We start from the raw sequence: 234,490 nt of genomic DNA, 5'->3' as shown, positions 1-234,490 counted from the left end.
ACAATCTTGTCTAGTTGAAACAACTTCTCTGTTTATACAACTTATGATGTACCCTTGTAATATTTGCTAGGCATTACTTCATTAATTAACTATTCTCACATCTGAAATGATATGAATCTCGTTTTTTCACTTATTTTCCAAATTAAATGAATACTAATTAAAATAAAGTCTGAGCTTTTGGTATGTAGTATGGAGATTTTTCCTGAACAAGAATTTCAAGATACGATTCTGAACTTCTTTCAGAGTGGAGTTACAATCACTTTGTAAAAGAAGTAAAATCTTCAAAGGAACAGCAAAACACAAATGAAAACATTAAGACATGTTATTGTTAAATAATGCCTTTTCATATCCTTCAGATGGAATTTCATCAAGGGACGATGGTAACAATGGCCAGCCCTAGAGTTCAGGATGTTCGGGTGTGGAGTTAATGTTGGAGAAAAGAAGAGTAAAGAGTTATCTTTGCCTGGATTGAAGGCTCTTACCTTATTGATATCTTTGGCTTCTTCAGTCCAGGACCCCGGGTACACTTCAGCTGTTGCACCTTCCTAAGGACCGACCCTGTCAATATCAATAACGTTTGTTACCTCCCAGTACCACAAACGTTATACAACTTATGGACCAGGGAGTCAAAATCATTTGTAAACGCTTATATCAAAGGAAACAATTTTTTATTTTTTTGATTATTCTGACAAGACGAGAAAAGGCAGTAGCCACTATTAAAAATTTTATAACATAAAATGCATTATTTACAACTGGGCTGCAAGTTGAAGCGAGAAGAAGAGAAAAAGAATCTGACGAGGAATTCAAAAATAAATAAATGAAAAAATAATAATAAAATAGATAATAATGATAAAATAAATAATAAAAAATGTATACTGGAAGAGAAATGGAAAGCAGCTTTAGCAAAAGTTGATTCATTACAGTCAGATTGTTATGGGAATCTGAACAAACCTAGATGATGATATATTTGGATTTCAGGAAAGCTTTTGACACTGTTGCGCATGGAAGACTATTGTACAAATTGGAGCAGAATGGTATTAAGGGTAAGTTGCTACAATGGATAAGAGGATGGTTAAGTGGGAGAAGACAGAGGTAATCAATGGGTGCTGCTCTTCTTGGACTAATGTTATTAGTGGAGTCCCACAGGGTTCGGTGTTAGGTCCACTGTTGTTTTGTATATTTATCAATGATATTGATGAAGGTATATCAGGATTAATGTCGAAGTTTGCAGATGATACAAAGGTTGGCAGTGTTGTTAATGGCAGTAATGGCAGTGTGCTACTGCAACAGGATCTAGATAATTTGAGTAGATGGGCTAAGAAGTGGCAACTGAAGTTTAACCTTGACAAATGCAAAGTACTGCGTATGGGTAGAAGTAACCCCAGAGAAACGTACCAACTGTGTGGTACTACACTTAAGGTGGTAGAAAACGAAAAAGACCTGGGAGTAATTGTGCAGGCAGATATGAAGTTTTCTGAGCAATGCAGACAGGCTGCCAGGGCAGGTCATGGGGTTTTGTCAATGATATATAGGAATTTTGCTAGCAGGGAAAAGGAGGTGATTATCCCTCTGTATAAGGCAATGGTCAGGCTACGCCTTGAGTACTGCGTACAGGTCTGGAGGCCTCATTTTAGGAAGGATGTAGATTTACTTGAGCGTGTACAGAGAAGGGCAACAAGATTGGTGAGGGGAATGAAGGGATCCTCTTATCAAGAGAGGCTTAAGTTCTGCAAATTGCAGTGGCTGGAGACTAGGCACCTGCGCGGTGATCTGATTGAGATCCTTTCTGATGGGATCCTTTCACTTGTTCAGATTACGAACCTAAGGGGGCATAAATTCAAATTAAGAAAAGACAGATGTAGATTAGATGTGCGGAAATTTGCCTTTAGCCAGCGGGTGGTTAATTGCTGGAACAAACTTCCATCTGTCGTTGTGGAAGTTGATAGGTTAAATAAATTTAAGGAGGAACTGGACAGGCATTTGGAGGGAATGCTGTGTTTTTTTTTTTTTTTTTTGGCTGATGCTGCATAAGCTCATACACTTGCTTTCTTGCATCACATGCTGCTACTACTACTACTATAACGTAAAACTGGCTGAGGATTTTTATTCAAAAAATACTGCGGAGGAAATGTTATTACCATAGACAGTTTTCCGTGCAAAGGAATTTTTTTTTTTTTTAAATGTGACAACAGTACTACAACTTTCAACCTGCTTGATGGAGCTTGATGAAATTTTCGGCACTGTACTGAGAGAAACCAGTGAAGAGTTCTTGTTCTTCCAATATGCATGTAATAACTTCAGAGATGAAGGTATTGTCATTAATGTACTGCTCGACAAAATTAACAGAACATGTACAAAACGTGATGTAACTCGTGCAGCTTGCGATGAAACGGGACAAAATTTGATATGGTGGTGAATAACAATAGAATAACAATGAAATGAGGAGACAGCGAGAAACTTGGGACATTTATAGGGGTTATATAAGAATTGCCAAAGAGATCACATTATTCAAGATATTCCTCCACCACTTGAAGTGGTGGAGGAATTTGAAGTGTTGGTCAAGACATCAAAGTCGGATATTGTTGGGATATCGGAGACGTGGTGTCACACAGATATAATGAATGCCAAACTGGAATTTGGGGAGTACAATATGTACAGAAAGGATAGACAGGATAGGAAGGGAGGATGTGTTATGCTGTTAATAAAGAAAAACATAAAATCAAAAGAAGTGCATCCAGTTGATATAGATGAACAGTGCACTGTTGAGTCAGTTTGGTGTGACATAAGCACTGCGAAAGCAAAAATAAGAGTAGGAGTGTGTTATAGGCCTAATGACTTGAATGAGTACAATGAACAATTGTACAGAGAAATAGAGTGGGCTAGTAAATCGGAATGTCTTATAATGGGGGATTTTAACTTCCCAGATATTGACTGGAACTTGTGGGTTGGGCACTCACACACTAGTCAGACTTTTGTGGATTTATTGGATGATTGTTTTCTGCAGCAGCATGTTCGAGAGGCAACCAGAGAAAGTAATACTCTTGATCTGGTTATCAGCAGTGATCATTCATGTATTAGGAATTTGCGGATAAAAGAATCACTAGGTGGCAGTGATCACAGTGTACTGACGTGGGATTTACTTAAAGATTTAATTACCATCAGGGGTAAAGGAAAGGGTTTTTGCTTCCGTAAAGGCGAGTACAGTGGTCTCCGACAGTTCAGTTTTTAAATTCTGTACAGTGGGATCAACTGACGATGTTACCAACAGTAAATTCAAAGTGGGAAGCATTCAAGGAATTAATCGTGGAAGCTACTAAAAGTTTCATACCTATTAAGAAATATTGTTCAAGGTTTAGGCCTAAATGGTTGTAAAATGAACTAATGAGACCCGTAACAGAGTAGAAAAATGCATGGGATGCATATAAATTATCAAGCGACTCAGAAGCCTATGGCAGATATAAGTTAATCTGTAATCGGGTCACAAAGGAGGTTCGGCAGGCGATGGCAGATTACGAGAAATCCTTGGCAAAAGATGCTAAGAAAAACAGCAAGGATTTCTTTACTTATATAAACTCTAAAAGGAAGGGGATGAATCTGATTGGTCCACTTGACATCGATGGTTCGACTGTTGATGATCCTGCTCAGATAGCAAACAAACTGAATGAGTATTTTGCATCTACATTCACACGTGAGGAATTATTAAGTTTGAAAATGGCAGAAGGTTATCAAATTGTAGCAGGATACTTAATGATTTTGTAATAACTGAGAGCAAAGTGGAAGAGAAATTGTTGAAGTTAAACGTAAGAAAAGCACCTGGGGTGGACGGGATCTATCCAGTTATATTAAAGGAGGCGGCAAAGCAACTAAGCAAACCCTTAGCCATAATTATGAGAGCATCCTTGGACTCAGGGGAGGTTCCCACGGACTGGAGATGTGCAAATGTATCCCCAATTCACAAAGGGGTATCGAAGGGTGACACGAGTAATTACAGACCAGTTAGTTTAACTTCTGTTCCGGGTAAAATAATGGAGTCGCTGGTTAAAGATGCATTGCAGGATCATCTAGACAGGACTGCAGCAATAATTCAGACACAGCATGGGTTTGTTAAGGGAAAGTCTTGTCTGACAAATTTGATAGGATATTATGATGTGGTTACAAAGGAACTGGATGCAAAAAATAATTTTGATATCATATATTTGGATTTCAGGAAAGCTTTTGACACTGTTGCGCATGGAAGACTATTGTACAAATTGGAGCAGAATGGTATTAAGGGTAAGTTGCTACAATGGATAAGAGGATGGTTAAGTGCGAGAAAACAGAGGGTGGTAATCAATGGGTGCTGCTCTTCTTGGACTAATGTTATTAGTGGAGTCCCACAGGGTTCGGTGTTAGGTCCACTGTTGTTTTGTATATTTATCAATGATATTGATGAAGGTATATCAGGATTAATGTCGAAGTTTGCAGATGATATAAAGGTTGGCAGTGTTGTTAATGGCAGTAATGGCAGTGTGCTACTGCAACAGGATCTAGATAATTTGGGCAGATGGGCTAAGAAGTGGCAACTGAAGTTTAACCTTGACAAATGCAAAGTACTGCATATGGGTAGAAGTAACCCCAGAGAAACGTACCAACTGTGTGGTACTACACTTAAGGTGGTAGAAAACGAAAAAGACCTGGGAGTAATTGTGCAGGCAGATATGAAGTTTTCTGAGCAATGCAGACAGGCTGCCAGGGCAGGTCATGGGGTTTTGTCAATGATATATAGGAATTTTGCTAGCAGGGAAAAAGAGGTGATTATCCCTCTGTATAAGGCAATGGTCAGGCTACACCTTGAGTACTGCGTACAGGTCTGGAGGCCTCATTTTAGGAAGGATGTAGATTTACTTGAGCGTGTACAGAGAAGGGCAACAAGATTGGTGAGGGGAATGAAGGGATCCTCTTATCAAGAGAGGCTTAAGTTCTGCAAATTGCAGTGGCTGGAGACTAGGCACCTGCGCGGTGATCTGATTGAGGTGTATACGGCCTTGAACGGGTTCAGCACGCTGAATTCTGATGGGATCCTTCCACTTGTTCAGATTACGAACCTAAGGGGGCATAAATTCAAATTACGAAATTACAGATGTAGAATAGATGTGCGGAAATTTGCCTTTAGCCAGCGGGTGGTTAATTGCTGGAACAAACTTCCATCTGTCGTTGTGGAAGTTGATAGGTTGCATAAATTTAAGGAGGAACTGGACAGGCATTTGGTGGGAATGGTGTGATTTTTTTTTTTTTTTTTTGGCTGATGCTGCATAAGCTCATACATTTGCTTTCTTGCATCACATGCCACTACTACTACTACTACTACTACTTGAGCTCTATGTGCAGCGGTGCTGTCGTGCATGAGAAAAAAAAAAAATCTGGACCAACCGTCCCCCTGAAAATTTGCACATATGGTTCGAGGATCTGTTCTCCGTACCTTTTGCGTAGTTACGGTACCCTTATCAAAAAATGAAAAGGGATGCGGCCGTTGATCATAATTCCGTTCCACACGAGAACATCACCTCCACCTTTCTTTGATGTTGGAGGGACGGTACCTTCAAGTCATCCAACGGCCTGCCATCTCAAAGAATCATCTAAACGACGATGACTTGCCATCCTGAGTACTAGAGATGTGACTATTCCACTGAGCAAGCCAGAAAACGGGAATGAAGTGATAAGGTCGCAACCCTGTTTTTACAGGCATGAATAATTTGCATAATGTGCGGTTTGTAAGGTGGTAGATCGATTTCTGTTGGAAACTCGGAATTTACTTGCAAAGGATACTTATCAAATATTTGCCTTCGGCGACACTGTTCACAGTAAAATATTCATGAAAAACATTTTGTTCTGTTAATTTTGTCGAGCAGTGTAGAAACAAAGCTTGTTTCTACATTTGGCCCATCATTGGCCTTAATTTCACACTGTTCCGTAGACTCCGAATCAAATATCTATAATAGGAAGGCGGTATTTTGCTCTATTCCTCCTTCAAAACAGCAGTCAAATTAACTACTGATTGGGGGTTTGTTAGTCAATCCGAAGTTCATGTTCCAGTTCATCTCAAAGATATTCAATGGAGTTGAGACCGAAGCTTTGGACAGGTAAATGAAGCTTTTGCGTCCCTTGAAACAGAGGACTAGAAAGAGCCTTCTGGAGCAAGGTTCCAGACTACACACCACACGGCTCCGATCTACGCATCAGTAAGTCTCTGGGGGACGGAGAATCACTAATGAGTTCGAATCAGAATACAAGCAGGAACCTTGCTCCAAAAGGCTCTTACTAGAATTCAGTTTGAACTAAGTCGCTTGTTCTGGCTCACAATTTTTCCAGAGTTGTTCAGTTGATTCAAATATTACTGTACATCTGGTACAGTATTTACAATTTCACGTCCACGTTATTTTATTTAAACTACCATTGTATTGCCTTGTGATTTGTGATGCGAAGCTTATTGTCCTGATATAAATACTCACCCCTCTAAAGAATTGCCATAATTGAGCTAAAGCAAAACTATTCAGAGCATCACAACAGATATGTATTCATGGTTTCCTTCATGCTAACCATTGGACCAAGTTAAAACCACATAAAACAGGCGCTTGACATAGTACTTACAATAGGGACGAAAGAGTTTTTTTTTTTTTTTTTTTTTTCTGAATACTCAAAACCCATGTATGGATGGATACCTCCAAATCCTGACAAATACCGTGTACGATTTTGCTCTTTCTACACTGTGGCAGTGAATGGGGAGGATTCTTTTCTGTTTCAGCAGGACAGAGACAGGTGAATTTACTGAAAGTGTGGATGACTCATTTCTGCGAAAGAACAGATTAATTTCCAGAATAAAGGAAAATCACTCTCTCCTAATTCTCTGATACGGTGTAACAGTAGAATACAGATTGACCATGGCGTATTATCCGTGGTCAATCTGTTCCACTGGCTATGAACAGAAGAAAGAACCGATCGACCTAATTTTTGTGAAATTTATTGCAGTAGCTTACTGTGATTATTGTCATTAACCACCCTTCCAACCTTTATATCATCTCCAAACCTAGACAGTAAGCCTGATATATCTTCATCAGTATTATTAATATATATTTAAAACAACAATTGACCCAGCACTGAAACCTGAGTAACTCCGCTTGTAACATTAGTCCACAAAGATCAGTTCCCGCTGATAAACACTCTGTCTTCTTCCACTCAACCATCCCTTTATCCATAGCAGTAACTTATCCTTATTGCTATATTACTTCAGTTCTTACAGCAGTCTTTTATGTGCAATAGTATCAAAAGCTTCCTGAAATCCAAGTATATCATATAAAAATAATTTTTTTGCATCCAGTTCCCTTGTTATTGCATCATGGTATCGAAGACCGCTCCTTAACAAATCCATGCTTTGGCTGTAGTATAATTGTCTTCCTTTCTAGATGATCCTGCATTACCTCTCTAATCAGTGACTCCATTATTTTTCCTGGAACAGATTTTAAGCTAATAGGTATGTAATTACTCATGCCACCTTTTTCTCTTCATTTGTGAATTGGGGATACATTTGCAGATCTCCAGTCCATACGGACCTCCCCTAAATTCAAGGATTCTCTCTTAATTATGGCTAAGGGTTTGCTTATCTCCCTTCACTCCCTTAATATAACTAGATAGAACATATCCAATCCACGGGCCTTTATTATGTTTAGTTTAACATTGTCTCTTCTACTTTCTTTCCAATTATCACAAAATCATTTAGCTCCCCGTTAGCGTGTAATTGACTTCTAGCGTCCTCTTTCCTGAAGAATTCCTTATATTTGAATGTAGACGCAAAACACCTATTCAATTTGTCAGCAACCTGAGCAGGGTCATCAACAGTAACCCTTTGACATCAAGTGGCCAAAAGTGATTCTACCTTCTTATATCTACCCTTAAAGAAGCATAGGAGTCTTTGCTGCTGTTTGCTGATTCTGGCCTTAGCTTGCTTAACCTCCATTGTTACTTAATTACAGAATAGTTTATATCTCCCATAGGCTTCTGTATTGCCTGATAATTTTATGCATCCCACGCAGTTTTCTTCTCTGTCACGAGTCTCATCTATTCATCTAACACGCAAAATTATGTCTATGCCTTGAACAATATTTCTTAGTTGGTATGAAAAGCCTAGTAGTTTTTATAATTACTTCCTTGAATGCATGAGATGCATATCAGTGTGAAATACAACCTCCATGCATAGCGATATAAGTAGCCAAAAAAGTGGTTTCGTTTCACTAAGCTATGCTTTTTGTCTTTGTGCTGTGAGTGTAGGGCAACTGTGGTACAGTATGAGAACCGGAGGTCCAAAATCTGAAATCGTATCTCAAATTTACAAGATGGTTGCAAGTTCTGTAAACGTATAGGTGAAGGAAGCATTCCCATAACATGTAGGAATTGTCGGGGTATGCAAGCTTGTGATCTGGCATTGTCAAAATGGAAAATAGTGTTTATGATGGAAATGTGAATTTATGTGAGTGTAAAAAGGGCAGAGGCATTAGTCTTAAAATGATATTTAGTTTATCTTGCCGTTAACTAAATGTTGACGTTAAGGTGCTATCAATTATGACCAGCGATGGATGGCCGTTGCAATTGATGCAATATATATAATGATTCTGGGTGTTGGCCCAGTTTGCCATTTCCAATACAGACTGGATTACTTTTGATCCCAGTGTGACTAGACGTCTATACTGCCTGAATCCGAAAGAGAAACACATTCGTCTTTAAAGACGACACGATATCTGTAGCTAATCCCGATAGGGTTGATTGTGGTTATTTTTTCACCAGAGCGTGAGAAATTTGCGCAAATACAGTGTATTTTTTGACACTAAGTTGTGGTGTGGTAACTATTCATATTATATGTACGCACTATGCACTGTCCTACTATTAATATCCGGGAATCTGCGTATCTACAAATAACATTTATTTACAGGAAACTGATGATATGTGTGCTGAAACCTTTCCTCTTTATGACAGCCTTTCGTCTCCCTGGAACTCTCTCAACTAGTGTTTTTGTAAAGTCCTCCGCTTTTTTCCGCTAATCGGCACTCAAAGCGGCAACCAATTCAGCTGTTTTCTTCGGTGATCTCTCCTTTCGCGCACCCAACGAACCAAATAATCCCAAAGACTCTTTGCAGGACTGAGTTCAGGGCACTGGGATGGCCAGTCTAACTTTTCGATGTCCGTGTTCTGAGACCAGTCCGTCATAACGCGAGCAGTATAATATGGACGTTCTATGGACGAGCTGATAGAGGTATGGACCATCCCTTACGTACTGCCATCACGTAGGTAACACATTATTCTCGAAGTTGTCATGGTGTTAACCAAAACAACCAATGGTCCCAGGCCAGACCATAAATAACAGCCCCAGACTATCAAGCTGCTTCTGCCGAATTTCATTATTGGGTTGGTATAGTCAGACAGGTAGTTTTCTCTGGGCATCGGCTATGCTCTGGACCGACCAACTGACAGATAGACTGTGTAACGTGACTCATCATTCCAAAGCGCAAAAATTTCTGTTGGTCTATGTCTGAGAAAGTGGGCTTGCACCAAGTTAGGCAGCGACTGGCATTAGTCGGGGTGTTTAGTGACTTGTAGGCGGTTGCGCCACTGTAGTAGCTCTTATTATGCGGCGTCCTGTGCACTGTGCAGGTACTGATATGTGTCCCAATCGTCTGACATAGGGCCCGTGCCCTGCGACGTCGACCTGCGTTCCGAGCGTGCGAGCCTTTTCAAGGTTCTCCTGTCACGTACCATCAGTTTCGAAGATATCTTGGATTGTTTCGTGACAGTTTCGGCACAATCTGTTTTATTTAAGATCACATGATCAATTGTCCACATAGAGATCTTCAGTGCTGTTGAAATTTTATGTACTGACTGATTGCTTATGTGGTACCCTAATATCATTCCACCCTGGAAGTCTGTTGCGACATCTGTCATTCACAATCCAATCGCACTACTGTCTCCTTGGCAGGCTACTAACATATTTATGTCATATTTGGTTTGGTTTTACACATGACGCTTGAGGAGGACCTAATCATTTTTAACCGGAGGGATGTTCGCATATTATTAGTAGAACAGTCTATAATGACTCCTTAAAAAGTCTAGACACATCCAAGTTGAATTTGAGCTTAATTTTTAGTTCCTGTCAATAACATATATCAATGCTGTTGTATCTCCACCCCAAGAACTTGTATTCTATATCCAAAACCCTATACTTTTGTAGTTTCAGAGCAGTTGTCTTTGTGCATTAAGGCTCAGGCTGATGTGGCAACGAACGATCACAGTGTAGGTCCATTTCTAGTCGTGCTCTACTGCAGACAGGAATGCCCAAGTGCAAGCGTATATTGGACTGTGATTCTTGTGAGCTATAAAGTGCTATTAATGAGAGTTATACAAGGACTATTGTATATGTTTACTGTTTTTAGTGCAGAAAATTACATAAAATCAGATACAATTGCCAAGACTCCCACCTCCATGTGGCCTGGGGTGGGCAGCCAGGAAAGTCCTGGTCGGCGAAGTGGAGTTGGAACTAGATTTGGACAGTGAGAATTATAAGGATAAGTGGACACGATAAGTATATGAATAAACATTTTTGAGTATAGTAGACAAGTTACAATTGTCTGGACTGTTGTGAATTTCAGTGTTTTGGTAGAATTTTAAAAGTTTTACTGTATTATTTTTGTAGGTGTGGTCTAGTAATAATTACTATATACGCACCCGGGTGCTTAGGAATTTAGTAATCTGCGTTTGTTTTTTTTTGGGACAGGAGCATTTCCGGTCCTGAAGCGAATCCAGCTAGTTAAATATTTAGATTGCTAAGTTTGATTACTTAGTATTAAAATCTTATTGTTTGAGTTATTATGGCTCATAGAAGGAGTGAGGAGTCCTCATCTGAGGAGGATCTGCTGGCGATGGATGACGAAGAGTTGGAGGCGATGAGGTTTCAAGAGCAGTTAAAGACGGCAGTTGGTAGTTTAGAGAGAATAGAAAGTGAAGAAAAAGGGGAAGGTGGAGAGGAGAATAAGGAAAGAAGGGCACAAAAAAGGATAAGAGTTGAAGATGAAGAGATAGATAATGGAGATAGTGAACATGTGAGTATAGGAAAAGATATTTGGGAGGAGTTTTTGGAAATAAGACAAGTACGGACTAAGCTCCAAATATTTCTATTTTGTGATGCAAATAAAGTAACTAGAACTGCCATGAACAAGATTCTTTCAATGTGGGATACGTTGGAAGATAGAGCAATTAGATTGTTTGTGGAAAATCGAGTAATGGTATCTAGCGTAAAAGACTGTAGACAGTTAATTCAGGATCAAGAACAACAATTTGAAAGTTATGCTTCTGTATTAGAGAAGGGAAGCGAAAAAGTGGAGGTAGTTAAAAAGGGAGGTGAAACTATAGTGGCCTTCATTAAGGCGAATACAGATAAATATACTACGAATGAACAAGTTGAAGCAGTGGTGAATGAGGATATAAGACCTTTAATGAAGAAAGTTAAAGTAAAGAGAACAAGAAAGATTAGAGATAGAGGAATATTGGTTGAAGTTGATTCTATGAGTGATCTATGTGAATTACAGAATAATAAGAGGTTGGAAGAGTCTGGTCTTAAAGTCGAAGTTCCAACGAAACCTGGTTTAAAGATAATAGTATATGATGTGAATAAGGATATACAGAAGGAACAGTTTATGCAAGAGCTTTGGGATAGAAATTTGTTTGATCATGGATATAGTTTGGAAAGGGTTAAAAAGGAAGCAATTGTGAGGTCTATTTCTTCGAGAAAGGAAGGAAGTAATTGGATTTTGGAAGTGCCCAAAGAGTTGAGAGATATATTAATAAATAAAGGAAGAGTCTATTGCCGGTGGACTTCATTTTGAGTGAAGGATATTGTCCTCATTCCAAAATTTTTTAAATGTTTATCTTATGGCCATGGGGCTTATCAGTGTAAGGGTAAGACCACGTGTGGACATTGTGGAGAAGAGGGACACGTTTTTAAAGATTGTAAAAAGAAAAATGAAAGAGCTATATGTATTAATTGTAAGAGAAAAAAATAGGGATTTTTGCCATCCAATTAGAAGCAAGGAATGCAATGAATATAAGACGTATTATGAACAATATAGGACTAGATTAGATTATGGATAGGAGAGAAATAGAAATGAAAAAGCTAAAGGTACTGCAAGTGAATGGGCAAAGATCCTATAATGTTGCATTGCAGTTGAGTCATCGGATGGACGAAAAAGACTATGTCCTCCTTCTTCAGGAGCCATACGTGGTTGGGAACCTTGTTAAAGGTTACAAAATAACTGATAAAATGGTGCAGTCCGGAGGAAACAGTCAGGCTGCTGTCATAGTGAGAAATGCAGACTGTGTGGTAACACAAATTAATGAGTTGTGTTTTACTCATGGAGTCTGTGCTGAGATCTTGAGTAAGATTGGTAGCGTATATATGCTAAGTGTGTACTGCCAGTTCTGTGATGAACTGCAGCCTTATTTAAACTATATTGAAAAAGTGGTAGATGTATTACAAGGAAAGAAAATTGTAATTGGTATTGATTCAAATGCAAGTTCAACAACTTAGGGAAGTCGCGAGACTGATAATAGAGAAAATCAATTAGAGGAAATGTTGATAAGTCAGAGCCTTAATATTGTAAATGAGCTGGGCCAGCCCTCTACCTTCAGTACTATACAAGGAGAATCTAATATAGATTTAACCTTAACTTCTGAAGCCTTGTGGAATAAGATATGGTGTTGTAGGGTTAGGGAGGACTGGACTACCAGCGATCATAGATGTATCAGTTTCGAGATAAAAGACGAAAGGGTAGAATGTAATACAGGGTTTGAAAAGAGGTTTGCAGTGTTTTGAAGAAGAGATTACAAAAAGACAGAGATAATAGACAAGAAATCGATAGCAGCCTGGCTGGAGAAAGGGCTGAGAAAATAGTTAGTATTATATATGAAAGTTGCTGCAGGTCTATGAGGAGGAGCACAAAATTAAAAAGGGTTGTTCCTTGGTGGAATGGGATGTTAGTGGAAATGAGGAGGAGAGTGAACAGGACTAGGAGGAATTTTCAGAGGGTACGGAGAAGAGGAATAAGTGAACAAATGGAGGATTTAAAGAGGCAATACCAACAAATAAGACGGGAATATGTTGGTAGAATTCAAAAAAGAGAAGAGAGAAGCATGGCGAAACTACGTAAAAGAGGAAATGAATAAGAATGTATGGGGATTACCATACAAATTATTATTTGATAGAATGTAAGTTGATCAAGTTTATATACTATTAAAATAGAAAATCAGGGTACGAGGGACTGGGAGTCCATGTGTGGCTTGCTCTCCTCATTGTTTCCTATAGATCAAATAAGTTTGGACAGTAGAGAAAGACAAATCAGGAAATTAAATGATGAATATGTGGGGGAGCAGGAAATTGAAAATTTAATTACGGAGGAAGAATTGAAGATAGTATTGGAAAACGTTAATACAAAGAAAGCACCAGGCAGAGATGGATTGCTACCCGAAGTGATAAAGAAGTTTGGTTTGAAATTTGGAAAGGAATTGGTAGAGTTATATAATGTGTGCTTAAATGAGAAAATCTTTTCTAGTTGTTGGAAGGAGGCATACATTAAAATATTATTAAAGAATAGAGAAAAAGAGAGGACGGGTCCTGGATCATATAGACCAGTTGCATTATTGCCAGTTATCGCAAAGGTTTTTGAAAGAGTGTTGATGAATAGATTGGAGGGATATTATGAGAGTAGTGGAACGAGCAGCCCTAGGCAGTTTGGCTTTCGGGGGGGGGGCAGATCTACTGAAGATGCTGTGGTTAAAATGGTGTCATATGTACAAGAGACTTCAGAAATTATGTCCTGGGTATATTTGTTGACTTTAAGGGGGCATTTGATCGTATGTGGTGGCCGAGCTTTCTAGCAAGAATGAGAAAAATGAAGTGTACTGGGCAGTTCTATGGAATTTTAAAAGATTATTTTAAAGATAGGAAAATTACAATTGTAACAAAATATGGGAAAGGTACTCAGGAAGTAACAAGAGGTGCTCCACAAGGTTCAATCATAGGTCCCTATAGTTGGAATATTGTATTGGATGAGCTATTGGTTCAGGAGTGGGTAGGATGTGAACTGGTAGCATATGCTGATGATTTGTTAATAATGGTGGTGGGAAAGTCTAGAAAAGAATTGGAGGAGAGAATTAAGAGGGCTATGGGACAAGTGGAGAAATGGGCTGAGGTCCATAAAATGGAGATATCAATGAAAAAAACTTACATGGTTCTGCTCAAAGGGAAGCTCAGTGAAAGAAGAAGGCCAACTGCAAAAATATTTGGTACGACGATAGCATATGCTCCCTTGGTCAAGTACCTAGGAGTTATATGGATGAAAGGATGTCCTTTTTGCCTCACGTGCAGAAATTAAGAGATAAAGTGAGGATGAGTTATTTAAAAATTAGGAAAGTCACAAGGGTAGAATGGGGAGTGAAAGGCAAGTCCTTAGACCTCCTCAATAAATGTATATTTCTACCGATTGTGATATATGCATGTGGAGCTTGGGGTCATAGAATGACTAATAGCCACGTTAAAAGAAGTCTTATTTCAGCACAGAGATATGCCCTTCTGGCGGTGTCGTGGTCCTGCAGAACCGTTTCAAATGATGCTCTGCAAGTTATTGCAGGAAAGGAACCAGTGGATCTGATTATACTTAAAAGGACAATGGAATATGCGATTAAGAATAATAAGAGAATAGAAGTTATGGGAATAAAATCTTGTAGAGAAGAGGGAAGAGAGTATGGAAAACACGATTTGAAAGTAGAAAAGAAAAGGTTGCAGCAAGATATAGATTGTATTTGGTAGGAAAGATGGAACGGTTTTACTAAGGGCCGTGTTACCTTTGCCTTTCTGCCTGGGGTGAAAACTATGAAAGAGATTTCATCTTGGTCTGGTCTAGGAATGTTCCAAACAATGTTAATAACTGGACATGGGTTAAAGAAAAGACTGGTAGAGCTTGGTGTAGAAGAAAATCCAATGTGTATTTGTGAGATAGTAGAGGATACAGAGCATATTTTACGACAGTGTATAAGATATGATATACCAAGGAATATGTTAATTAGGCAGATTGGCTCCGACTCATACACCTGGAGTGATTTGTTTAAGAATAGAGAATGAAATGAAGCTTTTGCTGAGTTCGCTAGAGAAGTAAACAGGATTAGACAATTGTAAAAGTTTGTATATATGTAAATAGTGTTTTTATGGAGTTGAAATATAGTTGGAATTGGAATGTATTGATCTTATAGTTTATAGTTGTATAAAAAGGAAGTGTTGAAAAAAAAAGTATAAGATATCAAATACAAAAATATATTGATGAATTTTAAATGTTTAGAGTTTTAATTTGGCTGGAACAAGAATCACAATTTATAGAAGCTTTCCTTTGAAGTTTAAAGTTTTAATTGAGCTCTAGATAGTCAATATCTGCCTCTTCGGGGCAGGGGCAGTAACATATCTTCAATGTGTGATTTATCATACGGAGGATATGATTAAGGATAAAAAGATTAAAATTGATAGGATAGAGGAATAAAGCGCGGATGAGCTTATTGCTCAGGAAGCTCAGGTACAAGTAGGTGTTAGGACAGTGATGATGATGCAGACAGGAATGGCGTTACAGTGTTGAAATTTGGCAGATAACAGATATTTCTTGCCGTTAGTCGGAGGATCAGTTGAGCTCTTGTTCGGGGTATTTTTCTGATGCCATCAGAACCCTGGTGACATGATTACCCTCCCGTATCCTTTGATGTCAACATGACCCAACCTGTTTAGCCATCACTAACCACAGAAACATCTATTTGCCACATTGACCGTTCAGTTTCTGAGAGCCTAAGTTTAAAGTGTTCGATGTCTAACGGCCCCAGGGGTTTCCCCATCTCCGCTTTGTGTGTTTCTGTTTGTGTATCACAGAACTCTGTGAAGGCCAGAGATTTAAAAAGTGCAATGTGTGTGTTAGCGTTGTGTTATGTTGTTCTTCTCACCATTTAGCCGTTGGGTCCCTAGTGATACCCCCCCCCGTTACCCACACTTAGCCCCAAGGAGGTAAGTTAGCCAGTAGAGGGATCACTTAAATCCTCTGGCAGGCCACCTAATTTCCAAAGATTTTAGTGGCAAGGGCCTAAAAAATTAAATAAATAAAATAAAATAAATTTAAAAAATAATAAAATAAAAAAATAAAAATAAATAAATTTTAAAAAAATGTGACAAGTTAGAGTAGGAGTAGAGTCTGAAGGAGTGGGGAGACAGGTAGAAAGATGGGGATGATAGGGAAGACAACCCCAAACTGGTCAGCGGGGACAAGCACCAGGAGAAAAGAGAGGAGCAGGGAGGGGGAGGGGACAGAAGACCTTCCCCCTCTACCCAAGGTATGGGGATTAAAAGTGAACTGGTCTAGAGGGCCCCGTTCAAGTCGCCAATGTCAACAGTCACTGTCAGGTAATGGATCCATTATCCGAGACAAGAAGTACATTCCGGAGGCTGGTATTTAGTGATACTTTGCCTCCTCTGGGTGTTTCTTGGTTCTTCCTGGGCTTATCAATGGCCATTGTCTCGAGAGGTCGGTCCAGTTTAATTGCCTCTAATAGGACTAAGTCACAGTTAGGAGTTGATGGTATAAGGTTCCATTTCTCAAGGACAACCATGGTGCATCTCCCGTGGCACTGTGCTGCCTCCCGATCGAGGTACGACACATCCGGTCTTCTAAGATCGCTCCTGGTCAACAAATGTAAGGTCATCAGCGAACAGTTTGATTTCACCCTCATTGTATCAAGTTAGTAATTGGTAATAGTATACATCAATTCTCAGTGGATCCTGAGGGTATTTATCCATCCGGTAGGTGTCGTTATTCTCAGGACGCAATTTTTTAAGTCCGGGGTTTTCAAGTCCAGTGGTTTCAATTCCTTGTGTCTCTCATTGGAAGCATTATTTTGTTGAGCAGTTATACTAGGTCAGTTCGTCCTTATGGTTTGTCAGTTTCTGGTCAGTTTAGAGTATAGCCATATAGTCAGTTCCATGGCGTGCATCAACTAACAGTTTGATTTCACTATGATTGTTTCAAGTCAGTAATTTGATAGTAGTACATATCGGTTCCCATTGGATCCCTAGGGTATACGGTCCAGTAAGTGTTATTTTCAAGGTACAGTTTCAAGACCAGGGTTGCCAGGTCGGGTGTTGTCGTTGTTCAGCTGCCTCTTATTAGAAATATTTATTTTGTTGGTCATTTATGTTAGGTCAGTTTGTCCATTTTCGATCAGGTTGGTCGAATAGTCAATTCCATGGCATGCATCAGTAAGTCCATGCTAGTGCTCTCTCTATGGATGCCACTTCATGTCCTGCGTCGGGCAAAAAGCTCTTGTGCATACTCAGTAAAAGGCTTATGAGTCGAGAAGATGCGATTCCAGATTCCACGTGAAGTAGGTGATTGTTGTCATTAATCGGCAGCGAAGGCCCTCATAATGGGTGCAGTCAAACATAATGTGGTGCCTGGTCTCTGCCTCCTTGCATGTGCAGCGTGGGCCCTCGAAGTCGTTTTATTGTTATATTAAATTATTTTCTATAGTCCTAGTTAAGTTCTTTGGTTTATTTGAAATTAGATAGCGATTTTGAAAGTTTAATACTTAGCATCCGTAAGTTTTACCGTACGTAACCTGCCGCCATTGTTATACGATACGGAACAGCGTAACGTAAATCCCGAACTTCATAGCGTAAAGTTTAACGTAAACCTTATGCTATGAAACCTAAATAGTAAAATACGTAGCACTGTGTTAGATATTTGTTAGATTAGTACATGTATAGTATTATGAATTAATCAGTAAAATTTATTAATCTTGTTAAATTATACTTAATTTAATGATTTAGCTAAAGGAGGATGTTTTTGTGTGTGCTAGGTACTGTGAAGAATTTAGCCCCTACTCAGCGTTATGACGGGCGTCTATGAGAGTTTGAGGTGTAAGGTATATGCCCTCGAAGGAATTAATATGAGGGGCCCATCAAGCTCTCAGCTGCCTGATTCTTGTCTTGCAATGGGGAATTTTAATTTCAATGTCCTGTAATGGGCGATTTTAACTTTCCAGATATTCACTGGAACTTGGGAGTTGGCCACTCTCTCGCTAGCAAGACTTTTGTGGATTTATTAGAGGATTGTTGATCTGATTATCAGCAGTGAGTGTTCATGCATTAAGAATTTCAGATAAAGGAACCACTGGGTGACAGTGATCACAGTGACTGATGTGGGATTTACTACTTAGAGTTAACTACCATAGTCGAGTGGTCAGGAGCGGGAGTGCAGTAGCACACGCTCTTTGAGTATACCGGGGTTCAAGCCCCTGACTGCTGAATACGGTCGATCTGCCAACCCGCACTGGACCAGCGTGGCAGATTATGGTTCATATCCCTCAGCATGAATTGTTGAGGAAGGCGTCCATCCTGCAGTGGGTTGATAATGGCTGCACTTTACATTTTTACATTTTACCATCAAGGGTAAAGGGAAGGGTTTTTGTTTTCATAAAGGTGACTACAATGGTATCAGACAGCTTTTAATTCAATACAGTGGGATCAACTGATGATGTTACCAACGGCGAATTGTAAACGGGAAGCCTTCTGGGACTTAATCTTGGAGGCTACTAGGCTTTTCATATCAACTAAGAAATACTGTTCAAGGTTCAGGCCTAAATGGATGTCAGATGAATTAATTAGGCTCGTGGCAGAGAAATAAATTGCATGGGATGCATATAAATTATCAGGCGGCAGAAGAAGACTATGGCAGATATAAGCTAGTCTGTAATCAAGTCACAAAGAAGGTTAGGCAGGCAAAGGCAGATTATGAGAAATCTTTGGCAAAGAATGTGAAGAAAAAGAGCAAAGAGTTCTTTACTTATGTAAACTCTAGAAGGAAGGGAATGAATCAGATTGGTCCACTTAACATAGATGGCTCGACTATTGATGATCCTGCTCAAGTATCTGATAAACTGAATGAGTATTTGCATCTACATTCACACATGAGGAATTATTCAAGGAGGGGAATGCCTGAAGTTCATTGAACTCTAAAAGTCAGCTAAGTGATTTTGTAATAACTGAGAGCAAAGAGGAGGAAAATTGTTGAATTTTAACACTAAAAAGGTACCGGAGGTGGATGGAATCTATCCAGTTATATTGAAGGAGGCAGCGGGGGAAGTTAGCAAACCCGTAGCTGTAATTGTGAGAGCTTCCTTGGACTCAAGGAGGGCTCCATGGACTGGAGATGTGTAAATGTGACCCCAATTCACAAATGGAGATGAAAGGGTGACACTAGTAACTACATACCTGTTAGTGTAACTTCTGCTCCGGGAAAATTAATGGAGGCACTGGTTAAAGAAGCACTGCAACATGTTCTTGAAGGATCATCTAGACAAAACTGCAGTAATAGATAAGACACAGCATGGGTTTGTTAAAGGTAGGTCTTTTCTGTCCAATTTGATTGGATACTATGATATGGTTACAAAGGAACTGGATGCAGAAAATAATTTTGATGTCATATACACAGTTGAGCCAAAACATTATGACCAGCGAGTCGTTATGCAAATCGAAGCAACTGCAGGTGAACTACGGCGCGTGCGCGGGTCGGGACAAAAGTAAAAAAAATACTTGATACTGAGATTCATAAATCAGTGTTTCTCTTGTTCTTCAGATGGGAAAGGCAGCATCCTAAGCGAGTTTGACAAAGACCAAATTGTAAGGGCCAGACGACTGGGTCAGAGCATATCCGAAACGGTAAAGCTGGTAGGATGTTCACGATCAGCCGTGGTTAGTACCTACCGAAAGTGGTCCGAGGAGGGAAAACCCACGAAATGCCGGCGAGGTCTTGAACGACCACGGCTCATCGATTCCGACGTGACTGAAGGCTCTCTCGGATGGTTACGTGGCAACAGAAGGGCGACTGTGGCGCAACTCGCTGGTAATTGGAATGCTGATGACAGGAGTAATGTGTCATATAATACACAGTACATCGAACCCTGGTGAAAATGGGGCTGCATAGCCGCAGGGCACCTCCAAGTGCCCATGGTAACCACGGTTCACCGGCGACAGTGCCTACAACGGGCACGCGAGCATCGAAACTGGGCCTTGAATGATTGGAAAGAAGATCGTCTATTCCGATGAATCTCGTTTCTGTGTGGCACCATGTGGACGGCCCGGTACGTGTTCGTCGTTTGCCTGGGGCAGTGATTGTGCCTGGATGCACCGTGGGACGAAAACAAGCCGTTGACGGAGGTGTCATGTGTGCGATGTTCCGCTAGGATACCCTGGGTCCAGTCATCCGTGTGCCGGGCACTCTGATGTCTACCACGTAAAGTGTAAAGTATGTTGATGTCAAACGGCATCAGAGGTTTCCCCCATCTCGGCGTTGCTTTCATTGTAGGTGAACCAGTTCAATAGGAAGGCCAGAGATTTAAAAGTGTATGGATATTGTAAATGTGTAATGCCATGTACCGTTGTTCCTCTGGCCATTCAGCCACTGGACCCCTACTGAGGCCCAACGTTGCCCGCACTTCGCCCCATGGAGACAGTCTAGATACACCAGTATTTTAAGTAGGTACTCTGGCAGGTCCTGCCGCCTACTTTCCTAAGATTTCAGCGACTTGACCTAAAAAAAAAAAAAAATAAATAAAATAAATAAATAAATACCATGTACCTAAACATCCTTGCTGACCAGGTACACCCTTTCATGGCAACGGTCTTTTCCTCTGGTGCTGTCTTTCAGCAGGATAATACACCATGCCACACCGCCCGAATTGTTCGAAACTGGTTCGCGAAACATGAGAAAACTTCCAGGTATTGCCCTGGCCTCCAAATTCCCCACACATCAATCCCATCGAGCATCTGTGGTTTGTGTTGGAACATCAACTCCCATCTGCGGCGTCTCAATGGACCATGGACCTTACAGGAGTTAAAGGATCTGTTGGTTACGTATTGATACAAGATACCACAAGACACATTTTAAAATCTTGTAGCGTCCATGCCTCCCCGGATACGAGCTGTTTCGGCTCTACATGGAGGGCTGGACAACATCATATTAGGTAGGAGGTCATAATGTTTTGGCTCATCGGTGTACTTGGATTTCAGGAAAGCTTTTTATAGTGTTGAACAACGAAGCTGCAGTAAAAATTGGCGCAGTATAGCATTAAGGGCAAATTGCAGCAATGGATAAAGTTATGAATTGGTATGAGATGGCAGAGGTAATAAATGGCCACTGCTCTACATGAACTAATGTTATTATTTGAGTCCCCCCCCCAGGGTTCAGTGCTGGGCCCATTGTTGTTTTGTTTATTTATCAATGATATCGATGAAGGTATATCAGGTGTAATGTCGAAGTTTGCAGATGATACGAAGGTTGGCAGGGTTGTTATTATTATTATTATTATTATTATTATTATTATTAGCTATATGGTGCAAGGAAGCCTGAGGCTTATGCTGCACCAGCCAAAAAAAAAAAAAAAAAAATCCCGAATTACCCTGAGAGAGAGAGAGAGAGAGAGATCAAAAAGAGTAGAAGGGAATCACCATGAAAGAGAAGAATGATGATATCCAGCTCAGGACCCTAGGTGTGCCAAGCCCATACTCACCGGATGTGAGCCCCCGCGGTTACTGATATTAAAGACAGTATGTTACTGCAACAGGATCTATAAAAGTTAGGCAGATGTGCTGAGAAGTGTCAACTGAAGTTTAACCTTGACAAATGCAAAATACTGCATATGGGTAGCTGCAAACCAAGAGAAACATACCAACTGTATGCTACTACACTCAGGATGGTGGAGAATGAAAAAGACCTGGGGCTAATTCTGCAGTCGGATATGAAGTTCTTTGAGCAGTGCAGACGGGCTGCCAGTGCAAGTCATGGAATTTTTTCAATGATAGATAGGAATTTTGCTAGCAGAGACAGGAAGTGATTATACCTTTGTATGAGGCAAATTGAGTACTGCGTACAGGTGTGGAGGCCTCATTTTAGAAAGCATGTAGAGCTGTTACAACGAGTACAGAGAAGGGCAACAAGATTGGTGATATGAACAAAGGGGTGTGCTTACGAAGAAAGGCTCAAGTTCTGCAAATTGCAGCGTCTGGAGACTAGACACCTGCGAGGCGGCCTGATTGAGTGCACAAGGCCTTGAATGGTTTTGGCAGACTCAACGCTGACGGGATACTTCCGCTTGCTGAGACTAAGACCCTGAGGTGGCATAGATTCAAATTGAGGAAAGACAGTTGTAGAATAGATGTGCGGAAGTTTGGCTTTAGGCAGAAGGAATTTGATTGCTGGAACAGATTGCCTCCGCCTGTGATTCTAGCAACTAGCGTAGATTGCTTCCATCTGTTATTGTGGAAGCTGATAGCTTCAATAAATTTAAGGCTCAACTAGACAAACATTTGGAGTGACCAGATGGGCGAAATGGGAAGTTTTTATTTTTATTATTAATTTTTTTTTTTTGGCTGTTGCTGTATAATGTTACTTTTTTTGCCTGATGTGCCTCAAGTAATGGTAATGATCCCAAAGTTTGTTAATTTTGTGTTAAATGATCCCTGGCCGATCAGTAGGTAAGTTTTTTTTTTTTTTTTTTTTTTTGTTAATGCAGTCCATTGATCCTGCCATGCATGCTTTTAGAGTCAAGTTTTCTTTGCCTTCTGATTCGCTGTTGTGTCTATAGTGAATTTAAAAGGTACAGGGCAATCCTTTGGCAATGTAATATGCCATACCGCAGCGGATTATCTCAAGGTTCAGAGCGTGGGCTGTAGCAATCACCTGGAGGGCGTGTGTACTGGTTGTACGGTAGGCACGGGGTGATGGTGAATAGTATCGACCGTTGGATTGGGTCCAATGTTCTTGTCTGCGCCTGAAGCACAGTGGTATCATCACCGTCCTTCTCTCACCAGGTGGAAAAGGCCCGGGTTCGAATCCCGTCGATGACGCGAGGAAGGTTAGTAGGCTTTTTTTTACTCTGTTGCTGAGTTAGTTGGTCTCATCGTTGATTGGAAGATTTTTTCACTCAGAAACTGGGGTTTTTTCTTCCAGCAAACAGGCAAATAGACTAGGGAATAAACGCAATTTACAAACAAAATAAATATATGGGTAGATGTAAGCATTTACAGGGTACCCTAATATCATATATTTTTTTTTTGTTTAATGTTCAGTGTACTGAGGTTGCAGCTTTGCGGAACCAAAGAGGAGAAGTTATCGCGGGTAGGAATGTAGTCTTATAATAGAGTGACAGGGTGCACTCGTTCAGCCCCCAATCCCATCTTGTGATTCTAGCAACTAGCGTAGAGTAATTCTTAATCTTTGTTCTAATTTGCTTCAAGTGGTGTTGAAATGATAGATTAGGGTCCAAGATGACGCCAAGATATTTTAGCTGGTTTAACAGTTTGGTAGTTGTATTATCAATTTTTATCTGTGGTGGTTTCTGTAGATTGATGGTTCCCTTAAGTAAGATGGTGGGCGTCTTGGTTGGTGAGATTTTTAAGAAGTGGATTTGTGCCCAGTCTTGTAGGATCTTCAATGCCTGGTCTGCCTTGGTTTCGAGGCTGTCTGCAGCGATCGACAAAATGAAGCCACCAGCAAAAGCACAAGAGCTGACGTCACCAAGATCCGTAGCCAGGAACTGATCTAAAATCATGTTCCCCAGAACGGAGCCCTTAGGGCAGCCTATGCGAACCAGTCTGATCAGCTTTTTGTACGGTGCGACGCCATTTATTTTTCTCTGCGAGAGGTAGGACTTGATTGTTAGGTAGAGGTTAACTGGGATGTGCTCTCTTAGTCTCGCTAGGCCGCTTGGCCACCAGATGGTGTCGAACGCCCCAGTGAAATAAATAGTTACGACAAGGAAATACTTCTTGTCATAAGTGGATGCAGAATCTAGGACATTTCTCAGTGATTCGATGGTGGAAGATCCAGGTCTGAACCCAAATTGAGTTGGCATAGTTAGATTTGTGCTTCGTACTGGTGGCTAATCCTTTAATGCAGAAGTCTTTCAAAGAGCTTACTGACAACTGGTAATAAAGCTATTGGGCGATATGAATCCGGTATATCACAGGGGTTTGGAGGGGTTTTTCAGGATAAGTTTTATGTTTGCTGTCTTCCATTCAGTTGGAAAAGTCCCTGTTTTGAGACAGGTATGAAATAAGCTGAAGAGGAGTTTCGGTATAGTTTACACTACTCTTTTTGATGATTTCTGGCTCCAGTAGATCTGGGCCAGGGATTTCCTGTTTCTGATTAAGTTGGTAGCTTATCCAAGGTAAAGTCAGTGCAGCTTTGGAGCTGCTCCGGTAGAGCCGGACTGGCTGGTTCTTGGAAGATTGCATCTAGCATGTTATGGATTGATTGTTCCCATGTAGTAGTTAGGATTCCATGTGGCGTCAGTGCAGTAGTAGTAACCTCTCCTCTGGGGAGCTTGTTTGCGTTACCTAATGATCCAATCTTCTTCAATGTCCGTCAACTGCACAAATGTCACCTTATGGGTGTTAAAGGCATTACATGCTCTTAGACAGCCACCGTTTTGTTGCTTGCAGCCTCGTGGGTGGCGCAGGGGATAAAATCATGGTTTCCTATCACTTGGCGGAAATGCTTGGAATGAAATTTCCTCAATGATGTTGAGAACTTTCATGGGTTTTTTCCCTCACAACGGAACTGAGTTAATCGGTCTCAGTCGTGGGTTACATAGTTTCCCTCCCTGTAAATTTAGGTTTCTTGCTGGCTAACCTTTTGATCCTTACATTAGAGCGGCAAGAAACGCTAAGTTCAATGTTTTTCTAGATTAGTTGAGCTTGATATGCCAATCTTTTACGTCCATACGTCATTCTAGATATGCATGAGAATTGAGAGAGAAACCCATCCATTCTTGCTACTTGAGAGAATTTCACTGGCGAGCATTGTATATTTAGACATATGTAGATTATGATTCAGTACAGAGGCTTAACTAAGGTGTGGCACGAATTCACGATAGGAGACGAATGTAGGCAAAGATTTAGAATAACCAAATGTATAATTTATTTTTAATATACGATAAGCGACGTACAAGTTAGTGCAATTGCATTATTTCTGTACGTAGCCAACTACTTAAGTAGTTATTAATTGGCATCATTAAGAATATCTCATATTGTGAATACCTTCACAACGAGTTGCCATGATGTTGCACTACCTCGATTAAGTAACGTTTCATGATAGGAGAATACTATTGTTACTTATTCTCAGCGGATACCATCACCCATACGGCACCATTTCGGTGCTTATTGGCTCCTCATCAGTGGGTGGGAAGCAGAACTGTGCCGAGCCATTTTAGTACCTGAGGTGCAAGAATGAAAAATGGCGCCCTACTGTTAACGATGGCAACGTTGGCAATTATTTAATCTTTCTTTTGGCGCTCATTTCAATTTTTAACCTGAGGCAAGTGCCTCGTTCGCCTACCCCTCGGTACGGCCCTGGTGGGCAGGTACGTACTCCGCTGTTGCAATGATGACAACCCACTTGCGAACTATAACTCCACAGTATGAGGATGCCTGATGGTGTGGAGTAATAATCTTTTTTGCAGTGTAATATATGACAATCATTATTATTATTATTATATTCAATTATAAAATCTGCTGCTTTTATATAAAAGCATCATTTTATGGGTAATAATTAATGATTTCATAATATAATTATTAATAATTTAATTACGTTTATGAGAACAAGGCGTATTTCTGATATGTGTACATAGGCATCAAAATCCCACAGAGTAATAAGATGGGCTTAGCACACCCAGGGTCCGGAGCTGGATATCATCATTCTTCTTTTTCTTGGTGATTCCTTTTCTCTCTCTCTCGGTGTAATTCAGAAATTTTTTTTTTTTTTTTTTTTTTGGCTGGTGCATAAGCCTCAGGTTTCCTTGCACCATATGGCTAATAATGTCTTACTACTCCGTGCAAAACCCCTAGTTATGCTTCTGAAGTAGTACATATTCCCTCCATTGAGCAAATTGAGGGAAATGTACTGTTTTATTAGTTTCAATTAATTATATACCTATATATAACAATAAAATTATATAATAAATTAAAGCTATTTTATAATTTAAATATAATAAATATAACGAAAAAATTAAAACTACTTTTTAACTTATTTGATCATAATGTATGTTTTATTATGTGTTAATTTATTTATTTTTAATATGCCATCTCGCAAATCAGTACACTATTAACAGTACACTATAGCCTCTTTAATATTTTTTCGAACTATACTAGTGTAATATATATATATATATATATATATATATGACAGAAAAGAATTATATATAAATTTAAATAAGAATTAAATATGAATTTACATATTCATATATGTATATTGTGTGCATAGATAGGTCTGGTTAATATAATTATTTACTCGACTGTTGTTTACTGTAGGGGAGCGTTTCAGCAGATTGTTTATCATGGTTTGTGTACAATATGAGGATCGTTCTATTTTTCGGTTTTTTTCCCCTTATATTGTGTAGTCGAAACTTCAGACTGTAGTTGATTATATATAAAACAAATTTTTGCTAGTAACATGCTGGGGTTTTTGCGTAAGCTTCTTACATCTCGATTGTCTGGTAAGGATCTTTTCTTATGTATGTGTTATGTAGCGTTTGGTTTTAATGTTTGCGGAGAAAATCTTTTGAAAGCAATTATGAGGAAGAAGCGCGAAATTTGAGTTAAGTACTGTTACCGTATATGTTGTAGAATTTTGTTTAGAATTGATAACCTTTTAACTATCAGTTTGTGAAGTCCAGTAGTTGATAATAAAGGCATAGCGACCTCAGTTTACGGGAGAGTTAGGAACGGAAAATCATTAATATGTATTCGGTTATGTTCAGAAATACAGTAATTCATTTGAAAAATCTAACCTAAACGATCTAATCCATCATTTATTGTAAAAGAATGTACTAAAGCTATTATCATTTTATTCATAGTGTATAATTCCTGTTTTTTCCTAGATATCAGTAAGTAACTGGCACATCTTTGATTTCATAGGAGCAGTCACGTTAATATATAAGTTTCAGATGATACAAAGGTTGGAATGGTGGTTAATTACAGTTATCACTGTGAGCTACTGCAACAAGATCTCAGAAAATTGAGTTGATGTGCGAAGAAATGGTAGTTGAAGTTTAATATTGGCAAATTCAAGGTACTGCACATGGGTAGCAGTAACCCCATGTGCGGTTACACTTAAGGTAGTGGAAAATGAAAAAGACTGGGGTAATTGTGCAGTCAGGCATGAAATTCTCTGTGCAGTGTAGACATGCTGCCGGACAGCTCATGAGTGTTATCAGTGATATACAGAAACTTTGCAAGTAGGTATAAGGATATGATTATCCCTTTGTATCAAGCATTGTTAGGCCGCATCTTGAGTTCCATGTACAGGTCTGGAGGCCTCGCTTTAGGAAGGTTGTAGAACTGTTGGAACAGATGCAGAGATGGGTAACCAGATTGGTGAAGGAAAGAAGGGTGTGCTCTTACCTAGAAAGGCTTCAGTTCTGCAAATTGCAGCATCCCAAGACCATGCACCTGTGGGGAGAACTGGTCCGAGGTGTTTAAAGCCCATTCTGCTTACTCAACTGAGTAAGCAAATGTTAATGGTATTCTTCCACTTGCTGAGACTACACATGAGGGGGCATAAATTCAAATTGAGGAAGGATGGTTGCAGGATATGTGCTGAAGTTTGCCTTCAGCTAGCAGGTGGTTGGTTGTTGGAACAAGCTATGGTCTGTTGTTGCAGAAGTCGATGGGTTGAATAAATTGAAGGGAAAACTAGACAAATTCTTGGAGGGTATGGATGGGTGAAATGTTTTTTCTATTTTTTATTTTTTTGGCTGATGCTATATGAGCTTGCTTTTTGCATCATTTGCTGTTATTACTACTACTAGACAGGCAACGAATTTTCTAGGTGGTGAATTGTGGGTGATTAATATTCCATATACAATTTAATTTTTGCTCTTTTTATAATTTTTTTTGAATAGATCACTTAAATTGTTGTTATTATGTCTTAAAATTGGAGCTTTTTGTTGAAATATATTATATTGAATACAAATACAAGGGAAAGAAGTACTTTACTTTTGCATGTGCTCTGATAGATATTCTGCACATAGATCACAGATTATTTATACCTTGAATAGTGTCACTCATTGAGTAGGGAGTGACAGAATAGTAACTCTGTAACCAGTACAGTGTTGGCAGTTGTGCAGCTATATATATATCAGTCACTTGTGTAGCTGTATATTAGAAATTCTGATAGAAAAGTCATTCAGTATTGTTGAAACTTTACCAATAAGCATGAGATTATTAAAAATGATCACCTCAATTTGATCTTGGATTAAAAACTCAAACCAAAAAATTAGCGCATGTCCAAAAAATTGAAGTGGCTGTTTAGATATTTGAAAAAGATAAAATTGTTCTAATGTTCTTGGATTTTATTTTATACAGATTGACTCACTGTTTTGAATTAAATATGTATTAGATAACTTGATTAGTCTTCATAAATCATCTTGGTACAGTGAACATTTGCCAACAGTTATCTTCTGTCACGAAGCTTGCAACACTTGGAGCTAATCATATTTAAATAGTTTGTGATGTTATTATCCAGTATAGTTTCAGAATTTAGAATACAATTTTAAAGTTTCCAATTTCTGTTATTTCCAGAATTTTTTTTTTGCTTCAAAAACTGGTTTGTGCACCCTGCTGTCATGATTTTTGTGATATCTGCTTGTAGGGTTAAATGAGTTCATAAACTTAAAAATGGAAGAGACTAACAGTTTTGTGTTTATATTTTGTTTAATGAAAGATTAATGAAAAGTTTGTTTCATTTAAAAGTAACATGTGTAAAAAAAAATGATACAAAGGTAATTAATGACAGTAATCAGGGTGCACAACTAGAAACAGCAAGCTCGAGAAAAATTAGATGAGCTAAGAAGTGACAATCGAATTTTAACATTGACAAATACAAGGTACTGCTTATGGGAAGTGTCAATCCCAGAATAACACCTGATGTGTGGTACAACACTGAAAATAGTGCAGAATATAAAAGACTGGGGGTAATTTTACAGTCAAACATGAAATTATCTGAAAAGTGTAGACAGACTGCCAAGATGGCTCATGTGGTTATGTCAATGATATGTAGGAATCTTGCTAGTAGGAAAATGGAGGTGATTATCCTGTTTTATAAGATAATGATTAGGCCACATCGGGATAATGTATACAGGTTGACGCTTCATTTTAGGTTGAATGTGATTTGTTGGAATGGGCGTAGAGATGGGCAAGAGGATTAGTGAGTGGAGCAGAAGAGTACTCTTATCAAGAAAGGCTTGAGTATTGCAAGGAGATCTGATTAATGTCTTTAAGGCTTTCACTGGATTGAGTAAGCTGAATGCCAATGGCATCTTTCCTCTTGCTCAGACAACAAGTGAAGGAGCATAAATAAATCGAGGAAGAATGGTTGCAGAATAGATGTGTAGAGATTTGCTCTCGTCAAGCGTGTTGTGCCAGTAAACCCAAAATCAAATCAAATCTCATCAAGTGGGTAATCAAATCTCATCAAGTTGATTGTTGGAACGAACTACCATCTGGTGCTGTGAAAGTAGGTAGTTTGAATAATTATTAGATGGGTCAGACAGGTGATGTGGGAATTTTTTTTTTTTTTTTTGGTGATGCTGTTTTAAACTCACTTTCTTACACCAGTTGGCACTACTAATACTAATAAACATATTTGACAAAATTTACCTATGAGTATATATACTTTTGTAAATTAAAATATCCTTCAATATATTTAATGTCAAATATTGGAATGAAATTCACTTTGTGCCTGGATTAGTGGGATGATTTATCCATATTTGATTGGCGCCTCTGTGGGCAGGAGCGGCAGTGCGTAGCACATGCTTCTTGATTTTCTTGATTAGACCGGGGTTCGAGCCCTTGACCACCAAATACGGAGGATGCGGAAAGGTCAGGGAATGACCACTGCATATCCTCGGAGCAATATGGCCTTAGTCGCTAATACTCCTAAAAACCAAATAACAACAACAACAACCATATTTGATTAAAATAGTGTCATAAAAATAATTTCCCCTCTCCAAAACCAAATCAAATCACCAACCAGGGGGCACACTCCACTCTTCCAACATCTCTGCTCCAAGCAGAATTGGGAAAAAAACAATGTTTTTTAGAAACAAAAAGGAATATTTTCATTCTCTCAAATGAGGCATGATAATTTTTTGTAACTACTGCCAGAACCATTGCTGCTAGTTATTGATAATAATTACTGCCTGCTCTAAAAAGATATGCAAACTACTGGTTTGTGTTCTTAAAGAAAAGTGCAGTGTAACCCATCAGCACTATGGGGCTGGATGAAGGTTTGAATATCATATATTCCTTTTCTCATGGCCATGTTAACATAGAAGCAGCCACATCAACATACCCAGGAACAGCAAAATAAACATGGTTCTTTTTATGTTTGTGAAGAAGTAGTGGCAAAATGAACACAGAACTTTTTTTTGTGGTGGGGGGGGGGCATTTGTTTGAATTGAGGTGTTTAAAAGTGCTAATCAGACAATGGCTTTTTCAAAACTTAATCCAAAATAACTAAAATTCACATTCAGAATATTTAAATGATTCTAAAAAGAGCCTTGTTAAGATGAAGCCATTACATGGGCTTGTCGTTTATAATAGAGTAGTTAAACTTTTTTAACTCATAATAGTAAGGCTTGTAAATCCTGTATGTAGTTTAAAAACAGTGCTTCCCGTTTCTTCATAAAGGGTCATTAACATTGCCCCCCACATAGTCCTACTTTCTATCAATTAGCAGCTTGATCCAAAAGTTTTTAGTTGTTGCTCAGTTACAAATTACAGTCAGTAATAGGTATTGTGCTTTATTTTGAGTATTAGCATTATTTAGTATTGGATTTTAAAATTCATTTAATTCTTCACAAATCGCTATGGCAGCAACAGGCTAAGAAGTCACATTGAGCTTTGGCCGGAAGTTAGCTATTGAAAATGCATCAGAAGTCAAGTTCTGTTTCAACTTTGCATGGAATGGGCCAGCATCATATAAATAAATGTATTGCAGTTTCACCATTTTTTGGAATTTCTGTGTAATCGTTAGGAGATAATTACAATTTCAGCTGTCGTTACTAAGCAATAATTACCTTTATAAAGAGCTCTTCACTCACATTCTGTAGCTATACTGCCCCTTGATCCCATGATGCTCTTTGTACAGGTAACTATCATGGTTTGACAGTAGTTGATTAACCCATGAAGGTAATGACTCATTTAAAGTCATGATTAGGGATCCATGTAATCATTTGCAGAGAACTTCAAGTAAAACCCTTGACCAATGTTAATTTTTTATACTAATATTTTTAATTTGAAAGCATTTTAAGGTCATTTATAACATGTATATGGCATCTTTTGTAAATAAAAGATCATTCTGAGATATGTTTTACTGAATAATATTAATACATGTAAAATGTGACTATTTATACCATTGACATCAGAGTGCTTATGATTGTCTATCATTAGTCAAGCTGTAGCCACTTGGCTTTAGAAATAGTTTAATTTAGTTGTTATTGAAACAGATTACAACAAAGCACCTGCCAGGAATACAATCAGAAGAAATGCATCCAAAAGGTCTGGATTTGATTCCCAGCTGAATTGGCCTTGGGTAGAGCTATAGTTCTCCCCCCCCCCCCACATTCCTCTAAAAATGGATTTTTTATCAACACTGAATAGAGTGCCATTATTGGCCTCCTTGTAAGAAAACAGCTCAATTTGGGATCCTGGCCGAAGGGAGGGATAGCACATATGGGCCCAAGAATGGGATTCCTTGGGCCTATATGAACACAGACACATTGGCTCAAGGAATTCCATCAGTTGCGTTAGTGTAGTAAGGGAGATGTGAAGATAAGCTTAATTCTCTCAGCTCCTTTGGAATTTCTCATGACATAACTGATGTTGTTGTTTGGTTTTTAGGAGCATTAGCAACTAAGGCCATATTGCTCCGGGATATGCGGTGGTCAGTCCCTGACCTTTCCGCATCCTCCGTATTTGGTGGTGACGGGCTCGAACCCCGGTCTAATCAAGAAGCGTGTGCTGCACACTGCTGCTCCTTCCCACCTGGCTACGGATGACATAACTGACTTCACCCCATAGTTCACAAACATCCTTTTGTTATTGCAAGTACATCATTGGTTAATAGAAAGTAACCATGAGAGCATTGTTATAAAGCTTATTGAAGGGACCTTGTTTGTATGAGTAACTTATATTTGATTACTTATTTTTACATGAAGTGCAGGGTGTCTATAAATGGTGGGAACACTTTCAATAATTTATTGCACATGGAGTAAGAGAGATATCATTTACTTATTTATACCATGTGAAAGAGAAAACATGAAAGTTTCCCAGTTGTTACTGCCTAGGCGTGTAGTTCCATCATTTACCGTCAGTTGGTGTTACCTGTCGTACCTCTACCACATGCATAGCCTTGTTGAAAGATGGCGGCTTCCGGTCCCGAGAAGGTATTTTGTATGCTACTGTTTGATAAGAATAAGTGTGCAACAGACGTTCAAAGGAAATTTCGAAGTGTGTATTGTAAAGAGCCACCAACCAGGAAGGCTGTTTACAAGTGGCATAAGCAATTTGTAAACACGGGTTGCTTGTGTTCCCAAAAGAGCAGTGGCTGGCTTAGTGTTAGTGTTGATAATGTGGAATGAGTGAGAGAGAGAGATTCACAAGGAGCCTCAATAAATCAGTATGGAGAGCATCACGTGAGCTGCAAATGCCAGTCCTGAAAGTATGGAAGGTTCTTCGTAAAAAAACTTTCTGTGAAGCCGTATGAATTGCAGTTGGTGCATTTGTTAAAGGAAGATGACAAAGAGAAGTGTTTCTAATTTTGTTCTGAACTGCAACAGAAGAACATGACCACTCTTTAATCGTATAGTATTTAATGATAAGGCCACATTTCACACCAATGGGAAGGTCAACCGACACAATTGTTGAATCTGGGGTACCCAGAAACCCGAAGAGATAATTGAATATGAGTGTGATTCGCTGAAGGTGAATGTTTTCTGCGCCTTGTCACACAAAAAAACTGTACAGACCTTTCTTCTTTGCTGATGGCATAACTGGGCTATCCTACCTCGATATACTTCAGCAATAGTTGATGCCTTAAGTTCAGTAAGATAGTGGTGATTTTATTTACCAACAAGATGGGGCCCCCCCCACTCCCCACTTCCATAATGATGTTTGGGCCTACCTTAACACAGAGTTACACAAGTGCTGAATCGGACATGCTGGAGAAAGGGACGAATGTTTCTTGAAATGGCTGTTGAGATCACCAGACTTAACTCCGTGTGATTTCTTCTTGTGGGGCTACATAAAGGATCGTGTTTATGTACCACCTTTGCCATGTGATGTTCAAGAACTAAAGCAGAGAATTGAAGAAGCTACTACCACAGTCACACAGGATATGCTGGACAGGGTATATCAAGAGTTCGATTACTGTGTGGACATTTGCTTTGTCACATGTGGTTCCCACATTGAATTGTTGTGAAGTGATGTAAAAAAAACTTTGACATTTTCTCTTTCACAAGGTATGTATATGACACTGATATTTGGCTTTGTATTTGTGCAATAAATCACGGAAAGTGTTCCCACCATTTATAAACACCCTGTATTATTATTGTAAATAATATGGGAAATTAACTGCTCTTTTCCAAGGTAGCCACTTGCCTACATTTGACCTCCTTGTAACGTAAAGATTATTTCTTATTGAATATGATAAGGTTAATTAAACATGAAATATTGTTTAATGTTGTTTTCTTTACTTACATGACATATGTATTTTGAAAATTGTTAGATATATCAGATTATTAAGTTAATTTATGTATTTTGTAGGTCATCCTGCTATGAAAACTAGCCAGAAATCAAATGTGGTTAAGAAAAGAACTCGTGAGTTACTGGTAAGTTGATTTTTACTTTGGTGATGTGAAGAATTTTTATGTTACTAGAATGAAAAAGCATATAAGTATTACCTTATATCAGTGATTTTCAATCTTTTTTTTAATAACGGCACCCCGTTATTAAAATTAAGTAATTAATGTTATTTTACGGCACCCCTACTCAATTTTCTCCCCGTTAGATCTCTCTCTCTCTCTCTCTCTCTGTGTGAGAAATATTATATATATATATATATATATATATTATTCTTTAGTAATATGATAATTTATGTTGTATTTTACTTTTAATATACTTTTATAGTGGTTTTTCTTTAAATTATTTCTAGATTTTTCTGTTGTCCCGGTAGCTGTTTTAGCAATGCCCGGGTACGAACAGAGTACATATTATTATTTTATCTTTCTATTGTGGTTTATTGTGTTTATTTTCTTAATTACGGGTGTTTTCTACTCATAGGTATTATGGTACCATAATACCTATGAGTAGAAAACACCCGTAATTAAGAAAATAAACACAATAAACCACAATAGAAAGATAAAATAATATTATATATATATATATATATATATATATATATATATATATATATATATATATATATATATGTTATATGATATTTTACAATAATATAATTATAAAAATTACATTTCATATATATACAGTATATAATTTTATTCTTTATACAGAGGTAGTAAGTAAACATCAATCATAGATCACCACAAAATTAAAATGATACTGTACACTTTTGTATAATGAAATAAACATATAAATTAAAAAATAATAAGTTTAAGTAACTTAAACCCAAATTACGTGGCACCCCTGGAATGTTGTTGCGGCACCCTGGTTGAAAACCACTGCCTTATATGCTCATTTTGATTATTAGGAAAATCATATTTCCAAATGGTTAGAACCTTTTCTTACTGAAGGCACCCCAAATTCTTTTATTGTATTTTTGCAAGCCTTTACCCTGCTTACACATCATTGTTCAGGAATGGGCTCACATCTGGTGAGTATGGGCTTGGCACACCCAGGGTCCTGAGCTGGATATCATCTTTCTTCTCTTTCCTGGTGATTCCCTTCTACTTTTGTCTCTCTCTTTCTCTCAGGGTAACTAGGGAATTTTTTTTTTTTTTTTTTTTTGGCTGGTGCAGCATAAGCCTCAGGCTTCCTTGCACCACATAGCTAATAATAATAATAAAATATGTGAGTTTAAAACCAATGTGTGCACTATTCATAAAAAATTACCATAGCAGCATTTCTCTTATCAAACTGTGGATAGCAAGATTTGCATTTATAGCAGTCATGTTTGTGTAATGAAGAAGCAATGTCAGCATTGGATTAATTTATTAGATTTTCAATAGCAGTAATCATTATCATTTTCATTAATATGCTTGTTGGAACTGTGATTATGAAAAAGGATGTTTTTTCAATCAGTTGTTGGCTGAGGTTACATAAACATTTTGTTTTTCCAATCAATTGTTGGTTTGGTATGTTTTTCCAATCAGATTATATGTTGAGATTATATAAACACTGCATTAATTTTGATTTTAGCAACACAGGAAAGAAGAAATGAAGAGGGCACAGCAGCTAGAAAATTTCAGTTCTTTCTTCATAGGTTGATATGTTGCCTGTCTTTTTGGTACCTTTGGTATGGAAAAGTCTGTTTACTTGATATCATTGGTTCTCATTGCAGTAGGGCTGCATTGGAGACTTTGTGAGACTATGGGCTCTGTCCAGAAAAGGGTTTTTGGGGGTGGGATGTTTTCGCCCTTCATTACTTGCCCCCTAAATGGAACAGATTTGCTAACATGGAGATGCCATGCCTTATTTTAATAAAAAATAAATAAATAACTTTTTTAATGAATTAAATGTTCTGTTAATTAAAATATGCTAAACTCAATAACAAAACATTGAACAAGAATAAATCAATAATAATAATAATAAGATATTGAGCAAGAATAAACCAATAATAAGATAAAGAATGTTTTTATTGTATTTTTTATTTGTAGAAGAATAAGAGAAATTTACCTCAATATGATATGTAGAACACTTCCGTATGCTACTCTCCAGAAATTAAAATGAATATAACATTAATGCAAAATGATTACAGTAAAAAATAATTAAAAAATCAATTGAACAATTAAAATTTTTTTAAAAAATTAAAAGAAGTTTAATGCAAATTTTTAAAAATGATTTTCCTTCCTTAAGCTGACAGAACTTTTCGACCATATGTCGTGATCAGAGGAATGGAAATTACTGAGTATGTGTGCGAGCATGAATCTTAAATAGAGATTATTTGTCTTTGCACATGCATGTAAAAGCCCACGAATCGAAGATTAGATACGGACGGCGAACGTTAATAGAATTCTCATGCAATTTAATTTTGACAGTTTCTGCAATTAATGGTCTCATATAATTATGTTGGACACTAAGTATTTTGGCCTTGCTGAATAAAAATTGTTTTTCATTAACAGCATGAAAGGCTAATTGTGACGCTGCTGAACGATAAGCATGAACTGAGGATGCATGTTGTTTAATTCTAAAATTCAGCGGAAATCGTGTCGATCCTTGGTAAGACAAGTTGCAATCACCAAGGATCCATGAAATTTTTAATATTTCAAAAGTAATTTTAAAGAATTACTTCTTGATATATCTTTAAACTTAATTACTTCATCTCAAAGGTTTACTGTATCAGTCATTTTTATAAATGATTAAATTCTCATTTATGTTGTCAATAAGGGATGAACTTTCTTTCTCTCTCTTAAATAATTTTTAAACACGTAACAGTTCAGTAAATTTTTAAACCTGTAACAGTTTATTAAATGTTTTACACTGCACCATGTTATTTGAAAAGATTTGGTATGAACATAAAAGACACTAATCTCTTACAGATTTACCCAAATGCTATTTATATTTAATGCATTTATGACCCTTTCACACTCTGTATTTTTGTATAAATTTGAATTTGATGAATTGGGAGTGCTTGTCAAGTCAACAAATGCAAACATTGTGTGGGTATCAGTGGTGTGGTATTACTTGAATGTAAGGGATGTAGAATTTGAATATGGGGAGTACAATGTGTGCAGAAAGGACAGTGTATAGTGTTACTTGTCAAGCGGCACTGGGAGACCCCTCCAACCCCCCCAACTCTTCATTTGTATACTCTGTTGCACTACAAACTCTGTTAAGGCCAGAGATAGTGTTAGTTTTCGTGTTGGGTTGTGTTGGTCTGTCGTTCCTCTGGCCATTTAACTGTGGGGCACCTAGTGGGACCCCACATTGCCTATCCTTTGCCCTGTGGAGGTAGACTAGGTGTAGTTGGAAGTATATGAAGTCTCTGGCAGAGGCCTACCCTGGACTGTGCCGGAGCTTGCTAGGGAGGACCCTGGGGGGGGAATAAAATGGGAAATTTTATTGGAAAGGAAGTGTGGGGTAATCGTTCAGGCAGTGGAGAAAAGGGGGGTCAAGATAAAGAAGGTTGATGATAGGAAGACTTTGCACTTGGAAATGGGAAGTCAAAGGGATAGAGGGAGCCTACCCTCTATGGGGGGATGGGGAACTGCAGGAGCAGAAAAACATTTGTGGGTGATAGGGTCCACCAGCAAAAAAGTTTGGGAAGGATGGTGGGGGAGGAGAACGGATGCACAACGGATGCACAGTGCTTCTCATGGAATCCCACACTGGCCAGATTAGCTGAAGTCGGTGTCAGCAGTTTCCATGCCATGCCTCAAAGCAGGAAAGAGGCATGGTGTTAGCATAGCAGGGGGGGGGGATTTCCTGATAGGTTGCCTCTGATTTGGGATGCCTACCAGAACATCATACATGCTATATATACTTAGCCCATCTGTACACCTGTTATATTTACACATACTGAAGTGAACATTTTTTTTTTTTTTTATTCAGGGGCATTTGGAGATAGCATATATAACAACTCTCACTCACATATTTGCCTTATAATTCATCATCATATAGGGACTGGATACAGATGCCACCTAAAATAAACTACCAAGACTCACTTTTTTTTTAATATTAACTACAAACATCCACTTAGTCACTGCAAAATTTACACAGGTGGTATAGCTTTCACTCACATTTGTACATCTTTACTTGCAAAAATGGCTAATATATTATTTCTTTTATTTTATTATTTTTTTAAATGTATATATTCAGGGTACATTTAACACTTATGGGACATTCTCATGCATTCATCATTTTCACACACTTATCACACTCAGTATAGTACCATGAATGGGACAGCATGTACAATATATATATATATATATTTTTTTTTTTTTTTTTTTTTTTTTTGCAGGATAAGTGGACTCATTTCCCACCCAGCACAAGACACATGTGCTAACATATACCTGCGTACTCACATTCATTCACATGTACCCACATTCGCTCAACCATTTCCATATTTTAAAACACACATTCACTCCATACATACTTAAACACATTCATATAGACACTCATGGTTCAAAGAACATACACTTTATCGCTTTTATACCTAATTGTGCTCATATACTTACATACATCCATTTGCACATGTATTAATTATTATTATATATATGAGTCATTTTTAATTCACATGAAGTTATTGTGAAACTACAATTAATAATGCATCAATAATTACTAATTCAGATGAATTTAGTATATTACACATATTCACTTTATATATACTACCCACCCACACGATCCCAAAATCATTATCACAGTGATACCAAATTTTACTCATATACTCACTCATACATTCATTTGCACATGTATTAGTTAGTAATACACATATCAGTCATTATTAATTCACATGAAACAATTACAAGGACATAAAAAATATTTATTTTTTATCAAGAATACACATAAAATCCGTTGTCCAAGTGAATTTTTTACAGCATACAGACAATTGTTACACCCTTTCTCACTGGGTGGGACACCTTCTAACAAGCCAGTTTCATTTGGGTTTGTTTATTTCAATTAGTCAGTCAGGTACCACTTGTCTAGGTAGGTGGGGGTGTCACAGTCTGGATAGGCATAGTATGGTTTCTTCTGGTCTCAAATATTTTTTGAGCAAACTCAGAGAAGGCCATGTAATGCGTCTCATGTATGCATTTCTACATTTATTGTATGCATTCTAGTCTGAGTATGTGTGTGTGTGGGGGTATCATAGTCTGGGTAGTCAAAGCATGGTTGCTTCTCCTGGTCTCAAAAAGGTGTTGAGAAAATATATAGTAGTCAGAGAATATTCAGAGAAGGTCATGTAATGAGCCATCATAGATGAGTAGTTGCTTTTCTCCATGATTAATAATTACAATTTTGGACATTAATCTACATCTGTGGCAATGGTAATTGGGACACTCAGAAGCCCAATCCTCATCAGCTCCACAGGTACATTTGGGATTCTGCGTGAGACCCAGTTGGCACAACTTTACATTCAAGGAACCATGCCCTGTTAGCAAATATTATGGCATAAAGTCCCAGGGAAAACCAGGGGGGGGGATGTTTGTGGAAGACCAGGGTTACCTGGGGCAAGCACTTCCTAGTGATTTCCCCTTTAAGTGTCTGTTCCAACTTACTCTGCCATTGCTAGTAAAGTGTGGTTTGTATCTTTTCCTTTCTTGTTTGTGGTCAGTCTTCAGGTTAAAATGATCCCTAAGATGTTTGTTGGGATCTGCTTCTTTGGTCTATAATTGAGGCCCTTTCTTTTAACTTCTAAGTCAAGGGGAAGTGCCCCCTGCTGGGGCCTGTAAAGCAGGTGTACTGACAATGCAACATGCCCTCATGTTGGTTAGTAGTATAATTCACTGTACGAATCTATTTTTCATTTATTTTTCTCTATAATATCTGTTGCAATACCATATGCTTTCACGGTAGGTTACGATTGGAGGACGATTGCTCTGTAGATAAGTAAAAGTGTTCTCCTCTTCAGTCCCCAGTTGGTGCCTCACTATCATTCCTGTAGTTTCTCACCATCTTAGCAATATGCGTGAGATGTGAATAAATTGTCAGTTTGGAGTCGAACATGACTCCCAAATATTTAACTTCTGTCATCAAGGCTACTGTTTTACCAGAAATTTTTATTTTGGTTGCTTGCAGATCTATCCTTTAATTAACAAAGAATTGGTTTTAGTTTCAGAAATTATTAGTTTGAGTTTTTTTTCGGTCCTGCAGGATATTAAGAGCACGGTTTGTATGATATTCTAGCATGGCTCTGTTGTTTGCCTTGAAGAGCAAGACAAGGTCACCTCCAAAGGTGATCCTCACTACCTGTCCAATATCCATTTCCAGCAATTCATCCAGGACTAGGTTCCAAAAGGTGGGACCTAGAACTGAACCCCGGGCATCCCTGGGTAACTGTGCAGATGATACCTTGGTAATGTGTCTTTACTGTGACATGTGTGTTAATGAAATAGTCTTGGATACAATTATACAGGTTTTGAGGAATTCTGGCATGGTGTAATCTCCTGAGTATGCTGGGCCATCAAAGGGTGTCAGTAGCCCCAGCCAAGTCAACTGATATAGCCAGAAAGTACTTTGTACTATTCCTGTGTATTCTGTGCTGTATTTATAATACAATTAGTATTAGTAAGGGCCGCATGGTGCAAGAAAGCCTATGGCTTATGCTGCACCAGCCAAAAAAAAAAATAATAATAAATAAAATAAAATAATAAAATAAAATAAAATAAAATAAATAACTAAATAATAATAATTAATAAAAAAAAAAAGAAAAAAAAGAAATTAAACCTATCATCCTATGCGCTTCCCTTACCCGAAAGTACTATCCAGATGACCTTTGAATTTCCCCAAACCGTCGGCCTCTACCACCAACGAAGGCAACTTATTCCAGTAATTTATAACTCGCTGGCTAAAATAAAACTTCCTGCAGTCCAATCTAAACATTTCCCCCCGTAACTTGAATTTATGTTCCCTAGTTCTAGCATCATTTATAATCTTGAAAATTTTGTCCTCATTCATTTTACTGATGCCTCTCAGAGCCTTAAACACCTCAATCAAATCTCCTCTAAGGTGTCTAGTTTCCAAACTCTGCAACCCACATATTCGAAGTCTTTCTTCATAAGGACACCCTTTTGCCGATCTCACCAGGCGAGTTACCCGTCTTTGCACCCTTTCAAGAAGCTCGATGTCTTTCCTTAGGTGCGGTCTCCATACTTGAACACAGTATTCCAAGTATGGTCTAACATAAGCCTTATATAATGGGATTATCACGTCCCTATCTCTACTTGCAAAAGTTCGATAGATCATCGATAGGACACCATGGGCCTTCCTTGCAACCTGTCTACAATGCTCAGAGAACTTCATGTCTGACCGTATCGTAACACCCAAGTCCCTTTCCTCCAGTACTGGATTTAGTTGAACTCCACCAAGTGAATAAGTTTTTTTGGGATTACTGTTTCCCAGGTGTAATACCTTACACTTTGTTGGATTAAAGCACAGCTGCCATTTTTCTGACCATTCCTGAAGTCTATCTAGGTCTCTCTGAAGAAGCTCAGCTTGACAGTGATCATTAACTACTCTACCAATTTTAACATCATCTGCAAATTTAGACATCACGCCCTCTATCCCTTCATCAATGTCGTTTATGAAAATTAAAAACAACAGTGGTCCTAATACTGATCCTTGGGGAACCCCACTTCTTCAAACCTGAATGTTCATCTTCAGTTGAACATTCAGGTTTGGAGCAGAATTGTTTGTCTGAGTGAAGGTTTGCATTTACTTAGTGGGCCTCTAGATGGAGCTGAATTAACTGAATTCCAATACTTTGCCAATATTGAAATTTTGTATGATTTTGGATCATTTTGGGTTTATCTGGATTTTTTTGGTGTCAGACGGAGGTTTTCCAGTTTCCATGTTGTGGGGAATACTCCCTTATCTAGACAGTGTATTTGTAACAGATAGTGTGGAAAATATTTCATTAGTTCTTTTATGGTTATATGAGGTTGTGGCCTGGTCGTTTTTTATCTCTAGTTTTTTTAATTGCTGCAAGCATTTCCTCTGAAGTAAATGGTGGTTGGTATTTATGCTAGTATGTTTTTCATTTTCAATACACATTTCAATCTGTTCATGGTGAGAGGAGGTTGATTGTCTTTAGGAAATAGCATGGCCAGAATATTATTTATTGTTTTGCCGACCGGGCTAGCCGAGTGGGTAAAGTACCTGCCCGGCAACCCAAAGGTCGCGGGTTCGATTCCCGCCTCGGGCTTGGATCAAAGTACTGCAAAAACCTTGGGAGGTGCAATATGGCCACAGAAGCCGATGCGCCAACAACTACCAAATCAAAAAAAAAAAAAATTTATTGTTTCCTACCAGTTATATGTTGTTTGTCCTGGTCTGCTTTAAGTGGTGACCACGTTCCACCTGGCAACTTGTTGGTAACTATGTGGTAAACTACATCTTTACTAATGCTGACCCATCATGGGTCATCGTTTGCGGAGGTACCAACTTCCTTTTTCTTTTGTCTTATCATGCTTCTCAGGCAGTGATAATTCTTCTTCTGGGCATTTACTTCAGGTGGCAGCCAACCAACTGGGGAGCTCTGAAAGTTTTTTCTTGCCTGGTTTGCCATTTGCCAGAGATTCTCCAGCTCATGGCACCACCAGGGTGCTCCATTTGCTGTTGGTTGTTTTTTTTTTTTTTTTTTTTTGCTTGGAGGCTTCTGTGCCTTTCCTGATTGTCTGTGTTAATTTACAACCTACTCATTCATATTGAGCTGATTATAATCCTGTTGAGGAGTTCCCAGGAGTATGGCATTTAAAGTTTCTCTATATTTGTTCCAATTAGCCTTTTTTATATTGAATTTGATTATATCATAGATTGGGGGTAGAACCGGATCCAGTTGACGAGCCTGCTGAAAGGTGATGGCATGGCAGTTGGACATAGTCCAGGTCTCATTCACTTTTCAGTTTATTAATTTATTAACAGTGGCCATTATAACAATAATTTCACTTTCATGTAGTGTACTACTGTATGTTGCAAGGTTGTATGGCTGGTTGATAACTCTAGTGATGTAGCTATGAAGATCTCCATTTCCTGCCCATATAGAGTGCTGCTTATGTGTATTGTATGCCTATGCCATAGAGGTGACTTGCATTTAGCATCCATGGATACTGTTATTTTATTGCCAGGTAGTAGGTTGAGAGTTGTTTGTAAGTATTGTTCAATTGGGCCAGTGCTTTCGCCTAGCGTACAGTAAAATGATATGACATGAAATGACCCCGGAGGGGAAGTAATGTGTGCATAAGCTGCATGGGGATGCATAGATTTTTTGTTTATTATGGTCACTGTGATTTTATTATTCCTGATAGTTGGTCAAATATCGGGAATAATAATACTTTTAGTTGGTCAGCTATCAGGAAAAATTATACTTTTAGTTGTGAACTACAGCAGAAACTCTCGGGACATTTAATTGCAGGAACTTCAAAGATTGATGATTATGGGATTTATGCAAATTGTTTGTGTTGTTTTGCTGCAGAAAGGACACAGGATGGGGGGGAGGGAGTTATGATCTTAGTTAAGAAGCATATAAAATCTAAGATAGTGCATCCAGTTGAAATGAGTGGCCAGTACTATGTTGGGTCACTTTGGTGTGACATAAGCACTGGAAAGCACAAATGAGAGTAGGAGTGCGTTATCGGCTTAATGACTGTTAAGTACAATGAGCAGCTGTACGGAGAAATGGAGTGAACCACGAGATGCATTTAAACTATCAGGTGAGTGATCAGGAAGCTTATAGTAGATGCAAACTAGTCTGCAATCAAGTCACAAAGAAGTTTTATGCAAGTTAAGGAAGATTATGAGAAATCTTTTGGCAAGTTATATAAAGAAAAATAGCAATTACTTCTTTTCTTATGTAAACACTAGAAGGCAAGGATGAATCATATTGGTGCACTTGATATTGGTGGTTCAACTGTTGATGATCCTGCTTAAGTTGCTGACAAGCTGAATAAATATTTTTCATCTAAATTCATGCATGAGGAACTGTTTAGGGGAGTGGATACCATAAGTCTATCAAACTCTACCAGCAAGTTGAATGATTTTTTATTAACTCAGAGTTAAGTGGAAGAGAAATTGCTGGATGGGATCTATCCAATTATATTAAGAGAGGCAGCAAAGGAGGTAAGCAAACCTTTAGCCCAGGGATTCTCAACAGGGGTGATATTACCCCCAAGGGGGCAAAAATTGTGTTTTGGAGGGCAAAAAAAAAATCATGGGTATTACAATGGTTTGTGGCCCTCTAAAAGTTCAACCCCGACCGACGACATCTTATTCCTTAATATTATTTTTTCCCCTCAGACAACTGATTTTTAACATATAGGTGTATTATATTAGGAGTGAGTGAGAAATTTTGATAAAAGGAAGATAGTGGGCGTGATTTAATTCAACCACCTTTGCTTTTTCATAGACATTAAATGCCTGAGTGCTTTCAGAGGTAATGTCTGCAATCCTTGGTGTTTACACCTTTCTGACAGCTGCGACCTTAGTGGCATCATGGTGGGTGTGGTTTATTTATTCTTTTGTTTCATTGGTCAATATATGAGGCTTGGATGGGATGAGAGAATATTTCAGCTTATTGTTTCTACTTTCTAAGCGACAATTAGTATTGATTTATTGTTTCCTTGTGGAAGTTGTTTATTTTTGATCCACAGTGCTTTTGTGAGTGACATGGGCTATGAGAGTTAAATAAAAATAGTTTATATTTTATTATTTAATTCTTTGTAGTTATTCAACTCATCATCAATCATGTCAATTGCTGAAAAGAAAAAGTATTGACAGTATCTGGATGAATATCTAGCTTATGGTTTTATTGAAAGCCCATTCAACTCAAAACAGCCTGTGTGCGTTATGTGTAATAGGTCTTTTTCAAATGAGGCTATGGAACCATCAAGCCTTTTAGATCACTTAAAACGGAAACATCCTGATAAAGTTGGTAAACATATTGATATTTTAAAAATTTAAAACAGAAATTTTGAGCAACATAACACTGTTACTTCCTTATTTAAGAAGACCACACAAACAAATGACATGACGATGCAATGATTGAATCTTATAAAATTGCAGAAATCATTGCAAAAACTGGTAGTGCTCATACAGTTTCTGAGACTGTTATACAACCAGCATTAGAGACTGTAATTTCAACAGTGATGCATCATAATCCTTCCAGTATTTTAAAACTTTTGCCATTGAGCAACGATTTAATTTGAATACTAATCGATGAGATGTCAGTTAACATTGAAGAGCAGCTAATTGACAAACTAAAAATGAGAAAATTTTCTATTCAGATTGATGAATCCACAGTTATTGACAATAAGGCCCTTCTAATGGCATATGTTTGTTATTTCGATGATGATTGTAAATTGCAAGAAGAGATGTTGCTTGTAAAATTATAGAAACTGACTGTACTGGAGCATCAATTTTTGCTGCTATAAAAATATGGTTGGTTGAAAAACAAGTACCATTGGAAAATTTGGTATTCTGTGCCACTGATGGTGCTAACTCCATGGTTGGAAGACAAAGGTTTTATAGCCCACCTAAAGGAAGCATGTCCTGAAGTTCTTGCAATACACTGCATTGTGCACCAACATCATCTGATTGAAAAAAAATATTAGTATAGTTATTAAACCCATCAATAAAATAGTCACATATGGAAGTCAGATGGCTTTCTAAAGGAACTTGTCTAACAAGATTTGTAAACCTTTTTGATACGATAATTAGTTTTTTAGAAAGCAAAGGGGACAGAGATTTAGCAAAGGAGATCAGCAAACACAAAAACAACATATACTATATGGCTCGGATTTTTCGAAAACTTAATGAAGTATCACTTCAACTTTGAGGGAAATTAATTTTGGTGATAGACTGCAAATGCACATTAGCAAAGGCACATGATGCAAGAAAGCAAGCTTATATAGCATCAGCCAAAAAAAACCCTCTTATTTCACCCATCCACTCACTCCAAATGTTTGTCAAGTTCTGCCTTGAATCTATTTAAACTATCAACTTCTACAACGACAGATGAAGGTTTGTTCCAGCAATCAACCACCCACTGGCTAAAGGCAAACTTCCACACATCTATCCTACAACCATCTTTCCTCAATTTGAATTTATGCTCTCTCAGGTGATTATTCTGAGCAAGAGGAAGAATCCCATCAGCATTGAGCATGCTCAAATTAAAAGCCTTCACTGAAAAATTGGAAATACTGTATTTGAAAGCAATTTAATGAGAAAACAATTTCATGGTATGCAAGAGTTAGCTGAAATCAATGAATCTCTCACTGAGAATGATCTTAAGAATTATTCAGATCATTTGTGTTATTTAAAAGATGAAATGAAAAATAGGTTTTCAGATTTATTTTCTTTTGAAGTGATAAAGTGAGGTCATGGACGTTAGATCCAATTGGATGCGATGCTGGGTCTGCTATTGAAGAAATTCAAGAAGTCATTGAATTAAAATGTAACGAAGAATGCAAATATAGATTAAAAAAAGGTGGAATGGCTTAGTTGTGGGGATCAAAAACAACTAAACTTCTTTATCCAACAATGTGGTCTGAAATGACCAAAGTACTTATTTGTTTTCCAACATCTTATATGGTTGAAAGTGGTTTTAAATCAATAAATAAAATATTTACAAAGGGAAGAAACAGAATTAATAAATGTTCAAGAAGAGAAATTACTGTAGGATTAAACTTACTAATGTCATACTGAACATTGAACTTTTAGCTACTTAGCAGCAGGCTCAAGGATCCCTGTTTAATATTTAAGTATTTATAAATGATATTGATGATGGTATATCAAGCTTAATGTCCAAGTTTGCAGATGATGCAAAGGTTGGCAGGGTTGTTAAGGACACTACTGACGCTATCCTGCTGCAACAGGATCTGGAAAGGTTGAACAGATGGGCTGAGAGATGGCAAATGAAGTTTAACATTGACAAATGTAAAGTACTACATATGGGAAACAGCAACCCCAGAGCAACGTATCAACTCTGTGGTACTACACTGACAGTGGTAGAGAATGAAAAGGACCTGGGGGTAATTGTGCGGGCAGATATGAAGTTCTCTGAGCAGTGCAGACGGGCTGCAAGAGTTGCTCATGGTGCCTTGTCAAATTATATACAGGAATTTTTCTAGCAGGGATAAGGAGGTGATTATTCCCTTGTATAAGGCAGTGGTCAGGCCACACCTTGAGTACTGTATACAGGTCTGGATTCTCTAGACGGATGTAGAGTCCAGCAGCTCTACATCCTTTCAAGAAGGATGTAGAGCTGTTGGAACGAGTACAGAGAAGGGCAACAAGATTAGTGAATGGAACAAAGGGTTGCTCTTACGAAGAAAGGCTTAAGTTTTGCAAAGTACAGTGTCTGGAGACTAGGCACCGGCGAGGTGATCTGATAGAGGTGTATAAAGCCTTGAATGGTTTGAGCATGCTCAATGCCGATGGGATTCTTCCTCTTGCTCAGAATAAACACCTGAGAGGGCATAAATTCAGATTAAGGAAAGACAGATGTGTGGAAATTTGCCTTTAGCCAACGGGTAGTTGGTTGATGGAACAGACTTCCATCCCTTGTTGTGGAAGTTGATAGCCTAAATAAATTTAAGGCTCGGCTGAACAGGTATTTTGAACAAACGAAGGGGTGAAATGGAAGTGGTTTTTTTTTTTTTTTTTTGGCTGATGCTGCACAAGTTCGCTTTTTTGCATCATATGCCTCTACTAATGCTAATGCTAACAAAAAGAGTAAGTATAAAGTATTTTCTTGTTTAAAAATTTTATGGGGGGCGATTAGAAAAAGAAATGTCTAAAAAAGCCCTTTAGGGGTGATAATTAAAAAAAGTTTGAGAAACATTGTTTTTAGCCATAATTATGATAGCATCCTTTAATTGGATCTGATGTCCATGACCTCACTTTATCACTTCAAAAGAAAATAAATCTGAAAATCTATTTTTCATTTCATTTTTTAAAGAACACAAATGATCTGAATAATTCTTAAGATCATTCTCAGTGAGGGATTTATTGATTTCAGCTTACACTTGCATATCATGAACACGGTATGTTCCCGTGTTCTGGAGATGGGTGAATGTATCCCCAAATAACAAAGCAGTTGGGATCAGAGAGTGATATGAGTAATTACAGACCTGGTAGATTATTTTCTGTTCCAGGGAAAAAATTGAGTCACTTGTTAAAGAAGTAATGCATGACCATCTAGACAGGAGTGCAGTTATACTTCAGTAATAGCATGGGTTTGTCAAGGGTGATCTTGTCTGACCAATCTGATTGTATACTATGATGCAGTAACAGAGGAACTGGATTCAAAATATAATTTTGATATTGTATACTAGGATTTCAGAAAAGCTTTTAAAACCAATTTGTACAGCAGTCTAGTACGTTACACATAGATTGCTGTACAAATTGGAGCAGTGTAGCATTAAGGGAAAGTTATTATAGATAAAGGGACAGTTTATTTGGAGAAGACAGTGGTTATCAGTGGACACTGCTCTTCATGGACTAATGTTATTATTATGCTGGTGTGCAAAACTTAAGTACCAACACTATTTCTAAAGGTTACAACCACAAAATCAAACGAAACAGCCTGGCGATTTGCATAACTGTGGCCGTTCAGTAGAAAGCTGGCGCATATGCAAAAATTTGAATCGTGATGAGAGGGCTCACATAATCAGATAAAAGCAGTAGTTCAGCAGTTATGTGCAAATTACCAAATGGTGAGCACAATTGTTACGACGTTCAATTGATTTCATACAGTGCTACAGACAATGAAATGGCCAGTAGACAACATATGGATGACTTTACCCAGGGTCGAATAATTGGTAAGCTCGAGGAAGTTCGAAGTGCGAGGAGTGTGGCTGCAGAGTTCGGTATTGCCCATACCATCATCTCACACGTGTGGTTGGCCTTCAGAACGACAGGTACAGCTGTTTGAAGGACCAGTGGTGGTCGTCCATGAAAAACAACACCCAGTGATGACCGCTGTATATTCCTACAGGCAAAGAGGGGCCGACACTAGACAGCAGGATCCATTGCGAACCAGCTGCACATAATGCAGGATATTGCGGTTTACTGTGGCCAGACGACTCCCCAAAGATGGACTGTTTGCCTGACGGCCAGTACTCTGTGTCCCTTTAAAAACCTGCCCATCGGAGACACTGTTTATAGTGGTGCATCGAACACAAGGACTGGACAGCAGCGCAATGGGGTAAGGTACTCTTTACTGATGAGAGTAGATTCAGTCTCAGCAGCGATTCTGGACATCAACTAATCTGGCAAGAGGTTGGCACACGGTATCACCCCGCAAACATCACTGAAAGGGATCGATATGGCAGTCGAGGTGTTCTTGTCTGGAGAGGTGTGATCTTGGATGGATGTGCCCAACTCCAAATACTGGAAGACGGTACTGTAACCGATGCACACTACTGTACTGAGGTAATCCTTCCCCATGTGCGTCTGTTTTGAGGTGCCATTGGCCCTCAGAACAGATGCACATGGGGAAGGATTACCTCGGTACAGTAGGTGCCATTGGCCCTCAGTTCGTGTTTATGGATGATAATGCCACACCCCATTGTACTGCAACTGTTGATATGCTTTTGGAAAGTGAGGACATTGTTCGTATGGATTGGCCTGCCCATTATACTGATCTAAATCCCATCGAATACATATGGGACGCTCTGGGGAGACTCCTAGTGGCACGTCCACCAGAAAATGTTCACCAGCTGAAGATGGCGCTGACAGAGGAATGGACAGTGTTACTGCAAGAACTTATCAACAACATTGTTCTAAGTATGGACAGGCGATGCAAAGCCTGAATAAAGGGAAAAGGACCACCTCTTCCCTTTGTTCCATCTTTGGCAGTGATGCATCTGTATCATGGCAGCCGGTGCTATGTTGCCATTTTTGAATGAAGTCCCTTACTGTTTTGTTTCCGTTGTTGTGAATGTGTTGTTTCTTTCATCATTTCTGGAAGACTGTACTGTAAACTCCTTACCTCACGAGGTTCCTTTGGTATGCTTTTGCCATATCCAGGCCACTCCTATGAGAAGTTATAGGTGAAAACCTGACTGGTCCTTAAGTTTTGCACACTAGTGTAGTTGAGTCCCCCAGGGTTTGGTGTTGGGTCCATTGTTGTTTTCTGTATTAATGATATTGATGAGGGTATATCAGACTTAATGTCTTACGTTTGCAGATGAGATAAAGGTTGGCAGGGTGTTTAGTGACAGTAATGGTGGTATGCTACTGCAACAAGAACTAGAAAAGTAATGCAATTGTGCTGAGAAATGGCAATTGAGATTTAACATTGACAAATGAAAAGTACTGCATGTGGTTAACAGTAATCCTAGATTAACATACAAACTGTACGGTATTACACTAAGGGTAGTGGAGAATGAAAAAGACCTGCCTGTTTTAATTGTGCAGTCAGACATGAAATTCTCTGAGCAGTGCAGATGTGTTGTCAGGACAGCTTGTGGGGTGTTGTTAATGATATAGAGAAACTTTGAGAGCAGGGATAAGATGATTATCCCTTTGTATCAGGTTAGGCCACATCTTGAGTATTGTGTACAGGTATGGAGGTCTCATTTTAGGAAAGATGTAGAGCTGCTGCATTGGGTATATCTCGTCAATCTCAGCAATGAGATTGATGAGAGGAAAAAAGCGGTGCTCTTACCAAGAAAGGCTACAGTTCTGCAAATTGCAGCATCTGGAGACCAGGCACCTCAAGGCAATCTGATTGAGGTATTTAAGACTTTTAAAGGATTGAGCAAGCTCAATGCTGATGAGATTCTTCCTTTTGCTCAGACTATGCACATGAGGGAGCATAAATTAAAATTGAGAAAGGATGGTTGCAGAATAGATATGTGGAAGTTTTCCCTTTAGTCACATAGTGGTTGATGATGGAACAAACTTCTGTCTGATGTTGTGGAAGTAGATAGATGAATAAATTCAAGGAAGAACTAGACAAACTGTTGGAGGGGATAGATAGGTGAAATGGGAAGGGTTTTTTTTTTTTTTTTTTTTTGTTTGGCTGATGCCATATAAGCTTGCTTTTTTTGCATTGTTTGCCAATACTAATAGTAATTAAATTAACAAGTGTTGTATATTGATGGTTGAAATTTGGCAAACAATTTTTTTACTAGCATAAACTGAAATTTCAGCGTTAATGTGTATTTATATAGCTAATGAAAGTACTTTCAGCATGACTTCATCCTAATATCAGTTTTTTTTGTTTTTTTTTAAGAATTAGTTTTGGTTACAAATGTGTAGATTTCAATCTTCAATCTTGGTTTTGATTCATTTTTATTCAAAGATAATTTTTGAAATTTTCGTGTGGCAAAGTAATTTATAAATTTACTGTGGGAACACATCCATTGTTTTCATTATGTGACAAGAAGGAACACACAGCCTACATAATTTTTTTTTTTAGACTTTAAATCATAGTTTCTCATACTTTAGTGACATAAGAATTCCTTTTTAACTAGAAAAAATTTTCAGAGAGCCCTAAACTTTACAAAATTTTTTCTCCTTTTAAATATTTATAAGAAATTTCAGATATTATTCACGGACTCCTGGAGAACCACGAACCACATTATGAAAAGCACGTAGAATGTACCTCATACAAATTACAGAACTGTTTTTGGTGGAATCCACATTCATACAGTAGAATGCGACTGAAGCTAAAGCAGAACCACACAGATTATAAGTCTACTGGTATTGTCTGTTATACAGATTCCAAAGAACTTAATGACATCCTTGTTATGAAAGGTGATCAAAATTTTCCTGAACAAGATATATAAAATGTATTAATAAATTATAGAATAAGCTATTTTGGTAGCTTAATGTCTTGTAAAATAACACACATAAAAATTTTGTCAGTGTCATATGCAGTTTCCAAGATTTAATTTTTTATGTTGGAAGAAGAAATGAATCAAACATCATTCAGTACTCACATTTTTGACTAAAAAGGGCAAAAATGCTAAATAAATCCATGAAAGAATGATTAGTGTTTGGGGAAGTATTGCCCAGTTATGCTACTGTTGCAAAAGTAGCAGCATATTTCAAACAAGGACAGGTGTCAGTTAAGGATGAACAAAAATCTAGTTAGCCATCTGAAATAATCAATTCTGAAACAGTTGCCATTATTGAAGTAAAAATTTTAGAAAACAGAAGAATTAAAGTGTGTGAACTTAAAAGTACTTAACATTGCCACGGAAGCATTTTAAAATAATACATGTGCATTTTGGAATGTCCAAAGATTGTGTGAGATGGGTTCCCAGAAACTAGTCACCAAAGGTTTCTGACATTAGAGGGTCGAGTCATCAAAAGAGAATTTAAGATTAATGCTGTCTAGATAGATTTTTATTCCTATTATTCTTTTAATGTTATTATTCTGTCCAAATTAGATCTCAAACAGACTATGAGGAGGAAAAAAAAAAAAAAAAAAAAAATTATTATTTTTTCTCTTTATACTCTGACACAACAACCAAGTCAGTAGAGTTTACAATAAATCGTCAATACAAACATTTATCTTATTTAGTAGTCACAGGCTTGAACTCCGGTCCACTCAAGGAACGCGTGTTATGCACTCTTGCCCTTGACCACTTGGCTACGTCAGGCCATGCTTGCTTCTTGTTCAAATGGTACCGAAAGGCTACCATTTGAACTACCATTTGAACTACCGAGTCCTATCTCTTGACAAAGCTATTGCCGCAAATTTTGCTCATCTCTATTCCCACTTCTGTCAAAATCAGATAGTTCTATTGTCACTTCAGCCAAAAATACATCTGACTGCTAGTATCCTACTTTTCTTCTAACTCATGTGTGCATGATCTTGGTAAACCACCACCTACCATTCCCAGTAGACTCCATTGTCGTACCCAGTGGCACAGTTGGTTATCGTGCGGTACTTACAAAATAGTATTCCTAAGCAGTGCCGAGGTTGTGAGTTCAAGCCTCACTGGGGAAGAATAATCTTTGACCAACTGATGATGTTACCAACAGCAAATTCTAAATGGGAATCATTCAAAGAATTAATCTTGGAAGCTACTAGGCTTTTCATACCAACTAAGAAATATTGTTCAAGGTTTAGGCCTAAATGGATGTCGGATGAACATGACATGTGGCAGAGAATAAAAATGCATGGGATACATATAAATTAACAGGTGACTCAGAAGCCTATGGTAGATATAAGCCGGTCTGTAATCAAGTTACAATGGAGGTTAGACAGGTGAAGGCAGTTTATGAGAAATCTTTGGCAAAGGATGCAAAGAAAAACAGCAAAGTGTTTTTTACTTATGCAAACTCTAGAAGGAAGGGGATGAATCAGATTGGTCCATTTGATATCAATGGTTCAACTGTTGATGATCCTGCTCAGATTGCTAGCAACCTGAATGAGTATTTTGCATCTACATTTACATATGAGGAGTTATTCAGGGAGGGGGAATGCCAGAGGTGTATTAAACTCTGACAGTGAGCTAAATGATCTTGTAATAACATTTATTGTAATAATAAATGTTCAAGATAAATATAAGAAAGGCACCTGGGGTGGATGGGATCTTTCCAGTTATATTAAAGGAGGCAGCAAAGGAAGTGAAGCAAACCCTTAGCCATAATTATGCGAGCTTCCTTGGACTCAGGGGAGGTACCCATGGACTGGAGATGTGCAAATGTGACCCCAATTCACAAAGGAGGATCAAAGCGTGACACAAGTAATTACAGACCAGTTAGTTTAACTTCTGTTCCAGGAAAATTAATGGAGGTACTGGTTAAAGAAGCTCTGCAGGAACATCTAGACAAGACTTCGGTTATTGTTCAGACACAGCATGGGTTTGTTAAGGGGAAGTCTTGTCTGACTAGTTTGATTGGATACTATGATGTGGTCACAAAGGAACTGGATGCAAAGAATAATTTTGATATCATATACTTGGATCTTAGGAAAGCTTTTGATACTGTTATACATGGAAGACTACTGTAGAAATTGGAGCAGTGTGGCATTGGAGGCAAATTGCTGCTATGGATAAAGGGATGGTTGAGTGGAAGATGGCAGAGAGTGATAATAAATGGACGCTGCTCTATGTGGACTAATGTTATTAGTGGAGTTCCCCAGAGTTCGGTGCTGGGCCCATTGTTGTTTTATGTATTTATTAATGATATCGATGAAGGTATATTAGGCTTAATATCTAAATTTGCAGACGATACAAGGGTTGGCTTGGTTGTTAATGACACTAATGACAGCATGCTCTTGCAACAGGATCTAGAAAACTTCAGCAGATGGGCTGAGAGGTGGCAACTGAAGTTTAACATTGACAAATGTAAAGTACTGCATATGGGTAGCAGTAACTCCAGAGTAACGTATCAGCTGTGTGGTACTACACTCAGGGTGGTAGAGAATGAAAAGGACTGGGGGGGGTAATTGTGCTGTCAGATATGAAGTTTTCTGAGCAGTGTCGAGTCTGCAAGAGTAGCTCATGGTGTCTTGTCAATGATATACAGGATTTTTTAGCAGGGATAAGGAGGTGATTATCCCCTTGTATAAGGCAATGGTCAGGCCACACCTTGAGTACTGTATACAGGTCTGGAGGCCTCATTTTAAGAAGGATGTAGAGCTGTTGGAATGAGTACAGAGAAGGGCAACAAGATTAGTGAATGGAACAAAGGGTTACTCTTACGAAGACTTAAGTTTTGCAAATTACAGTGTCTACAGACTAGGCATCTGCGAGGTGATCTGATTGAGGTGTATAAGGCCTTGAATGGTTTGACCAAGCTCAATGCTGATAGGATTCTTCCTCTTGCACAGATTAATCGCTTGAGGGAACATAAATTCAAATAGAGGAAAGGCAGTTGTAGAGTAGATGTGCAGAAATTTGCCTTTAGCCACTGGGTCGTTGATTTCCTGAACAAACTTCCATCTGTTGTAGAAGTGGACAGCATTAAATAAATTCAAGGCAGAGCTACTTGTTGTTGTTGTTGTTGTTGTTGTGGGGGTTTTATAGTGTATAAGCTGCTTTGGCTATAATGTGCCTAGGCAGAGCTACACAAACATTTCAAGCAAATGGATTGGTGAAATGGGAAGTGTTTTTTTTTTTTTTTTGGCTGATGCTGCATAAGTTTGCTTTCTTGCATCATATGCCTCTATTAATGTCCTCTTGTGGCCTTCCATTAAAAGGTGTCAGAAAAATTTTGAACAATACTGATGCTAAGAAAGCTTCAGGTCCTGATGGCATTTCTCCACTTGTTCTCTAAACCTGTGCTTATTTCTGTTCTGTGTCGCTTTTTTACAATTTTTTATTTTAAAGGTGTTTTCCCTTCTGCTCGGAAATTTTCTCATATCCAGCCAGTTTCTAAAAAAGGGTGACAAGTACCACCCATCCAATTATTGTCCCATTGCACTTATTTCTATGCATTCTAAAGTAATGGAGAAATCAATTAACTGATAAACTTTTAAACTATCTAGAAACCTTCCATCTGATCAACGATCGCCAGTATGGATTCTGTCAGTGTTGATCATTTGAGCAGGGCAAGGTTTGAGAAACCTTGCCCTGTTCAAACAGCTTCAACTTCTCGAATATCTGCTACCAGTTCCTTAAATGCTGATGTCCATGTAATTCTCCGATGGGGCAAAGATAACTTAGTTGATTTCAATCCTTCTAAAACTTAGTCCTGTTTTATATCTTGCAAAAAAAGTATTCTTCTGCTCCTATGCTTATCTTCAGTGACACTCTGATTTCCAGGCAAGTTCATACATTTCTATTGGGGATTACTGAACCTGACTTCTAACACCCCCCCCCCCTCTCTCCCTCTCTTTCTCTCTCTCTCTCTCTCTCTCTCTCTCTCTCTCTCTCTCTCTCTCTCTCTCTCTCCATAAGCACATTACAAATATTGCTTTCTCTGCATCTAAAAAAACTGGGTTTTTTAAAAAAGTTTGGGAAAAGCTGCTCTAGTGTATGATGTCAAAATTAATTTTTGTAACTAGCTCATAGTAGGCAGTTAGATTGGACAGACATCTGTCCATAACAAATCCTTGATGTGATTGCCTTATTGCTCTACTCTGATAACAAGAGCTATAAGTCAATCTCATCTTGTCCGGTGTCACTGCTCTAACCTGTTGACTAAGGTATGATTGCTTCTTTTAAGACATATTACCTATGCTATGAAAGCAAGAGACCTGGATAGAACCCCAAAAAAATTTTGGAAAGGTTTTTCAGTTTTCTGGATGTGATGCAGAATACTGTAGAGCTTTTGATACTGGTGAGATCAAATAGTGTTAGCATTAGTAGAAGCATATGATGCAAGAAAGCAAGCTTATGTAGCATCAGCCAAAAAAAAAAAAAAAAAATGCTTCCATTTCATCCCTCCGATTTGTTCCAAATACCTGTTCAGCTCAGCTTTAAATTTATTTAGGCTATCAACTTCCACAACAAAGGATGGAAGTCTGTTCCACCAACCAACTACCTGCTGGCTAAAGGCAAACTTCCGCACATCTGTCTTTCCTCAATTTGAATTTATGCCCTCTCAAGTGATTATTCTGAGCAAGAGGAAGAATCCCATCAGCAATATGATGGGATTCTTCCTCTGAGCATGCTCAAACCGTTCAATGCTTTATACACCTCAATCAGATCACCTCGCAGGTGCCTAGTCTCCAGACACTGTAATTTGCAAAACTTCACCTCAGTGGCACCAGAAGAAAATTCTTGGCAAGAAATTTTTCTTGGTTTCTGGGATTTGAAGACCAAATATTTAAAAATCACTACTCAAGTTTTTTGGTCAACCTCAGTCTTACTGCATTTGACCAATCCAGAGATGAATGATCAAGTGCAGTTAAAAATTTAAGCTGGCAATATTCCTAGTAAAAGCTCACTAATAAAGACCTTGTCTTTCTAGAAAGCAGAGGAAGTCAGATGCTCATATCCTAGTTCAGGAGTCTGTCAGAAGGTGTCATGACAACCAAGCAGATTAGTCAGTTCTTTAAACATTTAGAAATAGCCATAGCAATTTTTTGAGGAAATGGATCTCTCAACTAAGGATATAGTACCAATATTATCAGCATGCTGTTCATTGCCTTTGCTACAGAGTAATTTACAGAGAGAGATGAGGGCAGCTAAAACATATTTACCCCAGGTGTGAGCCCCTGGGGTAAATATGTTCAGTTGACACCAAAAAAAAAGTGTAGCTGTTGCTCTGTCCCAGGAAGGGCTTTCTATGTGTGCTATTGCTGATAAAATAGGCTTCCACCAGTCAACAGTATTCCAGGTGCTGAAATTAAAGCATGAAACCGGCGATGTGAAGAGAAGACCTGGATCAGGCCATAAGAGAGTGACTACGCCTTCCCAAGATTGATATTTGAAATGGCTATGCCTTTGTAATCACCATGCTAGTGCTCCTGATCTAAAACTGGACTTTTAGATGGCCTCTGTTGTTGAAACAAGTGCACAAACTATCCAAAGACTGCTTTCGGAATGTGGTCTGCATGCCTATCAGCCCAAGGAGGTACTTTTGTTGACCTGACAAATGAGGAAGAAGCGACTTGCTTGGGCTAAAATGCATGTTTCATGGACAAAAGAGCAGTGAGACACCATCTTTTCTGACAAATTGAAATTCAACCTGCATGGCTCAGATGGGAAGCGATATGATGCTAAACTAACAGGTCAGAAGACGAAATTTGGAGGCATACCATCCTGACTGCATAACGCCGACTGTAAAGTTCCCCGCCGGTAAGATGGTCTGGGGACGCATAACAAGCAAAGGGGTGGGGCAAATTAAGTTTATTAACGGAACAGTGAATGCAGAAACCTACACTGTTAGCTTCGAGGAGTGCCTGAAACTAGAGAATTGAGGGAAACTTTGCATGACATGGTATATTTGAGCATTTGTGCGGGGTAAACCCTGCTATTATGTTGGATGTCATTTTTCAACGTTTCCATTCTTTTTTGTGAATCCTCGCTGTTGACTTGCTAGTCATTATGTAAAAAAAAAAAAAAAAAAAAATCCCCATTTCCTTTCCCAACATATTTTGTTGGGAAATCTCCATGTTAGATTCTGTCCTATTGAACTTGTGGAAAAATCTAGATTTCAAAGTTTTATTACTATTGGATAATGTACCAAGCCATCCAAAAGAATTAGAAGTTATCTAGATGTTGAAGTAATATTCCTACCACTTAATACAACTTCTTTAATTCAGCCATTAGATCAAGGCATTATATCTACCTTTAAAACTCATTACATCAGAAAATTGTTACAATGACTTATGGAAAAAAATGATTCTGAATCAATTGAAGTGATGGAAGCATGGAAACATTTTTCAGTTGTGTACTGTATTGGCTTTATTGCTCAAAGAAGCAAAACTGGCAGCATTAAATGCTTGTCAGAAAAATATATGGCCAGAGTCAGTTCAATTGATAAATATGGTCGAACCGGCAGAAAACGGAACCGGTGTGATAGTAGAACTTGGGTAGTCGGTAGGAGAAGGTTTTGATGATATGATTATGATCTTTCTCATAACTATACCAATTCAAAACTAATCAAGTTTGCAAAAGAGCATCATCATATGACATCTCATATTGTGAACACTTCACAATGGGTGAAGTGGTTCACACTCCTGAACTTTAAATATTAGCATTAGCATTAGCATTAGTAGAGGCATTTGATGCAAGAAAGCAAGCTTATGCAGCATCAGCCAAAAAAAAAAAAAAAAACCCACTTCCACTTCACCCCTCTGTTCGTTCAAAATACCTGTCCAGCTGAGCCTTAAACTTATTTAGGCTATCAACCTCCACCACAAGGGATGGCAGTCTGTTCCACCAACCAACCACCCGCTGGCTAAAGGCAAATTTCCGCACGTCTATTCTACATCTGTCTTTCCTCAATTTGAATTTATGCCCTCTCAGGTGATTTTTCTGAGCTAGAGGAAGAATCCCATCAGCATTGAGCATGCTTAAACCATTCAAGGCTTTATACACCTCTATCAGATCACCTCGCTGGTGCCTAGTCTCCAGACACTGTAATTTGCAAAACTTAAGCCTTTCTTCGTAAGAGCACCCCTTTGTTCCATTCACTAATCTTGTTGCCCTTCTCTGTACTCGTTCCAGCAGCTCTACATCCTTCTTGAAATGAGGCCTCCAGACCTGTATACAGTACTCTAGGTGTGGCCTGACCATTGCCTTGTACAATGGAATAATCACCTCCTTATCCCTGCTGGAAAAATTCCTGTATATCATTGACAATACTCCATGAGCTACTCTTGCAGCCCGTCTGCACTGCTCAGAGAACTTCATATCTGCCTGCACAATCACCCCCAAGTCCCTTTCATTCTCTACCACTGTCAGTGTAGTACCACAGAGTTGATACGTTGCTCTGGGGTTGCTGTTTCCCATGTGTAGTACTTTACATTTGTCAATGTTAAACTTCATTTGCCACCTCTTAGCCCATCTGCTCAACCTTTCCAGATCCTGTTGCAGCAGTGTAGTGTCAGTAGTGTCCTTGACAACCCTGCCAACCTTTGTATCATCTGCAAACTTGGACATTAAGCTTGATATACCATCATCAATATCATTTATAAATACAGAAAACAATAATGGACCCAACACTGAGCCCTGAGGGACTCCACTAATAACATTAGTCCACGATGAGCAGTGTCCATTGATTACCACTCTCTGTCTTCTCCCACTCAACCACCCCTTTATCCATAGCAGCAATTTGCCTCCAATGTCACACTGCTCCAATTTGTGTAGCAGTCTTCCATGTGCAACAGTATCAAAAGCCTTTCTAAGATCCAAGTATATAATATCAAAGTTATTCCCTGCATCCAGTTCTTTTGTGACTGCATCATTTAACAATTTAACAATTAACAATATTTAACAATTTTTAACATCATTTAACAATATTTAACAATTTTCCTGGATGAAGTATAAAAATAACTAACATTATTATTATTTATTTTTATATTTGTGAAGTGATTCACAATGAGAGATGTAATGATTTCCTTTTGTAAACTTCAGTTTGTTTCAAATTGTTATAGCTATAAGGAAAATGATGCTACCCTGCATTATAGTTATATATAGTTTTCATTGCTTGAAGGTTGTTCTAAATTGCTGTTTGAGGTTTGTTACACTTATTGGCATCTTGTGCAGTCAAGTCACAACTGGGTTTTCACCTCTTGGATTGCCTGCTAACCAACGAATGAGGCAACAACTGTCTTTGAAATGGGAGCAAACGATGGAAATCCAGTGAAAATAAGTAACGTTATATTTCTTCTAGAACAGCATTTCCCAAACTGGGGTCTACAAAACATTCAGAAGGTATCAAGTAATATGTGTTTATTTTCTTAAAAAAGTATACTGATAGAATCAAAACGAACTTCGTTATACAACATTACTATTTTTCGATAAGATTAGTATGTATATAATTGTATACATATTTCAAATTATTTGTTGTATGTATAGCAAATTGATGATAAATAAAGTTATTATTATATATTTGTATAAAATTAAGAATAAAGTTGAGTTGCTTCACACATAAAACTTTGAATTTTCTTTTAAGAAAACCAGTGTTCATACTGGGTTTTCTTTTTTGAAGGGGGTCTGCAAACTTGTTTTGATTTTTGAAGGGGTCCATAAATCTCAGTAGTTTGGGAACCGCTGTTCTAGAAGTATTACTTATTTAAGTGTATGAGTGAGGCTATTCGTTGTGAATTGATCCACAATATTAGATGTAATATACCAGTGCCCTTTTGCAAACTTTAGTTTGTTTAGCTATGAACAGAATGATTTTATGCACTAACTGAATGGTAGTCACAGAATGTTTATTATTATTTTAGCAGTTTATGCTGACAAGAAAGGTGGAAGTAGTATTATCTTTTATCAGGTTGATTACTTTAGTTTCTTCAGTTTTCTACTTTCTTCCATTGTTTAGGTAAGTTTCGTGTAATTTGAGAAAAAAAAATTTTTTTATCTTTCTTAAATGTTTAAATATTTATTGCAATTTAAGTCATGCTTTTCTGTTGTTCATTTTAAAATTGATTGGTAGTCTGTAGTCAGTGAATATGAAAAATATATGTTGGCCATAGCAGATTAGTAGTTTTATCAGTACTTACATAAAAGGTATATGGTAACCTGCTCTTTGTTTTTATTACTCCCTTATAACATTAAAAAGCTAAATACGATTAACATTTGTATTGACTGATTTATTGTAAACTCCACTGACCTGGTGGTTGTGCTGGAAGTATAAACAAGAACTTTTTTTTTCTTTTTTTTTTTTTTTAAGGATGAAAGGATCACAAAATGATACAAGGAAGCAAGCTTTATACTGCTTTGGCCCCAGGTGGCAAGCGTTCTGTGGCCAAGGGATTTCTAGTACATTTCTAAAAGCGATTTCTACAAAGAGCATTTGAGCGAACAGATTCTATTTTTTGTTTCAAAAACCATTTTCTTGATTTGATTTGTATATCAGAGTAGCACTTACACTCTACAAGAAGTAGGCAGTGGCCCAGAAAGGGAAACCACCTTTCTGTTTCTTTTTTTCTAGAAATATTAATTTACTAACTCAGCTGCTTGGTCACCTTGTGGCATTGCCCCTGCTTCTCCATGGTGGGGCCGGTAACCTGGGTGGTAAAGATAAACCCCCAGGCCAAAAGGAGCCATCATGGATTCTAACAATTTTTCACCCTTAGAGCCTTCAAGCTCAAGACAAGAATCCTGTCATGATAACAACACTAGTCAACAAAAAAGGCTTCAAACAGAAGCAGTGTCCAGATATTCCTAATTTTCTGGTGATACACTCTCTGTTCACCCTGCCTGTGGGCAAGTTATCGCCATTTATGATTCAAAGTCATCTGGAATCTATTACAAGATCACCAAAAATGGTGAAGCGACTACAGTCAGGAGATCTGATTGAAACAGCCACTTCCAAACATTGAGTGACTATTCAAGACAACATTTGGTGGGTTGCTAGTATCTGTTACTCCCCACAATACCTTAAATTCATCGAAAGGCATCATCACAGAATGGGACTTAATTACAGTGTTTGAGGAGGAATTAGTTCAAGAACTTAACCATCAAAACGTAATCAGTGCTAAAAGAATAATGACAAAAAAAATGGAAATCTCATTCCAACTCGTTCCATCATTTTAACTTTTAGCACTCCTGATTTGCCATCCTCAGTAAAAGCTGGATATTTAAATTGCCTCGAATCCTCTTCACTGTTTTAAATGCCAGAAATATGGCCACTCACAGCAGGCATGCAGAGGTGATGCCATATGTTCCATTTGTAGTTCAAAAGATTCATACACAAGCAGATTGTTCAGCTGCAGTTCCCAATTGCAAAGGCAGTTACCCTGCCTTTTCTAAATCATGTGAAACATGGAAGACAGGTAGGAAAATGCCAAAATTCAAAGTAGAACATAAAGTCATATCTTGAGGCACGCAGACAGTCCTTATGCTTCTCACACCCGAACTTGTCATACAACTGCAATTCAAACAGATGTGTCAATACCGCTGAATGTCTTGCTAGCTAATTGGATTAAAGCAACTTTATCAACCACTGGAAAAGATATTCTAAAACAAAAACCAGCAATGCCACCAAAATCCCAATTAGTATCCCAACTGATACTCCAATGGTCTCGAACGACACAGAAAAATTTAAACCTACTAAAGACTGTAAGGAAACTGAACCACCCACCAACACTGTGGAAGTGGATATACACCCAAACAATCATTTTGTGTTTACTGCTACCATCTATTAGAAGTAAACACAAAATGATTGTTCCTTGAGTACCACAGTCAAGGTCAGTGCCGCCATTTCAGAGCATAGTGCGAGCAGAACTGCACGTTTCTCCTGTGTCTGTGTTGTTGAGGGACAATGGAACAAAGAGCAAACATCAAGTTTTGTGTTCGATTGGGGAAAAGTGCCATGGAAACATTTCAAACCATGAAGCAAGTTTATGGAGAGTTTAGTGTCTGTCTCTTGCACATGTGTTTGAGTGGAATAAACATTTTGCATGGGGAAGACAATCACTAGAAGACGACTAACATCCGAGTCCAGCAAAAACAGTTTGAACACCAGGGTTAATTGAAATGGTGTGGGAAATCATTACCAATGACTGATGTACAATGCTCCATATGATTTCAGATCTGCGCATTAATAAGGAAACTATTCAACAAATAACCCAGGATTTGAAGAAAAGGAAGGTCTGTGTGCAATTTGTTCAATCAGGCGACCGCTTCATCATTGCATGCTCGAATGCGTAGCAGTTTGCACCTTGTGTATGTTCTAGGATAGTGAATAAGTTAGAAGTTATGCGTGTATAGGTAATCGTGAATATTGCGATTTATAATTTAAATAAAACAACAAAAGCCCAATTAGAAATGCCATCAAAGGGAAAAAAAGTGGACATCAGTGCCATGTAGAAAGACTAAAGAGGAAATAAAAAAAAAAGAAGTGGCAAACCAGTTTACAAAACTGGTTTGCCACTTCAAACCTAAAAGTGACAACAAAAAGGAACATAATTCGAATGAGGATGAAACAATTGATAATGCCACTGAAATGGAAGTCAAAGAAAGCCCAAATTTGATATTGGACAATAACAAACAACAGTTGGCAGAAGAAAATGTGATGGTAGCAATAATATTAATAAGGAACATGTAGATCTGAATTTTAATACCCACAAAAACAGATCTCTTATTGTGCAACACGGTCCTTAACACTAATGTCCAACATGAATATACAGTTGTGCCCAGTGGTGAGCTGTGAATATTTTAGCAATAGGCTCACAATTTTTCAAACTTTCTACTGAGTAAATCTGATCGGTCACAGAAGTGCCGCGGCTTTCACTAGAGGCACTTCCCACGCTCACACTACTTGTAGTGTGATTATTTCATGACTGGTATGATATCTCGAATCAGGGGCGGATTTAGGGGGGTGGACAGATGCGGCTTATTACCCCCTTAAGGTAAAGGGGTATATGTGTAAAACGTTCCTAGACCTATCTAAAAAAAAAAACTTGGAAACCTGGTCATCATGCCTTGCCTTACGATGATAACTGGATACGACAGTGTCTGGAGTTCTAACCTTTTAGAATTTTTGAATAGTATGACATCACAATCATGCTTCCTGAAGTTACTACTGCAGTAAGTATGATTGCAACAATACAAATATTTGTCAACAATTTCTTTTTTCGTCTTGCATTTTTATTAAGTTCCATTGTTAGGATCCCCTAACAGCTGTGTATGTCGCATCAACTACAAGATCAGTACATCGATTTGTGCTATTTTAGAGAGATATTTAGATATGTTGCACTCGCAAGTATACATCTCTTACTTTAGTTATAATAAATCCATTGTATCTTGTGTTCCAAAAATTATGAAAATCTGTGAATGATCAATAAAATATTTACAATAAAAAAGCTCTTATTTCATAATCGATATATACAAAGCAAAATACCTAAAAGAAACGTGAAGGATGTTTCGCATAGACCGTCTACCGCACGTGCTCGGCACACGCACAAATTTTTTATTCGTCTTGTTTTAACAACTAGGGAAGTATAATGGATACATTTTTTTTTCATGATAAAATTTTAATATTGTGAATAAAAAAGTACATGAAATATTTCTCATATCACAAATAACATAAAAACTAAAAACATAATAACATCAGTGAATAGTAACAAATGGGCCTGGAGTACTGGGGTCCATAGTTTAACAAATAGATATTTATTTAAAGTATACCCAGTATAAAATAAAATAAAATATTTCAGTAGCTTTCGGAACTCGTGTCCCTTCGTCAACTGACAAATTTGAATACATTACAAGCAAAGTGTGGCACGTTACTCATTCGTCATTGTTGTAGCACGGACATGTGCTGCCTTGCGCCAGTGATCATCCATCAATAAAACGGTTGTCTCCAGGATTGGATGTATACGCATGCCTTTCTGGCGATTTAATGCCTTAGGGTTGTTCATTATGTTTAGTGACTCTAGCCATAGGCGGTGGCGAAAGTGTCGCGCGTGGTCCACTATCTCAAAGTCGCGCTTGGGGTCAAGATCGTGGTTGGTAGCCCAAAAATGTTCTGCAAGCGCGGACTGGTCAGTTTCGGCAAGCCGGATTGCTCTGTCGTGTTCCGTGAGGCGATCCTGGAGACGTCTCGATGTCTCACCTACGTAGCAACTGTTACAGGCCCTACAGGTGATACGGTACACTACATTGCTGCGTAAGACAGGTGTGACAGGGGTCTTCACACTGGAGACAAGTGAACGTAGGTTCCTACCTGGTAATTGTACACATTTGATGTTGTAACTTCTCAGGATCTTCGAGATACGTCCTGACACTCCTGGGCCTCCGTAGCCGAGTGGGCAGGAGCGGGAGTGCAGTAGCACACGCTCTTTGAGTAGACCGGGGTTCAAGCCCCTGACTGCTGAATACGGTCGATCTGCCAACCCGCACTGGACCAGCGTGGCAGATTATGGTCCATTTCCCTCAGCATGAATTGTTGAGGAGGCTTCCATCCTGCAGTGGGTTGATAATGGCTGCACTTTTTTTTTTTTTTTTTTTACTCCTGGATAGTACGGAATGTAGGCGGATGATATGCCGACTTGCTTCGGAGGTCTTGGGTTGGAAGTAAGTTCTTGTGCCTGTAACAAGCATCTGTTTAGTACATGGGATGGATAACATCGAGACATCGAGACATCGAGAAGGAGTTAGCTAACTCCTTAAAGACGAACACTCGTTCAGACGACACGACTTCTTTCGTCTTGAATCTAAGTAACAAACAACTGTCCAACGAGCAGCTGAGTGTTTTATCAAACGGTATGAAATTCGCCGTTATACCATCGAAACCTCCCATCACACAGCTCGCTATGGGTATAGAAGCCAGTATTACCAACCTTCCCGAAGAAACTGCCAACGAGATCCGATTCAAGACTGCCGCAGTCCTCCGCAACACTCGAAAAACGTGCTCAAACCTCAACCACCGCCAACGTGCCGCCCTGTCATCTATAAGAAAAGACAACTCCATCGTTGTACTTCCTGCGGATAAAGGGCGCCGGACTGTTGTGCTGGACCGATCAGCCTACCGAGAGAAAGCCTTGGCCCTATTACTCGATCCTAATGTATATGAACCTCTACCTGATCCTCCCGTTAAAGTCTTGAAACGTCTGGAAGCAAATGTTAATAAACTTGTCCACGCATGGCTTAAAGATAAGAAGATCCCGACCGCGACTCACCATCTTCTGCGTGCTACTGGCTGCCAACTACCGCAATTCTACGGATTACCAAAGATCCATAAACCGGGTATTCCTCTCAGACCTATAGTGTCTTGCTGCAGTGCCCCAACGTATGAACTGTCCAAACACATCGCGAGCCTCCTCTCGCCTCTTATAGGTAATACATCTCACACCGTTAAAAACAGCAGTGAATTCATTAACACCATTAAGGACATTTCAATCCCTGATAACTCTGTCATGGCATCATTTGACGTGGTTTCTTTATTCACCTCGATTCCCGTCCAACAGGCCGTGCACTGCGCCAGAAGGCTCCTTGAGAGCGACTTAAGCCTCCATTCCAGGACGTCACTATCCACTGATGACATCTGTACCGCCCTCAACCTATGCCTCTCTAGCAGCATCTTCACCTTTGAAGACTCACTCTACAAACAAGTACATGGCACTGCTATGGGTGCCCCTGTCAGTTCCGTAGTAGCTAACATCGCCATGGAAGATCTGGAGAAGCAGATACACCAGAACCCACCTACACCTATTACAACGTGGTGTAGATATGTCGACGATATTTTTACCATAATACCACGTGGTTCTGAAACCGTACTACTAGAATACCTCAACTCTCTATCCAGTTTCATCAAGTTTACCGTAGAATCAGAGGTGGACGGTTCGCTCCCGTTTCTGGACGTGCTAGTGCATCGCGTAGGCCCACATCTAGAGACCTCAGTATACCGCAAACCCATGTGGTGCGGTCAATTCACCAACTACGGGTCCGGCCACGCTCCAAGCCATCTCAATAGCACTGCCCGCACCCTGTTCTCCAGGGCCTGGAGCCATTCCAGCACCGACACAATTAGACGTAACGAGATCTCCCGTGTGAAGGCGGACCTAACCAGATGCGGTTATCCATCCCATGTACTAAACAGATGCTTGTTACAGGCACAAGAACTTACTTCCAACCCAAGACCTCCGAAGCAAGTCGGCATATCATCCGCCTACATTCCGTACTATCCAGGAGTGTCAGGACGTATCTCGAAGATCCTGAGAAGTTACAACATCAAATGTGTACAATTACCAGGTAGGAACCTACGTTCACTTGTCTCCAGTGTGAAGACCCCTGTCACACCTGTCTTACGCAGCAATGTAGTGTACCGTATCACCTGTAGGGCCTGTAACAGTTGCTACGTAGGTGAGACATCGAGACGTCTCCAGGATCGCCTCACGGAACACGACAGAGCAATCCGGCTTGCCGAAACTGACCAGTCCGCGCTTGCAGAACATTTTTGGGCTACCAACCACGATCTTGACCCCAAGCGCGACTTTGAGATAGTGGACCACGCGCGACACTTTCGCCACCGCCTATGGCTAGAGTCACTAAACATAATGAACAACCCTAAGGCATTAAATCGCCAGAAAGGCATGCGTATACATCCAATCCTGGAGACAACCGTTTTATTGATGGATGATCACTGGCGCAAGGCAGCACACGTCCGTGCTACAACAATGACGAATGAGTAACGTGCCACACTTTGCTTGTAATGTATTCAAATTTGTCAGTTGACGAAGGGACACGAGTTCCGAAAGCTACTGAAATATTTTATTTTATTTTATACTGGGTATACTTTAAATAAATATCTATTTGATAATAACATCAATTAAGAAAGCCAGAAAATATCTTTGAAACCGCTGCGATTAGCAGTGCTCCACAATATAAAGTTCCACAATATAAAAACAAATATTACATAAAAAACAAACTTTCTAGAAAAAGTACACAAAAAAATCACAGATTACATGAAAAAAAAATAATTTCACAAATATTCAAGAAAAATTTATTCTAAAAATTTCCACATAGAATTTACTTCTTTATTAATATTTGTTGTCGATCTTCTGCTTTGCTCAATAGCTGAGCAATGATTACAGAGAAATGATTTGACTTAACGATCCGGATCATATTGAAGCAATGGATTTCCATTTAGATGTATGGTCATCATAATCTGCAACGTGTTTAATTGTCACAATATTATTCATTACGCTGAAAGCTCACTCAGCTTCAGCACTGCTAATCGCAGCGGTTTCAAAGATATTTTCTGGCTTTCTTAATTGAAAAGGTAATTTCACTTGATTTTAAAGATACACTGTCTTCGACAAAATCTCTAAAATCATTAATTTTTATTTCATATTTTATCAGAAAACTTAAATTTCTTATTCAGTTTTCACCGTCTTGCCACCGAGACGAAAGTTCTTTCACATTCCATGATTTCGGGCAGCATGTGTTTAAAATTTCTTTCAATGGTATCATTATTTTCTTTATTTCATTTAATATTACTCTGTTGAATTAATAACTTATCCTTTGAGGATAAAACAATGCATTTAATAACTGGTCACAAGGTAATTTTTTTTACTTTCGATTTTGATTCATTCAAATTCTTTCCACTTCAGCATGCTCTCAATTTTACCTTCATAATTTCCTTCAGAATTTTTAAAATTAGCAATAGCATTGATAGTTCGAATAATTAATTTATCTGCTTTTACCATAGTGAGTCTGTAAAGCTTCTGAAAGGTAAGAGAGCTCCTGCAGGATATCGATCATTAGTGCTAAATGGTTAAGAAATTCCAGATTTAAAAGTCAATTTAATAATCCGGAATATTTAACTTCTGATTCAAAATGTTTGCACAAAGCGGGATAATTCCTCCAACCCACAATTGCCGTCCGCAAGCTACAGGCTGCTCATCGTGGCCCAAACACACGACCAATCTTTATAGTTTCCACATCACATTCTTTAGCAATCATCCTTAATTTGCGCTAGGTTTTTGGAGATTGGTGATAGTTTTTTTTTTTTTTTTTTGTAATTATTGCCTGTATGGTAATTATTGCCTGAACTGGTAAGATTATATTTTAGAACATTTTCTACACAGTGAAAGGCTCGACAAAGTTTCAAAATCTGCCAACATTTCATCTTCTTACCAGTTTATATAATATCTTAGTTGCCTCAATCCCCCCCCCCCCCTACGTTGCTACTGTCACTAGTTCTTTGAATACAGTGCAAAATGACGGAATCACACGAATATTCTGCTACTGTGACCGTGTAAACATAGACAGGAGAAATTTACTGGAAGGTATGGATCACTCACTTCTCCGAAAAACATATGCCCATTTGTTGGAGTAAGGGGGAACCACAACACAGGTTGACTAGAGGCTATAATCTGTGTCGAGAATCTTCTTAATCCTCTGACTGGCTATGGAAAGCATATTGACTAGCGCAACTTCTCGGTATGTGACTCATAGGTCTTATGGACACCACTCACGTTGTGGAACGATAATCCCTTTCATCCTTAATTCGCACTTTCTAATTACCTAAATTGCCTAAAAGCCAGAGGTGAGAACAATGTATACACAGTTTTCTCTCCTAATCCGTTCGTTACATGGAAATTTTCTTTGTTCAACAGAAACTATTTTAAATTAATTACCAAGGGAATCAAAAAAATTTGTTATAAAGAAGTTCGTTAAACAGAGGTCGGACTGTAATTAAATCAAAAATGAAGCAATTTTAAAATACATAACCGATCGATTGCGCCATTAAAATGCTGGGAATGGGTTCCCCCCCTCGCCCTACGTAGTTTTGGCTGTGGATACTCAATAATTGCATTCAGGATTTTATTTGTAAAATAAATGATCGTCTCAACAATGGTCTTGCAAATTTTCAAAAAAAATAATGATGGGCTCTTGAGAGCCCACTATAGCTCACCATTGGTTATGCCCCCATATCTGCTGATTCAGTTACCTGCAGTTAACCACTGGGAAAAATATGAAAAAATTTAATCCGTACTACTCGCATGTCCAATATGATGCTTCCCTTTATTTTTTATGATGTTGATTTTAAATCAAATAGCTTCCCTTTGTTGCGTATGGTTTGGTCACCAAACAATCGACGCGATGCACTAAAACAAACTAAACATTTGGTCTCTCTTTTTTTTTTTGTTTCTAGTGGTAGGTGTGAAGAGGGGGTTGCAAGATAATAGGTACACTAATCTCCCAATGACAACTTATAACGCCAGTTCTTGTCGCTTATTTACAACTTGCAAATATCTGTTTATACCTATTCTAGTTATTACTTGAATTTTATGACTTCTGGTTGATTTGGTTTTTTATTTTATTTTTTATTTTTTTATTTGGAGTCTTGAAGTGTCCTGGTTAATCCAATCCCGGTAAATCAAGAATCTGCTGTACTTTATTATTACCATATTTAATGTTGGTAATGTCTTATTGTGTGTTTAATTTATCAATTAAACTTTATTATACGTATGTATGTACGAGAAAATCGCATTATATATGTTGTCAGCTGGTGTTCGCTTATATCCACGGTTTCAGCCATCCATGGTAGGTCTTGAAATGTATCCCCCGCGGATACGGGGGTCTTACTGTATAATGTTAAGTACGCATCCTGTCACTAATGGTCCATGTTTCAATAATTTGTGGAAATATAAAAACGAAGGAGAGGAAATGGTTATTTTATTGCAAAAACAATGATGCAATATATTTGTTTCCGTGCCTCTTATTTGTATCTGGCACAAATAATGTTTCATTTTGCAGATCAGTTGGATTTAAGGACTGGAAACATCTAAATTCAAACATTCTATTTCAAGAGAATTTGTTACAACACATAAACAGTTTAAAAAAATGGAAATTATTAGAAAAGGGTCTTTTAAAGGTGGACTAATTGACGATGTTGCATGAGTGGCACTAAGAAATGAAAGTTTGAAATGGCGGCGTATATTGAAAATAATATTGAAATGTGTATTGTCCTGTGCTGAAAATAACTTGGCATTTCATGGACATGCTAGTAAAATCAATACCGAAGGGAAAAAAAATTGAAATGTATCAATTTTTTTTTATATAATTGTGGTATATTTTTAAACTTGATCAAATTTGAAAAATGCTCTGGAATTGCATGTTAAACACCACAATAATTATTTATCGCCTGAAATTCAGAATGAACTTAATAATTTAGTTATTGTTAGCATCAAAAGTACAAAGTGAAATAATGAAAGAAATCCAAATAGCTAAATATTATAGTATAATATTTGAGAGCACTCCGGATGTATCACACAGAGACCAGTTAACAGAAATTAGCATTAGTAGAGGGCATACGATGCAAGAAAACAAGCTTTTACAGCATCAGCCAAAAAAAAAAACACAACTTCCCATTTCACCCATGCATTCACTCCAAAAGTGTGTCTAGTTCTTCCTTGAATTTATTTAGTGACGGATACAATTGACGATAAATATACAATTGAAGAAAAGTACATTGATTTCATAAATGCAACAGAAAAAACGGGAGAGGGAATTGCGTCATAAATTAAGGAGAAACAATCAAAATGGCCTATTAATTGAAAATATACGTGTTTAAGTGATAATGGTGCCAATATGTTGGGAAAGTACAAAGGTGTCCGAGTCTTTTCATTTCAAAAGGAAAATTCCCTTGCTTGATATCAAATTAAGATTATGTGCATAACATGCACATAATCTTAATTTGATATGCATACATCCAGCCAGCATTAATGCAGATGCTGTGACATTTCTTGGAACTGTACAGTTTCTTCTCTTCATCCATTAGCAGATGGGGAAAACTATTATCGGTCATAAAAATCAGCCTGAAGAAATATACCGATACAAGATGGTGTTCAAAAGGAAATGCCAAGTGCTGTATATGGGCAACTCCAACAAATTATTTTAATATTAGACTAAATTGAAAGATTATTATTTACTTGGTAACACATTATCTCTTACTAAATCATTGCACCGTCAAATGAATAGTTACAAGCTTATTGCGTTTTTAAGCCTGTGGAACTTGATACTGGTAAGGATAAATGGTCGACATATCACTGCAAAAAAAAAAAAAAATCAGGATATTTATTGATCATCTGTATTAATTAAAGGACTTGTAGATTATTTTAAAGCTCTAAGAAATAACAAAATTTATAATGTTTTTACTGCAATTGAGGATTGCAAAAAATGAAAATAGTACCAGTTGAAAAGAGAAAGGCGAAACGAAAAAAAAAAATGCCAGGTGTGCATGCTGAAGATGAACAATTGAACTTTGGAATAAAAATTTCTTGTTTTCCATAATTGATTCTATTATAATAAAGTTAAATGAAAGATTTGAATCTCCAAAAAAGATAAAAAGATAGTAGAACACTAATTTTTTTGACTTGTGAAGTGTTCCATTCAATGACAAGTGAGAATTTAAAAACTAAAGTTATTTTATTATCAGAAAAATACCCTGAAATTAATCAAAACAAATTTAAAATTGAAATCAAATGCTTTAAACACCAAATAATTGAAATATTAGAAAACAAAAATCCCCATACAATATATATTTTAAATATATTGGTAAATGGGAGTTGCAAAAAACATATCCAAATACAGTATTGAAAAAGCTCTTAAAATATTCCTTACAATGTCAACAACAGTAGCTGCTGCCAAAAGGAGTTTTAGCAAGAAATTATCAGGACAAGAACGCACATCATATCCTATGTCTCCTTTCAATTGAACATGAACTTGCTAGCAAAATAGACTTCAATGAAATTATCACAAATTTTGCTAACACTAAAGCAAGAAAAATTAGGCTTTGATGTAATTTAATAATATATGTTCCTATATAATAACTTTATGTACCTATCCATATAAATCTTTGATTTTTATACATTAATATTGTTCCTCTGGCAGTGTTTCTTCTGTATTATTTTGTTCTTAAATAAGAGAAGTTTATTTGTTTTACATTGTATATGTATACACATATAATCAATGATATTATTTATTTTCTTCATTCGCTATGAAGAAGTTTGTTTAACAGAGGTCCGACTACTTATTATTATTATTATTATTATTATTGTTGATTTTTACGAATTATCGAAAAAAGGCACATAGCCATGAATTTTCCAAGGGTGCCAAAAACCTAGCTATGCCTCTGGATGGCAGCACCAGCACTTGTCTTATAACATCGATTTGTTTTCCAATTGCTGCACTGTGTAGTAGTAGTAATGGCAAATGATGTAAGAAAGCAAGCTTATATAGCATCAGGCAAAAAAATGCCCCTACACAGTTCACCCATCCGTACCCTCCAAGAATTTATCTAGTTCTTCCTTGAATTTATTCAACATAGCCACTTCCACAACAATAGATGGAAGCCTCTTCCAACAATGAACCACTTGCTGACTGAAGGCAAACTTCCGCACATCTATCATACAACCATTCCTCAACTTGAATTTATCCCCCCATGTGTGTAGTCTGAGCAAGTGGAAGAATGCCATTAGTGTTCAGCTTATTCAATCCAAGGCTTTAAATGCCTCAATCAGATCTCTACACAGGTGCCTAGCCTCGAGACGCTGCAATTTGCAGAACTGAAGCCTTTCTATGTAGTGTGTGGTTGAACTTTGATCTAGTTGACCTTTTCCTCATTAACCTTTTAAAGTACACACTTAATTTTGTTGTCATCTTGGTACCTTCAATTGCAACTTGGTGATAGTCTCTTCTTCACATGAGCCTCTTGCTGTTTGGGCGTTTTGAGTTTCTTATGATTTGGCATTACAAGAGTGTGAAATGGAGTGATTACAATTTCTGTTCCCTTTTTTTCCCTTTCTGGGAAGGCCCTTTATCTATGAAGATCGATGCAAAGTGCCTGTTCAATTTATCATTGATGTCAGATGGGGCATCGCTGAATTTCCTGTATCTAGTAAGAGGCAGATCTGATTTTGTAATTTGTTCTTTGTATTTATTAACATATAAAAATCCTTTTCTCCTTTCCTTGCTCTTTTAGCCAGTTATTTCTTATGCCAGCATTACAAAAAAATATTCAGATTATTATTTTTACAGCATTGTAGCTTGTTGGTCATCTTAGTACTATTACATATCAACTTATGATTGTCATATTCATAATTTTCTTCACTCCATAACTATACCATGGTTTATTTTTTTAATCTGTTAAACTAGCCACTTGCTTATTATCTAGTTCTATAACCTCCCTTTCCTTGTGCACGAGGAAGATATTGAAGTGGATGAATAAGGATGTGGTTACTTTAACAAAATAATTTAATGGTTAGCATAATAGAATAATTTTATGAATGAGTTTAATAGCCTAAATCCATATATACATCTTAAGAAGATTTTATATTCTTATTATTATATATGCATTCGTGGCTTCCTTTAAACTCCCTCCCGATACTGTCTTTCCAGCTGTTAGAGGCCATGTAGCATCTTAGACTGTTGTGGCTTACTGTTTTAAAATTAAAATTCCTTTCCTTAACATGAAATTTCTCATTGTGGTCCCCCTGGACATTCATAACCATCCCCTATTATGGGTTTTTCCCACTGTTATTGCCAGCACTATATGATTTGCTTCTAATTGACTGATAGTTGCTGTTATAAAAATCATATAATTTTGTTAAACGTGTAGTTTTTATTATTTTTTTATTTTAAATTTTAGAATGTGATTCTTGAAATTATTCTTTTAGCGTTGTTGAGCAATAATTACTAGATTGCACAACATTTTTTGTGCTGTTATTTGTTTCCCTGCTCTGTCATGTTTATATGGCTCTTTTGAATTTGGTAATGGTCTTTCTAAACATATTTTTAGCATGAATTACCCAATTGTGTGGGTTTGCTGATTCTTCTTCCAGGTCTTACTTCCATGCTTACTAGAATTTGTTTTCTACCATGTAATTTTTAACACATTTTTTTTCCCACTCCACGCCCCTCTATATAGCCAACAAACCTTATAAGCTTCACTGAGTTTATATATCACATTCACAAGTGTGATTTGTCCATACAAATAAATTAACTGGTATCAGTTTTTCACTAAACAGCGGCATATGGAATATGAAAAGTGTTTTGATTTTTCCCATGGAATTTTAAATTCTGTGTATGTGGTACCAGTTGAGGGCAGGTGTGATCCCAGTTTCATTATAATTTTATAATCAGAAACATTACTAGATTTTTAATTAAAAAAAAAAAAACTGGAGATAATTCTGACTTTGCCTTAGGATGCTGAGGGTGTTAAATGTTGCTTATATAAAGCTTGAAGCTCTTTATGGTTAAACAGTGTTAAATTAAGCTGATGGGCAGAAATTCAATCGTTCAGAATTGATAAATATTTTAAAAATTTAGTTTTTTTAAACATGTTTTTTTTTATTTTTATTTTAACGTATCGAGTTACTGAAAACATCCAAAGAAAAAATTTTGATGAAATTTTTACTCTATTATTGTTTTCTGTTTCACAGTAATTAACATTGGAATACTATATGGTATTTTTAGAATAAATCCTGACAGTTGCTACCTGTATGTTTTATACTTGAATGCCATTACTAGCCTCATTAGACTATTTCAACGAGTACCAGCTGTACATTTCAGCCGAGAATTTTTCTATCATTTGTTATCAGAAGATAGCTGCCATTATGTGTTCTACTCCATTATCTTCTTGTTTTGTTCTCCAATTACTTGTATCCTTTCAATTATCTACATATTCTTAATTTTTTTGTTTTTAATGAAAATACAACTAACTACCTTTCTGGACATAAGTTTAATTATTAGAAGATTTTTTATTTTATTACTCTTAATATTGTATTATTTGAAAATGAGACTTGTGCTTTTGAAGAGTAATTGATATAGTACTTCTATAAGAATAAAAGGACACTTTTCCCACATGAATTAATGTTTATTTTTATTATTCACTTGCAGAGAGAGAGAGAGAGAGAGAGAGATTATGACCCTCAACTACCAGCACAAATTGCTAAATTTTTGGATTTCTTTGTCTTCAAGCTTAATGTTGGGGATCTGAGTTACATACAGATCTTATGTTAGCTCTGATGTTTTGCAGTTATTTCAAATTTGAATTACAGGCAGTTCCTGATTTAAGAGTTTTCACTGTGAGTTTTTTTTTTTTTTTTTTCATGTATCAGCAAAATCGAAAATATTAATTTAAATAAATAAATGCTAAACATTCATAAATATGGAATTTCAAACCACGTATGTTGTTATACAATACAGTACTACTATGCGTGCATTTGTTTGTTCAGGCAGCTCTCACTGATTCACATAACATAAAGCAGTTACCACGCTGACGTTACAAACGGTGGTTGTGTTGCTCTTCATTTTTGTTGTCTTGTCTTCTTTCAAATTTATCCCTTTTTATTAAGGGGGATAAATTTAAAGGATATTTGGAATAAACTCGATCTTCAGTTTATTTATAATTTTGAAGTATTTAATGAATCAGCAGAAATTGTAAAAAATGAAACAGAAGCGGTCATTAATATTGCTAACCAATTGCAGCTCGAGGTTTCTACAACTGACGTCACTGATCTGCTTAAAGCACACAGTGGAGAGCTTACAAATGTAGACCTTGAAATAGTAAAATATAAAGAAGCTGAAGAAGATGAGGGTTTAACAGCTGTAACTCCTGTTCATACCTTTACTCTTAAGGGGCTTGGCGAAGCTTTTCAACACAAAAAAGCAATTGAGATTTTCGAGTCACAAGATTCAAATTTTGAGCGCACTAGAGAAGTTACTACAGATTTAAAAAATGCTTATACTTATACGCATGATATCATGGAATTTATAAAGAAAAGAGAAGACTGTCTTGGAAACAAAAGACTGCTCTGTCGACCGATGTCGACTGGCTGTACTTCCTTGGATTTTTTGTGTTTCTTAACTAATAGCATAACCTCTCCTCCCTTCCTATCCTGTCTATCCTTCCTGTACACATTGTACTCCCCAAATTCCATTTCTGCATTCCTTATATCTGTGTGACACTATGTCTCTGATATCCCAACGATATCTGCCTTTGATGTTTTGACTAACACCTCAAATTCATCAAATTTATTTACCAAACTCCTAGCATTGGTGTACACCTAAGTATACATACACTTGTTCCTATTCTTAGCTACCCTAATACAGCCCATGTATTTACTTGTTGCACAATGACTCCCGGCAATCTCTGAAATCCCCTGCACCTTGTTTTCCAGGCTGCTGCTCATTCCAATAGAAGCAGTGCAAGAATCACTTTCACCTACTGTTAATCTATTAGTCCATGTATCCCCCCCAAGCTAAAGGTTATAATGATTTATGCACCAATATCAAGCCATGTTGATGAAGAGGTTGAAGAAATGTAAACCAAAATTGAGAGCTTTCTAGATGAGCAGAAAACCCACTACGCTATCATTATGGGGGACTTCAATGCTTAGGTTGGAAAGAGACAAAACAGTGCAGAAAGGGGAACTATAGGAAATTTTGGGATTGATGAAAGAGGTGAAAGATGTGGAATTTGCAGAATCTTGAGGAATGTCAGTAACGAACACTTTTTTTAAGAAAAGAGTGAACAGAAAGTGGACATGGAAGAATCCAAATAGATTAACAACTAATGAAATTGACTTCATTCTCACTAACAGAAGACATATTGTGAATGATGTTACCATCCTGAACAAGGTAAATGTTGGAAGTGATCACAGAATTTTTTTTTTTTTTTTTATGAGAACCCCAAACACGAGAGGTATTAGAACCTGCACACTTGATATAGAAAGAAAGGAAAAAACTGATTCGAGTAAATAATACGAAGGGCTTTGAGATAACAGAAGAGGAGAAAAAGCAGTATGTACTGGAACTTAAGAACAAGTTTGAGCTTCTGCAGACTGCTCAGGATCAAGATATTGATGTGGAATATTATAACTTTCTGAAAGTGATAAAGCCCAATAAACCTATAGATAAAAAGAAATCCAAAGAAGAAAAAATTAGTCAAGAAACTCTTATGATGAACCGAAGGCGACAAACAAACAGCAAGATAAACACTGAAAAGGAGAAAATTGAATATACTGAGTTATGCAAAGCCATTAGAAAGAGACTCAGAAAGGACAAAGAAGATTTAACACAAAAAAAATAGAACAAGCATTAAGGGAAAACAAAGGATTTAAATCAGCAGCTATGAGCAGTAATACACAAAGACAAATGATACTGAAACTGAAGAATAGCGATGGTGTACTTATAAATAGCAGAGAAGGCATAATTCAAATGGCAGAAGACTACTATAGAGAATTATACAAGGAGTGAGGGAATGATGCCAGCAGTGAGGAAGATGGATTGCAAATTAGTAACACAGACGACATACCCAATATTCTTCCTGATGAGGTAGAACATGCATTGAAGAAAATGAAGAATCAGAAAGCCTCAGGGAAAGATGAAGTTACTGTACAGTTGTTAAAATTGGGAGGAAGAGACATGACACAAAAACTGGCAAGACTCTTCACAAACTGTATTAGAAAAGGTGTGACACTTAAGGAGTGGAATAATGCAATGATAATTTTGCTGCATAAGAAAGTAGATCAATCAGAAATTTGAAATTATAGACCAATTAGCTTGTTATTCCACATCTACAAGTTGTTCACCAAGTATTCTTTCTAATCTGTTAGTAAGTGTCATTACTAACAGATTAGAAAGAATACTTGATGAGAATCAACCAAAAGAGCAAGCTGGCTTTAGGACAGGATTCTCAACTATGGATCACCTTCATGTAATATCACAGCTAATGGAGAAAGCAAATGAATATAAAACACCACTATGCCTGGAATTTATGGATTATGAAAAGGCATTTGACTCCAAACAGCAAATGGCAACGTTTTGGGCACTGGAAAGACAAGGCACAGACATCCCATACATTATGATTTTGAAGAAAATATATGAGAATGCCACCTCCTTTATCAGACTAGACAAGGCAGTAGCAAATTTAAAATTGAGAAAGGAGTTCAACAAGTAGTAGTAGTAGTAGTAGCAGTGGCATTTGATGCAAGAAATCAAGTGTATGAGCTTATGCAGCATCAGCCAAAAAAAAAAAAAAAAATCACACCATTCTCTCCAAATGCCTGTCCAGTTCCTCCTTAAATTTATTCAACCTATCAACTTCCACAACGACAGATGGAAGTTTGTTCCAGCAATTAACCACCCGCTGGCTAAAGGCAAATTTCCGCACATCTAATCTACATCTGTCTTTTCTTAATTTGAATTTATGCCCCCTTAGGTTCATAATCTGAACAAGTGGAAGGATCCAATCAGAATTCAGCGTGCTCAACCCATTCAAGGCCTTATAGACCTCAATCAGATCACCGCGCAGGTGCCTAGTTTCCAGCCACTGCAATTTGCAGAACTTAAGCCTCTCTTGGTAAGAGGATCCCTTCATTCCCCTCACCATTCTTGTTGCCCTTCTCTGTACACGCTCAAGTAAATCTACATCCTTCCTAAAATGAGGCCTCCAGACCTGTACGCAGTACTCAAGGCGGGGCCTGACTATTGCCTTATACAGAGGGATAATCACCTCCTTTTCCCTGCTAGCAAAATTCCTATATATCATTGACAAAACCCCATGACCTGCCCTGGCAGCCTGTCTGCATTGCTCAGAGAACTTCATATCTGACTGCACAATTACTCCCAGGTCTTTTTCATTTTCTACCACTTTAAGTGTAGTACCACACAGTTGGTACGTTTCTCTGGGGTTACTTCTACCGATATGCAGTACTTTGCATTTGTCAAGGTTAAACTTCAGTTGCCACTTCTTAGCCCATCTGCCCAAATTATCTAGATCCTGCTGCAGTAGCACACTGCCATTACTGTCATTAACAACACTGCCAACCTTTGTATCATCTGCAAACTTCGACATTAAGCCTGATATACCTTCATCAATATCATTGATAAATATACAAAACAACAGTGGACCTAACACCGAACCCTGTGGGACTCCACTAATAACATTAGTCCAAGAAGAGCAGCACCCATTGATTACCACCCTCTGTCTTCTCCCACTTAACCATCCTTTTATCCATTGTAGCAACTTACCCTTAATACCATTCTGCCCCAATTTGTACAATAGTCTTCCATGCGCAACAGTGTCAAAAGCTTTCCTGAAATCCAAATATATGATATCAAAATTATTTTTTGCATCCAGTTCCTTTGTAACCACATCATAATATCCTATCAAATTTGTCAGACAAGACTTTCCCTTAACAAACCCATGCTGTGTCTGAATTATTGCTGCAGTCTTGTGTAGATGATCCTGCAATGCATCTTTAACCAGTGACTCCATTATTTTAGCCGGAACAGAAGTTAAACTAACTGGTCTGTAATTACTCGTGTCACCCTTCGATCCCCCTTTGTGAATTGGGGATACTTTTGACATCTCCAGTCCGTGGGAACCTCCCCTGAGTCCAAGGACGCTCTCATAATTATGGCTAAGGGTTTGCTTAGTTGCTTTGCCACCTTCTTTAATATAACTGGATAGATCCCATCCACCCCAGGTGCCTTTCTTATGTTTAACTTCAACAATTTCTCCTCCACTTTGCTTTCAGTTATTACAAAATCATTAAGTATCCTGCTACAATTTGATAATCTTCTGCCATTTTCAAACCTTAATAATTCCTCATGTGTGAATGTAGATGCAAAATACTCATTCAGTTTGTTTGCTATCTGAGCAGGATCATCAACAGTCGAACCATCGATGTCAAGTGGACCAATCAGATTCATCCCCTTCCTTTTAGAGTTTATATAAGTAAAGAAATCCTTGCTGTTTTTCTTAGCATCTTTTGCCAAGGATTTCTCGTAATCCGCCTTCGCCTGCCTAACCTCCTTTGTCACCTGATTACAGACTAGCTTATATCTGCTATAGGCTTCTGAGTCGCTTGATAATTTATATGCATCCCATACATTTTTCTTCTCTATTACGCGTCTCATTAGTTCATTAGATAACCATTTAGGCCTAAACCTTGAACAATATTTCTTAATAGGTATGAAACTTTTAGTAGCTTCCACGATTAATTCCTTGAATGCTTCCCACTTAGAATTTACTGTTGGTAACATCGTCAGTTTATCCCACTGTACAGAATTTAAAAACTGTCGGAGACCACTGTACTCATATTTACGGAAGCAAAAACCCTTTACTTTACCCCTGATGGTAATTAAATCTTTAAGTAAATCCCACATCATTACACTGTGATCACTGCCACCTAGTGGTTCCTTTATCTGCAAATTCTTAATACACGAATGATCACTGCTGATAACCAGATCAAGAGTATTACTTTCTCTGGTTGCCTCTCGAACATGCTGCTGCAGACAAGGAGACACAATATCTCTGAAGTTGTTTACTGCTGCTCTTGAGGAAGCTTTCAGAAGATTAGACTGGTCGCAGAAAGTAGTCAATGTGAATGGAGAGTACCTAAACCATTTACGATTTGTAGATGACATTGTGGTCATAAGCCACAATCCCAAAGAATTAGAGGAAAATCTTAATCAGTTATGTACAGTTAGTAAGGATTTTGGACTAAAGATGAACATGGTTAAAACAAAAGTAATGATGAACAAGTATGCCACAGAAAGGGACATAATGATTGAAGGAGCAGTAATTGAAAAGGTGGTCATACACTTATCTGGGACAAGTCATTAGCTGTAATAATGATAAATGGCTAGAAGTCAGGAGAAGAATAAATTTTGGATGGATACCATTCAGGAAATATAGTCACATACTGAGGAGCAATATCCCAATTTGCCTGAAACATAAAATAATGAACCAATGTATGCTCCCCATCATGACATGGAAGTGAAACTTATGAAAAGAATAGAAAAGACTAGCTGAGAACTACACAGCGAAGAATGGAATGAATTATATTGAGAATTAGACTGTTAGATAAGAAGAGAAACACATGGATTAGGCAGCAAACTCAAGTAAAGGACATTCTTATCAAAACTAAAGAACTAAGAAGAAAACCTGGAAGACAATGACGGAGGTGGACAGATGAAATTCATGAGTTTGTGGGTAGTAAATGCATGGCCATTGCACAGAACAGAAGGAACTGGAAAATTTCTGGAGAGGCCTTCACCCTGCAGTGGATTGAAAATGGCTGATGACGATGATCGCCCCCCCCCCAAGCTAGCAGTTTTCCAACCCAACTAACACTGCCTCGATAGCATCAGCAAATATTTGTGCACCCTTTCTATTTAAGTGTATCCCATCCCTGTAGAAGGAGTCTCTCCTGTTAACAAGCACAGACCAGGCTGAGAACAATTCTACCCCTTGAGCCTTGCACAATCTCTCCAGTGCTGAATTGATCGACAAGGCCCTCATCATATACTCCCTCCTATTGTGTCTGGGAAGAATTGCAGACACTTTCAAATTGAACCCTAACTCATGATTTTTTTTTTAAAAAGTTGACCTATACTTAAGTAATTTTGCTGTTCTCCTACTCTTAATATCATTAGTGCCAACGTGTACAACAGTATTAGCTTTTGTGCTCTTAAAAGGTGATATCCGCAACATCATCAACCTTTGCCCCTGGCAGACATACCCTGGTCCATACCCATATTTATGGAACACTTGTGAAACACAAGTTTAGCTGGAGCCGAAGAACTGTTTGCTAATATTTTATTACATATGACGCACTGTGCATCAGGAGTATCTTTATTTCCAACACACGTAAAGCTGAAATTCAAATAATTGTACTTTTGTTTTCGTCTTTTATTAGTTGGTTCCTGTTTTTTCACTTCGGATTTTTGGGGAACAAAAGGCTGCAATTTTTCATCCTTACTTTGAAGTGTGAGAATATTGTGTTCGTTTTCATCGACCACATTTAAGGTGGTAGATGACTCTCATCAACCGGTGCAATACCACCACTTATTGGAGGCTTGAAGTGGTGAAACCCATGTTTAGTCTCTAGAGCAGAGTTTCCGGCAACTCCCCCCATACTTCTCTTTCAACCCATGCACGGTACTAAGTACTATAGGTTTTGATACCTTTCGTGTTTGGGGTTTTCATAAAAAAAAAAAAAAAAAAAAACATTTGCAATACTAGAAATACTTGCTTCTTGTCTTAAAGTTCGTTTTTTTTTCAACCAAAAATCCATGGTCATTTATTTTAATAATAATATTTTGAAGTACTAATAATTATCAAAAAAGATTTATACAAGAAAGTGAGTTTAGTTATTATATTGGTTCTCTTCCACCTGTCCATCAACCCGTGTACTCTATTCTAAATCACATATAAATGGCATATTAGATCACTACATTGCTACTTTTTCGTAGTTGTCATTACCTCTATGCATAGTTCTTTATGCAAAAGCCCACCAAAATAAAGTGTTCTGCGGTCTATTTGATTATTAGTCTATGCCAGTATATTAATAATTGAAAAAAAAAAAAAAAAAAGAAAATGTTAAAAATTATAATGATATAAAAGTGGTGTACATTACAAATATGCAAAATTTATTTATTTTATTTTATTTCTTTAATTATTAATTAAGAATTTTCACGCAGTGTTTGTTCACATCTCACGGAATGCTAGTGTTCTGCGGAACACAGTTTGGGAAATGCTGCACTAGAGAAGGGTTTGGTTTTTTCTCCCGGTATTAAATTTTTTCTAAACAGCTACTCACTCTTTACAAATCTCTGATTATCTTACCATGTAATGTTTTATATCTGGGGTGGTTCTCCCAAAACCCCTCACTCTGACTCCTAGACTCTTTTCAAAAGGTTGCAGTTAGCTTAATTAATGACCCATCACTTAGAAAGTCTCTCCAATTTCTGCCTCATAGCTGTTCAGTTTCTGCTGTGCGTTTTCTATAGATACTTTCACAAGCACTGTTCTTCCAAACCGGCATCTGTAATTTTGCCTCTCTTTCAGACCAGTATAAACACTTGCCTCAACCAGTCAACATCCACAATGTCCAGACTCAGAACTGTTCCTCTTACTTCTCTCTCCTGTGGAACAATGTTCCTTAATGTATATTTTCTGAAAATTATAGTCTACAAAAATTCAGGTCTAATGTTAATAGTTATCTTCTATTTTCTGACCTTTCAACCAATGCACAGTACTAAGTACTATAGGTTCTAATATCATTCATGTTTTAAGTTTTCATAAAAAAAAACCAATATATTTAATTAAATATTAATTTTAAATATATCTTACAGTACAGTTTTAAATATAGAATTACAGATTAATTAAGTGTTGCAAACTATCAATTTTCACTCCTGATTATCACCCATTTTCGATGGCTGTGTGAAGGATGTAATGTTTTGAGCTGATTATTCAACCAAAAAAAAAAAAAAAAAACGTAATCATTGCAATAAATCAACAGAAACAAATTGGAACATCAATAAAATTTACGAAAAACTTAGGCACTTAAGTGCAACTGTTGTCTAATACCATCAGACAGAACAGGTTTTTTCTTCCAATTTACTGTAAGCTGAGGAGTTGAGAAAAAATGACACACTCGTTGTACATCTGGAGCACTCAGACTTCTAATATTATCTTCTATTAACCCGTAGGAGGTTCATATTTAACCTAGATCCTTCAACATTAGGCCTGAAGGTAGGATTACACAATGAATCTAGAAATGTAGCCAACCTCTTATAGTTTAGTACTTTGTTGTGCTGGTAATTGAGGTTGTAATTTCTTTTCAAAGAGAATAATAAAACTAAACATTATTAATTCATGTGGAAGAAGTGCTTCCAAGAAATAAATTGTAAATTTTTTAATTCTTAATCAATTTCATGTTCCTGTTACTTTTTTTTAGTATTCATATTATATTTATATGATGTTATTTATGATATTCAAACTGTTTTCAGTAATTTATTTATTAGGAAATCTCTTTTCTATAAACTGACACCTTGTATATTCTCTCAACACATTAAGTAGTCATTAGTTTTTCATTGCCTATTTTTAAATTTGAATTATGCGAAGAAGAGTGAATGGTCAGATGCAAGGGTGCAGCAGTACAAGTTTTGATTATGAATTCTAGTTTTGAGTTGATCATCATTCTACACCTCATTGCAGCATTCAACTTTGGCAAGAATTGCTTTTCCAGGATTTGAAATTGTTCTGCATCCTTTCCATAGTCCAGATTTTGGCCTCGAGTAACTTTTTTTTCTTTTCTTTTCTTTTTTTTTTTTTTTGTTCCCAAAACTTAAGGAACATCTCAGAGTCAATAGGTATGACTGTATTGAATGTGAAGTAGCGATGAAGAGATGGCCAACTTTTCAGCCAATGGAATTTTTCTTGAATATCATACAAAGACTTGTTAAGGGCTGAATGAAATTTATTGAATTAGGCATAGTGAACATAAAAAAAACAGTAATCAAATTTAAAATTTTTTAGATATAAGCACATGTTTTCTTTTTGATTTGCCTCTTTTCCTTCAAAAGTTATATAATAAACTCTAGAAGGTAGGGGATGAATCAGATTGGTCCACTTGATATCAATGGTTCAACTGTGGATGATCCAGCTCAGGTAGCTAACAAACAAAATGAATATTTTGTATCTACATTCACACATGAGGAGTTATTAAGGGAGGGGAATGCCAGAGGTGTATTAAACTCTGGCAGTAAGCTAGATTACTTTGTAAAAACTGAGAGTAAAGTGGAGGAGAAATTGTTGAAGATAAACATAAGAAAGGTACCCGGGGTGGATGGAATCTATCCAGTTATATTAAAGAAGGCAGCAAAGGAAGTAAGTTGTTATGTTGTTGTCGTTGTTATGTGGTTTTTAGGAGCATTAGCAACTAAGGCCATATTGCTCCGGGAGGATATGCGATGGTCATTCCCTGACCTTTCCGCATCCTCCGTATTTGGTGGTGACGGGCTCGAACCCCGGTCTAATCAAGAAGCGTCTGCTACGCACTGCTGCTCCTTCCCACCTGGCTACGGAGGTGCCTAAAGGAAGTAAGCAAATCCTTAGCCAAAATTATGAGAGCTTCCTTAGACTCAGGGGGGTACCCATGCATTGGAGATGTGCAAATGTGACCCCAATCCACAAAGGAGGATCAAAGGGAGACACAATTAATTACAGACCTGTTAGTTTAACTTCTGTTCCAGGGAAATTAATGGAGGTATTGGTTAAGGAAGCATTGCAGGATCATTTAGACAAGACTTCAGTTATAGCTCGGACACAGCATGGGTTTGTTAAGGGGAAGTCTTGTCTGACCAATTTGATTGGATACTGTGACGTGGTCACAAAGGAACTGGATGCAAAAAATAATTTTGATATCATATATTTGGATCTTAGAAAGGCTTTTGATACTGTTGCACATGGAAGACTGCTTCACAAATTGGAGCAGTGTGGCATTGGAGGCAAATTGCTGGTATGGATAAAAGGATGGCTGAGTGGGAGAAGACAGAGTGGTAATAGTAGTAGTAGTAGTGGCATCTGATGCAAGAAAGCAAGTGTATGAGCTTATGAAGCATCAGCCAAAAAAAAAAAAAAAAAAATTTACAAAATAATTCCCTCTAAATGTTTGTCCAGTACAATGACAGGTGGAAGTTTGTTCCAGCAATTAACCACCCGCTGGCTAAAGGCAAATTTCCGCACATCTATTCTACATCTATCTTTCCTCAATTTGAATTTATGCCCCCTTAGGTTCGTAATCTGAACAAGTGGAAGAATCCCATCAGAATTCAACCTGCTCAGCCCGTTCAAGGCCTTATACACCTCAATCAAATCACCTCGCAGGTGCCTAGTCTCCAGCCGCTGCAATTTGCAGAACTTAAGCCTCTCTTGGTAAGAGGATCCCTTCATTCTCTTCACCAATCTTGTTGCCTTTTTCTGTACACACTCAAGCAAATCTACATCCTTCCTAAATTGAGGCCTCCAGACCTGTACACAGTACTCAAGGCATGGCCTGACCATTGCCTTATACAGAGGGACAATCACCTCCTTTTCCCTGCTAGCAAAATTCCTGTATATCATTGACAAAACCTCATGACCTGCCCTGGCAGCCTGTTTGCATTGCCCAGAAAACTGCTCAACAGACACTGCTCTTTTTGGACTAATGTTATTAGTGGAGTCCCTCAGGGTTCAGTGTTTGGTCCATTGTTGTTTTCTGTATTTATTAATGATATTGATGATGGTATATCAGGCTTAATGTCTAAGTTTGCAGACGATACGAAGGTCGGCAGGGTTGTTAATGACAGTACACTGCTGCAACAGGATCTAGAAAAATTGAGCAGGTGGGCTGAGAGGTGGCAACTGAAGTTTAACATTGACAAATGTAAAGTACTGCATATGGGAAGCAGTAACCCCAGAGTAACATATCATCTGTGTGGTACTACACTACAGAGTAGAGTGTGTTTAGTGTCAAACGGGACCAGACGTTTCCCCCATCTCCGCGTACGTTGTGGGTGTGAAACAGAACACTGTCAATGCCAGAGGTTTAAAAGTGTATGGATTTTGTACATATGTCGTGTACCATTGTTCCTCTTGTCATTTAGCCGCTGGGCCCCTAAGGGAACCCAACGTTGCCCACACTCTGCCCTGTGGAGGCAGACCAGGTACACCACTATTATAGTTATTTACTCTGGCAGGTCCTGCCACCTAATTTCCTGAGATTTCAATGGCTAGGACCTAAAAAAATAAATAAATAAATAAATAAATAAAATAAATAAATAAAATAAAATGAAGGGGGGAAACTGTTATAGACAGGGGTCAGCCGAAAGGAGTACTATTTATACGAATTGATGTTATTAAGTTTTTGGGTGTAGGGCTCAAGCAATTTAGAGATGATTCGGACACCAGTAGTTGTAAGTTAGAGAGAGGGGTGGGGAGATTGAAGGCTGGGGGGAAAAGACAGAGATAAGGAGTCCATAGAGAAGATAACCCACAAATCAGTTCTGGAGGCCTCGTTTTAAGGAGGATGTAGAGCTGTTGGAACGAGTACAGGGAAGTTCAACAAGATTAGTCAATAGAACAGAGGGTTGCTCTTACGAAGAAATGCTTAAGTTTTGCAAATTACAGTGTCTTGAGACTAGGCACCTGCGAGGTGATCTGATTGAGGTGTATAAAGCCTTGAATGGTTTGAGCATGCTCAATGCTGATGGGATTCTTCCTTCTTCTCAGAATAAATGCCTGAGAGGACATAAATTTAAATTGAGGAAAGACAGTTGTAGGATAGATGTGCAGAAGTTTGCCTTTAGTCAGCGGGTAGTTAATTGCTTGAACAAACTTCCGTCTGTCGTAGAAGTTGATAGCTTAAATAGATTCAAGGCAGAACTAGACAGACATTTGGAGTGAGTGGATGAGTGAAATGAGAAGGGTGTGTTGTTTTTTTTTTTTTTTTTTTTTTTTTTTGGCTGATGCTACCTAAGCTTGCTTTCTTGCATCATGTGCCTTTGCTAATGCTAACTCAAAGTTTGTAACCAGGTGGCCCTTGTTTATGGTGAAGCATTCTTCATAAGGGGTGGAATCCTGAATCTTCCCATAAGAGACAGTAGTTTTTCAGTCCCCCATTGTGTATAAGTTAGTAGCCAAGATCTTTGAAAAAATGCTTCTCTTTTGCATTTGAGGAATCTGATTTCTGTTGATGTTTTGACCACATTTGAAATCTATACGTATAGCAACACTGTTTAGATGATGTGTATAAATGTTTCTCTAATATTTAGTTTACCACATTATTAGAGATGTGACAAATGAGTGTAAAGTATGAAACTGTTTATTGAAGGGCTAAATTTATTTTTCCTTTACTGTAGATACAGTAGTAATGCTTCCTGTTTCGTTATTTGCATTTTTACATTTGGCCAGTTTTGTCCAATGCGTGCTTAATGTAAGTACTCATTCACAAGAAACAAAAGCTTTATATTTTAAAAAAAAAATTTTAATAAAATTATTAAATTAAGTAAAGTTGTATTTAGAGCATAGAAAACTTTGTGTAATAAAAATGTTTTAAGGAAAAATAATGAGATATCTTTATTTTAAAATCTGAGAATAAGGCATAATCTAGAGATAAGAATTTAAACTCAGCACAGTTAATATTTTATATTATTTTTGTCTTCTGTTTTAATAGTTGATACTACTATCATTATACATAGTACAATCATAAATTCATGCATTGGTGCACTGGTTGTGTCCTCTGTCATAGTCTAGTGATTTTGGCAATCATTTGTTTGGAGAGGCCTGGATTTGAATTCTGCCATAGACTGGAAGAGATTCTTATGGTCTCTTCAGACTGGCAGTTAGCCAGTCTCAGGTGGGAGAATAGGGTTCCTTCTATGAGCTGTTCCAGGTATTTCATCTGCAAAACATGCAAATCAGCTTGTGAATCTTACTTATATGAACATAATATATACTGACAGTATGATCTAAGTTGCTGATGTGTTTAAAAGCCAACAACTAATCTAACACAACCTAACCTAATCTAGCACCAGTTGCACATCAAAAGCTATCCCACTTAGTTCTGGATATTCAGAGCATCTTCTACACATGTCAAGATAGGACAAGTTTTGTAAAATAAGTTGTGCTTTTTTGCACAGTGGCGAAATCAAATATCACACTAACTTCAAGTTTCGTAAAACCTGAAATCCACATCAAAGTTAGTTTTAATGATGAAGTCTGCTTGTAGAGATGATTGCTCAACCCATGTAACAAATGTTGCATGGATGTGGCAGTTGTTTTCAAGCATTTTCAGATAGACAGAGAGAGAATTTTGAAGATGCAAAGTAAGAGGAATGGCTTTAGAGCTCATATGCATGTCATTAAAGTTAAATTAAGTAGTATTGCATGTGCTTCACAAGAAATCAGAACGTAGCTTTGTGTATTTGTAGGACCCACTCAAATTTGGTGAGTATGGGCTTGGCACACCCGGGGTCCTGAGCTGGATATCATCATTCTTCTCTGTCTTGGTGATTCCTTTCTAATTCTCTCTCTCTCTCTCTCTCTCTCTCTCTCTCTCTCTCTCTCTCTCTCTCTCAGGGTAACTTGGGGAATTTTTTTTAGTTACAGAAATTCAAAAGACATGGCATTAAATTTTTAAAGATTTGTGATGATAAAGCATCTGCTGATCATGAGGCAGCAGAGAAATTCATTGATGAGTTTGCCAAGGTCAACACTGTTGATAATCGGACGGCAGAACAAGTCTATAATGCTGATGAAACATCATTGTTTTGGTGTTATTGCCCCAGGAAGATATAACTACAGCTGATGAGACAGCCCCAACAGCAATTAAGGATGCTAAGGACAGATTAACTGTGCTGGGATGTACTAATGCAGCAGGCACACATAAGTGTAAACTTGCTGTGATAGACCAAAGCTTGCGTCCTTGCTGTTTTAAAGGATTGAATTTCTTACCAGTACATTATCATGCGAACACAAAAGCATGGATCACCAGGAACATCTTTTCTGATTGGCTTCACAAATATTTTGTACCAGCAGCTCTTGCTCACTGTAGGGAAGCTGGACTGGATGATGACTGTAAGATGTTGTTATTTCTTGACAACAGTTCTGTTTATCCTTCAGCTGAAATGCTCATCAAAAATAATGTTCATACCATGTACTTTCCCTCAAATGTGACTTCATTAATTCAGCCATGTGACCAGGGTATCCTTAGGTCAATGAAGTAAATATAAAAACACTTTCTTGAACAGCATGCTGGCAACAGTGAACAGAGGCATGGGTGTGGAAGGTTTCCAGAAGGAGTTTAACCTTAAGGATGCTGTATATGTTGCAAACACCTGCACCTCAGTGACTAAAGACACAGTTATGCATGCCTGGCACAACCTCTGGTCTGTGACTATGCCCAGTGATGATGATGAAGAAGCTAATGATTTTGAGAAAAGGATGATGTCTGAACTCCTTACATATGCAAAAATAGTGCTTTTGGAGGCTGTCAGTAAGCTGGAAAAAGTGGATATCGAAGAAGTCTTTAACATTGATAATGATGCTCCAGTTATTCATTCAGTGACTGATGGCGAAATAGCTATTCATTCAATGACTGATGGTGAAATAGCTGAAATGGATTTGAATCAAGGCTTATATCCGTGGTTTCAGCCATCCACGGTAGGTCTTGGAACATATCCCCCGTGCATACAGGGTTCTTACTGTATATAGAAATTCAGTTCTAAAATTGCTCAATTACTAGGTATACTTCTCTAAAATGCAGAAAATTTTAAAATCTGGCACCTCTCAATCCCTGAGGGTGCCTTATATAAAGAGTTTGCTGTATTGTTTATTTTTCATTCAGTGTTCCTTGCAATGTAAAGTTTGATTATAATATTCTTATTCCCATAAAGGTTCCTATTATGGGAATAAGAATATTACAAACTTAATCTTGCCACAACAGACAAAACTGAAGAAATAATGACTTTATTAAAATATATGAACAAAATAAATATTATACAGTAAAACCTGAATAAGAAATTCCTGCAAAAGAAGTTTTCCTCTATACTAGGTTTGATTTTTTAATTCCCAATTTCAACTCTATATATTGCATTATGTTCCTGTGTAAGAAGTTTCCTGGGTAAAAAGCTTTCCCACATAAAAAGTATGTGATAAAGAATACACAGTGTATTATAATGATGTTTTTCCACTTAATGTTTTTTATATATAGAAATTCTAAGTTGATGAATGGAGAAAAAGGAAACTACATGTTTTGATCAAACAATATAGAAAGTGTGATATTTTTAATGTTTATGAATTAGCACTCTAAAATTTTATAACCTGCTTCCTAATAAGACTTGTGCATTCAAAGGACAGAATTGCCATCGTAGTAAACTGAGTAAGAGAGAATTACAGTGCTAATCGGGGCTATTATGGATGGCTCAGAGAAACTACCATTGCTTGTGATAGGAAAACCTAAGAAACTGCACTGTTTCAATATTGTGAAAACACTTCCATGTAAATACAGGAACAGTAAAACAGCATGGATTGCCTGTACTCTTTTTGATGAGTATTTAAGAGCTCTAGATTCAAAGATGGCAGGAAGGAATAGAAAAAATTTTATTTGTCAATAACTGCCCTGCTCATCCGAAAAACAATGAGCACTTAATGTCCACGTGGAGCTCTTCCCTGGGGGTTCCACATCATTTGTGCAACCGATGGATCAGGGAGCGATCAATGTTTTAAAGATGCATTTTCCTAAGTACCTTGTACATAAATTGCTTACCCTTGTAAAACTGAAAAGTTCAAACTTCCTTTGTTAGATGCAATGCATTATTTTGCAGCATCATGGGATACAGCTAGCCCTGCTTTTATAATGTTTCCAATAGGCAGAGTAAAATATTTATAAAATCTGAAATAGTACTTAAAATAATCATCTTTAACTTATGTATGTGTATCTTTTTGTTTTTATTTGTGTAGTTAATATTTCATACCCTTAGGCTTTTCCCTTCTAAGAAATTTTCCCTCATACGAAGCTCTGAACCCCCACTCCCTTGGAAAGCTTCTTAATAGAATTCTACTCTATATAGTTAAAACTATTTTTAAAAACATAAAAGCAATAAGAATATAAATGTGGATTATATGCAAATCAAAATGATAAAAATGTGATAAAAACATGGTATACTGTGCACATGCATTCGGAGTGGTATGTGCTCCTTTATCAGCTGGAAGTTGATAAAGGAGTGCAGTGTTTTGAAAGTCACTAAATGTGTATCATGTTTTTATTGCTTTCTTGTTTTCAGTTTATTCTCTGTATTTATGTTCTTATGATTTTATGTTTTTAATATTTTGAGTTTAGCTCTATATATTATTTATCATATTTGCCAGATGATAGGATATACTGCACCATATGGCGAACCCAGATTTAGAAGGAGAATTTTGAAAAACATTTTATTACATATATTTGAAATATAATTTCATAGGGTATAATTTTCTCAGTTCGAGGAGGAGGGCCCAAAATGTCTTTCAGCTGCCTCTTTTCCATGTTCTTTGGTATAATTTAATATCTTCAATTTGAAGATAGCAGTGTACAAAACCTCTTCTGGTTTGTACTGTTTCATAAGGGCTACAAATTTATAACAAATTCAAACTACCATACTACATAAAACATGGAACATTAGCTACTAAAGAGATGATTTCTCTTCCAGTGATGACTTGTTGATCTATATTAGGGATTACTAATTATAAGGTCACAGATAAGGTCAATTAAATGAGTACTAATACCAGTAATTTGGACTGGTTTATTGATGCACATATATATCTCAGCAGGAAGAAACAGGATGGGGTGGGTTGTATTCTGTGTCTTATATATTTAAGGTATGGCAGGGCTGCATGGTTATTCCCTATAATGTTTTCCAGAAAAAAAGTTTCTAGAAGGGAATTGTAACAATGAGTTCTACTGAGATGCGAAAGATGCTACTCAGATATGTTAAGCAATAAACAGGGATAATTAACCTTTTCCTGCGGTGTCTCACATATCCACCTAGGAGCATATCCATAGCTACTGGAACAGTAACCCCCCCCCCACTCACTGCTGATGCACACTATCAAATGTTTCTTTGGTAGTGTGCATTTAGAAGCATCTTGGTAGCATTTCAGTTCAGAAGTGCTTTTTGGTAGCATTTAGCAGCATCGACATGCAATGGTATAATTACATAGCAGAGAATAAAGCAAATAACTTTAAAATATAGATTATTGCATTTAATGACAGCCTGCATTATTTATGTGTTGATTGCATTAATTAGTTATCATTGATTTAAAAGAAAAGTCTGGGAGTGCTATTGTAACAGTGCTATAATACAGTTCCAGGGTCTTCTGGCTGAATTCAGATCTCTGTTAAAAGTTTTTATTTGTCAGGTGTGCAGGTGATACATGATCTTATTTAATGGTGTCACTTCTTACTGACACATCAGGCTGTAGAAATAAATGGTAAGTGATTAAGCAGGTTATGATCTATTTGCCTCCCAGTAGATGAAATTTTTACTGACTATGCTATGTCATTTGGTGATTTGTTGGAAACTTTTTGATTATGCTAAGTCATTGATTCATCTAAACATTTGGGATTCATCTGGATGCTGACTGGCATTCTGCTACCTTTACTGTTGTGTGTGAAGCATTTAAATAGGTGTGTTTAATTTTTTTGCTACTGCATTTGCTTCTGATAAGACATGTTTAATTTTATTTAAGCATTTGTGCCAGTATGTGCTTCTCAAACATAGTATATTCATTACATAATTTCACTTGGGTTGCAGCCACTATGTTTTCCATTACTTGTTTATTTACTTAACGTATTTTCATTTTATGCAGTACTTTCCGGGACATGACTGTCACATTAGGTGGATTTTGCCATACTTACTTAGTAGTTCAGTTTATATGAAATTACAGTTGAATAGCACTGAAGACAGTATTCATATCCACCGATGCTGAAAATTAATTTTTATTTTTGGCTGTTGTTGTGGTATGCAAAGTGTGTAATCATTTTTTTTTTTTTTTTTTTTTTTGGTAGTTGTTGGCGCATCGGCTTCTGTGGCCATAATGCACCTCCCAAGGTTTTTGCAGTACAGTCAGTCCTCGTATAACACGTGTTTACACTACACGAATTCGATCATACACGATTTATAAATGGGGGAACGATATCTTATATAACACGAACAGAATTCGCTTATGCACGATTCGCCTTTGTGTTTACAAAAAATGGCAGTCGAACGCAGAATCACCCCAACCGAATGCAACATGATAGGAATGAAGAGAAGATTCTGAAAATGTATTTATGTTTTTATATCAGTGAAGGGGAAACACATTTCACCATAATAACGTAAAAACCAACACAATTCCAGCTATCGGTATAATCGCAAATGCAATTAGATCGAGTTTACTACCAGTTTATAACAGATTCCACTAGCAGAAATGCAACTGGAAATTGTTTTTCTTGTTTTATGGTAGTAACCCCTAGAAATGTGCTTTAGTAAAATGTGAGGTGTTAATAGTGTATCTCTGCCTTTACGGTGTTGTTTATTCAGTTGCTACACGCGCGCAGCTTTGTTTATGTGTATCAAGCGTGCCTCCTCGTTTTGTAATTGTGCTTTATTCCCTAAAAATGAGTAAAATACTTAAAAGGTGTGAAAAGGAAGCGTCCTGGTGAAGACACTGCAGATTCAGAGAGGAAAAGAAAAGCAATATCGATAAACAGAAGTGGACTGGGTCAAAAATTCTTACCCGAGAAAATTTGTAGTGGCCTCATACTATGGTTTATGGCCAAAATCACACCGGCTTCCGGCCCACCGGAGTTTCCCGGTAAGGCTTATGGCCAGTCCGCCTCTGTTGATAGAGAAAAAATATGAAATCGTGAAACGCTTTGAGCGAAATGAAAGACCATGTGATATTGCACGTGCTACAGACCTAAATGAGGCAACGCCAAGAATTACAAAGAATGCAGAGAAAATAAAAACAGCTTTCATAGCAGGAACAACTCAAAGTGTAATTAAAATCCATTAGATTAAGACACAAAGAATTGGAAGAGATGGAACGGCTGTCATCTGTTTGGATAGAAAACCAAACAAAAAACAAGTTTGCTTACGATAGAAGCAAAAGAATTAGCAATATTTTATTACGTAATAGTCGTAATAAAATACTTACGTATTTTATTACGATTATTTATTGTGTTTGGTAATGTTTTGATTACAAATGTGTGTTCAATCTTGGGTGGTCGGCACCTAACCCTATTTTTCCCATAGGGCCTGTTGTTTATATTGCACGATTTTGCATTGCAAGAGGGTTTCTAGGAACACAACTATCGTGCTATACGAGGACTGACTGTACTTTGATCCAAGCCCGAGGCGGGATTTGAACCCGCGATCTTTGGGTTGCCAGGCAGGCACTTTACCCACCCGGCTAGCCCGGTCGGCTGTGTGTGTGTGTAATCATGATTTAATGTGTGTTCCAGGGAACAACTTTAACACCTCTGTTTATAAGTTAACTATGTCATAAGAGTAACTGAAATTAACATATTTTTTTAATATAAGTACACAGTGACTAAAGATAATGAACAATTAAAGGTGTATATGCTAATGCACATTCCTGTAATGTATTAATATATATATATATTATTATATATTTTTTTTTTGCTACATAATTATTCACAGGTAATGCTGTACTTAACATGAGCATATTAAACAGCAGTACTGTGCCCTTCAAAATAAACTTAAATTGTAAATCTGTTATATTACTTCTGCACTTCCAAATGAAGTATTGTGTACAGGGAAACCTAACAGTACATAATATAGATTGGTGACAAGGAACTACTTGTCTATTAAGAGAAAATAACTTAAGAAAATAATTACAATATGCGTACATAACATAAATAAGAGGAGTTTTATTGGGATGTTATTCTGTAGATATTAGTTTCTGTGAAATTCTTTGGAAAAGATTGCTATGATTTCATTACACTTACTGCTTTCTCAAAAGTTGACTCTACAGTACTGTTAAAACTTCTCCAGGGTAAATCTAGAGTCAAAAATTATATTCTAATGTATGCTGCAATAAGTTGCTTATGTCTGTTGTAACCAAACACAAACTAGGTTATTTATTTCTAAATCACTGTTTCACATCATAAACTCACAAAGCTTAATGAGTTCTTAAACAGTTCAGAAGTTGTTGCCCTCCATCCCAAAAATCTGCCTGAATTATACACATTTGTGTATTGCACAAAGACTTTTACTTTTTATTGTTGGGGCAAGGAGGGGTACAGGGAGAGATTTTGAATTTACAGTAATTAGTTTGTTAAGTTCTGCTGATTTAAAAAATTTACTCTGCTACTGAATATGCTGCAGAAAAGAATACAGTAGATGTTTACTTTTGCCAGTGTCTAGTGTGAAATTAGTGATTGTTTGACACGTGTAGCTTTTTTTTTTTTTTGTAGATCTATCTTGGAGAACGTAATCATATCCACATATCTGAAACTATGGTTGGTATGAAGAGGTGTAGTATAGGGTGGGGCACAGAATGTTTATACATTTGTATTGCCAATTAATGAGCTACTAGTTGAAATTTAAAGTTGGTGGCAATTCATGCTGCAGTTTCTGGAAAGTCCTAGAGAGCAGTAATAAGTTTCAGCACTGTATGTGTTTATGAATCCCACATGCTCTCATCAGTAAGCAAAATGGGAAAGAAGCTGTCTGTCAAAATAGGGCAAAGGGCTAAGTTGTTTGATTTTCTTTTTTTTCTTTTTTTTTTTTCTGAAACAAAGAATGCAACTGCTATGCCGAACTTTCATGCTTTTTTGGTGTGTTCACATATGTGCCTATTGTCCTTGCCATGTCCATCCAATCACCTGCAAGTAACAACTTTACTTTCAGTGGACAGATTTTCATGAAATTTTATATTTGGGTCTTTTAAAAATATTTCTCAAGCCATTCCAAATTTTATTAAAATTGGACAAAAAGAAACCTGACAATTATTGTTTATTTATTTTTTTTAAACAATTTGTAAGTAAAAAAGAAATTCATAGATTAAGTGTAGCTCTAATGCAGTATTGTTAGCTTTAGACAGTCCATGCACATTTTGTATATTGTTACGTAAGACTCGTGAACATGGTATCACTTGTGCAAGAGATACGTGTATGTAGAGAGAAAGAGACAACAAAAAAAAGTATATAGGTGGAGAGTAATAAATATTATACAGTTGTAATTAAACTGAATGGCTAACTTTAGAGAATGTAAAACTGTAGAGTTTTAAGTGTTCTATAAAGTATGTAATTGATAACATAATAATTAATTAATTACTCCTAGTAATTAGTTCATAAAGAGATAATTGTGTTACTTTTCACTTCTATCAGTCATAGGAAAATAAAAATAAATTCATTCGATTTAAAAAAAATCAAATGCCCTGAAATGTAATGCACTGCATACATTAACTAACTTGTTTTGAAACTCATTGCACACTTGCAAAAAACAGTACTTTGTTTATACTAGCAGTTTGAGGAGAAAGGCTGTCTAAAGGAACAGAAATGACCTTGCTCAGCCATTAGTCTTTCTTCAGAAATGTTGAAGCCCTCAGAATTGCAATGTATGGTCCAGGAAAGTCAACAAGAAATGTAGCTTGCAAACTTGGAATATCTTGGCATTGTACTTAATGAATGCTTCATTTGGATTTTAAAATATTCCATATGGGATTAGTGTTGTATAAACTTTCTGAAAATACTACTCTAAGAAGACTTCAGTTCACTGCATGAGCAGAAGGGAGAAATACAATGTTACATAACACATGATTTTTAGAAACTTATTTCATTTGAAGAAGACTGAGACAGCAGAGTGTATGGTTTTAGGCAGTAGAACCTCCACATCAATAAAGTAGTGATGGACTGAAAGTAATTGTGTGAATAGTTGGACTGTTCAATGAAACTGTGCACTCACAGCAATACTTGTATATGCCTCAGAATGACTTTCTACCCTGCTCATGGCAACTCAGCTTTTTGAGTTGCCATGAGCAGGGATAGACCACTCCTGGTAGTTTATGCCATGTACAGCTAATGTGCATGTTGGATTTTTTGCACTGTTTTTGGCCCTCACATATTGTCATGTTGTTATCCTGGTGATCACAACTGCGGGTATTTTTGGCTACCTCAGAGTCCAGACTTAACTATGTGACTTTTTCTTGTGAAGTTTCTTCAGAGAGAGAGGTCATTTTGCAGGAAACATGCTAGAAACATGCCTTCCAGACTTGACAGAGCCATGATGATTTAATTGTGTTGTGAAAGTGACGAAGATGTGTCATTGTAAACATTGGTGTATGTCTTCAAGAGCTCCTTTGTCAAAATGTAGGTCAGTGTTAAACGGGTGGTAAAATGAGAATGTTTTCCAAGAATCTGAGCATGAAACTTTATAATATTCGTAAAATTAATGAATGAATGAGTTTCTTACGAAACATTTAAATGCATTAATATTCTATGTTCTACCTCTGTATATAGAGGCTGTGTTATGTTATTTACTGATCCAACCACCACCACCTGACTCATTTATTTTGTGAATTTTAGATGTTTTCACATTGCTGCTTTAAGTATACTAATTAATTTTGTTATAGTTCCATATTTTGTATTTCCTCCTCTGAATTTTGACTTATGCTTTATTAATTTAATGTCTAAAATTTTGGTTTTTTTCTTCAGACTACTTTGAAATCATATACTAAACCAGTGACCATTGTAGTACAGCAGCAGAAGAACATTTTATGCTTGATAGCATTTACTGAAGTATTCTTGATGCCTGTCACAGTTTTCATGTTCTTCATGTAAGTAAAAATTATATTTATGACTTAAGAATGGAAAACATGTGTTGAATGCTGGAAACCTATCTGAATGGGAATTCTCACACATCAAATAAGTTTTACATTGTCCAAATAATTGTGAACATGAGGAACCTGTAGGAGAACTGTATTGTAAATATACGCTCCTTCAAATGCTTTTACAAATACACCAGTAATTCATTGCCTGTTGAATGTCAACTTCACAGTACAGTTTCTCCAGTTTTTTGGTGAACATGCTGAGATCAGCAAAAGCTTAGGGGCAGTGTAGGAAAAGATGGTTTCTTGTTTGCATAGTCTCTAGTGTAGTGCATGCTCCGAAAGTCATATCCACACTTAGTAAGCTGGGGTATATATTGTAACAAAATATTATATATACAAAAATGGGATTTTTGTATAGTATAAAGTAAATCCTTGTATGATGTGGATTCAGTCAGAATCCTTGGACAGTGGATTATGTAGACGTCTCTCCATGTAGCTTCCTACAGAAATTAGAGGGGGGTGAGGTTACTCCTTGTTTGCATATTTTAGACAGGAGAAAAAATGCAAAGGCTTCTGCTCTGCTGTTGAACTGATTAATGTATTTGGCTTTAAACATTTCATTTTATGAGAAATAAAATGGGCTAATAAAATAAAATTAACTTGGACTCAATTTTTATGTTTGGAAAACTTAACAAGATGGTTAGTAGTGTTACCTACTACTAACCATATAAAATTTTTACATTTTCTTTGAAATACTTTTAGTGCTGTTTTCATTCAGACTATAAGCTAAGGAAGAAAGAGTACATGACAGTCTTTTGAATGCTGTTTACATTAAAAAGTAATTCAGTCACAAGCACTCTGAAAAAAAAAAGAAAGGAAGAAAATAAAAAAAAAACACTAGTCTATCAGGCAACAGAAGTTTAACCATGAATCACATAATCTTCCGTTAAAATAGACTGGTATTAATAATATCTTTCCATACTGCACTCTGTTACTAACATTTGATACCTTACAGTAAGGTGGCAACACTTTTAAACAAAATCACCCAAATTCCGCCAAGTAATTCCAGACAATTTTAAATTAATAGTAGTTCTGACTTGTTTTCAAGATTTCAGCAAGCAAATGGCAGTCACAGGCATTCTTCTAGGTATTTGAGTGACACAAGTCAAGTGGACCTAATTTCGGCAAGGTCCGGTTGGTCTATGACAGCCATATCCTCTGCTTGCACCTTCGAGATGGTGGAACTGTTGGTAACCTTGCAGTAGAACATTCCTTGGTATTACCCCCATGTGGAAGACCTAAAATATGGCACCTAGTATACTGGTGGGGACCACCCAGGTGCAAACTAATGTAAGGAGGGGTCAAGGTATGGCTCCCACACCACACGGCGGAATGCTGTCCCTCTGTGTTATCAGGGCAATACTAGGTGGTAGGTTACTTTCATGAACCAGTGCAATACACCACTTTTTGGTGATTGGAGACTTGAAGTGGTGGAACCCATGTTAAGTCTCCAGAGCAAAGCTCCAGCAACAGCCCCCCCCCCACCCATCTCTTCCATCATGTAGTATAATTCATGTCTTTTATGACGTTATGATGGATATTTGAGATTATGATGGACATCCTGGCAAGATCCAATCTTCCTTACATTTCAAGGGTATAGCTCTAAATTGGTGTTTGCAGGCTGGCTGCTAGATAGTCCACTGGACCAAACTTATTGGTAACTCTCTAGGAGGTTTCTGTATCAGCTAATATATAATCTCGCTGCCTCTTCTCTGGCAGACAGTGATTGGAGGAAGTCTGAGTGGTGTGTGCGTGCGGGGGAGGATTGTCAAGGCCATGTTATATCAAGGAACTGGGTACATCTTGCCATGTGTACTCCATATCCAAGAATTTCATTACTTCATACAGCACAGCCCCACCTTTTCTTACTACTGAATATATTATGAATTTTCAAACTAATAGATCGGTCTCAGGTCCGATCTCAAAGTCCATTTACACTTACAATCTGCAAAACTTCATGTACTCTTTCTGACAGAATCCCAGTTATCAGTTGATCCAACCACTGCTCATCTCGGTTGTCCAAATTATTTGCTATATGATTCCTTTTGCTTCAAAAGAGATACTTCAAAAGAGATACTTGTTCATACGTCCGCTCTGATATTTGCTGTCTGAGACTTAATAATTTGGAATTTATCTCCTTTTTTCGATCTTCTTTGGCATAAAATCTCTCGACCACATTCTGTTAAATTCATCTGTTTCCTCTATCCTACTCCCATCTCCACTAATCACTTTTAACTCTTTGACTTCCTCTCTTTGAAACTTGACTTTCTCCAGTCCAACTTTCCCAGCAGTGAGTTAATTTTCCCTGGTGATTTTAATGTTCACAACTCCAGCTGGCTTCCGTTTTCTGGTCACACGGACCCAGCTGGTCAAGATGCTGAGGCTTTTGCAATTATTAATGACCTCGCACAGATTGTTAATTTACTTACGAGAATACCAGACAATCCAAGTGATGCTGCTAACATGCTTGATCTTTATCTCGCAAACAACCCTTCTAAGTACATGGTTGAAGTGAGTGATCCTCTAGGTGTGTCGTATTTGGTGGTGATGGTCTCTTCTCCAATGGAGCCTTTCTCTCATGGCCGTTCTCAACCTCTTGTTATTTGACATTACAAGAATGCAAAATGGGATTATCTGCAAGATTTCTTTTATTTTCAGATTACTGGTCAGATTACTGTTTCAAATCTTCTGATGTCAGTGTTTTGCTCAGATCCTATCAGTGAAATTATTCTTGTAGGGACGAAATCCTTTATTCCATGCTCCACCTTAAAATCTCATCCTTTATCTAAACCTTGGTTTTCCAATAAATGTGCTAAGATTGTTCAAGAGAAGAATGTTGTATATCGTAATTGGCTTGCATCCAAATATTTAGTTTCATTTTCTGCCCACACCAAAGCTCACAACAGTTATTAATCAGTCCAAACTAGATTTCAAACAGACCAAGAGCAGAAAACTTGTTTCTTGTCCAAATTGTAGTCAAACATTCTGGTCTCTTGCCAAAGCTATTGGCTGCAACTTTTGCCCATCTCTGTTCCCATTCTGTCATAACCAGATAGTTCTATTGCCACGTCATCTAAAGATAAAGCTGACCTGCTAGCATTCTGCTTTTCTTTTAGCTGATGTATTGATGGTCTTGGCAAACCACCTCCTACCATTCCCAGTAGATTCCATTCAACCTTCTGTCAAAAGGATGTCACAAAGATTTTAACAATATTGATGTTAAGAAAGCTCCAGTTCCTGATGGTATTTCTCCACTTTTTCTCAAAACCTGTGCTCCTGAGCTTATTCCTGTTCTGTGTCACATTTTTTCACTTTCTTATTTTGATGGCATTTTCCCTTCTGCTTGAAAATTTACTTGTATCCAGCCAGTTCCTAAAAAAAAAGGGTGACAAATCCCTCCGATCCAATCATTATCTTCATATTGCGATTACTTCTACTCTTTCTAAAGTAATAGAGAAATCAATTAACCTCAAACTATCTAGAAACCTTCCATTTGATCAACAATTGCCATTATGAATTCAGTCAGTGTCAATCCACTAGTGATGTTCTGGCTTATGTTGCCCATATATGGACAAATTCAATGGAAAAGTTTGTTGAACTCAAGCAGTTGCTCTTGACATTTCAAAGGCTTTTGATCGTGTTTGGCATAAAGGTCTTCCAAATAAGCTTCCATGGTTTGCCAACTGTTTTTTGTAATTTAGTATCCAGTTTTCTCTCTGACTGCTCACTGTGGTGTAATGGTCGATGGCTGTTTGTCTTAACTTCTCCAATAATGCTGGTGTTGCCCAAGGTTTAGTTCTTTGTCCCACTCTTTTCCCCTTGTATATGAATGACCTTCTTCCATTGCCCAGAAATCGTATCCATAGTTTTGCTGATGATAGCACATTGCATTCCACCTGCCAGTTTGAGAAACCTTACCCTGCACAAACAGCTTCAACTTCGTGAATATCCACTACCAATTCCTTTAAATGCTGATCTCAATTCTCCAGTGGTGCTAAGGTAACTTAGTTGATTTTAATCCTTTTAAAATTCAGTCCTGTCTTATATCTTTCAAAAAGGATTGCTATACTCCTATGCTTATCTTTTATGAAATTTTGATAGAATGGGTGTCATATATCTATTGGGGTGTACCCTGGCTTCTAATCTCTCTTGGCATAAGCACATTACAAATATTGCTTCCTCTGCATCCATCTAAAAAATTAAGTTTTTCTCTTTTGCACTCAATGTTACTTTTCTTCCAAACAGCTCTTCACTCTGTTCAAATTGCAAATACACTCTACCATGGAATATTGTTCCCACATCCTGGGGCAGTGCACCCAAAACCTCTCTCAGGCTTCTGGATTCCATTGAAAAGAGGGCAGGTTAATTAATGACTCTTCTCTAACAGAGTCTTCCCACCTTCTGTCCTATTTCTGCGGCATGCCTTTTCTGTTGATACTTCCATGGGCACTGTTCTTCTGAATTGGCTTCTATAATTTCCCCTCTTTCTTCCAAACCAGTCCGAATGTGTGCTGTAACGAGTCAGCATCCTTTTACTGTAAACTTCAAACTGACACAACCCACTTTTTTTCTTCCTTATTTATTCATTCAACTTCTGTTTTCTGAAACCACCTCCCTTCTTATGTATTTCCTGAAAATTGCAATCTACAGAAATTCAAGTCTAATGTCAACAAGTATTTTCTTTCATCTGCTTATCTTCAACTTATGCATGGTACTAAGTACTATAGTTTTAATACCTCTCGTGCTTGGGATTCTCAAAAAAAAAAAAAGAGACCCATCATATGGAAAGTAATTCCCACCTGGAATTGTTAACATCCTTGTGTAGACGTTCCAGTTTTTGAATGTCAAATAAAATCACCTTAAAAAAATGTAGTATCTCTTGAAAAATTTTTTTAGATTGTTTGAGGAACCTAATGGTAATCAACCAGAAACAAAACTTAAAAGTATTGTCCTTAGTCTAGTTAGTGCAACAACGTCAGTATTCCATGATACTGATGTTGTTGCACTAAGAACTAGACTAAGGCATAACAAGAAATTGAACCTACTGTCAAAAATCATTCTGTTGTCTTATCTTCTGTTACCTTATTCATTCACCTATATGAAGACCACCAATTATCCAGTACTTTAATACAGTAGAGCGGCAGTTATCTGGAATAATTGATGTAACACCTCTTCCGGATAGCCAAATTTTCTGGATAATCAAACCGGAAAATTTTCTGGATAATTTTTTCCGGTAAGATTAAATAAATTTAATCTTATTACGATTCCAGTAAGATTAAAATAAATTTAATCTTACTGGAATCGTAAAAATATTAAATAAATTTAATATTACCTTACGATTAAATTAAATAAGATTAATTAAATTTAAAAAAATTATAAACCAATATCAGAAAACAAACATCCATCCAAGCATTTTTATGATTTTTATACAAAACAGGAAAATTAGAAACATTTTTAAATGCTCTCGGTTTTTTTGACTTACCGATAATAAACACAGACAATCTGTGCATCCTAGTAGCATTTGTACACATAGCACTTGTAACTCGCTCTTTTCTAATCTTAAAACTTGGTGCAGGCATGTCTCTTTTAGTGGCTAGGGTTTTTCTCGGTAATGCTTTCTATAATAAGCCTATCTCATCAGCATTATAAATGTTTTCTTTCTCATAATTAGCTTTAACTGAAGCAGACTTACTTTTCAAAGGACACTGCTGCTGATTCGTCTGCAGAAAGTTTCTCGCCTTCAATATCTAGTTCATGTATAGTGTCTCAGTTTTTCAGCCAACCTGTGCTTGCCTTAAAATCTTCATTACCTCTTAATTTTCGATTAAAATTTAGTGCTTTTTCACACAACATTGAGACTGGTTCACCTAAACTTTGCTCTGAAGAGGCGCCTCCGTAGCCAGGTGGGAAGGAGCAGCAGTACGTAGCACACGCTTCTTGATTAGACCGGGGTTCGAGCCCGTCACCACCAAATACGGAGGATGCGGAAAGGTCAGGGAATGACCACCGCATATTCCCGGAGCAATATGGCCTTAGTTGCTAATGCTCCTAAAAAACCAAAACAACAAAACAACAATCGCTCTGAAGAAAACAAAAAATAAAGTGAGTCACACTCTAAAGCAGCATTTTCAGGCTTCGACATAGTCCTTTTCCTGCTAGATCCTCCTTCACTATCCATAATCGACACAAATTCTGTTATAGCATTGGAATTTTTCTTGATGTTGTAAATTGTTGAAGTCCACAAATTTAGAAAAACTCTTTGGAGAGTTTTTCTAAATTTTCACCTTTTCTAATTCTATTAATAATTTCCGTTTTTTGTTGCAATGTTAAAATTACGCGTTTTATTTTTGTTCACATTTTACCGTAAAAAATTGAATAAATCACACAGTTTTGGGCTGATATTATTCTTACCGAATCTGGAGCTCAACTAATCTGAAATTTACTCGTGGTTTCCGAGAAAACCCAGTAGTCTCTGTGATATTTTTTTAAAGCACATTTCTGAAGGTCACATAGAATTTTAGAGGTCAAAACCATAAAACAATAAAAACAATTTGCAATTTTCAGTTTATTATGCTTTTTGTTTGTACAATCTGTTGTAAACAGGTAGTAAACTCGATCTTTCACTTATTATAATCAAAAGTCAATTTGCAAACATGATCACTATAACCGGAGCTTACTGTACTACCATTAATAAAAAAAAAAAAAAAAAAAAAAGAAAGATCAGCCTTTCAAATTATTCCAGACAACTTACGTTCTGGATAACTGACGTTCTACTGTATATGCAGTGTAATTTCATTTCAATATATATAAACAGTGTAAACGACTTCATCCAGAACTAATGAGTGATAAGCATATTTCAAGGGAAACTACATTTAATTTTTTTCTACTGAAACTTTGCTTTAGAATAATTAAATTTAAAAAAATTGAACTGTAACCAAATGAGTATGAATTCTTTGCCAACAGTTTTCACCTAGTTTGTTTACCAGAATTTGAATTTACAGGATTATGCTGCATTAAATAAACAAAAACTGTGCATTTAAAATAAATTAATTTAATTAACCTAGCAGTGGTCATCCCTTCTGTTGTAATGAATGTTGTGCTACATATGACAAGTGTATGACTTTTTTCTTCTTTATTTCTGAGAAGTCCTTTTTTTTTAATTCTGCATAGAGTAAAACAATGATTTGAATTAATTAATTACGTGAAATTTTTATTTTAATGAAAACTTTTAATGTTTAAAATTTTTTTATATATGTAATTTTCAGTGAAATGAAACTAATTCTGTTCAAAATTTAAAAAAGTTTAAACACAAAATTTATCAATTGCTTCTATTTTATAGTTCATAAATTTGTTAAAAGTTCTAAAATTCAGACCTATTCATGTGCACATATTTCTTTGTATATGTTATGTACATAAATATTAAAATATATACATATGTATAATTGTTGTGTGCGTGTAAGATACTATAAGTCATCTCCGTTTTCAGATTTCATGCTTAATGATGTGCAAAATTACATGTGTGCACATTTCTACATATATTCTTTATACATAGAGATTAAAAACTTGCATGCTCTCTCACACACACACATAGCACAAGTTAAAATAGCACATTTAACAATCCATAATTGCGAATTAGATGACTGATTTGTATTATTTCTTTTTTTCAGATTGGCTGAAACCATAGAAATGATAGAGAACATGTAATTAAGTTTTGATGAAAGGGAGATTCTTAATTGGTACTGGAAATATGAAAATGTTGTAGAGGTTTAGTGTGCGTGGGAAAGACAATATAAAATAAGGGTGTGTACTTGTCTAACAATAACCTGTCTGCATGATAAATTTAAGGAATGTGAAACTCCATGCAATATCAGTAAGATAAGCAGTGGGAGGAAAAGGACATCAAAAAGTACTACAAATGTTGAAGTTGCCATGAATGCATTTGAATGTTCTGTGCAAAAGTCAACAGGACAGTGTTCATGAGAACTGAAAATGAGTCAACCAAGTGTTATAAGAATCTTAGGGACATAAATTTGATGCCTTTTTTTTAGACTTTGATTACTGCATACAATACAGGAAGAAGATCCAGATTGATGAACACACTTTTGTGAGTGGTAATGTCATAAGGAGTATAGGTAGACAGATTAGATGTTGCTGCCAATATGCCAATAGCTCTGGCAAGACTTCAGAGTGTTTGACTACCATACATACAAGAAAAAAATTTTTCCTACTTTGTTTGTCAGTACTAGGCTATATAAAGCAGCCTTGTTGGATACTAAGAAATTATGCATGTGCATAGAATGGGCCAGTAGCATTGCTGAAGTAACTTGGAGCATGGCATGGTATAATAGCTAGTCAGGTAAAGAGATTTTGATTACTCATATTGCACTATATTTTGAAACAAAGATATGAAAATATAGTATTTGTAGTTATTAGTGTGGAATAAAAATGTTTTGGGTCAGATTAGTGTATTTTGAAAAATACAGCTGAATGCTAAGGTTAGAATTCAATACTTTCAGAAACAATCAGCTGTGTTAATTTGTTTTTAAACAATCCACTCCACTGAGAACTGAAAGGTGTTGAATGATGCCATGTAATAACAGAATCACTGTTCAGTTCAGTGTAGTCTACTACATGTCAATCATTATTATATCATTTTATATCATTGTAGATTTTACCATTTATTTCTAGTATCTGTTGTTTATTATTATGCTTTGTGAAATGTCAGAAAGATTGACTGAATGCATTGGCAGTTTTATCCATTGAATGTTTAACACTAAAAATATTAATTTCAAAGATATCGAAATATATGCATGAAGGAAAGTTATAAATAATAATTTTAAAAGTTTTACCTTTTTGTGTAGCTTTTTATGAAATTTCTACAGATTTTTAATCTAAATTTAATGTAATACTTATGTAAATAAAAATGTCTTCAGAAACAGATTTTTTGTAAATCCTTTACATAAAGGGTGGAACAGTCAAACTAAATGCCACTATTATGACAAATGAAATGCTCTTTTCCTAGCTTAGTATTCATGTGAGAAATAAGTTAGAAAAATGGCATTTTGTACACAACAGAATTAAACTTATTGTTTTTATTGGTATGCAATAAAAACTTACTGATGATTCATTGTATTACATATCATAATCATGTCAGTATACAAACCAACAGGCGTTTTTTTCTAAGTTAAGTATAGATTATTGATAAGGTATTAATGTGCTAAGACCTTAGTTTTATTCCACCTTTCCCCCCCCCCCCCAACTGAGTGAAGTTTTGATTGTAATCCCATCTCTATGCTTGCTAAATTATTTGATAAACTTTTAAATATTGCAAATGAAAATTAGTCATGCAATTCACTTAAGTTGCAATTTTTTAAAAATTACTGTTGTCATTTTATGATGATTTACTGTAGTACTTATAGTTCTACAGTAAATGATTGCTTTAACCGTATTTTTATATCCTGGGGTCCAGTGGGCCAAGTTGAAAGGTCAACTAGTAAATCTCTATAATTTTTACTCTATGGACACAGCTGAAATTCGCTATAGGTGAAGCCAGAACTGTTTTCTTCGATTTTCTCACTTCAATTTTCAAAAATTTCTATTGAATTTCACGCAAATGACAAAAATGTGACATCAAGTGTGTATTGTTTTAGGCCTTTTTCTGTTATTTTTCTAAACCCACCCTAATTAACCTATGGCTTATGAAACACGATACTTGATTCGTTTGTTTGTTTTGGAGTGGGAGTTTGTTTTCGTGGAGCGAGTTGTGAGAGTTTATGTGGGTTTGATGGCACATAAGCTACTTTGGCTATAAATGCTGAGTTATGAGAAAAACCGTTGGAGTTACAAGAGAAACTTCCTAGATACAGCTACATCGAGAGAGTGCCAACGGTGGTTATGTCACATCGAGAAGGAAAATAAACATAACACAGTCGGGAGCTAAACTGTTAGTTGACATAACAAGGAATAAGTGGAACAGTAGCGACAACTGTTTTTTGAAAGGCGAAAAGATCGTATTTCCTTTCTTCAATGTGTAGTTCGCCTACTGACAGAAAATCAGGGAAATTCATCTTTTAGAAACGAGAAAAACTGGTGTAAAACTGATAACATTGCAATGCGCATTTGATTAAAAAAAAAAAAAAAAAGTTTGCTTTATTGTAATTGTTTTTAGGGAACAGCAGTTTCCTGGATATATATTTGATCTTATAATGGAATTTCAAGAAAATATTTCTATTTAGAGCTGAGTTATAAACTGGTGAAATCGCCACTTCGAAAATGCTAAAGGGAAAAAAAAAAAAAAAAGATATATATGTATACTGTAATAATGGGTTGTTTCTTGAAATGTGTATTGTTCACAAAACTGCAATATTTCTAACAATACAAAGCTAACAGATTACGAATCACGGGCTGCTCAAAAAGTATTCTTAGAAGATATTTTCCTGTTAAGCTTTCCTGTTATGATGCTTTTGCGATGACATCATAACATTCCTTTGCGATGACATCATAACTTTCCTGTTATGATGTCATCGCAAAGGGAGAAATTCAGTTTTAGTACAGAAGCCGAATAAATTCACTATCCATGGCCATAACGCTGTTCTGAGCTGCAATAAAAAGATAAACCCCGCTGAAAAATAGATTTTCTCCCCATCACTTCTCTTGTTTTACTGTGGTTTTAGGCAGAGTGCAATTTCACACAATCAAGCCGGTGACTGCTAAATGCGGTGCGGTTTCTTGTATTCTCTCTCTCTCTATTTTGGGATCTCCTCTGACCGGGGTCGTCCCGGAGTATAAACAGAAAATTTGTTTGTCAGAATGCTGCCCACCAATGGCACCAATTATCAACTCTTTTACTGTCCTAATTTTCAATGTGTGCCGATAATCGACTTCGGCAAAATTCGCAAGTGCTACTTCAATTAGGAGCAAAAACGGTTTCCCCCCACATAACGAATTACTTTATAGGTATAATAAAGGACGACTACTAATGATTTTACTGACTGGAAGGAAGTGTCCACAATAAAACATCAATTAGGAGCAAAAACGGTTTCCCACAACATAACGAATTACTTTATAGGTATAAGAAAGGATGACTACTAATGATTTTACTGACTGGAAGGAAGTGTCCACAATAAAACATCAATTAGGAGCAAAAACGGTTTTCCACAACATAATGAATTACTATATAGGTATAAGAAAGGAAGACTACTAATGATTTTACTGACTGGAAGGAAGTGTCCACAATAAAACATCTGTACAAGGCGGTCACTCAAAGGAAAGTAACCGTAGTCATTTGTATTCAAGGACAAGCTATACAGCGATGTTTGAAATGTATAATGCAGTTCACTGGCTATTTCCAGAGGGATTATTGCAAATTATTGTTTTGTAAAACAATTACAGTAAAGCAAAGAGGGTTTTTTATCGAATGCACACGGGACAAAAATCGGACTAATCCGAACTTAGGCATCCTACGATGATGCTGACTTATTAGAACTTTAGCATCTGTTGTGAAACTGAATGCAATAAAGAAATAGACTTAGAACTTTCGAGTCCGCGATGAAACTGACTTGCTAGAACTTCAGCATCTCTGATGTGAAAGTTACATTTGTGGACCTTTGACAATCTCCTGGCCTCCCCCCCCCCCCCCCATCAAAAGAGTATTTTTATTTCGTTCTCTCTGTCTCTTTCCATTAGGATTGGACTAGAAAGGCGAAAAACTCTTCCCTAAGGAGTTTTTTCCCCCAGGTGAATGAAAGGAACTGGAAATTTCAGGAAAATTTCAGGAAAGCAAGTAAAAAAAAAAAGTGTGTGTTTATTCAAGAACAGAAAGAATACAGAATTATATTTTTCATGTTCATTAAATAGTTTTTGTTATCTGCTATATCAGTTATGGTATTTGAGTTTTAGGTGGCTTCACTATGACTGTCTGTGTCCATCTGTTTGTCTGTATGTAACAGGTTGACTTCCCAGTGGATGGGTTTGGAAATTATTATTTCTTTAATGTCTCACTAGGGGGCTTTGCCATCCCCCGTGCATGCTTTTCTACGTAAAACGTAGAGATATGATGGAGTAAGTCAGTTCTTTTCTACCTAAAAGACAAACCTGTCGAAATTCACTGATGTTCTTCCTCCCCCTTTTTATTCCCACCCTTCAACTATCTCCCTTGCTTATGCTTTTTTTTTCTCTCGTTCTCCATCAGGAAGCTTAGGCGACCCCTGATGGAGAGCAGCCAGAATACTGTGAACAGTTTGGCTCACCTCCCAGTGGTGGTGGCAGGCAACATGAAGACCCACTAGGGCCCTGCAGCCAAGAAGTCAGCAGAAACAACAGAACCTAACACTAAATGGCACATGCAACACACACAACATTTTTCTGGCTTTTACAGAGGTTCTGTATCCATCACAAGGGTACTGATGGTGCAGATGCGGGAAACCACAGGTGGCATCTTACCCAAACACTATGATCGATATCTAATCAGGAAATGACCTATGTAATTATTTACCTGTGCATTTGCAGTGTCGCAATTGCCCCACCTACTTGTACCACGTGACCTGCATCCCTCTTCTCCCATTAGCTACCCCACCACCGTGGCATTCTCAAGGTGGAATAAATATCAGTATGTAATTATTTACCTGCATTTACATAGGTCACTTAGAAAAAGGCCTTTTGCTTTGTGTTCCATAATGCATGAGGAATATTGTTGCATCCGAAAGAGCAGGACTAAAATATTTACAGATACACAAACTATATTGGGTCCCTTTTTCAGCTGACATTGCAATGGAACATCAGTAACTTTTACCAATCTCGTGCACGTGGTTGGTGAACGTTATTGAGGCAGTTGTCTTTCAATGGAAGACAAAAATGTAGTTATTTACCTGCACATTTGTAGTGAGTGACGTAATTGCCCCGCCCTCTTCTCCCATTGGCTCAAATAAATATCGCTAGGATGAAAACTTCTGTCAATAGGAAGTCAGAAGGATTTTAAACAATCTCAATGCTAACAAAGCTCCAAGTCCTGATGATATTTCACCACTTGTTCTCAAAACCTGTGCTCCTGAACTTAATAGAGAGATATAGGTTATCCATATACTGTATATTGTAGCTGAAGAATTAGACATTGTTACTGTGATTTTTTTTTGGAGGAATGGATGGGCAGTGTGGTGGATTCACAGAACACAGCTGTTTTCAGTTTAAGCAGTGTGTATTTGGATGTCTTTGCATTTTGAAAAGCATTTTTTTTTTTTAATATATCACTATATAAATTATGAATTCTTGCTGTCTTATTATTACAGAGTTGCTAACTCTTTAGATTTATGAAAGAGAAGCCATCCTTTTTACTGATTTGATCCTTGCTGATGATGAAGAGGTTCTTTGTCTTTTTGTAAAAACTGTTTTTCTCCATGCTTTTCTTTTCACAAAATTAATAAAACTATGTAACAATTCAAATTTTTAAAAAAAATTTCCAATTTCTGTTTATTTTCATTAACGAATTGCCTGTCAGATGTGCTGTCTTAGTCTACATTGCACAATAGAAAAACTGAATATCATTGTTCCCTGTTATGTGCAGTCATTTCATATTACTTGCAAAAGCCAGTTAAGAATGTTTTTCAGTAAGATGCTAAACAAATAAATGTAAAATTTCAGAAGACATGTACAGCTTTTCCATGTATGTAAAATCTGCAAAAGGTAAGAAGTTTGTCTTGTGAATACTGTATATAGATGTGCTTTTTTTTTTTTTTTTTTTTTCCCCCCCAATTTCAAGGAGTCTGGTAACATGTTATTTGTCAACATATTCCTTTTGAAGTTAATGCACTTTTTCCGCTGATGCTGCAATTCATTAATTCCAGCTGTGAAGAAAGTTTTTAATCTTAAGCATCCAGAAATGTATCCACTGCAGTGCAGCAGTGATGTCAGTGGGAAAATGGATGCTGGCCAGGTATTTTTTCAAATTAAGAAATAGATGAAGGTCTGATGGTGCTAGATCTGATGAATATGGAGGATGTTCCAAAGTTTCAAAGCTGTACTCATGCAGTGCAGCTATGGCAATGAGAGATTTTTGAGCAGGCATGTGGTCCTGATGGATCAAGACTCCTATGCAGAGTTTTCCTTGGTATTTGTCTTTGATGTTTTCACCCAAATGTCTCACAAGGTCTGTGTAATATGCCTCTGCGACTCTCTGGCCTTTCTGAAGGTAATCCACTAGCAACATTCAATCAGAATCTCAAATAAAAGCCATCACTTTGCCAGCAGAAGGAATTGACTTGGATTTCTTTGGAGGGGGAATGAGCTGTTTCCGGTGTTTGGACTGCTTTTTTTTTGTCTCAGGCTGAAATTGATGTACCTACCCACATCTCATCCATGGCCATAAACCTTGAAAAGATATGCAAATGTTCACTTGACAACAATTCTTGTTCATTTTTTATCTGCTGTCAGCAATTTTGGGCACCTTGTGCTGACAGTACGTTTTCATAGTAAGAACTTTTGTTATTATGCGGTACATGTGTTCAGATGAGATGCCCATAACTTTGGCAATGTATTGAACTGTCACTCGTTGATCACTCATCACAGGATCATACACACTCATTATCAAAACTTCTGGAGTGATGGATGTTGCAGGTTTTTCACAGCATGGGTCATTTTCTAGGCCCTCTCTCCATTGTTTAAATTCTGCTGCCCTCTTCTTAACTATGGAATGGGAAGTAGCATCCTCTAATCATATCTTCCAGAATTGCCTTTGCCACTAGTAACTATTTTTCCCAAAGTTTGGAAGACTAATTGGTGGCTAATTTTTGCCAGTCTTTTCTCATCTATGCAGATTTGTTGACTTCAGGATCTGTAATTTAAAAAATACATTATTGAAACTGAATGAAATTTGATGGGTTACTATTTGAAGTGCAGAATTTCTGTACTTATGCAGAGAAATTCTGCACTTAAAATATTATTTTTATTTTATCAGTTCAAGTGTATTTCTGTACTTAATGTACAGAAATTTTTAACACTGTACCACTACTCTTTCATACTCAGACAAACTTTTCAAATGTCGCACACACTTCAAAACACCTTTACTGGTGTTTTGAAGTGAGTGGATGTGCATTTTTGAGCTCCTGCCAAAATGCCAAAAACTTTGGATTAAAGAGTTTGTCAAACCAACAAATGGTATCATTGGATAAAGGAACATAGGGCTTGTGATAAAAATTTCATCTTATTTGGTGGGGGGTTCCCAAGCTTTCATTGATTGGACATAACACTTCTTCCTATGGGTCAGACTACCATGTTGCCATAGGAATTGTATTATAGAGGCTGTTGGGGCTTGCTTACAGCTTGCTGCTGTGTGATCTTGGACTTTTGTGATTGTATAACTTGTATAACTCAGCGTGCTCTTTCTATTGGCACTATCATTTTATAGTTATGTCCAGTGATTACAAAATTAAGGCTGTGTGTATCAGTTTTGCTACTTTTGAACTGTTGGGTGATGGAGGATCAAGATATTAGTACTAATCAAACGGGAGCCCTTGAACTTCCTGGTGCTTCTTTGGTACCTTCTTTAAGTACTTTGGTTTTTTCTATCCTTCATGTATCCAGTAGGTTTTCAACCCTGTTGTATTGTGCTGTGTGCCTATATTTTTATTAAATTGATGAATAATTACATTTTTGATTTTATCATACTTGTCTCTGGAAGACCAATACACATTTAAGAAATAAGAACTTTCAGCCTTCTTCTTTTAAGTTCATACCAGCTGCCTTGAAACAAGGAATGGTTTGAAGAATCTGAATGCTCCACTGCACGAGGAACCAATTGAGGAGGAAGGAGGGGGGAGCAGAAGAATAAATTCACCAGGAAAGAATTGACTTGATTAGAGGAAATAGTCTGTTTTTACCTGAAGAATCATTATATATTAAAGAATAAATATTGCTTCCCTAAAAATTATACTTAAGTGGGGCAAGTAGTAAAGATGATGTTGGATTTAATTATAGAAAATTAAAAATTGAAGTCGTTAATGCAGAATGTTGAACAAGGTATATGACTCAAACTGTTGCTGCACCATCTGCTTTATCTTATGGGCATGGCAGTTAGAAGCTGAAATTACCTAACCAAGAACCCAAACATGAATTAATAATTAAAGCTGACAAGGCAAGCACATTTTCCAACAATGAGACTGTTGGAAAGAGGTGGGATACACTTAAATAGAAAGGGTGAAAGAATATTTGCTGATGCTATCAAGACAGTGCTAGGTGGGTCAGAAAACTGCTACCTTTGGGGGATTCACAGACTAATAGATTAACAGTAGCCACAGGCAGACGTGAAAGTGATTGTTGCACTGCTTCTATTGGAATGAGCAGCGTGGAAAGTGAGGTGCTCGGAATTTTGAGGCCTGCTGGGAGAGTCATCATGGAACAAATAAATACATGGTCTGTGTTAGGGTAACTAAGAGTAAGAACAGGTGCATGTATACTTGCATGTATGCCAATGCTAGGAGTATAGTAAATAAATTTAATGAATTTGAAGCACTGGTCAAGACGCGAAAGGCAGATATTGCTGGGATATCAGAGACGTGGTGTCACACAGATATAAGGAATGCAGAATTGGAATTTGGGGAATACAATGTATATAGAAAGGATGGACAGGATAGAAAGGAAGGATGGACAGGAAAGAAAGGAAGCAATGTTGAGTCATTTTGGCATGATATGAGCCCTGGGAAACCAAAATTGGAAATAGGAGCATGTTATAAGCTAAATAACTCTGAAAGTACAACAAACGCAGTAGATCAGATTGTCTTATAATGGGGGATTTTAACTTCCCAGATATAGGCTGGAACTTGTGGGTTGGTCACTTGCACACTAGCAAGACTTTTGTGAATTTATTGGATGATTGTTTTCGACAGCAGCCTGTTTGAGAGGCAACCAGATGGAGTAATACTCTTGATCTGATTATCAGCAGTGATTATTCATGCATTAAGACTCTACAGATAAAGGAAGTAATAGGTGGCAGTGATCACAATGTATTGATGGGGGATTTACTCAAATATGTAACTACCATCAGGGGTAAAGGGATGGTTTTTGCTTTTGTAGAGGTGACTACAGTGGTCTCAAACAGTTTTTAAGTTCTATACAGTGGGACCAACTGATGATGTTACCAACGGCAAATTCTAAATGGGAAGCATTCAAGGAAGTAATCTTGGAAGTTACTAGGTTTTTTGTTCCAACTAAGAAATACTGCTCAAGGTTTAGGCCTGAATGAAAGTCAGATGAACTAATGAGACTCATGGCAGAGAAGAAAAATGCATGGGATGCATATAAATTATCAGGAGACACATAAGCCTATTGTAGATATAAGCTGGTCTGTAATCAAGTTGCAAAGGAGGTTAGGCAAGTGAAGGCAGATTATGAGAAATCTTTGGCAAAGGATGCAAAAAAAACCCAGCAGAGACTTCTTTACTTATGTAAACTCTAGAAGGAAGGGGATAAATCAGATTGGCCCACTTAATATCGATGGTTCAATTGCTGATGATTCTGCTCAGGTAGCTGACAACTTGAATGAGTATTTTGTATCTACATTCACACATGAGGAATTCTGTAAGGAAGGGGTGGCAAGAAGCTTATTAAACTCTAACAGGGATCTAAATGATTTTGTAATAACTGAGAGCAAACTGGAGGAGAAATTGTTGAAGTTAAACATTAGAAAGGCACCTGGGGTGGATGGGATCTAACCAGTTATATTAAAGGAGGCAGCAGAGGAAGTAAGCAGGGCCTTAGCTGTGATTATAGAGCATCTTTGGACTCAGGGTCCCCATGGACTGGAAGTGTGCAAATGTATCACTAATTCACAAAGTGGGTTCGAAAGGTGACACAAGTAATTGTAGGCCTGTTATTATTAGCTATATGGCGCAAGGAAGCCTGAGGCTTATGCTACACTAGCCAAAAAATTCCTGAGTTACCGAGAGAGAGAGAGAGAGAGAGAGTGTGAGTGTGTGTCAAAATTAGAAGGGTATCACTAAGGGAGAGAAGAGTGATGATATCCAGCTCAGGACCCTGGGTGTGCCAAGTCCATACTCACCAGATGTCAGCCCTTTTAGTTTAACTTGTGCTCCTGGGAAAATAATGGAGTCACTTGTTAAAGGAGCATTGCAGGATCATCTAGACAAGACTGCAGTAATAGTTAAGACACAGCATGGGTTTATTAAAGGGAGGTCTTGTGTGACCAGTTTGATTGGATACTATGATGTGGTCACAAAGGAACTGGATGAAAAAATAATTTTCATATCATAACTTGAATTTCAGGAAAGCTGTTGCACTTGGAAGACTGCTGTGCAAATTGGAGTTGGTATAGCATTAAGGGTAAGTTGCTACAGTGGATAAAGGGATGGTTGAGTGAGAGACAACAGAGAGTGGTAATCAATGGACACTGATCTTCGTAGACTAATGTTATTTGTGGACATTACTGTTGGGCCCATTGTTGTTTTCTTCAGTTTTTTATATTTATCAATGATATTGATGAATATATCAGAGTTAATGTCCAAGTTTGCAGACGATATGAAGGTTGGTAGTGTTGTTAATGACAGTAAGGACTGTATGCTACTGCAACAGGATTTAGAAAAGTGAGCTGATGCGCTGAGAGGTGGCAATTGAAGCTTAACATTGACAAATGCAAAGTACTGCATGTGGTTAGCAGTAACTCCAGAGTAATGTACCAACTGTGTGGTATTGCACTCAGGGTAGTGGAGAATGAAAAAGACCTAAATAATTGTTCAGTCAGATATTAAATTTTCTGAGCATTGCAGACAGGCTGCAAGAGTAGCTCATGGGGTCTTGTCAATTAAATAAAGAAATTTTGTGAGCAGGGATAAAGAGGTGATTATTCCCTTGTATAAGGCAATGGTCAGGCCACACCTTGAGTAGTGCATACAGGTATGGAGGCCTCATTTTAGGAAAAGTGTTGAGCTACTAGAATGACTACAGAGGAGGGCAATAAGATTAGTGAGTGAGTGGAAGAAAGGGTTGCTCTTACAAGGAAAGGCTTAAGTTCTGCAAATTGCAGCATCTGGAGACTAGGCACCTGCGAGGTAATATGATTGAGGTGTATAAGGCCTTGAATGGGGCGCCTCCGTAGCCAGGTGGGAAGGAGCAGCAGCAGCAGTGCGTAGCACACGCTTCTTGATTATACCGGGGTTCGAGCCCGTCACCACCAAATACGGAGGATACGGAAAGGTCAGGGAATGACCACCGCATATCCCGGAGCAATATGGCCTTAGTTGCTAATGCTCCTAAAAAAACCAAATAACAAGCCTTGAATGGTTTGAGCAAGCTCAGTTCTGATGGGATTCTTCCTCTTGCTCAGATTCTCACCTGAGGGAGCAGAAATTCAAATTGAGTAAAGACAGTTGTAGAATCGATGTCCGGAAATTTGCCTTTAGCCAGTGGGTGGTTGGTTGCTGGAACAAACTTTCATCTGTCGTGGAAGTTGACAGCTTACATAAATTCAAGGTTGAACTAGACAAACTTTTGGAGTGAATGGATGTGTGAAATGGGAAGGGTTTTTTTTTTTTTTTTTTTGGTTGATTCTATATAAACTTGTTTCTTGCATCATATGCTTCTACTAATGCTAATGTATGTTAAACCCTACATTGCATAGCTAACTTTAAAAAAAATTAATGAAAAACTATTATACATTGTTATTCCAAACACACACTCTCTCTCTCTCTCTCTCTCTCTCTCTCTCTCTCTCTCTCTACACACAGGTAGCTGTCCAGCTGACCTTTGAATTTTCGCAAGCCGCCAGCCTCCGCTAATTACTGAGGTAATGTATTCCAGTAATTAACAACTTGCTGATTAGTAGAAAACTTTCCACAATTCGAATAAATCTCTTTCCTTATAATTTGAATTTATGGTCTCTAGTTCTGGTATTGTTTATAGCAGTAAAAATTTTGATTTCATTCATTTTACTATCCTTTCTCAGAGCCTCATAGAGTTTAATCAGGTCTGTTGTAAGGTTGTCTCTCTGCTCTGCTCTGTATTTGGATCCTGTACAAGAAGACTTATTCAGTCTTCTTGTACAAGATCCATTTTGCAGATTGCCCATCTTCGTTCCCTCTTAAGATGCTCAGTCTTTTTCTTTGGTTGAAGTCTCCACACTTGGACACAGTAGGCCAAGGGTAGTCTTACAGTTGCTTTATACAGTGACACCACAGGCCTTTCTTGCCACCTGTATACACTGTAACTTCATGTCATTGTTATTGTGAGTCCCAAATCATTTTCTTCCTCTGCTGTTTTTAATTCAACCCACAAAGTGTACAAGTTATTTGGGGTGTGCTTTCCCACACATGTAAGTCCTAGCATTTTACTGCATTAAAACATAACTGCCACTTTTTTTGACCATCATAGAAGTCTGTTGTCTTGAAGAATCACTGTTAAGCACTGATGTGTCTACTGTTAGTTGGAAATACAGATGAGGGGGTAGCACATAAAGAAAAAAAATTAAGACAATTTGTACATAAACAGACACATTATTTGAAAGATACTTGAAAAATATATATAGTACATACTCCCGACAGCCCAAGTGAAAAATGTAGATCTGTGTTCATACTTGTGAATGGGTTAAGCATAAAATGTGGTTGTTATTAATCATATACAGCAATACCTCGCTTAGCATGGCTTCAAACAGCATGGGTTTCACTATAACATGGTTTTCAATTAAGTTTAAGTCGAAAAATTTACTGTACATATTAAAACTCATTCAATAGCCTAGACAGGTACTATACATATATGCTGCATTGTCGTATGTATAGTACCTGGCTACGACAATGCAGCACTTATGTATAGTACCCGGCGACGACAACGCAGCATATGTGTATAGTACCTGTCTAGGCTATTGAATGAGTTTTAATATGTACAGTAAATTTTTGACTTAAACTTATTTGTAGTACAGACTGCAATTAAAGCAGTCTGTTGCACATTGCAGTACAGACTGCAATGTGCAATGGCGCCTCCGTAGCCAGGTGGACAGGAGCAGCAGTGCGTAGCACACGCTTCTTGATCAGACCGGGGTTCGAGCCCGTGACCACCAAATACGGAGGATGCGGCAAGGTCAGGAATGACCACCACATATCCCCGGAGCAATGTGGCCTTAGTTGCTAATGCTCCTAAATAACAACAACAGCAATGTGCAACAGTGTTCGGTATTCTTAATTCCATCCTGACAAGACGACATGATAGTTTTTCAAACTATTCATTTCAAAATTTATTTTTTACCCCTTTAAATATGATCGAAAATATATCTGCATCTTGGCTAGAAATCACTGCCAACAACATGCATTCTGTTTGGCAGCATGTTTTGCCCCGTTTGGTAAATGATTTCACTTGTTTTGAATCGCAAGTTCAAATAATTTCTGAAGACATTGTGAAGGTTGTAAAAGACTTGGGATTTGAAACTTTGGACACGGCTAATGTACTTGACTGCATTGACTCACATGTGACTTAGATGATGCAACTCTCCTTGAAATTGACGAGCAAAATGCATATGCAGAAGAGGAAAACAATTCTGAAGTGGATAACACTTGAAGTGCCACCAAAACAATTTTCAGCAGAAGAACTGGAGAAAGCTTTTTGGGGGTTGACTTGGCCTACGAGGTGATTAAGAATAAAGATCCGAATGTTGAATATAGCATCAAGATACGGCAAATTTTACAAGATGGGATTTGATGCTATAAAGACTTGTATCCTTGTATCCTGAGAAAAAGAAGAGACGGCTTCACCAGACTTCATTATTGAAATACCTAAATAAACAACCGCTTTTTTTAAAGCTTTTTTTCTCATCTCTCATGATGTTACCTGTTCATTAATAAACTTTTTGCAATGTTGTTTTAAATTTCAAATCCTTTTAATTAGCTATCAAGTGCAAATTGTTTATAGATTTATTATAATTTGTTTGTAGACTGTTTCTCTGTTACACATTCAATTAAAACCCATTATAATTATACCTCAATCAGCATGGTTTCACATGACATGGAATAGTTTCGGTGCCAATTATCAGTGCTATGCGGGGTATTGCTGTACTTGATATGATTAGTTAAACATTTCATAACAAATAATAGGATAATAAAATATAGATGATGTGATATCCTTTATACAAATGCTGCATCATGTAAATCTGCATCTTTCTTTTCCATTCCAGTAAACTTTACATGTTTTCCTATGGAAAGTAACTGCAATAGAATTTTTAGCAAGTATCGCCCTTTTCTTGCACATTTGCTCCACTTAACGTGTTCACATTTATAACCATTGGCTTTCTAATCCACAAAGTGTAAATAGAAAATCAAGTCACATAACATTTGGCCATACTTTTCTAAGCTCCATTGACTTGTTTCTATAAAAAGATAAAAACATTATATAATATGTTAAAGAGCATCAAAAATGTTTAAAATTAATATTTGCAAAAGGATGCATGAGAGAAATCAATTAATTGCTGCAGTTTAATGCACTTGGGACAGCAAAATTTTTCATAGATACAATTCACTCACCTTTACTGGACTTTTCCTATATTTAACATAATTAACTTTCACTGTGTTTCTTTCCTGTGATTACTATCTTGTATTACTTTCCTTCCTTTTGCATTATACTGGTATTTTGCCTCATATCTGGAGCTCTGTTAGAATAAATAGGAAAATGATGTTCTAACAGTCAGTGATGACCATGTTGCTGGTTTACATTGAGCCTTTTAGTGCAATGTATGTGGCATGAGACTACCGGACTGACACCATTTTGATTTTGTTAATCTGGCTGCCTCATCTCAAGTTTTTGTTTTATTGTCTGAATACCTGATTTGATTATTTTGAAACTCTTTGGTAACAGGATGAGATTCCATCATCAGTGCAGTGAATAAAGCTAGTGTGTTGAAACAATAGTAGTACTGCTACCTGGAATTTATAATCTTCACTTTACTTAAGATTTAAATTATTTTCCAGTGTTTATTTCAATATAGATTTCTCCCCACCCAATCTTCAGAAAGCCAGTATCTATACCCCCCCACTATAAGGGGGGGGGGTAAGACCATCTGCTAAATCTGATTTCCCATTAAACTTTAAACAAATACATATAGTCTGAAGTTTCCATTAAAAAAAAAAAGCTGCAATATGAAATTTAAAAAAAAACATTAAATATTGTAATACTTTCTTTGACTAAAATTGTTATGTGGAGTAGAAGAGCTACATTCTGCTTTGTTGGTTAGTGATAATGGAAGCTGATTAAAGCTTATTCAGAGTTTGAAGAACTCTTCAGTATTATTGGTGTTTCAGATGACTCCATACTGATGTTTGACCATGGTTGGCTGATGGAGGGTATGGTAAGGAAAATTTTGGTTCACTGGTACTCTGCTTTATTGTAAAAATATTTCCATCACCAGGTTAAATATACAGACAGTGTGAATGCCATTCATTGCTATCATCTGTTAAATTGAGGTCTGCAAAAGTGAGTGTTTGCTGTAATATTATTCTGGTATGAGATAATGATTCATTTTTCATTGTTTATTCATTGATATTATAATTCATTGTTTATAATTTCAGAGGAAAAGGGAACCCCTTAACACCTTTCATTTATTTTCGTTTTTTGATTTTGAGATGTCATTCAAAAAGGAATCCTTATACTAGGTATGATTCATTTCTGCATATAGAAACAGTAAAACTTTTAAAAGGTACAATTTTTGGTAATAGATTTATTATAAAAACAGTGTGAATAATGAAGGAATGGATAATAATGAGGAATTTGTCTGTGGTTAAATTTAACAATTAATATTTTATAAAAAATTTATGAAAGGCAAGATAAATATATTTAGAAAGATCCATGTATTTCAGTAGCATCCTCAACTTCATAATTTAATGATAAAACTTTTTTTTTTTTTTTTTGTAATAGATATATTGAGCAAGTCAGATATTAGATATGCTGTTTGGAAAATGTTATTGAATGAACTAAAAGTTTATTTTACAAGTTATCTAGTTTAATGTGCTTCTTAATACTTCAGCTCTCTTAGGCTACAGTAGCCAAGCATAAAGAATATTACACTGTTGCCTGTAATTGCTGTTCTTCAACACTGTGTGGAAATAGCTTCAGTTCAACACTTCAACATTGTGTGGAAATAGCTTCAATAGGAACTATTGAGATTGAAAATTTCATGAGCTTTTTTTCTTTCCACTTAACCTGTCTGAGGCAAGAGTTGTGTGGTGTTTTTATTTTTTCCTATAAATAGAAATGCTGACTAGAGATTAACAGACAATATTTTAGTTCTTCATAGCCATAGCTGCCTTACTAAAAACAACAGTGTTCAACCTGACTCTTAAGAGTGAAAGTACCATTCACGACTTGATTCATATTTTCATGTTTGGATGTTTTGATAGTCATAGCATCCAGACATGTATCTGGAAATTGCATAAAACAAATTTTTATTCACAGGAATTCATAGCAGTTTCACAACATATGTAGTAAGGAACTATTTATGACTACTGTTTATAAGGGAAGTGGAGTATTCAAAGGTGTCTTAACAAAGAAAGAACTTCATTAAGACTTAATAAAGACAGTTCCCCCCCACAGTTTTTGTGAAGCACCTTCAAATTGTTGTCATGCTGTTAAATTGTGATGTTATTTTAAAATCATAATTGAATAAATGTGGAAATTTCCATGTACATTTATTTTTTGTGGTTGAGATTAGACTCATTAAAAACATACTTTACATCTAAGAACTTTAAATTAAACACCCTTATACCATGTTTAAAATGCAACAAGTTGCACTTCAGAGGTGTTAACTACTACTTAAATTAACCAATTAAAATTAACCATTGGTTTTTAATTTGGTTTATTTTAATTACTAGGTTGCAAGTAGCAGTTATCACCTTTCAAACTTGTTGTATTTAGCAGTTTTTTGTTTGATATTAGCATCAGTAGAGGCATATGATGCAAGAAAGCAAGCTTATGCAGCATCAGCCAAAAAAAAACAAAAAAAAACCCTGCTCCCATTTCACTCCTCCATTCGTTCCAAATACCCGTCCAGCTCAGCCTTAAATTTATTTAGGCTCTCAACTTCCACAACAAAGGATGGAAGTCTGTTCCAACTACCTGCTGGCTAAAGGCAAACTTCTGCTTGTCTATCCTACATCTGTCTTTCTTCAGTTTGAATTTATGCCCTCTCAGGTGATTATTCTGAGCAAGAGGAAAAATCCCATCAGCATTGAGCATGCTCAAACCATTCAAGGCTTTATACACCTCAATCAGATCACCTCGCAGGTGCCTAGTCTCCAGACACTGTAATTTGCAAAATTTAAGCCTTTCTTTGTAAGAGCAACCCTTTGTTCCATTCACTAATCTTGTTGCCCTTCTCTGTATTCGTTCCAACAGCTCTACATCCTTCTTAAAATGAGGCCTCCAGACCTGTATACAGTACTCAAGGTGTGGCCTGACTTTTGCCTTATACAAGGGGATAATCACCTCCTTATCCCTGCTAGAGAAATTCCTGTATATCATTGACAAGACACTATGAGCTACTTTTGTAGACCATCTGCACTGCTCAGAAAACTTCATATCTGCCTGCACAACTACCCCCAGGTCCTTTTCATTCTCTACCACTGTCAGTGTAGTACCACAGAGTTGATACGTCACTCTGGAGTTACTGCTTCCCATATGTTGTACTTTACATTTGTCAATGTTAAACTTCATTTGCCACCTCTCAACCCATCTGCTCAACTTTTCTAGATCCTGTTGCAGCAGCGTACTGTCACTAGTGTCCTTAACAACCCTGCCAACCTTCGTTTTGTCTGCAAACTTGAACATTAAGCTTGATATACCATCATCAATATCATTTATAAATACAGAAAACAACAATGGACCCAACACTGAACCCTGAAGGACTCCACTAATAACATTAGTCCACGATGAGCAGTGTCCATTGATTATCACTCTCTGTCTTCTCCCACTCAACCATCCCTTTATCCATAGCAGCAATTTGTCTCCATTGCCACACTGCTCCAATTTGTTCAGCAGTCTTCCATGTGCAACAGTATCAAAAGCCTTTCTAAGATCTAAATATATGATATCAAAGTTATTCCCTGCATCCAGTTCCTTTGTGACCACATTATAGTATCCAATCAAATTGGTCAGGCAAGACTTTCCCTTAACAAAACCATGCTGTATCTGAGCAATAACTGAAGTCTTGTCTAGATGATTCTGCAGTGCTTCTTTAACCAGTGCCTCCGTTAATTTTCCTGTAACAGAAGTTAAACTAACAGATCTACAATTACTTGTGTCGACCTTTGATCCTCCTTTGTGAATTTGGGTCACATTTGCACATCTCCAGTCCATGGGTACCTCCCCCGAGTCCAAAGAAGCTCTCATAATTATGGCTAAGGGTTTGCTTACTTCCTTTGCTGCCTCCTTTATTATAAGAATTTTTAATTTGAGACTTCATTAGCTGATTACATTACAATTTAATTTATGTATTACATTGCTCAGATATAGTTTGGGCATAATTTTAGCACAAATGGCTAATTATTTGAAAGAGACGGATCATTTTAATTTTAGGCTGATTTGATTTAGAATTTGAACCTTTATATTTTGAATTATACCTTGAGTCACTGTGAATGTATATGATTAAACTTACATAGCACAAAGATATTAAACTTTAATTAGTGTGCTATCTAAATTACTCAAAAAAAAATCTACTAAAATTAATTTCAAAGACCTCCAAGGTATGGTTTCAAAGTACGTCTTTTATCGTTTTTCAGCTTAGAATACACTGAAGTGCCCATCTCTCGTGTAACTACTTACACTGACCACATGAATGTATACTGCAATATTTTTATTCTACAATTCATTCAATTATTTTTTTTAGAGTTACCAATCTGGTCACCTGTAGTGCCTTTTAAGGATGCTCTTATCTCTTGAATGATAAATGATAAATTATCCTCCTTTGCCTTCTTACCTTCTATGTAAGAAGCCAAATTATTAAAACAGACTTTCATATCTGTATGAATAACATGAAATTGTTCAACCACCTTGTGTGTGTGTGTGTGTGTGTGTGTGTGTGTGTGTGTGTGTGTGTGTGTGTGTGTGTGTGTGTGTGTGTGTGTGTGTGCGTGTGTGTGTGTGTGTGTGTACGTGTGTGTGTACGTGTACTGTTTTTTTACTTCTGTATATGTACAGACTATCTCAGCTCTACAAACAAGCTACTATTTACTAATTGTAATCAAAAGTAATAGTGGCCATTTTCATATTCATGATAGTTCCAAAAATTGGTGTAGGGAAGTGTACCCTTTCAACGAGATTTTAGTTTATGGGTTTACATAAGCCTAAATTGAAGAAGTTCTCTGGAATTGCAATCCAGAAGTTGAAACTGAAACTAAATTTATATATATAAATATAAAGGATATTACTGCATAAAAAAAAGTAGTGTTTATTTTTTTTTTATAGACTCCTGATTTTGATTTTATTTTGACAGGAATCTCTCCTGTTGTTCAACTCTAAAGTCTCCTGTTGTTCAGCTCTAAATTTTTAGGTTGCATTTGCATGCAACTTTGTTATAAGTGCACCCACAGTTAAAAAAAAAAAACAGATCCTAAATTATATAGGACCCTGCGCTGAAGAACTAAGTTATATAATGTGCATATAATGTTTAATTGTTAACTATACCAATAGCATTAACGCCACATTTCAATAGCACCAACTTAAAAATAAAATATATCATAAAAAGTAAAAGTGAAGTGCAGCCATTATCAACCCACTGCAGGATGGAAGCCTCCTCAACAATTCATGCTGAGGGAAATGGACCATAATCTGCCACGCTGGTCCAGTGCGGGTTGGCAGATCGACTGTATTCAGCAGTCAGGGGCTTGAACCCCGGTCTACTCAAAGAGCGTGTGCTACTGCACTCCCGCTCCTGCCCACTTGGCTACGGAGGCCAGTCATAAATAAGGTTAATTTGTTGTAATAATAGAAAACATGAAATAATAAAACACGCACACACACACATGTCTGTCCTTCCATCCAACCGCATGTAACAGAGGAACTCTCAGTGAATGGAGTTTCATGAAATTTTTTATTTGGGTTTGTTAAAAAATTTTGTCGAGCTAAGCCAAATTTCATTAAAATGTGGCAATTAATATTTCTTTTTTCTCTACAAATTATATGGAAAAAAATTCATAAATTAAATACAGTTTTAATTCATTATTATTAGCTTTAGACAGTCTGTGTGCTTGTGTATTTTGTTAGGTAAGACTCATGCATGTGGTGTTGCTTGTGAAGAAATATATATATACACACACAGAGAGAAACAAAATTAAAAATCTGTGGGAGAGACTAATAAATTTTATACAGTCGAAATTAAACCAGATGATTAAGTTTAAAGAACATGAAGCTGTGGAGTTTTATTAAATGTTCTATAAAGCTGTAAGCTTAGTAATTAATAGAAAAGGAGAACTATATTTACTCTTCACTTCTGTTAATTTTAGAAAAAAATAAAATCATAAATTTAGGGAAAAAAAATCGAATGTGCTTGAAATGTAATGCACTGTGTATGTTAACTAACTTCTTGTATTTATGTAGCTTTAAAATTTTTCCTAACTTATATTTTTCTCAGAAACAAAAAAAAAAAAAAAACTGTTGAACTGACTTGCACAGTGTGTGGAAATTCACTTGTGGAAGAGTTGATACCAGCTGTTGATTTGTATCATTGGCTTACCACCTATATGTGAGATTATTTCTTTGTACATTCTTCCAGTCTCTATGATTGTTAGATTGATCACCTACCATCCATTTGGGAAAAGTTGAATGTGAATCCCATTAGAGTCTATCAAAGAAAATTTTCTTGGGATTTTCTCTGAGTTTTTTGTGTATTCCAAAGTTCTTCATCTAATGTTTCACAGCTCATTCTAAGGCCATTGGCAGTTATGGGTCACAGATTTAGCAACTTGAAACTGCCACTCCAATTGATAGAATCTAAGAACTTCCTTAACCTGTTATAGTCCCCTCTCTTAAAAATTGAAGCGGTCACTTTTGCCATTGAAAAAATTGCCTTGGTAATTACCCATTTTTAGATGTCTTCATATTTGTGCAAAGTGCCCATTTTTTCACCATATATGCATGTGTCTGTCTGATCTTCCACATTCAACAGTTTGATTCCCGGTGGATGGACTTTCTTAAAATATTATATTTGCTACACCATTTCAAATTTCATTAAAACTGCACCAGTAGAAATATGCAATTTTTTTAAAATAAAATTTTGATTATCTTTATGTATAAGTAAGTTTATGTATAAGTATGTTTTGGTGCTTGATAAGCAAAAGTCAGATCAGTACCAAATTTTCAAGATTTTTGGATCAATTCAGATTTGATAGCTCTGCCATACACATCCCCAAAGAAAATATATTTTTGGATGTTTGACTATCATTTGAGAAGGAAAAGTTGTGTGTAGATATCAGATTCAGATATGTTTTGTAGGTCCCTTGGAAGCTTTAAGACCAGTTGCAGTTCCATAGCACACCCCTCTGCCTTCCTCTCCTTCGCACAAAATTCTGTATATACAATAAATGAAAGTATTTTTTTGGCATTACTTGAGAAGGAAAACTTGGATGGGAACCATATTTTCAGTCTTCTTGGTTCTTGGGGAGTTTCAAATCCATTTCTGATTCTGTATCTCTGATCCTTTGAGCAAAATTTCGAAATGACAAAATTTCTTGTCAACAAGTTAACTATATTACCTTCCTCCCAAAAAAAAAAAAAAAACAATGCTACACAGATTCCACCTCGCAGCTCCCCATCATGCAGTGAGGGATCTTTTGGTGAACCTGGGATCAAAATAAAAAGTTTAAACCTCTGAGGTACATTGTTTTGATAATTGAATATGCCTGAAATTTAACATGTGTATATTACCTAACTTGTATGACATTATGGTCAGTGACTGTCAGAGTTGTTAAAAAGTTGTCCCCACTTAGTTTATCGCCAAGAATTCCGTTCAGTAAAGTCCCTCCATAATGCTGTATTAACTGTTTTTTGCCCATTTCACTTGTCTAAAGGGGTATTTATCATATTCTGATCAACTTTACTTTCAACTTTCAGTATCAACTTTATATTTTCATCAGATAACTCACATTGATTCTACATCTGCCTGGGTTTGATTGCACTCCAATAACAATCTGACTGCCTTCAGTCTGCTTTTGTTAAGGTGCGTAACCTACCCTGCCCCTATATCTCTCACTCTAATTCTCTTGAGCATATAATTTTGATAATGAAATTCCTTGTTGCCAATCTCAGGTGCCAACCTGAGATTGACAATGATGAATCATGGTATGCCATGTCTCAGTTAGTCCTAAAATATCAATTTTAGAAAACTTGACCAGTAACTCATTCATTTGGTTTATTTATTAACTTGCATTAGTATATATGCATTGTGTATCCTTACCCTTACACAGTTATTCTAATTGTATAAGGGTAGTTGCTTAAGTTTTATTGGTTGAAGTGCCATTTACAGTGTCTTTCCCCAGGCAAGTGTTATACTCAGGCATTCACAATTGCTCCCAAGGAGGATGCAAGTATAACTTTGATGCATCCACTAAGCTACCAGTAGATCCTCTAATCCCCTCCCACTTAGTATCCTTTGAACCCTTAATGTGTCTGACTTCAACAAAGACATTTGCACCTCCTCTGATCAAATGAATACCTTTTTTATTCAGTAAATTCTTTTACCAGTTAGGGTAGGGCAAGCTGTGAAAAATTTTCCCCACAATCCTTGCAAAGGATCCTTCAAGTGCATCTCTTGACATATGATCCTTCCTGTTGTGTTTGGGCAGAATTGTTTGACAATATGTACTTCTGGACAAAATCCTTAGTTCAGTTTTGTTTAATTTATGTTTGTAACTTGTTTCAGTTTTATTTAGTAAATTGCGCTAGTTGTATAATAATTTTTTAATAATTCATCATGTTACATTTCTGCCATTGTCCTCATTAACTGATTACATTGACAATGATCTTATTAGAGTAAGTCATTTTGGCCCATTTTTTTAAATGTGCATAATTGGGATACTTGTATTTTCTGCCATCTGGCTATGTGATGATATAAGCTTATATTTTCACACATCCTGTTGGCAGGAAATGTAGCTATTCATGTATGCAAATTTTCAGCTATTAATACAAGTAGTTAGTGATTTATAGACATGAGTCAGACCCAAAAAATTGGTTGACACCACCATCCATCTCACTTCTCATCAGATTTTGATGATATTAGGAGTTAAAAAGTTGGAAGGGGATAATACATGGTGTATCATCATTAAAGAATTACAGTAACAGAACACTTCCACCACATGATTTTTGGATTATGATATATGATGGGTGGAGATGACCCATAGGCTAGTGCTTCTCGAATGTGATAAGTGATCCATGTGCATGTTTCAACCTTCACTCTTTTAGCAGTGGTAGCCAAAACACTTGATAAAACTGCAGATAGAGCAATAAAATAATGTTAAACAAATACCATTTTGGTGGAAATTACACTATAGCAAAAATGTTTTCAGGTCCCAGCTGACTTCCCTTATTAGTGGCATATGATGCAAGAAAACAAGCTTATACAGCACCAGCCAAAAATTTCACCCATCCATTTGCTCCAAATGTTTGTCCAGTTCATCCTTGGATTTATTTAAGCTATCAATGTCCACAACAACAGATGGAAATTTGTTCCAGCAATCAACCAATTGCTAGCTAAAGGCAAATTTCACACATCTATTCTACAACTGTCTTTCCTCAATTTGAATTTATGCCCCCTCAAGTGCATAATCTCAGCAAGAAGAATCCCATCAGCATTGAGCTTGCTCAAACTATTCAAGGCCTTATAAACCTCGGTCATATCACCTTGCAGGTGCTTAGTCTCCAGATGCTGCAGTTTGCAGAACTTAAGCCTTTCTTGATAAGAGCAACCCTTTGTTCCTCTCACCAATCTTGTTGCCCTTTGCTGTACTCATTCCAGCAGTTCTACATCTTACTTAAAATGAGGCCTCCAGATTTGTATACAGTACTCAAGGTGTGGCCTGACCATTGCCTTATTATTATTATTATTAGCCATATGGTGCAAGGAAGCCCGAGGCTTATGCTGCACCAGCGAAAAAAAAATTTCCATATTACCCTGAGAGAGAGAGAGAAAGTAGAAAGGAATCGCCAAGAAAGGGAAGAATGATGATATCCAGCTCAGGACCCTGGGTGTGCCAAGCCCATACTCACCAGATGTGAGACAAAGGGATAATCACCTCCTTATCCCTGCTAGAAAAATTCAATATTTAAAAGTTTGTTGGGTTGGTTAAAAGCTATTGACCGACTACCAGAATGAGCACCATATTGTGGGAAGCATCTACCATGAGGATACTATCACCTGATTGATCGATAATTGAGAGAATTGGATACTTAAAATCCTCTCTGATAAATGAATAAATGTTAGGACTGTCATAGGGTATCTCCTAACCACTTGTTTAAATTTATGCATTTGTCAGAAGTATAAATTCATTGCAGAAATCTGTAATTGCTAATGAATGTAGTACATAACAGTTTTTAATACAGTAAACTTAAGAAATATGCAATAAATAAAATAAAATGTGATGCATGCATCGTTATCAAGATGATATGCCAGTGACTTTGGTTGGAAGTCTTTATTTTTTACCATATGGGCAAGTATGAATTGTCTTCATACTTGCCCATAATGCAAAGGAAATTTATTAGTAACAAGTAACACAATGGTATGTCAGTAATAAGATACAATCCATTCATTATTTACTTATGTTTCTAAAATTGTTTTCATTACTTGGACAATTCAGACTTGCTTATCATAATTGTAATTGTTGCAAATAGTATGACATACTGTAATAATTCATTTCTCTGGGTTTTTTATTTTTTTCTTTTATTTTAATAAAATAAATAAAAGAAAATAAGAAATCAATTTATGAATATCAGTGTAATTGCTGTTTTCCATGGTATATGTAATACATCAGATCAACCAACAGTTATTGAACCCCATGAGTCCTAAAAGAAGCTTAATGATAATTTAATATATCAAGTTTTGAGTAAGACTATGGTCAGATAAAAAAAAAAAAGTCTGAAATATTTATTTAGCAATATGCCAATATTCCATTCAAGTTGAATAAATTATTGGAATTTATTTATTCATTATTTAATTTTATTTATTGAATGTTTATTCAGTAACTTCAGTGAGTCACCAGCATGACTTAAATTATGCATAACCACACTCAGTTTGCTATGGTACTTATGCGAAAATGAGATGGCCTGAATTACTCCTTTAAATAAGCTTTAAATAAGACTGAACTCAATGCACTGTAATTCATTTTATGTCCCGTATTGCTGCAGTCTTCCTTACATGTAGCAGGCGCCTCCATAGCCGGGTGGGCAGGAGCAGCATTTCGTAGCACATGCTTCTTGATTAGACAGGGGTTTGAGCCCGTGACCACCAAATATGGAGGATGCGGAAAGGTCAGGGAATGACCACCGCATATCCCTGAGCAATATGGCCTTAGTTGCTAATGCTCCTAAAAACCAAATGACGACAACAACAACAACATCCTTACATGTAGCTTGTAATACCCCACGGATATTGAAATTCTTTCTTTATGGGCAAAATTTCAGTATCCTTGCTCAACAATACTGAGTGATAACATTTACTAAAATCCTTGTGCTACTGATAAATTAATACCCTTGACCCTCTTAGTTTTGTCTTTTATTTTTAAAATTGTCCTTGCAGCTGATTTCCCTAATTGAAAAGAGAATTTCAACTTTGAGGTTAACGCGAGAGGCAAAACTTCAGCACTGCCATGTCATCTGCAATTTATATTGTTATTAGTGATGAACACTGACTGAGAGCAGGGTGACTTATTGCTGTGTCATCATTCTTAATCTTTTCTTTAGTGAGTTTCCAGACAGTATGTGCATCACTTGGAGGAAGTTTTTTTTTGAAGAATTTGAGTCTGTAAAAACTGGAAAACTGTGTACATGAAATAAAATCAAAATTTAGTGAAAAAAAACTAAAAGAAATTATGAAAACATTTAAAAAAATAAATTTTTTTTTTTTTTTTATTCAGTATGAAAATATCCACTTCATTTATATCTTATTCGAGTCATTTTCACCAATTTATGGATCTGAATTTCCTAGAATGTCAGATTCAGTTAGTTTATGTCCATATTATCTAGAATCTTGCTGAAAGGTTGTACCCGCTTCTTATTTTTGAAACTGTTGTAAATATAAAAACAGTTACTATCAATACTGTGTTGAAACAGCTTTCAAAATATGTATATTCATACTCCACTTAAAAAAAACATGTGCATACCCATGAAAAAGTTAAGATTGCTACTTGCCAACATAGTTTTAAATCTCAGACATCACTTGGAAAGGAAAAAAATAATTTTCTTATTCATGAATATCAAAATATAGTGCTAATTATCATCTACATCGAATATATAGTATTTGTTGATCCACCTGCAGCAGTCTTTTAGAACTGCCTTTAATCAAACTCTGTATGATTGTTGCCATTTTTGAAATCTTTTTTTTATTATTTGGTAGTTTTTGGCGCATCGGCTTCTGTGGCCATAATGCACCTCCCAAGGTTTTTGCAGTACTTTGATCCAAGCCCGAGGCGGGATTCGAACCCGCGACCTTTGGGTTGCTAAGCAGGCACTTTACCCACCCGGCTAGCCCAGTCGGCTTGAAATCTTTTACTCTTTAGAGTGCTTAACACTTTAGTGAACAGAAAAAGTCACTGCTAAAGAATATGAAAAATGCCAGTATAAAACCTGTTGCATATTGTGCTTTGCCAAGAATTTTCTTATGGAGAGCACCAGGTGTGATTTCTCATTCTTCTGATTCCCAAATCTTAAAATTATCTGACTTTGTAATTGAAAATACCAGCTTCGTGAACTAGTATTATTGTTTTTACTCTTAGTGCAGCTTATCACCATGAATTGCATCAAGAGTAAAAGTAGCTGATTCTTCAGTATTAGCATTAGTAGAGGCATATGATGCAAGAAAGCAAGCTTATGCAGCATCAGCCAAAAAAAAAAAAAACTTCCATTTCACCCCTCCGTTCGTTCAAAATACCTGTCCAACCGAGCCTTAAATTTATTTAGATCAACTTCCACAACAAGGGATGGAAGTCTGTTCCACCAACCAACTACCTGCTGGCTAAAGGCAAATTTCCACACATCTATCCTACATCTGTCTTTCCTCAATTTAAATTTATGTCCTCTCAGGTGATTATTCTGAGCAAGAGGTAGAATCCCATCAGCATTGAGCATGCTCAAACCATTCAAGGCTTTATACACCTCTATCAGATCACCTCGCCGGTGCCTAGTCTCCAGACACTGTAGGCGCCTCCGTAGCCAGGTGGGAAGGAGCAGCAGTGCGTAGCACACGCTTCTTGATTAGACCGGGGTTCAAGCCTGTCACCACCAAATACGAGGATGCGGAAAGGTCAGGGAATGACCACCGCATATCCCCGGAGCAATATGGCCTTAGTTGCTAATGCTCCTGAAAACCAAATAACAAACAAACAACAGACACTGTAATTTGCAAAACTTAAGCCTTTCTTCGTAAGAGCAACCCTTTGTTCCATTCACTAATCTTGTTGCCCTTCTCTGTACTCGTTCCAGCAGCTCTACATCCTTCTTGAAATGAGGCCTCCAGACCTGTATACAGTACTCAAGGTGTGGCCTGACCATTGCCTTATATATGGTACAGAGTAGGATATCTAGACTATACATCATCATCATTCAACCAAGTTTGGGCATCTTTAAATGAAAGATGTTTTTTTATATGCTGAGAGCTTCACAGACAAATAGTAACTTGCTGCTAGAGGGAGAAGTGGAGTGGTTGCAAACATTTTTATCCTTATTGTATGCTTTTTTTTCCCTTTTAATAAATTAATTTCCTGAAAATTTTGATATCTCACAAAATAAAAATTATCATGCATGCAAAAAAAAAAAAAAAACACTCGAGCTTGTATAAGACATGACACTGATTTTCATCCTTTACAGAAATGTGTTTACTGATATTCGCTATTCTATTGAAAAGATTGCTAATTATCCAGGAATTCCTAATGGATTACGACAGCTATGTTTCAAGCTTATAGGTATTGTATCAAGACTTGCTTCTCCTGTTACATCTACATAAATTATTCAAGCATTTCAAGGTAATTTATTTAAGACATAGAGTCCTCCGTGAGACTTGATGCTTTTATTTTAAAAAAAAAAGTACTGTTTTATATGTGTGGTGATCTCAGGGTATCAGTACGTTTTAGGAAAATGTTTTGAAGCTTATTTTATCGAATGAGTATTGAAGATGCTACTTACAAGTTTGTATTATTATTATTTTTTTATATCTAGAATAAACTATTACAGTTTGTTGGGTAACAATAGAAGTGGACTAAACTCTAAATTTAAAAAATGGTTTATAACAGCATATTAAATATCTGTATAGTTTGTGGTTGAAATGTGTGATAGTGCCCATTTGTGGAATTACATTACTGCATTAAAGAAATGCTTTTTATTGTTGTTTACCAATAGTTTGTGAGCTCTCATGTTAATGCTTTTCATTTGATATTTGTATATCTTTTTGAAAGTACTGTTTCTCATTCTAGATTGCATACTACATGCTTTATTGTATAATTTGTAGTAAATTTAATATTCATTTGAACTGTTTCTCTAATAATTGGGTTGTAATTTGGACCGGGTTTTTCTGTAATGGAAAATGGATTTAGAGGTGTTGCATCTACCTGAATGAATCTTAAACAAACATGGTTAGTTTCCTGAGTAAAATATACATACATGATGCACTGTTTTATTATTTGAGAGGGCTATGTTTAAATTAAAATAATAATCAGCATGCATTTTTCATTTTGCATATGTTTTATACTTCATTGTATTGACTCTCTAAAAGTGTATATATGCAGTGTGTGTGTGTGTGTGTGTGCACGCACACACACACACACACACACACAACTAGAAAAACAAACTTGTATCACTCCATCTCCTTTTATTTAAGACTGTTGAATGTAATACATATGTGTTATATACTTGTGTTAAGCACTTAATAAAAAGCAATATAATGAGAAAAGGAACTTTTCTTGCTTTATATGTTGTAAATTATAACTTTTGAAAAGTTATAATGCAGTTAAAGTCTGCATCATTTTCAGTTAATATAGCAATAGATGAAATCTTGTCTGTTCTATTTTCATATTTAATGTTAGTTCATTTTTATTTAATTTAAGCCTACTGAAAATGTTTTCCTCACTGGGAACAATTAATAGAATACACATTCTTTGTTGGAAATCGTATTGTTTTTTTATTATATACATTATTTTTTATATATACAGTAGAGCATCAATAATCCAAACTAATTGGGACCAGGGATAGTTTGGACTTCCGATTTGTTCGGATTTTCGAACTTACCAAAAATACTGTTCGGGAGACTGAAAAAAAAAAAAGTTGAGTAAGTTTAGAAATTAAAAACACTGGCTTTAAAATCTGAGGTGCTAACTAATTTTTAAAATTTTTAATATTTTTAAAATTTAGTGCCTTTTCACACAAAGGTCCGGATATAGGTTCTCCTATACTTTGTTTCTTTGTCTCTGTGTGAACCACAAATAAACTGCATCTTTGAGGGATGGGTTATTAGCTGTTCTCATAGTTTTTCTTTTCTTTTTTTTGCTCCATCTGAATCAGGTTTCGATGCAAACTTTAAAATTTTGCTAATGAAGACCTGCTTTCTCCCTTTGAAAGTCTCAATCTTCGATTCAGTTGTGAAATTTCTGCTTCCTTTTGAAAGACAAAGAAAACTACAGTATGATAAAATAAAACTCTGTTCAGAATCTTTTACTCTGTTTTTCTTTGTCACTTGCGCATATCTTGTTAGTTGCAATTTCTGTGTGTCATGTTCTTTTATTGATGGACTATCTTTTTTTTTCTGTTTCAGCTTTTACAACCCCCCCACCCCAAAATGTCAGTGAACTGAAATAACAGATTGCAAAGTGTTATGTTTAGTTAGTATTGTATGTATATTAATTAAGCTATGTATGTAAGCATAAATTTATTTTTATTTTACTACCCTGTGGTAATATTTTTCCGATTTTCACATATCATTTAATTTTGTTAATTAGTAAGGGAAAAAAGGTGTAAATTTGTTCTTTTTATCTTCATTTTTATACCCTGTGGATAATGTTCCTCGATTTTTTTGTTATTAGAATTACTGTTTAATAGAATCAAAATTCAATTTGTAAACATGATCACAATAACTGGCACTTACTACAATTATTTTATGGCACCAGCATAAAGAAAAAAAAAAAAAAAAAAAATTCTGACTCGTTTGGATTATTGACGTTTCATATTATTGAAGTTCGGATTTTTGATGCTCTACTGTATATTTGGGCCATTCTAGAATGAGAAGTCATATCAGCGCTAAACTTTTAATGTATGCTTCTGTTTGTTCCTGGCAATATTTCTCTTCAGTTCTGATAACTGATTTCCCTCACTTTTCTCTCCACAGACACATTGATATATATAGTTGGAATGGCTATCTGATCCATTTCAATATTATTTATAATGTTGATCTGATTTTATAGATTATTTAGATCTGAATTTGTAGTAGTCTTGGCCATGTTTTTGATCTTTGATAAATCAATTTCTTTGTCAAAATGTTTTTGTGAAGCTGTTCATATGAAATGCTTTATAATCTGTACTATTTTGTGGATTGATAATCTCAGTTTTGCTTTCACCATGTTGTGTATTGCATCAATGTTTTCTTGTGTATTCTTTTGCCAACTTTGAGGGTCATCTTTGTTGGCCTTCACCATCCAGATTCTGCTGCCCATTTTTTCACCATAACATATAATGGAACAGACATCACCTAATGATGTTCTTGAAGTATGTATCATATCATGGATTTCTTACCGTGTTAAACCATGCTGTGAGTATCTTATGATGGCATGATATGCATATTTATCCATTATCTGAAGTAAAGAAAATGCACCAAGTTCAGCAGGGTCTCAAGTAAAATGTAATAAAGTTGTAAACTTATTTTTTTGTTTTGTTTCTTTAAAGGACCAAATAATGAAGAAAGCTTACATTCCCAATTTTGTTTTCATTATTTGCTTTAAAAAAAAAACTGCATTTATTGCAATGGTTTTAATTTTGATCATACATATTCTAGGAGTAAAGCTTTTCATCTCTGCTTTTGATTTACTTTTACTGGGGGAAAAAAAAAAAAAACACACACCCACACACCTTGGTCTCCTGGTTTTTCTTCCCCTCATCACGCATGTTAGTAACTTCACCACTGATCTACAGTATTAACTAAACCATGTTTTAACAAGACATTATTTTGAAGTTGTACTGTATTTATAGTAAGGGTCTATTAAATATTTCAAAATGCTAGATTTGTCCATAGACCACACTTTCTGAGATCCATTTTTTACAAGGTGTAGCAGCTTGATTTGTGTTCCAGTTCTCTTTGGTTCCATGTGTGAATGTCTGCTTACACCATCCCATAATCCATAATTCTGTGTGTGTGGGGGGGGGGGTTCAAAAGGTTCTGATAATAATGGCATTGCATTAGCTTGGCAGTATTAATTTAAATTTGAAACACCTTCTGCATATACACATTTTTGCCAGTGTTCGTACATCTCCAAAAGTTTCTGAGTTGAGGGCAAGGTGTCTGTTTTTATCAGTTTTTCTTCTTTTTGGCACTGCCAAATATGCTATATCTTAAGTGTGTCCTTAATTTTTCAGTTAATTCAATGCCTGCCATGTATTTCCTAAATGTGATACTTTGCTGGTGCACTGTCGAGAAGCAGAAGGCTGTTATTGTTAGTCCAAGACATGGTTATTTTTGTTAGTTACCTTCTAGGTGATCAAGATCTACATATATAATGATATGGTAACAATCCTGCCTTCAAGGATAAATTTGTAATGCACAATTCTCTCTACATAGTAGAAGACTTGAAGCAACACTTTACCTTTCTGAAATTTCTCTGGACTAAATGAACCCATAGCTGTCAACTCTCCAGGTTAACAACAGAAAATACATCTTTTGTTAACTGCTTTTTTCACACTGTCATAACATAGTTTTTTTACTGCCTTTTTATTTTTCCAAAAAATAAAATTGCATTGGCATTGGAATTTTTTAAAAAATTTTGTGAATTTCTGTTTATTTTCATTAACAAATTGGCTGTAAAGCATATTAGTCTGCATTGCAAAATAGGGTAACAGTTGTTCTGTGTAATATGCAACTGTGTTGTACTTGTAACTGCAGAGCTAATTGAGAATGTCTTTCCATAAGATGCCAAAGAAATATATGCAAGATTTTCCACGAGTTATAAAATCTGGGAAAGGTAATGCATTTACTTTGTATACTGTATATCAGGAGTGGCCAACTTAATTTATGATGCAATCTACTTTTTTCCTTCAAAATGTGCCGCGATCTACCATCTCAAAAATTTCATTGCACAAATCGAGGGATGACTGTATATTTAAAATTCGTCATGATCGACTGAAATTAAATCCACGATCGACTTGTTGGCCACCCCTGCTGTATATAGATGTGATTTTTCAATTTCAAATGGAGGGAAATGCCACGTAATCAGACATTTGCAGACAAATAAGCATGAGGAAAATGTGCATGCACAGAAGGAAGTACAAAAATGTATGTAGCATTTCATAGTCATATATGCCAAATATTTATTCTCATTGTTTATCATAAAACCCAGTTACTCTGAGGTGTATTAATTGTGCAGGTAACGCACCTGCACATTAGTGAAATTGCGAAAAATTCAATTTTGCAAGAACAAAAACTGCTAGTGTTGTTAGTAAAACTGCACGGGTAACGAAGGAAGAATTATTGTGGTTCTGAAAAACATGCACTTTCAGTTGCTATAAAAGGCAGTCATGAAAGTGATTTTAAGCTATGCCCCATTGTGATGACCTTTTGTAATAAATACTGCAAATCAAAAGCAGTTTACTCATTGGCAGCATTGAAAGATGACTGCAGAGTACAACATTCTGAAAGCATAAGGGATTTAAAAGATTCAGCACTTTGGTAATGATAGGCTGGCTTTGTCATTTCATTAATTTGTGTGCTGAAAAGGGGCCTGCATGCGAAACTGCTACTATCTAGAAAGGAACCATTAAAACATTTTCATTTAATGTGTCCTGAAACTAAAAAAGAGAGAAAAGATTTTGAAGGATGTGTGTGTACATGTTTACTGTCTTTGGGTAAATGTTTAGAACATTAATAACATAAACATAAATGTTTAGAACAATGGTAGAACAGTATCAACTTCTGAAAAGTGTTTAAAGAAGGGGTTAGAAGTGGTCAAAATAGCCATATGAGTACTTTTCAAAGTTACCAAATTGAAAAGTATAAGAAGTGATTACTAATGAGTGCCACTGACTCAAATCTAAATTTGGTTCATGATCCAAAAGAACTTTTAAAAGTAGACAAATTAATGAACTCCCCAAGAAAAAGAACTGGATTGCAGACTTCTGGGGAAAGCAATCCTAAATAGGCCGAGCATGTTTATAATTCTAGGCATGTTATTCTCACTCTTGTAGATGTCTGTTCATGGTTTCTCTCTTCTGGCTTCAATAAAGCAATTGGCCTATTTATTTAGAATGCTACACAAATGTTTGAAAACCAATCATGGCTCATCAATCTAATGTACTTCATATTCATGTGGTAAGGTCATTACTGCTCAATATGTTGAAGAATGTTATATGCAAATTTGTTATACTAACAGTTTTTAAATCTTCTGCTTTCATCTTGGAAGTTGATTAACATAGTAGACTAAGATTGATTCTGACTTAGTCATAAGCATTTCAACTGTCAAGTTCATGGGGAGTCTAAAACAAGAAGATTCTGTTCTTTTATTCAAGGAGGAAGCACTTTATTTCTGTATGTGACTACATGCTGTGCAAGTTCCTGTCAGTATAGTTCCTGTGAAACATAATTTTATGTTTTTATAAATGCCAGGGTAGCACAAATTTTACCATTTAATAGCACATCATTTTCACATTTGAAAATTTTTTGTACATGTTTCCAGTACTTCTTGGTATTGTTATAGGTATAAAAAAAAAAAAAAAAAAAAAATGAAGCAGTAGATGTTTTGCAGCATCAGTTAGTTTCAGTGTTAGAACTCACCGGATGCTATTGAAGGAAGAATTAACATACAGTGATCCTTGGTCAGTGAATTGACAAGTGCCCAAGAATGCATGAATATAACAGAATTATATTTTAACAGTTCCTCCTAGCAGTGCTGAGTGTAGGAGGATATTCCATCCAGTGGGAATAACAAAAACTGAGTTCAGATCTTCTCTTTTTGGCTGAGCTCTGGAAATGTCTTGACAGCAAAGTCTAGACAGCAGAGCCATTATTATAAATAAAACATTGACTCATAATTTTTAAGGTGGGCAAAAGCAGCAGTGGCATCTTTCTTGAAGCAGTTATAATCAGATAATCCAAACTGATATCCACAGGCAGAAATATTCTGAGTAAGTTAATTTTTGAAAGCATACTTTAGCGGTAAATAATCCTATGGCACTATTTTAATATATAAAATATGTATGTTTTTGGTGAAATATAATTTATAGTGCAATGTGGACTTTAAAAATCTTCTTTTTGTTTTGAAAAGTCTTCTAGTTTGTGAAAAAGCCATTTTCTACCCTTTTTGGCCAAAAGTTCTATTTCCCTCCTCCTCCTCCTCCTTACAATTATCTGATCCCCAGCTTTATGAAAGTCAAAGGTTGGCAGCTATGTGAACCATTCCTCATCTTCTAAATGTATGATTCTGCTTAGGGAAGAAATATCTGGTCTCGCTTCCTTTAGTCTTGCTTGAACTTAAGTAGTACCATGTGGTTCACATGCGAGGTTTGTATTCTGTTCTTGTGTGAGCATGGCATGGCATAATAGATTTAGATGCTCATAGCTTTCGCTTATCCATAAAATCCTATTGTTATTCAACACATACACTGTTCTGCATGACTTATGCCTAGCTTAAATTTTTTTTTTAATTTCCAGCTTTCCACTTCCCGATTTCCAGCTCTCGGGAAGACTCGAGCCACATAAATATCTGTGCCTGAGCCATCACCATATTCATGAATATCTCCAGGAATCTTTATTGTTGTTATTTGGTTTTTACGAGCATTAGCAACTAAGGCCATATTGCTCCGGGGATATGCGGTGGTCATTCCCTGACCTTTCCGCATCCTCTGTATTTAGTGGTCACGGGCTCAAACCCCAGTCTAATCAAGAAGCATGTGCTACACACTGCTGCTCCTGCCCACCTGCCTACAGAGGTGCCAATTTTTATTGTGGGGTGGTGTATGATAAAATTAAAATCAGATGTTTGTTCATCTGAGATGATGATATGAGTGGCAGTTTTTGGAGGGGTATGTGTGGGGGCTATCATTGGCCTGTTTTTGCCCACCCACTGCAACAATTTTGATGGCCATATCAGTTAGAGCAGCTTCAACATGGGTATTTTTCCTAGCTTTGATCAAATACTTTCTCGCTGCTTGGATGCAGATATTCACTCACTGTGCACTGTGTAACAATTGAATGTATAAACAGCATCCTATGAATTATAACACACAGAATTGATAAAGAATGGTACCACATTTGGACAACAGTTTTTGATATGTGCACATGTGGTCAGTAATGAATTCATTATCAGGACTTGTTGAATCTGAAAAGTTGGGATTGAAAGCCTCATTTTGCATAGTTAGTTCAAACAGCCAATGATATAATCACAACTTGTATGTGTAGCTTGTATAGCAGTAATGTTCCATTATGGACAGTTATTCTGTACATGTATTTATAATTTTTTATAATACATTGGTATTAGAAAATATGATTTTGTTCTTAAAATTCAAAGTTTCTCCCCTTGTATTTTCGAGCATTATTTATTACTTGCTGTTTTACCTTGCTTTTTCCTGTACCTGCATTAGACCAGACTGCTAGTTGAATAATGTATACTCCTACAAAACCATTTTTATGTAAGAGCATATGTAAAATATATGACCTCTGAAGGATGAAAGAAAAATTTATTTGATTGTATATTAATAGCCAGTAGAGATGTTTGTGTTTAACCACTACTGAATTAGTGATAGGCCAGTCTTACAGTTTATATGGATCCAGTGAAAGTTCCGTATTATAACAATTTTCTTACTAGAATGTTATTTCAAATAAATTACAAAATTGTCTACTTAGTGCATTATAAATAACATAATGGATATTAGTGCATTTTAAACTTTACTCTTTTAATGAAATATGTAAATATACTATTAGATATACTTAAATCTTTTGCACATATCTAGATAAAATTTCTCTCTTTGGAAAAAATACTGTGATATTGCCTTAAATTAAATGGTTAAAAATTTTTATTTTTCATCCATCAATAATTTTTAGGTTATCGTGTTTTTTGTCTATATTATTTCTCAACTATAATAAAGGAACTGTTTGTGCCATTCTTAAATTTATATTTGTGATGTGTGTGTATATATTAATAAAATTTTGAAATTAATAAAATAAAAATTTCTGAATTCTTAGACTACCAGTTGCAAGAGCTTTAATTGCCATTCAGTAATTGTCATTATTTACAAACTGAGCCAGTTAGAATTACAGGAGTAGACCTCTATTTGCAATAGAGTTGTATTCTTAGAAAGTGTGATGGTAATCAAAACAATATAAATTTTAAAAAATGTAAATTTTCATTAAAATTATTTGTATAAACGATAGATGTTCCTGTATAATACTGGCAGTTTGTGTATTATAAGTTAATTTTTGCCATCTGCTGGTGTCAATATAGTTAATAGCATACTGGCAATAACAATGTTTTGTTGTTTTAGTTTTCTGGTGCACAGTATTCCTCAATGAAAGTGGAGAAATACTTATGAGGTTATAATCATCCAGAGTTTTATCCTCAGTTCACAAGCTAAACAGTCTTTCTGTATTACCCATCAATTGATCTTTTACTTTTGTAATTCTGGTGGAATTTGTTGGATCACACTGTGGGAACATTATTAAATTTTGTCGGCATTCAAATGACTTGTAATTATTGTGGTTTAACGTAAATTAAATGCAAGACCTACACCCATTGTGCATTCACCCACATGAATAAATTTTTAATGTCTTTAAAGTGAAAATTTGTGATTATAAAACTGGGTTTTTGGAACTTTATTTTTGACCACAGAACTCTTTTTGAAAATCTAATCTGTGGTACCTTAATAGTTTTTAAAACAGTTATTAAAAAAAAATTAAGAATAGTAATACCTGTTTACAAATTTAAAAAAAAATCACTTATGCAAAATTAATGGAACATTTTCTGAACCATCAGGATCTCTTTATGAAATACCATGGATTCATGAAACTGTGGGATACATGAACAATATTTTAATACAAGTTAAAGTATTGTTAATGTATCTCAGAAACCCTCATTGCAGACATATTATTTTGCTCTCTCTCACAGGCAGAACTCCAGCAAGCTCTTAGTGAACCCTAGGGTTACAATGAGCACAAAGTTTGTAAACCCATGTTATAAGATATTGATACAAGGATTTGTATGAAAGTAATGCCTCCTAATTTTTTGCTCCTAATTCAAATGTGGCATTGTAGATCATTTTGTGTGTGACTGAATGGTCACTAGAGGTATCTAGTTTCACCATACTTGAGTGGTGCTGTGATCAGTCATGTGAGTGCAGCACACGAGTAGTTCAAAATGGTGAATGTTACAGATATACGTATCAAGCAGAGTGGTGATTGGATTTTTTGCCAGGGAAGAAGTGACGTCTATCGAAATCCATGTGCATCTCAAAAATGTTTATAGTGATAATACTGTAGATGTGAGTATAGTTAGACATTGGGTAAGACACTTTTAAGAGTGAGGAAAGTGACATTATTGATAAGCCCTGAAGCGGCTGGACAATAACATCACTTTCCTCACGCTTAGGTGGGTCAAAAAACTGCTAGCCTGGGGGGGGGATTCACAGACAAAAGTTAAAAGTAGCCGCAGGCTGAGGTGAAAATGATTCTTGCACTGCTTCTATTAAAATGAGTAGCGGCCTGGAGGGTGGAGTGCTGGGGGTTTCAGGGATTGGTGGGAGTCATCATGAAACAAACAAATACATGGGCTGTGTTAGGGTAACTAAGAATAAGAATAGGTACATGTATACTTACATGTACCCCAATGCTAGAAGTATAGTAAAGAAATTTGATGAATTTGAAGTGCTGGTCAAGACATCAAAGGCAGATATTGTTGGGATATCAGAGACATGGTGTCACACAGTTATTAGGAATACAGAATTGGAATTTGGGGAGTACAATGTGTACAGAAAGGATAGACAGGATAGGAACGGAGGAGGGGTTATGCTGTTAATTAAGAAAAACATAAAATCTAAGGAAGTGCATCCAGTTGACATAGATGGATAGTGAAATGTCGAGTCAGTTTGGTGTGACATAAGCACTGGGAAAGCAAAAATGAGTAGAAGTGTGTTATAGGCCTAATGACTCTAATGAGTACAACGAACAGTTGTACAGAGAAATAGAATGGACCAGTAAATCAGATTGTGTTGTAATGTGGGATTTTTACTTCCCAGATATTGACTGGGACTTGTGGGTTGGTCACTTGCACACTTGCAAGACTTTTGCAGATTTATTGGATGATTGTTTTCTGCAGCAACATGTTCGAGAGGCAACCAGTGGGAGTACCCTTGATCTGATTATTAGCAGTGATTATTTGTACATTAAGAATTTGCAGGTAAAGTAAACAATAGGGGGCAGTGATCACAATAAGGTTTATTTAAAGATATAATTGCCATCATGGGCAAAGGGAAGGGTTTTTCTTCCTTAAAGGTGGCTGTAATGGTCTCAGACATTTTTTAAATTCTGCTTAGTGGGACCAACTGATGATGTTGCCAACAATAAATTCTAAATGGGAAGAATTCAAGGAACTAATGAGACTTGTGGCAGAGAAGAAAAATGCATGGGATGCATATAAATTATCAGGCGACACAGAAGCCTGTGGACTGATATAAGCTAGTCTGTAATTGTCACAAAGGAGATTAGGCAAGCGAAGGCAGATTATGAGAAATCTTTAGCAAAGGATGCTAAGAAAAACAGCAAAGACTTCTTTACTTATTTAAACTTGAGAAGGAAGGGGATGAATCAGAATGGTCCACTTGATATTGATGGTTCGACTGTTAATGGTCCTGCTCATATAGCTGATAATCTGAATGAGTATTTTGCATCCACATTCACACATGAGGAGTTATTAAGGGAGGAAAATGTTGGAAGTTATCAACAGGGTGCTTAATGATTTTGTAATAACTGAGAGCAGATTGGAGGAAAAATTGTTGAAATTAAATACAAGAAAGGCACCTGGGATGGATGGGATCTATCCAGCTATATTAAAGGAGGTGGCAAAGGAAGTAAACAAACCCTTAGCCATAATTATGAGAACATCCTTGTACTCAGGAGAAGTCCTCACAGACTGGAGATGTGCAGATGCATCCCCAATTCACACAGTGAGATCTAAGGGTGATCGAGTAATTACAGAGGCGTCTCCGTAGCCAGGTGGGAAGGAGCAGCAGTGCGTAGCACACGCTTCTTGATTAGACCGGGGTTCGAGCCCGTCACCACCAAATACGGAGGATGCGGAAAGGTCAGGGAATGACCACCGCATATCCAGGAGCAATATGGCCTTAGTTGCTAATGCTCCTAAAAACCAAATAACAAACAAGTAATTACAGACCAGTTAGTTTAACTTCTGTTGCGGGGAAAATAATGGAGTCAATGGCTGAAAGATGCATTGCAGGATCATCTAGACAAGACTGCAGTAATAATTCAGGCACAGCATGGGTTTGTTAAGAGGAAGTCTTGTCTGACCATATGATTGGACGCTATGATGTGGTTGGCGCCTCCGTAGCCAGGTGAGAAGGAGCAGCAGTGCATAACACACGCTTCTTGATTAGACCGGGGTTAGAGCCCGTCACCACCAAATACGGAGGATGCGGAAAGGTCAAGGAATGACCACCGCATATTCCCGGAGCAATATGGCCTTAGTTGCTAATGCTCCTAAAAACCAAATAACAAATATGATGTGGTTACTAAGGAACTGGATGCAAAAAATAATTTTGATATCAGATACTTGGATTTCATGAAAGCTTTTGACACTGTTGCACATGGAAAACTACTGTACAAATTGGAGCAGTATGGTATTAAGGGTAAGTTGCTACAGTGGATGAAAGGGTGGTTGAGTGGGAGAAGACAGAGTGGTAATCAATGGACACTGCTCTTCGTGGACTAATGTGGAGTCTCCCAGGGTTCGGTTGTTGGGTCCACTGTTGTTTTCTATATTTATCAATGTTATTGATAATGGTATATTAGGCTTAATGTTGAAGTTTGCAGATGTTACAAATGTTGGCAGGTTGTTAATGACAGTAATGGCAGTGTGCCATTGCAACAGGATCTAGAAAATTTGGGCAGATGGGCTGAGAAGTTGCAACTGAAGTTTAAATTGACAAATGCAAAGTACTGCATACGGGTAGAAGTAACCCCAGAGAAACTTAACAACTGTATGGCGCTACACTTAGGGTGGTAGAAAATGAAAAAGACCTGGGAGTAATTGTACAGTCAGATATGAAGTTTTCTGAGCAATGCAGATTGGCTGCCAGAGTGGGTCATGGGAGTATTGTCAATGATATACAGGAATTTTAGTAGTAGGGAAAAGGAGATGATTATCCCTTTGTGTAAGATATTGGTCAGGCCATGTCATGAATACTGCATACTGGTCTGGAGGCCTCATGTTAGGAAGGATGTAGAGTTGCTTGAGAGAAGTCTTTTTCTTTTTCTCTTTTTTTTTTTTTTTTTTTTTGTTAGCTGTTGGCGCATCGGCTTCTGTGGCCATAATGCACCTCCCAAGGTTTTTGTGCTACTCTGATCCAAGCCTGAAGCAGGATTCGAACCTGCGACCTTTGGGTTGCCAGGCAGGCACTTTACTCACCCGGCTAGCCCGGTCGGCTGAGACAAGTACAGAGAAGGGGTCCTCTTAAGAAAGGCTTAAGTTTGGCAAATTGCAGCAGCTGGAGACCAGGCACCTGTGGGGTGATCTGATTGAGATGTATAAGGCCCTGAATGGGTTGTGCACTCTGAATTCTGATGGGATTCTTCCTCTTGCTCAGATTACAAACCTGAGGGGGCTTAAATTCAAATTGAGGAAAGACGGTTATAGAATAGATTTGTGGAAATTTGTCTTTAGCCAGCATGTGGTTAATTGCTGAACAAACTTCTATTTGTCATTGTGGAAGTTGATAGCTTATTTTTTATTATATTGACTGATGCTACATAAGCTCATACGCTTGCTTTTTTGCATCACACGCCGCCTTTACTATTACTATAAGTACCCTATGATAAATATGAGTTGAATTCTCAGAAACATACAGGCATCTTCCATCAGTTATAATACATATAGATTGCCGTTCCTATTTTCATATTGATTTTGCTTATTTGTAATGGGTGTGGTGGATAAGATTAGCTGATTGTCTGTAAATTATATAAGTTGAGGGAAAATCATTTCAGAAATGTCATAGAAGTTACCACTGCATTTGTTTCATTGAAGTTTCTCAGACGGTAGATGCACAAGTGTGTGATTAGAGAAGTTAAAGGTTTAGTTGAACAAAATAAAAAAATGGGTACTTGCAAACTATTGCAAGATACCGATTTAGATAACCATTATAAGTGTATAATGCTAATAATAGGCAAAGTCTGTACCTGTCAGTGGTAAGATAGACTTTGTCTTGGTCTGAATATGAGAAATCACTAGGAAACAAAGAATTCTTTTTGTACTTGAATCAGATAGGTCTCTTACTTGAATGAACTCAGAAAGTCATAGAAATTCCAGAAGTGGAAGATGAGTTGAATGGATACAGTGAATTTTACAGCTGAAATACCATTTGAATCATGAGGGATTGGTGACAAGGAGTCAGACTACTGTAAATTAAACATGTTGGACAGACTACTTGTGTAATGGAGACCCACTAATATACATAAAATCAGACAAATGATAACTTAGTGTGGGTTTTTTTCCCTCTTGTGGAGGATCTGTCCTCATTTTTGAATTTAAATCAATGGATTGAATTTTAACCAAATTAAAATAGAATATATAGGATATTATAGAAATATTAAATTAAGAAATATTATACTTTTGAAATTTTAAGTAAGGAATTCTCTTACCTGAGATTATTTTGGATATAACAGCATCCAGGTAAGATGTAATTAGAATAGATGGAAATAGTATTGAAAAACCTGCCTAAAGGTAGATGAACCTTGTAACAGGACAAAGGAATGAAAGCAAGCTTTGACCCTCAATCCGTGCATGGTGAATAGTTGGAAGTATGAAGGGAGATGAATACCCAAAGCTTGATGGGGGCTTTTTGCTTATACCATCTTCAAAGGGGAAGTGAACATGTGTTGAGGGCCATATTTATAGCCCCGGCACATTCCATTGCAGTATTTCAAAGTGTGCAGGTTGGGGAGAGGATTGTTTAAGTAGGCGAAAGGAAGAGAAGGAGAATGGAAGGAAAATTCCTGCCCCCTCGTATTTCGCTAATAGTTTGGGAATTTGAAAATTTAGAACAACGTTAAGGTTTTTTGGACCTCTACTAATGGGAATTCATGCACCTGGATTTCCAAGTGGAAACTTTCATATCCATTCCTACAAAAAACCTTTAAGTTGTTCTAAATCTCTAAATTTTCAAATTCCTAAACTATTAGTGAAATATGAGGGGGGTGAGAATTTTCCTTCTATCCTCCTCTTCCTCTACAAGGAACATCACAATAAGTTAGCATTTGTCTGATTTTACGAATATTAGCAGGTCTCGATTACACAAGTTGTCTGTCTATCATATCTAGTATCAAGGTTTGAGACAATAGGATTTCCATAATGTTTTTTATACAATGACTACTGTAAATTAAGTGAAAAAACAATCTCAGAAAAGAGCATATGGGAAAAATTACTGAAGCTGAGCAAATTGTAAGTGCATCATTTACTGGAGATATTATTATCAGTAGTGCAAAAGATGCAAGGAAGCAAGCTTATACAGCATCAGCCAAAAAAAATAAAAAATTCCCATATCACCTGTTTATCCCCTTTAAGAGTTTGTCTAGTTCTTCCTTGAATTTATTCAAACTACCATTACAAAACCACATGGAAGTTAATTTCAATAATCAACTACCCACTGGCAGGAGGCAAATTTCTGCATATCTATCTGATAACTATCCTTTCTCAGTTTGAATTATGACCCATCAAGTGTATGGTCTGAGTAGGAGGAAAGAACCATTATCATTGAGCTTACTGAATCCATTCAGAGCCTTAAATACCTCAATCAGATCTTCTTGCAAGTGCCTAGTCTCCAGCTACTTCAGTTTGCAGAAGTGGTCTTTTTTTGGGCGGACTATCCTTTTATTCCCATTAATCTTACTCCTTTTTGCACCTGTTGCAACAGATGCACATCCTTTGTGAAATGAGGCCGCCAGACCTATCAGCAATGGCCTGACCATTGCTTTATACAATGTGATAATCACTTCCTTATCCCCACTGGCAAAATTTCTATAATGTCATTGGTAAAACCCCATGAGCTGCCCTGCCAGCCTGTTTGCACTGCTCAGGCAACTTCATGTTTGACTGTACACAATTACTCACAGGTCTTTTTCATTCTCTACTTCCTTTTGTGTGGTACTACACAGTTGGTACATTATAACTGCTAACCCATAGGCAGTACCCTGCATTTGTCAATTAATATATGCTGATCTCATATTGATGAAATCATCATTATACTTCGGGATGATACTGTTATAACAGTATTGTAGATTTGTAACAAGACCATAGAGGGAGTTAAGCAAGCGAAGTCTAGGTATGACAAATCCTTGTCATATTGATAAATCATGAGAGCCAAGGATGGGAACAGGGCAGGACTCTGAGTGACCTGGAATGTCATTCTGGTTTGTCACATGTGCCAGTAATGCCATGTACATACTTGATATTGAAAATATTTTATAAAAAGGTGTTCCATTGTGAATTTTATTTGTAGTTTATCCATACGTATAGATGAGAAGAGGAAATGAGTAAACTTTTACCCAATGGAAACAGCTGAATAGATATCTTTTGTGACTTTCAGAGTGGAAAGTTCTTTTCAGAGTGGAGAATATTTTGCTGATATAGACTGCAGAGGAATACACCAAACTTTGAGGGTTAAATATGTGGCTTTTGTTAGATTCAGGCATAATTCCCTTGGACCTGAGAAGTACCATCTTAACACTACATATGAAAGGGTAGTAGTTAATGATTACATGTAAATATAAATGGGCTAGTTTAACCTCAGTGGCAGGAAAGGTCATGGAATCAGTGGGCAAAGATGCAACTTAATATCCTAAATGGGTCACAACATGGCTTTATAAAGGAGAAAATCTTATTACAGCAACCTGATAAACTACAGTGGTATGGCCAGCAGTAGTTGGATGCAAGAAACAATTTTGACATTATATACTTGAACTTCATCAAAGAATTTGCTAAAGTCCATTTGTTTCTGCCCCAGAGCCACTGTGGGTAGGATTAGAAGTTTAGCCATCCAGAGCAAAAGTTTAAAAATGAGAATGAGAGATCTGATTTTTATTTTATTTTAGGCATTACTAAAAAGTTATCAACCTATTCCGATAAAAGACATTTTCTTTTGTTGTAAAGTGTAAGAATATAGTTGTAGTTTTTAATTCCAAGATATATTTTATATTTTCATTGATGTTACAAAATATATTAGAGTAATTCTAAAATTATTTATTATTTTTTGTTGGGGGGGGGGATAAAAATATTTTTCATGAAGGCATCTCATAAGCATGCTGCAGTTTTGTTCTTTTCCTACCTGATGAGATTACCAAAAACCACTCTTTTTCTAGTTTTCAAAAAAAAAAAAAAAAAGGCATGGTGTTTGCCTTAGTTCATCCAGTAATAAAAGAAGTGTTGTAGGTGTTTTAATTGTTAATTTATTATAAATGTATGTATTGTTACTTTTTTTTTTTTCAGATTATATTCCATCGTAGTAATATATCATTGCTTTTGCTATACCTGTGGAAATTGCAACTTTTACTCCCAGTAATTAGAGACAGAATAACTGACTTTTACAAGAAAGAATATGATTCATTTTTGGGACATGTGATGGGACATTCGGTTACCACTGTCTCAGACAGTACATGCTGATGACCTTGTAGCACAAGAATCATGGTGTTATTCACATAGATCAGGGGTGGCCAACAAATCAATCACGGCTTTAATTTCAGTCGATCACGACGAATTTTAAATATATATAAAAAATAGATTAGTCAAAATCTAAATGTTATTATTATGCACCCCACTGCATATTCTTATTACAAATCCATTGAACCACATGACCACTCTTGTCGCTGCGCAGCCACTGGGCTTGTCTAGTGAAAATTCACGCAGTTATGTTGAGGAGAGCAGCATAGCGTGTGTGTTGAATTCTTATTTGGCTTGCTTAATATTAATAACTGGACAGTGCTTCTACGTTAATTTAAAATGAATACTATGAAAAAGAGTAAAACGTATCATTTTCATTAAGAGTGGGGACTAGAATACTTTTTTGTAATAATAAAAGAAAAATGTTATTTGATTTGCAATGCTTCTGTGGCTATACCCAAAAAAGGAAATTTAGAAAGGCACTTTAAAGCGCTCCATGGTAAATACCAATCGGATTTTTTGCCTAAGTGACCTTAGAAAAAATAAATTAAAAGAACTTAAATCCAGATTATTCGCACAACAAAATTTCTTCGTGACACCTAATTTTCAATCTAAAGCAGTAACTGTAGCATCATTTAAAGTGAGTCATCTTCTTGAAAAAAAATGCAAACCGTTTTCTGATGGTCAATTTATTAAAGATGCATTTTTAGAAATAACAGATTCTCCTTTTGAAAATTTTAAGAACAAAAATGGAATTAAAAGTGCCCTTCAAGATCTGGAATTATCTTGAAATACTGTGATGCGATGCATCAAAAAAATGAGTAAAAATGGAGTGAACAATTGCGTTCTTATATTGCTAATTGTGTGTCCTTTTCTTTACAACAGACGTCAGTGATATAGCTCAATTGCTCGTTATTTGTATGGTTTTTGGTGATTCTGCCACTAGAGAAGAACTGCTGGGTATGGTTTCGTTAAAAGAAAGAAGTAGAGGTCTTGATATGTTTAACGCAGTCAAAAATTTTATTGAAAAAATTAAATTACCACTATTTAAGCTCGTATCAATAACAACAGATGGAGCTAAAGCAATGACAGGGTATCTTAACGGATTCATTGCATTGTGCCAAAAGGATGATGAATTCCCAGATTTTTTGAGTTACCACTGTATCATCCACCAAGTGTTAGCCAGCAAAAGATTAAATACTAAAAGTGTTATGGACATCGCTTTCAAAATCGTGAATTCCACCAGAGGACAATCTCTTCAAAGGAGACTTTTCAAAATGCAACTCGATGAAAAAGAACCAGATCTGATATTACATACAGATGTGAGTTGGCCTAGATGAAGTCTGCCAGCTTCTCAACTTGCTGCTACAACGTTTGGCAAGCTTGTATGGCTGTTTGTGGATGCCGTACTTACATTGACGTGTGCCATATTTTCGTAAGTTAACATTTCTGAATTGGTACGTGTATTTATTCATTTCTTATGTACAGTGATAGTGATATTTGTCACTTACACTTATTTTGAGCTCTAAGTATGATCCTTTTTGGTGGACAATTTCTGTAACAAGCATTCTATTTCAATGCGGTTCTTGAAATCAATAAATTTGTGCATTTTGCTTTTGCATATTTATTTATTCTGTGTTTGATTTTGGGCTTAGAGATCTTTATTTCTACTAAAGTTTGAGGTTAGAAATTTGACCATAATTCTTAATTTTGTTTGCTTTTACCTACTGCTTTTAAATATAGTTGATCATATAGAGAGCATTTGTTGTTTTTCATTTTGTGCAAGAAATTGAAGTGACAAAAAGCAGAATAGATTTGGAATTAGACCTAAAAAGTGTACAGGTTCACATGTTTTCATTAAAAAACAGAAAAAATTTTAGAAAATATATACCAGTGTTTTTTTTGCTTGCTCAGTTGTGGATGTATTTATTTACACCATGAGTTACATCAAGGGTTGAAATGGAAAATTTGAGGAACAGAACACTTGATAATAAAATACATTTTTAATAATCAAATCTTACATGACATTAGTAATGGGTGTGATCGGGGCCATGCCAGGCTGTATAGCTGCCCTGGTGCAAACTTCTTATTGCCCCCCCATGGTCATTTTTCTTATATCAATTTTTTTTGGGAATTAAAAAAAAATATTTCCAAAATAATATATAATTTTATTTTTTAAACACGAAATAACAAATCTTACGATACATGAAGTAAATACGTTAAAAATAAAATAACGAAAATACAGTAAACTCTTGATTTAACAGACCCTGATATAACAGTTTTCAGATTTAACGGACTGGACAAATAATAATACAGTAATGTACATATTAATCTCGACCATATTATTTTTTTTAGGTTATACAAAACTTCAGTGTTATTATTAATTATTGTTTTGATAATTACCTACTTTTATTTTTATAATCAAATTCAGGAAATTGTTTTTTATTCTTTCTGAAAACGTGTTCAAATAGCTGTTTTCGCAGATAACAGATAAGAGCAAGTGTTGACTTGTGAGCTGAATGTGACTCGGGACACTAAACTGCAGGTCTACCGACTCGCTTTGTTTCGGTCTCAGTCTGCCTCAAGCTATCGTGCAGTCAGGTTGTATACAGAGTGTTTCTGTGATTTCTGAATTGTGACACTATTTATTAAATAATTTTGTGATCCTTACAATTTAAAATGGCATCAAGTGGTAGAGGAGTTAAAAGAAAGCGTGTGAACTTAAATGTGGCACAGAAATTATAGCTAATTGAGAAATTAGAACAAGGCATCTTGGTAGCACGTGTTTGTGAAATTTACAGCGTAAAAAAACAAAACTGTTTCTGATATCCGTAAATCAAAGGCCAAATTGCATCATAATTTTATATTGTACAGTACTGTATATTGTATTAAAGCTTCTTTTTTTTTTACATTAATAACAATAAAAAATGCACCCCCCCCCCCCAGATTATATTCGATTTGACGGACTTTCGGCATTTACAGACACCCTTTCTTCCCTAATTCGTTAAATCAAGGGTTTACTGTATGTTTATTTTGCTTTGGCTGCAGACAATAAAATAAAACTATATATAAACTTGAAATAAAAATAATAATAATAAAACAATAACAAAACATTATATAAATTTAACTTGTCTTGCTTTGGCTGTAGCAAAATCAGTCATAATATTTTTTATATCTAAAGAATTACAAATATCACTTTCTGTAGATATTATTGCCAAATTATTTAATCTTTGTTGATGCTTTGATGAATGGAGGTAATTTTTTATTAATTTTAATTTCGAAAAAGAATGCTCGCCACTAGTTACTGATATGGGCATTGTTAAGGTTATTCTTAATGAAATAAATATATTAGGAAGTAGAGTGATTAAATTAGTTTTGAATATAAAACTAAAAATTTCTTGTGGATATTCATGGACAAAAAATTTTGAAAAATTTGTGTTTCATTTGCAAGATCAACAGCAGTATCTTTTGGACATTCCTCATTGGTGGCATCTGATAATTCTAAATCTGAACAATGTTTTAAAATTTCATCTTTTGATATTTTACTTAGCTCACTAAAACATAGTAAAAAATTAAAATTGTTATTATAAACCTCGAGCTGTTCAAAATGTTCATCTATTGTGTTTTTTGTAGTGTCTAAAATGGCAAAAAAGAAGTTTATTTTAAAATTATCTTTTGGTGTTGGCACATATAAATTCATCTCCAGATCTTGGGTCCATATTCAGACAAATGGACAGGAACAAAGCAGTGATTGGCAGGTGCCAGTCACTGCTTTCCTCACCCACTGTCCTTCTAGGTTGATATGCACAGGGTATTTCTCCCCCCCCCCAGCTTGCCACTGTTTTTAAATCGGGAATGCGTTTTTCCGATTTTAAAACAGAGGGGTGGGGGATTTTTTTTTTTTTTTTTTTTTTTATGAAAACCCCAAACACGAAGGTATCAAAACCTATAGTACTTAGTACCGTGCATGGGTTGAAGGAGGAGTATGGGGGGAGGGGGATGCCGGAAACTTTGCTCTAGAAACTAAACATGGGTTTCACCACTTCAAGCCTCCAATAAGCAAAGTGGTGGTATTTCACCGGTTGATGAAAGTCATCTACCACCTACAAAATAAACACCCTATTTAAGCTAAGCACCCCCACCTCGATGACACAAAAAAATCAGAAAGAAAACGCCTTTACAATAATCACCCACTCACAACACGACTGTACAATCACTCCGTTCTACGACCATGCCCACTGTGTGGAGACAAGTGGTACCCAGATAATGGAGTTTAGTATCATAATCAATTTTTTATGTTTCCTTCCCATTTTTAAGTTTTCTTTCAGAAAATCGGTGTCAATTTGTAATGAGTTAGCAATTTTTGCTGCGTTTTCAAGTAGACGTACAAAATGCTCATCTGTTCTAAAGTTTATAATCATTTCCTTCAATTTTTTAAATGCATTAGTGATGTTAATATATCCGATTGTGTATTTTGTAATAATTTGCTTACAAAATTTACATTAGATAAAATGTCAAACCAAATAATAGTAGAGCACACATTTATAAAAGATCTAATTTTATTTGACAAATGACAGACTGATCTTTTGTTTTTAAATCGAATTTATTATCACAATATAAAATACAACAAAACACATTCTTCGATACATTGAACTTTTAGTCTCCTTAGTCTTTGTTGTCTCTTTTAGTGTTTACAGAACATTGGTCTTCATTGCCTCTTAGTCTCTGCCACTCCTTAGTCATTGCCATCCTGGTGTGGTACACCAATTGCACCACCGGGTTGGTGGCCCTGGGTTTGATGAACCATAACAGCATTCCATTTTGTGGTAATCCATTCCACACCTGTTTTATACAATTTGTAAGTCATTAAATGTTTTAGGTACTCAATTATAATGAAAAATGCTTATAAAAATAATTACAGTACACTCATGTGTAGTGTCATCTGCAGTGCTGGTTAAGAAAATCACTTAATAGAATCTCGAGTGATGAGGAAGTTATATCAGATAGTGTTACTAATTCCCTGAGTGACCACTTTATTAGATATGCCTACTCTTCATGAAATGGAGCACTACTTCATTTACAGCCTTCCATGTTTGTGCCATTGTGAAGGTTATTGTATACAATGATAATGTTTTTTTGCTTTTCAGCAAAGCAACTAAGGCTGTGAGGTAGGTATCAGATGAGAATCATTGGTGGCCACACTTTTAACATTTATAATTTTTTTATTTACTTTTTAAAGTTTTAAAAAATAATTATTTTTAAAGAAATTAATGCATGCAATAAAACTGTGGTGATCCAAATCTGCAGGAAAACCGTTCGTGTGTAGTTTCCTTTTTATTGAGTTCTGTACAGTCTTCTTTATTTCCTAAAATATAAATAGTACAAAGTAAGAAATATTTAAGAAAGACACTTCCATGTGAAGCATTTTAATTAGTATATTGGTATGGAAAGGAGAGTTTGTATAATTAAGATCCTAATGACTAAGCAAAATGGGATATGTCTTGGATTGTCAAAATTTGTTCACTTATTTCAAAACGGATTACTACTGAAATACAAAACTTAGTGTCAATTTTATTTAGTTATTAGGATTTTTTTGGGTCTAATTGTATAGAAAAAAAAATTAATACAAACAGGTGGAAAAGTTACTCTATTAAATCTTACATAGTAGTTCTCCAAGTGCAAAGTCCTCAAGTTCAATAAGTACTACAAATTGTTTCTATAGTCTTTTTTTTTTTTTTTTTTTTTTTTTTTTGTTGAAGTTTAGAGAACAGAAATGGATAAGCCACTTTATTAGTACATCTACTTAACAGTGAATAGTTTCTCCCCCATTAGCCATATTGAAAGCTTGCATTTACATAGACATGAACTCAGTTGAGGGGTTGACTCAATCACTTCTCAGAGTTGTTGCAAATTGGATTGTTGTGGTACTCTACTCTGAAGAGCTCATTTCGCACATGTACATTTGGATTGGGTTGAGATCTGATGATTGGGGAGGCCACTTCAGTGGGCTGAATACACTCTTCGGTTCATGGAACCAATTCTGTATAATTTTGGCCTTTGGACATGATGTATTATCGTGTTTGAAGATACTGTGAATAGATACACTTCGTGGTTGTAGTGCATCTGATCTGAAACAATTTCCAGGTAAATTTTAGATTTCAAATATTGCTCCATTTGTATCATGGAGATACCAAGAAAACTGTCACCAATAGCCATGCATTGTTGATGCATGACAGAATAGGTCCATGGACTCATACTGTTTTTGCCATGTTGTGGTCCTTTCCATTGCCTGCTCTGACGAATCCCAGCAGGAACTCGGATTTGCCAGAGCAGGCAACTTTTTTCCAATCCTTCGGTGTCTGGTTGTGTTCCCAAGCCCACTATAACCATTCCTTGTTTTTTGCTACCAGGAGTGGAACCACATTTAGTCATTGGTTGCAATAACCCCAGGGGCTCACGCTGGTGAGTATGGGCTTGGCACACCCAGGGTCCTGAGCTGGATATCATCATTCTACTCTTTCTTGGTGATTCCCTTCTACTTCTGACTCTCTCTCTCTCTCTCAGGGTAACTTGGAAATTTTTTTTTTAGCTGGTGCAGCATAAGCCTCAGGCTTCCTTGCACTATATGGCTAGTAATAATAACAATAATGTCTTCATTAGTGATAAAGGTGTGTTCTAAAATGTCTCTTTGATTGCCAGTTTTGAACTGGTTTCTTATTGGGCTGACTATAGCCTCTCAGTTAACCTGCACATGTTTTAGTAGCCTCCACTGGCCTTACTCATTGAGCTGTATCCATCAACAGGACTGCAGTCTATATGATACTCATATTGGTGTGCTAGCTGTCGTGATGCATTCAGAGTTAATTAAATCTTATATACTTACACAGTCCGCATGGTATCACAGTGGTTATAATCGTGATCCCACACCGGGTGGTGAAAGCCTGGCTTCAAATCATGTAAATGACCGACTTTTATGGGTTTTTTTTTTTTTTTGCTACGTGGCTGCTAATAGGCTTCAGGCATGAATGGCAATGTTCCCCCCTGCGGAAACTTGAACCCTAGTGGCAGCACAGTTAGTAGAATCGCCATTCTCCCCACCCATGTGGAAAAGACCCGAGTTCAAGTTCTGTTGATGTGAGGAGTTTTTGTGTGACTTCCACAGAGCATGGCTGATTTAATCGGGCTCAGGCAAGGGTAGTATGGTTTTTTCGTTCAACAAACAGAAAATCGACCTAGAACACTCACAATTTACAGATATATATATATATATATATACAGGTAGTCCTCGTTTTGTGCCGATCACTGACCATAATGGTATTTTTATTTATTTATTTTTTTGCAATTTCTTTATAAATTGAAAGTTTAAAATCGTCAGACAAAATTTATCGGCAGCATGCTGTGCTATGTATCATGCACTGTTCTTGTGATTTAGGACAATCCGAGCCAATCAGCAATTAGCACATCCGTATCAGAGATGAGAAAGATTCCCGCTCTCAAAGTAGCCACTCGCTCATGGATGCGGGTGGTAAAGTCAGTGCAGTGAAGCATTCAGTTGGTTGTTGTTTATGCTATTTACACGTGTTAAAAATTTATTGTGCTAACATTTTTTTTATAATTGTGCTATTAATAAATTAAATAATAATAGTGATAGTCGTGTGCAGTTTTTGCCATCGTGTTATAAAGTTTTTAATTTAATAGAATAAAGAGATGCCATATCTGGTAAAAGTAGTTTATTGAATCCTAGTGCAATATTCGGAGGATGGAATCTGGTGAAAGCCGCCATATTATGTGTAGGGCTATGAATATGCCTTCATCGACTATTACTACAACTATGAAGAATGCTAATAAAACAAAACAATCAATACAAAGTGGTAGGTAAAATTTTTGGTGCCTGGAACCTAACCCTGTGATTTCTGATTGACTCCATTATATAAAGGGTTCCATTTGTGCCACTCCCCCCAGGAACCTAACCCCGACGTAAATCGAGGGCTACCTATATATATATATACATGGAGCAATATAACATTAGTTACTGATGCTCCTAAAACCCTACTACAACTCTGGTTTTTTTTATCCAGCAACATAGGTAAATTGACCAGAGAAACATGCAGTTTATGGCACTATTACATATGGCAAAATGAATTAGTTTTTGGATTGCACAGCAAATATAATAATACTTATTGGCCGTAATTTGTCACTGACTTTGCCCTTTCTCATACAGTTGCAGACAGTATCCATACATATCTTGTTACCTGCTTTATGTTACTTAGTATAAACATGTGATGCGGTTTCTGAAAGAGGTCCATTTCAAATAAAGGTTAAGTATAATTAATAAATGGCCATTCAGTTTATGCTCCAACCCCACCAATATGTGAGGAATAAATATGAAATCTGTGGAACAATGGCAGTGCCATGAATTGAATTGATAAAGGAGGAGCAAACAGCATATGTGAATCTAACCTACATATGAAATTCACCAACCTTTGTAAGAGATTTGCTTATAATACTCTTTAACAGAAGTAAGATTGCTATCAAGAGATTTTTTCTTTGATGAATCCAGTGCCTGAGGCAAATATTGATCTAGACGTGTTTGACATACTGCAAGTGACAATTATTGAAAATATCTAATTGTTTCAACAAGAATGACAACCGACTTCTGTTCAGATGTATTTTTGACAATAACCACAACAATATACTAGACTGCCCAACAAAATTTTTTTCATGAATATTGTGAAGTGTGAACAGTGTTGCTGTAGCTGAATATTTGATGTAATAGACATCTTGGCATGCAAATTCCTAGTATCTAATATGAATCAATCTAACACCTTACAGAGCTGCGTGTTATGCAAATTATTCATGCCTATATAAACGGGTTGTGACCACAGCATTTCCAGTTTTTTTTTTTGGCTTAGTGGGATTGCCACATCTCTACCCAAGATGGCAAGTCATCGTTGTTTAGATGATTCTTTGAAACGGTGGACTGATGGACAACTTGGAGCCTGCAGAGGTGGCATGGCTTAATGTGTCTTGCAGTGTCGTCTTGGTGCTATGAAAGCAGTTTCAAGGAATGGGAAGAAATAAAAGAAGAGCTGGCCAATGTTGCCCCAGGGCTAAATCAAGCAGAACAGACCGTTATCTGGCTCTAACAGCGAAACCCTGCAATGTGCTGTCATCAACTGTCTCTTGAGGTTGCTACAGCCACAAGTGAAAACATTTCCAACCAGACTATTAAGGAGGCCCAATTCAAGTGAAAACATTTCCAACCAGACTATTAAGGAGGCCCAATTCAAGTGAAAACATTTCCAACCAGACTATTAAGGAAACCCAGTTCAAGTGGATTCTATGCAAAGATTGTTGTTGGTTGTTCGGTTTTTAGGAGCATTAGCAACTAAGGCCATATTGCTCCAGGATATGCGGTGGTCATTCCCTGACCTTTCTGCATCCTCCGTATTTGGTGGTCACGGGCTCGAACCCCGGTCTAATCAAGAAGCGTGTGCTATGCACTGCTGCTCCTGCCCACCTGGCTACGGAGGCGCCTCTATGCAAAGAAGCCAGTTGTTTGTATCACATTAACCCCAAACCAGATCTTGTAACTGGTGCCATGAGCGTGTGACTTGGAGCCCTGACAAGTTTGGTACAATTCTGTTCTTTGATGAGTCCTGTTTAAGCCTGCAAACAGATTCTAGATGTTACTTAATCTGAAGATGAATGTGGTACCATCCCTCCAACAAAGGGACACGGGGACAGAGTTCTCATGTGGGGTGCAATGATGATCAGTGGCTACACCCCTCTCTGGTTTTGGTAGGAGATACTGTAATTGCGGAGAGGTATACCGAGAACAGATCCTCAAACCCTGTGTAAGTTTCTAGGGGTTGGCTTGCTGAGATATTATTTTCATGCACATTGCCACTGCACAGTTCAAGTGGTAGAGGAATACACCGACGAGCCAAAATATTACCACCTACCTAATATGATGTTGGTCTGCCACGTGCAGCCCAAACAGCTCGTACCCAGCGCATGGATGCTACAAAATATCTAAGTGTCTTGTGGTATCTGGTACCAACACAACCAGCAGATCCTTTAACTCCTGTAAGGTCCATTGTTGAGACCCCCCCCCACACAGATCAGAGTTGCTGTTCCAACACAAACCACATGAGCCGACCGGGCTAGCCGGGTGGGTAAAGTGCCTGCCCGGCAACCCAAAGGTCGTGGGTTCGATTCCCGCCTCGGGCTTGGATCAAAGTACTGCAAAAACCTTGGGAGGTGCACTATGGCCACAGAAGCCTATGCGCCAACAACTACCAAAAAAAACAAACCACATGTTCGATGGGATTGATGGCTGGGGAATTTGGAGGCCAGGGCAATACCTGGAAGTCTTCCTCATGTTCCACGAACTAGTCTCAAACAATCCGGGAAAGTGCATTATCCAGCTGAAAGACGGCACCGCCAGAGGGGAAGACCATTGCCGTGGTCAGCAATGATGTTTAGGTAGTTGGTAGACGTCAGAGTACCCGGCACATGGATGACTGGACCCAGGGTATCCCAGCAGAACATTGCCCAAAGCATGACACGGCAGCCACCAGCTTGTTTTTTCCCACACATCCAGGTGCCATCACTTCCCCAGGTAAACAACATACGTACTCTGCCGTCCACATGGTGTAACAGGAAATGTGATTCATCGGACCAGGCTACATATTTTTCCAGTCACTCAAGGTCAGTTTTGATGCTCGCATGCCCATTGTAGGTGTTGTTGCCGGTGAACCGTGATTCGCATGGACTCTCGGAGCAGCTTGCAGCTACGCAGTCCCATTTTCAGCAGGGTTTGATGTACTGTGTTGTGGCATTACTCGTGTCACCAGCATTCCAATTACCGGCTAGTTGCGTCACAGTCATCCTTGTGTTGCCATGTACCATCCGGGAGAGCCTTTGCTCACCTTGAGGATCAATGAGCTGTGGTCATCCAACACCTCGCCAGCAGTTTGTGGGTCCCCCCCCAGGCACGGCTCTGGTCATGTGACCATATTTTCGAACATTGTGTATCTACTTCTGTATTGTGACCTTTTTAGTAATTTTCGTACAACCCCTGTAAATGTCCCTTATAGTTGTACAAAGTTTGTAGCTGTCAAAAAATCATCGTTATTCTGCCATAGCAAATTTTGTTCCACTTCATCGCAGTCTGGATGAGTTACACCACGTTTTCTACTGGTTCTGTTAATTTTGTTGAGCAGTGTATATAAGGACTGAATTGTTTCAAGGGTACAGTTGAAGATTATATCCCACCGTGCTCTACAGATTTTTGTTTACATTTAAAGTTCGCTGACCTATTCAGGGCCCAGATTTTTCCTTCTAGATGAACAGTATATAGTGTTCAATTCCCAGCAAGTACTAAAGTAGGAAGACAATACTAAAGGTTTATACTTGTAATTTGTTCGCATTAAATATACTGTCATGAAAACCTGTGTACAGAATGGTTGAGTAACATGACTGCCAATAAATGAGCATGTATGTATATTCTGTGGTGAGCCTGTTTTGTTTGATGAAAAAGTCCAATTTGTGGGAGCTGGGACCATGCAGCTCTTGCCCAAGACTGAATAACTTGCTATGGTGGGACGATCATGTGACTCATGACCCATATGCACTCACTGGCAAAAAAATTTTTTCAGTTGACTTTGGCGGGTATTTAAATGTATGCCAATTTCAGTTGTCATATGGTATGTGTCATATCATATGGTTATCAAATGTATAATCACAAACTCGTTGATATAAGCTATTAGAAAGTCTAGTGTCGTGGGCTGCAACTAAATCTACAACTAAAACTGTTATGATGCTTCTTAAGGGGAAACTAAATTATGCGCGACCGCCAAAAGCTTTAATTAAGGGGAGGCAGATTCCCCTAGTATCTGAGGTGAAATATCTAGGTATAAGAATTGATGATAGATTATCGTTTTTCTCACATTTAAATTACTTACACGAAAAAATTAAAAAATTTAGTGCAGCAATAATTCGATTAACACGGTCAGATTGGGGGTTGAAAAGGAAAGTTTTAAATTTATACTACAAGGCAGTCTTCTTACCCATAGTTGCGTACGGAGCATCAGTGTGGTACTTCAGAGTTACTAACGTTAAATTTAAACAGAAATTGTTATCGATTCAGCGCTCAATGCTTTATGTTATTTCTAATTTGTGCAGAACAGTCTCAACGAATGCTATGCAGGTTTTGGCCGGGCATTTGCCTCTAGACTTGTACATTGTGTATCGGGCCCTTTGTTATTACTTAAAAAAAGGCATAGTGGTTTTCATGAATATTACATCTGATGTCACTATAGAGATAGCTAAAGCTAAGAAAAATGTTCTAACACAGTTGATTGGTATGTGACAACAGAGATGGGATCTTTGTGCAACTGGGGAGGTGACTAGATTGTTTATTCCAACAGTTAAATTTACTTATGATAGTAACAACAAATGGTTTTTTCCTTCTATGGTAACATCGTTTATTTTAACTGGCCATGGCTCATTAAATTTTAAACTACATTACTTTGGTCTAGTCAGCTCTCCTTTATGCACTTGCGGTCAACCTGAGACTTGGAGTCATTTATTATATGATTGTAGTTTGTATGTTGAACATAGAGAAAGGCTAAAAGTGAAGATTGGTAATTTAGTTAGAGGCTGTGAAAGTGACCTTATTGCTAATCAGGATAAATTTCAAGCACTGCAAGAGTTCTGTGTAACTGTTTTTCAACGGAGAAGACATTGGAATAATCTAATGATTACTAATTAAGATTTGGTTATATACATTTTGATTATTTGTGTTTTTTTTTTCCTTTTAGTTTGTTTATATTATGTGTGTGTATATATATGTATTTTATTTATTTATTTATTTTTTTTTTTTTTGCTGGCTCTCAGGTGTGGGCAGCCTGGGAGCGGGATTGCTGGCACCCACCGGTATAGCACTACTTCCGGTGGGTGCGGGATTTTTGTGCATGAGCCACTTAAAATAGAAGACCAGGCCCAGCACCAAGTGAATATGGGCAGCCATTAGGGTCTATTCGCCAACGGGGAGCGGCTGTGCAGGTGACAGCTTCTCCCTGATGGCGAAGAGACCTTCCATACAGGTCTATTTTGCAGAGGTTCTGCACAAAGTCAACTTTATCAGGTGGAGATAGACGGAAGTCTAGGTGCCACCTTAGACATAATAATAATAATGATATAAGCTAAATGAGGTACACTTTTCTGAAGTCGATCCAGTCAGAGAAAAGACAGGTGATCATTCCGATTTTCAAAAAGATGTTATTGTTGAAGGATCTGAATTAGAAAAAAATCGACTGGAGTGGTACTACAAACTCCAAAACAAGACTGGAACAGTGAAAAAAAAGAGCATTTGGTTACACTCTTTGCACCAATAAAGTTAAACTGGTTTAAATCTAATGCAATGGGGCTCCAGACTATCGTGTCCATCACTCAAGCAGCTGAAGATGCCATCATTCTATGCAGTATGATGTGCCGATACAGACGGGCCCGCTCATGCCGTTAGCAGGTCGAGTTACCTCTGCTGAATATCTTTCTGTGTTATAGGACCAACTTCACCCTGCAGCTTCATTGTCAGCCAGATTGCGATAGATATAATTCTTTAGATCGGATTCTAATTGGGAATGTTTGGAATATGTTGGAAAGGGCAGGAGGTCGGCTTCGCAATTCTCTGCCAACCACAATACAGCAGCTGATATCTTGATGGAACAATGGTGAAACCTGGAGCAAGACTCCTTGGGTTATTATGGCTAACTCGAATCCCTGCCAAACGTCAGTGGGCTGTAATTCAGATAAAACGACCTCACAACCTCAGGGGCTCACATCTGGTGAGTATGGGCTTGGCAAACCCAAGGTCCTTTAACTGGATACCATCATTCTCTTTCTTGGCAGTTCCATTCTATTTCTCTCTCTCTCTCGGTAACGGGAATTTTTTTTTTTTTGGCTGGTGCAGCATAATGCTCAGACTTCCTTGCACCACATATGGCTAATAATAATATTAATAACCAACAGAGGTGGGCGATATAATGGAAACACCAGTGATGATAGTTACAGGTATGCATTAATACACTTGCTACCCTTTGCTTTTAAAATAGCTTGTAGTCTACGGAGAATTCATTTAAATAAACGAAAAAAAATCTTGAACTGTCATAAGTTGAATATTGACCCATTTTTCATAGAAGCACGTTTTAAGAGACGAAGATATCTACTTCTCATCCTCTCCTTTCCAAATATCCCCATAGTGGCTCAACATTTCTGCCTGGTGATTATGGAGGCCATAGGAGAAGCTTAGCTTGAGTTTCTTGCTGTTCCAGCCATGATTGGCAATATCTGACTATGTATCGGGCATTATCATCTTGAGACATAGTATCATTTGTGGGAAAAAAACTGCATCATGGAATGAACATGGTCACTCAGAATATCAGGGCAGTAAATCACAGCTCATTGGTGATTAGGGACTTAAAAGAATACTGCTATCCAAACCAGTTGATCCTCCATGTTTGATTGTCACGTGACAGACAGCATGATGTGTTTAATTTGTCATTCGCCAAACAAACTCCCTGATGTTGACAAAAATGTGAATTACGATTCCTCTGAAGATATGAAGCGTTTCCATTCATCGAATGTCCAGTTTTTCTGCTCCTTATGCCACTGAACCTTTTAATCATTACCAGAAGTAAGAAATGGCTTTGCAATAGCGTCTCTGCCGTAAATATCAGTTTTATGTACTTCTCACTGAATTGTTTTGCGAGAAAATGAAGTGCTGAGTCTCATTAAGTTCTGCAGTTATTTTTGTGGCAGTAGTTTTATGTTTTGGGGCTAAAATCGTTTTCAGTGTCTGACAGTCGCTATCAGTCAGCATGAATTTTGTATCACAGTTCCTCTCAGATTTTATTTTTTCATACTTGGTGAATGTAGAAATCACTTTCGATCCATGTGTATCAGCCAAATATTTAATACGAAATAGTAAGGCATTATTATTTGAATGGCTTCATAAATTGGTCTCCAATCATGGTGCACTATTATATTCGTTTACAAATTCTGTTTTACATATTCTACCAACTGAAAAGTGACAATCTAAATGCAGGTCCTGGACAGCTATGTTGATTCTTCCATTTTTTTCCAGTCCTGAGTGATATATTCTCCTTAATTTGAGAAAGGGAATCATTATATCGTATTAAGAATCGATTTGGGCGATGCATTATTATTGTGATTTCTCCCTGATGTTACCTCTTTATTGGTACTACGTACACAGGGTGATTGTTATTTGGCTATTATTACTATTGGTCGAGGATCTCTCTCTCTCTCTCTCTCTTGGGTCTCTGGTTTTTGCGCAGTAGCACAATGGTGTTGTCACTGTGCTCTCCACACTGGGTGGAAAATGCCCGGCTTCGAATCCCGTCGATGACGCAAGGAATTTAGTCGGTTTTCACTGTGTGGTTGAGGTAGTCAGCGTGGATAGCAAGGTTTCCCCCCCCCAGAACCGGGTATTTTCGTCCAGCAAAACAGGCAAATAGACCAGAGAGCACACGCAATTTACAGACAACACATATGCTGGCATATGTAAGAAATTATGGATGGCCCTGATTGCAGGCCTATTGCTGGTAGGCTGTTGTGTAAGTTCTTTGGCACTATGCTGGTGGTTGTTACGGTGATCGTAATGATGTTTCTTGTTCCATATGCTACATCTCTTTGACGTCCTGTCTTAGGTGTATTTACTGCCTGGTCTTTTCCTCCTTGGTTTTCTTGAGTTTCCCACCGCTATGTCAATCAGATAGGTAGCCTTTTCCTTATTGTCGACAAGAGTTATGTTGTGCCCGGTCTGTTGTGCGAGATTGTCTTGTTCGTTATTATGGCACAGTCTCAGCACGGCTGAGACTGGGTTGGGATCTCTAGTATGGCTTGGGGTTCGTACTTGTAATATGATATACTTTCTTTGATCAACTAGTATTCCTTGCTAGCTTCTGATGTTTTATCACTGGTTCTGTCTACAAGTGTAGTTCGTCTGCGTGATCACCCTGCACCCTCCAGTGATGTGCTGGATTATTTCTAGCCCCAGGTGGCATCGTCAATATGTGTCATCTGTCATTCCGGGCTCGGCGATACATTATCTATAGTTTCCGGTGTTAGATGACGATGTTCACCCTTCTGGAAGAGTGTTCATGATGCATGAATTGGAACTCATTACCTATGCATTGGGAGTGCGCCAGGTGGCGCCTATTAGTACACCGTGTGTGTTTAGCTCTCTTATTCAAAAGTAATTTAAATGAATTAAATTAAATGCTCGACCATAGAAGTGATCCAGTAACCATCGATGAACGCCCGTCTACTCGTGTATGAAGTTTCAGCTGCGCTGCTCCAGCAAAAGTTAAGTATTTTGTATATTTCTCCTTTTGGCTTGGGACAGACAATGCACTTCTTCAAGATGGACGCTAGCTTGTAGTAATTCTGTATAGCATGATTTGCAGTTAGTGGACACTAGCTTCGCTGAGCAATGACATTTTCCCTTCTCTCTCTCTCCGTTTCGTGTCACCTCCCTGCCTGCGGCGATACTCTACAGCAGGAGGTCCCGTTCACAATTGGAGAAAGCTTTGTTTTGCTGCAGTGACAAACAGGCTTAAGTTTTGTGTGACTACCAAACACGTTGACGTGCGGCTTCGAATCATCACACGGACCTGACACTGTTGACGTTCGGCAGCATTTTCAGACCTCTTTAAAACGTACAAAATTTCAACCCCTTTAAACCGGATATCCCGTTATAACGAAAGTTGAGCAAATGGAGGCAGATGAAACAGAAACGATGAATGGATACAACCCAACCCAACCATATAGTCAATTGGCACTGCAAGACGGGGAACAAGATATGAACATCAAAAATAGGGCAGAAGAACAAGACCCTAAACAAGGCGCAATAACCAGAAGCAAACAGAGGAAAAATACCATCGCAAGATATGACAGGGAAACCAGGAGTAACATTGAGGCTAATGAACCGCCAGAACCAACTAACGGAATAGAAGACCTGAAGCAAGGGGAAAAAGGACTCCCCCTTGACCCCACCCTGCCACAAGGCTCGGTGCTTGACCAAATGCTTGTGCTTAGAGCTGCGCTAGAGACAATAATGCGAGATAATAGCAGCAGAATTTCCTCTGAAATAAGAGCAAAGATAGTCCTGCAGTGGACAAAACTAGAAACTATTCTACTTCAAACTAATGTAGAACACCAAAAAGCAATCGCAGCACTACAAATATACAAGACTGATGGAGGTATACAAATGCTACAGCGCACCCCATCATACACTGACGCGCTGAGGAACACACTTCCTGAGGACACAAACAAGACCAATAACCAAGGTCAGAAACAAAAAACATTGCTGCAGACACCAAATCTAGTAATCCTGAGACCAACAGAAGAAGGGAAAAATACAAGCGACCAAATAAAACAAAAGGTTAAACAAAATATGAAGAGTGACTTTGAAAACACAAGAATCAAGTCAATAAGGAAAACTAGAAACCCGGGAGTGGTGATAGAAACGGCTAGCAAAGAGGAAGCTGAGCAGATCTTGACAAACACCAAAATAACGACACTTGGGTTAAAGGCGGAAATCCCCCGAAGAAAGGGCCCCTCAGTAGTCGTGTTTGGTGTCGACTCTGACATAACACCAGAACATCTAGCCCAGGAAATCTTTAGAAAGAATCTCAAACAGGTCCTCCCACACAAGGAAGCAAAAAATATAGTTATGCCCAAATACAAAACAAAGGCAAGAAATGGAATAGATAGCAACTGGACGATAGAGTTAGCTCCGGTTGCTTGGCAAGTCATCAAGGGCCAATCTCAAATCTATGTCGAGTGGAGTAGTCTGCGCTTCAGAGAGCATGTGGTGATACCAAAATGCTTTCGCTGCTGCAAGCATGGCCACACAACGCATACATGCACACAGAAGGAATCTACCTGTGGCCACTGCTCGGGAAAAGGGCACGAATTTAAAAACTGCCCGAATAAAGCTAGCGAACCAAACTGCGCCAACTGCAAAAGCTTAAAATTAGATCATGCACACTCAATCAGAGATCCAAACTGCCCAACATACATCCACACAAAGAGTTTATACCAGGCCAGGATCGATTATGGGGACACTCTCTAAACGATCATACAACACCGGGATCCTAAAGATACAGCAACTAAACGCACAGCGAGCCCGAGCAGTGGTAGAGCAGATCCGAAAGAAAGCAGACGAGGAAAACACTGATATTGTAATAGTCCAGGAGCCATACACACATCAGAAGCGGGTGAGGGGATACCCTATATCGTACAAAATCGTGCACTGTACAGAAGATACGCCTTGGGCGGCAATTATAGTAAGGAATCCAGACATAACTGTCACTAAAATCCAACAGCTCTGCACACCCTGGGCAGCCTGTGCCCAGCTGATCACATCTGTTGGAACCATTTATATAATCGCTCTATATTGTAGACCCGGCGTAGAAATTGACTTTGCTACAGCATATCTAGAAAACGTCCAGTCAATCCTAGCTGGAAACAAGATAATTATTGGTGCGGACGTAAATTGCCGGTCCCCACAGTGGCATAGCTATACCCCTGATCGACGAGCAACAGCAAATGGACAGAAGTTAGAAGACTTTCTATCAAATTCCATCTTTACTGTTATGAATCAACCTCATTGCCTTCCCACATTCTCAAACACACTGTGGGAATCGACCATAGATGTTACCCTGGTGACAAGGAATATTGAAAATTATATCTCCGACTGGACAGTGCAAAGTGATTGGACGACTTCAGACCACAGGACAATCACATACTCCATAAACAAAAACTTGGAAAGGATACCTATTTTAAGACAGATGCAGAACAGATTCAACATCCACAAAGCTGACTGGGACAAATTCAAAAGGACACTAAGTAGCCAAGAACAGGCCTACATGGAAGCCCATAGAAATATACAATCAGAGATGGAAAATCCGGAAATCTTTCAAAGAGTCATGACTAAAATGATCACCACGGCGGCGGAAGCAAGCATGAAAAGGAGAACTCCGATCTCAAGGCCAATGCCTTGTTGGACCCCTGAGCTGCAAAGGCTAAGGAAAATGGTACAGGGAAAACGAAGAGAATTTCAAAGAGCAAGAAGAAGCTGGCCACAGGAAGAAGTCACGGAAATGAGAAACAGGTACCGCCAGCTTAGAAATCACTACACGGAGCAAATCAAAAAGAGCAAAAGGGAAAGCTGGCAGAGATTCGTCCAAACAACAGGAAACACCGATCCCTGGGGAGTGGTGTTCAAAATCATAACTAGCAAGCTCCCCAGAGGAGAAGTTATGGTGGCAACAAAAACCCCACAGGGCTCACTGACTACAACGTGGAGAAACTCAGTTGCAAATATTCTTGCAGCAATATTCGTGGAACCGCCAACAGAACTGACACTGGAGCAGGAGGAGATATGTCACGCAAATGAAAGTTATATAAACACCCACAAAGAACCGCCGTTTACTCTTGAGGAGCTCCAAGAAGCGTCGGGCAGAACAAAAAACAAAAAATGCCCAGGTTTAGATCTAATTGAACCAGAGATGATTAAAAAGACTGCTGAATGTGTCCCACAACTCCTACTACGACTGTACAATAGTTGCCTGGAGCAAGGTCACTTTCCAACACAATGGAAAAAAGCCATCTTAAAATTAATACCAAAAAGCCCTACAAAACTGCCGGAACTGCCAACATCCTATAGACCAATTGCCTTGCTATCGACGGTGAGCAAAATCCTGGAAAGACTACTACACAAGAGAATTGAACAGCACTATATGGAAGCAAACCTTAGCAACTCAAAACAATATGGGTTCAAATCTGGAACCTCTACTATTGATGCGATCCGAGATCTCCTTAACAGAGCTGCACAATGTACCAGCAAGTACTTCCTGGTGATCGCGGTGGACTTCGCTGGGGCGTTCGACACCCTTTGGTGGCCGAGCGTCCTGGCGAGGCTTCGTGCTGCAGCCCTTCCAAAAAATCTATTTGACTGTGTAAAGTCGTATCTCACTGACAGGGAAGTGCAGATCCTTGCGCCCTATTCCAGCCTATCACGTGCAGTTCGCAGGGGCTGCCCCCAGGGTTCTGTTCTGGGGCCACTCCTGTGGAACTTGGTCCTCGATGACTTTCTCTGCAAGGACCTGGGGGAGGTTGAGGCGCAGGCCTTTGCCGATGATTTACTTTTAATCACAGCAGCTGATTCAAGAGCCAACCTTGAAAAACAAGCAAATGGAGCGCTGCAAATCCTACAGGATTGGGTTAAACTAAATAACCTAAAACTAGCACCGGAAAAAACCAACTCGGTCCTCTTGAAAGGAAAACTAAACTTAAACAGGCCACCACAAATCAAAGTAGAAGGAATAACAGTTAAATTATCAAACGAGATAAAATACTTAGGAATTATCATTGACAGCAATCTCTCATTTAAACCGCACTTAAACTACCTCAGGAAGAAGATACGCATATACACAGCACTTATATCAAGAATCACACGTAAGGACTGGGGGCTAAATAAAAAGATCCTCTCCCTATATTACAAAACCCTCTTCATCCCGGTAATTATGTACGGATCGCCAGTATGGATGACAAAAACCAGCACAGTAACAAACAGGAAAATTCTTGAAACAATTCAGAGGAACATACTACTTACAATCACTAGAGCGAGTAGCACAGTTAGTACGGCGGCGCTCCAGGTCATTGCAGGTGCACTACCCCTTGACCTGGAAGTTGCTCGCGCGGGACTAGTGTATTATCACAAAAAAGCGATTCCAATTACAACCTGTGGCATAACCCTTGACGTGACTAGTGGCTGGAAGAGGGAACAAAAAAGGATAGATGAATTCCTAACAGAAACCTGGCAAAGAAGGTGGAATGAAACCACCAAAGGAGCAATAACCCATAAATTTCTTCCACTGGTGACAAAAATGCACCCGAAAGCCCCACTGTGGTTTTTCCCGGGCCTTAACGCTACGTATCTACTAACGGGTCATGGTCCGTTCAAGGAAAAGCTAAACATGCTAGGCATAACAGAAGATAGAAATTGTACTTGCGGAGAACCCGAATCATGGACTCATATCATGCATGAATGTGAAAATTATGACGACATAAGAGCGAGCCTCATTAGAAACATCCAGTACAATCCAATTAACCAAGAATCCCGACTCCTGAATTCACAAGAGGAGTTTGTAGCTTTTACCAACTTTGCAACTCAACTATTTACAAGAAGGAAAACAATTATTGCAATACAATCTGTCCAACAGGAAGACAACAACACTCAATAGAAAAGCCTAAACTTAGAAGGAATGGATGAACCAGAACAACGGAGAAATTCAAACAAACCAGAAACAAAGAAGAAAATCCAACAGTTCAAAAAATGCACCATTAGTGCCAATCAAAGCTGCTCACAGGAAAAGGAGAAAACAACTATCTTGAGGAAAACTACCACAGACAAGACAAATTTTCGTCACACTGATGAAATTCCTGAAAGAGACCAACACTGAAGCGTCCCAGAGCTAGAGTAGAGCGCCATCTGGCTCTCAGATCCTGCACCTGCAGGATTCTCTTTAAACCCCATTTCCTCGCAAGGGAAGAACCCTCTTCTCCCCTTGCCACCCTTCTTTCCCTCTGGTGGAGCATGGGCATGCTCCACTGAAAAACGGGGGGTCATCTTCTCTATCGACCCCTTTGCTTCCTATTTCCACCCCCAGTCTTCTGCCTCCCCACCCAAAACTGTCGCTATGTCATCTTACATAGCGATCAGCCCAACATCAAAATTTAAGACACACCAAAATTTATGCCCGACCTTTTAGGCCTTACAGACTTTCAGTGTAAACCCCAAACGATGTTTAAAAGAACCTTAACTTACTAAACTATGCTCGCGACTTCTCCAATGTATTTTATTTTTATATACATATATATATTTTTTTTTTTTTTTTTTTTTTTAGGTCCTTGCCACTGAAATCTCAGGAAAGTAAGTGGCAGGACCCGCCAGAGTAAAATAGCTTCATTGGGTACACCCGGCCAGCCTCCTCGTGGCAGGGTGTGGAAACGTCAGGTCCCACTAGGGGCCTGGCGGCTAATAGGCCGGATGAACAAAGGGCACAACACGCCACATAGCTCATGAACCATATATATTTAAAAAAAAAAAAAAAAAAAATCTCAGGCTTGCCCGAAACATAGAAAATACGCGGAGATGGGGGAAACCCCAGGAGCCGTTAGACCCCCAACACACCTTACCTTACACCTTACCTATGCATTGGAAGCCTTTTTACCTGTGTGGTGTTGATGAAGGTGATTGTAGCGTCATGGAGTGCCATTGTTCTGATTGAATTGCCCTGATACAATCTGTGGGGCTTAGAATTGTCTAGTCCAAATTCAATCCTGATTTCATTGCTGACTTTTTCGGGGATCACGTTTGAAGGGAGGGGTTTCTTTGCTTTGATTAATTGAGTAGGGTATGCTGATTGTCTATCTTTGCCGGTAGAGTGGTGCTGTGTTTTTATGGTAGTAATCCTTTAAATTCTCAGTCGCTTTCTTCTGTTGCTCAAAGAGGTCTGTCAAGTTCCCTTTCTCCTTTCTGAGCTATGGTCAATCTCTCTATACAGCTGATTTAGGTTGGTGTTGATGGCGGTGGTTCTTGGTCGTTGTTCTTGTCTTTTTCATTAGCATTAGCAGTAGCATTAGTAGAGGCATTTGATGCAAGAAAGCAAGCTTATGCAGCATCAGCCAAAAAAAAAAAAAGAAAAAAAAAACCCACTTCCACTTCACCCCTCTGTTAGTTCAAAATACCTGTCCAGCTGAGCCTTAAACTTATTTAGGCTATCAACCTCCACTACAATGGATGGAAGTCTGTTCCACCAACCAACCACCCTCTGGCTAAAGGCAAATTTCCGCACGTCTATCCTACATCTGTCTTTCCTCAATTTGAATTTATGCCCTCTCAGGTGATTATTCTGAGCTAGAGGAAAAATCCCATCAGCATTGAGCATGCTCAAACCATTCAAGGCTTTATACACCTCTATCAGATCACCTCGCTGGTGCCTAGTCGCCAGACACTGTAATTTTCAAAACTTAAGCCTTTCTTCGTAAGAGCACCCCTTTGTTCCATTCACTAATCTTGTTGCCCTTCTTTGTACTCGTTCCAGCAGCTCTACATCCTTCTTGAAATGTGGCCTCCAGACCTGTATACAGTACTCTAGGTGTGGCCTGACCATTGCCTTATACAAGGGAATAATCACCTCCTTATCCCTGCTGGAAAAATTCCTGTATATCATTGACAATACTCCATGAGCTACTCTTGCAGCCCGTCTGCACTGCTCAGAGAACTTCATATCTGCCTGCACAACCACCCCCAAGTCCCTTTCATTCTCTACCACTGTCAGTGTAGTACCACAGAGTTGATACGTTGCTCTGGGGTTGCTGTTTCCCATGTGTAGTACTTTACATTTGTCGGCGCCTCCGTAGCCAGGTGGGAAGGAGCAGCACTGCGCAGCACACGCTTCTTGATTAGACCGGGGTTCGAGCCCGTCACCACCAAATACGGAGGATGCGGAAAGGTCAGGGAATGACCACTGCATATTCACGGAGCAATATGGCCTTAGTTGCTAATGCCCCTAAAAACCAAATAACAACAAACTTTACATTTGTCAATGTTAAACTTCATTTGCCACCTCTCAGCCCATCTGCTCAACCTTTCCAGATCCTGTTGCAGCAGCATAGTGTCAGTAGTGTCCTTGACAACCCTGCCAACCTTTGTATCGTCTGCAAACTTGTACATTAAGCTTGATATACCATCATCAATATCATTTATAAATACAGAAAACAATAATGGACCCAACACTGAGCCCTGAGGGACTCCACTAATAACATTAGTCCACGATGAGCAGTGTCCATTGATTACCACTCTCTGTCTTCTCCCCCTCAACCACCCCTTTATCCATAGCAGCAATTTGCCTCCAATGTCACACTGCTCCAATTTGTGTAGCAGTCTTCCATGTGCAACAGTATCAAAATCCTTTCTAAGATCCAAGTATATGATATCAAAGCTGTTCCCTGCATCCAGTTCTTTTGTGACTGTATCATAGTATCCAATCAAATTGGTCAGGCAAGACTTCCCCTTAACAAAACCATGCTGTGTCTGAGCTATAACTGAAGTCTTGTCTAAATGATCCTGCAGTGCTTCTTTAACCAGTGCCTCCATTAATTTTCCTGGAACAGAAGTTAAGCTCACAGGTCTATAATTACTTGTGTCAGCCTTTGATCCTCCTTTGTGGATTGGGGTCACATTTGCACATTTCCAGTCTATGGGTACCTCCCCTGAGTCCAAGGAAGCTCTCATAATTATGGCTAAGGGTTTGCTTACTTCCTTTGCTGCCTCCTTTAATTTAACTGGATAGATCTCATCCACCCTGGGTGCCTTTCTTGTGTTTATCTTCAACAGTTTCTCCTCCACTTTACTCCCAGTTATTTCAAGATTCTGTAGCTTACTGCTAGAGTTGAATACACCTCTGGCATTCCCCTCGCTGACTAACTCCTCATGTGTGAATGTCGATGCAAAATATTCATTTAGTTTGTTAGCTACCTGAGCAGGATCATCAACAGTTGACCCATCAATATCAAGTGGACCAATCAGATTCAACCCCTTCCTTCTAGAGTTTACATAAGTAAAGAACTCTTTGCTGTTTTTCTTTGCATCCCTTGCCAAGGATTTCTCGTAATCTGCCTTCGCCTGCCTATCCTCCTTTGTAACTTGGTTGCATATCAACTTGTATCTGTCATAGGCTTCTGTGTCATGTGTTAATTTGTAAGTATCCCATGCATTTTTCTTCTCTGCCATATGCCTCATTAGTTCATCTGACATCCATTTTGGCCTAAACCTTGAACAATATTTCTTAGTTGGTATGTAAAGCCTAGTAGCTTCCAAGATAAGTTCTTTGAATGCTTCCCATTTTTAATTTGCTGTTGGTAACATCATCTGTTGGTCCCACTGTATAGAATTTAAATACTGTCTCAGTCCATCGTAGTCGCCTTTACGGAAGCAATAACCCTTCCCTTTACCCCTAATGGTAGTTACCTCTTTGAGTAAATCCCACTTCAGCACACTGTGATCACTGCCACCTAGTGGTTCATTTATCTGCAGATTCTTAATGCATGAAGAATCACTGCTGATAATCAAATCAAGAGTATTACTCCCTCTAGTTGCCTCCCGAACATGCTGATGTAGAAAACAATCATCCAATAAATCCACAAAAGCCCTGCTAGTGTGTGAGTGACCAGCCCCCAAATTCCAGTCAATATCTGAGAAATTAAAATCTCCCATTATAAGACTCTCTGATTTACTGGCCCACTCTATTTCCCTGTACAGTTTCTTATTATACTCATCAGAGTCATTAGGCCTATAGCACACTCCAACTCTCAATTTTGATCTCCCAATGCTTATGTCACACCAAACTGACTCAACACTGCACTGTCCAGCGATGTCGACTGGCTTCACTTCCTTGGTTTTTATGTGTTTCTTAACTAATAGCATAACCCCTCCCCCCTTCCTATCCTGTCTATCCTTTCTGTAGACGTTGTACTCCCCAAATTCCAGTTCTGCATCCCTTATATCTGTGTGACACCACGTCTCTGATATACCAACAATATCTGCCTTTGATGTTTTGAGCAATACCTCAAATTTATTTACTAAACTCCTAGCATTGGTGTACACGCAAGTATACCTGCACCTGTTTCTATTCTTGGCTCCCAGCAGTCTCTGAAATATCATGATCTCCTCCAGCTGGGTGTTAGTCCAGGCTTTAATCCGGAAGGACTATGTTTGCAGTGGAACTGCACATGTGTTTATGGCTTTAACTGTGTTCACTCCATTTAGCTTTGCTTTAAGTAGGCTTCTGAATCTCTGATAGTATTTTTGAGCCAGACCTTGATCTCCTTATGCTCTCACTTCTGAACCGGTACCATCTCGAGGTTTTTTTTATTTATTTATCTCTTTACCTGTGTTACAGCTTAGTTTCTGCAGATTAATTTTCCCTGATGCAATTTTTCCCGTGGGTCTTGCATTTGTCTAGACAAAATTCGATTGCTGAAGTTTTCGGTGATCATGAGTAGCTGTTGGTGTTGCTTCTTGGTTTTTGAGGAGCGCTTCCTGTCATCCATGGCTTTCCGGTATCACCATATATGGTATAGCCATACTCTCTACACCAGGTGAAAAGACCTGGTTTCAGTCCAGTCGATAACAGGAGGAATTTTTATGGGCCTTTTTTTACAACTATAAATTTGTCAGTCTCAACCGAGGGTAGCATGGTTTTTCCTCCCGGATACTCGGGTTTCCTGTTCAGCAACCAGATAATCGACCACAGAACACGGCCTGTATTTCGTCTGGTTTATAGTATCTTGATCCTTGGCTTTCAGGTACATGATTCCTTGGGTATGAAACTCTGGGATTGTCTGAGTGGCTTACTCTGGGATTGTCTGTGTGGTGCACGTCTCTGCTAGGTGCTTGTGGTGAAAGTGAACTACTTGTACCAGTTGTTATGGATGTTGTCTATTCCTGGGGTTCACCACTTGCTTGCTATCGACGCCTGAGACCGACTACCTCAGCCACAGAGTGAAAAAACTACTCCCGTCATCGCCGATATTCGAATCTGGACATTTTTCATCCGGTGTGGGGAGGACGGTGACGATATTACTGTGCTACTCGCGCAGACAAAACTATTTCCATAATGACATTGTGGGACTTCCTGATCACCTCTTGTTTTCTTCTAAAAGATATTGTGGTAGGAGGGTTTTAGGAGCATTGGCAACTAAGGCCATATTGCTCTGTATAAACTGTAAATTGTGTGTGTGTGTGTGTGTTCTGTGGTCAATTTTCTGTTTGCTGGACGAAAAACCCAGTTTCTGAGAGTAAAACTGTTCTACCTTCCTCTGATCTGACTAACTCAGCCACGTTGTGAAAAAGCCCATAAAACATTTCTTCCTCACTGACGGGATTGGAACGCAGGTCTTTTTCACCCTGTGTGGGATGGACTGCTGTGCAATCAACTGTGCTACCAAAGCGGGCCATGGATGACATCAAGCTCTATTCAAAAACCGAGAAGCAACTCCAACAGCTATTCCTGATCACCAAAAAATTCAGCAGTGACATAAGGATAGAATGTGGACTAGACAAATGCAAGACCCACGGATTGCATCAGGGAAAATTAGTCGGCCGAAACTATCAGCTGTAGATTGGTTAAAAGATTCAAGCTATGGCAAGGGGAGAGACTTACAAATACCGAGAGATGGTGCAGGCTCATCTCCATTTTGAAAAAGAAAGGTAAAAATTCCTCACATCATCGGCGGGACTCCAATTCAGGTCATTTCCACCCGGTGTTAGGAGGATGGCATTTCTACCAACTGTGCTACACACGAGGGCTTATCCCATGAATCTGTCATTTTGTTATCTCTTGTATCTCCTTAGTTTCTTTCCGTTCTGGTTCCATTCCCCCCACCTTGTTATACTCCTCTAGAAGGCTCTTTGGTTTTCATCGAAGATTTGGTTGTTTATTTTCCTCTTCCTGCTCTCTTGTATCTTGCTTTAGTCTCTTGGTAAGTGCGACGAGGGTCGACACAGTGTGTCTAAGTATTCTCCTGTTTCCTGTGGATTTTGTCTTTCTTGAGGATGTCTTTTGCTTTTCCAAACAACTGCATCTCATTATTATTATTATGAAACTTTTTCTCCTTTATTGGATTTTTTCCTATATACTGGTACCAAGTGCATGTGGTGGTTGGTTTTGTCCAGATGCTATTACAATCAAAGCTCTATATAAGGACCCTCATGGGAATGAGAAAAACGGTCGTTGTATCGGAAGGGCGTTATATCGATCACTCGTAAAATATCATTATGTTAATGATAAATTGGCAGGGACTAACCACATAGAACGTTAAAAAACGCCATAAAGAGCTTCGACTGTTATTATTGTTGGTTGAAAAGGAACTGTCTCGCTGTCCTACAGGTGTTCAGGATTGCACCATCTGCAGTCTCATGTCGTGTTCTCTGTGTGGCCTATTGCTGCTAGTTTGTTATGGAGACTGCACTATGCCAGTGGTTGACATGGTGATGGGGATGGTCATTACTTGTTCCATATGCCACATATCTTTGACTTCTTGTCCTAGGTCTGAGTACTTGAATGGGTTGAGCACGCTGAATTCTGATGGGATCCTTCCACTTGTTCAGATTACGAACCTAAGGGGGCATAAATTCAAATTAAGAAAAGACAGATGTAGATTAGATGTGCGGAAATTTGCCTTTAGCCAGCGGGTGGTTAATTGCTGGAACAAACTTCCATCTGTCTTTGTGGAAGTTGATAGGTTGAATAAATTTAAGGAGGAACTGAACAGGCATTTGGAGGGAATGGTGTGATTTTTTTTTTTTTTTTTTTTTGGCTGATGCTGCATAAGCTCATACACTTGATTTCTTGCATCAAATGCCACTGCTGCTACTACTACCACTACTACTTCCTGATTGCTTCCTCGTTTTTTTCATGGAGGTTGCTGGTGTTAGACACCGCTATGTCGATCAGGTAGGTAGCATTTTCTTTTTTGTCGACAAGGATTATGTTTGGTCTGTTGTGCGGGTTTGTCTTGTCCGTTATTATGGCACGGTACCAGTATAGTCTCCGAGGAGAGATCTCTAGTTCGGCCTGAAGCTCGTACTTGTAATACAGTACACTTTTTTGATCAGCTGGTATTTTTGCGCTAGCTTCTGATATATTATCCTTGCAACTGGGTCGTGTCTGGGAGTGTAATCCATCTGGGTGATCACCTTTCTTCCTGCGATGCACTGGATTGTTTCTGTGGCTAGGTAACATCGTCTACATCTTTTATCTGTTATTCCTGGATCAGCGAAGTATTGTTATACAGAAATTTTGCTGGCATGGATAAGTAGGTGATTATCCCCTTGTGTCTGAAGAGGTCTGAAGGCCTCATTTTAGAAAAGATGAAGAGTTGCTAGAACGAGAACAGAGAAGGGACAAGGCTGGTGAAGGGCACAAAGGGGTGCTTTTGCCAAGAGAGGCTTAAGTTCTGCAAATTGTAGCGTCTGGAGATTTAGCACCAGTGAGGTGATCTGACTGAGGTGTATAAGGCCTTGAATGGTTTGAGCAGGCTCAATCCGGAGGGATTCTTCTTCTTGCTGAGATTGAAAACCTGAGAGTACATAAGCTCAAATTTAAGAAAGACAGTTGTAGAATAGATGTGCGTAAATTTCCTTTAGGCAGCGGGTAGTTGATAGCTGGAACAAACTTCCATTTGTCATTGCGGAAGTTAATAGCTTAAATAAATTCAAGGAAGAAATGCATAAACTTTTGGAGCAAATGGATGAGTGAAATGGGAAGTTTTTTGGCTGGTGCTGTATAAGCTTGCATCATATGCCTCTGCTAATGCCAATGCTAATATGCAAAGCATGTTATAGCCAAAATTATTTCTTGAAGTTCCTGGTGTTGATTATTTAGCCTTGGATGGCGATTATGAATCCTTCAGTCTCGGGGTAGGGACTTTCGCTCGTGAGTCAAGCGATGGAAGCCGTCTTATCTATGTAGTGTTGGTGATGGTCACTGCAGTCTGCCACAGAGTGTCTTCTTTGTCCATCTTTCAATCTTTGTTTCTTCTGTCTCTGTCAGTGTGGTCTCCCTGATGAGGTTGAGGTAGTGCTGTTTGTGACTTTTTTATTGCTTGGTATATTGGCGCTTTATCGTCAATTCTCCCCACACCAGGTGGAAAAGGCCCAGGTTCGAAACCCGTCGATCACGCGAGGAACTTTTATGGGCTTTTTCACTTATCTGGCTGTGTTTGTCGACCTCAGGCGTAGATAGCAAGGTTTTCCCCCCAGAAACTGGGGTTTTTCATCCAACAAAATACGCAAATTGACCAGAGAACACCTAATTTATAGACAAAATACACATTAGTGTATGTAATAACTTACTGGGTGACCCTAATATAATAGTTTTCTTTTTTTTTCTTTTTTTTTTTTTTTTTTTTTTTTTTTTTGCTCTGCGCTATGGTCAATCTCTCTACAGCCCACTTCAGGTGGTGTTGTTATCGCTTGGTCATTATTATTCTCGTGTTTTTCATGATCTCCTCCAGCTCAGTGTTAGTTCAATCTATGATCCCGAAGGAGTGCGTTAGTACTGGGACTGCGTATGTGTTTATGCCGTGACCATGTTACTGCCATTCAGTTTTCATTTTAGCAGGTTTCTCAGTCTCTGATGATATTTCGCACTCCGGCCTTGTCTCCGTGTACTCTAATTGGTGGGCCTGCATCATCCGCAGATATTTGTATGTCTCTCCCTCTGACGTGGCTTCAGTCTCTTCACTGGTCTTCAGCTGGTAGTTTCGTCTGACTGATGTCCTTTTTGTATATCCATGGTTCTTGCAATTGTCTAGGCCAAATTGCATCCTGATGTCAGGCTGCCCTCTTTGGTGACCCAGAGTAGCTGTTGGAGTTGATTCTTGGTTGCAGCATAGAGGTTGATATCATCCATGTACATCAGGTGAGAGAGGGTGTACAGGTTCTTCCTCCCTTCGTTTAGGGCATATCCATACTTGCTGTTATTGAGCATGGTGGACAGTGGGTTAGGTGCTGGACAGAACTACGGGATGAGGGCATCTCCCTGGAAGATTTCTCTTCTGTTGGGTATTAGTCTGGTCGTGATGGTCTCAACCTTGATGATGATCCTCCATTTTGCCATGGTTGCTTGTAGGAAGTGTGCCGGTGTCGGATTAATTGTAGATCTTCATTTTCTCTTTCAACCAGCGATGGGACATGGAGTCGAAGCCCTGCTGTAGTCGATGTAGTGTCTGTGTGGGGTCCATTCACTTGAATTCTGATGGAGCTTCTTTCACTCTTCTTCTTTTCTGGACATTGCGATCTCGTCTGTTTCCACTTCAGTTTCTACGGGTTGTAGTTCTTGTATTTACTGTTCCTCCTCCAGTTCTGGTTCCATTTTGTCCCTATTCGTTGTTGTTTATAGTTGGTCGCTCACATTCCACTTGATTTTTTCCAAGATTGTAGGAGCTATCAGGATCTTCTTGACGATGTTCCGTCTCTGGTGTGCTGTTCGCTGTTCCGTGACCTGAACAGTCGGGAACTGTTCCAACCACTTGGTGTGTAGTTTCGCCTGTACATTGTCAGTTGCTTCGTTACTTCGTAGTATACTTCGTTACTACGAAGAAGTATGCTCAGGCAGACTCCATAATCACCAGGAACCAAAACTCCAGAAACTTAAGACTTTTGAATCTGTTCTGGAAATTTCGTACTTGAGCGCTATTAAAAAAGTGACTCTCTTGAATGAATAAAATTTTTACGCCTAGTAACAGCATTCTCTTCCATACATGATGCTGAGCCTGCCCTTGAGCAAAGCCCCGTATATTCCACGTGCCCATAATTACCATGTGAATGCAATTCGTTCTACTTTAGAAATTTTAACTATTGTGTTAAAGATATGCATAAAGCATATAAGGTTTGGCTAACTCTTGTTCATTTCCCAATAACCATGAAATTCGGAAATTACTTAGTTGCTGGACTATTCCCAGTAACGTCTGTCCCACCAAATTTCCAAAAAATATGTCCCTCCACATGAATTGAATATTGCCTAATTTACCTTTCTGGGTGTGTTCTAACACTATTCTGGGCTTCCCTAGCCGCTGTTCCCATTCTGCTAACTTAACCATTAATGTTTCCAGTCCTATTGGTACATGTTTCTTTAAACTTATGTTTAAAGAAACATGTACCAATAGGACTGCACAACCCCCAGTAGTTTTTATTACTTCCCTCACCTAATGCCCCTTCTATTTCAGAGTCGTCTGAACTTAACTCATTCAGATCTTGTGTGATGTCCTTTCCCACAATTTGCCTCTTTCTTTTCCCTTCTCCCTCTAGGCTTTCTTTGTCTTTCTTTCCCCCCTCTTCTTACCCCTTGCTATTTCCTCTGTTTCCATTAAAGTGGGGGTATCTTTTCTTATATCTGTAGCCCCTTTCCCTCCTCTACTCCTGTTATTAAATTCGCCGGTTCTAGACAATATCTTTTTTGTGGCTTTAAAATGACCATGTTTTCCTTTTTCCAATTTTCTTCAATTCCCTTTTCCTCCCCTCCTCTAATAGCATCTGCGTATGATCTGGCTGAGAAGCTGCCCGCGTTGTGGCTTGTTTCCCCACATTTGTTGCATGCTTTGGAGCAGTCGCTACTAATGTGCCCCACTTCTTTGCAATTAAAACAGCGCCCTTTCGTGCAATTTGCACCTAAATGGTCCAAGCTGCCACATTTCTTCTCTACCCCTCTGTAGCTCAGAAGTAGTCGGTTGCCCATGACATTTCTGATTTGGACTGTGACTTTTCCTGTATATAACTCTGGAAAACCCTCCCACGCATGCATTTCTATTCTCGTGACTTTACCATAGATTTCTAATGAGTTTTTTAGATATGTATTCGGCATTTCGATTGGATATCGTTCTATAGTGATATATTTTCTGATGCTACCCACCAAATGAGGGTGTATAACTTGGTTTTCAAAAGGAAAATCCCTCGACAATGTGTCTCTAGTTACACAGTCTTTACAAACTAACTGGTATTTCCTGAAAGGAAATAGAGTAAACCCCTGCAATATAGATAAACTTACACATTTTGCTAAATCCTCAATCACTTGTCGTGGTTCATACTCCTCATCCAGAGTGAATTCCAACGTTCTCTCACGTATATAGAAACTCTTTAAAAAAAAAAAAACTACCACCAATCGTGATTGCCCGCAGGCACTTAATCCCACCCTGAGAACTTTAGCAGGGTCAGCAAAAAAAAACTTACGATATCCAGAAAAACTTTCCTCTTTCAGAATGTCACCCGACGAAATCGCACCGCATCAAGATTATTTGGTCCTTCTTTGGTGGGTGGGTACCCCAGTGACGCAATAATGGCAAAACAGTTATGAAGTATAACTCCACAATATGAGAGATGCCTGATGGTGTATAATGTATTTAGACTATAAAGCATTTAGGGCATAAGCCTCAAGCTATGGAAAAGTCTAGACTATGTATAAGTATAGTGCGAAGGCATCAATAATACATAGCCAAATCTGAATGAACAGAATATTAGCAAAGCGGCATCGTTTTAAGTTATATCTCATATTGTGAATACCTTCACAACGAGTTGCCATGATATTGCATTACTTCGAATAAGTAATGCTTTACCTGAGGAGAAGACTTATGCTACTTATTCTCAGATGGATACCACCACCCAGACGGCACCGTTTCAGGGCTATTTGACCCTTCTTCTCAGGCGAAGCGTTACTTATTCGAAGTAGTGCAATATCATGGCAACTCGTTGTGAAGGTATTCACAATATGAGATATAACTTAAAACGATGCCGCTTTGCTAATATTTTGTTCATTCAGATTTGGCTATGTATTATTGATGCCTTCGCACTATACTTATGCCTAGTCTAGACTTTTCCATAGCTTGAGGCTTACGCCCTAAATGCTTTATAGTCTAAATACATCTTACACCATCAGGCATCTCTCATATTGTGGAGTTATACTTCATAACTGTTTTGCCATTATTGCATCACTTGGGTACCTACCCTCCCACCGAAGAAGAGCCACTTGGGCAAACCCACTGACTGTAACAACAGTCTTCTCTACTGGGGAAGAAGGGTCAAATAGCCCTGAAACGGCACCAGGTGGAGCCTGATGATGTCCGGATTTTCCAAGAATAGCTAACAACAGCCTTCTCCACTGGGGAAGCGTTGCCCATTCAAGGAGTTTGAATTTTTGAGTGGTGTGAGTTGAAGGAGTTACTGTCCCTTTCATTCTTCTACACCGTTTCTTTTCCTCTTCTACTCCTACTATTACTTTCCCTCTACCTTTTTGCTTTTCTAAGTCTAATAGGGACAAATGGATAGTCGAGTTATTATCCCACACATATACAAATAGCCCTGAAACGGTGCCGTCTTGGCGGCCTGATGGCAACTGAGTTTCCTCGAATAGGTAACAACAATCTTCTCTACTGGGGAAGCGTTGCCTATTCGAGGAATACATGAGCTTTGTGTGTGAGTCGCAGCTGAGTTTCCTCGAATAGGTAACAACAGTCTTCTCTACTGGGGAAGCGTTGCCTATTCGAGGAATATATGAGCTTTGAGTGTGAGTTGAAGGAGCAACTGTCCCTTTCTTCCTTCTACGGCATTTCCTTCCTCTTCCTCTCCTACTATCACCTTCCTACATCTTTATCTCTTTTCTAAGTCTAATAGGGTATCTCTTATAATAGTTATCTAGTCTAATAGTTATCTCTTTTCTAAGTATGAGGATAACCGAGAACTTTATCTCATACCATATTTCAAAACGGTGCCGTCTGGGGGGCCTGATGGCCACTGAGTTTCCTCGAATTGGTAACAACAATCTTCTCTACTGGGGAAGCGTTGCCTATTCGAGGAATATATGCACTTTGTGTGTGAGTTGAAGGAGCAACTGTCCCTTTCTTCCTTCTCCGGCATTTCCTTCCTCTACCTCTCCTACTATCACCTTCCTACATCTTTATCTCTTTTCTAAGTCTAATAGGGATAGTATGAGGATAATCGAGAACTTTATCCCATACTATATTTCAAAACGGTGCCGTCTGGGTGGTGGTATCCATTTGAGAATAAGTAACATTAGTCTTCTCCTCAGGTGAAGCGTTACTTATTCGAAGTAGTGCAATATCAGGGCAACTCGTTGTGAAGATATTCACAATAATACTTAAAACGATGCCGCTTTGCTAATATGCTGTTCATTCAGATTTGGCTATGTATTATTGATGCCTTCGCACTATACTTATACATAGTGTAGCCTTAAACCTTAATTGCCATTTTTCCGACCATATCTGTGAGCAATAAAAGTCATTCTGAAACAACATCATCTGGTTCTAGCTATTAAGTGTCCTAATAGCCTTCAATTCATCAACAAACCGACAGCTTCCACTGCACTATCATCAATATCATTAAATAAATTAGATTAGAAACAGGAAGCGGTTCCAATATCCGAGTGGGGGGGGGCATTCGCTACGATGGTCCACCCTGAAGAATGCCCATTTATGACTACCTTCTGTCTCTTTATCTTTTAGCCAGCCCCTAATCCCAGAAGGATCTTACAAATAATTTCAAATTTCTCTAGTTTATATAATATCCTTTCAGAACTGTATCAAAAGCTTTGCTAGAGTCAAGGTAAATAATTTCACTATTGTTTTATGCATCTAGGTGTTTTTTGATTTCGTCATAACGGGTAACTAGATTGGTCAGACAAGACTTCTCCTTCACGAACCCATGCTGTGATCCATTCCTATTTAGATGGCCCTGTATTTTGGCCTTAATCAGAAACACTATGAACTTACCCACTACTAAAATGAAATTGGGTTACTCCTTATCGCTTTCTCAACTCCTTTGCGGATTGAAGTGATCTTACTCCAGTTGAGAAGACATTTGTCCAAGGGAGTTTTTCCAAGGACGTAAGAATACTCATTAAAATTCCCAATGGGCTGACGAATTTACGTACAGTCTATTTTAATATAAAAGGATGCATACCATCCAATCTAGGAACCTTACCTACCAGTAGCTCAAATAACTTATCTGTTAATCTTCCGAGATCATCATATCTCTTACTTTATACAAATCTAACTTCTTATCACTGTTTTACCGTGTTTTCAACAATCTATGAGTAGTAAATATTGTGTCAAAGTATGTTTTTAATTAGTCTGCCATTTCTGCTAGCCTTTCTATGATTCGCCCATTTCAAATAAGGGAGTCCTCTTTGATTTTCTTTTGTATTTTTGCATGAATAGAACACCTCGTCCGTATTATTAACTTTCATTGCTAGTGTGTAGTGACTACAAGATATGAATCATTAAAGGCGCACGCTCCTCTTAAAACACATTCCTGTAATGCAATAATAAATAAATATCCATTTAATTACTTTAGAGTGGGATGGTGAAAATCCGGTTAAAAAATGAGATATCAACTTAGGGGATGGGAGACGGTGTTTTTAGTGTTATTGAGAATAAAGACATGCTATCAATGACATTTCCCTATAATACCCTACAGAATATGAACTTGTAACCGAAAATAGCCACAGGGAAACCAATGAGTGTTTCCACTCGTAGAGGTCTGTATGCCGTGAATTTGCACAAGAAAGACGTAGCTCACAAGACTTTGATAACAAAAAAGAAATATACACAGTCGATTGGCATGGTTCAACCTATTCCGAACCTGGACTATGGTTCAATTTAAGTTAATTGTGTGGAGCGATAATCACGCTACACTCTCTTCCAGACTAATGGACGTGTTTGGCTGTGAAGGATGCGTAAAGAACGCGTATTAGTTGATTGTGTCGTGGTGTGGAAAGAGAAGATATTTGTCGTGGTGTGGACTAAGTCAGCTGTTTGCCGCCATTTAAACCATGAATGCTGCTACCTACATTGATGCCCTTGGGGACAGCCCACTGATTATAATCACAGTCCTTCCACGCGGGGTGGAAAAGCTTGAATTCGAATTCAGACGAAGAATTTTTATTGGCTTTTTACACAACGTGGCTAAGTTAGTCGGCGAGGTTGCATGGTTTTTCCTTCCCCGAAACTCGGGTTTCTCGTCCAGCAGACAGCAAACGCTCACTGAAGAATGCATGCGGTTACAGACGTAATATACTGAAGCCTCATAGCTTTAATTGCTTTGGCGACTAATACATACTTAATGTAGCATAACCTATACTGATGTGCTGGACAATTCTGCGTGCCTTACATTTGAAAATTTTATGCAAGCGCCACTTACATCTTCCAATGCGACAGTACCCATAGTCAGAAAGTAAGAATTGCGAACCTTTGGTTTGAAGAGAATGACATCGTAGCATCGTATTACGATGTAGTAGCCAGCAGAGAGTGTCAACCTCAACCGAATTAAACATTCTGGGGGTGAACTGGAACGCAAAATGGGCAAGACCATGACGGTCCTCTTCATTAGTGGGCTCACGAATAATTTAAAGGAGGGGTGGGGCATAATACCGTCAGATTTGTACGAGAAACTAGTAGCAAGTTTTCACGAAGTTTTCAAGGATTATGGTTAAAGGTGAACCAACATAATATAAAATTATTTGAATAAATAAGTTTTGTTCAAAAGCAAGTGTTGTCCGATGACTTTTGACAATGTAGTGTGTGTGTGTGTATGTGTTCATATATGTTGTGAACTTTGATATGGTCATGCACTGGAACCAAATATCCCAGTCTGCTCTCATTTTTAATATTGTATAACATCCATTAAGATCATCTATTTTTTATTGACGTCATTAGAAGAAAATGGCTTGTTTTCTAGTGTATTGCTCCAAAAGTAGCACGCTTTTCTTGTAGGAAACTGCGTCTTGGTAATTATCCCAGGGAATTTAAATTCGTGTGTGTTAGATATCTGAGTTGTTAACCAGCCACGAACATAGAGCTGTAACAAACGAACGGACATCAATTACAAATTACAAGAGCTGTAACAAATGAACTGCCAACTCGGCCAAGGAAACCTGATGGATTAATGGTGTATCGAATTGATTAAAATGGAGTACACATCTTAAACGACTGTGGCAGCTGATTTTAGTGAAAAATTTCGACACATCCTCTGCTTCACTCTCAGCTGTAACGTAAAATTAGATGTAAGTGCTTTAACAAAAGTTAAGGAAATAGTCTGCGATGAATAATCATTAGGTGATCTGTGTATTTATCAGAATACTTACTTTCTTTTTATGGTATTGGTGGACACAAAATTTTAGTTTAAAATCACTAGCGTGAAATGGTGCCACATGGAAAACTTTAATAACGAATGTTGTTCACACAGTCTGTGGGAAAAGTATTAAGGAAAAAATAAGTCCTGTTCTGTCGTTTCGAACTTGTTGTCTCACGAAGAGTTGCAAGAGCAGTCTTTGTGATGTCAACAGGTGGGAGGTCTTCTAGCGATGTATTCGAAACTCCACAATCCCGAGATTTAAATAAAATTTTTATATTTATTAACATTGAAAGTACTTTATTTTTATTTATTTATTTATGTGTAGGCACCACCCGTCAAGCAATGGCACCTGTCCTTAATACAATGTACATTAATGTGATTAAGGAAGTTAGCGATCATCAGGTAATTGTGCCATCGGAGCGCTGTATTCATGAATCCAGTTGATATCAACAACGGTGTTACCTAGTCGGCTTCCACCGGTTTCGGAAAACTGGTAATTAAATATCATCATCATCATGGTTTCCTTCAGTCTCTACGACTGGTTGGTAGCACTGATGAATTTTTCCACATCTCTCTGTTGAGTGCCAGCTTCTTCAAGTCCTGGTATGATCTTGTTGTTGTATCCCTTTTTAGTTGATTTATGAAATTGTTTCTGGGTCTAGTTCCATTAATCTTTCCTTCTATAATCAGGCTTAACTGTGTCTTAGGTTATGTCCGAACCACCTTCCTCTTGCCGACCGGGCTAGCCGGGTGGGTAAAGCGCCTGCCTGGGTCGCGGGTTCGAATCCCGCCTCGGGCTTGGATCAAAGTACTGCAAAAAAAAACATTGGGAGGTGCACTATGGCCACTATGCATTATGCACTATGCATTCTTACCTTCTAAATATTGGTCCCATCGTGCGACGGCCTCTGAGCTTCATTTTCAAGGGGACTGAAGATGTAACAGTCGCAGGTTTATTTGTTTGTTTGTTATTTGGTTTTTAGGAGCATTAGCAACTAAGGCCATATTATTTCGGGGATATGCGGTGGTCATTCCCTGACCTTTCCGCATCCTCCGTATTTGGTGGGCACGGGCTCGAACCCCGGTCTAATCAAGAAGCGTATGCTACGCACTGCTGCTCCTGCCCACCTGGCTACGGAGGCGCCACACACAGTCGCAGAGCGACAGGTCAGGGCTGTGGAGTGGGTGTTGCACTACTTTCTACTTGTACCGGTGCAACTGAGCCTGGATATTAAGGGCTGTGTGAGGGACTGTATTGTCATGGAACAACGCTATGCCACGTGTTAAGTTTCTGGGAGCTTATTCTTTATGGCTCGCGATAATTGCCCCTCTGTTTTGTCCCTGCGGATAACGCAAAACAGTGATTACGATCACTGTTTTTCGATTTGTCGCTGTCGCTACCGCTCTTTTCAGAGGAGTTCTCAATGAAATATTGAAAATTTCAGAACACCGATTTTTCCCTCCATGTATAAGAAAAGAGCTTTCCATTAATGTATCAGACGTCTGTAGCATTTTTTCCAATACCTTTTTCCAGTTCTCTGTTTGCTCGCAATTTTGTTGGATAAAAATCGCTTTGCACAATTGTTTATATGGATGATTAGTAAATATTTTAATGATAAAAAACCCCTGAAAACTTGGTGTAACGTGACAATGATTAGCTGAATTAATGGTTTGACTCCCTCCCACACACACACATTTGGTTTGGACATGGAAGGAATGCGACATCCGCGGTCTATTTGAAGAATTAGGAATGGGAAATTTTAAAATAAATTACAACAGAACTTATTTCTATATATTTTAATTTTTCCAAACCTTGCCACTTCACAGATAAAAATTCTTGGCTATTTCATGATTATGAGAAGTACTGCATTTGTATCAATGATTTTGGTTGTTGAATGTGTATGTTCGTTCAGTTAGTTATCTGACAGTATTCATTAAACTACACTAGTCTCCAAAACTTATGCAACTGTCATAAATCACGGGAAGCCTTGGAAATATTCTACCTTAACCGAATGCATACTATAAATCGGTAAACAGAAAACAAGTTTCACTGATGACAGTGAATGGTAATGGTAAAATGACAATGAATACACATGCACAAATCATGGAAGACGACGTATTCTCCAAGAGTTAAGTTTTGGATGGAATGTACTCCATGGAATGTCAGAGGATATGGTACTCCCTGAATTCAGTACAGGATTCAGAGGCCTGTTGCATGGCGTTGATGAGGCGGCTTTGAAGGAGCTAAATGGAAATGCTACCCAGTGGATATAGAACACATCTGAGCTTCTGGAGAAATTGTTGGTAACTGGAGGGTAGCAATGCATTTTTCCAACACTATCGAAACATTTCAGGTAGGGAGATCGCACTGGCCACTCCTAACGGATAATTCTTCAGTTCCAGACACAGTATGCCGAGGCAACCAAGCTGAGGTATGGTGCGGTGTGGCATTATTATTCCTCACGGTGAAATTGTCAGCAATTGCACCTATATAAGAGGCAATTGCAGAAAGGAGGCCATATACCCTTTCCTTCTGATGAGTATAGATAAGGAATCATCCATAGAGCAAATCTAGACTCTTCTGTAAACATTAAATACTGCTATTTGTCTTGGATACATGTAGCATGAGAACATACTCTCGGTAATTTTCATAGATGCAATATTCATGCAATCTTCTTCGTATGGCAGAGGCAGACATGAATATTTTTCTGTCGACAATGTGGTCCAAATGAAGTCGAGATAGTATTGCCAATCTGTGTTTTTGTGCATTAAATCAAAAATATAAGTTCATTCAAGGTTACTGACCTAGGCTAAACTCCATCAGGCCAGATACATCGAGTTGGTATTTATCAGCCACGAGAGTTCCAGTAACAATCCTGCCCAACCACTTTGGTAGATTGTTAATTTTGGACATTATTAACACAATGTTAATCCTGACATGAATGGGTGGTTCGCCCAATTTGCATATGATACGAAATCAGCTCGGGCATGTTATGATCTATTCATTTCACGTTTACAGTATACACTGGTGTTTCAAAGAAAGTGCATCACCTAGGAATTTCACATTTCTAATCCTTTTTCGCGCGTGATGGTATGTTACATTAATGACTAGCATCACAAATAGAAATATAAACAAAAGATATTTATTAATAGTTAAGGCAAAGCTAAGTAATATGTGAGAGGTGCTCTCAAAATATTCCAAAATGAGCATTTGCAACCTTTATACAACAGTTTTGGTAAACACGACAATTATGGCTGAAATGTTATAAGAAGTCCCCCTCAGTTTGCTTCAGTTTATCATTTTAAATGGAAAACAAAATGAAAAGTTCATCAGGTGCAAACTAATATTTAGTTGAACCACCTCTGGTCCTGATTACAGCAGCACACTGTCGAGGCATTGATAAGATCAATTTCTCAAGATAAACTGATAGTTCGTGGTTCCATACACGAATTATGGCTTCCTCAAGTTCACGAAGAGCCTTCGGTTTCTTTCTGGCAACTGCAGATTCCACACGATACCGACAATTCTCTATAGGGTTCAGGTCCGGGCTGTTTCCTGGCCAGCTAACAGTTGTAATGGACCGTTCTTCCAACCATTTTTTCACCTGTAACTAATGTAAACACATTACTGTCGAACCTCTAATGCAGAAATGAAGCTACAGAAGTGCCTACTTACACTTTTCACCAGATGATAAGGAGCAGAGTCGTCCTGAGAGATGCAGTTACTTGGCAGGTTGAAATTTATTTATTTTATTTTTTTTATTTGGTAGTTGTTGGCGCATCGGCTTCTGTGGCCATAATGCACCTCCCAAGGTTTTTGCTGTACTTTGATCCAAGCCCGAGGCGGGATTCGAACCGCGACCTTTGGGTTGCTAGGCAGGCACTTTACCCACTCGGCTGGCCCGGTTGGCGGCAGGTTGAAATGGTCTCTAATGGTTGCCAGCAATATGCCTTCCAATATAGCCAAGTGGCATCCATTGGCATTTGCGGAACCTTTTATAAACTGCAGGTGATACGAAATGCACCCCCATATCATTTGGCTGGTAGGCAATTTCACTGTAGACACCATACAGTCTGGATGGTATTCTTCACTATGTCTACGGCGAACCGTTTGTCTCCCATCAGAGCAATGCAGGTTGAATTTCTTCTCATCTGACAAAATAACTGACTTCCACTGCTCGGGGGTCCATTTGACATGCTCCTTACACCAAATTAATCGGGCCTTTTTCATTTTTTGTGTGAGGAGGGGCTTCTTCTTAGGACGACGGGCTAGAAGGCCATTTTTGAAGAGGCGTCTTCTGACTATTACTGCACTTGCTACCACTCCTGTATGTTCTTCCCATTCTCTTTTCAGATCAGACGAAGAAGCTTTATGGTTTTTAAGGCATAAGCGCTTCAAAACGCGGTCCTGTTTTGGCGTAGAGACTCGTTTGCGTCCGGTTCCTTTTTCCCCATCAGCAGAACCAGTATTCTTGAGTTTGAAAAGAAATCTACTCACTGTCGACTGATTACAAAACATTCTATAAGCAATATGACGGGTAGAACATCCTTCCTCACATAAAGCAACGATAGCATTCTTTCTTCATGGCGTCAACTGCACGTAACTCGTCATCCTGACACAGGCAAGGAATGACTGCAACTCTTGCAGAGCGTGCTTATATAGCTGAAAGTAACAGCTGATGCAATATTACGTCATCACCTACGCGTGTCAATCTTATCTGATGCAATCCGTAAGAAATATTGCCATATACTTACGTTATTCGGACGACAATTACAATTTTAAGGGGTGATGCACTTTCTTGATGTAAAAGTAAGCGTGTTGCTTGAAACGCGGAAACCATTGTAGTTAGAAGTACATGTATAGCTGATTTTGTTGATTCTGTGGATATGCTTTTAATGTTAGATGAGCATGCAAAGAACTGTAAAAGTGTGCAACCTTTGGTTTCTAGGGAAGGGGAAAGACCATTTCGGTCGGTTATCTTTTGTGACGAAGTTCTTGCGACTGAAGTGAAGTCAAGATTAAACCTTAACAAATAATAAATGTATAATGAAACTGAGAAATTTATGTAAATCAAGTCGCCATAATTTACCGGTTCTACTGTCTTTGCATTCACTAAAGTAGTGCAGGAAGTACCACGAAACGTCTGAGAATAATCTGTAATTCTTTAAGAAATTAATGGCAGATTGCACTCCACGTAGGTTTAAGTGCTCATTATTTCACCAATTTCCAGTATATGAAATATTTATTTTTGGTTTTTACTTTCCTTTTTTTCTTAAGCAATATTTCTTAAAGCGGTTAAAAACAATTCGTGTAGAAGGAATAGAACACCCCCTGGCAGTCTGTTAAATTCATTATGCTTAATAACTGCTTTGCATTTACAAACAGGATTTATAAATAAACATACATGCCAGTGAACTTAATTCAGATGTTTCTTCTAAATGGATGAAAATGCGATAATTGTTCCAAGACAATGAAGTTCCTTCTAATTGTTTTTTCCTCCACCTCACCTCTTTTCACGTTATAGTTAAAAACATTGAACGCTATATCCACAGAACGCCAAAAGCAATTAAGCTACAAGATGCGCGTACATGAAAAACCATTCGTGCACCGACATTGCACGGAGTTCTTAATCATATTAACATGCACGAAAAAAAACAAAAAAACCCGAACCTCTACGAAACATTAATGTACCTTGTTAATTAAATGAACTGAATGGATGCATTGCAATGTTTCTTTAAAACGGCTGGAGACTTTTTTGTTCATTATTAAAATCGCGATATCTTTATTATGCTTCTTATAACGAAATCCTTCAAACTAGTTAAACAGGGCTGATGACTTGCGCTGTTAATTTCTGAGACTTTTTTTAAGGAAATGACTGTATCTGAGGGCTTTTTGCTGGATATTTTTTCTCGTTTTCCGAAAAAATGTAAAGAAGTGCTAACAGTGATTTTATTTTTGCGCTAGAAAAGGTTTATTCGATCATTTAGTGTTAGTACATCGTGTAAATATAGAAACAGAAAGAAATCGCACTGCCTTCCAAAATATTAGTGAATAGGACATCCTGATATGTGGACGTTTTCTAAATATATGATCCAGCCAATCCGTGTCGTTTTTACCTCTGAGAGATGCATATGAGTGCACCTCATGTCCTCTGCCTTTCCCATTAGTAGCAGTGGTCGGATGTGAGCAACATTTTCATGGCAAAGTGCTGATCCTCTCTGAAATAACGTAAAATATTGACAAGGAAAACATTTTCTTGTCCATCTTCCTCAAAAAGTCCCAAGGGAACAAATATACTTGTTATAGTTCATACAAGCTTTGGAAAGACTTGGAATGCTATGATGGTATTTAGTTCTGCAGTCACATTCTTGTGAACGTTATAACCAGCGTCCTTTTAACCAAATTCCAACTTGGGAAAATGAAAACAGATGGGGGAAACCCCTGTAACCTGGTCGTCAGCTAGAAACGTCTGTATATTGATCGCTATAAAGTAAAGTGTAGAATGTGTTTATGGACAAACGGCACCAGGGGTTTCCCCCATCTCCGCGTAGTATACATTGTGGGTGTGAAACAGAACACTGTCAATGCTAGAGGTTTAAAAGTGTATGAATTTTGTATATGTGTAGTGTACCGTTGTTCATCTGGTCATTTAGCCATTGGACCCCTATTGGGGCCCACACTTGGCCCAGGTGGAGGCAGACCAGGTACACAAGTATTTTAAATGGTACTCCGGCAGGCCCTGCCACCTAATTTCCTGAGATTGTGCCCATGTGAAAAAAAAAAAAAAAAAAAAAAAGGGGGAGAATTACGCTAGAATTTTTCTAGGTCGAAAGGGTCGTGAGCCATTTGAATTTTTCTAATTTTCACTGTGTGGTACACTTGTGTGAAGGTAGAATGGGGGAGAGAGACTGAAGGCTGGTGTGAGAAGGTCGTGCAACAACCACTATCGTGCAAGAACCACCAACCAGGCTATTCTAAATGTGTTCGTACGCGCTTGATTCTCGCCAACAAACGTTTCAGTACAGTACAATACTTCCAAGTAGCAATCGCTGGTATCAGTTCTTCCTTCTGGAACGAATTCCTTATGGATTATCTCTTTGTGATCTAAGAATGCATGCTTTTGATAAGTGAATTTCTGCAAACGAGCTGTTTTGTTTTTAATGAGCTTTATGATCACCATACTTGACTATTAGCTGTTTGAACAAAATCTCTAGAAGTGTCCAATTGCTTGAGTTTTTCCTAATCATGCAAACAATGTGGAACAAACTTCGCTGAAATTTTTCTTTTTTTCCGTCGTCCACTGCGAGGATCGTCTGCTACATCCTTTCTACTCTCTCTGCCTTCTTTAAAACGCTTAAACCATCGAAATTTTTAAGTTCGGGACACAGCCTCATTCCCCAAAGCTATTTGTATGCTTCAGTTGAACTTTTCACCAGCTTTTCACAAAACTTGATGTTGATCCGTTGTTCCATTCTTGGTTTCTGACGGTGATGTTAGAAGTATTGTGTGTATATATAAGCATCTTGCAATAAGCAAGTTATTCCCGACGTTCCATCCAGACTTAATATTGAGTTCTAGGATAAAAATACCATTGTGTACAGAACTAAACTTAGTGCGAAAGTAACTGAAATACTGTGTGGCCACTTAATCGAATGTTATGAGAGAGAGAAAGAATGGGGAATAGTTTCCTCAAACCACAATAAATCAAGTCGAGATAGTGTTACAATCAGATTCTCTAAGCATTTTCATCCGGACGAAATGGGACTCTAGATTTCATCCTGGTAATGACGTTAGCAACATGAAATCATTCTCAAATTGAGCATTCTGTGCCACGCCCGTGTTGCTATTTTTTTGAGCTGTTATTGTCTGTTTTTCACCAACGCAACGAGGCTATGAAGCGCTAGTGTATGTGTATAAATTGTGTATTCCGTGGTCAGTTTACATATTTTGCTGGAAGTTCCAGTAGAACGATTGTGCGACTCGCCCGTCATGGCTTATAAAAAGCCAATGAAAACTCCTCCCGAGTTGAGGGTATTCAAACCTAGACGGTATAGAAGAATAGCAATCAGTTTTGTGGTCAAATAAGATATTACCGTAGGCAGATACGGGAAGTTACTGTGAGATAACTTATGTGTCAACCAAAAGTGAAATTTTTGAGTAATTACTCAAAAAATAAAATGAAAGGTTAAAATGAAAGGAAGACTGACTATCATAAAATTTATTACAGACTACACAGCTCTCGTGAGCGCTGTAATATGTGTCACTGGGGGACTCCACATCAAACCCTACAGCCGTTTTCTCACTCGGTAGTAACTACAATAGGCTCCACTAGCTGACAGTTTCCTTCCCACTGACATGATTCAGACAGTAAAGAACCTTGATGCAGATTTCCATCGATTGGTATGTGATAAGAAGTAAGAAAACAAGTCACCGCAAGCATACAATCATTGCACAGCTCAGGGTAATACTCTCCTCTGCCATTTTTGATTATCCTGCAATAGTTTACTTTCAACATCTCTGTAAAATTTCCACTTTCCTTTATACTGTTCAATAATTTAATTTACTTTAATAGTTATTAATCTTTAATTCGGCTGTTAACTTCTCCAGTTAAATCATATAAATATAATGTTAAATTTTTAACACTGTAATGTTCACTCATTACATGTCTGTATGTAAAACAAATCGATAAATTTACTAGAGGCTCGAAAATTTGGTATGAGTACCCCAGATACAATTCTGTTTCCATTTCTCTTTTTTCCATGTAAAACCTTGACTACTTGGCCGCGACGAGTGTTATTGTAAGTTTGGTTTGGATTGGACGCATGTGAGTTGAATTCGATCATTTCATTACGTAATAATTGGGGGATAGAGGCTGTTACTGCAAAGTGGAAGAGGGACGTTCAAAACATTTTTAAAAATTCAGGTTTAATTTCTGAATGTAGCCACTATTTCACTCCTTTGATAAAATAAGTACATTCTAATTTTTAATGCTGAATTGGTGTACCTTGTTCTACTTTCATTTATAAAATAACACCTATCTGAGAGCTAATATGAGGAAAAATGAACGATTTAGAAAAAAATTTCCTCGTGTCAAATGATGGGAGTTTAAATGGGACTCTTTGAAATTAAGCAACGTGCCAATCTAGGCTGCCATCAGTAGAGCTATATGGTTCATAAAAAAAATACGCGTGCAGTTCTCGGACTGGTTGCCTCAGGAGCAGATAGGCGAGTACGATATTTTCACTCCTAGGAAGTTTAGGAACAGTGGCAGCTACCGTACACGGGGTAAGTGTTTCTGTACCTTGCAATTTCTTAGGGTTCCAGTTTTGAATGTTATTAGATAAATTGTAGCATCATAAAACTTATATCACAAGTGGTCTGTGTATTTAGTTAATACCTTACTATACCATACCGTAATGTGCAATATTTTAGCTTTTATATCAGATAGTTGAAGTGGATTTATGCATATGCAGGTTTACAGAGTGCGTGTGATGTTATAAAGTTAGTTCATTGGCGAGTACATTGTCAGTAAATAAAACATTTAATTTTCTTTTCTTTTTAACAATTTGCCCAAAGCCTTTTTAAATATATTCAAGCGGCTCACTCCATGATGTGAAAGTGGGCAGCTTGAATGTATTTCAAGGTGTAAATTTATTCTGATAATCAATTTCTGTCTAGATAATCAGGGTAAGCTTCCGGGTGTTTTCGTTCGTGAACCCCTAGACTTTCTCTGTAAGAATATCCTTTTATGCCCCCAACTAATCTCTGAACCCTTTTAAAAAGATCTACATCCCTCCTGAAATGAGGTTTCAAATCTTTGCCTCAGTGGCGCACCAAATATTTTACTTTGGGGTGGGGGGGGCTCGTACGCTCCGTATTGGTAGCTTTTACTACAGAGGGGAAAGAAGGTTGAAGGGGAAGTTCTCTAAAGACATCCAGTTTACAGCAGCTGGAGATGTCGGCAACAGGTGCACAAAGAAGTGTCTTTGGACATTGACCGCTAACTGGGTTCTTGACCAAGATTTACTTGGGGAAGACTTTTTTCGCAGCAAAAAATAATACTGTGCGAATGACGGATAAATAGTACGCACCCTTTTTTGTATTTATTTTTCTGCAAATAAATATATGAATTGGTCATGATCTCAATGAGCAGGGAAATTCATACGGATGCAATACTAAAAATCGTACAATTATTTTCATTAAAAAATGTTACAACGCAGCTTAATAATATATCTTAAAGTTTCCGATATTTTTAAATCAAATTTAAAAAATCAGAAACATGAATTAAGTTTTTTTATTTATAACCTTATAAAAATGCAGCAAATCGTGAAATCTTATTATACCCTCAAGTTTCAATAATGTTTAATGGTACATTCTGTATTTCTGCTGTTACCTTAATTTGTGAGGATTTCGTTGGGAACTAGATCAGTGATGCTTATGCTACGAGTAGTTTGGAGAGAACGAACGTCAAATACAATAATCTGAATAATTTAGCATTATTCAGATTATTCACTGGTGCTAAAACTTCAAATTTACTTGAAGTGATCAACGTTCACTGTATACACATACGTCTTTTTGATATTTTTATATTTATTTATAACATTTTAATAGATATTTTTGTATTTCATCCCAATGATCACATCATCCAATAAAACATTTTTACATTAAAATTAATAATCAGCTGTTAGAACACTAACCATATAATGCTTTATGAATATCAACTAAACTTGTTTGAGTTCAAGTCTGATGAAAGGCCTTCAACCAACCCGTGCATACAGCAATGTCGTTTTTTTACCATACCATGAATCTTTTGCTAAATTATATTCATTGTTAACACGCAAATTTTCATTCCTGGTTATGTTTCCAGGAGGTTCAAATAGCTCATGGCGTCTTCAGCGATGTTTTCTGCTACTAAATCAATATATCTAACATAGAAATCAGCAAAGCTTTGTTAATATTCTCAGTTGAGTCATCTACAAGAAGAGAAAAACCCTCTTGGTCTTTAAAAATTTGGTTTTCTTCTCACTTCAGTCGCCATTAAATTAATTCTTCTGAAAACTATATTATCAGAAAGAGGAAATCAGCGAATTTTGTTAACAGCTCCTCTAAAACTTCTGAGCAAGCATCAATAACGCTTGGCCTAAATAAATTCAGTTTATTTTTATCAATGTTATTTGTATAAAAATGGAATTTTTACCCCCTTACTTACTTCAATTATAAAAGACAAAAGGATTGGGCCAAATAAACATTTATTCATTATCATTTCAAACTATATTTTCGTTGTAGTGAAATTTTCATCAGAAATGCATTTGTTGTAATGGGATTTTACTGTAGTTGATCCTTAATTGAAGTGATGAGAGGACAGCAGGGCAAATTCACTCAGTGGTCTCGTGGATAGTTGTCTCGTACATTTTTAGGCTTTTTTTAATGACATATCATGCCAATGTCTGTCTTATTTTCATTTGTTTAGTTCTGAAGCTAAACTGCACGTTTTGGAGTGGGGACTATTTGATTACTAGTTACGTCATTCCCATGATACATTTTCTTTATACATTACATTGGTCGCTACGTATCCTTGTAATCCATCCTATTATACTCTTAAAAAATGCTTAATTTACTTTCAGAGCACGCCCGTGTCTGGCTATTTCTTTGATAGCAATGTCCAAGGGGAGTTTGAGTTATCATGTCGAATGTAGAGTGATTGAACGGTAAATTAATGAAAAAAATCTGGTAATAACTTCGCGATCCCCTCCATTTCTTCCCCCAGAAAAGAAATATCTCTGACCCCAATTCATTTCTTCGAGCCAATGATTCAAAGTTCGTAATTTGAAATGATAATTTATTTGTCTGTAGGTTTGACTCCACCCCCTTCCTGGGTGTATCCCTTCAGTTTTCCTGGGTGACTTCTGGAGAACGTGCAGCCGGTAGCGGGGGGAAAGAACTAGACTGTAATTAAAGCTGCGTTCTTAGGTTAGTGCAGGTTACCATTAGATGTGGACAGTAATTAATAGGAAAGGGCGAAATAAATCATCTGTGATACGTATTTGTATCTGCCGACTTGGAGTGATGCGCTGCGCTCAGATTTATAAGTAATCTATAATTAGGCGAACAACGAACGAAATGGGCAACCACACGAAATGGTAGTTTTTACTTGCAACATTCCCGGTGTAGAATTTCCCATCATAAAGAGAATACTAATGGCCAATATAATGGAATGTGTCATTCCAAGCTGTCTAAAACGAAACTACACACGAAATGTACTGAGTAATGCATATGCATATTGATGAAGGCTCGTACTGTATATACTGTACGTGTAGGTGCAATGCGTGTAAGAGAAGAAAAAGTGATTTGCAATCAATGACCAAAAAATAATTATATGCAGTTTATTCCTATCGAAGAGCAGATGAGAAATTTGCGACAAAAACGTTCATAAGGCAGAGAGAAATGGTATACGCTTTGCTTAAACGATTATAATTCAGTTTTGTTGAATTCCATCGCAAAGGGTTGTTCTCCCAGGTTTATAAAATGCATCTATCTCCTTTTGGACTGAAGCTACCCATTATATAGATAACGATAAGCAAAAAAGCTAGAAAACTCATCTTCACTTATTTGAGCGAAAGTAAATTCCCAAAAACGGTTCAAATGGATATTAACCTATATCCATCATTTACAACAGGTGATAGCGAGGTCTAATCTGAGATTCTGTGAGATTGTATCGTTCGATTCTTTTCCTCTGTGATAACTGACGAAAGTCACGAAACACTGTAATAAATAAAAAAAAACAAACTTCTATTTCAAACTACACAGACGTTTTGGTCATGGTTCGTAGTTCATCTTTACCCTTAAATACACAGAAACTAGTTTCTGTGCGTGATGGCAGTGTTATATTAGTTGTTATTGTAGTAGGGTTTTAGGAGTATCAGCGACTAAGGCCATATTGCACCGTATGTATTGTCTGTAAATTGAGTGTGTTCTGTGATCGATTTTTCTGTTTGCTGGACGAAAAACTCGAGGTTCCGGAAGAAAAAACCATGCTACTCTCGCCTGAGACCGACTAACTCAGCCACGTTGTGAAAAAGGCCCATAAAAATTCTCTAATAACTCGAACTCTGGTCTTTTCCACCTGTTGTGGGGAGGACGGCAATTCTGCCAACTGTGTTATCCACAAGGGCACTGTTATATTAGTAAGCTTTTTCTTTAAAGAAATTATACTCGACTCGCCTAGTATCTGATTGAGCCCAGGCCATTATTTTGGCCTGGATTCGGTAACCTTTTTTAAAAAAAGAACTGAACAATGGAGTTTCAAACTCTGCACGGTTTTCTCCGTCAAAAGCGCAACATCACATCAGTAACTTAGCTAGACATCGGATACTTTAGAACGAACAGCTAGGTCCCAGTCAGTAGAAAGAATCGATAATGTCTTACTCTTCTAGAATCTGACCACTCAGCAGTAAGGATCAGATAATTACTCTAATGATTAAAGAGAGCAAGGATTAGCTTTCTTCTTTTGAAATGGTGATAGATAAGAGGATATCTCGCTATTGTTCTGCATGAATACTGTGATTACAGAAATTGGTCATGATTCCAATCCTAATGGTTTAATTGATATATTTTAATGACTGTAGATTTAGCAATAGAATGGCTAAATGAAGAAGAGGCTTTTTTTTTTTCTGCATCTGCCAAAAAATTGAGATTGATTCTTGCAGATTTGATGTTGTTGAATTCAAATATGGCAACCACTCTAATTTTAAGGGAAAAAGGATTAAAGTCAAAAACTAAATTTCTATTAAACATATTTCATATATTTTAAGAAAATGTTACATACAGTGCTAAATATTGAACAATGGGTCTATTAACGATTGGTGTCTGCCGTATAAGATACTAACAGTGGCCTGCCAACATATTTGGACTCAGTTTTCCGTGTTATCTTTTTCCCATTTGAGAAATACGTTGGTAAAACTTTTCACCGTGTTCATCGGAGACGGCTGCCACGCCTTCAGGAAAAATGTCTAAATAGGAATGTACGAAATGAAGTTTTAACAACATGTTGCATCCCAACTCTCTGTACCCTAAAATTACTCATCCACATTTTGGCTCTTTTGTGATTTCTTATTGCCTATAAAGTTCCGGCAGATGTTTTCGAATGCCTTTCAGGCTCTTATGTCTGTAACATTTAATTTTCTAGTGAATTTCCCATCTTTCAATAGAAGTGGTTTGAGGACCCGCAAAAATTCCCTCTTTTATCGTGGCCTTACTGATTCAAGGAAACTGCTGCTTCAAACAGGAAAATTCTTCTCTTTTTTTTTGTCCATCGCTTTCACAAATTTTTATCAAAGGTAGTATGATGTGCAACGGAGGTAAAGAGATTTTTGACTTATCTACCAAAGGAGGGTATTCACCACATTTTTCTGGCCTGGTGTAGTTTCTGAACGATCTGGCATTTTTTAACCCTGTAGTGGAAATCCTTCGCTCGTCTGTCCCATGGAAAACAAAACAGCAGTATTTAGTGTATCCATCTTGCAACTCAGTCAGCAAAGCTACCACTTTTAGTTTGGCACAGATATTCCATTTGTATTCTTGATAGCATATTTTTTGTAAAAGAACTTGTAGGTTCTCGTACGTTTCCTTCATGTGAACTGCATGGGCGAATGGTATAGATGGATGCTTATTTCCATTATGGGGCAAAACTGCTTTCAAACCTTGGATGGGTCAATGAAAAGCCTTCACTACTCGGGGACTTTGCTCCTGGATATTGTAACAATAAACTAAAGCACTATCTGTGGAGTAATTTTCATTTGTCAATGTTAAACTTCAGTTGCTACTTCTGGGCTGAGAAGTGGCAACTGAAGTTTAACATTGGCAAATGCAAAGTACTCCCTATGGGTATCAGTAACCCAAGAGGAACGTACCAACTGTGTGGTACTACACTCAGGGAGTGGAAAATGAAAAGACCTGGGGGTAATTGTGCAGTCAGATATGAAGTTCTCTGAGCAGTGCCGACGGGCTGCCAGAGCAGCTCATGGAGTTTTGTCAATGATATATAGGAATATTGCTAGCAGACAAGGAGATGATTATCCCTTTGTATAAGGCAATGGTCAGGCCATCCTTGAGTACTGCATACAGCTCTTGAGGCTTCATTTTAGGAAAGATGTAGAGTTGCTAGAACGAGTATAGAGAAGGACAACAAGATTGGTGAAAGGAACTAAGGGGTGCGCTTACGAAGAAAGCTTAAGTTCTGCAAGTTGCAGCATCTGGAGACTAGGCACCTGCGAGGTGATCTCATCGAGGTTTATAAGGCCTTGAATGGTTTGAGCAGGCTAAATGCTGACGGGATACTTCCGCTTGCTCAGATTATGACCGGATGGGTGAAATGGAAGTTTTTTTTTTTGGCTGATGCTATATAAGCTTGCTTTCTTGCATCCTATGTCTCAATTAATGCTAATGTAATAGGTCGTTATGTTAGATTGCCTCTTCCTATAAAAAGACACCTTGACACCCTTTTCGAGAAGATTTCACTGCTGAAGCCGAGGTCCTAGTAATTGAGCCTTGGTTTTTAAGATGTTCCAATTTCTGACCAAATCGTTCAATTAAGCCTGAGTGATTAGAAACTGCTTTGCAATATAAAGCTTTAAAGTCTGGATCTGTACTCGTTCTGGGTTCTGCATCTTCTGGTGACTCCTTTTCCGATCCTGAATCAGTCAAGTCCATAAGTTTCTGGTGGCTTTGTCACTGGAATTTTATCGTCTTGAGGAACCGACCTTAGAGCAGAAGGTATGTTAGGATACTATACTTTATGCTCGGATTTCTCAGAAAAAACAGAAAATTGGTCATGCAAAAGTAACAATCGTTTGTGGTCTCGAAGTTCCCGCCATTTCACCAGAACAGCAAAAGGCATCCATTTATGACTACTTCTGAGGCAGCCTGTTAATGTTCTTGAACTTGATTTACGTGAAATCTTTGGACCTATGCTTTATCTTGATCTCCGACCTTACACCCAAAATAGAGTTCATAGGCTTTTCTCACTAGTTGTTGACAGTGGCTTCCACTGCGATTTTAATACCACTTCTCCCCAAATGTAGCAAAAGCTATCAGGCTTATTTCGGCATGAACACAGTTAGAAAATTGTAGATTTTTATTTTTAATTTAAACACAGTTAACAATTTATACTATTGCGCACAACACTTGTTTACAAACAATAATTCACTAAAAAAACTCGTTCACTTTGTTCATCACTCCCTGTCTGAAACACATACACTTTTTGAAATACTAAAATGCTTGCTTGGTGCGGAACCCACTCATATATATATACTGATAGAGACGTTTCTAGAAGGCTGAATGTTTCTAGAGAACCTCGTCGAAAGTTCTAGAATCTTCCAGAAACATCCCGACCTTTCTTCAAAGAGCAGCAATATTCTAGGACTGCCCGGAATATTCTCGAATGTTCTAGAAAAGCTCCACAATGTTCTAGAAAAAATAAATTAAAAAATATATAGATATAAAATAAATGGAAAACATGATTAAACCAATTACAAGTCTTGGTTTTCTGTCATCAACTTACGTTATTTGAAAACTGAGGGTGATGAGAATTTCTTAAGCACATATCTGAGTTTTTAATATATTTACTACGAGACTCTGTCGAAATTATTTCAGGGAAGAAATTGATGCCGACCAATGTAATTTACTCAACAAATCTTCAATACGCAATAAACTAATGAAATCCAGCCACTGCAGGATGGAAGCTTCCTCAACGATTCATGTTGAGGGAAATTGACCATAATCTGCCACACTGGTCCAGTGCGGGTTGGCAGGTTGACCATATTTAGCAGTCAGGGCCTTGAACCCGGGTATGCTCAAAGAGTGTGTGCTACTGCACTCCCGCTTCTGACCACTCAGCTACTGAGCCTTCCAGTCTTCTGTTACTCTATGAATTTTTATATTTGGTTCGCAGGGCGGGGATTTCTCCCACGAGCCATAATAGTTATTTCCTCCAGGTCTCACTTCTCACTACCTTGAAATGGAATTACATACCATCGTTCTAATAAACTCTTCACGAAATAGTGGATACGCCCCACTATCAATATAAATAATAAATCTTCTATTGATGACTACCAGTCATGTTTTCTTAGCGTATAAAGCCACGTCTGGTGTTAAAAAAAGATATAAAAAAATCGGCAGCCCATGACAATTTGGTGACACATTGAATGCATCAAATTGTGTACGCAAACTTCGTCCCATTTGGCATTGTCGATCTTTCTTCCATTCGCCCATAGGCATTGCGGCCCTTTGGATGTTGGCCCTTCATTCTGTCTGTCATTCCCTCGGAATAGTTTTGTCTGAAAGCAATAGGGTAGAAACTGTCTTTAGCAACTCTGCGCCAAGAAATTAAAGGAATTTAAGTCATTCCAAGTAAACAATTTCTTTATTAAACAATATTCGAAATTACTTTCAATTAGTCTGTATAAGTGAGACTCATAACAATTTTCCATCAAATTTTCCTACAAAAACACCGTATAAATAATGCAGTGCGTACTACACATCTCGTTGGGCCTTTAAAGTCGACTGGCGTTGCTGTCTCTTGTGGTCTGAGCTAAATTCTCTTTAATGAACAAAAATTCTGCGACACCCCTTCCTGAATAATGATATTCTCACTGTAGCTGCCTTTCTAAACTAACGAGCATCAACACGTTGGTGATTACAAAAGAAGGCTGTTATTTCATTCTGAATGCATTTTCATTCTCATCTAGAAGTGGGTTTAACCCTAACTCGGAAGGAGAGGGTGATGACGTCAGAAACACCTATGGATCGAGGCAACATTTGGGACAGGTGCCAACATCTCTCTCTCTTCCACATGCGACTCGCAAACTGTGTACCTGCTGACATAGAAGAACGGAAGGTGTGGTTACCACCCCCTTGTTGATTGATGGCTCTCGACACTATTCCCTACCCCCCACGATCTTTTAAAGAACGTCGTTGTATACTAATGATTTTCATGGCACTGTCCAGCGGTATCCGTACGCTTGCGTAATCCAGTCATGGCGCCGATGGTTGGAAATAATAGTTTGCCGGAAATACTGTATTCCACGAAACTGATTATACAGTATTTGATATTTCAGAAAAATCACGTACACACACGTGTCAGAATATTAGAAACTTTTTCGAAGTACGAAATTTAGGAACATTGTGTGTTGACAATGTGCATAAGTCGTAGTAAGGATCCCAGCAGCATCCGTAATGTGGCCAAGATGTGGTAAAACATTTACTTTCTTTGCATCGCGAGTTCGGATCTTCTCCAAGGTAAATTATTCAGCAAACAGATTCTCCTTTTAAACATCCAGAGTTTCTCAGTTGAATTTAGGTCTGGCAACTGTGGGTCTGCAATCATCAAATGTACACAACAGTTCAACTGTGCATCATTTTTATACCGCATCGGTATGTGTGGTACACAATTTATGGCAGGATTGCCACCTCCGTTCCATCGGCACAGCAAAAGTGCTAAATAAGATTCATTGGATCACAGAATCTTTCACTGGGTCACTATCGGTGATCTTTATACATGAGTCATTTTTATACCAGCTTGTAGAGGTTTGACTAATTCTGTTCACTCTCCTTTCTAAAGTAGCCAATGTCTACAGTTGTGCTGAATAGTGTCCTGGCTTCCTTGTGCGTGGTTCATTGGTTCTTCAATAATATTTCTGCCTTAGAATACGCTGACAGATTCTCCACTCTGCGAATTTAGTGCATAAATAGACGAAGAAAAAAAGACCAAACTAGTGTGCACCTCCATTCCACGAGTTGTCTTTTTAAGCAATGTCCAAGGTACACTTCTTCACATTTGAGATCATCCATCGCTAGTATTTCGCATACAATAACGCAATGCATTCGGAATGAGATTTCTGATATTGTTTCAAGTAAGCATAGGAGGAGTTTTCAGTTTCTGGTAGCATGGAGAACTGTATATTTTGTTTCAATAATTTCAACCATTATATGAACACATAATTCATAAATTGCAACACTTTTTTTTAAGATCAGTGAAGTTTGATTCTGTATAAATGAAAAAATTGAACATCGAGCTGTATGAAAATAACTTTACAAAACGGGAATATCGAGTAAGGCTATTCATGAAGACATAGTAAACACTTGTACATTAGGAGGAGTTGTCTCATCATATACAAATATTAAAAAGTTGGGTGGCTGAGTGACAGAACCAGTATCAAAGATGAACAGCGGACCACCAACAGCAACCACGCCAGAAAACATCAAAGTTCATGACATTGTGATGTATGACCGGCGAGAATCGAAGTAGTAGGCACATCGGAAATCGCAATTCAATGGGTGCAAACATTATGTAAAATGATTTAGGAATGACAGAAATTTGTGCACGTTGGGCTTCTTCACCTTTTGTTTTCGATACAAAACTCCAAAGTAACTTTTTTCTCGTTGTCAAGCAGATCGCGAAAACTTTTGTCTAACTATGGATGAAACATGGCTTGATCCCTACCAACCACAGTCAAAACTGCAACAAAAACAATGGAAGCATGATGAGTCACCACCTCCAAAGAAGGCCAAGTCCGTGTCATCAGGCAAGGTCACGCATCTGTATTCTTGGATGCAGAAGGGAGGACAGTAGTAGGTCATCTTCCAAACGGACAGTATGTGCTAATTTATTAACCAAACTAAGAGAAGCAATCAAGTAAAGCTGACTGAAAGTGCTGTTCACATATCTGCTGTTGCCAGTAAAGCTGACCTGTTCACATATCTGCTGTTGCCATGGCTTCCAGTTAACTCCGATGCTGGGCTATAAACTTATCCAACAACCCTCGTATTATAGTTTATTCTATGAGTACATTTTCTCATAAGCCCTGCAAGTTTAGAGTAATTATTTTAGTGATCATTACCAACTTAAGGAATGCTTACACGAAAGGCCTTGTTATTATGAGATTTCGAGAGTTGGGTGTAAGAGATGGGTTGAGAACTTTCCCCTTCCCTTACACTTGGAAAGAGGTTTTGCCTGTAACTTATTCCGAGTTTTTCGGTCTGCAAAGTATACAAATCGGTCAATGTGCCAAAAATCCCTCCTAAAACAACAAATAAATTCTTAACCGACTCGTATCATTGTTGTTCTGGCTAAGGATTCAGAAATATACTGGCTGGGTTTGTCGGTCCATGTTAAAAAAGATTGTAAAATACTCTTGTGGAAATACTGTACTATTATGAGAATAAGTACAGCTTAGTAAATCATTAAAATTGTTAGCTGTCTCATTAGTCACCAGGAGACCTCATAGGTCTCTCCTCACCATTCATTAATGTTCAAAATTGTCACTAGAAGTGCTATTCGGTTTAGAAAGAAAATGAACACAAGCAAGCATATATTATGACATAATGAGAGGAACTTAATTCTGTCTAGAAATACAATCTTTTTAAGTATTTGAGTTAAAATGAAGTTTCTTTTCCTTACAATGTAAATAAATAGAAACATTATTTTCTTATTTGGTTGATGATGAACATAGTACGTGCCATGATGTAAACAAAACGCCATACAGTCGAACCTTCCAAATCCAGCAACCTCAGGACCTAATCCTTTCCTGGGCTTAAACATTTTCCCGTTTCAGATAGCCATGCTATAATCATAAGAAAAGCAAAAAAATCCTTTATTTCTGTACTTCAATTTATTGTTTATAATAGTATACAAGTGTACCTTTTCTCCAAGAGAAAGACAGTGTGCACAAAGTACTTTTTGTACAGGCAAATAAATAGGTACTGTACATTTAATGTAATCCAAAATATATCGTACTGTGTACAGTTGGGGGAAAAGTTTCACAGAATTGCGTCACCCAAGTCTAAATTTCGAGTGTCTTTGTCAGTACAGTCTTTTGCACAATAGACGGTGACTTGTGTATGCTTTTCGAACGACCAAATCCTCTGGAAAACTTTATTTGTAGAATAATATCGGCAAATACAGTTGAATGAAATTTGTCGCTGTAGTGGAGTTTAAAATCGACATACTAAAAGTTGTAAACGTATTCAACAAACAATATGTTTAGTGGGTTACCTTATTTCAGGGGCTCTTAACCGGAGAAAGTCGCCTGTCTAGGTGGGAAAGTCTCTCAGAAAACCTTTTTTGATTCATCTATTCACTTTTAAGTTGTTTAAAGAAGCAGAACGTGTCTTTAAACAAGTCTTTCCAAAATTTAATTTTCTGTCTATCTATGTGAAAGTTTTAAAAGTAAAATAAGAGAGGTGGTGGCAAAATAATCTTGGAGGGGGTGGAGGAAAGCAACTTATCACTTATTTGGCAAGAGCTGGGTTCGAATCTTGTTGGAGACCGGAAAATTCATAAAGGCCTCTGAATGGAGGCTGTAGTTAGCCGATTTCAGGGGAAGGGAGTACGGTTTTGTCGGTGAGCTATCCAGCTTTTACAGTTCGCACAACATGCAAATCGGCCCTTGAGAACACACATATGCATAAATACCCACAGCGCAGTAGGGCTTATGATCCTGATGCACCATACAACCGGTAACTAAACCTACCAAATCTTGGGTGATTTGCCGGATTTAGGAGGCTTGATAGTAACTTGCAATTTAAGGTTTTTGGTGAATATAAATATCACCACTAAACTTCTTGCTGAATTGGTTTTTTTCCTACAGAAAAATGTTGAAGTAAGCAAGCAAGCTCCAGATTACAATACTGTCTCTAGTATGCATCGTTAGTACAGTTTCCCGGATTACCATAGCTAGAAAGGAAAGATGCGATAAAGGGTGATATTATTTATGAGATTATGGGCTTCTATGTAAGCTCTTTTATCAAAATTAGGTTGGAGAAATATTTGTGCAGAAAGCAATATCACCACAGTTGTCTTCAGCACAGTTAAATCCTGAACTGTGCTGAAGACCAGATTAGAATAGTGGTTACCGAGTTAGAAGCCACAGTTCATTGGTGTCAGGAGTAGACAGTAAATCCATAGATAATATTATTGTTGCTTCCGATATTGCTTTGTGGAGCAATATGGCCTTAGTTGCTAATGCTCCTAAAAACCAAATAATAACAACAACAACAACAATGTTGCTTTGGTAGTATAACAGCAGGTATCGCAGAATGATTTTAAAGCAGCAATGAGCAGTGTTCCAAAAGAAAAAGTTAAATATGCTGAGAGAGAGAGATGCGAACATCTTTCGGTACTATCCAGACAAATCACTCGCAATCATCACTTTTGTTGCCACCGCATCTTTCCAGAGGACATAGTAGCAACAGTCGATGAGTGCCGCCATACCCTGCTGAAAGAATGACTTGAGTTGTAACTTTTCGCTCATGAACAGTTAAATCCCGAATCCTTGCATAAAGTTATGCTCCATTGAAGGGTTTTAATGAGTGACTAGAATGAACATTTCACCATGTTATTAGTTCGTCTGTAATTACTTCTTTTTAAAGAAGTTATCAAGAGGCCCGTGGATAACCTCTTTGGTTGAGAGATTTATACTTGGAGAAGCTCATCTTCATGCAAGAAGTAATCCCTCTCCATATCGCGACTTCTGTCAAACAGCTGCCGACTACAGTTTTTGTATATAACCGGATAATTAACAGATGTTTTCGCTGCAAGTGACCTCCTCATTCACCAACCTCTCCATCCGCCCTCCTTTTGCCCTTTGGCTATGGGGATATCTGAAGAATATCGTCTATTGTTATATTCTAAACACACCTGTAGATCTGATGGACAACATTTTCACCATTACAAGGGAATATCACTTGTGACTGTTCTTCATTCCGTCAGTAGATTTCAAACAGTAGTTGATTAAGTGGTTACTGCTTTGAAGAATGTCATCCCTAATTATTCCCCTTTTCAGTTATGTTAGTCACTGCATACAAATGACAGTGGTGACAAAGGAAGTACAGGTAACCTTCGTATAACACGGTTGTTAGGGTCTTATAAAATGTCGTTGTGTGAAACTGTTTTATAGGGGACTAAGAAAAAGTACAAAAAGGGAGATTACGTTCCAAAAGCTAACAAAAATACACTATTTCGTTAACAAAATGTTAATAAAACTAACAAAAATACACCATTCTAGATTTCGTGTATCTTCTGCTCTCTTTAAAAAATCAGCAATCTGGGTTTGTTGGCTTTTGCTTGATAAATTTTTGAATTTCATCGTATGGAACTAAGGAATTTTGAAGGTCCCTTTTGAACTTTGGGCTCCTTTCATTCAAAAATAAGGTTATAATTTCTCGGCTAACTTTATGCCTTCTCCTATGCTTTTTAGTGTAAAATTTGGAAGTTTAGAATTTATCTGCTCTATCATCCTCTGAATTGATTTGGTTTTATCTCCGATGCCATTTCCACCAAATCCGTTCGCCAGCCTCTTTTTCTACCAGTAATTCTTGAACGTCTTCGGTAATTATCTTTTTTCATTTTTTAGTAGCATCTGAGACTAATACCATGTTACTCTGCGTATATTGTCTATAAATTGCGTGTGTGCTGAGGTCGGTTTTTTGTTTTGCTGGACGAAAAACCCGAGTGAAAAATATCCATAAATTCCTCCCGTCATCGACGTGATTCAAACTCAGGTCCTTTCCACCCGGTGTGGAGTGGATGGCCATTCTGTCAACTGTGCTACCCACGGGGGCTTCAGTAGTCATATCATCAAAACCTTCCCCTCCTACCGGCGTACCGAGTTCTACTATCACTCCCATTCCGTTTTCTGCAGGTTCGACCATATTTCTTGCATGAACTCACTCTGGCCATTCATTTTTCCACACGCATTTAACGTTGACGGTTTTTCTTCTTTCAGCGATAAAGCTATGATTGTGATACAGTCCACAATTGAGAAATGTTTCCATGCCTCCATTACTTCAATAGATTCGGAATCTATTTTTTTTCCAAAATCCATTGAAACGATTTTCTGATGGAATGAGTTTTAAAGGTGTATATAATGCCATAATGAAAGAAGTTCTATTAACCTAGTACAACTGTGGTGGTTGGAGCATAACTTCAACGTTTGGATTTCTTAAATCTTTTGGGTGGCCTGGTGTGTTGTTCAATAGTAATAAAACTTTGAAATCTAGATTTTTCCACAAGTTCAATAGCACAGAATGTAACGCGGAAATTTCCCAACAAAATAAAATACACGGATTTCTCAATTTTTTTTGACTAGGGAGGATTCAAAACGAGTGGAAGTGTTGAAAAATTATATCCAGCATAATAGCAGAGTTTTCCCCGCACAAAATCTCAAAAATACCGTGTTATGCGAGGTTATCCGAAATTCTCTAACCGTGTTAGAGCGAAACCGTGTTGTAGAAGTACCCTGTTATACGGGGGTTGCCTGTACTCTATTTCAGGAATCATTTCCGCATGAATAGCAATGTGCCTTCTCCACTTATATAGGCTGAGTTTAATTTAGGTCATCCTCCTGTATGTCTCATCTAGCCAGTATCACGTGATACCTTTGAGACTTTCATTCATGTTATTAGACAAGTTCGCTATTAGTTATGAAAGACTCTGTCCTAAGAATAAATCTTTTAGCATAAATGCTTTTCAGTCTACATAACATAAGAATTTCTCTATTTGTGAACATTCAAGAGAATGCTTCCCCCATGTTCCCCTCCCACGTGATCTTTTTGGAGTTCTTGTTGTGGCCAACAGGTGTTTAATGTATAAGAGCGCATGTCCACCGGCCGATATGCATGTTACGCTGGTTGAAAATCCCAGAACTCAGGAATGGATTAACTAGTTATATGAATGGTATACAATATGAACACAGCAAAGGTTACTTGATGCGTCAAGGAATACTAAAAAAAAGGAACGAACCTACAAACAATTAAATTTCTGAGCCTTAGAATCATGGATTGTAATTATAGATTGAAAAATAACGGACCATAATCATGGAATTTTGTAATACCGATTTTGTTATTACATTTTATGTAAAATGTAAACTTTTTTATAGCTTTTTATTCTGCTTTTCATGCATAAAACAATCTCAAAAAAAAGTTGATGCATAACTTATGAATGTGGTAACTTTATCAGCTGTTAATAAGTTGGTACCAGCTTTGCGTAAAGTAGCAACACCTAACTCCACAAAGAAAAGATGTTATTTGTAAAACTAATGAAATTGTTCTTCGCCGATATGAATATCTTAATCCAAATTATTTGATGATTTTGAACACAATGTTTTAGTTTATGAAGCGTTCAAGCATGACCAGCAAATTGTTCCATCGAGTTTTTAAGTCCAAGGATAATGAAAGTTCTGTCCTTCTCAGCTTTTACTTATTTTTGGAGAATTTCATTATTTTTGTCAGTAAGAAGAGTTTTACAACTTTTCTGATTGTTTATTGGTGGAAGCAATCCAATCCAAATTGATCTGTAAGTTCATAATCAGTACCATTTAAAAAATCAACCAATGTCATTAGGCTAGCCATACACTAAATGTAATCCGATATATTCTAATCTTGGAATAAATCTCGTACTCATGTCACTTGGTTTCAGATGGATTTTCATTAGCTGATAAAGTCACACCCGTTTGCTTTGGTTTTTTATAAGGAGAACGACAATAATAGTAAAATAGATTCCATGTGCCATAGTTTTTGATCGATGGTTCTTCCAACTTTCTTCATCATTGATGCACCATCGATGGCTATACAAAACAATTCTTTCAATGCTTAAGTTATGATAGTCCAGCTTATTTTCAATAAGTTCGGTACATTATTTCGCTGGCAGAGTTCCATGTACACCAGGTCCTAGGTTCAGAATCGTCGGAATGCACTCATCAAAGCTGAAGATATTTTTTTCTCATCATTTTCAATGTTAATAATGCCTAATTACACCAAGAACCTGTATTTCAGAATACTTTTTGGAATCATATTCGCTAACTTTGGAATTTCACAAAAATCTCCAGCCATTCAACCGAGGCGAAAAATTGTATGCGATGCTCTTGTAGATCCTCCATCTGTTTAATTTCTTAAAACACCTGTTGATTTAGGAAGAGTTTAAGGCAGTTTTTGTCCAAAGTGTGATGTAATTTTTATGAGGATTTTGTGATGACATATGACAAGCAGAAATGTGAATATATGGACAGTATATTATACTCTTTGCATTTCCGATTGCATTAAATCGTGTGATAAAGTCTGAAATTACATAACGGTTTTTAAATTTGCATATTTGTTTATGGAGCTTGATTAAAATGAATTTGTACACGAATCAAATTACAGCATTCATTGTCCCACATAAGCGGATAAAGAATTTCGACCGATCAACTCTTTCCCAACGCTGGCTGCCGTCAAGCTGAAAACGCCGCTCCTGCAGTCGATCAGAGGCGGGAAAACGACGTGGTCCCGACTGTACAATCGTAGATGAAGCCTTCCTTACAGCGACTGGGCTTAACTCACGCTGAGAAAGAGTAACACAATTTCACGTTGTCCGACCCGCGTTATAACTCAATAATTCCAGCACTAGGCCGGTGGCTGGGATTACTAGTATTCCAAGGGTGCAGCGAGCGCGTGCTAGTAATGGGGAGTATGGAAAAGTGGCGGCGAAGAACAAACAATAAGTTATCGCGGACCATGGGTTCTGTAGCGTAATTTGAACTGATTAGTGCGAAGCCGGTATCCTCGTTAACGTTGCGTCCGAGCTGCGTTTCATTTTACACATTTCGAGACACGATGAACGCTGGATTAATCAAGTTAAGTCGCTGATTCTCTGGCAAACGCGTTGACGACTGGAAAGACAAGTGATTTTCGGCTAAATAAGAATTAATCACTATTAACGGGTTGGGCTTCTAGGAGGGATTGAATCGGGGATTTCAGAAGCAACAAAAGAGTAATCGTCTTTTCCATAAAACCAGAACAAAAGGCGACTCGTTTAATGATCAACTCGTGACATTTGGCAGTCGGTGACAGAGCGTAAACATGATCTCTGAATTTGCCGCTGTCTTACTGGTTCGGAGAGATTTAATTGCAGAGTTTCTTGGTGGGTATCGCGAATAGAATATTCGCTGTGTACTCTACTTAGTTAGAAACAAAATAAGAAATTGAAATATTTCATTAGTTTTCCCTTCAAGCGTTTGTTTATGAGTTAATGAAACGAAGAATTGGGAGCAGAAGAAGTTTTTGTAGAGAAAATACCGAGTTATATTCTGGGTCAACCATATACGAATGATCTCGTATGTATATTGGAAACTGCAGAAAGATCAGTTAATAAACTGGGAATAAAAATTGTTTGAAATTCAGATGCAGTTTTCATGATCAAGGCCTATGCTTGGAAACTGCAGAAAGATCAGTTAATAAAGTGATCATGTGCCTTAGGCAGCGGGCATTGGCTGTGGACATATAAGTTCTTACCATTTTTTGAGTATAGCTTTTCAGTTGAGCAATAATGACTACCTATATTTTGGCGCGTATTCTCTGTCTGAACAGAAGAGAAGTGCCCCAAGAACTTAATGATCAACTCGTGATATTTGGCAGTCGGTGACAGAGTGTAAACATGATCAACATGATCTTTTGTACCATTCCACTATAAAAATCTCATCTTTATGCATATCTAATATATTAACGAAACCAAATCAAAGAGTTACCACACCAAAACCTGTTCCACCAACTCTAGTACTGATCTTTCATATAACTTTTATAACAATCTTTATCTACAAATGTACACGTTAACAACAGGAGTATTCGGTTCTTTTGATTTGATTTATGTTCTAATCCAAAAGAATGTTTTATAGAATCAGCAATGGGTCCATAATTTTAATCATTCAGAGCACAGAAATATCAACAGAAAGGTTCTTATCATTAATCAAAGTAGTGTTTTGAATCGGTTTGCTAATATTTTGTCATTCCTTCTCCATATTCTATTCCGAAATTACGAGAACCATTAAAGAAGGCGACAGTTGAACCTGATCTGCTAGCCTGATAAGATGTCTAGCACTTTGTCCATTAGCAACTGCCTTCTGATATTCTTGTGCAGTAATACTCGCAAGTGTCTTTTCTGGACATTGGGAAACATTGCAGGAAGTAGGAGTAAACAAGTTCTCTGATATAATTGCACTATAGTCTCAATATTTCATAGCGGTTCTTTAATGCGATAAAACAAGAAACAGCTACAATAGATGAGTTGAAGCAACTGGTAAAGTTGCTTCAACCCATCTATTGTAGCAGTTTCTTGTTTTATCATTTTACTTCATTACAACGCAAACGTTAGTCTACGTCGTTGCCTAGAGCGCAAAATGTTTCCTGGTTGGGAGAAAAAACAATTTTCACAAGAATAAAATTAAAACATTCGTTTCTCAACTGCGCCATAAGCTCTTCATAAACAAATTATACTTTGTCAAAATTGATCCACAAAAGATTCTATATTTCCTGAGCTGAAGGCAAAGAGATTAAATTGTAAGTTCTAATTTGCATTTCTCTGAGTACAGACTGTGATAAGGTTTTCAGGAATTAAAAAAAGTTTCCTGGAGTAAAAAAAAAGGACTACCTTTGCCCGAAACTGGCTAATTTCGTCCATGGTATAAAAAGAGCATTTTGAGCTTTTGGTATCATGGGATTTGTACCAAGGCTCTTCCCGGCAGCTTGGACAGTGTTTATAACCACTGTGTTACCTCCGAGGGAAGCGCAACCAGCATAACTCCACCCTTTTGTAAAATAAATCTATAATTGCGAATGCGGAATTTTCATATAATCATTGTGTAAAATTATAATGACAATCTAAAGTTGATGTTCTCTCCGCAGTGGATAAACTTTTTCATGGATTTTTATTTATTCACTCAGATTGAAGATACGTAACAACCCATATTGTTCAATATTTTCCTTTGTCGCTATTTATTTTAATAATTGGCAGTTTCTTGTTTATAATGCATCAGCCATTCGTATTTAAATAAGCCTAATACGTGTGAGGTCAACACAAGTGTTGACCTGACCTCCTTCCCCTTCTATTCACACACCCTAGTAGGGAATAATTAAACATTCAAGGAAGACTACTGGCTTTTAAATAAAACTGCGAGATGATTCAAGCCGCAATTAAGTTTCAGCAGTCTGAGATCCGAATACGCGAAGCAGTCCTACCAGGCGACAAAAATCTCCACAGAAACTTCCGCTATCGCTCTCTTCCTTACCATCAAATGTCCTTATAATAATCCCTGCTGTAGTCCAGAGTATGGACCCCCAAGATGAAGCTCTCGCCACCTGGTTTAGGAAACCCTCGCTTTTCGCACATGCAAATTACCCTGATTAGCTGATCAGGTGTTCCTTTTTTTTTTTTTTTCCTTACCTGAACGCCCGCTTCAGGAAAAACGCCGTTTTAAGCGGAAAAGCCGAGGTGAACGATAAGAAAGAGCGAGCTACAAGGAGAAAGCTGCACGTGCAAGGAGAGTCTGATAGTGATGAGATACCCGCTGAGACGCGGACAATTTTGTCCAAGCTGGAATTTGTGTACCGGTAACATTCGGGTGCGAAGAGAGAGTGGCGAAATGGGCCCTTTTCTGATGTTCCGAAGGAAGGTGTGTGGAGTACTCTTGCAGTTGGAGGAAGGAAACCAAAATACGAAGGTCAAATTCAACAGGTAAGACAGAAATGACGCTGGAGTTATTAAGTACATCCTATTTTAGCAACTCTTCTTTTTTATCTTTTCATTTTTTTCAAAAGTTTTATCTAAATATACTTTCCGGGCTGGCCAGGTCACCGAAATGTCCCAATCCATATCATAACACTCGAATGGTTGCATTTTATTAAGTAATTCTTGTCCAGAACCAAGTCAACCCACATTGAAACTTAACGTAGTATTGTGCTATCTGTGTTCTGCTTTGTGTAAACTAATGTTGCTTATGATCAACTTTCCATCCCTCTTTTTGTGTGTGATCGTTCGAATACCGGAAATAACTGAACGAGTCAAGATAGCTTTTAGTAAATGTTATATCTTCGATACAAGTATTGACCATAAAACAAAAATTTGAACGAATCGGAAGTCACAAAAACAAGAAACGAAATCTTCTTTGAGATGAAGACGAAAGAAATTCCTTAGGAACCTACGCAGAGTTGCCTTTTCAGGAATTTTTATTCAGTTCTGCGTAACCTCTCTGGAAGTCAGAAAACAGTTTAAAAATCTGTTGTCAAATAGACGTAAGCTATTTGGCATTGGTGAAAGAAACAAAATCCAGGCCATGAATGATACAAACATTCATAAATGTGTAATTTCATTAAATAGAAAAGTTGGAAGATGTTGGTGGAAAGAAACTGTAGAGGGAGAGGAGATGATAGTGTAAGAGGGTTGTAGAATATATTGCGTACAATTTTAAACTGACTTTTTGCCTTCGTGGTGATGATAAGTTCACCTACATGTACGTAGCAGAGGTACTACTGAGCTGTACGTTTTAACTAAAATCCACATTTCTGTACATGGTTATAGAAGAAACAAATTACACCAATCAGTGCTTCAAGTAAAACACGAATCTTCGTTGGGTTTATTTATGAAAGAAAAGTCTTCCTTGTTAATTAACGGATAGACTGTTCAGAACGGAATGAACAAAGAAGAAAACTGTAGGGAGAGAAAGATGCAGCAGGTTTACCTTGATTGTATGATATCCGTGCAATGCAAATTCAATTGGTAACCTGTGCTGATGTGTTCCATATTCTGTTCAAAATTAATAAAAGAAACTACTCTAGGAAGTCATTCTAAGAAGCTTCGTGTCTAATAAAATTGAGAGAGAGAATATATTCATCCTTCTTCGGTGATGGGCTAAGCAAATCTCAGTTTTGACAAAACGAAACCAATTTGTTTTCGATATAAGTCACAGATTTATGGTATGTGGGGAAATCGCCAGGAGTTTCGCCAATGACACTACAAATGAGCACGCATCTCTGAAGAGTTTCATTATTCGCTGTCCATGATTCTGTTTACTAAGATTTTTAAAGACATTTGTAACTGCTAAGTAGAGAAGTCGAACTCTACCGGGCTTCATTGCATTGGACGGCGAGAGAATGAGCAACGTAATAATTATGTGAATGGCCTGATTTTGTGACATGAAATCTATCTTATGTAAACCTGTAGTGTCATTCAACACATCGTGTGTGTTGAATGATATTCTGGTTTATACGAGGTTTTCAAGGATTCTAATTTTTCTTTGTCTTAATTGTATGCAAATGAAAAGCACTTAACTGAAAAGTTGTCGCTCATTTTATATATTACGCTTTACTAAAACTGACAGCATTGAGGGTTTGCCACCTGTCACTTGTTTGGAAAAGTTGGGTTGAATATTGAAGGAACTCTTTATTTGAGGCCGATCTCATTCGGAGGGAGTACAGTTCCTCCTCATGAGTTATTCAGAGTTTTTAAGCTCATAATATGCACGAAAATCGGCGTGAGCACACACCCTTCTACACACGTGGTATAGAATAAACCATATTTGTTGACCAGCGAAGTCTTTGTGCTAAACCTTTGCCCCCCCCCAAATCAAAGAAATACATTTATATGGTCCTGTTGTTAATGAATATCGCTGTCTCCAACCATTCTTTCTTCTCACTAATCTCAGATCTACCTTTAGCTTCTTTTAAAAGATCATGCAAATAAAGTCGATCACTGTAATCCCCATATTTGTTCTGAAAAGAATGCACCTTTCGCTCCCTTTTTCTGCTACTACATGCAGGTGGAGTGGGCGAGCAAGTGTGAGTGGGCGATTTTAATTTTTCCCTTTATTGATTGGAGCAAGTGGGACGGAAACTCACTGTGGAGGGGCAAAATTCTTAAGCAAACTACATTACTTGTGTGAGCACGTTGAAGAAAATACGAGGGGGGGTAAGAATATTCTAGATATGATCATTCACCCATGAACCAGATCACAGTACAAGAACTGTTAGCAGGAAGTGATCACTCAGTCCTTAGTTGGAAAGTGAAGAAAAAGGTTGCACTTGTTAAAGACAAGGAACGGGCTTTAATTTCAGGTAAGGAGACATTGACGTTTTAAGACATTACATGGTCTCTATCAACTGGGGGATAGCAGAGGGAGGTTTAATGGAAGCTGGCCGGGCCTGATGGGGCAGAAAAAAGAAGGCATAGGAAAGTTAGAGCAATACTAAAGTCTACAACAGCTACAAGTTGATCAATAATCGTACAACAGTTAAGATTAGGACGGCGGGGCTGTATATGAGAAATCACTGGATAAGGGAGCAAACAGCAGGGGCAAGTATCCCATACGTGAAAAAAACTCCTTTGGAGTTTTTTCACGTGTGAATAGAAAGAAGAAAAAGCGATTTCCATTTGACCCTTGCGTAATATGAGTGTAGAAAAATCTGACATAAACTAAATGAATTGAACAGGTACATCCCATTGATCTGTACAGAATAATGACTCTTCATAGGAGGAGATGTGCGCGTAAGCCTGAGCAGGATGAAATTAGCGATATTGAAATTACAGCACATAGTTCATTAAAAAAACTTTGGAGCCTTGGTGGAATATACCTAATAATTTTGAGGGAGGCGGCGAGAGTTCCTTTAACCATGTAAGGTTAATTATGATGGCATCATTGGACTTTGGAGAAATTCATTAGCCAATACATAAAGTTAGTTCTAAGAAAAATATGGGTAACTATGAACTTTAGTCTGTAGTTTAGAAGACCCCACTTAGTTTAGAATTGGTTTTCCACAGGATGGTTTGGGACCACTGTTATTGTTTCAGATTAATTTCCAGAATGGTCAGAAAAGTGGCGACTATGTTTTAATGCAAGAAATTGATGTGATTGAATTAAAAACATTAGAGGACGAGAGGGATTTGGAAGTTATTATAAGAGTGGTCATTAAGTTCTCAGGCGGCAAGGAAGACAGATGGTGTCTTAGAGGTGATTTATCGAACATTTTCTTGTGAAGATAATGAGGTTGTATCGTTGTTGATTTTTATCAGTGACTTAAACTCTACTGCTCCGTTGCGTATCATGTCTGTAGAAATGCGTGTTAACATGCTAATTTTGTTGTGCGGGCTGAAAAATCCAGAATAACTTGCGGGGAAACTTTACTCCCTCTGCCTGAAATTGGCTAACTACATCCCCGATTGAAGAGACCTTTAGAAATTCTTGAAAGGGTCCAAAGACGGGCAGTATGAATGGTGAGATCTGTAAAAGGGCGGCCACATTAATAATGATTATGTGGGATACAGAGCTTGGTAACAATGCACCTTAGAGGAGTGGAAGCTGATTGTGGTCCATAAGGCTCTAAGAGGGGACCGTAAAACTAATGAAGGCGAAATTATCATTGTTGTAAACGATACCACAAAAGCGACCATAAATTCAAATTATAAGGGAAAAAGGTTTAGACTGGATTGTAATAATTTCTTTTAGCTAGTGCTAAAAGGAAGTTAATTACTGTTAGATTTTTAATTGTTAATTACTGGAATAACTTACCACTGTAGGTTGTTTTAAACTTTTATGTATATAGGTAAACTGGAGCGATTATCAATCCACTGCAGGATGGAAGCCTCCTCAACGGTTCACGTTGAGGGAAATGGACTATAATCTGCTGGTCCAGTACGGGTTGGCAGATCTACCGTATTTAGCAGTTAGGGGCTTGAACCCCGGTCTGCTCAAAGAGCGCGTGCTATTGCACTCTCGCTCTTGACCACTCTGCTACGGAGGCCGTTATAAATAAACAAATCTGCAACCATTGTCAATCCACTGCAGGATGGAGGCCTTCTCGACAAGCCATGTTGAGGATAATGGACCATAATCTTTCACGCTGGTCCAGTGCGGGTTGGTAGATCGACCGTATTTAACGGTCATGGGATTGAACTGCGGTATACTCAAAGACATAGTGTGCTATTGTCCACGCTGCTACTTTTATTGTTAATTTTTATTATATATTTATTACTATTTGATTTTTGGCTGGTGCAGCAAAGCGTATGGCTTCCTTGCACTATTGGCTGATGCTATTAGTAATATTCAGTTTGGGATTTCTAAAGATGCTTCTATGGGTATTACCTTTCAGAGAGGCAAATTGTTAATAATTGCTTCCTTTGTTATAAAAGTGTATCAAGGGGCTGCCATCTGCCTTCCGTCCAATCACAATCTCGAAAAATTAATCTTAAAAAAAAATTGCAATGTTGCAGAAATTTCTCCTGGTTTTTCAATCCCCAATTCCGCCCTCGACCCAATACTCTGATGTTAGAGTACTATAATACTACAATTTCAACAACCATTCGTGTTTCTGATCACACAAATATCATTAACCTTTTAGTGTTCTGTTATCACTCTTGCTATCCTATAGTTTAGCAAATGAGTATCTGGTTTTGCTGGTCTGAATATCATTTAGTACAGTTCAGTAGTTTTAGTTTACCCAGATTCGATCTCTACTATAAGAAACCTTTGATTGCGTTTATTATGTTAAGTATTTTAGAAATTTATCCTGAAAGTTACAAATGCATTTGTTCCAGTGGAGAATTTCCTTAAATTGCGTGGGTCAGTTACAAACTATCACGAGATGCTGATTTGAGTATTATGAGCATATATCTAACAAAACCACTGTGGCAAAGAGAACAGAAATGAAGAAAAAGAATTCTTTTCGTACACGAACACAAAAAAGAAGAGTGGACCAGATCGGCCCCTTACTTGATTATAGAATGCACAGCAGAAGTGTCAGTCGAATTTAAAATAAATAAATATGTTTACACTCCAGGCCGAGAGAGAGAGAATTAAAAAAAAAAAAAAAAAAAAATTGCAGTGCACTGTATTTAGTGGTGTGCGAGCTTGAACCACGGTCACTCAAAGCACGTGTACTTCTGTGTCCTCGCTCTTGACTGCTTTATGGTGTCTGCACTTTGCAACGACCTTTTAAAGCTGAAAGGCCATTCGAACGAAGAGGGAACAGTGACAAGGAGTCAGACTGCGGTAACTTAAGATATACCAATCTCGGAGAAAAAGGATGGGAGAAGGTAAGGTCCAGGAGTGAATGATATGCATCCTGTTATGCTAATAAACGTTATGTCAATTTTTCCCGTTTGAGATGTCTAATGATGTCATTAAGCTCTTGGGGCGATCCACTCAACTGCAGAAGCACTGTTTTCCGAATTCACAAAAGGAGGCGTGATGGAGAAACTATAGACTAGCGAGTTTGGCGTCAGTAACGGGAAAGGTCATGGAGTCTGTGGTTAAGGATACAGTACAATACAGGACCATTCCGATAGGAATGGTATCCTTGATGGATTACATCATGGTTTTATGAAGGCAAGTCTTACCAGACTTTTGTACTATTTAAACACTTAAAGAGTAGAAAAACCGCTTATTTACCTTGACTTCATTAAAGCTTTTGATATAGTTTGTGGTTATATTGTAGCCCGTGAAAGGCTATTATAAACTGGAGTAAATTTGTATTAATGGTAAGATCCGTCATTGGATTGAGGATGGATAAGATGGGAGACAGGGTAGTAAAAGTGTTCCTTCCTCTGGGTGGGCCAGTATCGGGTCATTTCTGGTTCCCATCTTTTTTTTTGATGACATTAATGAAGGAGTACAGGTGAAGTCGTAAACGTTTGCTGATGATTTGAAGATTGAAAGGGCAGTTATGGCTGTTAGATCAGGCCATGTTTCTTCAAATTCATTAGATAGATTGCAGAAATGGCCAAGAAAATGGCAACTGAAATTTAATGTTTCTAAATGTAACGTTTGGCGCCTTGCGAACACAAATCCAAGATTTGTTTGTAATAAGCTAAATGGGGGGTGTGGAGTTAAAAGTGGTTCAGGAATAAAGACTTAACTATTACGATTCAGTCACATAACATTTTCGTGCAGTGTAAATATGTGGATAGGAGGGTACAAAAGGATGACTTTGTCCCTTTATATAAGATAGTAATGAGACTGCATTTAGAATATTGTTTTCATATCTTGAGTCCACACTTGAAGAAATGTACATAGCTTCTAGAAAGGGTTAAAAGAAGGGCAACCAGATAGAGGTTTAGCAGGTGTGTTTCAAGGTAAATGTAAGGAATCAGTAAAATGAATGAGGGTAGTATATTTTCACTGGTAAAAGAGAGTCGTGGGGCACAAACAAGAGTACAAAATTTAGGAAGTAATAGACGGTTGGATCTCATAAGTTTCTTTCTGTCAGCGTGTTTTAGATCATTGGAATTAATCGGTTGCCACAATGGTCGAGGCGGAGAATTTGGTGAAGTCAAAGTGGAACTGTATAACCAATTTATGGTGACTTAGAATGTATGAGTGATAGAGAAGTTTTTCTTTTTTTTTTTTTTTGTTCTTTTTGCAGGTACATAGATCATATCAGTTATTTTCATATCAGTTTTCATATCATCATATGAGTTATTTTCTTTGTACTTAAAATACTTCACAGGTTAAATTAGCAATTTTATTAATTTCTTGCCCGTATCTTACATGAAATTCTGGATACCTTCCGGTCTCACACTGTTTCCCAGTTTAACTCGACTTCACTCGAATATTCCTCACTTGGTTGACTTTTTCTATATTTCCATCAAACCTCGTTAATATTCTGAGATCAATCTGAAAGTAAGAGATCGAAAGCAAAGTGAAAATACCCATAGACATATGCTGCCATCCCTTTTCTTTCCTCTCCCTAATCGACCAATTTGCCTATTGTTTTGTATAAGCCCTACGTGTGACATTATCTTCCCGAATGATTGAGTAGGTGCTATATAATCGCCGTGTTACTCTATTGTGCTTATGCTCTTCACTGCTAACGATTTACCGCGATGCTTAAAGCTTTACAAAAGTAAGTTTAATCTGCTTGAAAGAAGACTTCGTAATGGATACCGAAAGAAGAGTTGGTGTCACTCAAGCTATTTTCAAGTATAATCAGCTATTACAAAGGCTGGACAAGTACAAGTTCGAAGGTCTTCATGAGTTAATAGCTACTCACCTGCATAGATAGTGCTGGTGAACGTGATCAGCGTTTGTCGGACGCGCCTTTGAAAAACTCCAGCGGAGGTGTGACCTGTGAGAATTTTCTCAAATGTTGCACCACAGATTGTTATCAGCGTGAGTCCACTAGCATCACCTTATTTTTCATATTTTTCCTTAACAATTGTAAGTTTTAATCCCATCGAAAAGAATCGTTTTATTCGCCTGCATTTTGCAATAATTTATGGAGAGTTTCGCATTCTACGCACCCTAATATGTTTGTATTCCTACCATCGAGCGAATTTAATGCGATAATTATTTAATGGTGCGATTATCTGTGAATACTGAAAATTGGTATGTTTGCTTTGATGGATTAGCTACTGTATGGTGGGTTCTTGAGCGTGCATTGGCATCTTTTATGAGGTATGGTGGCAGGATCTGGAGCAAACCTTTTTAAAACAATACTTCGTTTTTTTTATTGAATAATATAGAAAGGCACACGAGATATCAACATTTTAAAATGGATAAACACTCGTTTTTTTAAAAGATAATGAAATAAGACCTATACCACGTGAGAATTTGTTTTAAGATTTTATCGATGTGTTACAGTCAACATTTAATAGAGGTTGGCTGTTTCAAAGTTCTGCAGAACCCCGCCTTCTGATTTATAAACAGGTATAGGCTGCTGCACCGGAACTGTCCACTAAGGTGTATTTAGAAATTTATAACAGCAACAGACGCAGATCATAAAAGAAAAATAAGAACGTCAGACTGAAGTACAAAATCGCAGTTAAAGGAAAATATTAGTTTTAGTTTGAGCAGTGGCAAATGATGCAAGAAAGCAAGCTTCAGCAAAAAAGGAAAAAATCTCCCACCATCACTTGTTCATCCTCTCCAATAGTGTGTATTGTTTAATCTCAGTAAGAGGTGATAACAAACAGAAACTGAGACATAGCATCACCACAATTTAAACTTAAAAATTGGGTATAGGGTTAAAAGGAACTGCATTTTTAGAATTTTCATAATTCTGAGGAGTATATAATGCAAGGAACAGTTAAGACCGTTTTAAACTTAAATACTTTAATTCAGTTGTGCCAGTGTTTCCAATTGACCTTCTAGTGTCACATAATCTCTTGCTTAAAAATCAGTAGAATCAACCATAGAAGATTACAGGCATCGTAGATTTAGATTTGAATCTTCCATAGGAGACACATGTTGCAAAATATAGCAGTGTTGGTTCTACTGTTGCTTCCATCTGCCGGATTCAAATGCGAGTTTGGCAGATGGCTTGGAAAATGTTATAAAAGTTGAACTTGATTCAACAATGTAGGTTACCTTTTATAGGTGCTAATTTTCTAGATGTTACTTATACATAAGAATTAGTTATGGCTCTGAGATTGTCCCTTCAAATCAAGTTACACTGGAATTGAATATTCAAATTAATAGGTGGAATACTTCGCTGTTCAATATATGTGCGATATATGTATGATCACTAACTTTATATTGAAAAATTAATACTCATTAGTATTAGTTTTCTATCACTATTGATAAAAAGTAACTATCAAATTCTGCCTTGAAGTTTATTAGACTCTCTGCACACCAACTATCTTGGGAGGATTTTGCCAATTCTAATACCGTAATTGGCAAAAATAATGCAGGGAGACAAAGCTTATATAACATCAGTTAAACAAAACAAAACAGAGTAATCACTGTCATCTACCCTCACCTCATTAACCTATTTAGTTCAACTATCCAATCCCACCTTGATTTAGATAAACTTCCAACCACTACAAGAGCAGGTGGGAATCCATTCCAACACTAACGCTTTAACTAATTGGAAAAGTTTCCGATCTGTTCTACAATTATCCTATCAGCTCAAATGTATGTTCACCATCCTTTGCCTTCAAAGATTCCCTCTAAATTTCATTTACTCGACCCTTTTTTAAGACTTTAAACCCAGTATTCAGGTCGCCTCCACTTCAGATGCCCAGTTTATGGGCACTATAAATCACAGAAATCAAGTCTCTCTTTTAATAAGAATTACCCCTCCTTGTGTCCTTAATCAACCTTATTGCTTTTCTCTGCACCCTCTCCAAGAGGACTACATGTTTCCTGAAATGTGATTTCCAAGCCTGTATATACTTTAATGTCGCCTGAACTGATGCTGTATGTAATGGAGTGATCATCTTTGTCTCTACTGGCAAAAGCTCCTATATATCATTGACAAAAACCCCAAATATCTCAGCTGCCTGCCTACAGTGTTCAGAGAACTGTATCAGTGTTGAATGTTACTCCTAAGTCTTCATATTATCTGCTCCCTTGAGCTGGGTTCTGTCCAAGTGGCATTAATATCTACGATTACAGCTACCCATGTGCAAAACCTTGTTTTTTTTCCACTGTTAAACCATTTTTCAACACATTCAAATGATTTATTTAGGTCTTGTTGCAGAGGTGTAACCTGACTACTGTCATTAACCAACCTTGGTTGATAACTTTCTTTTTAGTGCTAACATATGATAGCATTAAAAGGAAAGGCATTGTAAAACTTTTGTTCCCTGTAACGCACTCTTCGCTAAGGACTTCTCATCTGCTTTGCATGCCTAACTTAACAGAACGTAAAAATATTATTGGACCTGTTTAGCATCAAAGAGATCTTCCTTCTTTAAAAATTAATGTTCTAACTTTCAAAAATGACAGTTTAGAAATTTGTACCAAAACTTTCCATCCACTCTTTTCTTTTCCTAATCAGCTGATGCTGTTTGCATTTGGATTTTAATGCGTAAACAGGATGCAACAAACAATTTTGAAGATATGACGGTTTACCACATTTCCTAACCATTTTTAAAAACATCAACTGTATCTTCCACTGAGAATATATGTCCAGCATGGATCCTCTAGTCTCAGTGCTGTAAGAAAAGGCACGTTGGTGAGCGCAACTTTTCACATAGAACTTCTAATTAAAGACGCCCCACGTAAGAACATGTGAGGTATGATGAGTACATCACTTGGCCTTACTGACGTCAAAGGAACGTCACTCACTTACTCGAAGGTCGGCATAAGTGATTACATTCACTATCGTAAGGGATATTACGTTGCCATTACGCTCCGTTACAAGGCCGACGGAGTCTTTACAGACCATTTAGCGCATTGTACTTCTCTTTCTCCTCCCTCGAAGTATTTTACCTGCCGAGGCAGCACTGACAATGTAAGTGTTTCATCGCGACTCCATCATATTATTTGGCAAACAACGCTCATCTTTCCAGCCATAATTTTAAGAATTCCTGTTTTCTTTATCTGCCCGTTGCCGGTACGATATTAGCACTCGGGTGCTTACCGGCTTGACTCCTCCAAAATTCGCTGTCCGCACCTGGCGAGCGCGTTGCAAGAGCCCGGCGAAGTTTGCTGTTTAGGATGCTTGGACCGCTAGATATCATTGAAGTTTCGGAGTCTTATCTGGCTGTTCAGGTGGGGAAACAAACGAGCAGAATGTCTTCCCTTCTCTTTTCTTTCAAATTTGGTTTGTACTTCAGACATTCCTCCATTCCAGACACGAATTCCTGGAGTCTCCGTATCCTTACTTGCATCTGTTTCGTACTAAGAGCATCGGTGTGTGTGCCGGTGATGACTGGACGGAGAGTTCTCCCGTGTTACCGCTTCTACGATCAGCCGCCAGCAAGCTGTCCGGAGAGCATCGAGAGAGTCGCCAGTCGTTGACTGCCAACTTTTGTCGAATAATTCCAACTTTATTTCTTAAAGATTGTCTTATAATGCATTTTAAGCGTTTTCTCTTTTATCCAAAATTCTCCTTTCTGCAATGGATCATGACAGATCCTTTGAGATAGGATCCTTTCTCATTGCGAATTTTGTGGTTTTTTCCACAAAAGTCTTCCGTTTTATCAACATAAGTTGCCTGTTTCTTTTGAGATCTAACTCTTCATAAATGGTCGAATATTTTTTAACTTCCTTTCTAATGACCTCTCTTTGCTCATTATGTCATGACTATTAGGCTCATAACTCAGATGTATACCAGTGCTTTGTTTCTTGCTTTGTTTCCTGTGACAATAATGCGAGAGTCCATTACTGGTCTGTGTAGGAGATATCAAGAGAAGTAATGGGCAGTTAGTTTTTATTAGAATTAACCGTAAGTTCAACTATCATTTGCTGACTCAAAAGAATAATGAAAATAAATCCTTAATTAATTTTAGCAATATTTTAAAGAGACGCCGTGCACCGAGGGTGTTTGTCCTCGATAGAAGCAGTCATTCGTTGAAAACTAACGCTGATTACTTTTGAATTTGGATGTACCCTTGATAGGGAGAAACCACCAGAGAAAACAAGACAGATACCTGTATGGCCTGTCTTTCTTAATTTTAAAAACACTCAGAACGCAGTTACTATTGTTTGTTTGTCCGGATAGCAGAAAGTATTTGAATTCATCGCACCATCAATCCTAATCAGGAAGACAACAAAACACTGAAATTTTACTGTTGTCTTATAGCTTGGCCTAGCAATCAGCATGGGGTGTTTATTACAAATACACTTAGCTGGTTTTCGATTAATTTAGTGTAGCAGCAAGAACAGATGATACCACCTGCACTCTTTCGTCACACGGAGATAATCAAGAGATTACAGATCCATCAGTGTCAGCCGAAATCTTGGGAAACAGATGTGGTCCGATACGTCTGTGGAAGTGGTAACAGTTACCAGAAGGCATTTTTATGAGGCTCGACAAGTTACCAACAGGCAGATTTACCAATTATAAAACGAACGGATTAATTCATTGCAATAACTGAACTGTTTGCAGTGAAAAGTTTTAAATTATGATTTGGTGATCAGATAACAGTAGAATGAGACGCAGTTCCTTTGGTATTTGATGAATGATGCCATCTCTCAAAAAATCCGCCACTTTTCATCGCTTCCTACAGGCCGCTGTGAACTGTCACCAACACATTTTTCTGAAAGATGGGAGATAAACTCTATTATTCTTCCGTGTGATTGGAGCCATTTTATTCAATGAATTATTTGTGCTAGGTACAGGAAGCCCTCGATTTTTAGAGGACCTTAGAGACGCTATCTTTTTATATACTTCCTTGCATCCTATCAATTCTTCGTCAGAAAAAAAATTATTGGTTGCAAAGGAGAGGAGGAAGACATTATTCAAGATCCGAAACTTTGGAATTATAAAGGTACCAAAGGATTATTGTTGGAATGGATCTGTTTGGTTGGGAGATGAACTTTAAATCCTTATAATTAGGTTTTGATCTTTCATTTGGTTATGTTCTTGCTGCTACTACTACAAGTGAACCTCCTTACAAGAAGTGATGCGGTGCTAGCATTTAGCAGTTATCTTACTTAATTCGAAGAATGTAAGATAACTGCTAAATCATTTATTCTCTTCAATAAATAGTTAAGTTTATGGTCTTAATAATTTATACATAAATAGCGAAGAGAGTCCAATAGAAATCGAAGAGAGCGTGCTAAGAATTTAAGATTAATTACTGTAGGTGGAGGGGAGGAGTAAATACTTCAGGAATCCTGCCATAAACTATTATCTGTTGGCACAAGTAAGACTCGCCAGACTTACTAAAAGTTATTTCAGTGTGCGACATAGAAGTCTGTATTGGAATCTTAAGGGAGGCAAAAACAACAGAAGCATCAGTGGGCGACTGACGCTAACTCTCCTTCTTTAAGAACGCTGTCTCCTCCAGTCACAAAGTTAACGGCTTTATATAGAGGGTGGGGTCTGGGACGAACCTTTAACTTGCTAAATGCAGTAGCCCTGTGATCATCACTCCTAATAGGAGCTAGACTCAGTAACTACATCTAATTTTCTCTATGACAATAGATTCGCGGGCGAAACCTTATTAGGCCGAACACAGTGCTCCTGTAAGAGCTTACGGGTTGGTTTGGAGGCATATGGGAAGGGATGTAATACAGACTGGGAACAGCCGCTGCGAACTTTCGGGGAAAAAAAAAACAACAACAAAAAACTAATCTTCAGTTTGATAATCACCTTGATAAAGAGCACAGGAAGTCGAGAGCAAATTGCAATTTTTTTTTTTTAAATTGTGTTTTGAAGCCTCGTTTTTTAATAGTTGCGAGACTTCTTCTAATTTATGAAGTGATCAAGGCTCGGTAGTTAAGAAAATAATTCCAGTGCGCATGAATATTAAAGATAAACTGCACATGTGAACGTTTTCAAAATGTTATAAAGGAAGCATAATAGATCTGTAACTGGACAGTTGAGGTTTAATACACGATTTCATTCCAGTCTCTAGGAATTGTCCAGTACCCCCCAGGAGAATAAGCGTTTTACACTACTTGTGGTGTACACACACATAAAAATACTTTCTTCCTCTTCGGTTATAAAATTTACAGCTAATAACTGATATATATATATTCACACACTTATGATGAACAGAATATGGCTGCCATCAAGGGCTACTGGAAATCACATTTATCACGAGCTTTGAAGCATTTGCATGCATACATGTAATACAATATTTTCTCTCCTTTCCTTTCATTTTGAATTCGCGATTTATTCTATGGCATAAGGTCTGGAGGCTGGAACACATCGCTATAGTTTAACATAAAGTGAACAGCTGAAACTGTGCAGTAAGGCCCATGAATCTAATTTCTTAACGTAATTGTGGATGTGTTTTAGTCACCCTAGTTCGACATTAATTATCGATAATTGAATTTGGTTTTTTAAAAAATCAGAAACATCAGTATACAAGACTGATATCGTACCTGAGGAGTGGCAGCTGCATTCAAGCAGGAAAGGAAAACATCTGACCGAACGTCATTCAAATGCTGGTGGGCTCCACGTCTCCACTTTGCAGTGTGTTATTAGCACACGAGGTTGCCCTGTCTCCTACTGAGACAAGGTTTGTAATATTTCAAATCGCCGTGTGTAATATTGCAGTCTATAGATCTGACTTCATAATGAATTTACTAGAGGATCTGAAAGCGTTTAGGTTTAAACAAAATCGAAATCTAACAGTTCACTAAGTGACGAGTTATTCTTTGCAAAAATATGAATTGTAATGTAGAAATATACTGGTGCTGAAACACTAAGGGACAAACACAGAAACGCAAATACATTTTAAATACCAATTAAAATAGAACGAAATATTCGTAATTTATGAATTAAAACACTTTGTCCGTAAACAAAGAGTCATACCTGGTCACAACATGCAAATCTGATAACTATCGATTGCAAGAGTCAATCACTTCGAAAATTGCGCAAAAGATTGGATGATTATTTCAGTATAGAGC

At 37.6% G+C, this 234,490-nt stretch overlaps 1 protein-coding gene across 1 annotated transcript; it reads left to right on the top strand.

The window, feature by feature from the left end:
• Positions 1–26,539: 26,539 nt before the first annotated feature.
• Positions 26,540–135,470, top strand: LOC150089189 (transmembrane protein 33-like). Its single transcript, XM_090389712.1, has 8 exons — positions 26,540–26,649; positions 33,980–34,044; positions 60,858–60,952; positions 75,559–75,743; positions 88,786–88,853; positions 99,120–99,241; positions 122,842–122,925; positions 135,335–135,470. The coding sequence occupies exons 1-8, from the start codon at positions 26,607–26,609 to the stop codon at positions 135,468–135,470; spliced, it is 798 nt and encodes a 265-aa protein (XP_090245838.1). The 5' UTR covers positions 26,540–26,606.
• The last annotated feature ends 99,020 nt before the right edge of the window (positions 135,471–234,490 follow it).

This window comes from Mastigoproctus giganteus, chromosome 2, assembly GCF_048544385.1.
Source record: "Mastigoproctus giganteus isolate SK-2022 chromosome 2, ASM4854438v1, whole genome shotgun sequence".
NCBI classification, from domain to species: Eukaryota; Metazoa; Arthropoda; class Arachnida; order Uropygi; family Thelyphonidae; genus Mastigoproctus; species Mastigoproctus giganteus.
Note: the sequence above shows the minus strand (reverse complement) of the source record. Positions and strands in the feature narration are given on the sequence as shown.

Bases quoted from the DNA above. Each gene is read 5' to 3' on its own strand.
- LOC150089189 (XM_090389712.1), top strand. From the start codon at position 26,607: ATGCTGGGGTTTTTGCGTAAGCTTCTTACATCTCGATTGTCTG. The intron at 75,744-88,785 runs GTATCCTTTCAA...CTGTAGATACAG, and splicing joins GTTTTGTTCTCCAATTACTT to TAGTAATGCTTCCTGTTTCG. The intron at 122,926-135,334 runs GTATGATTCATT...CATCCTTTACAG, and splicing joins AAAAGGAATCCTTATACTAG to AAATGTGTTTACTGATATTC.